At 52.7% G+C, this 276,305-nt stretch overlaps 8 protein-coding genes and 3 long non-coding RNA genes across 56 annotated transcripts; 7 read left to right on the forward strand and 4 right to left on the reverse strand.

Moving 5' to 3' along the window:
- Positions 1-6,247: 6,247 nt before the first annotated feature.
- THAP4 (THAP domain containing 4) lies at positions 6,248-51,683 on the reverse strand. Of its 2 annotated transcripts, XM_015111564.3 has the most exons (6): positions 51,516-51,683; positions 47,182-48,344; positions 26,906-27,065; positions 23,615-23,724; positions 22,562-22,665; positions 6,248-6,545 (listed from the first exon to the last, which is right to left on the reverse strand). In XM_015111564.3, the coding sequence occupies exons 1-6, from the start codon at positions 51,590-51,592 to the stop codon at positions 6,426-6,428; spliced, it is 1,734 nt and encodes a 577-aa protein (XP_014967050.1). In that variant the 5' UTR covers positions 51,593-51,683; the 3' UTR covers positions 6,248-6,425. The 2 variants fall into 2 exon arrangements, with proteins under 2 accessions (XP_014967050.1, XP_014967051.1); XM_015111565.3 differs by lacking the exons at positions 47,182-48,344; positions 51,516-51,683 and adding an exon at positions 37,485-37,565.
- A 589-nt stretch (positions 51,684-52,272) lies between these two features.
- Positions 52,273-82,715, forward strand: ATG4B (autophagy related 4B cysteine peptidase). 8 transcript variants are annotated; one of them, XM_077958151.1, is made up of 15 exons: positions 52,273-52,304; positions 57,714-57,839; positions 64,927-65,028; positions 65,184-65,255; positions 67,205-67,267; positions 67,400-67,498; positions 68,424-68,890; positions 69,182-69,254; positions 72,686-72,765; positions 75,107-75,300; positions 76,598-76,676; positions 77,000-77,145; positions 79,544-79,600; positions 80,105-80,198; positions 81,039-82,715. In XM_077958151.1, exons 5-15 carry the CDS (start codon positions 67,236-67,238, stop codon positions 81,110-81,112), a joined length of 1,395 nt encoding a protein of 464 aa, XP_077814277.1. In that variant the 5' UTR covers positions 52,273-52,304; positions 57,714-57,839; positions 64,927-65,028; positions 65,184-65,255; positions 67,205-67,235; the 3' UTR covers positions 81,113-82,715. The 8 variants fall into 8 exon arrangements, with proteins under 8 accessions (XP_077814277.1, XP_077814279.1, XP_077814276.1 ...); XM_077958153.1 differs by lacking the exon at positions 67,205-67,267 and having other exon boundaries at positions 68,424-68,525; XM_077958150.1 differs by lacking the exon at positions 57,714-57,839.
- Positions 82,716-82,739: 24 nt separating this feature from the next.
- Positions 82,740-87,673, forward strand: LOC144333547 (uncharacterized). Its single transcript, XR_013402301.1, has 2 exons — positions 82,740-82,842; positions 83,410-87,673. It is a non-coding gene; the product is annotated as an uncharacterized LOC144333547 (long non-coding RNA).
- Positions 84,595-96,018, reverse strand: DTYMK (deoxythymidylate kinase). 5 transcript variants are annotated; one of them, XM_001094132.5, is made up of 5 exons: positions 95,831-96,018; positions 94,940-95,048; positions 89,430-89,520; positions 87,299-87,496; positions 84,595-85,077 (listed from the first exon to the last, which is right to left on the reverse strand). In XM_001094132.5, the coding sequence occupies exons 1-5, from the start codon at positions 95,958-95,960 to the stop codon at positions 84,967-84,969; spliced, it is 639 nt and encodes a 212-aa protein (XP_001094132.3). In that variant the 5' UTR covers positions 95,961-96,018; the 3' UTR covers positions 84,595-84,966.
- A 178-nt stretch (positions 96,019-96,196) lies between these two features.
- Positions 96,197-135,938, forward strand: ING5 (inhibitor of growth family member 5). 6 transcript variants are annotated; one of them, XR_013401798.1, is made up of 9 exons: positions 108,983-109,046; positions 111,570-111,641; positions 116,499-116,665; positions 118,515-118,626; positions 119,109-119,202; positions 124,053-124,170; positions 129,151-129,286; positions 129,422-129,483; positions 131,200-135,938. XR_013401798.1 is itself a non-coding variant. In XM_028830472.2 (8 exons), the coding sequence occupies exons 2-8, from the start codon at positions 111,614-111,616 to the stop codon at positions 131,240-131,242; spliced, it is 642 nt and encodes a 213-aa protein (XP_028686305.1). In that variant the 5' UTR covers positions 96,197-96,290; positions 111,570-111,613; the 3' UTR covers positions 131,243-135,938.
- Positions 135,939-138,550: 2,612 nt separating this feature from the next.
- Positions 138,551-173,043, forward strand: D2HGDH (D-2-hydroxyglutarate dehydrogenase). Of its 16 annotated transcripts, none has more exons than XM_077958145.1 (12): positions 139,773-139,961; positions 140,286-140,694; positions 146,902-146,959; positions 147,895-148,034; positions 148,945-149,138; positions 150,046-150,214; positions 155,698-155,841; positions 156,750-156,892; positions 161,735-161,900; positions 165,560-165,706; positions 165,803-165,847; positions 171,986-173,043. In XM_077958145.1, exons 2-11 carry the CDS (start codon positions 140,379-140,381, stop codon positions 165,829-165,831), a joined length of 1,506 nt encoding a protein of 501 aa, XP_077814271.1. In that variant the 5' UTR covers positions 139,773-139,961; positions 140,286-140,378; the 3' UTR covers positions 165,832-165,847; positions 171,986-173,043. The 16 variants fall into 16 exon arrangements, 14 of the variants coding, with proteins under 14 accessions (XP_077814269.1, XP_077814271.1, XP_077814270.1 ...); XM_077958144.1 differs by having other exon boundaries at positions 139,773-139,850; XR_013402296.1 differs by lacking the exon at positions 139,773-139,961 and adding an exon at positions 168,967-169,157 and having other exon boundaries at positions 140,014-140,694; positions 171,986-172,514.
- Positions 173,044-175,288: 2,245 nt separating this feature from the next.
- Positions 175,289-176,566, forward strand: LOC144333549 (uncharacterized). 2 transcript variants are annotated; one of them, XR_013402304.1, is made up of 2 exons: positions 175,289-175,408; positions 176,485-176,566. It is a non-coding gene; the product is annotated as an uncharacterized LOC144333549 (long non-coding RNA). The 2 variants fall into 2 exon arrangements; XR_013402303.1 differs by lacking the exon at positions 175,289-175,408 and adding an exon at positions 176,157-176,400.
- Positions 176,567-180,036: 3,470 nt separating this feature from the next.
- On the reverse strand, positions 180,037-188,201 carry LOC144333546 (uncharacterized). Its single transcript, XR_013402300.1, has 2 exons — positions 187,862-188,201; positions 180,037-182,058 (listed from the first exon to the last, which is right to left on the reverse strand). It is a non-coding gene; the product is annotated as an uncharacterized LOC144333546 (long non-coding RNA).
- Positions 188,202-189,456: 1,255 nt separating this feature from the next.
- Positions 189,457-218,890, forward strand: GAL3ST2 (galactose-3-O-sulfotransferase 2). 8 transcript variants are annotated; one of them, XM_077958163.1, is made up of 5 exons: positions 190,680-190,855; positions 208,560-208,692; positions 211,914-212,003; positions 215,126-215,381; positions 216,666-218,890. In XM_077958163.1, exons 2-5 carry the CDS (start codon positions 208,562-208,564, stop codon positions 217,485-217,487), a joined length of 1,299 nt encoding a protein of 432 aa, XP_077814289.1. In that variant the 5' UTR covers positions 190,680-190,855; positions 208,560-208,561; the 3' UTR covers positions 217,488-218,890. The 8 variants fall into 8 exon arrangements, with proteins under 8 accessions (XP_077814285.1, XP_077814286.1, XP_077814287.1 ...); XM_077958158.1 differs by lacking the exon at positions 190,680-190,855 and adding an exon at positions 207,760-207,939; XM_077958159.1 differs by lacking the exons at positions 190,680-190,855; positions 208,560-208,692 and adding an exon at positions 189,457-189,648.
- A 3,883-nt stretch (positions 218,891-222,773) lies between these two features.
- Positions 222,774-228,362, forward strand: NEU4 (neuraminidase 4). Of its 5 annotated transcripts, none has more exons than XM_077958165.1 (5): positions 222,774-222,839; positions 224,619-224,691; positions 225,578-225,784; positions 225,962-226,217; positions 227,016-228,362. In XM_077958165.1, exons 3-5 carry the CDS (start codon positions 225,584-225,586, stop codon positions 228,011-228,013), a joined length of 1,455 nt encoding a protein of 484 aa, XP_077814291.1. In that variant the 5' UTR covers positions 222,774-222,839; positions 224,619-224,691; positions 225,578-225,583; the 3' UTR covers positions 228,014-228,362. The 5 variants fall into 5 exon arrangements, with proteins under 5 accessions (XP_077814291.1, XP_014967061.3, XP_001095081.4 ...); XM_015111575.3 differs by having other exon boundaries at positions 225,581-225,784; XM_001095081.5 differs by lacking the exon at positions 224,619-224,691.
- A 30,078-nt stretch (positions 228,363-258,440) lies between these two features.
- On the reverse strand, positions 258,441-267,505 carry PDCD1 (programmed cell death 1). 2 transcript variants are annotated; one of them, XM_077955987.1, is made up of 5 exons: positions 267,341-267,505; positions 261,049-261,408; positions 260,628-260,783; positions 260,380-260,414; positions 258,441-259,871 (listed from the first exon to the last, which is right to left on the reverse strand). In XM_077955987.1, exons 1-5 carry the CDS (start codon positions 267,414-267,416, stop codon positions 259,635-259,637), a joined length of 864 nt encoding a protein of 287 aa, XP_077812113.1. In that variant the 5' UTR covers positions 267,417-267,505; the 3' UTR covers positions 258,441-259,634.
- Positions 267,506-276,305: the final 8,800 nt, after the last annotated feature.

Raw genomic sequence — 276,305 nt, forward strand, 5'->3', positions numbered from 1 at the left:
AACTCTCCTAAGCAAGACAATTCTACAAAAGTAAATTTATAAATGTAATGTAATCCTTATAAAAACGCCGAATGTTTTTCCCGGATCTAAAAAACTAATTATAAAGTTCATGTGAGACAGAAGATGCACAAGAGTGTAAAAATAGCCAGGAAAACCCTGAAAAAGAAATGGGGAGGTCCTCTGCCATGGAACCATCTCCTGGCCTCTGAAATGGAACACATGGCACCAGGACCCACGTAGGCAGGCAGTCCAGGGACATGAAAACCTGGAAACGGATCCCAGTGCCTGGAACATGCAGTCTATAAGGTAGCATACGATACCAGTGAGGAAAGGATGGACTTGTCAGTAAATGTTAACCACTTGGAAAAAGACGAGAATGAATCTGCACTTCATACCATACACGAAGACAAATTCCAAATGGGTCAAAAGTACTAGGAAAAGGTGAATTCCTTCATCACTGGGGAGTGAGCAAAATCTTCCTAAATAGGATTTAAAACCCAGGAGCAATAAAAGACAAAATGTATCCTGGGGAAAATGTTTTATAACATAGAGCATTTTCAAAAGTGTTGGTGACTTGAGTGGGAAGCAGGGCAGAGATTGTCGGGGACCGAGGGCGGGGGGATGGTGTTGAACAGGTGCGGGGTCTCCTTCCGGGGTGATGCGAGCTTTGGAAGCACAGAGAAGTGATGGTTGTACGTTATGAATGTACTAAATGCCGCTAAATTGTAGACTTTAAGATGGTTAAAATGGTGAATTTTTAGGCCGGGCGCGGTGGCTCAAGCCTGTAGTCCCAGCACTTTGGGAGGCTGAGACGGGCGGATCACGAGGTCAGGAGATCGAGACCATCCTGGCTAACACGGTGAAACCCCGTCTCTACTAAAAAAATACAAAAAACTAGCCGGGCGCGGTGGCAGGCGCCTGTAGTCCCAACTGCTCGGGAGGCTGAGGCAGGAGAATGGCGTAAACCCGGGAGGCGGAGCTTGCAGTGAGCTGAGATCCGGCCACTGCACTCCAGCCTGGGTGACAGAGCGAGACTCCGTCTCAAAAAAAAAAAAAAAAAAAAAAGGTGAATTTTTAAAATCATCTATAGGACTCTGATAAAAATGTTGTTTTATGTATATTTTACCTCGATAAAAATTATAACTTAAAATGAGAAATATTAGGATTAATATTCCTTATTCAAAAGAGCTCATGAGTTTGGAAAATCAAGAAAATGATTTAAAAAAAAAGAGAGAGAGAAGTGCAAACCAAAACCACCCCAAGACTCCATTTCTCACCTACAAGATCGACCCAAATCCAAATTTGACGCCAGATTCGGCTGCTGATGGGGGCAGGCGCCTCCTACAATGCTGTGGGGACGCAGAACACTTGGCCCCTTGGGGACAGGGACAGCACCCAGACAAGCCGGATGAGCCTCTCCCTGCTGACTGGTAATCCCATTCCCAGAAATGTATCCTTAAGATACGATGGCCAGAATCCACAAAGATGTGGAAATGCCCTTCTAAACAGACTTAGAAGACAAGCACGCTGCAGTCCCAACGGAGGTGGGTCCAACTCTGACATTTGATTGGCCAAAGACTGGAAACAACCCGAGTGCCCAGCATGAGGGGATCTGTTGCCTAAACCATGGCGAGCTAAACCAAACCACGGCGAGCCGAACCACGGCGAGCCGAACCACGGCGAGCTGAACCACGGCGAGCTGAACCACGGTGAGCTGAACCACGGTGAGCTGAACCACAGCGAGCTGAACCACGGCAAGCTAAACCAAACCATGGCAAGCTAAACCACGGCAAGCTGAACCACGGTGACCTTACCAGGGCACTCGACAGCTGTACCAGAGGCCTGTGTGGAGCAAACATGCCTGGTTTTACAGTTCCGACAAGAAAGCCAGTCAAATGATTTGCATTTGCAAAACAAATTATAACAATTTCTAGAAATTAAACACATGGACTTGTGTATCAAGTTGGTGACAGAAGCGCAGATTAATTAATCCAATTATGTAATATTTTAACTTTGTGTCTTCAAAGAGAAAAGTCTAAAAAGGCTAGCAGAAAAAACAAACTTTGACCAGTAGCCATTGTTAACAATACCTTTTTTGGTAGAGGTGGGATCTCACTATGTTGCCCAAGCTTATTTTGAAATGATTATATGTATTTATATGTAGAATAAAGCAAATACTGTTCATGTAATGAATCAAGATTTTCAGCTTAAGAGGTAAAATCAAAGAATATTTAAAAACCCTTATAATCTTTTTTTTTTTTTTTTTGAGACGGAGTCTTGCTCTGTCGCCCAAGCTGGAGTGCAGTGGCGCGATCCTGGCTCACTGCAAGCTCCGCCACCTGAGTTCACGCCATTCTCCTGCCCCAGCCTCCCAAGTAGCTGGGACTACAGGCGCCCGCCACCTCGCCCGGCTCATTTTTATTTTTAGTAGAGACAGGGTTTCACCGTGGTCTCGATCTCCTGACCTTGTGATTCGCCTGCCTCGGCCTCCCAAAGTGCTGGGATTACAGGCGTGAGCCACCGCGCCCGGCCATAATCTTAAAATTTGAATGGAAAACAGTATGAATTCATATTTTTCAAAAATACACGTGTATATCCCATGCTAAAGTAGTTAGGGGTGAAGGGTCCTGATCTCTAATATAACCTCACGTGATTCGGAGAAAATAAACCAGAAATTGTTTTTTTTGAGACACAGTCTCGCTCTGTTGCCCAGGCTGGAGTGCAACGGCGCCATCTCGGCTCACTGCAACCTCTGCCTCCTGGGTTCAAGCGATTCTCCTGCCTTAGCCTCCCAAGTAGCTGGGATTACGGGCGCCCGCCACCATACCCGGCTAATTTTTTGTATTTTTAGTAGAGATGGGGTTTTGTCATGTCGGCCAGGCTTGAACTCCTCACCTCAGGTGATCTACCCACCTTGGCCTCCCAAAGTCCTGGGATCATAGGTGTAAGCCACTGTGCCTGGCTGAGAAAATAAATTTTAGAACAATTTTCTGGTTTTGTCCATGGAAAGGCTGGGAAGTAGAGCAGCCCAGCCATCATAAGCAATCAGTGCTCAGTCTGTGGCCTCTAATTCCCACTCCCCACTAATGAGGACCAGGGCTCTGGAGAAATGGGTAGTTCCAGGTTCTGGGCAGGAAGAGTCAGAGGCAATCGTGGCCCCAGAGCAAGGAGGCATCAAAGCCCAATGGATGGAGGGGCTCCTCCGGCCAATTACGAGATAATCTGAGCATCTCCTGTTTGCCGAAGACATAGGCAGCACTTGATTAAAATGGTATCAAATACAGTTGGCCCTCCATTTCTGTGGATTCAATTGTGTATAAAAAAATTCCCAAAAAGCCCACAATACAAACACCCCAAAAATATACGTTTACAGAGCATTTACACTGTATCAGGTATTATAAGCAATCCAGAGGTGACTTAAGGTTTATGTGAGGATGTGCGTAGGCTGCACGCAAATCCCACGCCATTTTATACAAGGGATGCGAGCATCTGATTTTGGTATCTGTGTGGGTCCTGTAACCCACCCCTGTGGATACTGAGGACAGACTGTATACATGAAAATATTAAGTTCATAACATGAGGAGGGAAGCGGGAAGGGTAAGTGCAGTGGAGTGAGGAACTCTCAGTCCTTTGGCACCACTGGAAGGTGCCAGGACATTCTTACTCCAAAAATAGATCATTAAAGGGAAATAATTAAGTGTTTATGCTGCCCTTCTAGTATGAACGTGCTTCAGGGTAACCCGACTTACCGTAATGGATAAAGGGAGGGTCTGAGAGAATTCCAGCCACTAAATGTCCTTCTAATGAGAGACAGAAGGACAAACATCTGCAGTCCCAGTGGAGGTTCTGGTTCTAGCAATGGTCACCCACAGGTGGCAAAACTGTCAGGGGAACAGTTGATGGGAAATTGACGATAAAGGGGTCAGGCTTCAACAAAGTGAGACAATCAGACATGAGGCTCCTCATGGGCTGTGACACGAGGAACTGAGCATCGCCCAGGTGTGATTCCAGCCACAACTTCAGATCCAACTTCCAGATGACAGGATATAGAGGGGACAGAGGAACAAGTTAAACACTACAAGGATGATGCTGAGTCCAGACTGGGGACACCTTCGAGGACAAGTGACCAGCTCTACCAACAAGTCAAGGGTACAGGGGAGGGAAGAGGAGGACTTTTAGGATCAAAAGGATCCTAAAAGACTTTGTAGCCAAACACAAACGTGAATAAAGCTTTGATAATCCAATCGTATGAGGATATTTCTCAGGCAGTCAGGGAATGCGAATAGGACTGAGTGTTGGAGAACGTTACAGAATTCTTACGCATTTTGAGAAACCACCACCGTGCCATCAGTTACTGACTTCTTGTCTCTTGGCTTGTCTGTGCTCTGCCCTGGGTGCTGCCCTCCCACACTCCCTTCTGGCTGGGCGTGCAGGAGCCCGGGATGCAGGAGCTGGGGCTGGGAGCTTCCTGGCATTCCCAGGTTACTTCAGCATTACTCTGGGAGCAGAGACAGCTCTGAGCCCAGCCTCCAGGTCCCCTGGCACCCCCTTGGCCCTTGGAATACCATCCCAGGCCCTCCTGCCCATCTTGCGAGAACCTCCTCTAAGCTCTGAGGTCCCTGAAACCCCACCCTGGTAACACATTTTGCCCCCAAGCCCTGGAGGTGGTACCTGCGGTTGCCACCCTGGATGTTAACCCCACGCAGCCTGAGCGATACCTCTGCCGACTCTGCTTCCCAACACCCGTGTAGCCTCATCTCCAGCTGCCTGGCGAGATTTCTGATATGGTGAGGAGTTAAGAGAAAGCAAATGGCTTTGATTGTTTTGGGATGCATACCAAAGGATTTAGGTGCAAGTGACAGTATGTCTGGAATTTGCTTCCATGTATTCCAGCAGAAGTGGGGAGGAAAAATGGAACTGCTGTGGGCAAAATGCTGGCAGGTACTGAAGCTGGGTGACAGGTACAAGGGTTTAGTGTATGTTTGGGAACTTTCATAGTGAAAAAAACCCCACAAAAACGAAAGCTGTATTACAGAGTTACAAACTAAAACTTACATGACGATGTTAAAAATCACAGCTAGCCTCTTGGGAATGCTCCATCTGTAAGAAAATATAGACTTGGCTCTTTAAAAGTAATGAAAAAATGACTGCCATCTTTTTTTTTTGGAGACAGGGTCTTGCTCTGTCGCCCAAGTTGGAGTTCTGTGGTATGACCTTGGTTCACTGCAACCTCCACCTCCCAGGCTCCAGGGATCCTCCCACCTTAGCCTTCTGAGTAGCTGGGACCATAGGCATGGACCACCACGCTCGGCTAATATTTGTGGTTTTTTTTTGTAGGGATCGGGTTTCGCCATGTTGCCCAGGCTGGTCTCAAACTCCTGGCTTCAAGCCATTTGCTTGCCTTGGCCTCCCAAAGTGCTGGGATTACAGGCGTGAGCCACTGCGCCCAGCCAACTCTACAGAAGATTTACAAATATTTTAGATCTTGTCAAAACTGCAAGAAGAGCCGGGCGCGGTGGCTCACGCCTGTAATCCCAGCACTTTGGGAGGCCGAGGCGGGCGGATCACAAGGTCAGGAGATCGAGACCACGGTGAAACCCCGTCTCTACTAAAAATACAAAAAATTAGCCGGGCGCGGTGGTGGGCGCCTGTAGTCCCAGCTACTCGGGAGGCTGAGGCAGGAGAATGGCGTGAACCCGGGAGGCGGAGCTTGCAGTGAGCCGAGATCGCGCCACTGCACTCCAGCCTGGGTGACAGAGCGAGACTCCGTCTCAAAAAAAAAACAAAAAACAAAAAACAAAAAACTGCAAGAAGAAAGAAAAGGAAAGAGATTCATCCCTTCTTAATTTCTCTTTTACTTTTTTTTTTCCAGAGTCTCGCTTTTGTCTCCCAGGCTGGAGTGCAGTGGTGTAATCTTGGCTCTCTGCAACCTCCACCTCCTGGGTTCAAGCAATTCTCCTGCCTCAGCCTCCCAAGTAGGTGGGATTACGGGCGCATGCCACCACGCCCAACTAATGTTTTGTATTTTAAGTGGAGATGGGGTTTCACCCTGTTGGCCAGGCTGGTCTCGAACTCCTGATCTCAGATGATCCACCCGCCTTGGTCTCCTATAATACTGGGATTACAGGCATGAGCCACCACACCCAGCCTCCTTCTTAATTTCTTAGGGAAGACTTTGGAAAACAAACATCAGCAGATTAAAAAATGTACATCCTACACAAGTGATAATATTCAAAATCCTCAGCCATAAAAATAAAGGCCTTTTATTTGGTTTTTCTATGCCAGTACAGAAACATCTGGACAACACTCTTGAGCCCGCAGAGGCTCCCGGCGACACCCACTTCTGCTGCAGGGACTGTATGCCAAGGAGCCGAACCGTTGAGACACAGTAGCCAGGCCCTCCTGAGGGCTCCAGAAGCTCTAGGTTACGGGGTCACCTTCTTGTAGGTGACATGAAGATGCTGGGTCATTGGCTGTGTGGTGGTTGCCATGGAGACTGTCTGTTCAAGTTTGCCTTCAGAATTCAGCCTGAATTTCCGGGTAATCTGAGCAGGAGAATGAAACAAAAATACCTTAGTTTTATCTCAAAAGATTCAATCAACGCCCGTGTGCCCATCGCATGCCACGCACTCGTCACGGGCTGTGAGCCAGGCAGTGTCCTTGCCAGGGGATGACAGACACAGCCCAGGGTCCCTGGGCACGTCACAATCCAGGTGCCCCTCAGCTGTCTCCAGAAAACCACCAGGTGAACACAGGGATTGTTTATTTAGAAGTCACCTTTTTTTGTCGACGGCCATACCACCCTGAACATACCCGATCTCGTCTGACCTCGGAAGCTAAGGAGAGTTGGGCCTGGTTAGTACTTGGATGGGAGAAGTCACCCTTTTTTGGTCTCTACAAATTATATACCTGATCAGACAAGCACTGAGCTTCCAATGCTTCCCTTCTCCACTGCCTCCCACTTTCACTGTAACTAGAACTGATGTCCAGTGTGTTCTTGGAAAGCTCAGAAACACCATCTTTGGAACAGTAATTCATCAGAATAAATTATAGCAGCTGTTTCCAACAAGAATCCAAGCCTATGGCAGCTAAGTCCCAAATGAGTCAGCGCTGTATGCCCAGAACGTTTGCCAGCAGATTATGAGTGCTCACTGTCAAAAGACAATTCTCTGATGGGCACTCTCTCTCTAGTGTCCCAGACGTGTGGGGGGTCAGGTGGGGGACACCAGAAGTCGATGAAACGGAGTTCTGCTTATGGCCATGGCTAACTACTCTGTAACTGACCAACCCCCTCGCAGATAACCCAGATTTTAAGAAGTTTCCTTAAAGGTGTCAGAGAACCACCAAGTCAGCAAGGACCAGCGCCCCAGAGAAAAGGAAGTGTGGAGGTGAAACCCAGTTTGGAGCAACTGGCCCTGATGCTTTTGCTGCCTGGAAGTCAAGAGGTTCAGGGGCGGAGGCTAAGAGGGATGCGGTAGCTAAGAGGCTGAGAAGCTGAGTGAGGCCTTCTTGGACTCATGGAGCTGGAGGGACAAACACTGGAATTTGGTGTCCGTCTAGGAGGAGAGGCTCAGCCGGGCGTGGTGGCACACGCCTGGAGTCCCAGCTACTCGAGAAGCTGAGGCAGGAGAATTGCTCGAACCTGGGAGGTGGAGGTTGCAGTGAGCCGAGATTGCGCCACTGCACCTCAGCCTGGGCGACAGAGCAAGACTCCGTTTCTAAAAAAGAAAAAATGAAAAAAAGGAGACGCCCAGGAAAGCACCCCAGCTTTGGGTGGGGACCCTGAAGGGTCCCATCCCAGGAGTAAGGGTTAACAGAAACAGGCTGGTAGTCCAGTTTCAAACCAGCTCAGTCTCTTCTGAACACGAGCTGTCCATCCATGACTGACAGGCAGAAGCACAGAACTACTCTTTGGTGAGGATAACATCAAATGAAGCCTCAAGTCATCTCTACAATTTTTCATACATAATGTCTAGAATCCAAGAAAAAAAGAAAAACTCCTTAGGTTACTAGGATATAAGATCAAAAGAAAAAACAGGAAATAGACACCTCCCCCACCCTCACCCAGGGGATGCCAATATTGGCGTTATCAGAAGACAATATGGAGAATTTCTGCAGATAAAATTTATCAAAAAAATAGAAATTCTGTAACTGAAAAACAATCACTCAAATTAAGGCCCCAATGATGAATAAACAGCAGATTAGACACAGATGAAGAAAGGATTAGTAAACTGGAAAATGATCAGTAGGAAATATCCACATTGGGCCGGGCGCGGTGGCTCACGCCTGTAATCCCAGCACTTCGGGAGGCCGAGGCGGGCGGATCACAAGGTCAGGAGATCGAGACCACGGTGAAACCCCGTCTCTACTAAAAATACAAAAAATTAGCCGGGCGTGGTGGCGGGCGCCTGTAGTCCCAGCTACTCAGGAGGCTGAGGCAGGAGAATGGCATGAACCGGGGAGGCGGAGCTTGCAGTGAGCCGAGATCGCGCCACTGCACTCCAGCCTGGGCAACAGAGCGAGACTCCGTCTAAAAAAAAAAAAAAAAAAAAAAAAAAAAGGAAATATCCACATTGAAGCCTAGAGAATAATGGAAACTATGGATGAAAGCATAAGGGACACATTGAAAATTGCAAAAGATTGAACACATGTGTAACCAGAGACCCAGAAGAAGACAGGAAAGAAAATGGAACATGGGCAATATTTGAACAGATGATGGCCAATTTTCTGAGTCTAACAAAATATATCAAGCCACAAATTCTAATTATATCACAGCAAAACTTTGGCTGATAATCAAAGGCAAGACAATAGAAACTTGAAAGCAGCCAGGGATGGGTGTAGGTGTAATGGTTAAGTGTCAAACTGACCAGATTAAGGAACACCTAGAAACCTGGTAAAGGATTATTGTGAGTATGTCTGAAAGGATGTTTCCAGAGGTGACTGACCAGGTGAGGAAGATCTGCCCTCCATGAGGGTGGGCACCATCCAATAGGCTGGGGGGCCCAGAGAAAATAAAAACAAAGACAAGGCAAATATATCCATCTGTTTGCTGGAGCTGGGATACACTCTTCCTCCCCTGTCCTTGGACAACTCCAGGCCCCCCTACCTTTGGACTCGCAGATGTCACCAGCACCTCCTCACTCTTCAGGGATCTGAGGCCTTTGGCCCAGGACTGAGAGTGACACCATTGGTTTCCCTGGTTCTGAAGCCTTTGGACTTGGACTGAGCCATGACACTGGCATTCCAGGGTTTCCAGCTTGTGGAGGGGGCTTTTTTTTTATTTTATTTTTTGAGACGGAGTCTCGCTCTGTTGCCCAGGCTGGAGTCCAGTGGCCGGATCTCAGCTCGCTGCAAGCTCCGCCTCCTGGGTTTACGCCATTCTCCTGTCTCAGCCTCCCGAGTAGCTGGGACTACAGACGCCAGCCACCATGCCCGGCTAGTTTCTTTTGTATTTTTTTTTTTTTTTTTTTGGAGACGGAGTCTCGCTCTGTCGCCCAGGCTGGAGTGCAGTGGCCGGATCTTAGCTCACTGCAAGCTCCGCCTCCCAGGTCTACGCCATTCTCCTGCCTCAGCCTCCCAAGTAGCTGGGACTACAGGCGCCCGCCACCTCGCCCGGCTAGTTTTTTGTATTTTTTAGTAGAGACGGGGTTTCACTGTGTTAGCCAGGATGGTCTCGATCTCCTGACCTCGTGATCCGCCCGTCTCGGCCTCCCAAAGTGCTGGGATTACAGGCTTGAGACACTGCGCCCGGCCGTGGAGGGGCTTTTATACTATTGAATGCTACATTCGTTAAGTGTACATGAAATAGTCATGAAGTTAGGCCCATATACTAGGGCATAAAATAAGTCTCCAACTTTTTTTTTTTTTTTTTTTGAGATGGAGTCTTGCTCTGTTGCCCAGGCTGGAGTGTGCAGTGGCGCTATCTCGGCTCACTGCAAGCTCCGCCTCCCGGGTTCACACCATTCTCCTGCCTCAGCCTCCCCAGTAGCCGGGAATACAGGCGCCCGCTACCACACCCGGCTAATTTTTTTGTATTTTTAGTAACGACGGGGTTTCACCATGTTAGCCAGGATGGTCTCGATCTCCTGACCTCGTGATTCGCCCACCTTGGCCTCCCAAAGTGCTGGGATTACAGGTGTGAGCCACCGCGCCCGGCATCTCCAACATTTTTTAACAGACTAAAATATTAGAGGGTATGTTGTCTGGGCTTTATAGAATTGAATTAAAAATCCTAAGCAATAGAATCTATTTTAAAAATTCTCAAATGTGTTTGGAAAATAAGTAACATATCTCTAAATAACTCTGTTCAAAGAAAAAAAATCACTACAAAGTCAGCCCAGTGTGGCGGCGGCGCCTGTAGTCCCAGGTACTCGGGAGGCGGAGACAGGAGAATCGCTTGAACCCAGGAGGCAGAGGTTGCCGTGAGCCAAGATCGTGCCACTGCACTCCAGCCTGGGCAACAAGAGAGAAACTCCATTTCAAAAAAAAAAAGAAAAACAGGACACAAAAAGCACTAACTAGAGAAGAAAAAATGGTAACAGAATTAAAACATTTGGTTCTAGACTGGGCATGGTGGTTCACACCTGTAATCCCAGTGTTTTGGGAGACTGAGGAGGGTGGACCACCTGACGTCAGGTCGAGACCGGCTTGGCCAACATGGTGAAACCCTGCCTTTACTAAAAATACAAAAAATTAGCTGGCCACGGTGGTGGGCGCCTGTAATCCCAGCTACTTGGGAGGCTGAGGCAGGATAATTGCTTGAACCTGGGAGGTAGAGGTTGCAGTGAGCCGAAATCACGCCATCGCACTCCAGCCTGGGCAACAAGAGCAAACTCTGTCTCAAAAAAAAACCAAACAAACAAAACAAACAAACAAAAAAACATTTGGTTCTTCAAAAGGAACTGTCTAGGAAACAGAAAGGCAAAGCATAGGATAGGAATATGTTGTTGGCAAGTGCACCTGATAAAGGACTTACACCCAGAACAAACAACAGACTCTTACAACTCAGGAATAACACAAACACTCAAACAAACGGGCAAAAGATCTGAATGTGCATTTCACAAAACAAGAAATACAAGTGGCAAATAAGTACAACAGAAAGATGATCAGCATCGTTACGCAGCAGGGAAGTGCAAATTAATATCACAATGAAACACCACCTTGTAGTGGCCAGGATAAAACTCAAAGGCCAACCCTTGGCGAGGCTGTGGGACAACCTTGCTGGGGTGTCAAGGGGGACAGCCACTCTGGAAGAGTTTGGTGCTTACCACAGAACCCAGCAGTTCCAATCCCAGGTATGCACCCAAGAGAGAGAAAAAAAAAAAACCTGTCCACACAAAGTTAGGTCTGCACATGCTTACAGCTTTATTCATAATAGCCCGGAACTGGAAACAAATCAAATAAACATCCATCAATAGAAAAGATATACAAAACTGACACACTCACTGGTGGACCACCACACAGCAACAAGCAGACAAGGCACATGCAGCAGAACGCGTCAATCTCGAGAGCGTTTCAGTGAGGGAAGGAGACCGGAAACAAATGAGTGCCTGTGCTGTGGCTCCGCTGATGCGGAGGAGCGCTAGGACACGCAGAGCTGCTGGGCAGATAAGGAGGAGGAGCGCTAGGACACACTGAACTGCTCGAATGATGACAATGGGCACTAGGACATGCAGAGCTGCTCAGTCTGCAGTGGCAGAAACCGGGCCGGGGGCTGTGAGAGGGCAGCGGGGGCCGCCTGTGGAGCACAGGGACTTTCTAGGGTGCTGGGACTGTTCTCAGTCTTGATTGGGGCAGCATTACAAGATTATAAATGCTTGTCCAAATGTATCAAACTGCACACTTGAAGTGTATGCATTTATTCCACATAAAGTATACCTCAATAGAGATGATTTTTATTTTTATTTATTATTTTTTTGAGACGGAGTCTCGCTCTGTCTCCTAGGCTGGAGTGCAGTGGTGCGATCTCGGCTCACTGGAAGCTCTGCCTCCCAGGTTCATGCCATTCTCCTGCCTCAGCCTCCCCAGCAGCTGGGACTAGAGGTGCCCGCCACCACGCCTAGCTAATTTTTTTGTATTTTTAGTAGAGACAGGGTTTCACCGCGTCGGCCCGGATGGTCTGGATCTCCTGACCTCGTGATCCGCCCACCTTGGCCTCCCAAAGTGCTGGGATTACAGGCGTGAGCCACTGCGCCCGGCCGGAGATGATTTTTAAAAAGTAGAGGCCATGATAATGAAGACAGCGTGATATTGGCATAGGGACTGACAAACAGACCACCTGGAACCAGAGAGACAGTCAGAAGCAGACCTCTGATGAAGGATGCTGAGGGGCTCGGGGGGCGGGTGCGTGGGTGAACGGGGGGCCAGGCTCTTCAGCCAGGGTGCAGGGCAGCTGGCTCTCATCTGAGAACAAGGAGAGGGGACAGCACCTCACACTACACACACCACTCAACCCCAGGTGGATTAATGATCTAAAGGAAAGATTTTAGGGTGAACTGTGAAGCTTCCAGAAAAATTCAGAATACATATTTTGACCTGTTAGTAAGGAAAGGCTGCTTAACTAGGACACATTAAAAACAGAATCAATAAAAGAAGAGACTGGCAAACTGAACCACATAAAATCCAGAACCTCTGCTCTTCAAAAACAATTTGTAAAACTCAAAAGATAATCGCAAACCGAAAAAGCTATTTGCAACACATTTAGCTAACAAAGAGCTTTATTCAAATTATATAAAGAACTCTGACATGTCAGCCAGAAAAGGCACAGTGGAAGATGGTCACCAGACCTGAATAGGCACCTCACTGGAGGATGGCCCAGCAATGACGTGAAAAGATGCTCAAGTTCACATCACAGGTCGCCAGCGGCAGCCCCGGCTGCAGTTAGGTCCACAGCCACCCACATAAGGCAGGAAGCTGGGGAGGCTCTGCCAGGCCGGGGGCCTCTCTGAGCCTCACTGTAAAATGGGGCCTGGGCCTGGACCTGCCTGTTCTCAGGGCTGCCGCAAGGCACGTGCTGCACAGACCGCACGGGGCCCTGAAGTTATAAAGCACAGACACACACAGCACAGGGAAGGTGCAGGTCAGTGGGAGCCTGGGGACCCCTCAGGCCCTCCCCTAAAGAGTCACATGAGTCTCTTCAAACACGCTCAGTTCTCCCCTGGGGTCTGCCACCACTGCTCAGTCACCGGACATGAGCGACAAGCTGTCTCCGGGGCAAGCCGGCCCGGGTCCCTCGGCAGCCCACAGGTTCCACCACGCTCAGTCCACAGCTCACGAAGGCATTGCCACCCTCTGTGGGGCCTGCAGTCTGGGCCATGCCCACCAACACCCACACAAACAGTAAAGACACTCACATGTCCCATCCCAGCCTGATTCCCCAGATGCCACGGAGAAGCTAAGGCAAGGCCTCGCTTCCCCAGTACAAGCCTCGCTCTCTTCAAGGGGTTCCAGCCCAGTCCTCCAGAGCGAGGGGGAACAACCGGGTGCCTCTGCATCCACGTGCAGACACCAGGTCTGAGGCTATGGCCGGCAGCATCAATCCTGACAGCCGAGGAGGGGAAATGCCCCAAACCGCAGTCAGCAGGGCCACAGTGCCTAACAAGGGCCTCAGGACATCTGTACGGGGAAAAAGGGAAAATGGGACTGCTACCTCACACTATACAGAAACAATAATCCCAAATATCATGTTTCTTAAAAGGAAAAACTGGCCAGGCACGATGGCTCACACTTATAACCACAGCACTTTGGGAAGCCGAGGCAGGTAGATCACTTGAGGCCATGAGTTTGAGACCAGCCTGAGCAACAAAGTGAGACCCCCAGCTCTATTAAAAATGCAAAAAATTAGCTGGGAGTGGTCCTGCACGCCTGTAGTCTCAGCTACTTGGGAGGGTGATGTGGGAGAATCGCTTGAGCCCAGGAGGTGGAGGCTGCAGTGAGCCGAGATCGCACTGCTGCACTCCAGCCTGGGCGACAGTGCAAAGCTCTGTCTAAAAAAAAGTAATAATAAAATAAAAAGTAAAAAAATTTTTAAAAAGATAAAATGTAGATGAAAATCTTGTCACCCAGCAAGCAACCCGGCACAGAGCTCTGAGGTGAGGCCTCCTGGGTGAGGACGGCGCGGTGGCTCCTGCACAGCCCCCTACCAGAATGGCAGTGAAGGAATGCTGTCCACAGCGTGAATCCACAGGAGAAAGAGGAGAGGTGGCACACAGCCACAGAACGCGAGGGGCTGGAAATCAGACGCACACGGGGAACTGACACAGCCGACCGAAGGGTGAGGCTGAATGCAGCACCGGGGACAGGCGAACAGCCTGCCTCACACCCACAAAAGCTCCATGGCACAGCCTGAGCGTCTCTATGAGTGGCTGTGGATGAAGGCTGAGAACAGCAGGTTTGCTTGAAAATGTGTTTCAGAGGCAATTCAGCATTATTTCATGTATTTATTTTGAGACAGGGTCTCACTCTGTCACCCAGGCTGGAGTACAGTGGCATGATCACTGCTCACTGCAACCTCCGGCTCCCAGGCTCAAGTGATTCTCCCACCTCACCCTCTCAAGTAGCTGGGACTACAGGCATGCATCCCCAAGCCTGGTTACTTTTTGTATTTTTTGTAGAAACAGGTTTTGCTATGTTGCCCAGGCTGGTCTTGAACTCCTGGGCTCAAGCGATCTCCTGCCTCAGCCCCACAAAGTGTTGGGATTACAGGTGTGAGCCACCACGCGAGGCACAGTATTCTTCTTAACAGCCAAGATTCAGTAACAACCAACTTGCCCATCAATGAGGAATGGATAAACAAAATACAGCACATCATCAATGGAATAATTCAGCCATGAAAAGGAGTGAGGCCTGAGGCATGCTCCAAGTTGTATACACCCTGGAAACCTTACACTAAGTGACAGTCTACGGCCCCAATTCTAGGACATGCTCAGGACAGGACAGGACAGGCAATCCGCAGAGAAGGTAGATTAGTCGTAGCCAGGGGTTGGGGGAGATGGAAGTTGGGGCCGACAGTTAAAGGGTACCAGGTATCTTTCTGGGGTATAAAAAATGTTCTAGCCAGGGGTTGTGGCTCACGCCTGTAATTCCAGCACTCAGGGAAGCCAAGACAGGAGGACTGCTTAAGTCCAGGAGTTTGAGACCAGCCTGGGCAACATGGCAAAACTTTGTCTCTACAAAGTATACAAATAAATTAGCCGTGTGTGGTGGCTCATGCCTGTAATCCCAGCATTTTGGGAGGCCCAAGTGGGTATATTGCTTGAGTTCAGGAGTTCAAGACCTGCCTGGGCAAGGTGGCAAGAGCCCATCTCTACTAAAAGTACAAAAAAAAAAAAAAAAAAAAAAGCTGGGTGTGGTGGTGCACACCTGTGGCCCCAGCTACTAGGGAGGGTGAGGTGGGAGGATCGCTCGAGCCTGGGAGGCGGAGGTTGCAGTGAGCCAAGATCTTGCTACCGTATTCCAGCCTAGGTGATGGAACGAGACTCTCTCTTAAAAATAAAAAACAAAAAAACTCAAATCAAAAACAAACAAATGAAAAAATTAGCCAGTTGTGGTGGTGTGCATTTGTAGTCCCAGCTACTGAGGAGGCTGAGGTGGGAGGATCACCTGAGTCTGAGGGGGCTGAGGCTGCAGTGAGTCATGATTATGCCACAAAAGATAAATGTTCTAAAATTAATTGTAATGATGGGTACACAGTGCTATGAATATACTAAAACCCACAGAATTGCACACTTGGAGTGATTTGAATAGTATGTGAATATCTTCTTTTTTCTTTTTTTGTTTTCGATAACGGAGTCTCACTCTGTTGCCAGGCTGGAGTGCAGTGGTGTGATCTCAGCTCACCACAACCTCTGCCTCCCAGGTTCAAGCAATTCTCGTGCCTCAGCCTCCTAAGTAGCTGGGATTACAGGCGCCCGCCACTACGCCTGGCTAATTGTTTTGTATTCTTAGTAGAGACGGGGTTTCACCACATTGTCCAGGCTGGTCTCAAATTCCTGACCACAGGTGATATGCCCACCTTGGCCTCCCCAAGAGCTGGGATTACAGGCGTGAGCCATTGCGTTCAGCACCGCGTTATATATTTAAAAAGCTGTTAAAAATACATAAGACAGTCGGGTGCGGTGGCTCGCATCTATAATCCTAGCACTTTGGGAGGCTGAGCTGGGCGGATCACCTAAGGTCGGGAGTTCAAGACCAGTCTGACCACCATGGAGAAACCCTGTCTTTACTAAAAATATTAAATTAGCCCAGCATGGTGGCACGTGCCTGTAATCCCAGCTACTCGGGAGGCTGAGGCAGGAGAATGGCATGAACCCGGGAGGCGGAGCTTGCAGTCACCACTGCACTCCAGCCTGGGCGACAGAGCAAGACTCCATCTCAAAAACAACAACAACAAGAAGGCAGGCACCGTGAGTGGAGCTGGCGGGACTGGCAGTTGCTCTGGGTAAGTCAGTGAGCGAGTGGTGGGTGAATGTGAAGGTCTAGGACATGACCACACTACCATAAACTTTATAAATACAGTACAGTTAGGCTGCATTAAATTTACGAAAATATTTTTATTTTTAAAAAGTAACTGTGCTACATTAAATGGCTTCTGTTACTCATGCAGTAACAGAAATTTTTCAGCTCCATTACAATCTTATGGCCCCACCATCATACATGGGGTCAGTCCGTCACTGAGGAAAACTTCTTTTTTCTTTTTCCCTGAGATGGAATTTCGCTCTTGTCACCCAGGCTGGAGTGCAATGGCACGATCTTGGCTCACTGCAACCTCGGCCTACCGGTTTCAAGCGATTCTCCTGCTTCAGCCTCCTAAGTAGCTGGGATTCCAAGTGCCTGCCACCATGCCTGGCTAATTTTTGTATTTTTAGTAGAGACGGGGTTTCACCTGGTTGGCCAGACTGATCTCGAACTCCTGACCTCAGATGATCCACCCGCCTCAGCCTCCCAAAGTGCTGGGATTAGAGGCGTGAGCCACTGTGCCCAGCTGTAAAGCTTCTTTATGCAGCACATAAAGTTACGGAACTCTGAACTTAACAAGGAAGACACATTTCCCCCAATACTCACTGGAAAGATGAGAAACACTGACTTCGTATTTGGCTACAAAGAAAGTCCCAGGAAACTCCCCCAACACTGTAATAACAGGGACAGTTCCTTTCAAGCCCACACAAGCCTAGTAGGACAGACAGGCCCTCCAAGACCCAGCCCTTGCCTCCTTCTCTCCTTCTGGCCCTGCCTTGTGTGTGTGCTTCCTGGTTTCCTCGGTCCTGCTGATGTCAACCCAACGGGGAGGTCCAGCCCCTCAGGTTGTGTTTCCAGCTTCTGTCCGTTAAGTCACTCCGCAGAGGACCCCAAAGCCTCCGGGGTGCAGGGGCTGCATGGCACAGAGCCTTCCCCTGAGCACCACGCCCAGGCTTCCCAACTCCATTGTCTCTCTCCATTCGCAGAAAAAGAGGCACTTTTTAATTAATAAAACCCAAATCTAGTTATTTAGCAAAAATAAACAAGCAAACAAACAAAAATCCTGGTAAAATAGATAACCTTTGGCAAGTATAATCAGGAAAAAGAGAAAACACACACAAAATATCAGTAAAAGAGAAGTGACATAGAATGGCAGATCAAGAGAAAACAGTATCTATTACTTCTTCTAAAAATTCTGAAAATCTCATGAAACAGACACTTTTCCAGGAGAACAATGAATCTGCAGATGAAGCCAAGTAAGAACGTGGAGAGATGAGCAGTCATGGAACAAAGTAAAAGCACAGCTGAGGTCTAGGTCCCAGACATCCTCCCAGAGAGGCCGACCAACTCCCATGGGGCCATCCTTCACCAGAGAACATTTGCAAAAGCTAAGAAGCTCCCAGCTAGCTTGTGAATAACTCCAATATCAAAATGGACAACGATGTCTAAAACCAACATATCATGACAACTCAGGGTTATCCCTGAAAACAAACATGGCCCAGCACTGATGAGCTATTAATATAATTTATTAGAGCAGTCCCCAAACTTTTTGGCCCCAGGAACTGGTTTTGTGGAAGACAATTTTCCACAGCTGGGGGATAGGGGTGGTTTCGGGATGAAACTGTTCCATCTCAGATCATCAGGCATTAGATTCTCATTAGGAGGGAAACCTAGATCCCTCACATGTGCAATTCACAGCAGGGTTTGCGCTCCTATGAGAATCTAATGCTGCCACCTGATGGACAGGAGGTGGAACTCAGGTGGTCATGCTAACTCACCTGCTGGCCACTCATCTCCTGCAGTGAGGGTGGTTCTTAAGAGGCCACAGCCAGTCTGGGGGTTGGGGACACCTGATTTACTGCATTAACAGCTTCAAGAGGAAGGCAAGTAGGGAAAACAGACTAATTCCCAAAAGGTTATAAAAGCATTTGATGAAATTCAAAATTCATTCCTGAATACAATTTTTTTTTTTTTTTTTGAGACGGAGTCTTGCTCTGTCGCCCAGGCTGGAGTGCACCTGCCTTGGCCTCCCAAAGTGCTGGGATTACAAGCGTGAGTCACCACGCCCGGCCCCTGAATACAATTCTTTTTTTTTTTTTTTTGAGACGGAGTCTGGCTCTCTCGCCCAGGCTGGAGTGCAGTGGCCGGATCGCAGCTCACTGCAAGCTCTGCCTCCCAGGTTCACGCCATTCTCCTGCCTCAGCCTCCCAAGTAGCTGGGACTACAGGCGCCCGCCACCTCGCCCAGCTAGTTTTTTTTTGTATTTTTTTAGTAGAGACGGGGTTTCACCGTGTTAGCCAGGATGGTCTCGATCTCCTGACCTCGTGATCCGCCCGTCTCGGCCTCCCAAAGTGCTGGGATTACAGGCTTGAGCCACCACGCCCGGCCCCTGAATACAATTCTTAACGTACTAGAAACGGAATCTTGTTAACTTGAAAAAGACTGTCTTTTTTTTTTTTTTTTTTTTTTTTTGAGATGGAGTCTCGCTTTGTCACCCAGGCTGGAGTGCAGTGGCGCGATCTCAGCTCACTGCAAGCTCCGCCTCCTGGGTTCATGCTATTCTCCTGCTCAGCCTCCCGAGTAGCTAGGACTACAGGCGCCCACCACCACGCCCAGCTAATTTTTTGTATTTTTAGTAGAGACGGGGTTTCACCGTGTTAGCCAGGATGGTCTCGATCTCCTGACCTTGTGATCCGCCCGCCTCGGCCTCCCAAAGTGCTGGGACTACAGGCATGAGCCACCGCGCCCAGCCTCGAAAAAGACTGTCTTTTTTTTTTTTTTTTTTTTTTTTTGAGACGGAGTCTCGCTCTGTCGCCCAGGCTGGAGTGCAGTGGCGCTATCTCGGCTCACTGCAAGCTCCGCCTCCCGGGTTTACGCCATTCTCCTGCCTCAGCCTCCCGAGTAGCTGGGACTACAGGCGCCCGCCACCTCGCCCGGCTAATTTTTTTGTATTTTTAGTAGAGACGGGGTTTCATTGTGTTAGCCAGGATGGTCTCGATCTCCTGACCTCGTGATCCGCCCGTCTCGGCCTCCCAAAGTGCTGGGATTACAGGCTTGAGCCACTGCGCCCGGCCGAAAAAGACTGTCTTAACCAAGATATGCACCTGCACTGGAAAACAAAAAAAGTAGAAAAATTTTACAACTTAAAAAAAAGGCTATCCAGCTGGGCGCCGTGGCTCATGCCCAATCCTAGCACTTTAGGAAGCTGAGGCGGGTGGACTGCTTGAGGTCAGGAATTTGAGACCAGCCTGGCCAACAAGGTGAAACCCTGTCTCTACTAAAAATACAAAAATTAGCTAGGCGTGGTGGTGCACGCCTGTAACCCCAGCTACTCGGAAGGCTGAAGCATGAGAATCGCTTGAACTCAGGAGGCGGAGGTTGCAGTGAGCCGAGATTGTGCCACTGCACTCCAGCCTGGGCAACAGAGTGAGACTCCGTCTCAAAAATAAAAAGGCTACCTTCTTATCTACCAGTAAGTAATTTACAGTGAGCATCTTACAGGTGGTGACACACAGATCTATTTCCACTAGAGTCAGGGACAAGCAACATTCATGCCTGCTGTTCTATCCGTGCTGTGCCTGAGATCCTGGCTGTCCCAAAGTTACACAAGTGGCCCAGTTCGACACAGAGAAATCAGAAGTGTCCACACAATGACCAATAATCAATTTGAAGATTAAACGGAAAAAAATGTATTTACAAGCAACAAAAATGATAAAGCTCTTGAGTTTACCCTAACATGAAATGTACAAGACCTATATGATTAAAACTATGAAGAAATAAAGCTTTTATATATACTATAATACACAAAACATGACCTACAGTCACCATAATACATTGCCATGCTGCTGTATATTGCTATCCATGAAAATATGTTAATTCTTCCCAAATTCACTCATGTATTCAATGCAGTCTTGATGTACATTTTATAAACCTTGAGATGTTTATTCAAAAGTTCATCTAGTAGAGGAAGTACTTAAGAATGACTGAGAAAATTTGGAGGAAAAATGTGGGAAACATTCCCTTAGACATTAACATGTAATATACAGCTGTGAGAGCTAAAAATGTGTTACCGGTAATGAAGTGGACAAGCAAAGGAAGAAACAGAAACAAGGCTGGGCACAGTGGCTCACGCCTGTAAATTCCAGCACTTTGGGAGGCTGAGGTAGGCGGATCACTTGAGGTCAGGAGTTTGGGATCAGCCTGGCCAACATGGTAAAACCCCATCTCTACTAAAAATACAAAAATTAGCCAGGTGTGGTGGCGCGTGCCAGTAATCCCAGCTACTCGGGAGGCTGAAGCAGGAGAATCACTTGAACCCGAGAGGTGGAGGCTTCAGTGAGCTGAGGTCGCATCATTGCACTCCAGCCTGGGCAACAGAGCAAGACTCCTTCTCAAAAAAAGAAAAAAGAAAAAAACAAACAAACAGACCCCTATATTTATGTGGATGTGGCTTAATATATGTATGACATTCCAAATCTGTGGGGTCAGGATGGAATTCAATGAGTGGTGTTGGGACCACTGGGCCACTCATCTGGAAAAGTTGGAATTATACGCTGCATCGCTCAAAAAACAAATGTGAGACAGATTAAAGGTCTAGGTGTTAATGTAAAAAGGAAAGCTGTAAGAATACAAGAAATGAAAGAACAGGCCGGGCGCAGTGACTCATGCCTGTAATCCCAGCACTGTGGGAGGTCGAGGCAGGTGCATCATGAGGTCAGGAGATCGAGACCATCCTGGCTAACACGGTGAAACCCCGTCTCTACTAAAAATACAAAAAAATTAGCTGGTCATGGTGGCGGGCGCCTGTAGTCCCAGCTACTCGGGAGGTTGAGGCAGGAGAATGGCATGAACCCGGGAGGCGGAGCTTGCAGTGAGCTGAGATCGCACCACTGCACTCCAGCCTGGGTGACAGAGCGAGACTCTGTCTCAAAAAAACAAAAAAAACAAAAAAAGAAAATGAGAGAATGTTTTTATCATCTTGGAGTGGACAACAACTTCCTTAGCAAGAACCCAAACCCAAACATTGTAAAGGAAACAGCCCAGAGGCAACGATAGGAAAGCTGAGCATCTGTGGGGTACAACCCATCATGGACCAGGTCACAGACTCTAGGGAAATATGTGTTACAAATAAAGCAGACGACAGATTAACCCATGGCATATAGAAAGCTCCCACAAATCCTTGAGAAAAAAAAGGACAATCTGGCCAGGCGCAGTTGCTCATGCCTGTAATCCCAGCACTTTGGGAGACCAAAGTGGGCAGATCACCTGAGATCGGGAGTTCAAGACCAGCCTGACCAACATGGAGAAACCCTGTCTCTACCAATAATACAAAATTAGCCGGGCGTGGTGGCGCACACCTGTAATCCCAGCTATTTGGGAAGCTGAGGCAGCAGAATCGCTTGAACCTGGGAGGCAGAGGTTGTGGTGAGTGGAGATCCCAGCACTGCACTCCAGCCTGGGCAACAAGAGCAAAACTCCACCTCAAAAAAGGGGCAATGCATAGAAAAACAGGCAAAGACTTTGAACCTCAAGTACACAGAATAAGAAGCACAAATGGCCAGTGAGCATGGGGAATGAGCCCTCCCGCTTCTAAGTGAGATTCAAAACAGGAGTAATATTTCATCTTTATTTCTCAGATTTGAAAGGACCGAAATTCTGAAAACATACCACGTTGTTAAGGAGTGGGGAACAAGCTGCCCTCATGCAAGAGATAGTGGGAGGATAATCATGAAGAAATACAATCTGATAGCGTGTATCAAATTTAAAATGTACCTGTCCTTTAATCCAGAAATTTAACTGGGAAAATTTTATCTATAGATACGGATATAGCTGCAGACGTGGACAACCCAAATGTAAAAGGATGTCTGTAACTAACAACAAACCTCAAATAAACCAAACCACCCGCCAGCTGAGGAGAAGGCAATGAAATGAGGGAATGTCCACCCTGGGATGGTCCGAGAAGGGAAAAGAATGAGACAGTGAAGACAGGCCTGTGAGATGCGGTGGCAACACACGCACTACCTCACGGAAGAGGAAAAGGTTGACTCCACAGACCTCTGCACACACAAGACAGGAGGGCGCTGGGGCAGGGCCGGGAGGGGCTCACCTGCTCTACGTGGGGCTCCTTGGCGAAGGAGATCCTGGCGATGGAGTGGGATGCGATGCACAGCTCCTGCCCGTTCACCTCACCCTCCTCCACCTCTACCACACCTGCAAGAGAAAGGTGGTCAGCTCACCCAGCAGCTGCTCAGCTCGCACAGAAGCAGCCTTGACTCTCCTCGCCTGCAAGCCAGAACTCCACAGGAGACCCCAACCCTGCAGCCATGGAGGCAATGATACTTCTCCTCCTCCCTGCTTCACCCTGTGGATACAGAGGGAAAGCCACAACTCTCCTCACAGCACAGGCAGGTGCTCTATGGAAGGCCCCTCTTCAGAGGTGCCCAGGGCCCCAGTCCTCCCACCTCCACCTATCAATCAGACTGGCAGAATCACCCCTAGTACATGCAGTGGCAGGTGGGGATGGACATCCAGGAAGAAACACTGATCTAGAGTCATGCAGGCTGGTTTATTTTTTGAGACAGAATCTCGCTCTATTGCCCAGGCTGGAGTGCAGTGGCGTAGTCTTGGCTCACTGCAACCTCTACCTCCCAGGTTCAAGTGATTCTCCTGCCTCAGCCTCCCAAGTGGCTGGGATTACAGGCGTGCACCACCACATCCAGCTAATTTTTGTATTTTTAGTAGAGACGGGATTTCACCATGTTGGCCAGGCTGGTCTTGAACTCCTGACCTCGTGATCCGCCCGCCTCGGCCTCCCAGAGTGCTGGGATTACAGGCGTGAGCCACAGTGGCCGGCCTGTTTTCCAGTGATTCCTAATGAATGCACATAGCTCATGACCATTTCTGCCAACACGGCACTGGGCAAACGGGCCCTCTCATGGTCAGGGAGTTGCACGCACCCAACCTGTGTGCAGAGGCCTCTGCAGCTACACAGACGGCCCCGCAGGCTCCCACGACCGCCGTTATCACTCAGGGCCATCCCCATGGTCCCCACCAGCACATGTCTCAGCAGGGCTGCCAATGGGCGTCCCCGCACCCCTGCTTAGAATGCAGGCAGTGGCCTCCCATGGCCAGCACCCCCACCCCACAGGCCGGGCCTCACCTGTGTTCTGGGCGCTGACAAAGGCCACCTTGTTGGTGTCGGGCTTGAGGCGGATGAAGCCACACTCTCTGTGCATCGGCTTGCGCGTGTCCGGGTGGAAGGAGTTGAACCTGGATGGGAAGTTGGGGATGGGAAGCCTAGGCACTGGCCTCCAACATGGTGTGGGCTGCGTGGATGCCAGGACTATCCATGCTGCCCTCCAGGTGGCTGTTCCAGCCACGCCTACACACCTGCCTGCCCCCACTACCACTCTGCTCATTTTGGCTGTGTCTGTCTTACCTGTTGACCCTCCACTCCTGAAGATGGGCTGCTCCAGCCACGCCCACACACCTGCCTGCCCCCTCCACCACTGTGCTCATTTTGGCTGGGTCTGTCTTACCTGCTGACCCTCTGCTCCTGAAGACAGGACTTGTTCTTAATCACCTCAGGGCATATCCTTGCCCTAGGCCCATTAGCCCAGGCCTCACACAGTGTCAACCCTAAGCATTCCATTGCAGTAAACTTCACCCTAACACAACCTTTCTCTTTTGAGCTATGTTCTTGTGTAAGACTCTAATCAATTCCTACGGTAAGAAACACAACAGGTGCTGAGATACGGTATGGTTTCTTATCACCCTTCATCATTAGTGCAAATACTCAACAGTAAAAGACAGGCGTGTGCATCTTGAACTGAGGGCACAAACCCATGGCTTAGAAACTAACTCGCTGGCATGGTGACTCAGGGCTATAATCCCAGCAATTCCAGAGGCCCACTCAGGTAGATTTCTTGAGCCTAGGAATTTGAGACAGGGTTGGGCAACACAGACCCTATTTCTACAAAAATAAAGACAAAAAAAAAAAAAGCCTCATTTATCATTTCACCAACCTTATGAGTTTCTACAGGGACTCCGTCTCTATGATTCTTAGAGATAATTTTTTTTTTCCTGACACTCAGGGCTGGTGTGCAGTGGCATGATCTCAGCTCACGCAACCTCTCCTTTTTGGGTTCAAGTGATTCTCCTGCCTCGGCCTCCCAGGTAGCTGGGATTACAGACATGCACCACCACACCCAGCTTTTTTTTTTTTTTTTTTTTGAGATGGCATTTCTCTCTTGTTGCCCAGGCTAGAGTGCAATAGTGCAATCTTGGCTCACCACAACCTCCGCCTCCCAGGATCAAGCGATTCTCCTGCCTCAATCTTCCCGAGTAGCTGGGATTACAGGAATGCGCCACCATACCCAGCTAGTTTTGTATTTTTAGTAGAGATCGGGTTTCTCCATGTTGGTCAGTCTGGTCTCAAACTCCCGACCTCAGGTGACCCGCCTGCCTTGGTCTCCCAAACTGCTGGGATTACAGCCGTGAGCCACCATGCCTGGCCACACACCCAGCTAATTTTTGTATTTTTTTTTAGCAGAGACACAATTTCACCACATTGGCCAGGCTGATCTCGGATTCCTGGGCTCAAGTGATCCACCCACCTCGGCCTCCCAAAGTGCTGGGATTACAGGCATGAGCTACTGCGCCTGGCCAAGATAAACTTCTGCTGGGCTAGGGATGGTGCTACACCTTACAGAATGGTGCATGCTCACTAACATAACCCTGATAAAGAAATACATTTATACCATACTCTAGGACACACACACACACACACATATACCATCACATTTACTGAAATATATTTTCCATTCTGGTTCATTTTTCTTCGAATGCTAGTCACAAAATTGACTTTCTGACCTTTTAGTGGGTTATAATCTAGAGTTTAAAAAAGACTGCCTCGGTTCTGGGGTATTTTGTATTATCCAGAATTCTCACCTTTTGGTTTATGTGCAGATATATTACTTTGACCTCAACCATTCAATCAAGAATAATGTAAAAAGGTATGAAATATTTATAAAAACAATGAGATCTTCTAAAAAGGGACAGAGGGTATCAGAGCTGGGGATCTGAGAGCCAGGTACCCAGCCCAGTTCTGAAACTGCTAGGCATTATACAAACAGTACCAAGTTGGATTAGTAAGATTCTTTTTTTTTTTTTTTGAGACGGAGTCTCTCCCTATCACCCAGAGGCTGGAGTGCAGTGGTGCCATCTTGGCTCACTGCAAGCTCCGCCTCCCGGGTTCACACCATTCTCCTGACTCAGCCTCCCGAGTAGCTGGAACTACAGGTGCCCGCCACCACGCCCGGCTAATTTTTTTTTTTATTTTTAGCAGAGACGGGGTTTCACTGTGTTAGCCAGGATGGTCTTGATCTCCTGACCTCGTGATCCACCCGCTTCGGCCTCCCAAAGTGCTGGGATTACAGGCTTGAGCCACCGTGCCCGGCCCAGATTCTTAACATACAGTTATGTAATGGAGACTGAGGAGGGAAGAGTTTGCTTTTTATACTTTATTGCTGAAACTTTAAAAAAAACTGTGTATTACTTCTATGATTAGAAAATAAAAATACATCAACCATTCTCCATCCCTGGTGGCTCTCCTCTACTTCAGAGGCCTACATGGCTATCTCCCTAAAAGCAGGCAATTTCTCCAACTGTGGGGTGGAGGTGGTGGGAAGGGATAGAAGGACCTCAAGGGGCTTCTGCTTTCTTGTATGGTAAGAATATGAGAACCACATACTAACAGCTTCCTTGTGATCCCAAATAGGTCAGGGCGTATAAAATACAACTATGTACTATTATTTTCAGTAATACTGGGTGACTAATTTTTTCTTTTTTCTGAGACAAGGTTTCACTCTGTCACCCAGGTTGGAGTATAGTGGTATGATCACGGCTCACTGTAGCCTTGGCCCTCCCGGGGTTCAAGCAATCCTCCCACCTCAGTTTCTCGAGTAGCTGGGACTACAAGCATGTGTCACCACACCTGGCTAAATAAATAAATACTTATAGTAGAGACAAGGTATCACTCTGTTGCCCAGGCTGGTCTTGGGCAGAATGGTGCTGAGCTCAAGCAATCCTCCTGACTCGGCCTCCAAACTGCTGGGATTACAGGTATGAGCTACCACACTGGCCACGGTGATTAATTTTGATACACAAATTAAGTATATGCATTTGTTTTTATGTTTGGATTAATAAGCCTGTAATTTGGTGGTCAGCTTAATATCACCAAAAATATAACAAAACCAGAAAGTACCATTTTTACCAACTTTGTGCCTCAGCTGCACATTCAGGCAAGAGGATGCCTTTCTGAAATAGATGGACAAGTTCCTTTTACACCTTCCTGCTTGGCCTTTGTCTGTCTTTGATCAGTCTGGAATTATTTTCAGAGACCTAGGTGGCCCACGAGTCAAGCAGGGTGGGGTGGAGGGAGACAACTTACGAGAAGTTCAGCATGGGCTGGCCCACATGGGAGATGTGAACCTCTTCCAGGTACTGGAAGGGCTGCAGTGTGGGGTAGGTTCCGGCTCCAGGTGGGTCCGACAGCCAGGTGCCCAGCATCCAGGACAGTGGCTCCACCACTGGGTTCATCTTGGGGGGCTCTGAGGACAAAAGAATGAGACTTATCAGTGGCCTCCCTCCAACAATGCCTTGCTGAGCTTTAAGCGGAATGCACGCTCCATATCGGCACTTGCTTCTGGTGGCCGCAGCTAATCCTGGAGGACCTGTCAAGAGGGGGAGAAAATGGCCAAACAACTGGCAAATGTCATACTGTGAGATCCAGCTTCAGAAGCCTCTACAGTTCCTGCAGAAAAAAGAGAACCAAGAGGTGCCAGGCAGTGCGCAAGCAAAGCCAGAGGCCTCGTGCCCCACAGCAAGGCTGAAAACAGCTCACACGGCAGGCACGGTGCCCTGGCGTGAGGAGTGTGTGAAGGAGACAAAGAGCACGAGGGAGAAAATGAAAAAGGGATGCAGGGTCTCAGAGCAGGAGAGCGTGAGGAGCCCAGGGGTAGGCGGGGCTTGAACGGAAAGTAAGATCTCACTTCCCTGAGGAGGGGCCGGGGCTTCGCAGTAGCCTGTGTAGTGGCCAGGAGACCCCTTTAGAAGGTTCCTGGAAGGGTTCAGTCTCTCATCCCACTAAGTGTGAGGGATGACGCCACGGGCCTGGAACTCAAAAGTGAGGGTGCTGAGAGGAACTCAGCAGGCAGGGGGTGCTGGGTTGGCTATTCTTCTGGGTGACCCCCAAAGGGACCCCTGCTTCCTGCCCCACTCAGCAAGGACTGGGTGCTCCCGAGCGGCTTTTCAGGATTCACTCACGTGACCCTCATCCTGGCTGGATGCCTGGGCCCTGCTCTCACTCATTTTCTAAGGGAGACCTGTGCAGGGACCACAGGAAAGCCCCACCGCGTGCTACCCACCAAGGGCGCTGGAAGAGGAGGACTGATCCCCAGAGGCAATCCCAAAGACCTTCTTCCCAGGCCTGCTTATCCCTCAAGTCTCAGTGCTTCAATTGACAGAACGGACACTGAACCCAGGAGCAGCGGCAGGGAGAGAAGCAGCTCTGTGGCCGCACGCGCCTCATCTACGAAGCCCAAAGACGCCCAAGCACAGAGACTGGCCCACACACAGGACTGACCCCCGGCGTCTCCTCCAGGCCCGCGCAAGCAGAAGACGGACTGGCAGGGACAGGATCAGGACTGACCCCCGGCGTCTCCTCCAGGCCTGTGCAAGCAGAAGACGGACTGACAGGGACAGGATCAGGACTGGGTGCACAGGCCTGGCCTTGTTGGGGAGGAACAGGAGGCCAGTGTGGCTGGGGGAAGGAGATCCTTGCCCCTCAGGAGGGCCGTGACCTTGATTCTGAGCAAACAGAAGCCCTTGAGAGGGCTGAGTGGGAGGGACGAGGACTCTGATCACAACCACAGGAAGCCAGGGAAGGCAATGGCAAAAACCCTGGTGGCAGAGGAGGGTGGCCTGGGCCAGGTGGCCGTGGTGGAGGCAGTGGAAAGGACCTAGATTCTGGATCTATCTTGAAGGCAGAGCCACCCGGATGTGCTGATGGTCTGGATGTGAGAGAAGAAGGTAACTGAGGTTTCTGGCCTGAGCAACTGAGAAGACAAGTTACCATCAACAGAGAAAAGGAAGAGTAAGCCGGGCGCGGTGGCTCAAGCCTGTAATCCCAGCACTTTGGGAGGCCGAGACGGGCGGATCACGAGGTCAGGAGATCGAGACCATCCTGGCTAACACGGTGAAACCCCGTCTCTACTAAAAAATACAAAAAACTAGCCGGGCGAGGTGGCGGGCGCCTGTAGTCCCGGCTACTCGGGAGGCTGAGGCAGGAGAATGGCGTAAAAACCCGGGAGGCAGAGCTTGCAGTGAGCTGAGATCCGGCCACCTGCACTCCAGCCTGGGCGACAGAGCGAGACTCCGTCTCAAAAAAAAAAAAAAAAAAATAGAAAAGGAAGAGTAAGAAGAACCTTGGGAGGTGTGAAGCTTGCTGATTTTCTAACAGCAAAACTCAGTCACCTGGGATAGCCCAAGTCCTAAGATGGGCTAAACACACACCGTAATTTCTCAGACAACCAGCTACAGCCTTGGAGAACCTTTCAGTTTGGTAGATTTTATGCAGCTCAGCACTGGAAAGAAAGAGGCTTTGGGCCGGGGGCGGTGGCTCACCCCTGTAATCCCAGCACTTTGGGACGCTGAGGCGGGTGGATTACCTGAGGTCAGGAATTTGAGACCAGCGTGGTCAACATGGTGAAACCTCGTTTCTACTAAAAACACAAAAATTAGCCAGGCATGGTGGCGGCGCCTGTAATCCCAGCTACTCCGGAGGCTGAGGCACAAGAATCGCTTGAACCCGGGACGCGGAGGTTGCAGTGAGCAGAGATCGCGCTACTGCACTCCAGCCTGGGTGACAACGTGAGACTTTGCCTCAACAACAACAACAACAAAAAAAAAAAAAAAAAAGAAAAAAGAGAAGAAAAAGAAAGAGGCTTTGCAAACCTCGAGATTTTGGGCCGGCTCTCTGGCCTGTGCCAAGTGCACCCCACAGCCACGGCCACGGGGCTCTGACTCTCCTGGGACCGAGTAGACCCACTTCCACTGGCGAGCGCAGCCTGCACAGCAGCTGAACCCTGTGGGAAGCGGCACCTGGGCGCTGTGGGGCAGCGATCTCCACCCCTCACGCCCGAGTCCCCAGCACGGCCACTACCGGCGCCTGGGTCCCGAGGGCCCCGGGGAGGCCAAGGGACCTGGCAGCGCCCCCCAGGGTCCCAGTGAACAGGGGCGCCAGGGCCGCGGTACCGGGCGTGGCCTTCGCACTCCCCACGGGGCGGGACAGCTCCGGGCCAGGGTGAGGGGCGCGCGCCCCGAGTCCTGCCTCTGCTCCAGGGCGGCCCCCTCCAGCCTCCGCGGCCCCGGCCCAGAAGCGCAGCCACGCCTCAGGCGCCGCAGCTCCGCCCCCTCTTGCGCCGGCAGGACCGGGTGGGCCGCGCTCGCCCCCTAGCGCCAGGGTCGCGCCACTGCGCCCTCCTTGGGGAGCGGCGGGGGAGTCGGGGCGGAGGCTGGGCGGCGCGGGGCGGTGGGGCGCGCTCACTGGCTGCCACCTCACCTAGCAGGCGTCACAGGGCTCACTCAAGACCTCCAGCAAGGGCAGAGGCAGGAGCCTCGCCAGCCCCTACACAGATCACAGCGACCGCGCCCCTCGGCCCGCGAGCCCCCTCCACTCCTGCTTTCTGCCGGGGTCTCCTCCGGGTCCCCCATCTACTTGGCAGACGCCTCTCACCGGCACCCTCTGCCTCCCCACGGTCTTTCCGAACTCCCACCACCCACCGTGGAGTCCTCTCCAGGAGGCCCTGTCTGTCCTCCACCCAGCGCTCCTCAGAGGGGCCCGGAGAGGAGGAGCTCCTTAAATGGGGGAGAAAGACAGACAGAGCCAGGGACAGCCAGAGACGGGACAGGGACAGAGACAGAAAGAGACAGAGAGAGACACGGGGATGGGGCCAGAGACAGAGCCAGGGCCGGAGACAGACAGAAAGGGATCTTTCTTTCTTCCTCAAACCTTTCTGGGGGTCTCCGAGGGGGAGACCCACAGCATTACTACCTTTCCCCCCAAGAATTTAAAAAAAAACAAAAATAACGAAAAACCTTTTCCCTGAACTTGATTTTCAGGGAAAATAGGTCACAGATACAACCCACAGCCACCAAAACACACATACGGATGCTGTGAGAAGCGGAGGGTCAGTGCCTCGCTGGAGGACAGGAGGGGCCTCTGGGAGCTGGGGCAGGGGTGGCCCCTGGGGAGAGGCCTCAGAGCCTGGCCTGGCTCAGAGACCTGGGGAGGAGGAGTGGGGAGCCCTGGACTTGGAGGCCTGGAGGCTCTTCTGGCCTCCGCTCTGCCACAGGGAGCTCCTGCAAACAGCAGGCCCAGGGCACCCCACGCGTCTGCCCAGGTGCCAAAGGGCCAGGCTGGCCTCCACGCAAGGCTGACCCCGCCCACCATCAAGAAGGAATGTGCCACTCTGAAAGAAAGGGGTGCTGCTGGCCGGGCGCAGTGGCTCATGCCTGTAATTCCAGCACTTTGGGAGGCCGAGACAGGTGGATCATCTGAGGTCAGGAGTTCGAGACCAGCCTGGCCAACATGGTGAAACCTCCGTCTCTACTAAAAATATAAAAAATTAGCCGGACGTGGTGGTGGGCACCTGTAGTCCTAGCTACTCGGGACGCTGAGGCAGGAGAATTGCTTGAACCCGGGAGGCAGAGGCTGCAGTGAGCCGAGACTGTGCCACTCCACTCCAGCCTGGGTGACAGGGTGAGACTCTGCCTCCAAAAAAAAAAAAAAAAGAAAAGAGAAAACGGCGTGCTGCCCCTGAAGACCTTCTGCTTCTCCAGCGATGGACTGTAAGACACTGCTTGAGTTCAGAGATGGACAAAAGGTAACAAGACAACAAGAGCAATAAAACATACAAACTGGGCCGGGCACGGTGGCTCAAGCCTGTAATCCCAGCACTTTGGGAGGCCGAGATGGGCGGATCACGAGGTCAGGAGATCGAGACCATCCTGGCTAACACGGTGAAACCCCGTCTCTACTAAGAAATACAAAAAACTAGCCGGGCGAGGTGGCGGGCGCCTGTAGTCCCAGCTACTTGGGAGGCTGAGGCGGGAGAATGGCGTGAACCCGGGAGGCGGAGCTTGCAGTGAGCTGAGATCCGGCCACTGTACTCCAGCCTGGGCGACAGAGTGAGGCTCCGTCTCAAAAAAAAAAAAAAAAAAAAATACAAACTGCAAAATGTTGCTGGGGCAAAGGTGAAACTAAGAGGCAGGGTCTTGCTCTGTCACCCAGGCTGGAGGGCAGTGGCATGAATACAGTTCACTGTGGCCTCGACCACTGGGGCTCAAGTGATTCTCCCGCCTCAGCCTCCCGAGTAGTTGAATGAAGCTGCTCCATGAAGAAAGACCACTAACTAAACATGTAACAACTCAGGAGAGAAACGGCAAAGAAAGAGGAGAAGGTGAAACGTGACCTGGCAGAAGTTGAGAAAGTAAAAGAAAACAAGCCACCACCCAAATGAAGTGGAGACTGGAAGCAGTGCAGGGAGAAACAAACATTGGGAAACACAGCAGAACACAGAGGACAGAGATGAGTTTAAAAAAAGATAAAAGATAGAGAAATGGAAACAAAGTTAGAAGGACGGGAATGCCTGGCACACTGCTGATGGGAACGTGGACTGGCACAGCCTAGTGAAGGCCATCTGGCATGTGCTTGAGAGGTTAAGCGTGGAGCAGTGGCCCAGGACTGCCACTCCTGGAGACATGCATACCCAGCAGAAATAACACACCCGTCTCCACAAGACGCTGCCCATGAATGTTTACAGCAGCACCATTCCCAACAGCCCCAAAGTGGAAACAACGCAGATGTCCGTCAACCAATGAGTAAACAAACTGCAGTAAATCCCATGAAATGTTATTTGGCCATAAAAATGAAGTACTAATATAAGCTGCAATTCAGATGACCCTTGACAACACGAAATGTGAAATCAGGCTCAAAAGAGCACACATTCTGCAATTCCATCTCTGTGAAAGGTGCGGAACACACACATCTACAGAGACAGTACAGGGGTTGGTGTTTCTCCACAGCCGCGTTCTGTGGCAGAAGATGCTAGAGCCACACGTAGAAGGCGCAGGAGGAGGGAAGGTGACTGGCAAGGACATTATATCTGGCCACAAATGGTCCCTCCGGACCACAGGCACGTGAGCTGGCTCACTGACACATGCAGTGAGTGCGAACTACAAACTGGATTCTGAAAACCCAGTCCAAAAAATCTTCAAATAATTCAATAATCTTATATTATCGGTGGTTGCCTGTTGAAATAATTTTTAGATAATATAGGGTTAAATGAAATACATTATTAAAATTGATTTCACTTGTTTCTTTTTACCTTTTTAGTGTGGCTGTTAGAAAATATTAAACTACATAAGAGACTCACTCTCTAGACCTTTTAGACAGTGCTGGAATGGAGTTTTCAACCCTCAACACTCCGGGAGCTTTGTTTCTATGTCTTCTCCCTGAGGACATTACCAGCAGATAGATGTCATCAGGAGACAACAGGGAAATGATGCGGAAAGAAACCTCCGTAAACACTGAATGTATTCAGCCAGAAAAAAAAAAAAAACGGTTACAGAAATTTTAAAAACTGGTTATAGGTGGTAGATGTCGGGTCATACAGGCATGACACTCAACTCCCAGGACCCTTGAAGGGGCGGAACTCCCCACTGGTCTTGTCCCTGACAGCTGACACCACAGAGGCTTACAAATGAAGTAGCAGTGGAAGATTTCATTTTAAAAACTAGGCCGGTCACAGTGGCTCACATCTGTAATCCCAGCACTTTGAGAGGCCAAGGAGGGTGGATCACCTGAGCTCAGGAGTTCGAGACCAGCCCAGGCAACACAGCGAAACCCTGTCTCTACCAGAACTACAAACAATTGGCTGGGCGTGGTGGCACGTGCCTGTGGTCCCAGCTACTCAGGAGGCTGAGGTGGGAGGATTGCTTGGGCCTGGGAGGCAGAGGTTGCAATGAGCCAAGATCACATCACTCCACTCCACTCCACTACTTGGGTAACAGAGCGAGACCCTGTCTCAGAGACAAAACAAAACAAAACAAAAAAAACTAAAACACAACAAGCATAATATAAAATAAGATGACAGAACCAAGACTGAAAATGCTTGAACTCACATATTAAAAAGCTTTTCAGGGCCGGGCATGATGGCTCACACCTATAATCACAGCTCTTTGAGAGACCGAGGTGGGTGGATTGCTTGAGTCCAGAAGTTTGAGACCAGCCTGGGCAACATATTGAAACCCCATCTCTACTAGAAATACAAAAAAATTAGCCAGGCATGGTGGTGCGTGTCTGTAATCCCAGCTACTTGGGAGGGTAAGTGGGAAGAATCACCTGCACCCAGGAGGTTTAGGCTGCAGTGAGCCAAGACCGTGCCACTGCATTCCAGTCTGGGCAACTGGAATGACACCCTGCCTTGAAAAAAAAAAAAAAGGGTTTTCAGATTGGACACAAAGACAGACCCTCTTTTGCTGTAGATGAGAGACGCACCTAAAATAAAGCAATTCAGAGACATTCCAGAAAGCTGGGCAATAAGCAATAAGCAATAAGGAAGCAGGCTTCCGATCTCACCATCACATACAATGCATGGAACTAGACAAAGAACGGCTCTTCCGAATGAAGGGCAGAATGCACAATGAAGACATAACCGCAAGGGATATTCCTGCACTAAGCATAGCAACATTTATAAAGCAGAAATTACTGATGACACACAAAGATGTCAAGAAAGAAACTAAATGAAATCACAGTTCACCTCTAAGTATGAATGAATACAAATAAAATAAAATTCCCAAATAATATAATTAATAAGGTAGTTCTGACTGATACATATTGAACTCGGTAGCTTAAAAAAGGGAATACCGCCAGGCGTGGTGGCTCACACCTGTAATCCCAGCACTTTGGGAGGCTGAGGTGGGCAGATCACCTGAGGTCAGGAGTTCGAGACCAGCCTAACCAACATGGTGAAACCCCGTCTCTACTAAAAATACAAAAAAAATTAGCTGGACGTGGTGGCGCATGCCTGTAATCCCGGCTACTTGGGAGGCTGAGGCAGAATTGCTTGAACCTGGGAGGCGGAGGTTGCGGTGAGCCGAGATTGCACCATTGCACTCCAGCCTGGGTGACAAGAGCGAAACTCCGTCTCAAAAAACAAAACAAAACAAAACAAAACTAGGGAGTGCCTTCTTCAAGTTCCTCTGGAACAGTCATGCAAACTGGCCTTCTGGTCAAAGAAAGCCTGTAAGTTCCAGAAAGCAGAAAGAAGTCTGCTGTCTGATCACAATGCAGTGAGACTAGAAATGAAAGTGAATCTGGTATCCCTTGAAAACACTGTGCTAAAAGAAAGAAGACAGCCGGGCATGGTGGCTCACGCCTGTAATCCCAGCACTTTGGGAGGCCGAGGCGGGTGAATCACGAGGTCAGGAGATCGAGACCATCCTGGCTAACACGGTGAAACCCCGTCTCTACTAAAAATACAAAATATTAGCCAGGAACGGTGGCGGGCGCCTGTAATCCCAGCTACTTAGGAGGCTGAGGCAGGAGAATGGCGTGAACTCAGGAGGTGGAGCTTGCAGTGAGCCGAGATGGCGCCACTGAACTCCAGCCTGGGCGACAGAGCAAGACTCTGTCTCAAAAAAAAAAAAAAAAGAAAGAAAGAAGTCAGACAAAAATGTGTATATTCTATGATTACAACTGGATGAAATTCGAGGCCAGACAAAATGGATGGAGGGTGGGGGAATCTGAACAACAACAGGGAAGGGCTTGGCGGGGAGTGCAAAGGAGAACCTGGACCGCTGGGCATGGGTGTGGCTGCAGAGGTGCTTGCACCTGCCAAAACTCGCTGCAGGAACACCTAGGAGCTTATGTTCCACTTATGCGAATTATACCTCAATTAAAATGTTATAAAGAAAAGCCTCCCCAAACAAACTAATATTTCAAAAAGCAGAAACCTAAAAGCATTTCGTCCCTAGAGTGCTCACTACGTTGCTACCGCAGCACAGGGTTCTGGGCAGCCTCAGAGCAGGGGATGTGGCAGGGAGTGGGGTCAGCCTCACAGCTCAGGGCCTTGGCTCCTGGCCCCAGGGTCTGCCGTCACTCAAGCTGCGGCCTCTACTGAAGATCTAATATTTCGAGAAAAGCCAGAAGCTGATTTGGGACTAAAATATACCAATTTCTAAACATCTGTTCAAATTAAAACACCACCACTGTGGTGTGAGCTGCATACCTTGGGGCGGGTGCAGAGGGCCGGCCAGAGAGGGCTTTTGGAGTCACACACAGTGCCCTGCCCGGTGCCTCCCGCCTCCCACCTCTCCTCTCTTCTCCCAGGCGGGAGTGGGGAGGCCACTGGCAGCCACCCAGCACATCCCCATGCCCCAAGCCCGCAGCTCCCGACATATCAGGAGAGCTCTTTGCTGCCCTCAGCCGTGTTTCTGAGCAGGTTTCGCGTTCCTCAGGATGCTGGGGAGCTGGTTCTAGACACAGGCCCAGCCCAGCTGGCCCGGCAGCAGGGAGGGCACCCACGGGGACACACTCTGCCCCAGAGCCCCTGCCATGAGACGCCGGGGAGAACTCGGTCAGGGGCTGGCAAGCACAGGTGAGCACAGCTGGCTCCCCGGAAGAACTGGGCTTATCTGAAGTCTGGTCAAGTGGGCCTGGATGGGCCAGCGCCTTTTATCTAGAAGGAGGACGTGGCCCGGGCTTTCTGCCTCAACCCTGCCTCGAAGACTACCCCAAGGGAGATGGATGTGACAGTGAGACTAGGGGGGTGGGTGGGGTGGAGATGGCCAGCAGCTGGCATTGCTGCCAGCCTGGAAGGGGACCAGTGACATCAGTGAGAAGGGCAGGTGCAGGTGCACGAGAGCTGAGGGCGAACCCTGGCGTCAGGACCGGAGAGGCCCACCACAGAGCGGGTGAACATTGGCGCCGGAGTAGGGGGTGGGAGGGTGTCCCGGTAAGAGCACGTTGGGAGAGGCTGCCTCAAACATTCTGGCTATAAGTGAGCTTTTGAGTACATTTTGCTACACGCATGCCACGTCAGGGAAGCAAGTCCCGCGGGCCCTGGAGAGGAGCTACCCTGCAGGCGGCTGCTGCTTCCGGTGCGCAGGGCCCACACCACACTTGGGAACAGGAGAGCACGCAGCACTTACGTGGCAATTTCTTTTTAAAAAGACCAGAGAATTCTAAGATGGTTCTGAAATTCAGAAGAAACGCTTTTGAGTAGAAAAAATAACATCTGACTGGAAAGGAAGGAGCACGTGGCTAAGCAGCTAGATAGAGGCTGAGGCTGAAGACTGGCCTCAGGAGGGAGCATCTAATGGCTGTGAGAAATACTTCCCATCCTGTCGCCCTCCTGGGTTGTTATTTGCTCTGAATCTTAAAGGAGTTTAATTTGGACAGGGACAACAGGTCGGGCAGTAAACAAGCAGGGGCGGCACCTCCTCTTGGCGGCCGTTCCCCCTGCACCCTCCACCACTTTGAGCTGCGCGGAACGTGGCAGCTCCCTAGCCACTGTCCCTCCTTGTTGTCACTGAAGCATGGGTGGGGGTGAGGACGACCAGTAAGAGAATTTTAGAATCCAAACATCAGCTTACATGAGTCTAGATATATATTAAGATCCATCAAACTGTGACCTCAATATCTGTGTTTTTTACCCTCTGTAAATTACACTTCATTAGAAAAAAATAAAATTTAAACGTGAAACAAAAAATATTATAAAGGACCTAGTCTATTTGTCACTTTCCAACTCTTTAAATAAACCAGACAGGCTTTTCTAGGCATTTCTTTTCTGATTTCATTTTTCTTTTATTAAAATTTCAACCAAAATGCAAAAACAAAAATTTAAATTTCCTGCAAGAAATTTAAATTTTCATTTTTTGGCCCAAGACACTGAAAGCAGGCTTACCCATCCCTAAGTTTTCTAAACTCCGGACACTCGTCAAGGTTCCTCAAGGTTGTTTTCTGCCAATTGACGGGAAATGTTTGCACCTGGCTCTTAATGGCTCTGCAGGAAGTGAATGCTAACTTTAAAGGGTGCATTCTGGGAACTGTAGTTCCACTATGAAAGAGCTTGTCTCAGAAGAAAGTAAGACAATGACAGCCCAAATCACAGAATTTGAGAGCTGGAAGGAGCTTTGGAGGTCAGGTGAATTTTATGAAAGAGGGACTGGCCAGAGGTCTGGGCGGAGTGAGGAGTGCGGCTTCTACCCTCAGTCTCCTCCACCGGCTACAGCTGAGGAAGGCAACGCCACAGAGCCAGGCACATCCTAAATGCTTTCTCTCTCCAGAGCAGTCCCTCTGGCCACCCCTGGCATGTCCTTTGCTGTCTCCCAGAGGCTGGCTGGCGACTCATCTTCACCTGGATGTGGAGGATCAGAGACTGTTCTGTCTCCTGGCAACTGGCCCGGGAACCCAGGACAGGAAGTGAGCAAATGCGCCCACTGGGACCTGGGGACGGCTCCTTCCTGGAGCTCCCACCCTCACATCTCTTTGTGTTAGTGACATGGTGTTTCCTGCCAAGGCACACAGAGAAAGGGACACTTACTGCTTAGTACAATAGGGTGCATGGAAGCTGAGGCTCCACGGCCGGCACCAGCTGTCCCAGGTGGGGAGGAGCTGTCTGGGAACACTATGATATGTTTGGGTCCACTGGAAAGGCACACCAGTAGGGAACTGTTGTTTTAAAGTGACATCAAGGTCCTCAACTTATCAACCATGAAATGGAAGGAGTTGCACGCACAGGGGAAAAACAGAAATCATAATGGAGAGAAAATACAGCAAGTATTTCTATAAAATAAAAAAAGGACACAAAGTGGGTACAAATAATTTGCAGATGTTATGTTTGATTACCTCGTTAATCTGAGTCTCAATTGAAGAACTATTAGAATTTACAAGTGAATTTGATAAGATGGCCGATTACTAAAATGGGTAGCTTTCCCACACACTAGTAATAACTGAAAAATAATGGTTGGGGAGTAAGCTTCCAGTTTCAACTCTCGCATGTAAAGAGCTTAGGAGTCATATACCATAGCCTTACAACAGCAAAAAACAAACAAACAAACACTGAAAGAAATGAAAATCAACAACTTTTCCTGGATCCAAAAGGAAGTGAGGTTACAAACGTCTCTCCTGCCACAGAGAAAAGCAGTGAGATCAGCTCACGTGGAGCAGAAACTACCGTCTACAGGAGACGGAACTGGTGGGAACTTGATTTGGACAAAATGCTGGAGGCTGAACACGGCAGGTGTGAGAATCTCCTGGGGTCCCACATTTTCATGGGTTTTACCCCCAGGAACCCCATCAGGTTCTCCCCATGAAAAGCCAAGAAAAAAAAAAAATCACCTCATGTCTCTGGAGGAGAAGGGGGAGGTGACTACCTTGAAATAAGCCCAGAGCATTCTCCAGGCAAAGGCCTGCTCTGCAGTGAGGCCGACTTCACCAGGAACTCATCTCAGCTGGGGAAGGGCATTTCACCACTCCAGCCCTGCCTGTCTCCCGTCTCACCCAAGCAGGAAGGAGAAAGGGAAGGACACATGTGAAGGTCACAGCTCAGGGACACGGGCCACTAACAGGCTTAAATCGAGTCACAAGCTGGAGCCTGCGTCCTCTCCCAGCCCTGCAGGCTCCAGCATTACATCCTGGGTGGGAATGGCAAAGGCCCAGGTGCAGGCTGTGGAAGGCAAGCTCAGAGAAACTCCACGACAACAGGGAGACAGAACAAGGACACTCAAGGAATTTTACAGGCGCTGCAGGATTAAACACAGCTGACTGCCAGCCAGGTTAAGGGGATGCCTTCCAATGAAGGCCACTTACTTCACCTTCAGTCACGCAGCACTTACTGATGGGGCATGCATTGACAAATGCGTCATGAGGCAAGTTCATCATTGTACAAACGTCACAGAGTGCACTTACTGCGTACCGCGCACCTAGGCTGTATGGCAGAGCCTGTGCTCCCAGGTTACACACCACGGCGTGTTACTGAATACTGTAGGCAGTTGTAACACAGTGCCAAGTGTGTGTGTTCCTAAAACACGTCTAAACATAGAAAACCTACAGTAAAAATACGGTGTAAGAGACAATGAACGGTACACCTGCACAGGGCACTTACCAGCGTTGCAGTGTGCAGCGCTGGCAGTTGCTCTGGGTGAGTCGGTGAGTGAGGGGTGAGTCAATGTGAAGGCCTGGGAGATGACTGTACACTACAGTAGATTTTCTAAACACTGCACACTGAGGCTACACTAAATTGATTTTTAAAAAAATTGTACTATGATGTTACAATGGCTACAAGGCTGAGGCAGGAGAATTACTTGAACCTGGGAGGTGGAGCTTGTAGTGAGCTGAGATGGCGCCACTGCATTCCAGCTTAGGCGACATAACAAGACTCCATCTCAAAAAAAAAAAAAAACAAAAATTACAGACAAATATGTCTCATGAACACAGATGAAAAATCTTTAACGAAACATTAGCCACTGAATAAAAAAAAATGTATAAAAAGAATTATATGCCATGACCCAGTGGGATCTACTCCAGGTATGCAAGGCTGGCTCCGTGCTCTAAAATCGATTAACGTAACCCGTCACATCAACAGGCAAATCATCTGACCATAAATCACAGGATCACATTAATAGGTGCAAAAAAATCATCTGACACATTCCAACATCCTATTCATGATAACAGCTCTCAGCAACAGGAATAAATGGGAATTTTGTCAACTGGATAAAGGACATATAAAAAAACTACTGCTTGGTGGCTCACGCCTGTAATCCCAGCACTTTGGGAGGCCGAGGCAGGCAGATCACGAGGTCCGGAGATCAAGACCAGCCTGGCCAACATGGTGAAACCCTGTCTCTACTAAAAATACAAAAATTAGCTGGACGTGGTGGCACACGCCTGTAATCCCAGCTACTCGAGAGGCTGAGGCAGGGGAATCCCTTTAACCAGGGAGTCGGCGGTTGCAGATCTCGCCATTGCGTTCCAGCCTGGGTAACAAAAGTGACACTACGTCCCAAAAAAAAAAAAAAAAAAAAAAAAAAAGCAAAACAAAACAAAAAAACAAAGAACCAAACAACAAACACTACAGCTAACATCGTAAGAAGGAAAAAAAGTTATTCTTTCTACTATCTCTTAACACTTTTTTTTTTTTCTTTTGAGACGGAGTCTCACTCTGTCACCCAGGCTGGAGGGCAGTGGCGTGATCTCCACTCACTGCAAGCTCCGCCTCCTGGGTTCAAGTGATCCTCCTGCCTCAGCCTCCTGAGAAGCTGGGATTACAGGTGTGAGCCACTGTGCCCAGCCCTTTATTTTTATTTTATTATTATTTTTTGAGATGGAGTCTTACTCTGTCGCCTAGGTGAGAGTGCAATGGTGTAATCTCAGATTACAGGCATGTGCCACCACGCCCAACTAATGTTTGTATTTTTAGTAGAGGCGGTGTTTCACCCTGTTGGCCAGGCTGGTCTCAAACTCTTGACCTCAAGTGATCCGCCTGCCTCGGCCTCCCAAAGTGTTGGGATTACAGGCGTGAGTCACTGAGCCCAGCTAATCTGGATTTTTGAACAACTTTTTATTGTGAAAAATCTTGAACATTACAAATTAAACAGAATAGTGTAATAAACCCATACACCTGTCCCTAGTTTCACCATTTATCACTCTTCTGACATTCTTGTTTTGTCTGCACTTCTCCCAACTCTTCACCTTCCATTTATTATTTATTAACAGATTGTTTTTAGGACAGAAAAATCCAGTGGGTAGTACAGAGAATTCACCCTCTCACCCTGTCCTGTTCCCCTACTATTAACGTCTTGCATTAGTGTGGTATGTGTCTCTCAAGTTATGAACCAATACTGATACATTGTTACAAACAGGGTCCACGGTTTACATCAAGGTTCACTTGTTTTGTACTTGGATTTTGAAAATCCAGATTTCAAGAATTATCTGTAGATAATGAATCCATAAAGGAATGAAAAGAAAACAGATTTTGAAGCAAGTGTTACATTCATGAACTTAGGAAACAGGTGAATAATATTTAACAGGGGTTGGTATCCTTACTATATCAAGAACATTTATAACTCAGTGGACAAGCAAGACCACAAACATGTGGTTCATAGAAGTGCTAATAATGTATCCTCGCGGAATCCCGGTGGAGAAGAGAACCACGCCCACAGAACGCCAGCGGGCACAGCCTCTGAAGGGTGGCTTGGACCAACCTCTTAAGCCCACTGGCCTGGATCCTTCAGTTTGGGGAACCTGCCCAAAAGTAGACACTGGCTAAAGACAACGAGCTGAATAGAAGTGTGTAGCCCTTTCCACGTAAATCCCTAAAGAATGACCCAAAGTTTCTGTCAGTGAAGAACAAATCCACATGGGCAGCAAGAACCACAGAGAATGCGGACCCTGGGGCCTGCGATACAGGCGGCAACCCTGGGGAGAGGGCGTCCTCTCCCCACCACACCCTCACTCCTGACACCCCTGTACCCATGCTGCACACCCAGCCGTGGCCTGGTCTCACCTTTGGAGGGGCACAGGGCATGCGGGGTGGTGCCTGCGCCTGTCTCTTGCTCTCAGGGGCCTGGCCCTGCACGGCCCTCCCCACTGACACACTCTCCCTGGAGCCACACTCCCTCTGGCTACTGTCTACTTGCCTCACTCTTCACTGCCAAACCTGGCCCTGACCCCTCATCACTGGCCCCCTCTCCGCCCAGCTCCACCGGCCTCTCCAGTGAGATTCCAGTCACCAGTGACCCTGGGAGCGCGTCCAGCCCCCTTCTCTCCATTATCCTGGGGCACATTCAGCCCCCTTCTCTCCATTCTGATCAGAGTAGCACCCAGCACAGCGGGCACCCTTCTTTCCTGAATGACCCCTCGGCCTTCCCCTAGACCCACCTCAGCTGCCCCTCTCTCAGCGAGGCCTGCTCCTGGGCCGGGCACTGGAGCCCAGCCTAGAACCACACTAGACCCCAAGGCTTCAAACACCTCTGCCCTCCACCCCCACACTCACATGCCCAATTCCCAGAGGCCAGCTGCTGGCCTCGGACTGTTCAAACCCCGGCCTCAGCACCCAAGAGCATCTCAAACTCTGTTCCCCCCCCCATCTCTTTCTCCTCCCCAAAAGTCTCTCCCACTCAGCATCTTCCAGGTATTCAGGCCTAATCCCTGTAGCTGGCCTGCTGCTCTTTCGCTTCTCAACCCCCTGAACCCAGCCAGTCCTCCAGCACTGCTACCACCGCCACTCCCTCTCTAAAGTCTGAGCCATCGCCAGCTACCCTGGGACTGCCACAACAGTCACCAGCACCCCCCTTAAAACCGTACTGGAATAGGAATTTTTTTTTAAAGTCATGGCTGGGTGGGGTGGCTCACCTGGCCAACGTGGCGAAACCCCGTCTCTCCAAAAAAAAAAAAAATACAAAAAATTAGCTGGGCGTGATGGCACACACCTATAGTCCCAGCTACTCAGGAGGCTCAGGTGAGAGGATCGCTTGAGCCCAGGGGGTCGTGGCCGCAGTAAGCCGAGATCATGCCACTGCACTCCAGTCTGAGATTGTCTCAAAAAAAAAAAAAAAAAAAAAAAGTCATTAAATACTGCCAAAAAGGAGAGGAAATTTGGATACAATAAACAATAGTAAGTGAAGTGGCCAGTAAAATGTACACTTCAATCTAATAATCATGGTTGCTTGATGGAGGAATAAGAAGTACCTGGAACTAAGATGACATACAGCCTCCACCTAGGGAGGGTGGCACACAGGACCGATCAGCTCTCAACAATGACACAAAGAGGGGCTCACATGTTTGTTTTTAAAACTGAAAGATGGGCTGGGCACAGTGGCTCACAATTGCAAACCCAGAGCTTTGGGAGGCTGAGACAGGAAGATCACTTGAAGCCAAGGGTTCAAGACCAGCCCAGGCAACATAGTAAGATTCCATTGCTACAAAAAATTTAAAAAATTAGCCAGATGTGGTGGTATGCACCTGTAGTCCCAGCTACTTGGGAGGCTGAGGTGGGAGGATCGCTTGAGCCTAGGAGGTCAAGGCTGCAATGAGCTGTGACAGCACCACTGCACTCCAGCCTGGGTGACAGAGCAAAGCTCTGTCTCTTAAAAAAAAAAAAAAAAAAGAAAAAAAAAGAAAAAAAAGAAAAAATTGAAACATACCCACTAGAAGAAGAGTAAGAAAATGGTGAGAAAGCCTAACAAAAAATAAAAAGGTAGGCCCGAATTCTCACTTACCAATAATCACAATTATAAATGATTACTCTACAAAAAGACTGGATTGAGTTAAAAATATAACTATAAAATAAGATGAAAAAGTTGAAAATAAGGAAATGAAGAAATAAGACTTTAAATGGGGCAAAAAGGGGTTTCTTGTGTTGGTAACAGGAAAACTTATGCACCAAACAGCATGGGCTTGAGGCAGAAAGCAACTCTTGGACATACAAGCAGAAATGGGCACCTCCAGAACCACAGGGGAGGCCACCTCCCCTTCCTCAGCCATCAGCAGACCGAGGGCCCGGCCTGACAAGAAGCTAGGGAACGCTCTGTCTGCTGACTAACGCAAGTAAGCAAGTGCCCAGCTTCAGGTGGGAACGATGTAACCAGGGAGTGATGAGGACCTGTTCTTCCAGCCCCACACTGCAACAGTCACAAAAAGGGACTGTGTGAGCCACAGTGAAGTCTCAAAGGATTCCAAAAAGCAGAGCTCCTTCAGACCTCACCATTAGACCCTAATGCAATCAAATTTTAAAATAACTACAAAAAAATTAGCTCCCCTCCCCCAATCTGTGTGCACTTAAAAATCTGTCAACACCCTTTTAAATAGCCACAGGGTTAAAGGGGGCATCAAGGCTGGAATTACAAACGACTCAGAAATGAACAGCAACAAAAGCAGAGAGAGGCAGAGCTATGGCGCATAGCCCAAGGAACAGAAGAGCCACAGCCTCCATTGCAGGGTTAAGGAACATGCCAGGAACCAGAACTACAAGGAAAAAACCCAAGAAAGTAAAAAGACGTAAGGATTAACGAGCATAAACAACAACTCAGAGACACAAAGGGCTGGCTGTTTGGAAAAACCTGTAATGGCGACAAACTTCGGTAAGTTTAACCAAGAGGAACAGAGAGAAGGTGTCAAAAGCAACATCACCTCTGATAACTACAAACAGCTTTAAAATTCAGAGAGAAGTTGGGAGGCCGAGGCAGGCGGATCACCTGCGTTTAGGAGTTCGAGACCAGCCTGACCAACCTGTCTCTACTAAAAATACAAAATTAGCTGGGTGTGGTGGCACATGCCTGTAATCCCAGCTACTAGGGAGGCTGAGGCAGGAGAATTGCTTGAACCCAGGATGTGGAGGTTGTGGTGAGCCAAGATCGCACCATTGTACTCTAGCCTGGGCAACAAGAGCAAAACTCCATCTCGGGGAAAAAAAATTCCGAGGGACGGCCTGGTGTGGTGGCTCACACTTGTAGCCAACATGGTGAAACCTCATCTCTACTAAAAATACAAAAATTTGCCGGGTGTGGTGATGGGTGCCTGTAATCCCAGTTACTTGGGAGGCTGAGGTAGGAGAATTGCTTGAACCCAGGAGGCAGAGGTTGCAGTTAGCTGAGATCTCACCACTGCACTCCAGCCCAGGCAACAGAGTGAGATGCTGTCTTAAAAAATAAAGTAAAATAAAATTCCAAGAGAAAATAGTATACAATTTCAACCTGAGAATCCGAAAATCTAGATTTGACCTGAAAATCTGGGTTAGCAGCACTCAGTGGCCGCGTTCCTCCTCCCGGGACGCATCGAGAATGGGCTTTGTTTTTGGTTGTGCTAATGGCTGTTCCCCTGGGGATCCAGGAGGCCCTGAAAATCTTGTCCCACTATCATATACTTATTGACAAACATTGATCCAGATGAAATCAACAATGTGGTAGGAAAATGGTTTTCCTATGTATATGACAGGCAAAGGAAACCATCCGCCATATGTAAGTATCGAGAAACCAATTTTAAGAAGCACTTAACAGTAAAATGGGGGAAAAAACAGAAATAGAGCTAATAAACATATAAAGATTACACAGGAAATTTTGTTTTTTGAGACAGGGTCTCACTGTCACCTAGGCTGGAGTGCAGTGGTGCCATCACAGCTCACTACAGCCTTGACCTCCCAGGCTCGAGCTATCCTTCTGCCTCAGTCTCCCAAGTAGTTGGTTCAGGCGTGCACCATGATACTCAGCAAATTTTAAAATTATTTATAGAGATGGGGTCTCCCTGACGGAGCTTTCAGTGAGCTGAGATCGTACCACTGAACTCCAGCCTGGGTGACAGAGCAAGACTCGGTCTCAGAAAAAAAAAAAAAGAGATGGGGTCTCCCTAGGTTGCCCAGGCTGGTTTGAACTTCTGGACTCAAGTAATCTTCCCTCTTTGGCCTCCCAAAGTGCTGGGATTACAGGCATGAGCTACTGTGCCTGACTTATACACCAAATTTTTAATAACAACAAGCAATAAAACTTGGGAGGTAGGTAAGAAACAAGATTTTTTACCACTTTTTAGTCTATTTTTCTGCAGTTTTAATTTTTGCAATAGAGAATGTATTGTATTTCTTTTTTTTTTTTTTGAGACAGAGTTGGGCTTTGTTACCCAGGCCGGAGTGCAGTGGCGCCATCTCGGCTCACTGCAACCTCTGCCTCCCAGGTTCGAGCTGTTCTCCTGCCTCAGCCTCCTGAGTAGCTGGGATTACAGGAGTGTGCACCACGCCCAGCTGAGAATGTATTTCAATAGATGTGTGTGGTTTTTTTTTTTTTTTTGAGACACAGTCTCACTCTGTCACCTGGGCCAGAGTGAAGTGGTGCAATCCTGGCTCACAGCAACCTCTGCCTCCCAGGTTCAAGTGATCCACCTGCCCCAGCCTCCCCAATAACTGGGATTACAGGCGTGCACCACCATGTGCAGCTAATTTTTGTATGTTTTAGTAGTATCTTTTTCTGTTTCACTATATTGGCCAGGCTGGTCTCGAACTCCTGACCTCAAGTGATTTGCCCCTCTCAGCGCCGCAAAGTGCTGGGAAGACAGATTTGAGCCACCGAACCCAGCCTCAAGGGATGTTTTAATTGAATAGATGTTAAATAATTATTAAAGTTCATGATGATTTAACTTCAAAGATATTCATCAAAACGTAAACGGAAAGAACCTCCTCATGATTTTAACAGTTTCTGATATTTGCTTTTTCTGAGAGTTTACTCTCTTATTTTCCATCTAGCTCCTAACTCATCTGGAATTTCTGTTGTGTAAGGTATGAAACAGAAGCTATCTTTCCCTGTGCACTCTCCACGGAGGCGTTCAGGTGCTCCCAGCTGACGCGCGCTGCCTGCTTCCTTCAGGGCCTACATCCCTATACACACAGATGTCTCTTGTGGGACCGGGTGCAGTGAGGCCTGCTTTCTAACCCGGGTTCCCTCATCTACAAGGTGTGGCTACGACCAGAGCCGCCTCCTGAGAGCGCAGGGAGATTGCGACGCACCCCGCACCCCTCCGCCTCCACCCCAAGAAATGCTCAGGGGACACTGGCCACGTTGCAGAGAAACCCCTCCTAACGGGAAGGGAGCATGGGTATGCGAGGCTCCGGTACTGACCGCGGCTGGGCGACAGCAGGCCACTCGGGTAGGGGACGCTCACTCTCCTCAGCTCGTCCAGCTTCTCCTGTAGCTTCCGCACCTGGCTGTCGGAGCGGCTGACCCTCTGCCGCAGGCTCTTCAGCTCGCCGTTCTTCTTCTCCACCTGCTCCCGCAGGCAGCACACCTGGCTCTTGTTCTGCCGGGAGGAGAAGCAGTAGGAGTGCAGTGAGTCGATAAGCTTGCAAGCCCCCGACGCCGACAGGATGACCTCGTTGATGGACATGGGGCTGGCGTCGCTGTGCTGGCTCTGCACGGCTTCCGTGGCTGGCTTTGGGGTGACGTCGGCGGGAGGGGCGGAGGGGCTCTGGGAAGGCTTCTGCGGTGTCGCGGTAAGTGATGAGCCGGGGGGACTCTGGGCCAGGCCCTTGTCGGGCCCCAGGCTGCTCCCACTGCAGCTTGGTTCCACATCTTTCTTCGGCCTCTTGCGGTCAATGGGCTCTCGGGGGACAGATGGCCTTTCTCGGGTGTGCTTGGAGGAGAAACTGTACGAATGAAGTGAGCCAATAAATTTGCACGCCCCAGATCCTGGGGGCGTAAAGTCATCCATGGAAATGCCACTCTTATCTGCCACGCCCCCTTCGATGGAGGGGGTGGTGCTCTCATCGCCAGCATCTGTGGCAGACACTTCTGCTTTTCCCTGGCTGCCTGCCACCGTGGTGGCCAGTCCGTCTCCTGGAGTTCGTTCCAAGGCTTGCTGGGCCTGCTCCTGGCTGGCGGCCTCCTGGGCCGCCCTGGGTGCGGCTTCACCCTGCAGAGCAGCTCGCTTCAACCTGCGGGACTCTGGCTTGGCCATCGGGTTTCCACTCGAGGACGGTGACCAACCTGTAGCTCCTCTGCCGGTGGCGGCGCTTGAGTGTCCCCTCACACCCCCTGTGGCCTTGCTGGCATCTTTCCTCCGGGTGCGGCCATGGCCTCCAGCCCCCCTCTTCTTCTCAGTCAGGTGGAAGATGGATGGCACAGCTGTGGGCTTCAGCAGGCGATGCTGGTCCTCCAGCCTCTTGGAGAAGCTGTCTTTGGTGAAATGCTCACTACAGAGAAATGAATACTTAGTGGGAGTCCAGTTATCCCTCTGAACAGCTTTTAACCATTGGATTAGACGTTTTGAGTCCTTTAGCGGGAACCTACGGGACAAACGACAAAGTAATTAGAAATAATTAAATGTCTCCCCTTAAAATAATCAAGTGTAAAAGCAAAACAAGTATTTTTGCAAGCACCCTAAGCTGTATTGAATTCATCCACTTAAAAAAATACTTCAAAAAAATTTAAGAAACATCTTCTACTGGAGTAGAAATCTGAAAGACCCGTTGTCTATCCATACAGAGCTTAGAGTCTGTAGGGCGGATGGGAAAGAAGGTAACCAACTGCTCCCCAGCTGTGGTAAATGCCCTATGGGGACACAGGATGCTGAGAGACAGTGCCAGGGCGGCCTCAGGACAGCAGGAAATAGCTCCTAGGAGCTGACTGCTAACTAACCCTCCCAAACTGCCTGGAAGGTAGGACTCTGGGTGCTAAAACCAGGGCCAGCTCCACATAGACTGGGGCGTGAGAGGTCAGGACTGCACCAATGCAGCCCTGGCTGTGCACAAGCGGCTGAGAATCTGGAGACCTCCAGAAGACTCCAGAGCTACAGTTCTGTGTTCCTGCTGCAAGCCCACCTCCAGGAATAAAAATGCTCCTTTTAAAAGTTAACAGCCCAGGGACAGGCCACAGTGGTGCTTGCCTGCAGTTCCAGCTACTCGGGAGCCTGAGGCTTGAGGATTCTTTGAGCCCAGAAATTCGAAGTTACAGTGAGCTAAGACTGCACCACTGCTCCCCAGCCTGGGGAACAGAGCGAGACCCAGTCTTCTCTCCTCAAAAAAAAATCAACCAACCCAGATGAACCTTGAGGACATTATACTGAATGAAATAGGTTAGTTGCAAAAAGACAAACACTGCATGATACCACTCACGTGAGGTACTTAGAGTAATCAAATTCACAGAGACAGGAGAGGCCGGGCGCGGCGGCTCACGCCTGTAATCCCAGCATTTTGGGAGGCTGAGGCGGGCGGATCACAAGGTCAGGAGATCGAGACCATCCTGGCTAACAGGGTGAAACCCCGTCTCTACTAAAAATACAAAAAAGCCCGGCGTGGTGGCGGGCGCCTGTAGTCCCAGCTACTCGGGAGGCTGAGGCAGGAGAATGGCGTGAACCCGGAAAGCGGAGCTTGCAGTGAGCCGAGATTGCGCCATTGCACTCTAGCCTGGGCAACATAGCGAGACTCCGTCTCAAAAAAAAAAAAAAAGAGAGACAGGAGAATGGGGGTTACCAGAGCCCAGGGAGAGGAGGACTGGGGTGTTAGTGTTTAACGGGTGCAGAGATTAGGCTTTAGAAAATAAAAATAATTCTGGAGATGGATGGTAGTGACGGTTACACAACAATGTGAAAGTATTTACTGCCATGAACTGTACACTGGAAAAAGTGGTAGGAAAGGCTGGGAGCCGCAGCTCATGCCTGTGATCCCAGCTATTCTGGAGGCTGAGGTGAGAGGACCACTTGGGTCCAGGAGGTTGAGGCTGCAGTGAGCTATGGTCACACCACTGCACTCCAGCCAGGGTGACAGAGTGGGGCTCTGTCTCCAAAAAAAGTTAGGATGGTAAATTTCATGTTACATGTATTATACCATAATTTAAAAATTGTGGGAGAAAAGCAACCGGCGCAGGAAAAAACTGAATAGGATGCTTAGCCATTTCTTCTTTATTACCTAATAAAGATCCTTCATAACCATTTCTTCATTAAGGCAAGCTGTGTGTTTAAGAAAACAGGCCTGAGACTGGCGGGGTGGCTTATGCCTGCAATCCCAGCACTTTGGGAGGCCGAGGCAGGTGGATCATTTGAGGTCAGGTCTTTGAGGCCAGAGTTCGAGATCAGCCTGGCCAATATGGCGAAACCCTGTCTCTACTAAGAGTACAAAAAAATTAGACGGACGTGGTGGCGCGTGCCTGTAATCCCAGCTACTTGGGAGGCTGAAGCCGGAGAATCGCTTGAACCCAGAAGTGGAGGTTGCAGTGAGCCGAGATGGCGCCACTGCACTCCAGCCTGGGCGACAGAGGGAGACTCTGTCTCAAAAAAAAAAAAGAGAAAAAACGGAAAAAACAAACAAAAACAAAAACAAAAAATCAGGCCCTAAGGTGCACATAAGGGGCAAGGTGGTCAGTTCTAACTGCTATTTGCTCCACCTGAGGCCAGCATGGACCAGGACAAACCCTAACAGGATGGACCGGGACGTTCTAAGCAACAGGACCTTCTAACCTCCTTTCTGAATGCTTTGTGAGGCCAACTCCAAAGGTACGCCCCCCACCCCCAATTCCGGTGTCCTTTCCCCCCATACCATGTTAGACCGTTGCAACACGTTGCCTTGTTTTCAAAAAATAGCAACAAAACTTCTAGGACACAAGCTCTGAAGGAAATTGTCATCTGGCTGACTTGTGAAATAATCTAAAGTTACTAATTCTTATAATACATTGTAATGATTTAAGACTGACAGCAAACTACTGTGAACTTTCAATAACACTATAAATAACACGTGCCACTGCCGTCTTTAAAACTTAAGTAACACCCTGCAACAAAAAACAGAAACATCTACAAAGTGGTTTTCAAAGTCTGTTCGCGGTTCTGGTGCCTCCTGCGTGTAATCCGCAGAAATCTCACTGAAATAGGCTGAACCCACAAGGCCTTAGGGGGGTTTGGGCCCTGCCGCGGGGGCCCACGTGGGAAGCGGCCGAGAGCCCCGGGCCAGGCTCTAAGGGAGCGCGGGAGGATGCGGTCCCCAGCCGGCCGTCCCGCAGGCTCTCCGCGCAGACCCGCGTCCCGGGCTCGGGGGCCCCGTCCCGGAAAGCCCTCTCGGGGGCTGTCAGCAAGGGAGGCGCAGGTCGCATCTGCCCGGCCGCTCCTGCTCGCAGACATCCAGGCCGACCGCCCGCGGTCCGGAGAGGCAGCAGTCGCGGCCGAGCAGGACAATCGGCCCGGGACCTGCGCTTCCAGAACGTGCGGCTTCTGAAGCCGCGGCGCCGGCCGGATCGATCGCGCGCAGGGCGGACCCGGGCGGCCGGGGTGGGGGCGGCCGCTCTGCCCGAGGCGCCCGGCCCAGAGACGGCGGCCGGGCCAAGGTCACACAGCGCCCACGCCCGCTCCCCCGCGCCCCGGCAGCCGAGGCCCGGCGCCCCCGCCCCCTGCGTTCGGGCCGGCCGCGGGGCCTCAGTTTCCCCGCAGGGCCGGGCCGGGGCGGGGGCGTGGCGGCCCGGGGCCCGCGTACCTGTGGAAGGAGACGGCGCGCTTCTCGCCCTTGCCCTGCCGATTGGAGCAGTTCACGGCCGCACAGCAGATCACCATTGCGGGCCTTGGCCCAGCCGCGCCGCCAGGCCCCGGCCCTCGCCGCCCGCCCGCCCGCGGACCGCCCCGAGGGAGGGAGCGCGGCGGCGACACGGCTCGGGACGTGGGCCGGCCCGCGGCGTCCGCGCCGTACGGCAAGATGGAGGCGCAGACGCCCGCCGCGGGCCCGCCCCCGTCCCCGCCCCCGCCCCCGCCCGCGTCCTAGCCAGGCGCGGGTTCGGGCGTCTTCGGGACCAGCGGGGCGCAGCCGGCCCCTCGCAGCGTCCGCCGGCAGGCGGGCAGGCGGGCGGTGGAGTCGCCCCGGCGGGGCCAGTCCGTACGGCGACATGGGCGCGCCGGGCACGTCCGTACCGCAAGATGGCTGCTCGGACAGGGACAGAGCCCGCCCCTGCCGCCTGGACAACTGCTCCCGGGTCCTCTAAGAGGAGGAAGCGCCACCCATGGCACGCAGTGTCCCGTCGGACAGCAGAGCGAGCCGTCGTCCCGCGACACGACCCCACGCCGCTCGCAGGGCGCTCCGGGCTCGCGTTGGCCCGGCCGTACGCCAAAATGGCGGCTCCCGCGTATTTCCGCTTGCGCGCCGTATCCTCTTTGCCGCCTGCCGCGCGCCCCGATTGGCCCCCGCGGCGTCCCGTCGCCGCGTCGCGCTGCGGGCCCGTCGGAGCGACGCCGCTTGGGTCAGTCGGCGGCCGGACTGGGAAGATGGACGCAGGTGAGGAGTTGCCGGCGGCCTGCCTTTCCGCAGGAGGTGCTCGCCTTATCATCGGCCTCCGCTGCTCGGGGCCGGGCTGCCGCGACTCGCTCCTGGGCACACCGGTGCGGGCCAGGCTGGGCCGGGGCGGCGGGCGCTGCGGGAGCGCGGGGCGGTGTTGGTGGGTGGTGGGCGGTGGGCGCGGGAGGGGGACGGCGGCGCTCTGCGCCGCGGAACCGGCTGTCGGTTGCCCTGGAGCTTCTGCTGCTTTTCTGGTCCCGCCGGGAGCGCTCTGGAGGTTGTGGCTGCACGGGCCCTTGCGCCAGGTCGGCCGTGGAGAGCGGCGGAGCCTGCCGGGCGGGGAGTGGCGCGGCGGCGGACGGGGCGGCCGCGGTCGGGACCGGGAACGCCAGCGGCGGGCGAAAGCGTGGCCTTCCCGCAGCTGAGCGTGAAGGGATGGAAATTCTTTAACTTTTATGAAGTTATTGGTAGGTTAGAGGCGAGAAACATGACATGTCCATCACAATATACGCATATTTTTTGTTTTTGTTTTCAATTTAGTAACCAGTAGGTCCTCCAAGCTGCTTTTCCGTGACGAGAAGGAGAAACAGTGAATTTGTGTCATCGGGTCTTAGTTTCTTGGGTTCATGAGAGAGAGATTGTGTGTGTGTGTGTGTGTGTGTGTGTGTGTGTGTGTGTGTAGTGTTGGTGTTTTTGCCTATTCTTTCATGCTTCCGCTCCATTTTTGCTGGCAAGATAGTTTTAAGTCGGTACCAAACCCATCGCTTGCCCAGTAGCCCTTGATATATTTTTACACAGAAGTTTTAGCCCATTCATTCTTTTGGGAACTGATTTGCCTTTTATCAAGTATCCCCTTTCTGTAAAGAAAGATTTTCATCTGGTTTAATTCTGTCATTCTGAATGTCAATCTTTACTTATTATTTTTCTGGCAGCTACAACACGAATTTATTAAGATCTGAGTAGGAAAACTGTAATGTGTATTGCCAATATCTGTTTAAATCATTTGAAGCTGCTCCCCGCTTAAATGTGGTAGGTGGTTGGAGGAAACAGGAGCCCTGACTCCCTAAGGAGCATGTGTATCTTGTGAAGTTTGTGTTTTAGAATAACGGTCAGACACGGTTGTACTATTCGCAGCTGTGTGCTATTTGTTGTTTACTATTTTACAACTGTTGTATTATATCTTATTAGGTATTATTGTTTGTGATGCAGGATTTTTCTCAGCCACTTTGCCAGCCAGAGACCTCCAGCTGGCGAGGCCCCTGCCCAGGCCTTGCCTGGGTCCGGGCTCGCCGCAGGAGATGCCCTGTCTAGTTGGCCCACCGGGTGGCACCTGGTTTGCACTCTGGCACGGATACCATGGCCGCCATGACTTCATGCTCAGCCCCTGGCGGGAGTGGGTGTGTGGGTGAGTGAGTGCCGGGTCCCGCCAGCTGTTTCAAGTGCAGACACCAGAGTGGGATCTGCAGAGCTTACAGCTAGACGTGTGGCAAGCAACTCCCACAGCGGACTCCAGCATCCAGACAAGGGGGCAGTGGATTCTGGTGTCCAGACAAGGGGAAGGTAGTGGCGCCCAAGCAGGGATGCTTGCAACCCTGAAGCCTAAGAGAGGGTGTTGCAAAGTGTCAACAGCCCTGTCACTCCCATTGCCCTGCTCCAGGCTATAGCTCTGGGGCTACCTCCATCCCCCCAGCTGCTTCCCGTTGCTGTGGGCTGTCACGTGGGGCGACTGCCCTTTCCCAGCAGAGGGCCGAGGGCCATAGTGTTACAGCTTTCTTTGTACCTGCATTCATTGGGTCCTTAGTTCTTGTCCCACGTCCAAGAAGAATGAGATTACACCGACAATCGAAGAGTGAGGAGGGTGGAGAATAGTTTTATTGAGTGATGAAACAGCTCTCAGCAGAAAGGGGACTCAAGGGTGGTCTTCCACCCAAAGTCAGGTGGTCTCCCTTGGTGTGGCTGGGTCCAGGGCTTTTATGGGCTCAGAATGGGGAGTGTGTGCTGATTTGCTTGTGAGTATGCAAAAAAGGCTAAAACAAAGTCACCACTCAAAGATGGGCACAACAGTGTAATAAACCAATTAGAGAAGGGTAAGTATATGTAAAATAGGTGAAGGGTGGGGATTAATTAGAGGAAAGCGCACCAAACAGGAAGAGAGGTTTGCAGTCCAGTCTGTGGATTTGTCGGAGACTCGTTGCTTGGCTTTCAGGCTTTAAACTGTGGCTTGAAGGTTGGGTTTCACTGGTGACTCGCCCCTCTCTGCCTAGGATTTGTCTCCCCCCTGCCTCTATCATTTCGATACCTTGACACTGGAGTATCATATGAGAGACTTGGTTAAGGTCAAAAACAGAGTTCAGGGTCGATCACATGACCTAAAATATGAAAATCATCATGTTCAAGTTAGGAGAACAGTTATGTTGTTACATGATGATAGTTTATTTTTGTCTTTTATTTTCTCTTGACTACCATATTGACACGATGATACTTTAATAGGACACGGGATGCTGCTGCATGCGGAATCAGAGTAGGAAAGTCGCTTGCATTTAAAGGTCTCTGTTTATGCTGATAAAAACATTTATGATGTTTGTAGGATATCATGGGGAATTTTCCTTCTTACTTGATGCTATATTTCCTTTCAGGGATGATTAATGATCTGCCCTCCTCTGATCTCTACAGTTCTTAAAGATTCTGCCTTCCTTGACCATGTGTAATACAGTTTCTGTTTGTTCTGATAGTCATTCATTCAATACACTGTTTATTACTGACTGTCAGGTATGCTAGGACTAGAGAAGTAACAACATAGATGAAAACCATTGCCCTGGGGTAACTAACGTTCTACACATGAGACCAGCATTAGCAGCGAAGTGCGTGGCTCCTGGGGGACAGTGACTTGGACCGAGGATGAGGAGGATCAGAATTGTAGCCAGGATGGCCAGGAAGGGTCTCACTCTGAAGGTGAAGTTTTGACCAAGCCTCAAGCAGTGTAGGAGGAAGGGCAGGTAGGAAGAGCCTGGTGTGGCTAGGGTGCAGCGGGTGGTGGAGGGAAAAGCAGGAGCTGAGGATAAAGAGGTGACTTAGGTTCAGTAGTGGTGCCTTGCCAGGTCATAGTGAGGACTTCAGTGTTTATTCTGAATAGGTTGGCAACCCTTCGGAAGGTTTTGTTCAAGAGGAGGAGTAACATGATAGACTGTTTAACAGGCTTGCTCTGGCATCTCTTTTGAGAATGTACTGCAGAGGGGCAAGGGCAGAGGCGAGGATTCCAGCTAAGAGACTGTTGAACAAGCTAGCAAGGAGATGCCAGTGGCTTAGTTCACGGTGGGTAAGAGGTTGACTTCTGCATGTGTTTTGGAGGTTGAGACAATAGAATTCGTTTATAGATTGGAAGTTGGGAGAGGGATGGGTAGAGAGGGAGGAGTTAAGATGTCCCCAAAGTGTATGACCTGAGCTAAGAAACTCAGATGGGGAAGACTTGGGGAGGTCCTGCCTGGTGGGAAGCTTTCTGTTGTGAGTTTGGATTTATGTGTGTTGAATGTGAGGTGCCTGTTAGACATCCTTGTAGCAATGTCCAGTGGGCTTTTGGGTCTACAGGTTTGGAGCTAAAAGGATAAGCCTGGGCTGGAGGTAGACTGGAGGTCACATCAGGTGAGGTTACCCAGGGTCTGAATGTGGGTGGGAAAGAAAAGAGGCCAAGGGCCTCTGCGGGTATGGGGAGGTCCAGGAGGTGGCAGGCAGACCACAGTGTGGCTGTGTTCTCCACCAGTTCCAGCACTGTCCCTAAAAGCACGCTCCCTATTCAGAGGACTGGCAGGTGCCAGCACTTTAATAGCCAGACTGCCATTCTTTGAGGACAGAGCTGGTATCTTGTGCTTGCATCACTTGTGTCTGGCATGTGGTTGGTAAAAAAAAAAAAACAACTTGAATTAATGATAACCTACACATTCTCCTATTATAAAAACTTCCAGTGTGTAGAGTTTAACATAAATCCTGTATGTTAGCGTGACATGTAATGAATGCACAGGCTGCTGGGGAGTGGGTTTGAATGTGCACGTTCTGTCCAGTGTGTGCACTGAAACTGTTTTCTAGTTTTCTGATGTAGCTAAATTTGGAGTTCTTTTCTCTCTTTCTCTATTTTCATTCAGGGCTGAACTACTAGCATTCTCATGTAAACTCTTGGGGATTTTAAAAAAAGGAGTAATCGTATGCAAACTGTTATCTTAAAGCTAACAGTTTTCTAAAGGAAAAGAAGAACCCTTTGTTGAATTTATAAAATATAAATCTTTTGGAAAATAACTTCTAAGTGTTTTAGGAAGATTTCTTCGAAATGAAGTGCTTTACAGCAAGCTCTTAAATTTACTTGTATGTTTTTTGTAGTTCTCCCTGGTTGAATGAAGTGTAATTGGTACTAAATGGAGAGAAGTTGGTTAAATTCATTGAGTCCAATTCCCGACATTTCTGCCTGTCAGATTAATAATATTAAGTCACATTTTTTTCTAATGGAATTACTATGTTATTAAAATGCCATCTGCCTTCTGCTTGTGATCGCAGAAGTCCCAGGGAAGAGGTGTGGAAAATCATGTGTCTGGGATCCAGCTGACCAAATGGGAGAACTGCTTCTAAGGGGGACTCTTTCTTAAAGTGTACAGTATCTCTCCGTCTTTTTTTTTTTTTTTTTCCCAGATGGAGTCTCACTGTCGCCCAGACTGGCTGGAGTGCTGTGGCTCTATCTTGGCTCACTGCAGCCTCTGCCTCCTGGGTTCAAGAGATTCTCCTGCCTCAGCCTCCCGAGTAGCTGGGATTACGGTTGTGCACCACCATGCCTGGCTAATTTTTAAAATATTTTTAGTAGAGATGGGGTTTCACCATGTTGGCCAGGCTGTTCTCGAACTTCTGACCTCAAGTGATCTGCCCACCTCGGCCTCCCAAAGTGCTGGGATTACAGGCGTGAGCCACCACACCCGGCCTACCTCTTCATCTTGTTCCTCCTGTGTGTCATCTTATTTTGATTTTTTTGAGGCAGGGTCTCACTTCATCGCCCAGACTGGAGTACAGTGTGGCAGCCACAGCTCATTGCAGCCTTGGTCTCCTGGCTCAAATGATCTTCTTGCCTCACGTTCCTCAGTAGCTAAGACTACAGGTGTCCACGCCTAGCTAATTTTTTTTTTTTTTTTTTAAAGAGAGACAGGATCTCCCTGTGTTGTCCAGGCTGGTCTCAAACTCCTGGGCTTAAGTGATCCTCTCATCTTGGCCTCTTAACGTGCTGGGATTACAGGCATGAGCCACCGCACCTGACCTTGCATGTTATCTAATTTCAAATTAAAATCCTTACCTGGGAGTCTGGAGATGGGCGTGTGTGTGTGTGTGTGTGTGTGTGTATGTATATATATATATATATATTTTTTCTCTGTCATCTAGGCTGGAGTGCAGTGGCGTGATCTCGGCTCACTGCAACAGGGTTTTGCCATGTTGGCCAGGCTGGTCTTGAAGCCCTGACCTCAGGCAATCCACCCACCTCGACCTCCTAAAGTTCTGGGATTACAGGTATGAGCCACTGTGCCCGGCCAATGGGTATTTTTTTCGAAGCTTGACTCCTTTTCTGTCAGGGGCTGCATGAATTACCTTATAAATCACATGACACAGCATGTGAAGATGGTGGAATTATGACGGGCTGTGAAATAAGGCAAGGAAACCTCTCCGTGGAGAATCACTGAGGCAGCTGGCCTGAGGCCTAAGTGGATCTCATTCATCTGAGAGTCAGTGAAGGAGCCTGGCCAGGCGTGGTGGCTCACACTTGTAGTCCCAGCACTTTGGAAGACTGAGGTGGGTGGATCACTGGAGCCCAGGAGTTCGAGACCAGCCTGGTTAACATAGCGAAACCCCACCTCTACAAAAAAATACAAAAATTAGGCATGATGGTGCATGCCTGTAGTCCCAGCTACTCAGGAGGCTGAGGTGGGAGGATCCCTTGAGGCTGGGAGGGGGAGGTTGCAGTGAGCTGAGATCACACCACTGCACTCCAGCTTGGGTGACAGAGCCAGACCCTGTGTCAAAAAAAAGAAGGAACGTTTGAGAATGGAATCATCGTGTTGGTCGATCTAAATGTTAGTGATTGTGAGCGTTAGTTTTGCACCCATTGTGGGTTCTCACCCCACTGGGAAAACTGGTGGCTGTGCCCCATTTCGTGAGTGAGGAGACTGATGTTGGAAGAAGTCCAGGCTTGTGTCTGTCCTGTAGCTATCGAGCAGGCTCTCAGACTCCAGAAACAAACCTCAGTAGAAATCAGAGGTGTTGGTCACGCGCGGAGGCTCACACCTGTAATCCCAGCACTTTGGGAGACTGAGGTAGGCTGATCATCTGAGATGAGGAGTTCGAGACCAGCCTGACCAACATGGCAGAAACCCATCTCTACTAAAAATACAAAATTAGCCAGGCGTGAAGGCACATGCCTGTAATCCCAGCTACTTGGGAGGCTGAGGCGGGAAAAGTGCTTGAACCCGGGAGGCGGAGGTTGCAGTGAGCCAAGATTGCGCCATTGCACTCCAGCCTGGGTGACAAGAGCAAAACTCCATCTCAAAAAAAAAAAAAAAAGAAATTAGAAGTGTTAATTCTAAAAAAGTTCTCCTTCCTCCATTATAAAGTAGGATCTGGAAGGTCATAGAGGTCTCTGTACCATTCTGATGCCTCAGTCCTTCCTCCATCATAAAGTAAGATCTGGAAGGTCAGGGAGCGGTCTGTACTGTTCCAGATGCCTCAGTCCACGGCTCCTTGTTGTGTCTTCCTCTTCAGCTGGAGCTGTGAGGGTGTCCAGGAGGAGTGAGTTCTGCCCGGAGGGCCTGCCTAGCGCATTCCCTCCTGTCCTCCATGAGAGGGACAACGTGGGCCCCCCCAGAGTACAGGGAAGCCGTCCTCATAACTGAAGGGATGCGAGTCTGAGTCTTCGTTGGCTCTGTTGTAGGAATTGCTGCAGGTCTCTCTGGTCCTTGGAGCCAGCCCGTGAAGCGGGGTGGCAGGCTCTTGCTCTCTAAATGCCGTCACTCTCTCGGAGGAAGGTGTGTTTTGTTGGATTCAGCATTAATTGAGACTCACGTTTGGTTGGGTGTCTGTTGACCTTGTACTCTGCTGCACCTCTGCTTACATAATACGTCCATCCATGCCGGGTCTTGACTGCTCACCCGTTTCAGTGGTTTGAGAAGGCTGGCCTTGAGAGAGCAGTCGCTGCTCCTGTGTGGTTTAGAGCTCTTCCTGCACCTTGTCCGTCTCACAGCGAGGACATCAAGTCACAGGACGGTCACTTGCCTGGAAGGCTGCGTGGCTGCTCAGTGGTGGGCTCAGACTTCTGACTCCACAGCTGGTGCTCTGCTGTCAGGAACGTGCTCCAGGTGTGACGTGCGGACACTCCCCACTCGCAGCGTCCTCCACGGTACAGAGAGGAGGGCGCGGTGTGGTGGGAGAAGCAAGGGATCATGTTTTCAGTGTGTCCGCAGCTAGTCCTAGGGGAATGTGTGACTCACTCCCAACAGAGGGCAGGATTCTGGGGAGGGCTGGAGTGCATTTCTCCAGACGGAGGAGCAGCGCAGCTTGGGGCACAGTGGTGTGGGAGCCCTCCTTAGGGACCCCATGGGTCATGTTTGCCGCGGCTGTGCTGCTCCTGTTCACCGCCAAGCACTGTGACTGCTCCTTGGTTTTGCTCCCCTCGGGTTTCCTGTCTCCTTGATGGTTTATGCAGTGAGGAATCTGAGGCCACACACCGGTAATTTTCCCAGTTACAGCTGGAGGTGTGGTGGTGTATTTGAACTTAATGGAACACCTCTTATTCTCTTCACTCTGAAGTTGGCTTCCTTGCCTATAAAGTTTACTAATAAATCTAAGAAATACAACGACTTTGCATTTTACTGCTGCCGTGTTGAAAATCTCTCAACTTCACAGCTGCTCAGGCCTCGTTACCCTACTTTCAGAGGGAGCCTTTTTCCTTTTCTTCCTTATCTACTTCTCTCATTCCTTTATCATTTATATTTTTAATATGGGAAACTAGACATCCTGTTTCTCAGTTTCCAGATTCTGATACTACAGACTGCTATTGATTCAACAATATGGTCCTTTTCCCAATGACATACACCACATTCTTCTGAAATACAGATGGTTTCCAAACTACCATGGTTTGACTTACAGTTCTTTGGCTTTACGAGTGTGAAAGCAGTATGCATTCTACAGAAACCATACTTATGTTTTGAATTTTGGTCTTTTCCTGGGCCAGCAATATGCCCCCAGGTACTCTGGAGATGCCAGAGAGCTCCTCGTCAGCCAGTGATGAGGGGGGAATGACCCCTGCTCTACAGGGCACTGTGTGGCCAGGTGAGTTTGCCCAGTTGTAGGCTAAGGTAGGTGTTCTGAGCACATTTAAGGCAGGCCAGGCTACACTGTGATGTTAGGTAGGTTACATGTATTCAATTTTTTTTTTTTGAGAAGAGTTTCACTCTGCCACCCGGGCTGGAATGCAGTGGCGCGATCTCAGCTCACTGCAGCTATGCCTCCTGGGTTCAAGCGATTCTCCTGCCTCAGCCTCCTGAGTAGCTGGGACTATTGGCGCCTGCCACCACGCCCGGGTAATTTTTTGTGTTTTTAAAAGAGATGGGATTTCACCATGTTGACCAGGCCGGTCTGGAACTCCTGACCTCAGGTAATTCCTTGGCCTCCCAAAGTGCTGGGATTACAGGCGTGAGCCACTGTGCCTGGCCTCAGTGCATTTTTGACTTAAGTATTTTCAACTTACAATGGGTTTATTGGACATGATCCCATCCTGAGTTAAGGAACATCTGTAGTCTACAAAGAGATACTTGCCAAAGTGTTCATTTAGTTCTGCTGTACTTTAAATAAAAGATATGTGTATCTTTAGTTCAAAGCTGATGCCTTGGAACCGTCTCAAACATGAGAAGAATGTTCCAACAGCAAGATGGAATCATTGTCCTGCAGCGTTGAAATTAGACCAGTGGTGTTTGCATCCTTTTTCCTTGAGAATAAATTTTCTGGATTTTAGTCTATATACTGAATAAAGCCTAGAGGTCAAAGAATAGCAGGGACTTCTGAAGATTCAGGAGTGGCTTTAGAGAGATAGCGGGGACATCATGATGGTTTTCAGCTCTTTAAAAAGATAGGTGTGGGTCAGGTGCGATGGCTCACACCTGTAATCCCAGCACTTTGGGAGGCCAAGGCAAATGGGTCACTTGAGGTCAGGAGATCGAGACCATCCTGGCCAACATGGTGAAACCCTGTCTCTACTAAAAATACAAAAATTAGCCGGGCATGGTGGCAGGTGTCTGTAATCCCAGCTACTCGGGAAGCTGAGGCGGGAGAATTGCTTGAACCTGGAAGATGGAGGCTGCATGCAGCCAAGATCATGCCACTGCACTCCAGCCTGGGCAACACAGTGAGACTCCATCACAAAAAAAAAAAAAAGGCATGGACCTTAATTCATCCCAACTCAGTTTTTATAATCATGTGCAGAAACAAGTAACCTTATATATATAAAAAGGTGGGAGAGAATGTAAACTTGGACTTTATTTATTCACAGTCACCAAGCAGTTTGGTTGATACTGTCTCTGAAAGCATGGACAAGTGAAATGTGTAAGAGCAGAGCTCTTGGGGGCCAGGTGCAGTGGCTCATGCCTGTAATCCCAGCACTTCAGGAGGCTGAGGCGGGTGGATTGCTTGAGCCTAGGAGTTTGAGAGCAGCTTGACAACATCATGAGACCCCATCTCTACAAAAAATACAAAAATTAGCTGAGTGTGGTGGCACATGCCTGTAGTCTCAGCTGCTCAGGAGACTGAGACTGGAGGATTGATTGAGCTTGGGAGTTTGAGGCTGCAGCAAGCTGTGATTGCACCACTGTACTGCAGCCCGGGTGACCACATGAGACCCTGTCTCCGGAAAAAAAAAAAAAAAGAAAGGAAAAAAAAAGAGCAGAGCTCTTGGACAAAGCCCTGCTGTGGAAAGCTTGCTTCATCTGGCTCCAGCCACTCCACAACGCCTGTCTTCTTGCTCAGGAAGCCACAGCACTGCTCTAGGAAAAGGGCAGAGAGGGGCCGGGGTCTCCCACAGCTGAGAATCCTTTAAACGATGCCCGTAGGGCCCTCTGCTGTGGATTTGGTAGTTCTGCCTGCACCGAGGGAGATGCTTGCAGGTACTTCCAAACCCTGTTTGGGAATTAGCTGCGCATACAATTCAGGCTTTTAGGTCTAATAAAATGTGTGTGCCTTTGACCCTGTGGTTCTGAGTCCTTGATGTTAATGACAGAGCTGACATTGGAGCCCTTCTGTCTGCCAGCCAGCACCTCATTGGAAGTGTTTCATGGAAACGTCACAGCCACATGCTGAGGCTGTCCTGTTATTATCCCATTTTATGGATGAGGGAACATTCACACCTAGTAGTTAAGTAAGTGGTCCAGGAAACTACAGTTTACCAGTACCCAAGCTGGGCTTTGACTTCTGACTGCCCCCTGCCTGTGTGCACAGCACAGAAGTACACACACGATGCTTTGTAGTATCAGCTTACGTGGAGATCTGTGTTTACGTAGAATGCCGTGGAAACCACGGGCATAGTATGATTTCACCTATGAACCTGCGCATAAAGACTCTGGAAGGAGTCATTGCTGGGCCACGAGGCTTCACGTGATTTGTGTATTTTTGTAGTCTTCAGTATTGTTTTATAATTAGCATGTCATTCATCTCGAAGTGTGGGGTGGTTATCAAATAGTAAATTTAGATGTGGGAGAAATTTATAAGTGCTTGATTTTCAAAAGATTGCTGTGAAGTTGCTGGTGAAGGATGAGTGATCAGGCACCATCAGAGCTGGAGAGGCAGCAGATGAGAGTTGTGTGTTCCCGGTTGCCTGAAGAGTAGCTGGAGAGAGATGCCTTTGGTGCCAGCCCAGCATACGCGATGTGCATCTCGTCACGTGGGTGTTTGGGCTGGTGCCTTGCTGCTGGCTGGCACCTTCTTTTCAGGAACATTGTGGGACATGGGTATCCTCAGCCACAGTTTTGTGGACAGGAAGACCCTGGGCCTCTCTAGTTTCTTTTTTTTCTCCTTCTTTTTGAGATGGAGTTTCACTCTTGTCGCCCGGGCTGGAGTGCAGTGGCGCAATCTCAGGTCACTGCAGCCTCCACCTCTGGATTCAAGTGATTCTCCCGTCTCAGGCTCCCAAGTAGCTGGGATTACAGGCACCCGCCACCATGCCTGGCTAATTTTTGTACTTTTAGTAGAGACGGAGTTTCACCATACTGACCCAGGCTGGTCTCAAACTCCTGGCCTCAGGTGATCTGCCCACCTCAGCTTCCCAGAGTGCTGGGATTATAGGCGTGAGCCACTGCACCTGGCCTAGTTTCTTAACTGAAATAAAACAGAGTAAGATGGCGTGCAGGGCTCATTAGCGCAGCGGGTAAACACCATGACTCTACAGCCAGCTGCCTCCTCAGAAAGTGGGGTGTTGCTGGCCGGGCATGGTGGCTCATGCCTGTCATCCCAGCACTTTGGGAGGCCGAGGCGGGCAGATCCATAGGTCAGAAGATCGAGACCATCCTGGCTAACATGGTGAAACCCCGTCTCTACTAAAAATACAAAAAATTAGCCGGGCGTGGTGGCGGGTGCCTGTGGTTCCAGCTACTCGGGAGGCTGAGGCAGAAGAATGGCGTGAACCCTGGAGGCAGAGTTTGCAGTGAGCGGAGATCACTGATGCCACTGCACTCCAGCCTAGGTGACAGAGCAAGACTCCATCTCAAAAAAAAAAAAAAAGAAAGTGGGGGTGTTGCCACATGGAAGTGGTGGCAGTGCTTTTCTGGTAGCATTGTTGGAATGAAAACAGGTTCAGTCCTTGATTACTAGGCTCTTTGTACCCAGGTACCTCTGGGGACCTGGCAGAGAGTTCGATCTCTCAGTGTCCAGGGGTGGACTTCCTACCTGGGAGTAGCACCGCATTCTTCTCCAGCACCTGCTCCTAACCAGGAAATTGGGGTAGACCAGAACCCCTAGTCTTCCCAGCAACTCAGTGTTTCTTGCCCCAGAGCATATGCCTTCATCACAGTGACTGAACATGCTGACAAGGTGCCATTTGGTAAACCTTAGGATGGCCATGAAAAATGACTCCTTATTCTGTTTCTTCTGTGGCTTCCCTTGTGAGCAAAGATGAAGGGGGTGGTTTCGTTTTATTTTTGTCCTTTACGTTTTAAACATGTTTTAAGTCTAAAGTAAGTGCTCAAATCAGGTGGCTTTTTATTTTATTTTTTTGCTTTCTTGCCCCTCAGGTTGGCCCCTAGCTTGGCCTCACCCTCGTGTCAGCTGTTAGACACTGACTCAGTGGCTCAGAATATGAAAGGCTCAGGGAGTAGCATGCTGGCCCCCCCTCCCGTCCCCGTACCTTAGCGGAGAAGCTGCCCAGCAGGGCCTTCTGCACTTTCCCAAGAGTTTACTCCATCCATGGTGGGTGTCTTGGTACGCCCGAGATACGAGAGGGTGTGCTGCTGTTGCAAGAATTTACGATTGTTCTCTTCAGCACAGAAGTGCTATAAATGGTTCTTTTGATACTAGTTTATGAAATTATAAATGTCTGATAATTGTGCGTCTTTGGTTTCAACAGCCACTCTGACCTACGACACTCTCCGGTTTGCCGAGTATGAAGATTTTCCGGAGACCTCAGAGCCCGTTTGGATACTGGGTAGAAAATACAGCATTTTCACAGGTATCGGCTGTGCTGGAGCCCACCCTGGTCTGACCGCTTGGCCTGCAGAAGCATTTTGTGATCATTGTTCTCTGCTAACTCTGCCATAACATGTGACTTGCAAACTTAAGGCGTTGTGTGTGTGTGTGTTTTTTTTTCTTTTAAACAACCTCTAGAAAAGGACGAGATCTTGTCTGATGTGGCATCTAGACTTTGGTTTACATACAGGAAAAACTTTCCAGCCATTGGTAAGTACTCTGTTTTATTACAACACGGGACAAAATATACATGTTTTTAGGAAAGAGGAAAACTTACGCTTGTAGATTTGACTTCAATATGCCACGTGCTTCATTTGAATCTTCACAGCAGTCCTGGTTAAATGAATTGGCCGAGGCCTCCCTTGTAGTAGTGGCAGAGCTAGAATCCACGGCCTGACTCCAGGCCAGTGTATTTTCAACTGCAAATCACAATTTATTCCTGCAGCTGGAAGTCAGTATCATGAGTCACGACCAACATTGTTTTAAATGTAGGACGGAATGGCATAGAAAACTGTGTGTCCGCCGTGGGCAGGCAGCATGTTGCTTCAGGGATTTTAGTTTTAGTTGCGTATTTGAATGTGTGTTCTGGGTCACAGCTCTGCAACGTGTTTCTTACTTAGGTCCAGAGTGTTTGGAAGCCATTCTCTGTAGCCCTCGTCTTTTTTAGTATTTTCCACACTTACCTGTGGGGAGATTTGAAGGGCCAGGTGAATGTGACATGTTTTTATGTAACACTAAAGTACGTTCTGTTAAAAGCCATTCATCAGTGTTGTATGCCCTGGAGCTGGAAGGAGATGGGGACTGGTTCTCAGCCTTGCTCTCACCAGCGGAGAACTGAGGCCGGAGGTGAGGGCTGGGCTGGCGTCACGCTTCCTCAGTGCCAGGTCAGGGTTTGGTCCCTCTTCTAGGGGTAGTTTCATTCTTGATCCTGAAGTGAGGTGGAAGTCAAATAGCCACAGTGGCTTGACGTTGGAGAACACTGACGCGTAGGGACATACGACAGTGTCTCCTTAGGTTGATATTTAATGACACACCTTGTCAGATGTACCCTGGGAATATTGATATTTAATGATAGATTTTAATGACACACCTTGTCAGATGTGCCCTGGGAATAACTGCTCGTTCCACAAGGGCTTGTTTTGCAGCTGCGCTGAACTTGCTCTCTGGGCGGCCTTGGATGCAGGTTTGCCCCCAGCCTCCATCTCCTTCACAGCCACCCTGCTGCGTGCTGGGAAGGAGAACAGGACTGGAGCGAAGCCTTTCTGGTTTGGCAGAGGCCCTGTGCAGGAGGTAGAAGCTGGGGATGAACCCTGCAGATGAAGCAGCCCTATTGCAGTCCTGAAGGTCAAGTGTGGTGTGTTTCCTTCTTAGCCCCACAGAGATGATTTTTTAAAATTATTAATTCATTTTTTTAATAGATGGAGTTTCGCCATGTTGCCCAGGCTGGACTTGAACTCCTGGGCTCAAGCAATTCTCCCTCAGCCTCCTGAGTGTCTGGGACTACAGGTGCACACCAGCACGCCTGGCTCTGAGATAAGTTTTTATCAGCAGTGGAGCGAGGGTGATCATGGGCACTGCTGATTGGGTTGTCGGTAGGTGACAGCCACCACTACCCCAAGACACAGGGTTTATCGTCCTTGCCAGTGCGTGGAGAAGCTGCCGGAAGCCCAAAGGTGGGCACAGGGCGAACCTTGTGGTCTGACCCCTGAATCTCTGCTTCTCACTGTGGTGTGCAGCCACCAGCCAGCCTCTTGCCTGCCACACAGGCGGCCCTCTCTGTTGTCACTGCTGTGCGGTGGCATTCCACTGGACCCCTGCTATGGACTGGCAGTGTTTCCCACGTGCCTGTCACATGCCACGCGGTTCCATGGTGCATGTTGTCCATCTTTCTGGGCTCCAGGGAGTGGCTGTGAGGGAAGGGCCCAGGCACCGGTGCTGGAAGGGCTGAGTTGCCGCGCTTGTGGCCCTTCCGGTGCTCTCGGCAGCCACTGGTTGTCATCAAACCTTTGAATTTCTGCCTTTCTGGTAATTGGAAAATGACTTGTCTTGTTTAACTTTGCATTTTCTGGATGACTTATGGGGGTCAGTGTCTTCATATGTTTGTCAGACCTTCTTTTTGCTCCGTGACTGACTTGTTCATGTGTTTTGCCCATTTTGAGGAGGTTGTCGGGACATTTCACTCTCCAGTAAATGTGGCCCTTGGCGTTACTGAGTCCTAAGAGGTGTGTGTTGCCCCAAGTGGAGCTGATGGATGAGGGAGTCGGTGCCTGTGGTGTGGGACTGACCCGCTGCCTCCTGCCAGTGGGCTGTGGGGCCATCTGGCCATGAGCACTTCTCTCTGTCTGCCATGACAGGGGGGACAGGCCCCACTTCGGACACAGGCTGGGGCTGCATGCTGCGGTGTGGACAGATGATCTTTGCCCAAGCCCTGGTGTGCCGGCACCTAGGCCGAGGTGAGTCACAGCCTTGGGGAGGGCGCATGGCCCGGTGTTCTCAGGAAGCAGAGGGGACTGTGGGGTCAGGGCTTTTTAGAGCAGGTCACAGGTAAACCACAAAGTAGAAATTGAGGTTTTCTTGAATAATGAGCCACTTGTTTTTATTGATTTAAAAAACTGACTTTAAAGAATGCTGATAAATCAGCAACATGGCAAGACCCCGTCTCTACAAAAAATATAAAAATTAGCCAGGCGTGGTGGCTCCTGCCTGTAGTCCCAGCTACTCAGGAGACTGATATGGAGAATTGCTGGAACCCGGGAGATGGAGGCTGCAGTGAGCTGAGATTGCGCCACTGCACTCCAGCCTCTGCAACAGAGTTAGACCCTATCTGGAAAAAAAAAAAAAAAAAAAGATGAATGCTGATAAGTGTTTTAAATTGCTGAAACTGTTTTCTCTACAGATTTGTTTTGATAACTTGGCATATATGTATTTGAAATCCTGGAGAACATGGGTTTTTACTTTTAAAAGATTCTGGTCGGGCATGGTGGCTCACGCCTGTAATCCCAATACTTTTTTTTGCCGAGACGGGTGACCTTGTGATCCAAGGTCAGGAGATCAAGACCATCCTGGCCAGCATGGTGAAACCCCATCTCTACTAAAAATACAAAAATGAGCTAGGCGTGGTGGCACACGCCTATGGTCCCAGCTACTTGGGAGGCTGAGGCAGGAGAACCGCTTGAACCCGGGAGGCGGAGGTTACAGTGAGCCGAGATTGCACCGCTGCACTCCAGCCTGGGTGAGAGAGCGAGACTCTGTTTCCAAAAAAAAAAAAGAAATTCTGAAAAAGGTTTGGATGCCATCTGTATCTTGAGTGAAAGTGAAGACTTGTTTCTTGTTTCTCATATTTACGGTAGAGCATACCTGTAATTTTTTTTCCAATAGATTGGAGGTGGACACAAAGGAAGAGGCAGCCAGACAGCTACTTCAGCGTCCTCAACGCGTTCATCGACAGGAAAGACAGTTACTACTCCATTCACCAGATAGGTGGGAGGCTGCAGATTGTGCCAGGCCCCCCGCCCCGGGCTGTTTGGAGAGGGTGGAGTGGTCAGTGGAGTGGTCGGTTTCCCGTAAGAGATTTTCTGGTGTTGTGGGATGTGGAGCAAGAGGCTGTAAACCTGTAAACACTGCCTCTGACGGCCTGTGCACTGCTGTCACATCACCCCCGTGGCATCCCACGTCACCCCCGTCCCACCCCGGCCCAGACCCTGGGCCTTGGCCTTCCGGCTGTCCATGCGGCTTGCAGTGCCTGGTGCTCGGCACGGCCTGGGGAAATTGGCCTCACCCCATCAGTGAATGTGAATGCTCAGATTGGCGTGGAGCGAGTAAAGAGGAGCTGGCCTTTCTTGCAGGCAAGGCCGGCTTTTGAGCCTGTGTTTTCACTTAGAGAAGGAAGTGGTCCCTTCATTTCCGGCTTCTCCCCTTTTCTAAGTTCATAGCGAAGGACAGTCCCCGAGACCTTGTTTGTCCCTTTACGCCTCCCCCAATCTTGTTGGGGCATGCTTCCATCTGAGGCTGGGTAGGGTGCTGTCCAGGCCTTCCTGTGATGTCTCCTGGCACCACGTGCCACCAGAGGTCAGGGCTGGGGGCATTGGGATGGTCGGGGCGGGTGTGTCTCGCTAATCTGGATCTGTTCCCTGCAGCGCAAATGGGAGTTGGCGAAGGCAAGTCCATAGGCCAGTGGTACGGGCCGAACACTGTCGCCCAGGTCCTCAAGTATGTACTGAACTTCCATTGCCGGGCACGGGGCAGCAGGGATGTTCCCTGGGGGTTAAATTCTCCTTGAGTTTTTATGGCTACAGGAAATAAGGGGTCTCTAATTATTTACTTCAGGGCTCTCGGAAGGTTGCCCAGAGGTGACTATGCCAAGTGGTCTTGTGAATGGGAATTTATGTTTTCTAATAAAATGAACACCATAGTCCCTTGTTCTTTGTCTGCTGCATGGATCCACCTGTAATGGTGGCTTCTGATGGGGTGGGCTGCTGAAGCTGGTGGGCAGCTGAAGCTGGTCTGCAGCCATCTGTGCAGGTGCCGGGCCCTTCCACCTCTGCGGGCTTGTTGGAGGCTGCCCTCTGCGGGCCTTGCCACCTGCGTTTCTCACGTTACCCGGAGACTCCCTGCAGCCTCGGAGACTCCCTGTAGCCTCGCTCGCCTTCCCATGCACATCAGCGTCTGAAAGTGCTCTCTGCACCTGCTCCGCACCTGCTTCCTCTCGCGCCTCACTCGGCCCCATTGCATGCTTCCCTCTGCGGCTTCCCCGCTCCCGCCCCCCAGATTCCTCTGAGATGACCCTCCTGGCAGTTCCAGAAACTTGCCTGTGGTTTCAGCTTTGTGTCCACTCTTCATTCCTCTTGATCCATCCGGGGTCATTTGGTCTGATTCCAGGTGTCCCGGCATCCCAGCATTTTTGGGGAGGCTCTGGCCAGTTCCCCCAGGACCTGCCCCCTCAGGGTCTCCTCCCTACTGGTCCAAGGGCCAGTGTCTCCACAGCCTGTCTTCAGCCATGGCTCGCTTGAAGCCTCTCCTTCTGCATCTGCCTGTTCTTTATCCCACTCGAGGTCCTCAGGCACCCCACGTTCCACGTTCCTGAAATGGCCCTGTCTCCCCTCACCCACAGCTCGCTCCTCAGCACGGCAGTCACTGCCTCCACCCAGCTTTTCTGTCAGGTTCCTTGGGGTCCTACCCAAGTCCATCTCTCCCACATCCCACGTCACCCCCGTCCCACGTCACCAGTCTGCTCCTCCGTCTCCTGGGCCCACCCTGTGTTTGGCGTGGCACCTGCTAAGTCCCCACTGCGTGCCCTTCAGAGTCCTCTGTCCAGCAGCTCCCCAGACCCCACTATACCCCCACTCACACTTCCTCTTGCTGCTGCCTGGAGTGGCCCCATCAAGTCAGTGCTGTTTCTCTGGAAACACCAGGCCACTCACCATGCTCACTGTTTCTCCTGGTTCCCTGCCCGCTCCCCACCAGCTCCTGCCTCTGTTGCTGGGTGATCCTCCCCAACCTGCAAGTGCTGCTGCACCCAAGCACACAGACGGCTTCCACAGTTACACCTGCAGGGCTGATTTGTCCCTGGACTCCAGGCTCAGGTCCAGCTGCTTATTCTGCATTTCCACCTGGGTGTCTGTGGTGCATGGTGACCTGACAGCCAGAGCTCGTGCTGGCCCCAGCCTGCTTCTCCCACAGTGGTCCTTCAGGTGTTCAAACCAAAATCTGGGATTGTTCTAGACCCCTCTTTCTTTTTGAGATGGAGTCTCGCTCTGTTGCCAGGCTGGAGTGCAGTGGCGTGATCTCAGCTCACTGCAACCTCTGCCTCCTGGGTTCAAGTGATTCTCCTGCTTCAGCCTCCCGAAGTACTGGGATTACAGGCGTGAGCCACCGCACCTGGCCGGGACTCCTCTTTCTTTTTTCTTTTTTTTTTTTCGAGACAGAGGATAGCTCTGTAGCCCAGGCTGGAGTGCAGTGGCGCGATCTTGGGCTCACTGCTACCTCCGCCTCCTGGGTCCCGGTTCAGGCAGTTCTCCTGCCTTAGCCTCCCAAGTAGCTGGAATTACAGGCATGCACCACAATGCCCAGCTAATTTTTGTATTTTTAGTAGAGATGGGATTTCACCATGTTAGCCAGGCTGGTCTTGAACTCCTGACCTTGTGGTCCACCCACCTCGTCCTCCCAGAGTGCTGGGATTACAGGCGTGAGTCACCAAACCCGGCCAGTTCCTCTTTCTTTCAATGGGCCGTTCAGAATATGTCCAGACTCTGACCAGCGTTCATCCTTTAACTCCCTGTGCTGGTCCAACCAAGCCCCATCTTCTTCCTTCTTGTTGATCTTCCTTCTCTCTTTGTCATCCTAGAGTCTCTTTAGCAAATAACAGCAGAGTCATCTGCATCAGACACATTGGCCACTGCTCTGCCCTGAACTGCCCTGGCACTTCGCTGCTGACTCAGGCGGGGTGCTCTACCCCACCTCCCTGGCATGACACCTTGTGCTCCGGGGACACCCAAGCCTCGGGGCCTTTGCACGTGTGGTCCCTGGCACTTGGACCCTGCTCCCCCCACACCTGCCTGGGTTGCGCCCCATGTCTGCGCAGGTACCCTTTGGCACCCAGGGGTAGCTACGTTAGTAGCGCCACTCCCCGTTCCCGCGTTACTGTTCTCTGCAGTGCCGACCACCGGCCCACGTGGCTGCTGCTTCCTTGTTTGCCCTTCGCCAGGTCACCTTTGCCAGTGCCGCTGTGTCCCTTGTAGTGTGGATGCATCTTCAGCGCTGCAGCTGGGCCGGAGGTGGGAGGAGGAAGGTGGTGTGGGGGTGGGGCGGGGAAGCAAGCTGTCCTCCCATCTTCTGCACTGCAGCTGGGCTGGAGATGGGAGGAGGGAGGTGGTGGAGTCGGGGGTGGGGGTCAGACTGTCCTCCCAGTGTCCCCTTTGGGCTTGAGCATTGGGAGGGCCTGTGTGGCCATCCCAGTCCCGTGCTCCACCCCACCCAACTCCCCTCCACAGGTCTTCCATTCTGCTCCCAGGAGCACCAGGGCCTTGCTGCCTCGGGGCCTTTTCTGTTGTTTTACCTTTTGTTGAGGTCCTCTGACCCCACCTCCACCAGACCCGAGAGGAGATCAGAGTCCCATTAGACTTTTGGCTGCAGAATCTGCTCTTCCTGCGGCCACGGTTCCTCCTCACTGGTGTGCACAGTCATGCTCCCCACTAAGCTGCAGGTTTCTCTGCAAGGACTCAGGTTCCTTGGTTGTCAGCTCAGCGTGTTTGGTGGAAGGGAGAGTAGAGCAGAGCATGAAGGTGCTGGGAGGCCTTGCTCAAAGTTGGCAAAACTCACAGTGTCTCAGAGCTGGGTTCATGTTCTAGTTCTTGCCTCTGTGCCAGTGAGACCAGGAAACCAGGCTGCTCAAAACCCTCTTGTGTGTGCTCTCTGTGGAGACTGGGGCAAGGGCAGGCCCCCTGGGCCTCAGGTGAGAAGAAGCAGATTTACTCTGGGCTTTCTTCCTGTCTGTGGCATTGGCTATGCCCCGGACTTTAGGAACCTTGGCCCTTCTCATCCAAGAAGCACCTCTAACGCGACACCGCTTCCCACAGCTGTCACTGCAAAGATGAGACGTCTTTGAATTGTACAAAAGCTTATGGTCATTCTGCTCTCTGTAGGAAGCTTGCTGTCTTCGACACGTGGAGCTCCTTGGCAGTCCACATAGCAATGGACAACACCGTTGTGATGGAGGAAATCAGTAAGTGGCTCAGGGTTTCTGTGGACAAGAAAGTTGAAATTATGGGCAGCACGTGCACTTCCTCGCCTGAGTCTCCACAGGAGCCTCGGCGAGTGTTGTCAGTCGCCCCGTGCCGTGCTGGAGCTCTGTGGGGCCTGCATGCCAAGCCAGATGCACAGTGGCCCCGCTGTCCTCTCCTGGTGGTCATACCAAGAGAGGAGCGCCCAGGCTCTCTGGAGGCCGAGACTGGGTATCTCACGTCATGTTTTGTGTCTTGGTTACAAATCATTAGTGAAGGCATGCTGTACTCAGGCGCCCTCGTGTGGGAATTCTGGTGAAGTTCTGTTGCGTGCCTTGATGTGCCACAGATGCAGCAGTCCTCTGGCTGTACCATCTCGAAAGGCGTGTCGTGAAGGCAGAGCTCTTTTCAGCTTTCTGGAAGAAAGAAAGGTCTGCTGCAACCCTGAAGGAATCTAGGCGTGGCAGCGTTTACCTCTAGGAGGAAAACTGTGGCTCAGTTTTAACAAATGGGCTCATTGAGTGAGTTCCAAATTCATGTTTCACCTTCCATGATGTAGCCAAGCTGAGAACTCTTAAAAATGCCTCACCAGCCGGGCGCGGTGGCTCACGCCTGTAATCTCAGCACTTTGGGAGGCGGAGGCGGGTGGATCACGAGGTCAGGAGATCGAGACCATCCTGGCTAACACGGTGAAACCCCGTCTCTACTAAAAATACAAAAAATTAGCTGGGCGCGGTGGTGGGCGCCTGTAGTCCCAGCTACTCGGGAGGCTGAGGCAGGAGAATGGCGTGAATCCGGGAGGCGGAGCTTGCAGTGAGCCGAGATCGCGCCACTGCACTCCAGCCTGGGCGACAGAGCGAGACTCCGTCTCAAAAAAAAAAAAAAAGCCTCACCACCTTCCTTTACTCAGGGCCACCTTTTTCCCAAGGAACTTCTCAAAACGCCCTCAATTCCAATTTTATTGAAGTTCTACAGGTACACTATTGCCTTGAATCCAGTTTTCCTTAAGAAAGAGCTCATTTAGGCCGGGCGCGGTGGCTCACACCTGTAATCCCAGCACCTTGGGAGGCCGAGGCGGGTGGATCATGAGGTCAGGAGTCCGAGACCAACCTGGCCAACATGGCAAAACCCCGTCTCTATTAAAAATAAAAAAACTAGCCGGGCATGGTGGTACGCGCCTATAGTCCCAGCTACTTGGGAAGCTGAGGTGGTACGCGCCTATAGTCCCAGCTACTTGGGAAGCTTGAACCTGGGAGGCGGAGGTTGCAGTGAGCCTTGATCATGCCACTGCACTCCAGCCTGGCGACAGAGTGAGACTCCGTCTCAAAAAAAAAAAGAAGAGAAAGACCTCATTCAGAGTCACAGATTCACAGTGGGAGTGGGTCCTGCCCTGTGACTGGGTGTGCCAGGTCACCGCACAGGTGTGTGCTGGGTCACAGACGCACCCCTTCCCTGCCTCTGTTTGATGCAGTGTGCCGCGTGTCACTGTCCGTCTTCACTGAATGTGCAGTGTGCCGCCTGTCACTGCCCATCTTTTGGATGCTTGATGGTCCCACCTTTGGCCAGTGGCCACCTCAGTCTGGCGATGTCTTTTGCTGTGTTGTGGCGTTTTTCTGGGTTAAGCAGATGCTGCAGGTGCCTCTGAACGTTCCCTGCCTAGCCCTGGAATCAGTCTGGCTCCTCTGAGTGGGGAGTGGTGCTGAGAAACCTCAGTCCAGGTGCCGGGCATGCTCCGTGCTCCTGGAGTGTCTTCCCCATCACTTCACCCTCCAGCTGATGAGTTCTCCGGACTCACGGGTGTGTGTAGGTGGAAGGGGTGGGAGCAAGGAAAGAGGTTGCTGAGGAGGCCCGGAGGGAGCAGGTTCCGGCTGTGCTGGCACTAGCCAGGCTGGTGGGCTGCGCGGGTGTGGGCTGCGTGGGTACAGGCTGGCGGGCGGGTGCGGGCTGGTGGGTGGGTACGGGCTGGTGGGCTGCGCGGGTGCCGCCTGACTGGCTGCGCGGGTACAGGCTGGCGGGCGGGTACGGGCTGGCAGGCTGCAGGCACTTTTATTTCTGTGATTTTCCTCTGAAGTGCACATGGCTTTTTCTCGTACTGTTCTGTGTGTGTGCTTTATTTCACAATAAAACAAATTAAGTATGCATAGAAAATATGTCTTTTTTCTCTTGGTGGCAAGATTATGAAAAAATTTTCTTACGCTTTTCTATATTTTCCAAGTTTGAATTTCAGTGTAAGTACCTGGCTTTGTAATGCCCTTTTTCTGTTACACAATCATAATTTGCTTGCTTGTGGGAGCACTTTTGCGCAGCTGTGCTTGGTTAGTGAAAGCGTGTCTCCCCTTCTAGGAAGGTTGTGCAGGACCAGCGTTCCCTGTGCAGGAGCCGCTGCGTTTCCTGCAGATTCCGACCGGCACTGCAACGGATTCCCTGCGGGGGCTGAGGTCACCAACAGGCCGTCGCCGTGGAGACCCTTGGTGCTTCTCATCCCCCTGCGCCTGGGGCTCACGGACATCAACGAGGCCTACGTGGAGACGCTGAAGGTGGGTCTTGCCATGCGGCGCTTGCCCTGGGTCCTCGTCCCCTTCTCCCAGTTTTTAGTCACTTTCAGTGCGTCATCGTCACGTGGCCGTTTGTGCAGCCAGCTCTCGGGGGAGGGGTAAACGACCATGGTTTACACCATTTCCTGAGGGGTGGGTGGGCGTGAGGCACGTCCGTCAGGAGACATGCTGCTCTACTTCTACAAGTGTCAAGGCGAATGTCGAGAATGAAAGCATGAGGCACTTGTTGTAGGGGGTCCTCGGAACCAGGTGCCACTCCTTGGCCTGACAGGGAACCCTGCCCCTCCCAGGTCTCCACTGTGCCCTAGGCATGCCCGCCCCACTCCCCCACAGCCCTCTTGGCCTGAGCTCCCTTTGGAGGGTGGGTTGGCCTGTGGTGAAGAGACTTGTGGGCTGGGCTTGGGGATGGGCGGGGCTCTGTGAGGAACTCCAGCCACAGGCTCTCCCCCATGTCATGAAAGTAAAAGGGGGCCAGGCCCGGTGGCTCACGCTCGTAATCCCAGCACTTTGGGAGGCCGGAGCGTGCAGATCACGAGGTCAAGAGTTCGAGACCAACCTGGCCAACATGGTGAAACCCCGTCTCTACTAAAAACACAAAAATCAGCTGGGCGTGCTGGCACACACCTGTAGTCCTAGCTACTCAGGAGGCTGAGGCAGGAGAATCGCTTAAACCCGAGAGGCAGAGCTTGCAGTGACCCGAGATTGTGCCATTGCACTCCATCCTGGGTGACAGAGTGAGACTCCATCTCAAAAAAAAAAAAAAAGCAGAAGGGAAAACCATCCTTTCTTCAGTTAACTCAAATTTTAGACTAAGGAGTCACATTTGTATGGAACTGAAATGTAGCTTTCTGTTAAAATTATTCAGTTGTCTGAACTTGGCCCCTCCCTCCAGCCTTCTGCCCACCCTGTTGTGTCCCTGCTGCCCCCGCACGTGGGCCCCATCTCCATCGCTTCTGCCCTGTCAGGTCAAAGCACTCAGCAGGGCCGCCTCCCCCACCCCTGCTCACATCTCCTGCCAGCCCCCCTCACTCCCAGCCTCCCCAAAGCCCACCTCCGACATGAAGCTTCCCTGGGCCGAGCCTGCAGATTAGGTTTCTTGCACCTGTAGGATGTCCCGTGGTCTTTCCTGGACAGTAAGTTCTTCGGGACCTTGTCCCCTCCTGTCCCCTCTTGTGTCACCCAGTTGGGTCTCAGCAGGCCCTTGGGCCCCCTATGGCAGTGGGTGGGGGGACCGTCTGCTCCCGCCTGGGACCTGTGCTCAGCTTCCCGCCCTCCACAGCACTGCTTCATGATGCCCCAGTCCCTGGGCGTCATCGGAGGGAAGCCCAACAGCGCCCACTACTTCATCGGCTACGTTGGTGAGTCGAGTTCCCACCGTGTCCCTGTGGGCCTGTGCCCTTTAAGGGCATTCTGTGAGCAGGTCCCACACGCCAGGTGGTCACTTGAGGCCACCAGTAGAAAAGCAGCATGCTCTGAGTGGGGGGGTTCACGTGCAGCCTGGCCGCTGGCAGCCTCCTGCATACCCCGTTCCCTGATGGTCCCATGCCCTCTGCTCCCTCCCCTCCTCCTTCCCGCTGCTTCTCAGCATGATGTGGGTACAGTGGGTCTGAAACGCGGCCACCTCTGTCCCTTTCCTCTGCTGGCTTGGCCGCCCATCTGCCTGCCTGCCTCGTCCTCCCAGGTGAGGAGCTCATCTACCTGGACCCCCACACCACGCAGCCGGCCGTGGAGCCCACTGGCAGCTGCTTCATCCCGGACGAGAGCTTCCACTGCCAGCACCCGCCATGCCGCATGAGCATCGCGGAGCTCGACCCGTCCATCGCTGTGGTACGTGGCGGTCTCCTGAGCACTCAGGCCCGTATTCCCAGTCGTCTTGTACTGAATGCTGTTTGGGAATGACGAAGAAAATCTTCAGATTTTTGCATTTTGGTTTTTTTTCAACGTGTTGGGATGAGTATTGCGTTCACGGGGTTGGGATTCTGAAGGGCACAAGAGCCTGAAGCCTGAACTCGCACCTTCACGTCCCTCCCCCAGGCACCACCTCCTGCGCAGCCTTCATGGCCTTCGAGTGGCCCGGAGAGGGTGTGTCTGGGCGTGAGCGTGTGTGGGCACGTGCTGAGTGTGCGTGGATGAGTATGAGCCATGGTGTGTTCCCCTCACACCTACATTTAAACACGCGGGCGGCTCCTCCACCCCCTCCTGTACTCCCTTCCTCACACCCACACAGACACACGGGCGGCCCCTCCACTCCCTCCTGCGCCCTCTTCCTCACACCCACGTTTAAACACGCGGGCGGCCCCTCCACCCCCTCCTGTGCCCCCTTCCTCACACCCACACAGACACACGGGCGGCCCCTCCACCCCCTCCTGTGCCCTCTTCCTCACACCCACGTTTAAACACACGGGCGGCCCCTCCACCCCCTCCTGCGCCCTCTTCCTCAGACCCACGTTTAAACACGCGGGCGGCCCCTCCACCCACTCCTGTGCTCCCTTCCTCACACCCACACAGACATACGGGCGGTCCCTCCACCCCCTCCTGCACCACCTTTTGTTTTCCGGAGGCTCTGACTTGATCTCTCTGGGGGATTTCCTAAGAACGAGCTTCCCTGTTTCTCCATTTTGATTACCTAGTTGTGATTTTTGGTGTGTGATTTATGCAGACCTGCCTGCCCTCAAATATATTTGATGGTGAAAGAGACCAAAGAAAAACCCCTAGAAATCATGAATGACAGTGACATGCTTAGGGGAGCAGTTAACTGAGTCAGGGGCTCTGTTGTGGATGCTCTGCCCCGTTTAGGAGGAAGAAGGCAGATCTGGGCCTGAAATGGCACAGTCTCTGAGCTGTGGCCCAGCCCCAGAGCGCACACCACGCTCTATGCACCTGCTGGGCAGGGTGGCAGGAGTGGGGAACATGGGCTAGAGCTCTGTGGCTCACACTTTTTTTTTTTTTTTGAGACGGAGTCTCGCTCTTGTCACCCAGGCTGGAGTGAGTGGCGTGATCTCGGCTCACTGCAAGCTCCGCCCCCCAGGTTCACGCCATTCTCCTTCCTCAGCCTCCCGAGTAGCTGGGACTACAGGCTCCCGCCACCATGCCTGGCTAATTTTTTGTATTTTTAATAGAGATGGGGTTTCACTGTGTTAGCCAGGCTGGTCTTGATCTCCTGACCTCGTGGTCCACCTGTCTCGGACTCCCAAAGTGCTGGGATTACAGGCGTGAGCCACCGCGCCCGGCCTGGCTCACACTTCTTACCAGAACCTAGTCACGAATACGTCGTCTAACTAGAATTAAGTATGTTTGTTACCATAAATGCAGCTTGGTGGTTTACAGTGATTGGCAGTCTCTGAGTCAGGTCAGGCTAGAGACGGGAGCGGACGCGTGAACATTGAGGAGTTGAGACCAAAGGGGCCGCCCGGTGGGATAACTGTCCTCACCCGTGAGGAGGAGGAACGTCCCCTGTCCCCCGGGGAGAGTGCTCCCACACAAGCCGGGGCCGCGGAAACGGCGTCTTCAGAGGAAGGGAGTGCCCAGTTTGAACTTCTCCCATTTCGTCTTTGTTTTCCCCGTTTCTTTTTCTTCCTGTGTTAACATCGGCACGTCTGGCAGCGTTAATCCCTAGTGACTGTCGTTATAGGTGGCTTCCTAGTGACCGTCGTTACAGGCGGCTTCCTAGTGACCGTCGTTACAGGCGGCTTCCTAGTGACCGTCGTTACAGGCGGCTTCCTAGTGACCGTCGTTACAGGCGGCAGCTTTAAGGATGTGATTAGGGTGATCCTCGGCAGGTCCCCTGTCTCCTCAGCAGGAGGCTCCCCGTGGCAGTTCTCAGTGGCCTTTGCCACCAGTTGCCACCAAGCTTCCAGGGAGATGCTGGGTAAAGGCTGAGACCCAGCGGCCCTGCCTCACAGTCGCACTTGGCCCTAACTCATAACCTGCCTCATTCCTGGAAGATCGGTGAGGCCTAACAAATGCACACCACATACCATCTCATGGGTGAATGAAGGCAGAGCAACATAGTGGAACCTGAGGGGAGCCGGGCACTGGTGCAGCAGGCCGTGCACAGGGCACCCTCGGGGCTCCCTTCCCGGCCCCAGGAGGCGAGACAGGCCGGAGTGTCCAGCACGTGCACGCTGGGGGCCTTTGCTGCGCCACTGGCCGGGGGAACGGGAGCCCCTGCCTCTCTTCGCCGACTGCAGATGTGGGTGTTCTGCTCATAGTCATTTCGTTTTAGGGGTTTTTCTGTAAGACTGAAGACGACTTCAATGACTGGTGCCAGCAAGTCAAAAAGGTTTGTAGCCGCCCCACCACCCGCAGCCGAGCTGGACCGCCCAGGGAGACAGGCAGCGGGGTGTGCAGGGGCCGAAGGCCAGCGTCCAGGTCTCAGGCAGCCTCACGGGGCGGGGAGCTTTGTCCTGCCTGGCACAGCTGTGCAGCTGAACGGCGTGGGCTGTCCTGGATTGCCCACCTGGCAACACGGTTAACAGCCCTGGGGACGGATGTTGCGTGTTGACTTTAGAATGAGATTTCCAGTGTCCTCATCCGTCTCCTGTTGAGATGGGGGTGGTGATGGGGTGCCGAGCTGCGCTGGCTGAGTGCGTGTGGCCCATCCCCCTCTGCCATCGTGGTCAGACTGTGTGTTGATCGCCACACTGGGTCCTCGTGTAGCTGTGAGTGTGGAAGCTGCCTCTGTTCTCATCAGTGAAGTGGAATGACAGTCAGGTTTGGCCCCTTTCTCTTGGCTGCAGCAAGCACTGGGGTGAGGCTGCCCCTAATGACCATGTCTCACTAACAGCTGTCTCTGCTCGGAGGCGCCCTGCCCATGTTTGAGCTGGTGGAGCAGCAGCCTTCACACCTGGCCTGCCCCGATGTCCTGAACCTGTCCCTAGGTGAGAACTGCGGCTGCAGGGCCAAGTCCAGGTGGGGTCCCTCGGAGGTGGGGTCCCTCGGGGGTGCGGTCTGTGCCTTTGCTTCCCCAGTCCTGGCCCCCTTGGTTTTGACTATTAAGGTGTGTGTGAGCCTCAACTGTGAGCACTTGGCAGTGGTTTGCGTGTGAGACCAGGGGCAGATTGGAGCGTCCTCTCCTCCAAGCCTGCGCCCAGCAACCCGGGACCCCCCTCGCCTTCCCCACCCGCGCTGCCTGCCCAGGGCACTGTGGAGCTGGGCGTGCTCCCATGGGGTCCTCACGGCTCTGGAGCAGACAGAACACACACTCTGTGATGACGCAGTCCTGGGTGGGGGACTCGTCCACTTGGGCACCACTGGCCATGGGTGGCGTAGACCCCTTGGACCATGGCTAACGTGCCGAAGGATCCGGCCTGGGCTCGCGCAGTGAAGCGAGTGTGTGGCCGCGAGCTTGTCCTCCTCGTACCTGTCTCACCATGAGAAGCTCTACAAGGCAGTGACAGTGGAACCACTCCTGATGACCACGAGGGTCAGGGTGCAGCGTGGGAGACACAGGACAGAGGCCCCCTCAGGCCTGAGATTGTGCCCGCCGCCCCGGTCTTCCTCACCCTGCCCCGCTCCTCTTCCCTGCTCCCTCCCCCCATATTCGCAGGTCTCCACAACCCTGGACCTTTTCACAGCTGCTTGGGGACAGCCGTCTGTGGGCCCCTCAGGGTGGGGCTGCAGAGCAGGTGCTGCTCAGTCTGCCCCATGCCACGGGCACTTGACTCACACGGAAGTAGCCCACCTGAGATGCCTGATGAGCTATGTCCTGTTCCTTCTAGATTCTTCTGATGTAGAGCGACTGGAAAGATTCTTCGACTCAGAAGATGAAGACTTTGAAATCCTGTCCCTTTGAAAATCCTGGGGTCGGGGGTGGCACCTGTGAGAGCCTGGGGCTCCTGGTGCCGCCGCACTTCATCCATCCCGCCCGCTCGCCTGCCGAGGGCCGCGCCCCGTGCTGCCTCCCCCCAGAGGGCCACCCGCTCCGCTTGTGGACTGAGGCTGCGCTGCCCGGGAGGCCTTACTGCTTGGTGTCCGACTGCCCAGCTCAGAGTGCCCGTCAGGGCCTGTGCATCTGCACACGGAGCCGTCTGTCAGGAGCTTCCAGAGCGTTCTCTGGACACTGCCAGCCCCGCGTTAGCGCCTGGGCCTCAGTCCCACTTGCTCCCAGGTGCCGGTTCTGTGGTTGGTTTGGAATTAAAGTCCTGTTTGAAGTTGTCAGACACAGACATGAATTTCTGGGGCGCCTCCTGAGTCAGTCTCAGAAGACCTGTGCAGGCCGGCGTGAGAGGAGCAGCAGCCACGCTGCGGCCCCACGCCCAAGGACCGGGCTGCTCTCGAAGGGGGCGCCCATGGCTGTGTCCTCTGCCCAGCCTGGTTACCAAGGGCGACCTCAGTGGGAGATGAGGTCGGAGGAACAAAGGCAAAGGTTGCTTTGGGGAGAGCAGTATTCAGGAAGTGGGTGTGTGGGAAACCTGAAGATGGCGTGCAGAGGACACGGCGTGGGCAGCCTGGGCAGAAGGGCGGCTGGCTGTCCTGGGGCTGTTGCTAGAGTGCCTGTCCTCAGAGTGTCCCTTTCCAGGGCTGTGGCATTCTGTGGTGGCTTCCCCAGGTGTGGCGAGGGGTGGGGCGGGGCCTCCACCTGTGACAGTTGGGCTCGGGGGTGGACAGTGTGCTTCTCCTAGGAGCCTTCCCTGTGTCCTTGCCTTGCTGAGAATTGCCCTCCTGTGTCACTGAGGTGTTAGGTGGTTTAGGGCCCAAAGGGGAAAACCACCCGAGCCTTGTGGTGTGTGATGGGCAGACATCACAGGGTGGCATCCTCTGGTGGCATTTCCGGAACCTCAGCCCTGATTCCAGAACCCACCACCGCCTGACCCTGTGTAACCTGCTGTCCTGGGTCCCGGAGTGCACTCTGCCCCGCTGCTGTGCTGCCTTCCTGGGGAAGTGGCTTTGCCCCACTAGGGAATGTAAACAGGAGGGCTTGGGGAGCGTGGGCACGGCGAGCATGGGCACCTTTCTTAAGAGCACCTACTGTGGCATTGGCAGGACTCGCTGCTGCTGCTGCTTGTATAGGTGTGGGGACCGGAGATCCCCTCAGGACACACGCCGCCCGCTCTGCAGTGAGTGACCCACCTGGGTAGCAGAGGACACCATCCCCAGTCCCCCCCCAAGACATAGTTTATTTCCTCGTATCCTTTCTCCCTTGGGTGTAGTTGGGGTGGGGAAGGAGGGAAGGCTGGGGCGATCTTCATTCCTTGGGCTCTGCGTCTGAGTCCATGGTGCACCGCTGTGCTGGGAGCTGTGGGGGCCTGCTGTAGTGGGAGTGTGGAACACCTTGACCAAAGGGGAGCTTTTTCTTGTGTGTTTTGAAAAAGGCTTAATGAAGAGAATGTTGTTCATTCTTAGTAGTATAGTTTGCAATTCTTAATGGCAAATAATAAGTTTCAGTAGAAAACAAACCTTGTGTCTATTTTTTCCTCAAGTTATAATTGTGATTTCCAGAAAAAAACCAAGTGAATGTTTCAGCCCATAGCATCACGTAAAGGATGTGGCTGCCTGCGTGGTGGGCTGTGGGAGCCTGAGCAGGTACGTCCCCAGCCCTGGCAGGCGGCCTGTCCTGCCTGTAGCCTGGCTGTCTGTGAGCCGTGACATCCGCCCTCTCATACAACCCTAGAAGGAAAAAGTGCAAGGAAACTAGGATTTTAGGAAAGTAAAATGGTTCCCATTCTTCAACAGGAGGAAGTTGCAGAAAGTGCCCTGAGTTGTAGGTTTGGCTCAATTTGAATCACAGCAAAGCCTTCCCCAAGCGAGCAGTGACTGGCCTGGCCTGTGGGAGGGCCATGTCTGGGGCACAGCAGGGGGCTTGGTGAGGACATCGCTCACTCTGGCCAATGCGTCCCTGTGGGCAGTCCTGGTATAGGTGCGAAGGGCCCAAAGCCAGACAGGAGCGGGCACTGCTGGGGCCCTGGTGAGCTGGCTGAGGACTTGCAGCCTCTCAGATGCTCTTACTCGCTTCCTGTGGCTGCTCTAGAAGATGACCACATTCAGTGCCTGAAACAGCACAGCCTCTTCCAGACCCGGAGGGCAGAGAGCCACCTCGTGCTGTGGGCAGGGCTGCTCCTCTAGGGGAGAACATTGCTGTGTCTTTTCTAGCTCCTGGATGCCAGAAACTGCTTGGCTCATGGCGCTTTCTTCCAACCTCACAGCCAGCAACATGGCATCTCTCCAGCTTCTGTTGCTGGCATCTCACTTCCTGACTCGAACGGCCTGCCTCCCTGTTAGGCGGACCCCTGTGATGGGCCAGGCATGGTGGCACCAGCCTGTAATCCCAGCACTTTGGGAGGCTAAGGGGGGAGGATCACTTGCGCCCAGGAAAGAGAGGCTAGTGAGTCAAGACTGCACCACTGCACTCCAGCCTGGGCGACAGAGCCAGACCTCGTCTTAAGACAACAAAAAAAGGCCCCTGTGATGACACTGGGCCCACCTGGATAGTCCAGAAAGGTCTCCCATCTGAAGGTTCCTCACCCAGGCCCGTCCCACAGCCCCTGGCAATGCTTACCCAAGTGAAATCCTTTTGTTTTGCCTGGATTTGTCTCTTGGCCACAGAAAGATACTGAGACCCACAGCTGCTGCCCCCACAGATGGGGGACCCTGCCTGCCTTCCACTCCAGCACACTGTATGCTGCTCTCTACCCAAAAAGTGCTCTGTGGGACAGATTCTACCAGGAGTGTCAAATCATTCCAAGTGTCTCTTAAAAGGGAATGCAATGGGCCAGGCACGGTGACTCATGCCTGTACTCCCAGCACTTTGGGAGGCCGAGGCAGGTGGATCACTTGAGCCCAGGAGTTTGAGATGAGCCTGGCTGGCAACATAGCAAAATCCTGTCTACAAAAAATAAAAAAATTAGCCAGGCATGGTGAAGGCCTGTAGGCCTACCTACTCAGGAGGCTGAAGTGGGAGGATCACCTGAGCCCAGCAGGTCTGCAGAAGGCTGCAGTGAGCCACGATCGTGCCACTGCACTCCAGCCTGGGTGACAGTGAGACCCTGTTTCCAAAAAAATAAAAAGGGATAGGATGAAAAGTTAAGCTCCAGGGTTGCAATGAAAATAGCAGAGTTAACTTCGGTGAGTTCAGGATGTAAGCTGTGGTGACACTCGGGCGTAGCCTGGCTGGAGCCCAGGGCATGGCTGCAACCGTTCAGACCCACAGTGGGACTCCCTCAACTAGGCAGGAACTAAGGTCCAGAAAGGCCCTACTGGGCCCAATGAAGGCGCTTCTCTCCCATTCAAAGCCAGCTCTGTCCTCAGTCTAAGAAAAGTGAAGCGTTCCACAAACAATTTTCAGGTCAATTTTTACTAGTGTCTAGAAGACATTTAGGAGAATTCCAACTGATTACCATTTACAGTGATCACAATGAAACTACTCAGAGTTATCACTGAACTTCAGTAAAAAATACAACAGAGTACCATCAGGACACTGATGGCAGCGAGAGGGCAGGAGACTGCTCCATCACTCTGCTCATGTCTATACTGCCAAGGTCCCCACCACACCCCCGCCCGGGGCAGAAGAGGCAGCGTGCAGATCTCTGCTGCCGGGAAAGAGCTCCTGAAGTCGTGGGCTCTGGATACCGCTGGAGACGGGGCCTTCCGCGGGCCTCCCACCTCTCGAGGGACTACAGGGGAGAGGCGTCTCCAGTGGGCAGCCTTGGGTCACTTCCACAGCTCCCCCAGCGGCTTCTCCGTGGCAGTGTGGATGGCGTCCTCAGAGAGCACACGGATGTCCTCGTGGACAGCTTCAATGCTTTTGGAAGCATCCACCATCTGTTCCCACCGGGGTTTCGGGAGAAAGAGGCTCATCAGCACGTTCCAGGCTGGGCGTGGGAGCCCACACCTGTAATCCCAGCACTTTGGGAGGCCCACGAGGGAGGACTGCTTGTACCCAGGAGTTCAAGACCAGCCTGGGCTACACAGGGACACCCAACCTCTGCAAAATAATTGGCACCACTGTACTCCAGTCTGGGTGACGCAGTAAGACCCTGTCTCAAAACAACACCATGTTTCATTCTGTCCTCTGTGCTCGTGCGGATTTCACACAGGCCAGGCTCTGGAAGGCCAACCTGAACCTCCTGGCAGTGTGGTGACCTCTGGGATACCCCACACCTCTCTGAACCTCAACCTTGATAGTGCCCACGGTACAAAGCCACCCGGCATTCCTGCCACAGCCCTGATGCAGGAGAAACATGACGTGCCAACTGCCCACTCCTGCTCTCAGCCGACCTGAGCCTCCTTGTGACCCCAACCCCGATGAGTGCCCACTTGCAGGAGTGAGGCATAGCCCTCAGCACAGCCAGGCCCACCCAGCCCACCGCTCGCAAGCAGTGAGTGGGAAGCACAGAGGGCAGACCCTGCCCTGCCCACGCTCCTGGGCACTGCCTAGAACGTAAGGAAGTTCCGCAGCAGCCAGACAGGACCGATGCAACACTGGGCCTGACCCGTCCCTGAGGGGAAGATGAATTTGGTCCTAACAGCTGTGCCGTACAATGGCGTGAATGGTGCGAGGAACGTGGGGAGGGCATGAGCACACGGGACGGCCTTCTCTGCACCAAGGCAGGCAGTGAGAGGAACTCGGAAGCACTGGCGTCTCAACGGCGTCTCGGCTTCTGCTGTCAGGTGGCGCAGGACCCTTCTCAAGCTTCTTGAGAGATTTCCGGGATACCCCACACCTCTCTGAACCTCAACCTCAACAGCAAATTCTAGAAAATCTGCCAGAAGCGTGGAAGGCACTGGGAAGAGTCTAACCATTTCATGAGGTGTGACTGTGATGGAAGGAGAGTGACCCTCTACACAAAAGCCGCCTTCCCAGATGCCACTCACCGGCCACTGTGCAGCCACACAGCTGTCGCCCAGAACCACCCAAGATGAGCCTCTCCGGGCAGCTGACTGCCAGAGGGAATGCCGCACGGCCAGAAAAGGGTGCTGCTATCCCGCCTGTGTTCCGGGAAACGAAAAGCTGTGACCAGCATCATCTGCAGGCACAGCCGGTCAGGCTGGGGCAGGCCCTCGAGCACTGCTGTGTGGAGCTCAAGGGACAGAAGCTCTGCGGGCCGTGGCCACGACGACAGTGCTGGCGCCGGACGTGCCAGAAGCCGTGGCTGCTGTCTGGAAAGAGGCCACGTGGGCGGCGGTGGGCACAGGCGACTGGAGCCTGGGGGAGAGGTGGGGGCTGTGGTTGGGAGGAGCAGAGGCGTGCCTGCGTGTCCACTGGGAGGGGAGAGCCCAGCGTCCTGGGAGTAGACAGAGTAGAGCCAGACCTGGGACTGCTGAGACTGAAGGAGGCAGGGCTGAAGGGAAAGCCAGCACACGGCACCCTCCTGAACTCAGCCAGGTACGGCCGCAGCGCCCACGCCCAGCGGGAGGCCTGCACCAGAGGACAGTGGCAGGAACAGCCTGGCACTCATGTCTGAAGAGGGGCTGAGGCTGTGGAGGATTGTGCAGACTCTCACCTGACCCACCAGACAAAGCGCCAAATGTCAACATTTAGCAAAACTCACCGGATTAGAATTTGCTGGCACTAGCTGGGTGCAGTGGTTCACACCTATAAACCCAGTACTTTGGGAGGCCGAGACGTACAGATCGCCTGAGGTCAGGAGTTGGAGACCAGCCTGACCAACGTGGAGAAACCCTGTCTCTACAAAAATGCAAAAAAAGTTAGCCAGGCATGATGACAGGTGCCTGTAATCCCAGCTACTCGGGAGGCTGAGGCAGGAGAATCACTTGAACCCAGGAAGTGGAGGTTGCAATGAGCCGAGATGGCGCCACTGCACCCCAGCCTGGGCGACAGAGCAAGACTCTGTCTCAAAAAAAAAAGAATTTGCTGGCACTGAGAACCCCTGAACGACTACTCCCGGGGCTCCGCATCTGGGAAGACCAGACAGAACGGCAGCAGCTCTGCTGGTGCGCCTGTGCCAGTCACCACAGGGTGTAATCCTGAGCCACTGCTCGACGGTTCCTACTTCCTACTGTGCAGTTCTGGGATTCTCACCTTCCAGTTCAAAGTCGTGTCTCTCATGAGCTGGTGGAAACACTGGAGGGCCCGCTCCTGGAAAGCCCTGTTCTCGTAGCGCTCATGGCCATACGCTCCCCGCTTGGCAGCATCTGCCAACTGTAACTGGAGGAACAGGACCAGGTCGGGTTTGGGAAGGCCCACGTCTGGCTGTTTACACCAATCTAGGGAAAAATTCTGCCAACAAAGAACCCAACAGTTAAAGCTTAGTGTGGTCTAGGTTTTTGTTTCAAAAGTCATAAAAACGGGAAAAAATTTGGGGACATTTGGTGAGGCACCAAGACGTGAGACTGTTTATATGGTGGCTCGTGTTTAATTTTTAAAACCTCAAATTAAAGGTTTTGCTTTCTCCAATGTCACCTTCTCGTTTTTCCTTTGTAAACAGACAAGTGGACAGAAACGTAGGCAGGTAGAATGGCTCCCGGTCCCCGCCACCCACAGCCCAGGCCCCACGGAGGCCCTCCCAGCGCAGCTACAGGCCCGGTGGCCAGGAGGAAACAGCCTATGTACAGAGCCCCTGGAGACCCCCGGCCTAGGACGCCTACGGCAAAGAGCAGCTGGGTCCGGACACAGGCACGGGGTCCTTGGCAGTGTCCTTTCTGCCATACACAGGCCAGGGTCTCATCCCCCATGGAAGAACAGGAAGGAGACAAACTCCTAGAGCCTGCTGTGTGCCAGCCCTGTGCCAGCCTAGCCTCCCCCACTGGCCCTCCTTGCCAGGGCTGTGCAAACACCCTCTGTCCCTCCCTTACTCATCCCATCTCCCTCCAAATGCTGTCCTGTTTCCGGAGGAAAGGTAGGACTGGAAAGGCTGTGACTCCAGGTCATCACACAACAGCACCATAAGCTGAGGGAAGGCGTCCACCAGCACCTCCCACAGGGCCTGCGGCTGTCAGTCGATCCGCACAGCAGGAAGAAGCAAAGGAATCATGAGTCTTGTTCTCCTTATTACACAACTTAATACTTCAGAGGGGAAGGACTCAAGCTAACACATGAGAAATGGCAGAATTAAAAAGTAAGGGCGTGGCCAGGCACGGTGGCTCACACCTGTAATCCCAGCACTCTGGGAGGCTGAGGCGGGCAGATCACAAGGTCAGGAGATCAAGACCATCCTGGCTAACACGGTGAAACCCTGTCTCTACTAAAAATACAAAAAATTAGCCAGGCTTGGTGACGGGCGCCTGTAGTCCCAGCTATTCGGGAGGCTGAGACAGGAGCCAAGATCGCACCACTCATACTGCACTCCAGCCTGGGTGACAGAGCGAGACTCCATCCAAAAATAAAATAAAAATAAAAAGTAAGGGTGGTTATCATGAAACATAACCACATTATCTTTCTTTTTACTGTCTCTTTAAGGGACAGAGCTGGGCGCAGTGGCTCACAGCTGTAATCCCAGCACTTTGAGGGGCTGAGGCAGGAGGATGACTTGGGCCCAAGAGTTGAAGGTTACAGCAAGCTTTGATTGTTCCACTGCACTCCAGCCTGGGCAACAGAGGGAGACCCCCTCTTGCAAAAAAAGGGGAAAAAAAAGTACTACAAATGAACCATCTTTGAAAATGCATCTGGGCGCTGGGCGCAGTGGCTCACGCCTGTCATCCCAGCACTTTGGGAGGCCGAGATGAGTGGATCACTTGAGGTCAGGAGTTTGAGATCAGCCTGGCCAACATGGGAAAACCCCGTCTCTACTAAAAATACAAAACTTAGCTGGGCACGGTGGCGTGTGCCTATAATCCCAGATACTCGGGAGACTGAGGCACGATAATCGCTTGAACCCAGGAGGCAGAGGTTGCAATGAGCTGAGATCACACCACTGCACCCAGCCTGGGTGACAGAATGAGACTCCATCTCAAAGAAAAAAAAAAAAGAAAAGCATATGGAAAATATAATCCAAATAACAACTGTGGTTCTATCTGTGAAACAATCTCTAGCTGCATAAATGTTTGCTCTTCTTATTGATAAAACCAAATTAATCTAGCAAAGAGATAAAAGGAATTTAAGAATCACAAAACTCTGCAGAGTAATCGGAGGCATGTCACTCGTACTCGCATTCAAGGGCAGTCCTGGGTCCACACACCTGTGCTCGCCCGACAGGAGGCCAAGTGGCACTCACCTCCTTGGCACCGGTGAAGGCCACACCAGAAAATGCATATCTGTCCACGATGAGGGTCACACCCTGGCTCAACTTTTCCTTAATTAAGGGCCTGAAAAACAGAGGATGCTCCTGAGCCCTGGTTCTGGTTTCATAGGGCCTTGAACTGTCAAGCTTAAATTATCCCAACAGGCCGTGCGTGGTGGCTCACGCCTATAATCCCAGCACTTTGGGAGGCTGAGGCGGGTGGATCACAAGGTCAGGAGATCGAGACCATCCTGGCTAACACGGTGAAACCCCATCTCTACTAAAAATACAAAAAATTAGCTGGACATGGTGGCAGGCACCTGTAATCCCAGCTTCTCAGGAGGCTGAGGCAGGAGAACTGCTTGAACCCAGGAGGTGGAGGTTGCAGTGAGCCGAGATCACACCACTGCACTCCAGCCGGGGTGACGGAGCGTCTCGAGACTCCATCTCAAAAAAAAAAAAAAAATTTATCCCAACAATACAACTCAGAAATCTCATACGACAACAGATACAGCACAGTGATTTGTAACCTTATTTTTAATCCAAAAAGGTCGGGATCTTCTCCAGAAGATGCCATTCCCACACCTCCAACAAAACCCGACATGGAAAAGATAACCTCACTAAATAGTAACAAACACAACTGGTAAACTTCAATGTTCCAGAAACACCGCAAGGGAAAGGGGAAGCATTGTCAGCCGTCTGGGCAGAAAGGCCAGCACTACCCTGTCCAGGAAGAGGAAAGCACAGGCAAAGAAGCACAGGCAAAGAAGAGAGCAGAGGATGGTGGCAGGGGAAGCGCGGGTACAGCCAGCAGGTGACTCGTCCATGCTTATGACCCCTAACCTGGACTGCAAGGATGTTCTCTACCAAATACCACAAGTCCACCATCACCCCTACAGCCACCAAGATCACGGATGTACAAAGACATGGGACCCGACACTAGTGAGAAGCACTGCTCAAGACAGAGAAAGAAAAGTCTGATTCAATCGACTCAGCCAGTCTCACTGGGGCCTTCAAATCATAGGGGCACCCACATAAGGAGTCAACTGGCCTCTGACAAAGCAGCAGAAGGACGCAATGGCGCAAAGGCAATTTCCTCAACAAACGCTGCTGGAACAACTGGACATCCTCATGAAACAGCATAAATTAGAGCAGACCGTATACCCTCCACAAACATAAATTCAAAATGAATCACAGGCCGGCACAGTGGCTCACGCCTGTAATCCCAGCTCTCAAGGAGGCAGAGGCAGGAGGAGAGCTTGAGCCCAGGAGTTCAACACCTGCCTGGGTAATATAGTGAGACCCTGTTCTCCACAAAAAGGGGGGGAAAAAAAAAGACAAAATGAATCACAGACCCAAATGTTAAATGCAAAACTATGTAACTCCTAGACAATAACACAGGAGAAAACTTAGATCACCTGGGGTTTGGCAGACTGTTTAGATACAAAACCAAAGGTACAACCAATGAGAGAGTTGATTAAGATGAACTTCACGAAAATAGAAAACTTTCTGCTTTGTGAGAGACACAGTCAAGAGAAGGAACGGAAGCCGGGTGTGGTGGCTCATGCCTGTGAGCCCAGCACTTTTGGAAGCCATTTGGCGGGATGGATCCCTTGAGGCCAGGTGTTTGAGACCAGCCTGAGCAACAACAGTAAGACCCCCATCTCTACAAAAAATGTAAACATCAGCCAGGGATAGTGGCATGCACCTATAGTCCTAGCTACTCCAGAGGCTGAGGCAAGAGGATCACTGGAACCCAGGAGTTTAAGGCTACAGTAAGCTGTGATCATGCCACAACATTCCAGCCTAGGCAACAGAGCAAGACATTTCTCTTTAAAAAAAATAAATAAATAAGGCTGGGCAGGGTGGCTCATGCCTCTAATCACAGCACTTTGGGAAACAAGACAGGAGGATTGCTTGGGTCCAGGAGTTCAAGACCAGCCTGGGCAACAATGGTGAGACTCCATCGCTACAAAAAAATTTTACAAACATTAGCCAGGTGTGTTAACATGCCTGTAGCTGCAGCTACTTGGGAGGCTGAGGTGGGAAGATCACTTGAGGTCGAGGCTGCAGTAAGCTGTGATTGTGCACTGCACTCAGCCTGCATGACAAAGAGAGACCCTGTCTAAAAAAAGAAGAGAAAAGGAAAAGACAAACCACAGCATGGGAGAAAATACGTATAAAAGACACGTTTTATAAAGGACTGGTATCTCAAGCATACACAGAATTCTTAAAACTCAAAAATAAGAGAACAACCAACCCCCTTAAAAAGTGGGTCAAGGCTGGGCGTGATGGCTCATGCCTATATTCCCAACACTTTGGGAGGCGTAGGCATGGTTCATCACTTGAGGCCAGGAATTTGAGACCAACCTGGACAACATGGTGAAACCACATCTCCTCAAAAAATACAAAATTGGCCAGGCACGGTGGCTCACGCCTGTAATCCCAGCACTTTGGGAGGCTGAGGTGGGTGGATCACCTGAGGTCAGTTCAATACCAGCCTGGCCAACATAGTGAAACCTCATCACTAATTACAAAATAGAAAAATTAGCCGGGCATGGTAGTAGGCACCTGTAATCCCAGCTACTTGGGAGGCTGAGAAAGGAGAATTGCTTGAACCTGGGAGGCATAGGTTGCAGTGAGCCAAGATCGCCCCACTGAACTCCAGCCTGGGCGATGAAAAAGAAACTGTCTCAAGAGGAAAAAAAAAAAAAGAAATACAAAACGTAGCATGGTGGCATGCACCTGTAGTCCCAGCTACTTGGGAGGCTAAGGCAGGAGGATCGCTTGAGCCTGGGAGGTAGAGGCTGCAGTGAGCCAAGACCGTGCCACTGTACTCCAGCCTGGTTGAGACCCCGTCCCAAAAAAAAGAGTGGGCCAAAGCACTTAACAGATACCTCATGAAACCAGATATACAGATGGCAAACAAGCATATGAAAAGATACTCCACATCATACGTCAACAGGGAAACGCAAACCAGAACAATGAGGTACCACACACCCCTTTCAGAATGGCAAACATCCGAACACTGACACCACCAAATGCTGGTGAGGATCTGGAGCAGTAGGAACCCTCGTTCACTGCTGAGGAGAATGCAAAATGCTGCAGCCACTCTGGAAGACAGTTTAGCACAAGCTTATCCAACCCGAGGCCCCCAGGCTGCATGCAGCCCAACACAAATCCATAAGCTTTCTTAAAACATTATGAGATTTTTTTCTTTAAGCTCATCAGCAATTGTTAGTGTATTTTATGCGTGGCCCAAGACAGTTCTTCCACTGTGGCCCAGAGAAGCCAAAAGACTGGACACCCATGGTTTAGCAGTTCTTTACAAAAATAACAGTCTTACCACATATTAAAGCAATGGTATTCCCTGGCATTTACCCAAAAGAAGTGAAAGCTTATGACCACACAGAACCCTGCATGAGGATGTTTATAATGGTTTTATAACTGCCAAAACTTGGAAGCAACAAAGATGTCCTTTAGTAGGTGAATGAACTATGGTACATCCAAACAATGGACTATTAATTAGGGAAAATAAGACATGAACTATTGGTCGGGCATGGTGGCTCACGCCTGTAATCCCAGCACTGTGGGAGGCCGAGGTGGGAAGATCACTTGAGGTCAGGCGTTCAAGACCAGCCTGGCCAACATGGTGAAACCCTATCTCTACTAAAACATACAACTTAGCTGTGCATGGTCGTATGCGCCTGTAATCCCAGCTACTCAGGCAGCTGAGGCAGGAGAATTGCTTGAATCCGGGAGGCGGAGGTTGCAGTGAGCTGAGACTGCGCCATTGCACTCCAATCTGAGCAACACAGCGACTCTTGTCTCCAAGCCATGGTTAGACATAGAGGAAACTTAAATATCTATTAGGGAAACAAGTAACCTGTAGCAGAACAGATGGACAAAAGAGATGTAGCCTTGGGTACCTGGGATAAGATTATCTAAAAAGTAAAATCAGGATTATTCTTCATTTTAAATTGGGCATACATATACGTGTTTCATCACTTTTCTACAAAGCCACAAAAAGCAAAATCAGAAGAACAATTGCCTCCATAAAATCTAGACGTGTTAAAAAGATTATAAAAATTGTCTCATTTTCATTTAAGACTTCGAGTGGGAATAGCCTTTCCAAGCAAGACACAAAGCTAAGCCAGAGGAGAATAATGCAGCGTTTCATGTAACACGGATGAGGAGGAACCAGTGAAAGTTCACCAGCAGGGAACAGGCTAAATGTACCGTGGAACAACTTTTCTAGAGAACATGCTACAACAATGAAAAAGCATGAGAAGGGCAGAGTTAGGGGATCTGTCAGTGCAGAAATCTGTAAGGCAGAGTTAGAAAGTTGCCAAATAATTTGTATGGTATGACCTCATTTATGTTAAAAAACAAAATTCTAACTATAGTAGTTTCTACATATGTATATAAACATAAAAACATCTGAAAGAACACACATGAACATTAAGTGTTGAATGAAGAGGAAACCTACTACGATGACGTAAAACAAAAAAGGTGGCAGGAGAGTTCATATAAACTATAACCTTCAGTTACTAATGTATCAATATCGGTTATCAATTTTAACAAATGTAACATAATACAGCACATAAATAATAGGGAAGGGGGAAGGCAGGGGTAGTATGTAGGGAGCTCTCTACATACTCTACTTTTTGATAAATTTTTCTGTATACCTAAAGCTATCTTTAAAACATTAAGTCTATGAGGCCAGGGGTTTGAGACCAGCCTGAGCGATATGGTGAGACCTTGACTCTACTTTAAAAAAAAAATTAGCTGGGCTTGGCAGCATGCACGCACGGTCCAACCTGCTCGGGATGCTGAGGTGGGAGGACTGCTTGAGCCTAGGAAGTTGAGGCTGCAGTGAGCCATGATCGTGTGACACTGCACTCCAGCCTGGGCCACAGAGCAATACCTTGTCTTAAATAAAAAAAAAAAAGGGCCAGGTGTGGTGGCTCACACCTGCTGTAATCCCAGAACTTTAGGAGGTCAAGGCAGGCAGATCACAAGGTCAAGAGAGACCATCCTGGCCAACACCGTGAAACCCTGTCTCTACTAAAAATACAAAAATTAAATTAAAAAATAAAATAAATTAAAAATACAAAAATTAGCTGGCTGTGGTGGCACGCGCCTGTAGTCCCAGCTAGTCGGGAGGCTGAGGCAGGAGAATCCCCTGAACCCGAGAGGCAGAGATTGCAGTGAGCCGAGATCGCACCTCTGCCTGGTGACAGAGTGAAACTCCGTCTAAAAAAATCCGAAAAACTTAAGTCTATTAGTTATGGGGTGTGGGGAGCAGGAGGAAGAAACAGCATTCGTTAGTGCCCTTTGGGAACTAGGGGCTTCACCACCTCTGATCACAGGACTGCTAAATAAAAGAACCTGAGGCCCTAGCATGACTGTCATTGTCATTCAGAATCAAGTGCGGCATTCACTGTATCTCAGGAGGAAGGAAAGTGGCCGGGGCAGGGGCAGCAATGTACAATGGTTTTTACACTTGTTCCCAGCGATTTGCAGAAAAAAGCAGGTGCACCGCGTGATCCTCCACGTCACTTTTCTTTTCCAAGTAGGAACTCAGAAGTTTGCCGATTTCCGTTGATCTTTCTAGAAAAAAAGAGAAACACACAAAATACAAGTGAGATCAGGCTTTCCCTCTACATGACAATATAGTTTGGGCTGAATTTCTCCTGGACTCAAGTCTCACTTTGAGTTTTACTTTACTAAATCTCTAGACAGGTTTGGCTCTTCTGCGGAAGTCAAAGGAATTTCTCTGAGAAAGAACAGCAATCTGCAGACAAGCTGGGATGAAAAATGCTTTAGGAAAAAAGAACTCGGGAAGAAAGTGGAGACTTCAAAGCAAGCATTTATAAAATTTGTGGACTGGGTGGCCTAGGATTAAGGTCAATGCTTCACTTGAAAACTTTAAAATATATGCTATAAAACCCCTGAAAGCGCGAACAGTCATCAAACAAAACACAACACCCGAAACATCCACAAAAATGACACATGGACTACAAAAGAACTGGAGGAAACTTTTGGGGTCGAGACCACGGTTTCGCGCGGGTTTACACGTCAGTCATCACCATACCCCGCACTTCAAGACACGCGGCGTGGGCCGGGGGCGGTGGCGCGCGCCTGTGATCCCGGCTACTCGGGAGGCTGAGGCGGGAGGATCGCTTGAGCCCGGGAGGTCCAGGCTGCCGTGAGCCGAGATGGCGCCACTGCATTCCAGCCTGGCCGACACGGCGAGAGCCCATCTTTTAAAATAAAAACCGCGCAGTTCACAGCACGTCGACCGCAGGCAACTAAGCTTAGGAGCAAAGAGTCCCTGGGAAGGCAGAGGCGCCGAAAGCCGCCGCGCACCCCCACCCGCCGCGCGCACCCACCCGGGAACCGGAGCAGTTCGGCGCGGTGGCCCGCGGCGCACAGCGTTTCCACCAGCTTGCGGCTCTGCGTGCTCTTCCCCGCGCGGTCCACGCCCTCCAGCACTATGAGAGCCCCGCGCCGGGCCGCCATGACTGTCCACCGCCCGCCCCCTGCGTCTCCACACCTCCTTCCGGAGCTCCCATTGGCCGGCATCAACAGCGCGCACCGTGATTGGCTCGCATTTCCCGGCCTCAGCCGGATTCGAAGGGATTGGCCGGGGCTGGGGCGAGGGCGACGCGCTGTGGGACCGACACTCGCGCCTGCGCCCTGGGCCTTGCCGGCACTGGAGCAGCGTCCTGGGCTTCCGGGGCGGAAACCGGTGCCCCGTGTCCCGTGCGGGCCTCCGTCCTCGGGCTAGCAGAGCCTTTCGCTTCGGGAGAGCCGGTGACGCCGCGCGGGCTGGATGGCTGCAGACGCTGGGTCAGGGCGCGGACGAGCGGGGGGCAGGGTCGGAGGGGCTCCCGGGCGCTGCCCGGGCAGCGTCGCCTCTCGTTGGCTCCTGGCTGCGCGCAGCGGGCCCGACTCACGGCCCTGCGGTGCCCGCTGCACGCGCGAGGACTCCGGTCCCGCGGCGCGCGAGACGCACGAGCGAGATGCCTTCCGAAGCGCGGGGCCCAGTGCCCAGGCTCAGCCGGGGCGCCTCCCAGAGCTCACCTGGAGCCCACCCCGACTGCGTTCTGGAAACGCTGTGTTTGACAGCAGGGGCAGGATAGGGGGCTGTGTAGACACTGGCTACCTGGCAGTTGTAGTAAAACCGTGGGGTTGATAAATGTTCACCATTGTTCCTGAAGCGCAAAACTGCAGGGCTCTGAAAAGTCCGTGTGTGTGTTTGTGTTGTTGTTTTGTTGTTGTTTTTTGTTGTTCTTTTGTTTGAGACGGAGTCTCGCTCTGCCGCCCAGGCTGGAGTGCAGTGGCGCGATCTCGGCTCACTGCAACCTCCGCCTCCCGGGTTCAAGCCATTCTCCTGCCTCAGCCTCCCGAGTAGCTGGGACTACAGGCGCCGCCACCACACCCGGCTAATTTTGTGTATTTTTAGTAGAGGCGGGATTTCACCGTGTTAGCCAGGATGGTCTCGATCTCCTGACCTCGTGATCCTCCGCCTCGGCCTCCCAAAGTGCTGGGATTACAGGCGTGAGCCACCGCGCCAGGCCAAAAAGTCCGTTTTAAAAGATGATGTATACAAATTATAGCACGGAGAGAGAACGGGCAAGTTGTTTCCTCTTTCCATGCCTCCAACTCCTCTGAAATGTGGGTCATGATGGTAAGAGGAAAAACTGTCTCTGCTATAGAGAGGTGGAAAAAGTCCCGCGAAGTGTCCCTGGCATCTAGAAAGCGCTCAGTCGTGTTTGCTGTTATCTTAGGGATATCTGGCTGCCTGGACATTTCTCAGATGAGACTTTTTGTTATTTTAGATACCTAAATTACTATCTTTATGTGCCAAATTGTCGGTTGTCAGCTAGACCTCACTTTCTGCTTAGCAGAAGAAAAGGTAGGAACTGCATTTCCCAGAATCATCTGTGTAGCTCTGTATTACAGCCTGCCAGAGAGAGGCACTCATACCTTTGGAGGTGATTATTCTTGGGAGGCACTCTCAGCCAGAAATATAGATGAAATTCAAGGCTGTTTGCTAATGAGCTTTTGAGAACCACCTGCCTCACTGATGTAGACCAAGAGATTGCTGGTAGCTTTCTAGTGTTGAGTTTGCATTGGCTTTGCCATGAGCTCTTGAGACCTCCACCCACTTCAGTGCTTTGGGCTGAGGTCATTGGCAACAATTTCCCTGACTTTGCTCCCAGCCTTTGTGTAAGCCCATTATCACTGCATACCTAGAGTAGCTTTGTGTTTTCCAGTAGCTGAACCCTGCCCAATTCAGTTTGGGGTTCTGGAAGGATGTGGGTTATATTATTATTACCAGTTATGCCCTTTTTTCCTTTTTAATTTACTTTTATTTTTATTTTTTTTGAGATGGAGTCCTGCTCTGTCGCCCAGGCTGGAGTGCATTGGCGCAATCTCGGCTTACTGCAACCTCCACTTGCCAGGTTCAAGCGATTCTCCTGCCTCAGCCTCCTGAGTAGCTGGGATTATAGGTGCCTGCCACCACCCGCCTGGCTAATTTTTGTATTTTTAATTTATTTTATTTTTTAATTTAATTTTTTTTTTTTTTTTGAAACGGAGTTTCTCTCTTGTGGCCCAGAATGGGGTGCAATGGCATGATCTCGGCTCACTGCAACCTCCACCTCCCAGGTTCAGCCTATTCTGCCTCAACTCCCAAGTAGCTGAGATTACAGGCGCCTGCCACCACGCCCAGCTAATTATTGTATTTTTAGTAGAGATGGGGTTTCACTATGTTTGCCAGGCTGGTCTCGAACTCCTGACCTCGGGTGATCCACCCATGTCAGCCTCCTTAAGTATTGGGATTACAGACGTGAACCACCGCACCCGGCCTGCCCTTCCTTGACGTCCAGCTTAGCTGTGAGACTTCCAAATGGTGATGTAAAGTATTCTGCTGTCTTGTGCCCCGTTCAGGCAGAAGCTCTAAAAGGTGTTTTGTGGTTTAGTCCCTCCCTTTCTGCCCCCAGCATGAACACAGCATGTGCACAGTGAGAGCTGATTTTTCACCCCAGATCCTGTAACAAAGGCACGTGAAGTACAGCCGTCAGCAAGAAGTAAGCCATTGTGATTTCGAGTCACTGAGACTTCGGGATCCTTTGTTACCACAGCACAACCTAGCGAACGCTTACAAGTACTAAGAATGGTACTTATTATTCTCTTACATAGATAATCAAAGTAATATCCCTTTTTTCTGATTGATACCTCCTTATAAAATACCATCTTGTTGCCCTCCAAAGGATGAAGGGGATTGTAGTAAGGAAGACCACGTTCCCGGGGCTGGGCGAGGCTGCAGTACTGCCTCTTGTCAGGTCCAGGAGGACTCAGCAGGCTGATGAGGAGGAACACAGGGCATCCGTGTTGGTGCATGCATGGCTTTCCTGGCTCCCCTGGGACGGGAGGAAGGTGAGGATGGAGGGAATCTGGCTGGCTGGGCCTTGTGTACTGGGGAGTGGAGGACCCTTTTGACTGCAGGGATTGCTGAAGCACATGAGCATCTTGAAGTGTGTTAATAAGATACAAGAAACACTTTTCCTATTCCAGCACGGTGTACCTCTCGTAGGATGCTTTTTAGCACAGGTAGCGGAATACCAGCCAGCCCACTGTGGCTCAGAGCATTAAGGTATTCAGTCATCTGACATTACATGAAGTCCAGTGTTAGGCAGGAGCTCTGTGACTCAGGACATCAGGTTGGTCCACATTCTAGCAGTTCTCTTGGTGTTCCTGCCTGATCACAGGATGACCGCCACACCCCGGCCTGCTGACCTCAGTCCTGGCGTGGGCGTAGGAGGGTCTATGTGGCTGAGAATCCAGTGTCCTTCGTACTGCCACGCTGACAGCCTCAGCCTGATTTCCAGCACTGTCTGTCCTGGAGCAATGGGTGCGAGAGTCACTCCACAAGACCCTGGAGGCCCGATAGGCGAGTAGATCCACTTCATGGGTGAAATGTGGGATGCTGGGTCTGTGTGGTCAGAGATAATAGGTGAAATGGAGTTGGCCACAGGCTGATAATTGCAGAAAGATGCAGGTGGACACATGGGTTCATTAGGTTCTCTGCTTGCTTGCTTTTTTTTTTTTTTTTTTTCTCCAGACAGAGCCTCGGTCTGGGGACATTTGGATTGGGATGGGGGTACTAACAGCATCTAGTGGGTATAGGCCAGGGATGCTGGGTAAACATCCTATGAAGCATGATGTGGCCCCACACAGTGAAATGTCATCAGACCCAAAGTGTCCCTTGTGCCAAGGTTGAGAAACTTGCTCTAAGCAGACCACAGCAGGCACGAGCCATCTCTCTGGCAGTTTTGTTTTGTTTTTTTTCCAGACAGAGTTTTGCTCTTGTTGCCCAGACTGGAGTGCAATGGCGCAATCTCGGCTCAATGCAAACTCTGCCTCCCAGGTTCAAGGGATTCTCCTGCCTCAGCCTCCCAAGTTGCTGAGATTACAGGTGCCACCACCACGCCCAGCTAATTTTGTATTTTCGGTAGAGATGGAGTTTCACCATGTTGGCCAGGCTGGTCTGGAACTCCTGACCTCAGGTGATCCACCTGCCTCAGCCTCCTAAATTTAGTATTGGGATTACAGGCGTGAGCCACTGTGCCTGGCCCTCTCTGGCAGTTTCTAAAATAAGGTCCCTTCAAAAGTGTTTGCCAGTTTTGTGTGTGTGAATGAAAGAAGACAAATTGGTCTCTGGGAGAGTTATATTTAATATATGATATGTGAGGGCCAATAACCCTTAATAATAAATATATTTTTTTAGACAAAATACATGAAGACCAGTTTCTACATAGAGAATCAGTAAAAGATGGCTGGGCGCGATGGCTCACGCCTGTAATCCCAGCACTTTGGGAGGCCGAGGCGGGCGGATCACGAGGTCAGCAGATCGAGACCATCCTGGCTAACACGGTGAAACCCCGTCTCTACTAAAAATACAAAAAATTAGCCGGGTGTGGTGGCGGCGCCTGTAGTCCAGCTACTGGAGAGGCTGAGGCAGGAGAATGGCGTGAACCCGGGAGGCGGAGCTTGCAGTGAGCCAAGATCGCACTGCTGCACTCCAGCCTGGGCGACAGAGCGAGACTCTGTCTCAAAAAAAAAAAAAAGAGTCAGTAAAAGATATAAAGCAGAAAAGGATGGAAGAACTACAAATAGGCAACAAATATGTTTTAAAAATGTTTAGCTTCACTTAAAATGAAATAAATATGATTAAGACATTTAAGGTTGGCTTCCCCCCCCACCCATGAGTTTAGCGAAGGTTAAAAATTTTTAAAGCCTGATGAAATCTAGGGTTGGCCGAAGTATGGAAAACACAACCAGTGGCCATGCCGCTTGGTGTAACCTTCCCTTTGGGCAATTCATTTAAAAGTATCAGCCCTTAAAATGTGCAATACTAGGCCAGGCATGGTGGCTCATGCCTGTAATCCCAGCACTTTGGGAGGTCAAAGTGGGTGGATCACGAGGTCAGGAGTTCGAGACCAGCCTGGCCAACATAGTGAAACTCATCTAATAAAAATACAAAAAAAATTAGGCTTGGTGGCGGGTGCCTGTAATGCCAGCTACTCGGAAGGCTGAGGCAGGAGAATCACTTGAATCTGGCAGGCAGAGGTTGCAGTGAGCTGAGATTGCGCCACTGTACTCCAGCTTGGGCAAAACAGACTCTGTCTCAAAAAAAAAAAAAAAAAAAAAAAAGCAATACTCTCTGAGCCTGCAGTACTGTTTCTTTCTTTCTTTTCTTATTTTCTGTTTTGAGAGGCGCCCGGCCCTACCAGTTCTTTAGAAAAAATTATTAGAAATGTACTGCAGGCCAGGCGAGATGGCTCACGCCTGTAATCCCAGCACTTTGGGAGGCCAAGGCGGGTGGATCACGAGGTCAAGAGATCAAGACCATCCTGGCTAACATGGTAAAACCCCATCTCTACTAAAAATACAATAAATTATGTGAGGCTGAGGCAGGAGAATCGCTTGAACCCAGGAGGTAGAGATTGCGGTGAGCTGAGATCACGCCACTGCACTCCAGCCTGGCAACAGAATGAGACTCCATTGCAAAAAAAAAAAGGACTGGTGAGACAATGTGATATCCTTGCTCCTCCTCCCATTGTTCGGTAGGGGTATAATGTTTCTCCCATTCAATCTGGGTTGGCCCCAGTGACTTGCTTGACCAATAGAATGTAGTCAGGTGATGTCTTGGGGCTACCAAAGTGAGGTCACCCAGGCGACTTCCACCCCAGCCTCCTGGGACTCAGACCTCCTGCTGCTGAGACTGCTGTGCTGGAGAGGCCACACGTGGGTGTTCTGGCCCACGGTGCCAGCTGACGTCAGCCTTCTAGCCACCCCGGTGATCTCTGTTCTGTCACACTGGACAGGATTACCCAGTGGAGCTGCTGAAATTCCTGGCACACTGTCACACGTAACACAATGGTTCTGGGCCGGGCATGGTGGCTCACGCCTGTAATCTCAGCATTTTGGGAGGCCGAGGTGGGTGGATCACAAGGTCAGGAGTTCAAGACCAGCCTGGCCAATTGGGTGAAAGCCCATCTCTGCTAAAAATACAAAAAGTATCTAGGCGTGGTAGCACACGCCTGTAGTCCCACCTACTCAGGAGGCTGAGGCAGCAGAATTGCTTGAACCCAGGAGGTGGAGGTTGCAGTGAGCCGAGATCGTGCCACTGCAGTCCAGCCTGTGTGACAGAGCAAGGTTCTGTCTTAAAAAAAAAAAAAAAAGTTTTTTTAAACCACTAGGTTTTCAGGAGTCTGTAAGGCGGTCTGTAAGGCGGTGATACATAATGGTGGCAGATACACGCAGTTATATGTATAGCCATGTTCATTAGAGCATGATTTATGATACTGAAAGATTGGGGACATCTGTAAGGAGTTTGTTGAAGTCTGATACGCCACCACAATAAAATAAATCTAGTCAATGGGACAAAGCAGGGTGAGTAAAGCAGGGCCAGATGTTCACAAGGAGTATTCAGCTAAAAACGTAAGTCAGCTCACACCTGTAGTCCCAGCATCGCGAAGGCCAAGGCAAGAGGATTGCTTGAGCCCAGCAGGTCAAGCTGCAGTGGACTGTGATCACACCACTGCACTCCAGCCTGTGACAATGTGAGAGCCTGTCTCAAAAAACAAAACAGGCTGGGCTCGGTGGCTCACGCCTGTAATCCCACCACTTTGGAAGGCCGAGATGGGCAGGTCATGAGGTGAGGAGTTCGAGACCAGCCTGGCCCCACGTAGTGAAACCCCATCTCTACTAAAAATACAAAAAATTAGCCGGGTGTGGCGGTGGGCGCCTGTAATCCTAGCTACTCGGGAGGCCAAGGCCGAGGAATCGCTTGAACCTGGGAGGTGGAGGTTGTAGCAAGCTGTGATCTTGCCACTGCACTCCAGCCGGGGTGACAGTGCAATATTCCATCTCAAAAACAACCTACAAACAACAAAACAAAAAGTAAGTAGTAGAAAAATGGTACTGTGACTCAATAAAAGAACAACCCAATGAAAAAATGGGCAAGTGCTGGGCACGGTGGTTCATGTCTGTAATCCTAGCACTTGGGGAGGCTGAGGCTGGAATAGTGCTTGAACCCAGGAGTTGGAGACCAGCCTGGGCAACATAGATACCCCAACTCTACAGAAAAATTTAAAAATCAGCCAGGTGTCACAGTGCGTGCTTATAGTCCCAGATATTCAGGGCTGAGGCAACAGGTCCTTTGAACCCAGGAGGTGGAGGCTGCATGAGCCATGATTGTGCCACTGCACTTCAGCCTGGGTGACAGAGCGAGACCCTGACTCTAAAAATAATAATAATAACGGAGGCTGGGCATGGTGGCTCACGCCTGTAATCCCAGCACTTTGGGAGGCTGAGGCCGGCAGATCACGGGTCAAGGAATAGAGACCATCCTGGCAAATGTGGCAAAACCCTGTCTCTACTAAAAATACAAAAATTAGCTGGGCATGGTGGCAGGCACCTGTAATCCCAGCTACTTGGGACGGAGAGGCAGGAGAATCGCTTTAACCCGGGAGGCAGAGGTTGCAGTGAGCTGAGATTGCACCATTGCACTCTAGCTTGGGTGACAGAGCGAAAGACTGTGTTTCAAAATAATAATAATAATAATATAATAACCAAAAATTGGAAACAACCAAGATGCTCTTTGATAAGTACATGGGTAAACTGTGGAACATCCAGACATTGGAATATTTTTCAAATTAAACATGAACTAGCTATTAAGCCACGGAAAGGCATGCTGGGGCCTTAAATGCATGTTGCTGAGTGAAAGGAGCCATCCTAAAAAGGCTCACACTGTATGATTCCAATTACACGACATTCTGGGAAAAGCAAACTATGGAAACAGTAAAATGATAAGTGGTTGCCAGGGGCTTCAGGGGAGGGGAGAGGGATGAATAGGGAAGCGCAGGGGATTTTTAGGGCCATAAGACTATGCTGTATGACATGTAATGGGGGCAGCTGACATCATACGTTTGTCAAAACCTGTAAGAATGCATCAGGCACCGGGCGCGGTGGCTCATGCCCGTAATCCCGGCATTTTGGAAGGCCGAGGCTGGTGGATCACCTAAGGTTAGGAGTTTGAAACCAGCCTGGCCAACAGGGCGAAACCTCATCTCTACTTAAAACACAAAACTTAGCCAGGCGTGGTGGCGCCTGCCTGTAGTCCCAGCTACTTGGGAGGCCGAGGCAGGAGAATCGCTTGAACCCAGAAGACGGAGGTTGTAGTAAGCCAAGATTGCACCACTGCACTCCAGCCTGGGCAAAGAAGCCAGACTCCATCTCTAAACAAACAAACAAATAAATAAAGCACAAGGCAGAATGAACTCTTATGGAAATAATGATGGACTTTGGCTAATAATTATCAATATTGTTTCATCAGTTGTAACAAATGTAACACATTAATGCAAAATGTTTATAATAGAGGAATCTGTGTGTGTGTGTGTGTGTGTGTGTGTGTGTGTGTGTGTGGCAGGGGGAGTATATGAGAACTCTACTTTCTGTTCAATTTTTCCATAAACCTAAAACTGATGGAAAAATAGTCTATAATTAAATGAAGCCAGTAAGGATGCACTCAAACTGCTAACATTAGGACTGAAAGGTGAAAAAGGCAATCACAGTCCTGCCCCCTGGGGAGGTGGGAAGCTACAAGTTCCTGTATGGTTTGATTTTTTTGTTTTTGAGACGGAGTCTTGCTCTTGTTGCCCAGGCTGGAATGCAATGGCACAATCTCGGCTCACCACAACCTCCACCTCCTGGGTTCAAGCGATTCTCCTGCCTCACCCTCCCAAGTAGCTATTACAGGCAGCTGCCGCCACACCAGCTAATTTTGTATTTTTATTAGAGATGGGGTTTCTCCATATTAGGCTGGTCTCGAAATCCCGACCTCAGGTGATCCACCCACCTCGGCCTCCCAAAGTGCTGGGATTACAGGCGTGAGCCACCACACCCGGTCAATTTTTTTTTTGTTTTTTGTTTTTCTTTTTTTTGAGGAGTTTCGCTCTTGTTGCCCAGGCTGGAGTGTAATGGCCTGACCTCAGCTCACTGCAACCTCCATCTCCCAAGTTCAAACGATTCTCCTTCCTAAGGCTCCCAAGCAGCTGAGATTGCAGGCATGTGTCACCACACCTGGCTAATTTTGTATTTTTATTAGAGACGGGGTTTCTGCACGTTGCTCAGGCTGGCCTCAAACTCCTGACCTCAGGTGATCTGCCCACCTCGTCCTCCCAAAGTGCTGGGATTACAGGCATGAGCCACCAAGCATTTTTTTTTTTTTTTTTGAGATGGAGTCTTACTCTGTCAACCAGGCCGGAGTGCAGTGGCGTGATCTCAGCTCACTGCAACCTCCGCCTCCCGTCATTCTCCTGCCTCAGCGTCCTGAGTAGCTGGGACTACAGGCGCCCGCCACCACGCCCAGCTAATTTTTTTGTATTTTTAGTAGAGACGGCGTTTCACCATGTTAGCCAGGATGCTCTCCATCTCCTGACCTCATGATCCGCCTGCCTTGGCCTCCCAAAGTGCTGGGATTACAGGCATGAGTCGCCACACCCGGCCTTCTGGCTCTGTTATCCAGGATGGAGTGCAGTGGCACGATCTCGACTCACTGCAACCTCTGCTTTCTGGGCTGGTTCAAACAATTCTTGTGCCTCAGCCTCCCAAGTAGCTGGGACTACAGGCACCTGCCACCAAGCTTGGCTAATTTTTTTTGTATTTTTAGTAGAGACGGGGTTTCACCATGTTGGTCAGGCTGGTCTCCAACTCCTGATCTCAGGTGATCCGCCTGCCTCGGCCTCTCGAAATGCTGGGATTATGGGTGTAAGCCACCATGCCCGGCCTGCATTTTTATAATGAACATAATAGTGGCAACAACATTGTTTCTGGTTTTCAGTATTTGACTGGGGTTTAGGGAAGAGTTCACCAAGGGGGACATAACTTGTTTTTTTAGATGGGAGTCTCTGTCACCCAGACAAGAGTACAGTGGTTTGATCATGACTCATTGCAGCCTAGACCTCCTGGGCTCAAGCCATCCTCCCACCTCAGCCTCTCATGGTGATCATACAGATTTGAGTCACAGCACCTGGCTTACTGTCTTTAAAAATGCAGTTTAAATAATGAAAGTACTGCTCCTGGCTGGGCGCGGTGGCTCAAGCCTGTAATCCCAGCACTTTGGGAGGCCGAGATGGGTGGATCATGAGGTCAGGAGATCAAGACCATCCTGGCTAACACGGTGAAACCCCATCTCTACTAAAAATACAAAAAACTAGCCGGGCGAGGTGGTGGGTGCCTGTGGTCCCGGCTACTCGGGAGGCTGAGGCAGGAGAATGGTGTAAACCCAGGAGGCGGAGCTTGCAGTGAGCCGAGATCCGGCCACTGCACTCCAGCCTGGGTGACAAAGCGACACTCCGTCTCAAAAAAAAAAAGTACTGCTCCTTTGATCAGGTTATGCTAATTTGTGTGACCAGCAACGCTGCATCTCTGAAGTCAAGGACGTGGCTGGGGGTGGGGCGGGGGGTTCTGGGGCCTCTACACTTTCCATCTAGTGGTCATCAGTTCTTGGGGCCTGGGGAGCCTTTCGGATGTTCTCTTGAGATCACAGAAAATAGAGACAGGACTGGGAAGTGACACACACTTCACCCATTAAAGACCTGCCAGAGATGAGTTGGAGTCCCAGCTTGGGGGTGTCCAGCTGTGAGGTGGGAAGAGGAGAAACATGGGTACTGGTGAACACTGCATGATGATGCTACACAAAGTTAGGAGGCAGAGAAGAATCCCCCCAAAAACTAATATTTAAACATTTTTAATTATTTTATTTTATTTTTTAAGATGGAGTCTCACTCTGTCACCCAGGCTGGAGTGCAGTGGCACGATCTCAGCTCACTGCAACCTCCACGTACCGGGTTCAAGTGATTCTCCTTCCTCAGCCTCCTGAGTAGCTGGGATTACAGGCACCAGCCATTATGTCCAGCTAAGTTTTGTATTTTTTTTCTGAGACGGAGTCTCGCTCTGTCGCCCAGGCTGGAGTGCAGTGGTGCAATCTCGGCTCACTGCAAGCTCCGCCTCCCAGGTTCACACCATTCTCCTGCCTCAGCCTGCCGAGTAGCTGGGACTACAGGCGCCCGCCACCACGCCTGGCTAATTTTTTTGTATTTTTAGTAGAGACGGGGTTTCACTGTGTTAGCCAAGATGGTCTAGATCTCCTGACCTCGTGATCCACCCGCCTCGGCCTCCCAGAGTGCTGGGATTACAGGTGTGAGCCACCGTGCCTGGCCAGTTTTGTATTTTTAGTAGAAATGGGGTTTTGCCACGTTAGCCAGGCTGGTCTCGAATTATTGACCTCATGATCCACGGGGTTTCACCCTGTTAGCCAGGATGGTCTCGGTCTCCTCACCTCGTGATCCGCCCGCCTCATCCTCCCAAAGTGCTGGGATTACAGGCGTAAACCACCGCGCCTGCCCAATTTTATTTTACTTTTGAGATGGAGTCTTGCTCTGCCACCCAGGCTGGAGTGCAGTGGTGCAATCTCGACTCACTGCAACCTCCGCCTCCCAGGCTCAAGCGATTCTCCCGCTTCAGCCTCCCTAGTAGCTGGGATTACAGGCACCTGCCACCATGCTTGGCTAATTTTTGTATTATTATTATTTTGAGACGGAGTCTTGCGCTTGTCACCCAAGCTGCAGTGCAGTGACGTGATCTCGTTTCACTGCAACCGCCACCTCCCAAGTTCAAGTAATTTTCCTGCCTCAGTCTCTGAGCAGCTGGGATTACAGGTGCCCGCCACCACGCTCCAGTAATTTTTGTACTTTTAGTAGAGACATGGTTTCACCACGTTGGCTAGGCTGGTCTCAAATTCCTGCCCTCAAGTGATCTGCCCGCCTCGGCCTCCCAAAGTGCTGGGATTACAGGCGCGAGCCACCGCTCAGAGTCCTAAACATATTTTAATTATGTTTCTCCAGTATTTTTTTTTCTTTAAAAAAATTTTTTTGGAGACAGAGTCTTGCTCTGTCGGCCAGGCTGGAGTGCAGACGTGATCTCCGCTCACTACCACCTCTGCCTCCCGGGCTCAGCCTCCGGGGTAGCTGGGACTACAGGCGTGCACCACCACGCCCGGCTAATTTTTTTTTTTTTTAATTTTTAATAGCCTCGGGGTTTCGCCACGTTGGCCAGGCTGGTCTCAAACTCCAGGCCTCAAGTGATCCGCCCGCGTTGGCCTCCCAAAGTGATGGGATTACAGGCGTGACACAGCGTGCCGGCCTTCTCCAGTATTTTTGCATGCATCTTACTGCACACCTTTGCACGCCATCTTATTAACTATATCATATTGCTTGCACGTGCCGTTTCGGCCAAGGCATCCAGATGGTGCGGGTGCTGCCTGCCTCGACAGGTGGCAGCAAAGGAGCTGGTGCCCTCACTGGTGCTGGGCGGGGCGGCCGCTTTCCTTTGAGGGAAGGGGCGGCCTTGCCCGGGGAGGGCGCTAGGGTCCAGGCCCTGAGGGAGGGGACAGCTCGCTCCGGCCACGCGGTGCCGGCCCTCGGCTCAGGCCGGGCTGAGGCCCCGGAGGCTCGGGGTCCGGAGGGAAGGCGCTGAGCCAGACAGGCCCCAAGGAGCCTTCGGGAAGGTGGGGCCTCGTGGCGGCCTGGCCGGGATCCTGGCCGGGAGCAGCGCCGTCAGGACGTGCCCGAGGTCTCCGGGGCCACGTGTTGGCGTCTGGTGGCCCTGGGGTCGCTGGCAGGTTCGGAGGGGAGACGCCCACCTCGGTGCCTTGGGCTGTACGGCGGGCGGCGGGGCCGGGAACCCCTGCTCCTCGGCCTCCGATCTGCTGCGGCCCTGGGTCCAGCTCGCTGCACGACGCCGCCACCACGACCTCCGCCCGGGCCCCGCAGCCCGCCGCCCGCCGGAAGCCTAGGGGCGCGTCCGGCCCCGCCCCCGACCGCGGCCAATGAGCGCGCGCGTCTCATGAATAGTGAGCGCGCTGGCACCGCCCCGCCCCCGCCTCCCGCGGCACCGCCCGCCCGCGCAGACCCCGAGCGCGGCCGCGGACGAAGATGGCGACCGCCATGTACTTGGAGCACTATCTCGACAGTAAGCGCGCTCCGCGGGCCCCGCGCCCGCCGCCCACGCGGAGCTCCCAGTGCCGCAGACCCCCGCGCGCCGGGCACCGCATGCAGACCCCGTGGGCTCGGGAGGGCGGCGGGCGCTGCCGGGTGCGACTTGGGGCGCGCGGACGGGGCGGGGCAGGGCCGCAAGAGAGGGGAGGGCGCGGGGGGCGGGCGAGGGGGGTCCCGCCGGCTCGGCCGCGCCAATTCCAGGTGCGTCACGGCGGGGCGGGGCCGGGTGGGCGGGGCTTGCGGACTCGTCCCGCCCATAGCTTAGGTCCCGCCCCCACCCAGGCCCCGCCTCGTCTCCGCCCCCAGCTCCGGCCCCGCCCGTTCCCGGCCCCGCCCGTCCCGTCCGGTCTGCAGGTCGAGCTGACACCCGCTGCGGGGCTCCGGGGCTTGGGGGCTCCGGGGTTTGGGCCCCCGCCTGGCTGTGCGCCGGCCTCTTGTGTGACCGCGGCTGGGGAGGGCGTGCGGGCCACGGGGCGTCTCTCCCCGGCCCTGGGGACTGCAGCTCGGAGACGGGGAGGGCGGCGCCGAGTCGGCCCTGGTGGGCGGGCGGTGCTGTGTCCAGGTGGCAGCAGGTCGGCGCCCCCAGCGGCTGAGCGATGGTGCTTTCCCTCACTCTACAGACCAGGGAAGGCCCAGCGCTGCCCAGCAGACTGCTCAGGGTCCCCCGCTCGTAGAGGGGCAGAGCCCACGCGGGACCCCTGACGTCGGCCCGGAATGGGCACAGCTTTGGGGTCGCGGTGTTTGGGGTTGTGCTTGGTGACTCTGGAGGGCCCTTATGTGGGCGCTGCACTGGGGATCCTCATGGTCTTCGGCCTGGCACTCGCCCAGGAGCTGAGACAGTGGCGAGTGAGCCGTGGCCTGGAGTTGGAGACCCTTGCCCTAGGGGGACGCCCTGTTCTGCCCATGTGCTCTGCTGTCTCGTGGGGGTCTGAGTAGTGGGGGGTTCCCCGGGTAGAAGAGTCAAACCCGGGAGCACGCTGGAGGAGAAGCCTTCTCCATCCTGGTGCCCAGCCAGTGGGCTGGCCTCCCAACGAGGGTTGACTGTGTGTGTGCCTGGGAGGCTGCGCCTCTGTCCTCTAGGGGACCTGGGAAAACACGGGCTGGAAGCATCAGATGCATAAGATAGCGTTAGGTTTAAAATGATTGCCTGGTAACTGTGAACAGCAGATAGGAGGGTGGCCAAGACCGGAAGAGGCAGCCCCCCTCAGGAGCCTGTGTCAGCTGTGCAGGGGGCGGAGGTTGGCCTGCTCTAGGGGATATCAGTGCAGACTGGAAAACAGCACGGGGGTCTTCCTGGCAGACTGTTGGGGATGATTGCGATAGCCACAGGGACTATTTAAGTAAAATTAAAAATTGAATAGCGTTAGTTCCATTTCCAGTGCTCAGTAGCTCGGGATGGCCACCACTGTCTTGGGCAGCTCAGAGAAAGAGCATTTCTTTTCTTTTTTCTTTTTCTTTTTTTTTTGAAATCGAGTCTCACCCTGTTGCCCAGGCTGCAGGGTGTGATCTCAGCGCACTGCAACCTCCGCCTCCCGGGTTCAAGCAGTTCTCATGCCCTAGCCTCCCGAGTAGCTGGGACTGTAGGTGTGCACCACCATGCCCAGATAATTTTTGTATTTTTAGTAGAGACGGGGTTTCACCATGTTGGCCAGGCTGGTCTTGAACTCCTGACCTCAACTGACTTGCCTGCTCGGCCTCCTAAAGTGCTGGGATTACAGGCGTGAGCCACTGCGCCCGGCCGAGAGAGAAAACACTTCTATCCTTGCATAAAGTCGCGTGGACAGCGTGGCTACACTGCTCGATGCACTGGATTTCTGGGTAAAGTCGGGGAAGATCAAGGAGGACCCAGGGTATTTTGGCTTGAGCCTTGGAGAATGCTGCTCCCTGAGGTGGGGTAGCCTAGAGGGTGGGGCCAGGTGGCCTCCTCTGCCTCTGCTGTTGGTTTCCAAGTTTCCCTCTCCCTTCTTTGACTTCTGACAGCTTTTGAAGTGTGTTAGCCTCTTATCAGCACTATTTGGTACCTAAGTCAAAAAATGATATCACAATCCTGGCGCTCCCCAAACCCTAACAGAAACAGAAGACAGAGTGGGCTTGTCATTTTAAACTTTAAGTATAAAACTTTTGGCCAGGCCTGGTGGCTCAACGCCTGTAATCCCCGCACTTTGAGAGGCTGAGGTGGGCAGATCACTTGAGGTCAGGAGTTTGAGACAAGCCTGGCCAACCTGGTGAAACCCCGTCTCTACTAAAAATACAAAAATTAGCCGGGCATGGTGGCATGTACCTGTAATCCCAGCTACTCGGGAGGCTGAGGCGTGAGAATCACTTGAACCCGGGAGGTGTAGGTTGCAGTGAGCCGAGATTGCACCACTGCACTCCAGCCTGGGCAACAAGAGCAAAATTTTGTCTCAAAAAAAGAAAAAAAGACAAAACAACCTTTGAAGGTGAATTTTTGTCCTGCTACTGAGAGGTACCTGACTTCCATGTTTTTGTGTTTCAGGTATCGAGAACCTTCCCTGCGAACTTCAGAGGAACTTCCAGCTGATGCGAGAGCTGGACCAGAGGACAGAAGGTGGGTTTAGGCCTCTCAGTACAACCAGAACTGGGTTCTGACAGCTGGGAGCCAGCAGCTCCTGAAGGCTGGGGGCAGAGGGTTTTGAGGGGACCCAGGTTAGTGGGGCATTGGCCTAGCCCTGGGCTGTGGGTATCACCCAGTGTCTTGCAGTAGGTGTTGATACTTTCAAAGCCACATTTAGTTTCTTGGGTTCTTACACATCTTTATATCATGCTCTTATAACCATCACCCTTTCCAATCAAAATATTTATTGCCATTTTTTTTCTTTTATAAATTTTCAATTTTCAGAGTATGTAGTGTGTGCATTGTTTTAAAAGTTTGGTAGTATTTTTTGGCCTTTTGGTGTTTAACTCCGGTTTTTGTTTTTTTTTTTTTTTTGAGACGGAGTCTCTCTTTGTCGCCCCGGCCGGAGTGCAGTGGCGTGATCTCAGCTCACTGCAAGCTCCGCCTCCTGGGTTCACGCCATTCTCCTGCGTCAGCCTCCTGAGTAGCTGGGACTACAGGTGCCTGCCACCGTGCCCGACTAATTTTTCTTTTTTTTTGTATTTTTAGTGGAGATGGGGTTTCACTGTATTAGCCAGGATGGTCTTGATCTCCTGACCTCGTGATCTGCCTGCCTTGGCCTCTCAAAGTACTGGGATTACAAGCGTGAGCCACCATGCCTGGCCCTAACTACATTTCTCTTTTTTTTTTTTTTTTTTTTTGAGAGAGTCTTACTCTGTTGCCCAGGCTGGAGTGCAGTGGCACGATCTTGGCTCACTGCAACCTCCACCTCCCACATTCAAGTGATTCGCCTGCCTCAGCCTCCCGAGTAGCTGGGACTACAGGCACATGCCACCTCACCTGGCTAATTTTTTGTAATTTTAGTAGAGACAGGGTTTCACCATGTTCACCATGTTAGCCAGGATGGTGTTGATATCCTGACCTCATGATCCACCTGCCTTGGCCTCCCAAAGTGCTGGGATTACAGGCATGAGCCACCACGCCCGGCCCTTAAACTCCTTATTTCTAAACAACATGTTTTAGTTGTTGTTTCTTATTTTATCTCTTGTCAGTTTTAAACTTTGTTCAGCCATATATGGCACATGCAGCTGTACTTCTCCAGTGGCCCCCACCAGCTCACCTGCCTGCACCTTGCTCCCCCATCTCCTGGCTGTAGTTAGTTGGAATTTGTGGTGAGACCAGTGATGGGACTTCCATTGGGCAACCGTGTAGGTACTTTAACACTGAGCCATGCCACCTGCTGTGCTTATATATTTGACCCCTTTTGAATAAGTCTGCGTATTTCTTTTGTTGTTTTTTTTGTTTTGGTTTGGTTTTTTGGGGGACAGAGTCTCGCTGTGTCCCCCAGGCTGGAGTGCAGTGGCTCACTCGGCTCACTGCAAGCTCCGCCTCCCAAGTTCAGGCCACTCTCCTGCCTCAGCCTTCTGAGTAGCTGGGACTACAGGTGCCCGCCACCATGCCCGGCTAATTTTTTTTTGTATTTTTAGTGGAGATGGGGTTTCACCATGTTAGCCAGGATGGTCTCGATCTCCTGACCTCACGATCCACCCGCCTCAGCCTCCCAAAGTGCTGGGATTACAGGCGTGAGCCACCGCGCCCTGCCAACTTTGCGTATTTCTTAGAGTTACTCGTTGCCTTGTTTCTTGGCTTTTTTTTCTGCATTCTACCCTCGTCTCCCAGGCTGGGCTTTTCCGTTTGGTCTGAGTGTCAGGCTGTCTACCCTGACAGTTCTGTGTGTGTTTTCTTTCCATGGAACCCTCTGTCCTGGAGGCCACAGTCCTGATTGTTTCTAGGCCTACTGCACACTTGTTGCCCTGAGGTTTTCCTAGGATCTCCTTTCACCCCTCTTCAGTGTGGGACCCTCTTCCTGGAATCTTAAATGTCCTCTTTTTTTTTTACTTGCTCTCCTGTTTTGATAGAGCCTTTCCTCTGGTAGGTTCCTGAAAAAAGGCCCATAGGAAGGTAGATTTTCTTGGCCGGGCACGGTGGCTCACACCTGTAATCCCAGCACTTTGGGAGGCCGAGGCGGGCAGATCACCTGAGGTCAGGAATTCGAGACCAGCCTGACCAACATGGAGAAACCCCGTCTCTACTAAAAATATAAAATTAGCCGGGTGTGGTGGCGCGTGCCTGTAATCCCAGCTAATTGGGAGGCTGAGGCAGGAAAATCACTTGAACCTGGGAGGCGGAGGTTGCGGTGAGCCGAGATCACACCATTGCACTCCAGCCTGGACAACAAGAGCAAAACTACATCTCAAAAAAAAAAGAAAAAAAAGGAAGGTAGATTTTCTTGTAACGTAACATGTCTGAAAATGTGTTTGTTCTAGCGTCATACTCAGTTGATAGTTTGGTTGGGTATAGAATCCCAGGTTGACAATTGTTTTCACTCAGGAAGTTGGCGGCATTGCTGCCTTGTCTCCTAGCTTCCACGTTGCTGCAGAAAATCTGGTGCTGTAGGCCGGGCGCGGTGGCTCAAACCTGTAATCCCAGCACTTTGGGAGGCCGAGACGGGCGGATCACGAGGTCAGGAGATCGAGACCATCCTGGCTAATATGGTGAAACCCCGTCTCTACTAAAAATACAAAAAACTAGCCGGGCGAGGTGGTGGGCGCCTGTAGTCCCAGCTACTCGGGAGGCTGAGGCAGGAGAATGGCGTAAACCCAGGAGGCGGAGCTTGCAGTGAGCTGAGATCCGGCCACTGCACTCCAGCCTGGGCGACAAAGCGAGACTCCGTCTCAAAAAAAAAAAAAAAAAAAAAAAATCTGGTGCTGTTTGGATTCTTGGTCCTTTATATGTGTGATCTTTTTTTGTTGTTGTTATTCCTATTCAGAAGCTTTTGAGATGTATCTCTGAAGTTTTAAATTTCGTGGTAATGTGTTTTGGTGTGGGAGTCTTTTATTTTTTTTTTTTTGAGATGGAGTTTCACTCTTGTTGCCCAGGCTGAAGTGCAGTGGCGCAATCTCGACTCACCACAACCTCTGCCTCCCGGGTTCAAGTGATTCTTCTGCCTCAGCCTCCCAAGCAGTTGGGATTACAGGCATGCGCCACCATGCCTGACTAATTTTGTATTTTTAGTAGAGACGGGGTTTCTTCATGTTAGTCAGGCTGGTCTCGAACTCCTGACCTCAGGTGATCTGCCCGCCTTGGCCTCCCAAAGTGCTGGGATTACAGGCGTGAGCCACCATGCCTGGCCTGAGATTTTTTATGCATTATGCTGGGCACATTGTTTTTTTTTTTTTTTTGAGATGGAGTTTCGCTCTTGCTGTCCACGCTGGAGTGCAATGGCACGATCTCGGCTCACCACAACCTCCACTTCCTGGGTTCAAGCAATTCTGCCTCAGCCTCCTGAGTAGCTGGGATTACAGGCATGCGCCACCACACCCTGCTAATTTTTTGTATTTTAAGTAGACATGGGGTTTCTCCATGTTGGTCAGGCTGGTCTCGAACTCCAGACCTCAGGTGATCTACCCGCCTCAGCCTCCCAAAGTGCTGGGATTACAGCCATGAGCACCGCGCCCGGCCTAGGCACACGTTTTGCAAGACTGAGATAGCTGTGTTTTTTCGCTTAGGTACAGCATCTTGACTAGGGAATATAGAGAGTTATTTAATTGTGAAATGTAACATATATTCAGAAATGAGGTACAACATTTATAGATTGCTTAACAAATATTACCAGGTGAACCTCTCTGTTTTCTGCTACTGAGATGGAGAAATCAAGCCCTTTAGCACCTGAAGACCTTTGTGACCCTCCTAGTCATGACACCCATCCATCCAAGGGGTGACCATCTTGAGTTTGGTGATAGTCACCTTCCACCTTTAACAGTAGTTTTCTTTTTTTTTTTTTTTCTGAAACGGAGTCTCGCTCTGCCATCAGGCTGGAATGCAGTGGCACAATCTCGACTCACGGCAACCTCTGCCTGCTGGGTTTAAGTGATTCTCCTGCCTCACCCTCCTGAGTAGCTGGGACTATAGGTGCGTAACTCCACGCCCAGCTAATTTTTGTATTTTTAGAAGAGGCGGGGTTTCACCACGTTGGCCAGGATGGTTTCCATCTCTTGACCTCATGATCCACCTGCTTTGGCCTCCCAAAGTGCTGGGATTACATGCGTGAGCCACCGCGCCCGGCCTTCAACAGTAGTTTTCTTACCTCTCTAAACCAAAGAGTTACAAGCTGTGTCTGTTTCTGCCCTTTGTATTAATGGAATCATCCGGTATGTTTTCTTTTGTTTCTTGCTCTTTTTGCTCTGTGTCACCTTCTGTGGGAATCATCCGTGTTGCTGTGTGTAGCTGTGGTTTGCTCTGTTTGTTGCTGAGTAGCACTCTGTTGTCTGAAGGGACCATATCTGATTTCTCCATTTCACTGAGGATTGGACATTTGGGTTGTTTTCTGTTTCCTGCTCTTATGAATGTTTTCCCACGTGTATTTCTTTAGGTTACATAAGGTTTCTTTAGGGTGTTTAAGAGTAGTATGTTCTTTCTTGACTGCTCTACCGAAAAAAGAAGAAAACAAAAAAAAGAGTAGTATGCCAGGGCATAGGAAAGGTGACTACATAATTAATTATTCACACAGGATGTTTGAGAGTCAAAGAGGGCACTGTGACCACCTGCTGTGTAACATTCAGAACTGGGACTGTTCTGGGCACGCTGCCGTAAAGTCTGCACATCCACATGATCCCAGACTGTTTGTGCAGAACGGTTCTGCCCACTTGCACTCCCACCAGCACGGCGTGAGTTCATGTCAGCCTACGTCTTTGCCACAACTTGGTGTTGGCTGACTTTAGTTGTTTCCGGTCTAGTGAGCCCATCGTGGTGTCTTGTGCAGGGCTAGCTTTTCCCCCATTTCTCCATCAGATAAGAAAGCAGAGATTGACATCCTGGCTGCAGAGTACATCTCCACGGTGAAGACGCTATCTCCAGACCAGCGCGTGGAGCGCCTGCAGAAGATCCAGAATGCCTACAGCAAGTGCAAGGAATACAGCGATGACAAAGTGCAGCTGGCCATGCAGACCTATGAGATGGTGAGGGTGGGCGGGGGCCACGGCACCCGCAGACCTATGAGATGGTGAGGGTGGGCGGGGGCCACGGCACCCGCAGACCTATGAGATGGTGAGGGTGGGCGGGGGCCACGGCACCCGCAGACCTATGAGATGGTGAGGGCAGGGCGGGGGCCACGGCACCCGCAGACCTATGAGATGGTGAGGGCGGGGCGGGGGCCACGGCACCCGCAGACCTATGAGGTGGTGAGGGCGGGGCGGGGGCCATGGGTCTTCCTCCGACCTCTACTGCCTCTCATGCAACAAAATGTAAAAACTGCCCAGAAATGGGCATAGCCAAGTGGAAGGCTAGCTTTGGTAGCCTGACGCTGCTGGAGGAAATACAGACAAGATACACTTCATGTGGGACCATCCTTGTTTTTTTTTTTTTTTCTGGACCCTTTTTGTTTGTGTATCTGCTCGGAGGAACCATTTGGTTTTTTTTTTTTTTTGAGACAGTCTCACTTTGTCGTCCAGGCTGGGGTACAGTGGTGTAATCTTAGCTCAGTGCAACCTCCGCCTCCCAGGGTCAAGTGATTCTCGTGCCTTAGCCTCCCAAGTAGCTGGGATTACAGGCATGCAGCACCACGCCCACCTAATTTTTACATTTTTAGAAGAGACGGGGTTTCACCCTGTTGGCTACACTGGTCTCGAACTCCTGACTTCAAGTGATCCGCCCGCCTCAGCCTCCCAAAGTGCTGGGATTACAGGCATGAGCCACCATGCCCAACCTCCAGGTGGCCATATTTTATTTTATTTTACTTATTTTTTATTTTATTTTATTTTATTTTTGAGACAGTCTTGCTCTGTTGCCCAGGCTGGAGTGCAGTGGCATGATCTCAGCTCACTGCAACTTCCACCTCCCAGGTTTAAGCGATTCTCCTGCCTCAGCCTTCTGAGTAGCTGGGATTACAGGCATTACCAACAGGCTAATTTTTGTTTTTTGTTTTTGTTTTTTTTTTGAGACAGAGCTTTGCTATTGTTGCCCAGGCTGGAGTGCAATGCCACTATCTTGGCTCACCACAACCTCCGCCTCCCTTGTTGAAGCGATTCTCCTGCCTCAGCCTCCTGAGTAGCTGGGATTACAGGCACGCACCACCAAGCCCGGCTAATTTTGTATTTTTGGTAGAGATGGGGTTGCTCCATGTTGGTCAAGCTGGTCTCGAACTCCCGACCTCAGGTGATCCTCCTGCCTCAGCCTCCCAAAGTGCTGGGATTACAGGTGTGAGCCACCGTGCCTGGCCTGTATTTTTAATAGAGATGGGGTTTTGCCATGTTGGCCAGGCTGGTCTCGAACTCCTGACCTCAAATGATCCACCCGCCTCGGCCTCACAGAGTGCTGGGGCTATGGCATGAGCCACTGCGCCTGCCCTAATTTTTGTATTTTTATTAGAGACGGGATTTTACCATGTTGGTCAGGCTGGTTTCGAACTCCTGACCTCAGGTGATCAGACTGCCTTGACCTCCCAAAGTGCTGGGATTACAGGTGTGAGCCGCTGCACCTGGCCTCCAGGTAGCCACATTTTAAAGTAGGATTCAGCGTCAGATATCCCAGGCCTTGTTCACCGCATTTCACAACTCTGCTTCTCATTATTGCCCACACGCCTGTCTTTTCCCTAAATGGGATTCATTCCACTGCAGTCAAAATATGCAGAAAAAGCACAAGACCTTGCATGGACTTTGAAATAGTGGGCCTGGATTTAGCAGAGGTTTGTTCATTGACGACTCAATTAAAGGGCAAGAAGGCATTTCCTAGTGGATACTTTTGTACATTTGTGATTTCTAAGGTGTTTCAGTTTTACTTTAAAACAAGACTTTGGGTATCCTTTTGTAGGTGGATAAACACATTCGAAGGCTTGACGCAGACCTGGCGCGCTTTGAGGCAGATCTGAAGGACAAGATGGAGGGCAGTGATTTTGAAAGCTCCGGAGGGCGAGGGTTAAAAAGCAAGTCTGTTAAATTTTTTTCTTTATTACTGTTAACTATGGCGTTTTGAAGTTTTGTCACAGTAAATCATTAAAGTATGATCACTAGGGTAAGTATCATATTTGGGTAAACCTTGTCTTGCAAGCTGGGCACAGTGGCTCACGCCTGTAACCCCAGCACTTTGGGAGGCCAAGGCAGGAGGATTGCTTGAGGCTGGGAGTTTGAGACCAACCTGGGCAACATAGTGAGACCTCATCTCAACAAAAAAGTTAAAAATTAGCCGGGTGTAGTGGTGCACACCTGTGGTCCCAGCTACTTGGCAGGCTGAGGTGGGTGGATTGCTTGAGCCTGGGAGGTCAAGGCTGCGGTGAGCTATGATTGTTCCATTGCACTCCAGCCAGCCTGGGAGACAGAGCGAGACTCCTTCTTAAAAACAAAACACAAAACTTGCCTTGCTTTAGCGAATTCTATAAAAATAATTTTCATCTTGATTGTTTTTCAGAAGGCCGGGGTCAGAAAGAAAAAAGAGGGTCCCGGGGCCGAGGCAGGAGGACATCAGAGGAAGATACACCAAAGAAAAAGAAGCATAAAGGAGGGTAAGAGGCTTTCCCCTCTTTTTCCCAGAAGAACAAATACCCATAGCCAGTATCCCGGATGTAGAAACACTGATGGAAGCTGACCCTTGAGTGAAGTGCACTCCGTGTGCTGGGTGGCATTCGGGTTCTTCTGGTTCTTATGCTGTGTGCCTGTCATCAGCCCGTCCTCACCGCAGCCATGGAGGGGGTGCCGTTGTTGGGCATTTTCCGTGTCGCAGGGACCTGCCCAGGCGTTAGAGCTGCTGTGGTGTGGCTGGGCCTGCACCTGGAGTCTGACTCCAGTGCCTGTCTTCTTAGCCACGGTGTGTGCTGCCCCGCTAGGGACAGTAGGTTGGTGAGCGTGTTGTTGACAGAGGCCAATGTAAACCACTCTTCAAGTAGCTAGATTTCTGTGTATCTGTCAGTTATTTTATGTGTCAGTATATAGTTTGCATATATTCATTGTTAAATTATGTGGCCACATTTATTAAATAGACATGTCATTTAACTTGAAGTTCTTTGAGATACTTTATTTAAAGCATTCTCCCACTGACACCCTCCCTGCCAAAGGTATTGTGTACCCTCCAAAGAGGTCAGAGCATTACCTCGGAGGAGTGACATTTAGACTAAAGAGAAAATGCTGAAATGCCACAAAGCCTCTATGGAGATGATTCTGGTGGGGAGTGGTCAAAGAGTGTCAGTTTTGGGCATGGTGGCTCATGCCTATAATTCCAGCACTTTTGAAGGCCAAGGCGGGAAGATCACTTGAGCCCAGGAATCTGAGACCAGTCTGGGCAACAAAGTGAGACCCCCATCTCTACAAAAAATAGAAAAAATTAGGTGAGTATAGTGGCGTGGGCTGTAGTCCCAGCTACTAGGGGAAACTGAGCTGGGAGGATCGTGAGCCATGATCGCACCACTGCACTCCAGCCTGGTCCACAGCGTGAGATTCTGTCTCAAAAAAAAAAAAAAAAAAGAGTTCTTCATGACAAAAAAGGCACCATTTTCAGTTTTTTTGTTTTTTGTTTTTTGTTTTTTTTGAGACAGGGTTTCACTCTTGATGCCCAGGCTGGAGTGCAGTGGCACAATTCTCCTGCCTCACCCTCCTGGATAGCTGGGACTACAAGCGTGCACTACCATGCCCAGCTACTTTTTTGTATTTTTAGTAGAAATGGGGTTTCACCATGTTAGCCAGGCTGGTTTCGAACTCCTGACCTCAGGTGATCCACCCGCCTCAGCCTCCCAAAGTGCTGGGATTATAGGCATGAGCCACTGCACCCGGCCCAATTTTCAGGTTTTTTTTTTTTTTTTGAGATGGAGTCTCACTCTGTCACTCAGGCTGGAGTGCAGTGGCACAATCTTGGTTCACTGCAACCTCTGCCTCCCAGGTTCAATCAGTTCTCCTGCCTGAGCCTCCTGAGTAGCTGGGACTACAGGTGCATGCCACCACATCCAGCTAATTTTTTGTATTTTTAGTAGAGATGAGGTTTCACCTTGTTAGCCAGGATGGTCTTGATCTCCTGACCTCGTGATCCACCTGCCTTGTCCTCCCAAAGTGTTGGGATTACAGGTGTGAGCCACTGTGCCCTGCTGCAATTTTCAGTTTTGAAATCTAGTGCTTAGCCTTTTGGCCAGGCGCAGTGGCACACGCCTATAATTGCAGCACTTTGGGAGGCCAAGGCGGGTTAATCACCTGAGGTCAGGAGTTCAGGACCAGCCTGAGCAACACTGTGAAACCCTGTCTCTACCAAAAATGCAAAATACTTAGCTGGGTGGTGGCATCTGCCTGTAATCCCAGCTACTTGGGAGGCTGGCGCAGGGAGATTGCTTGAACCTGGGAGGTGGAGGTTGCAGTGAGTCAAGATCGCGCCACTGTACCCCAGCCTGGGCGACAGAGCGAAACTCCATCTCAAAAAAAAAAAAAAAATCCCTATATTCTTGTCTTGTAAAGTAGTGCACAGATACAGAAAACCGCACAGAACAAACATGGTTTAATTAATTTCCGGAAAGTGAAGGTCTTTGTAACTAGCACCTAGTCAGTGGTTAGCTGCAGTTGGAAGGCCTTCCATATGCCCTGTTAAAATCATAAACTCCTTCTGTCCCCAAATAAACATGATGCAGATTTCTAGTGTTTATTTCCTTGTTTCTTTAATAGTTTTATAGTGCCTTCCTAGACACTATACATTATAGTTTAGTCCTGTTTTTCTAACTTTTTAAATTAACTTTATTAAGGAATAATTTATATGCAATGAAATGTTGTTCTAAATGTACAGTTTGATGCTGCATTCAGTTCCTTTAAAGCTATGGAAGTTTTCAGGCTTTCTATTTCTTCTCGGGTCAGTTTTGGACAAAATCTGTGTCTTTCAAGAAATTTGTTTCATGTAAGTTGTCAGATTTTGTTGACATCAGGTTGTTAATAATTTTGCATTATTATGGTTCGGATGTAGTGTCTGTATTGATGGTCCCTCTTTCAGTCCTGATATTGGTAATTTATGTTTCTCTCATTTTATCTTGATCTTTTTTTTTTTTTTGAGACAGGGTCTCGCTCTGTCACCCAGGCTGGAGTGCAGTGGCATGATCTTGGCTCACTGCAGCCTCACCTCCTGGGCTCAAGATATCCTCCCACTTTGGCCTTCCAAGTAGCTGGGACCACAAGTGCATGCCACCATGCCTGGCTAATTTTTTATATTTTTGGTAGAGATGGAGTTTCGCCATGTTGCGCAGGATGGTCTCAAACTCCTGAGCTCAAGTGATCCACCCACGTTGGCCTCCCAAAGTGCTGGAATATAATTTTTTTTTTTTTTTTTTCGTGAGACGGAGCCTTGCTCTGTTGCCCAGGCTGGAGTGCAGTGGTGCAATCTTGGCTTACTGCAACCTCTGCCTCCCGGGTTCAAGCGATTCTCTTGCCTCAGCCTCCTGAGTAGCTGGGATTAGAGGCATGTACCACCATGCCTGGCTAATTTTTTTTGTGTGTATTTTTAATAGAGACAGAGTTTTGCCATGTTGGCCAGGCCGGTCTTGAACTCCTGACCTCAGGTGATCCACCTGCCTTGGCCTCCCAACATACTGGCATTACAGGTGTGAGCCACCACACCTCGCCTAGAATTTTTTTTTTTTTTTTTTTTGAAACAGAGTCTCCGTGTCTCCCAGACTGCAGTGCAGTAGTGCGATCTCGGCTCGCTGCAAGCTCCACCTCCCGGGTTCACGCCTTTCTCCTGCCTCAGCCTCCTGAGTAGCTGGGAGTACAGGCGCCCACCACCACCCTCGGCTAATTTTTTGTATTTTTAGTAGAAACGGGGTTTCACTGTGTTAGCCAGGAGGGTCTCAATCTCCTGACCTCGTGATCCACCCGCCTTGGCCTCCCAAAGTGCTGGGATTACAGGTGTGAGCCACCACGCCCAGCCGCATTTTTTTTTCATGCTATTTCTTTGCCTTATAACTTATGTAGAAGTATGTGTCTCAATTTCCAAATAATTTGGGATTTTTCAGATACCTTTCTAATTTTAATTTTTAGTTGAGTTCTGTTGTAGTCAAAGAACATTATATAATTGAAATCCTTTGAAGGCCAGCTAATTTTTGTATTTTTAGTAGAGACAGGATTTCACCATGCCGGACAGGCTGGTCTCGAACTCCTGACCTCAAATGATCTGCCCACCTTGGCCTCCCCTCCCTGTAAAGTGCTGGGATTACAGGCGTGAGCCACTGCACCCAGCCTTCATTGCAATATTTGGTCTATTCATATTTAACATAATTAATGATATGGTAGAATTTAGATTCACCATCTTGCTATTAGTTTTCTATTTGTTCCTTCTGTTCCTTTCCTGTCTTCTTTTGGACTAATCAAGTATTTTTTTAGCATTCCGGTTTTTTTCCCACTCTTGTCTTATTAGCTATACTTCTTTGTTTTTTTTTTTTTTGAGACGGAGTTTCGCACTGTTGCCCCGGCTGTAGTGCAATTCGCAATGGCGTGATCTCGGCTCACTACAACCTCCACTTCCCAGGTTCAAGTGATTCTCGTGCCTCAGCCTCCTGAGTAGCTGGGATTACAGGCGTGCGCCACCACACCTGGTTAATTTTTGTATTTTTAGTAGAGACGGGGTTTCGCCATGTTGGCCAGGCTGATGTCAAACTCCTGGCCTCCAGTGATCCTCTCGCCTCAGCCTCCCAAAGTGGTGGGATTACAGGCATGAGCCACCGAGCTTGGCCCAACTTTTATTTCTTAATATTTATTTTCTTTCTTTAAAAATTTATTTTCCGTGCATATTCTGCTTATGTATATTTCTTTATGTGGATGCAAATTTCTGTCTGTTGTCATTTCTCCTCTACTGAAGAACTTTAACATTTTTTACGGTATGTGTATGCTGATGGTGATGAATTCTCTTAAGTTTTTATTTCTCTGAAAATGCTTTTATTTTGCTGCATATAGAATTTTTGGTTAACCTTTTTTTTTAATCATTAAAGGTGTTCTCTCGTTTTCTTCTTTCATTGATTCTGATGATAAATTAGTGATAATAATTATTTTTGGTGATTTTTTTTTTTTGCTTCTAAGATTTCTCATCGTCACTGGCTCTTAACAGTTTGGTTATGATGTGTCTTGGTGTGATTTTTTGTGTATATTTTGCGTGGAACTTGTGCGTCTTTGAACTGTTGGTTTGTACTTTGCATCAAATTTGGAAAATGTTCAGCCAGTTCTGCAAATATTTTTGTGCTCTCCTTTCTCCCCTTCCTGCGATCCAGTTCCCTGTGTGTTTCTTAGTTTAGATTTTCTCACAGCTCAGTGAGGCTCTGCTTACTTTCTGTAAGCTTTTTCTTTCTGTACTTCAGTTTGATTTGTTTCTATTACTTTATCTATTTATTTATTTATGAGACAGGTTCTGGCTCTGTCGCCCAGGCTGGAGTGCAATAGCACAATCTCGGCTCACCGCAGCCTCCGCCTCCCGGGTTCAAGCCATTCTCCCGCCTCAGCCTTCCAAGTAGCTGGGATAACAGGTGAGCGTCACCACACCCGGCTAATTTTTGTATTTTTAGTATAGACGGGGTTTCAGCATGTTGGCCAGGCTGGTTTCAAACTCCTGGCCTCAAGTGATCCGCCCAGCTTGGCCTCTCACCTTCCCTTTCCTCCTTTCCTCCTTTCTCTTTCTCTCTTTCTCTCTTTCTCTCTCTCTCTTTCTTTTTTTTTTTTTTTGAAGGTCTTGCTTGGTCGCCCAGGCTGGAGTGCACTGGTACAATCTTGGCTCACTGCAAGCTCTGCCTCCCGAGTTCAAGCGATTCTCTGCCTCAGCCCCCCAAGTAGCTGGGATTATGGGCGCGTGCCACCATGACTGGCCAATTTTGTATTTTTAGTATAGATAGGGTTTCACCATGTTATGCAGGCTGGTCTTGAACTCCTGGCCTCAGGTGATCTGCCCGTCTTGGCCTCCCGATGTGCTGGGATTACAGGTGTGAGCCACTGTGCCCGGCCCTAAGTTAGTTTTAATCTCCTTTAATACAGTTTTCATTTAAGAGATTGTAGGGCTGGGCGCTTTGGCTCACGCCTGTAATCTCAGCACTTTGGGAGGCTGAGGTGGGAGGGTCATTTGTGTAGCCGGGATTACAGGCATGTGCCACCATTCCTTGGTAACCAGCTTTTAAAAAAACAATCAGTCCTATTTCCCGGCTGGGTGTACATGTCTTATGATTTGTTATTAGTTCTCCGAACTTGGGTATAAAGGAAGCGTGGAGAGGGAAATTTCTGTTCTCCCCAGGATGTATTTGCTCTGTTTTAGTCCAGGCTGATAGGCTTGGGGGCCTGGGGCGGGGCAGGGTCTCAGCTTCAGGTCCACCCAGGCCCCTCGAGGACCCTGAGCTCTTGACTGAGTGCCCCAGGGAGCCTGCGGATTGCCCTCTGCGGAAGACTCTGCCCTGTAGTTCATCTGCACTTCAGTGGGTTTAGATTTCCTCTCTCACCTCCTGCCCCCCCGGCTTCTGCAGTTGGTAGAAGTACGGGGTAGGAGACTGGCGGTGCCCGAGCACACCCCTTCCTCGAGAACTCCAAGGCTGCAGGGATTTTCCATCTGCTTTTAGTGGCTCTGTGCAGCCTCTGGACTCTGTAAATGGTGGGGACACAGCCGCCATGTGTGTCTGTGTGGGCTCAGCGTGGCCCGGTGGCCAGCCCAGCCCTCACTCAGCGCATGAGGCAGGTGGACACCCGCCCCAACACCCCCCAGCACCGGCTGCAGGTCATCCAGCGCTTGTTCTCCACAGCTCCCCCACATCTTTGAGAATGTGGTTTTTGTGACTTGCTGGGTTTTGTGTTTTCTAACTCAGTGAGAACAGCGTTGAGTCTTCCTGCTCCTTCCTGCTTGGAACCTGAAGGCCCTGTCCCGACCGTGCCTTTTCTGTGTGAAAGCGGAGCTCCTCCTGGTCTCTTCCTCACCCAGCACTGTTTCTCAAGGGCATGCTAGGCATGAGGAATGCAGGCACCTATGGTGGTGAAGGAGACCCCAGCTCCCTTTCTCAAGGGCATGCTAGGCATGAGGAGTGCAGGTACCGGGGTCCTTGTGGTGGTGAAGGAGACCCCAGCTCCCTGTTGGGGTTGGGGCTTCCTCCCTGAGCGCTCTGCCCTGCTTCAGAGACCTCAGGAACAGCCAGCACCTCTGCAAACCCAGGAAGATCCACCGTGGCCTCATGGCTTTTCCTGTCCTGACAGTGCGCTGACCAGCACTGTTTAGTAGCAGTCGGAGCCTGGGAGCTCAGCGCTGCCTGCCGGGCAGGTTGCAGTAGTGACAGATGAGGGGGTGATCACTGATGGCGACAGTTGCGGGGCTCCTGCGGCTCCGGGCTGGATCTAGCTTGTGTGCGAATCTCTTTCTTCTCCATGCCCCCGAGTGGCAGTGCTGCTCCTGTCCCGTTGTGCCCCCGAGTGGCAGTGCTGCTCCTGTCCCGTTGCAAGACGTCGAGACAGGCTGGCAAGGCGAGCTCTGAAGCTGGGCTCTAACGCCCAAGGTGCCAAGCAGGCCCCTTCCAGAGGGACAGGAAGATGGTGCAGGTGGGCAGACAGGGTGTCCTGAGGACCAATCGGTTGAACCCAAAGCCTGGGCCCGCCGGGGCGGGAGTGTGCACTCATGTGCCTCCAAGGGCATCATCCTGGGTGTGCGCAGGCGCCCGCCTGCCCCTGGGCTCTGGAGCTCTGTGGAGCTCTGTGGCGCGCGTTCCTGACCCATCAGCACAGTGTGTTTTCATGCCCCTCTTGGTCACGCTGTGGTGCCAGGCTGCTCTGCTTCAAGGCAGGTCCTGTTCCCTGCTGGGGACCTGGGAGCATGCGCCATCCTGTCCCTGTGGCCTGCCCTCTTCAGGCCTGTTCCCCACGTGCCCAGGGCCCTTCCTGGAATGCAGTGTTCCTAGACCGCACAGATGCTCCGTGTCTCGTCTGAGATTCCATGACCTGAGGCTGCCCCCTGCGCTGTTGCTGCCCTGTGGCCTTGCTCTGGTGTGTGGACGAAGGGCAGTGTCACCTGTAGCACCTGGAATCCCGGAGCTTGGACAGGCAGCCAGTCCCCTGCTAGGAGCTACGTGGAGTGCTGGGAAGCCATTGGGGCCGGGCGTGGAGGGGCTCACTGGCACCATCTGGCGAGGGTTGCCCGCCATGCCCTGGGGAATTAGCACAGAGGGTGCCTCTTGTGGCATTGGAGCTGAAGGGAGTCAGAGAGCAGCCGCTGATAGCTGGGGTCAACCCAGCCTGTGCAAGGGACAGGGCTCCCCATGGCCTCCTGGTTGCCTCCCTCAGGGCTGGTGGTAGCACTCCCTGGCCACGCGCCATGGCGCTCCCTCAGGTGAGACTGGAGAGGCCAGTGAGGCCTCCACGCCAGCCTCAGCTTCTGGGGTGCCCTTGCTGGGTGGTCCCCTCATGCCCCCAGCCTTCTCCCACTACCGTCAAATCTGGCCAGCGCCCTCGAACCCGGTGATGCCGAGACACAGGTCAAGATGTCGGTTCCGGATTTGTGGACAGAATTGGACTCGGCGCAGAAGAGGAGGGCGTCACAGAGAGCATTTCGGGGACCGTTGGCAGCAGAGGGTGCTGCCCTGCTCTCCACGGGTGAGAGGTGACGCGAGGAGACTGCAGGAGCCCCTTGGAGGTGAAGCCACAGGTGTCAGCCCGGAATCAGCAGCTGGCTGAGACGTAGACCCTTGTGTGTCGCTGTCAGAGGAGAGGCCCGAAGACTACTTGAGACTGTTGCTTGAAAGCAGTATCAGCGGCACCTGGACCTGGACTTGTGACAGTGATGGATTTCAGCTCTAAAGAGAAACTCTTGTCTGGTCCCAGACAGAAAGAGCAGGAGAGCAGATTACCCACAAAGGACAGACTTAGATGGGCACCCCTGTGCCAGAGGGCAGCGGGGAGGCTGGGTGCATGCTGAGCCCAAGTGTGTGTGTGGGGGGGGGGGGGGCAGCGGGGAGGCTGGGTGCATGCTGAGCCCAAGTGTGTGTGTGTGTGTGTGTGTGTGTGTGTGTGTGTGTGTGTACAGGCAATTGCAAAGGCGTAGAAGAGCTTTAGACAGGTGTCTGAGGAAAAGCTGAGTGTTGATTCCCTCTAGGAACCAGACTTCTCCTCCTTGGCTCTCCCTAATCGCAACTGTTTTTCTCACCGCCACGTTCCTCCCGCTAACCTGCCGTGTTTATGTAGCAACTAGATATTCTTGGGTTGGAGGGTGGGATAGGGAAGATACTTCTTCTGTCTGTACTAACGGGAATACACTGTCTATATACTACCTGCAGCTTGTACGTTTATTTGAAAAATACTGAAATATAAAAGCATAAATTTCCCCCTAAGTGCATCCCTTTCAAACGGGAAAGTCTCCACCTGAGGTCTGTGGTCCTGGTGGGGCGGCCATGGTGCTGCAGGTGGCAGGCTTGGAGGGAGGCATGGGCAGGGTGGAAGACCCGCCAGGCTGCTGTGTAGAAACCCATGTGGGGAGTGACAAGGGTGGCGTGTGGTCAGAAGGGGCCCTGTGCCAGGTGGACAGCTGGATGGGTGGTGGGCGGTCCAGGGAGTGTGTGGGGAGCTGCTGGTTTAGTGAGATTGGGCCAGAGGTGCCTGAGTAGGTGCGTGGAGGGCCCGGGTGCAGGATGCACAGCTGTTCTCGTGGGAGGAGGTCATGGTTACGGGAGAGCTGAGAGCTGTTGACGGTGCAGGCCGTTCTGACACCTGTCAGTCTGGGGTGGGAGGCTGGCAGGCTTCTCTCAAGTGTCAGCCATCTGCTGGTGGAGATGACATGTGCTTGTCTCCAAAGGGGCTGGGGTCTTTGGAGGGATGGCCGAGAAGTGGGGTGAGTCCAGAGATCCCCGGGGGAGTCCCATCTGGGAGGAGGGACCGAGACGAGAGTGGACTCGTCCCCAGAGTGGGACCAGAGCCCTGGTGCTATGGGTGAGTGCTACGCTTCACGACCTCTTGGGTGCCATCCGTGCCCCTGTGTCCCCGCCTGGGTCCAAAGGTGGGTGTGATGTCTCCACCCCTGTGCTGCCAGCTGCTACTGTTTCTGGATTTTTGTGGGTAACAGCTTGCTTTCTAGCATCAGCTGACAATCTTTTCGTATCCTTAATGATTTTCTTGCTGCGCCTTCTGAGAACATTGCATGTTCAGAGGGGTTATTGAGGTTTTGAAAATGTGTGCTCCAGGAAGAAAACGTCCACAAGGTGTGTATTCAGTTAGTGCATGACTGCAGTGGCCGGCCCTGGAGTCACATTCGTTTCTGAAGGACAATAGGAAAAATGCTTAAAAAAAAGCATTTAAAAAAAAGCATTTAAAAAAAAGCATTAAAAAAGCGTATTCATTATGTGTCCGAGCACGGTACAGATTACCCCCTTGGAATGATCGTCGTCAGAGTTTTGGGGTGAGGGGGCCTTAAGTCAGAGGCAGAAGGGCCCGTGGTGTCTGTGCCGCCTCACTTCCCGCCATGGCCTTCAGCGGTTCCTGTGCCTTGTCCCCTGCAGGTCTGAGTTCACTGACACCATCCTGTCCGTGCACCCCTCCGACGTGCTGGACATGCCGGTGGACCCAAACGAACCCACGTACTGCCTGTGCCACCAGGTCTCCTACGGGGAGATGATCGGCTGTGACAATCCAGACGTGAGTGTTGCCTGCGGGATTCGCGCCATGGGGCACGGTCTTGTGTGGGGCAGGGCTGGCGGGTGTTGGCATTTCCTGTGTTTTGCGTACAGAACATGAGGCGTGTTGACTGTGGTTTCTTCCTTTACTTTGCAGTGTCCAATTGAGTGGTTTCACTTTGCCTGCGTGGACCTTACCACGAAACCCAAAGGAAAATGGTGAGTGGGGATGCTCGCTCCGTTTTCTCCCAGCCTGCTGGGTGTCGGGCTGCTGGCCTCCCCAGGAGAAGGCGCTCGATGGCGGGATCTTGCCAGGCTTAGCGGGGCACGGTAGCCACGTAGGCATGCCCCACAGTGGCCTCGAGGAGTGTGGCTGGCTGGCTGGCTGCTCTGGATGTGGCTTTTTCCCTCCTTCGCTGCTGTGCCTGTCCGAGCCGGCAGAGGGATGTCCTCACCCCGGGACAGCGGTTACCAAGTTACGTAATATTCACGTTCACGGCCCCTCCTGAAGGACAACCTTCCGGACTCTGCGGGAGGTAGGGATCGTCTTAAATCAGAATGAGAGGTTCTTGTCCCCTAGGGAAATCTGGGAAGGATAGCACGAGAGGTGAGTCCTGAAGCCGGGGCGTGGATCTGGGGCCCGTGGCTCTGTCTGGTGGAGAAGAGTGCAGGTGCCAGGGGCAGTTTATCTTCCTGACCCTTGCATCCCCTTGGCGATGGCAACTTTCTGCATTGTTGTTCCTCAGATTTCATTTAAATAAAAACTTAGAGTCTGGGCAACATCGAGAGACCCCAGCTCTACAAAAAATACAAAAATTAGCTGGGCGTGGTGGTGCATGCCTGCGTCCCAACTACCTGGGAGGTGCAGGCGGGAAGGTGGCTTGAGTCTGGAAGTCCAAGGCTTCAGTGAGCTGAGATTGCGCCACTGCACTCCAGCCTGGGCGAGAGAGCAAGACCCTGTCTCAAATAAATAAATAAAAAGATAAAAACCTGGCTTTGTTTGCCTGTGCTGAAAATCTAAAAATGGATATATGTTCTGAAAATGAAATCGGAATGTGCTCTTCTGTGTGGCACTCAGAGGTCATCGTGGCAGCGTGTTTGAGACTCCGGCAGACTCGCCCGAGTTGGTGAGAGCCAGTTATCCTTGGTGTTCGGTGTGAGGACACAGAGGGAAAGGATGCTGTGTCTCGGAGGCTGGCCGAGCTCATGGTGTCATGTGGCATCAACACAGGCTGCCCTGTCACGGGGACACATGGCACTGCAGTGCCCCACGCTGTGCAGCCGAGGGACGGTGCATCAGGGTTTGGAGAAGGGGCATGGCGGCTATTAGGGCGGAGGGCCCTGGGCAGGCTCGGCCTGGGCCAGGCGGGGGTTGACAGTTGCCTTCACATGCAAGTCGGCTGCCTCCTGCGTGGGGAACCTATGGAATGTCCTCTGTGGCCAGCAGCTGCCTCTGTTCAGGAGTTCCCGGTGCGTGCGGCTCCGGAACTTGCTCAGAGTCACCAGGGAGCACTTGTGAGACGGCAGCTTCCAGGGCCCGTGCAGGGTGCCTGGCTGGGTTTCTGTGGGCCTGAGGGGCTGCCATGCTCATGCGTGCTTGGTACCTGCAGCCCCCAGACTCCAGACAGAGGGCACCAGCGACCCTGCCATCGGCCGGGGAAGGAGGACCCACCTGTTAAGGAGGAACGCCTGGGTGTCAAATCGCTTTTGCTCATTGATGTGTATCTGTCAACTTCAGAACCAACCTCCCGCATAGAGCCGCGCACATAGGCGCGTTTTCCCTGCGGGAAGGCCGCAGCCCCACTGTGTGTGCCTCTCCTGGTGCCGGCCCCCCGGCCTCCAGCAGGCCTGGCAGACATGGGGAGGCGGGGCCTGGGCACGCTGCACCCTGGTGGAAATGGCAACCAGGGCCTCACTGCGCCTTTCTTGTCACAGGTTCTGTCCACGGTGTGTCCAGGAAAAGAGGAAGAAGAAGTAGGAGGAGCTGTGTGCCCGGATCCGAGGAGCAAGTTAATCTCTTCCTTCATTCGTGTTGCAATATTTCCCTTCATTTTAAAACTACCTTGTTCGGTTGATACTTAGTAACTCCGTGGCCAGTTGAAATTCTGGATGTTTCCTAGAACAAGAACCCATCAAACCCTGTTCGCACAGAAGGGCGACCTTGCAGGGACTCGCCACCTTGACGTTAGCGTGGCTTTTACAGGACCCCCCCCCGCGCATCAGCAGGGACCCCCCGCGGATGTGGCGGGCGCGTGAGCCCGGGCTGCCAGGCGAGCTGCGGGGACGTGGTAACCTGGTCCACGGCCGCCGCTTTGCAGCGCGCGGCGCCACCCTTGCGTAGCTTTCCTGTGGTTTTCCAGGACTGTTTGGTACAGCCCAGGCTCCCTGCGCCCCAACGCCGCTGGAGCACGCCTGCCACTGAGCCGCGCGGGTGGGGCCCGTGCCTCCTCCCACTCAGCGCCGCGCCGCATCCGGCTGCCGTGCCCTCCTGCTTGGGCGCCTCTGACGGCCCGGGAGGGCTGGGGGCCCTTTCTCCGAGGAAGTGGCCTCCGCTTCACTGCGCGCTGCCTTTTTAGCTTGGACTTCAGTTCTCCCTCGGGGGAGTCACCTCTGGAGTAAACGGCTCTTCATTAGCTTGGAGTAGCTGTGGGTCCTGTGACCAGCACCCACCAGACCCTGGAACAGAGCTGGGCTGATGTTCCGTTTCTCTGGGAATTGGTGATGTTTTTACTGTGAAGATGAAATTATCCTAATAGCATGAAGATCATGGGTCTACGTGTGTCTGTGAAGTGAGTCCCGTCTGCCAGGAGCTGATGAACCACGAATGCCTCTGCTTGTGCATTCCCAGGCCCGCAGCTCCCGTCCAAGGGGACTCTGATGTGAATTTGTTGTGAATTTATTGTGCCACAATAGCAGTTCTGGAATGAAGCTAGGAAACTCAAGTGTGCTTTTTGTTTAATCAGCATTCACCAAGCTGAGCTGGAGCCGTCTTTTCGGTGGTAGTTGGGGAAGGCTGTGCAGATTTGCTCTGCTGTGATGCGTTGGTGACGGTGCCTAGCCTGCGGTTCCCGACAGCAGCATCGCAGGCTCTCGGAAATCCTCTCCTGTGCCTTTAGAGGAAGGAGAGGATTCCTGAGGAATGCAGGGGAGCCTGTTTCTGTCCTCACACCACAGAAAGAAACCTGAGGGAAAACTGAGATGTGAGGTTCCCAACTTAAGCCTGGTTTTCTTCATGGTGGGGGGCCATTTCGAATGACAGCCTCACTTCCTCCTGATGGCTACATCTATATCTTTTCCTCCTGTTTTTAATGTTTCACTAGGGAGAGGAAATAAAGCAGAAAGGAACGTGTGAAGCTCTGTGTCTCAGACGGGGCCCTCCCCACGAGAAGCTGGTAGTCAGTGAGTGAGAACAAGAGAACAAGAACATCCTGAACAGTCCTGGTTGGGATGGTGTCCACATTCTTGTTCTGCGTTTCTTGAACCACATGGATGTCTCTGGGCCACCTGTCCTTTCTGGGAGCCGGCCGAGGGTGTGGGGCAGTGGGTGGGAGTGGATCCTCTGGGCGCAGGTGCCCGGCACGTGCAGGTGGGCAGTGGGCCACTGCTGCTGCTCGTCCCTGCCAGTGTCTGGACCTGAAGGGGCTCCCTCCAAGCGATGCCTTCCTGTGGCTCAGAAGGGAAAGTGTCAGAGAGGGCAGGCTACACTGTTTCACACCCTCAGCCACGGCTGTGAAAATGGGTGGGTTTTGTTGGGTTTTTTCCTTTTTGAGACAGCGTCTTGCTTTGTCGCCCAGGCTGGAGTGCAGTGGTGCGATCTGGGCTCACTGCAAGCTCCACCTTCTGGGCTCAAGTGACCCTCCCACCTCAGCCTCCTGAGTAGCTGGGATTACAGGCATGCACCATCAGGCCCAGCTAAGTTTTGTATTTTTGTTGGAGACGGGGTTTCACCATGTTGGCCCGGCTGGTCTCAAACTCCTAGGGTCAAATGATCCGCCTGCGTCGGCCTCCCAAAGTGCTGGGATTACAGGTGTGAGCTGCTGTGCTCAGCTGGGAGATGGGTTTTCACGTAATGACTTAACTTTTTGTTAATAGGTTTTGTGTGTGTGTGTGTGTGTTTTGTTTTTTGTTTTTTTTGAGACGGAGTTTTGCTCTTGTCACCCAGGCTGGAATGCAATGGCATCATCTTGGCTCACTGCAACCTCTGCCTCCTGGGTTCAAGTGATTCTCTCGCCTTGGCCTTCCGGGTAGCTGGGACTACAGGTGCCCACCACCACGCCTGGCTAATTTTTGTATTTTTAGTAGAAACGTGGTTTCGCCGTGTGTGGCCAGCCAGGACTCGAACTCCTGACCTGAAGTGATCCACCCGCCTTGGCCTCCCAAAGTGCTGGGATGACTGGCATGAGGCACCACACCTGGCCAACACAGATGCTTAATGATCGTGGAGAATACATTGTGGAAAATTTTCTTCTCTCTTTTACCTTATTATGAGACGGAGTCTCCCTCTGTCACCCAGGCTGGAGTGCAGTGGTGCGATCTCGGCTCACTGCAAGCTCCGCCTCCCGCGTTCATGCCATTCTCCTGCCTCAGCCTCCCGAGTAGCTGGGACTACAGGTGCCCACCACCATGCCCGGCTAATTTTTTTGTATTTTTTAGTAGAGACGGGGTTTCACCGTGTTAGCCAGGATGGTCTCAATCTCCTGATCTTGTGATCCACCTGGCTCAGCCTCCCAAAGTGCTGGGATTACAGGCGTGAGCCACCGCGCCCAGCCCTCTTGTACCATTTTTGTGAAGAGGGATAGGTAAGTGCAGGGAGTTTGTGCTGAAACAGTACCTGGCAATTTTTCAGAAATGAGTTCGATATTTCACTCCACCTTTGAGCTGTTCACACCCATGGCTACCCCTGGAAGGAGCTGGGGTTGTTGATGCTTTTGGCTGCCTGGCTTCCTGAGGTCTCGCTGTTTTCTGGGGAAAGATGACTGGCTTCCACGTGGGAAGCTTCTGTCTAACACGTGATGATGTGGTCCTGCCTGCCACTGTGCACCTTCCCAGGTATTGAATTTTGACCTTTTCACGTTTCTGTGCTTATGTGTTTTTAATGTTTACTTTTGCCACTTACGATAATATCACCAAAATAATATGCAGAGAGTTTTGGAAGAAACACAGAAAACATGAGCAGAATGAGACAATTCCTTGGGCTGTAGTTTGGACCCAACTGAATCCTGAGTACTCTGTGGCTGATGCTGTGCTAGCCGTGGGAGAGACACACTCAGGAGTGGCTGTTTGGCCAGAAAAGAAGGTCATGGCCCCTGGCCTGGCCCCAGCCCTGCAGGGACACAGGAGCCACACCATTTGCAGCATCCACACCTTGCTCCAGAAGGCCTGGCTGCCTTCTCCCGGGGGGTGATTCAGGGATTTAGTCTTGGACCAGACCCCCCTCCACAGCTGCCCAGCTCCAGACCCATCTCCTGGATTGAGAGTGTCTGGGCTGGACCCAGTGGGTCACTCTGGCAGCTTCATCTGAGCCGAAGGTGTGGGTCCTCTGTGGCTGTGTGATTGACCTCTATGGGAAGGAGCGTTCTGCCCATTTTCCTTGTTTTCAGTGTTGCGGTATCAGACAGTGATCTGAGGAAATCCTGTAGGGGAAGGCAGGCTGCTTTGAAAAAAGGAGCTGGCGAAACTGAGCCCTCTGCATCTGTGAATGTGCCCCAGGTGCTGCTGCTGGGGACATGGATGCCGAGCAGAGGCCTGCATGGCCTCCTGAGCAGCAGCTGACCACCTGTCTCATGTTGGGCGGGACCCCTGGGCTGGTGGACACGAGACCACTGTTGGCCAGGGACACCGAGCGGAGGCCTACGTGGCCTCCTGAGCAGCAGCTGACCGCCCGTCTCATGTTGGGTGGGACTCCTGGGCGGGTGGACATGAGACCACTGTTGGCCAGGGACACCGAGTAGAGGCCTATGTGGCCGCCTGAGCAGCAGCTGACCACCTGTCTCACTGTTGGCCAGGGCTTTGTGGCGTGGGTGTTTTCCAGTCTGCCTAGAGCAGCGAGCAGCAGCTGTGCAGACCAGTGGCGGTGGGAGAGTTTGCCGGGACAGATGGGGACACTGGCCAGCTTGTCTTCTGTCCAGCAGCCCCACTGTACTTGGCCTCCTGTCCTGTCATTGGGAGCCCTGGCTGGGGCTGCTTTGAGCAGTGACGCTGGCCCAGAGCAGCTTCCCACATGACCACAGAGCCGAGGGTCTGCCCTGTCCTAGGTTAGGTCTTCATGGTTTAGAATAAAACTGTGAGAGATGTTTATTATGGGCATTGAAGACTTAGGTTTTCCTAAATTTTCAGTGACCAGTGATCGGCCTTCAATACCTGTGCTGAGAGGAATTTTAAGCCAGGGGAAATGTGAGAAAATGTTCCCATTCAGGAGAGACTGTACTGGAGTTTCTTTCTTCCTCTGTATTTTGTGGTGTTCACCTTTAACCACATTTCATCCAAAAAGATGACGCAGCTTTAACATGAATGTTACATTTTTATTTTCAAGGAATTATTATCTATGTTCCCTTTGTAAAGGAAATATTGTAAATCTTTTTATTAGATAATGTAAAGATGTATATCAGTATTTTTGGATCATGTTATAGATTATGGATATATTGTTTAATAAATAAAGTATTTTTTGGAACAAACAGTTGAAAGTGCATCTGTATTAGCCCGTTTTCACGCTGCTGATAAAGACATACCCAAGACTGGGTAATTTATAAAGAAAAAGAGGGTTCTTTAAAAAAAAATTTTCTTTTTTCTTTTTTTGAGACAGTCTTCTTGCTCTGTCACCCAGGCTGAAGTGCAATGGTACTGCGTGATCTCGGCTCACTGTAACCTCTGCCTCCCGGGTTCAAGCGATTCCCCTGCCTCAGCCTCCTGAGGAGCTAGGAGTACAGGAGCACGCCACCACACCCTGCTAATTGTTGTATTTTTAGTAGAGATGGGGTTTCGCCATGTTGGCCAGGCTGATCTTGAACTCCTGACCTCAGGTGATCCACCTGCCTCAGCCTTCCAAAGTGTTGGGATTACAGGCGTGAGCCTCTGCGCCTGACAGAAAAAGAGGTCTAATGGACCCTCAGTTCCACATGGCTGGGGAGGCCTCACAATCATGGCAGGAGGCAAAAGGCACATCTTACATGGCGGCAGACAAGAGAGAATGAGAGCCGAGTGAAAGGGGTTTCCCCTTATAAAACCATCAGATCTCGTGGGACTCATTCACTACCACGAGAAAGGTATGGGGGAACCACCCCCATGATTCAGCATCATTCTGGGAAATGGGTGTAAAATGTCAGTATTGTGCCCAGAGACAAGTGTGTGAAGTTGAATTTTGAAGGGGTATGCAGTGATTGGAGAGTGGTTTGCGGAGCTTGCTGGCTGGGGGTCTGCGGAGGACCCTGTGCCTTACCTTGGGTGGTTGCTCAAGTTCACTTCCAAGGAAGACGTGTGAGAATGCTGCAGTTGCTCTAAGAGAGTACTGTGCTTGCTCTGGAAGGGCAAGACTTGCTGTGTTGTACTTGCCCTTTGGAAGCTGCTGGAGTCAGCTTGGGCTCTGTATTAGTCCATTCTTGCATTGCCAGAAAGAACAACCTGAGACTGTGTAATTTATAAAGAAATGAGGTTTAATTGACTCACAGCTCTGCAGGCTGTACAGGAAGCATGGCGGGGAGGCCTCGGGAAACTTACATCACGGCAGAAGGCGGAGGGGAAGCAAGCACATTTTACCATGGCGGACCAGGAGAGAAAGGGAGCAGAGGGGAAAGGTGCCACGCTTTTAAACAAGCAGGTCTCCTGAGAGCTCACTCATTTTCACAAGAACAGCAAGGGGGAAATCTGCCCCCATGAGCCAGTCACCTCCCACCAGGCTCCTCCCTCAATATTGGGGATTACAATTTAACATAAGATTTGGGCGGAGACACAAATCCAAACCGTATCAGGTTATCACAATGTCACAGACTGGGGGGCTTAACAAAAATGTCTCTTATTTCTGGAGATTGGTAGTCCAAGATTAAGGTGCTGGTGTTGTCTGGTGCCTGTCCAGGGCTCTTCCCTTGGGTTGCCAACACTGCCTTCTCACGTGTGCCGACATGACTGACTGGGAGAGGGAGCTCTCTGGTGTCTCTTATTTTACGGACGCATGTCCTGTCGGATCAGGACCCCACCCTTGTGACTGACTTTAACCTTAATTACTTCTTCAGAAGTCCCATCTCCAAATATGGCCATATTGGGGGTTACAGCTTCCGCATACGAATTCTGGGGGACACAAACCTAATAGGAGCTGATGGGTCTCAAAACGTTGCCTCGAGCAGTGCATTAACAGAACCTGGGAAGAGCTTGGTCCTCACGAGGTACAGTCGGCCCCTCACCCACCATCCAGGTGAAACCAATCTGCAGACCAGCGTCTTCGCTGGAAGAGGAGGCTGATGCTGGGGGAAGGGCCCCACAACACTGAAACCAGCACATGCCATGTTTTCCTCCAAGCATTCTCCAAGGGTACATGTGGGCTTTGCCAGGGGTCTGTGCCCTGGGAAAAAGAAAAATCAGTTGTTACTATTTTTTGAGAGAGTTGTTTTTTTGTTTTGTTTTGAGACAGAGTCTCACTCTGTAGCCAGGGCTGGAGCGCAATGGTGTGATCTCAGCTCACTGCAACCTCTGCCTCCCAGGTTCAAGCCATTCTCTTGCCTCAGTCTCCCGAGTAGCTGGGATTACAGGCGCCCACCACCACGCCCGGCTAATTTTTTTATTGTTGGTAGAGACAGGGTTTCACCATTTTGGCCAGGTTGGTCTCAAACTCTCGACCTCAGGTGATCCACCTGCCTCAGCCTCCTAAAGTGCTGGGATTACGGGCGTAAGCCACCGTGCCTGGCCAGAAAAATCAGTTATTTTAGGGGGTGGTATGGGTGGTAATCTTTATGAGTTCTGAATCATTCCTAATCCCAGGGGTCCAAGATGCCACTGGCCTGCTAGTCAGAGGGAGGGCGTGTGGAGGTCAGGTGGTAAGGGGGTCCACAGGAGGGCGTGTGGAGGTTGGGTGGCAAGGGGGTCCACAGGAGGGCGTGTGGAGGTCGGGTGGCAAGGGGGTCCACAGGAGGGCGTGTGGAGGTCGGGTGGTAAGGGGGTCCACAGACCTCATCTGTGGTTCTTTCCAGTTCCTGAATGTGTAACTGAAACAGTCACACTTGACAATGGGAAACTCCCACACCGGCCTGCAGAGGAAGGGCCAGCCAGGTAGGAAGGGCCAGGTGGACGTCACCTTCCCAGGGTTGTAGTCCAAAGGCAAAATGCATTGCTGACTTGGAAGAGCCCTGCATGGGTGATTCACCTGGGAAGAAGGTGAGTGGCCCTTGGGGATGTGGTTAAGGAGGACGGGAATGACTCCATTCAACTGCTGCTCCAGAGCCTCATCACCAGGACAAATCCAGCATGCCGGTTTTCTGTGTGACTACCAGGACCCATCTGCTGTCATGGGCGTAGCCTCCGCCTCTTGCACAGCTCCACAGTCTGGCCTCTGGACCGAGTGCGGGCTCCTGCTCTCTGCCCTCATCTGCTCAGAGATCTGCATCGTCTGCACCCTCTGGTTCTATGGAATTGGGTGAGCTGAAGTAACAAGTACTTTGGGAGGTCGCGCGGATGGCTTGAGTCCAGGAGTTCGAGACCAGCCTGGGCAGCACATGAGACCCCCCCCCCCATCTCTACAAAAATACAATAACAAAAAATTAGCCGGGCGTGGTGGCACACGCCCGTAGTCCCAGCTACTTGGGTGGCCGAGGTGGGAGGACGGTTTGAGCTCGGGAGGCAGAGGTTGCAGTGAGCTGAGATCACCCCCGGAACTCCAGCCTGGGCAACAGAGCTAGACCCTGTCTCCAAAACCCACAAAACAAGTGCTGGCGATGCCTCAGGAAGAGGAGCCCAGGCCGGGAGGCTCCTCGGGACAGCAGGTACTGCGTCAGGAGGCCAGGAGCTCCCCAGGTGTGCGAAGGGTTTGAGGGCACGGAGGGCTGAACAGGCGGAAGCGGACACGGAGGCAAGAAAACACCTGCAGGAGGCAGCTGCCCCCTAAGCTAAGGCTGGGGGCCCAGGAGGGGTGGTCCGTGCAGGAGCTGGGGGAGGGAGGCCGCTGGCGAAAGGGGCGCCCCCTGGGCACGGCCTCGGAGGAGCGGGCCGGCCCCCAGGTCCCTCAGCCGAGCCCCCGTACCGGGCCTCGTTCTGGAGAACGCTCCGGCTGCTGCTTGGGCGTCTTGGGCTGCGCTCAGCCTAGTCCCTTCCCTACCTGAAGGGAGGCGCCCGACAGCCTGGACGCCGGAGGCCCTCCGGGAACGCAGGACGAGGGAGCGGCGATTGACCCTCCGAAGCCAGTCGGGGCGGGGCTTGGATGGCGGGGCGGGGCATGGAGGGCGGGAATGACGAGAGGGGCGGGACCTGTTAGGAGCGCGGGGCGGGGCTTCGATGGCAGGGCGGAGCCGTCAATGCGCAGGCGTGGCGTCGTCCCGCCCACTCCGGCCTAGCGGCTCTGGGCCTGCGGTGGGCGCTGAGGGTTGGAGCCCGGGACGTGGTCGCGGGTGCGTGCGCGCGGCCGCCCGGAGCGCTCGGCTGAGGTTCCCGGGCTGCGGTTCCACGGCGGGTGGGGGTCGCGGGGCGCGATCTCGGGCGCCTCCAGCCAATCTGTGCCTGTGAGCGGGGGTGGGGGCGGCACTGCAGCTCGTCACGTGACCGCGTGGAAGGCGCGCGCGTCCGCGGGGTCCCCTTGGGGGCGAGCGTGGCGGCTTGGGGTCCGGGGCAGGTCCCGGCGAGGCCGCCGCGAGCCTGCGTGTCGCTAAGTCCAGGCCGGCTGCGGGGCTTCGCGCGCTCGCGGGGTTGCGGGCCGGGCCGGGGGAGGGCCCGGGTGCTGGGAGCCTTCCCTTTGGCTGCCCTCCTGCCCCTCTCCCTGCTTCTGCAAGCGTTTTTCAAGTTGTACAATGTGCATAAAACGTGAAATTCCCCTTGGCCATTTCCAGGCGCGCAGCCAGCAGCTCCCGGCCCTTGCCCCCCGGGCCCTGAGTACCGGCCTCGCCCGGAAGGAGGAGCCCGAGGCCTCCGTCCCGGCGGCGATGCTGCCCCGTCAGCTGCTGGCGCGGCCCGCGTGGTTGTTCCGGTGTCCCCCGGGGCCGCGCGGGGCCTGTGCCCCGGGAGCCGCGGGTTCTTGGGGTCGGCCGGTTGGCCCCCTGGCCCGCAGGGGCTGCTGCTCCGCCCCCGGGACCCCGGAGGTGCCGCTGACCCGGGAGCGCTACCCCGTGCGGCGCTTGCCGTTCTCCACGGTGTCTGAGCAGGACCTGGCCGCCTTTGAGCGCATCGTGCCCGGCGGGGTCGTCACGGATCCGGAGGCGCTGCAGGCTCCCAACGTGGACTGGATACGGACGCTGCGAGGTGGGTGAGGCTTGGGAAGCTGCGGCGGGGCCTGCTCTCCTGCGCCTTCTGGTGGAGGCTTCAAATCGGGCTGAGAACGAGCTGGGTGGGGGTGCCAGCCCCTGGCTGCGCTGAGAGGGGCGTGTGCACCGCCACAGGCTGCTGGAGTAAAGGACCACGAACGAGTCGCTTAGAACAACCCAAGTTTTTATTTTTTTATTTTCTTTTATTTTCTTTTTTTTTTTGAGACGGAGTCTCGCTCTGTCGCCCGGGCTGGAGTGCAGTGGCTGGATCTCAGCTCACTGCAAGCTCTGCCTCCCGGGTTTACGCCATTCTCCTGCCTCAGCCTCCCGAGTAACTGGGAATACAGGCGCCCGCCACCTCGCCCGGCTAGTTTTTTGTATTTTTTAGTAGAGACGGGGTTTCACCGGGTTAGTCAGGATGGTCTCGATCTCCTGACCTCGTGATCCGCCCGTCTCGGCCTCCCAAGGTGCTGGGATTACAAGCTTGAGCCACCGCGTCCGGCCTATTTTATTTTATTTTGAGACGGAGTCTTACTCTGTCGCCAGGCTGGAGTGCAGTGGCACGATGTCGGCTCACTGCAACCTCCGCCTCTCAGGTTCAAGTGATTCGTCTGCCTCAGCCTCCCTAGTAGCTGGAACTACAGGCGCCCGCCACCACGTCCCACTAATTTTTGTATTTTTAGTAGAGACAGGGTTTCACCATATTGGCCAAGATGGTCTCAATCTCTTGACGTCGTGATCCGTCCACCTCTGCCTCCCAAATTGCTGGGATTACATGTGTGAGCCACTCCGACAACGCCCGGCCAGCAACTCAACTTTGTCGGGCGCAGTGGCTCTGCCAGTATTCTCAGCTGCCCTGGAGGCTGAAGCCAGAAGTTCAAGACCAGCCTGGGCAACGTAGCAAGACTCCCCCACCGCCGCCTCTCCCCCATCGTCTCTAAAAATAAAAATAAATAAATAAATAAATAAATAAATAAATAAATAAATAAATAAAATTAGCCAGCCCAGGATTAAAAAAACAAACAGTAACAAAGTTACTCCAGCCCAGGAGTTCAAGTTTGCAGTGGAATGTGATCTCACCACTGCATTCCAGCCTGGGCAACACAGCAAGACTTCATCTCTAAAACAAAACAATTCCCCTCCCCACCAAACCCCACAAGTTTATTCTTTAAGCTCTGGAGGCCAAAAGTGTGAAATCAGGGTATCACAGGGCTGCGCTCCCTCCACTCCCTCCAAAGCCTCCAGAGAAGGCTCCTTCCTGCCTCTTCTAGCTCCTGGTGGCCCCAGATACCAAATTACTCCAGTCTCTGCCTCTGTTTTTCATACAGGTTTCTCTTCTCCGTGACACTTCTCCATCTGTCTTATAAAGACACTTCTCATTGGATTGAGGGCCCACCCTAATCGGGATGATCTCACCTCAGTACTGTCAACTTAATTACACCTGCAAAGACTGTTTTTCCTTTTTTTTCTTTTTTGAGATGAAGTCTCACTCTTGTTTCCCCGGCTGGAGTGCAGTGGTGCGATCTCGGCTCACGGCAACCTCCCTGTCCTGGGTTCAAGCAATTCTCCTGCTTCAGCCTCCCAAGTAACTGGGATTATAGGCGCCCGCCTCCACGCCTGGCTAATTTTTGTATTTTTAGTAGAGACGGGGTTTCACCATGTTGACCAGGCTGGTCTTGAACTCCTGACTTAAGGTGATCCACTCACCTTGGCCTCCCAAAGTGCTGGGATGACAGGCATGAGCCCCGGCGCTCAGCTGGACCATTTTTTCTTTTTCTTTTTTCTTTTTTGAGACGCAGTCTCGCTCTATCGCCCAGGCTGGAGTGCAGTGGCGCGATCTCGGCTTACTACAAGCTCTGCCTCTTGGGTTCACTCCATTCTCCTGCCTCAGTCTCCTGAGTAGCTGGGACTACAGGTGCCCGCCACCATGCCCGGCTAATTGTTTTTGTATTTTCAGTAGAGACGGGGTTTCACAGTGTTAGCCAGGATGGTCTCGATCTCCTGACTTCGTGATCTGCCTGCCTTGGCCTCCCAAAGTGCTGGGATTACAGGCATGAGCCACTGCGCCCAGCCCCGTTTTTTCAAATAAGGTCCCATTCACAGGTCCTGGGGCATTGAGAAGCGGACATATCTTTTTGGAACCCACTAGGTAAGATGAAGGGCTCCTGGCTGGCCACGCCTGCTCCTCTCCTCCCACTGCACTCCTGCCCACTGGCTTACAAGTCTGTGCATGAATGAGGAACTTCTCAGCCTCCGGGGCTGGCACTTCCTTTTGGTAACAGTGCCCAGTTTTCTGTTATTTTTATTTTATTTATTTTTTTGAGACTGAGTCTTGCCCTGTCAGGGTGGAGTGCAGTGGCACAATCTCCGCTTACTGCAACCTCCACCTCCTGGGGTCAAGTGATTTTTGTCTCAGTCTCCTGAGTAGCTGGGACTACAGGCCTCCGCCACCACAGCCAGCTAATTTTTGTATTTTTTCAGTAGAGAGAGGGTTTCACCATGTTGGCCAGGCTGGTCTTGAACTCCTGACCTCAGGTGATCACACACCTCGGCCTCCCAAAGTGCTGGGATTACAGGCATGAGCCACCACGCCTAACCCAGTTTTCTCTTATGAAATGATTGCAGGCTGGTGTGGCAACTCACACCTGTAACCCAGTTCTCTGGGAGATCACTTGAGCCCAGGAGTTCAAGACCAGCCTGGGCAACATGGTGAAACTCTATCTCTACAAATAATTAAAAATTAGCTGGGTGTGGTGGTGTGTGTCTGTGGTCCCAGCTGCTTGGGAGGCTGAGGTGGGAGGACAGCTTTAGCCTGGGAGGTTGAGGTTGCAGTAACTGTAACGGTACTACTGCTGTCTAACCTGGGTGATAGAAAAAAATGATTTCTGAGATAACATAACCTATGTGCTTACACAATTTAAAAAAATCAACATGGTGTTCTTGCTAAAATAGTAAAGTGAGGTAGAAGAGAATTGGTTGACTCTAATTTACAACAAAATGATATATTTAAACCTGTAGCACTGGCACCAGGTCCTGGGGCTGAACGTAGGGTGTGCTGTCATTGGGAAGATCTGGAATTTTTTTTATCTTTTTGTTGTTGTTGTTTTGGCCCTTGTAGAAGATTGAAAGTATTAAGAATACTCAGAGTTTCCAGACCATGTAATCTGGGAGTGCAGTGTATGTTAAAACAGTTCAGAAAGTTAGCAAGTTGAACTGGGGTCTAGGCTCAGATAATGGAAGCAGCTCTTTCCCTGCAGAAAGGCTGGGAGTCACTGGAAATCGCTGGACCAATGGTCACTACGTAGGAGCTCTCTTGAGTGGAACGGCCCCCACCCTCACCCTGCTCCCTAAATAAGGATCCCTCTGGGGCGATCTCAAGCTGCAGCCTTGAGCGTCCACCATGGCCCAGGGCCTGAGTGTTGTCCCTGGAGCCAGGTGAGGATGGACGCCCACTCTGGGCTTGACTAAGTCAGGCCCCAGTCCTGGCTCAGCACTGCTGCCTGGGTGACCCTAGGCAGTTGACCCTCAGTGCCTGCCCTACAAAATGAGGCTTGGAGCTGCTGCCTTGAGAACACCATGTGGGTGAGTGGGGCAGGAACCTAGCGTGAGCCTTGAGCACAAGGCTTGGATTCCTGTGCTCCCAGCCTGCACAGAGGCCAGCACCCTGGGCTATGCTGCTGCTGCCCTAGTGGGCAAGGGGGCTCTCCCAGGGCTTGCAGGAGTGGGGTGGAAGCTATAACTGAGATTGAGGGGTGGCTACACTATTCCTCTCCCCTGCCTTGCCTGAGCCTGACTGGGCAAGAATTGGCTGTCCCCCGGGACCCCTCTCTCCAGTCAGCACCCTTTTTGGATGTCCGTGGCCATGGACACTCTGTCTTGCTGCAAGGCCGCCCCTCAGTGTCTGTGTGCGCCTGTGGGAGGGCACCTTCCTCTGCATCCTGCTGCCCGGAGTTTGGTGAGGGTAAGGCTGAATTTCACTCATCTTTGAGTCCACAGGTTTGGTCCTGAATGTCTGCTCAGTAGGTGTTTACTGAGATGAGGCTTAGTTGTTGAATTTTAGATGAATTGCCCCTTAGTGTGGCTTGCTTTTGGAGAGAGAGCATGTCTAGACTTCTGAAAACTCATTAAGCATCATATTCAAAAATCTAGACCATTTGCTCCGGATGGATGCTGCAGACGTTTAGTGAGCATGCCTGCACTGGCGGGAAGGTGGGGGTTTCGCGGTGTGAAAACAGGCTGGACCCTTGCGTCACCTCTGGCGGCTCTGCCCCCACGGCCCCCTCTCTCTTTGTGGGGCCCCCATCGTTAACACTGGACCACTGGGAGGGAGCCATCCTTGTTGTCCTTCCCGTTAGAAGGTAAACATCACAGGAGTGGGAAATTCTGTCCTTCTGTCCGCATTCTGTGTCTGGAATGCGGCCTGGCCTGCATTCTGGGGCGCACTCATGTATGTGTTGACAACCCTGTCACAGGTGCGTCCCAAGTGTGCCCAAGTCGAAAGCTTTGCCATGAGTCCTGGGGCTCCCGAGCTGAGTTGGGGACAGGGATGCAGCGAGCGCAGGTGCCACAGTTCCCTCAGGTGCTGCGCTGAAGTGTCGGCCAAGGCCCAGGCGCCCAGCAGGCCCCTCTGCAAACATTGCTGGTTTGATAAAAGAGAGATTAAGTGGCTTTCCAATCAGAAAAGTAAGGTGGACACCACAGCCTGGTTCTCAGAGCTCCGTGAAGAGGTGACAGGCACCTGTGACTGCACCTGCCGTCTGTCTGCAGCCCCCATCACCTGGGAAAGTCATCTCAAGGAAACCCAAAGGCAGAAAGACGCCAGCTCACTTGGGGCAGCAGTGGTTAGCAACGCCGGCCAACTAGCTTAGAGGGCTCCTATTGGTCACATCCAGGCACTCAGCAAATAAGGCAGCCGAGACTTACAGCCCAGTGAATAAAATGAGAAGCCGAGAGCCCTCATCACTGTGAATAAGCAGCTACGTAAACGTGTCAGTGGGAGCGAGGGGAAAGCCCTCCCTCGTGGCAGAGTCAGCTAAGAGGCCAGGCGCAGCGACTCATGCTTGTAACCCCAGCCCTTAGGGAGGCTGAGGTGGGTGGATTGCTTGAGGCCATGAGTTCAAGAGCAGCCTGGGGAACATGGCAAAACCCTGTTTCTACTAAAAATATCAAAATTAGCTGAGCGTGGTGGCAGGCACCTGTAGTCCCAGCTACCTGGGAGGCTGAGGTGGGAGGATCACTTGAGGCCAGGAGGTTGAGGCTGCAGTGAGCTGTGATTGTACCACTGCATTCCAGCCTGGGTGACAGAGTGAGACCCTGTCTCAAAAGAAATGAAATGTAGGTGGACGATTGGATTTAGGAAAATCACTCGTTGGCAACCATCCTAGTAACTGATTCAGTCTAAGATAATCAAAGATGTTAATGGGTGAAGCTTGAGGAGCGACAGGATGTCCACAAGGTCTCAAGTGTCTGCGTGTGAGGTGCGCACACATCACGAAACGAAGTGTGGTGGCGTGGCAGGAGGGAAGCCTGCAGACAGCCTGTTACCATGGAACCGAACTGACCTCACCACAAGTGAGTGGGCACCCTCAGAGCCGCCAATGCCTGGCCTGTGGGACTCTCGTCCAAGGGCCCAGCCTCACCCACCTCTGCACACTGCCCAGTGCCCGGCCTGCCACCTCCCACGTGGGACCTAGTTTTGGTTTTTTTGAGACGGGGTCTTGCTCTGTCACCCAGGCTGGAGTGCAGTGTTGCGACCATAGCTCACTGCAGCCTCGACCTCCTGGGCTCAGGTGATTCTCTCTCCTCAGCTTCCCAAATAAGATCACTGTCTGGGGGCTGGGCATGGTGGCTCACACCTGTAATCCCAGCACTTTGGGAGGCCACGGTGGGCAGATCATGAAGTCAGGAGTTCAAGACCAGCCTGGCCAATGTGGTGAAACCCCATCTCTACTAAAAATACAAAATTTAGCCAGGTGTGGTGGCGGGTGCCTGTAATCCCAGCTACTCGGGAGGCTGAGGCAGGAGAATTGCTTGAACCCGGGAGGGAGAGGTTGCAGTGAGCCAAGATCGTGCCACTGCACTTCAGCCTGGGCAACAGAGTGAGACTCCGTCTCCAAAAGAAAAAAGCTCGCTCTGGGGAGAGCGCCCACTTGCCTCATCTGCAGCTCCCCCAGTGCTGTCTCACGGGGTTTCCTTCCCGTCACAGGCTCTAGCAAGGTGCTGCTGAGGCCACGGACCTCGGAGGAGGTGTCCCACATCCTCAGGTGAGGTGGTGGCGCCCGGCTCCCCCAAGCCCTTCTGTGTTGCCTGCCGGTCATTTCCTCGTGGAGCCTGTGGGCAGCTGGGGTGACGTGGTGCGAAGCCAGCCGATGACATCTTGGTTTGTGTGTCTCAGTGTTTGTTCTGTGGTTTTTAAGTGCTATCTCAATGCATCTATAGTGTGTAATCATTTCCCCCCATTTGGCAATGCCCCTGCACATTTCTTGGCACCATCTGTAACAGCAAAGATCCTCCCCCATGGACACGCTACAGGGTGGCACTCGTCTCCAGGTTTCCATGATTGTAGACAGTGCTTTAGATCATCCTCAGCAGGTACTTTGTGGCAATTTGCACTTACTCTGTTAAACTCCGTCCCTGGGGCTTGCCTCCAGGGTTTATTTAATGTACGTGGGCAGATTCCTCTCTCCAGGTCAGGGAGCTTTGGTTTCTCCAAACCCTTACCCGTTGGGTGTGCTCAAGGCTTTGGGGCTTTGCAAAGGTGCAGACTGGTTGGGAGGGAGGTGTCCTTGGGCACACATCTGGGGGGATGACGGGCCAAGGCTGGGGAGATGCAGGCAGAGGGTGGAAGGGGGTGGGGGCGGTGCGGTCGAGGAGCCCTGAGCTGGGCCCTCTGTGACCACAGTGTGAACGGGAAGGATGGGAGCGGGGCGTGTAGGACGTTCTGTCCTGTGCGGGAAGTCTTTTAGGACATAGAATCGGGGCCTCCACTTCCGTCACCCTGTGCATGGCTCCTGGATTGGCATCTGTCCTTCCTCAGAATCCCTCACATGCGTGGGCTGGGGAGGAACCGCCGCCGGGGCTGCAGGCAGAGCAGAGTAATCAGGATTTGGGGTCAGGCACTGGTCCTGTGGCGTGTCCTTGGGGATGGTAGCGTGGGGGTGGGGACAGAGCCCCGATATCCCTCTTGTCCTCGTCCCAGGCACTGCCATGAGAGGAACCTGGCCGTGAACCCACAGGGGGGCAACACAGGCATGGTGGGTGGCAGCGTCCCCGTCTTTGACGAGATCATCCTCTCCACTGCCCGCATGAACAAGGTCCTCAGCTTCCATAGTGTGTCTGGTAAGCCTGTGCCGCCCTTCGGGGCCCAGGTGTCCCTCCTGGTGCTGGTGGAGTTCTTCCTTGCCAGTGTCTGCGACTCGCAGTGCTTGGGTGGGCGAATGAGTCAGGGACGGGGCTGGGGAAAGAACCAACGTCTGTAGCCTGGCCGCCCAGCCCCACCTCGCCTGGCCCCTCCAGACATGCCTGCTGTGGGGTCACTTTGATGACATATGGTGAGGGCTGTCATTCCGGTCCCTTCTGGCTCCAGCCCGCTCTGGAGGTGTGTGCGGTGCAGAGTGGCAGGCAGAGGGGATCCTGTGCTCACATGGCACGGCAGACCCAGGGCGCCAGGGCGTGGCAGGCGTGAGGGGATCCTGACCCAGGGCGCCAGGGCGTGGCAGGCGTGAGGGGATCCTGTGGTCACGTGGCGTGGCAGACCCAGGGTGCCAGGGTCTTGCTCTGGAGCTGGGCCTCTCCCCACAAGGCCGGGCTCCAGGCCCCGGTCACTCTCTGGTCAGGCACCTGCACTGTAGGGTGTTGAGCAGCATCCCTCTGCCTACGAGGTGCCCATGGCACCCCCAACCCAGAATGTCTCCAGACACTGTCCCACGTGCCCAGTGCCAGGATCAGCCCCAGCCGAGAATCTTCCCCCTTCTGCTCCTTTCCAGGAGCATGTGTGTGGGTGGGAAGTTTTTCCCTCTCTTTTCATGTTACCCATTTTTCTTTTGTGTCACTGTAATCATAAAGGTGCTGTTAGGCCCGGATGTTTTCAGCCTTGGGCCAGCGATGTGGGGGCGCCTCTTCTCCTCGGCCCTGGCGCTGAGGCTGATGTTCCTTCTGGGTGGGCTGCCTGTGCGGGATGGGGGTGGGCCCCACCAGCCCCGGGCCCACTGGAAGCCGAGTGCTGTGGCAGCCTGGTCGCTCTCTGCAGGAATTCTGGTTTGCCAGGCGGGCTGCGTCCTGGAGGAGCTGAGCCACTACGTGGAGGAACGGGACTTTATCATGCCACTGGACTTAGGAGCCAAGGGCAGCTGCCACATCGGGGGAAACGTGGCAACCAACGCCGGGGGCCTGCGGTTTCTTCGATACGGCTCACTGCATGGGACTGTCCTGGGCCTGGAAGTGGTGAGCTGGGGCGGCCGCTTGGCGCAGAGGTGGCCATGGGGTGTCCTTTTGCGGCTCTCGTGGGCCCACGTGGTAGTGCAGGTGCATGGGGCCCCTCGGGGTGGGAGGTCTTGGTTCCTGGCCCTGGGCCCCTCAGGGACGTGCGGGCTACATACACCCCCATCCTGAGGGAGGCCTGGCCCTGCCCTGCCCTCCCATGAGAGGGTGATTTTGTGTCCACTGCCTCGGGGCCACATGGAGAGGATGCAGTTACAGGGGCCGCCGCCCTGGCAGTGGTGGGCTTCCGGGAGCCGGGTGTGAAGGAAGGCTCATCCAGGGTCAGCTTCGTGACCTTGTGTCGACCGCGGTTCCTCCAGGGCCCCTCCGTTTCCCTGCACCCTCACCAGCCGAGTGTCACGGGCAGAGCTCTCTGTCCTGTTTACCCACGTGGACGAAGCAAACACAAAACCATGCTTTGCTGCCATCCAGTAAATGATGACGCTCCAGTAGCTTTTATTCTGGCCAGCCACTGACTATCTTTATTATAAATTACTCTCTCGCACTCACGAGCTGCAGAAGCCTCCGGCTCCCAGTACCAGCACACTGGACACGGAGAGGCCCGCAGCTCGGGAGCTTTGCTGCCTTATGGCTGGTGGGTCCGGAGGTGGCTGGGTCCTGGGCTTGGCTCTTTTCTGCGTTCTCAATGCCCTACTCCCGGGGAGCCTCCCCACTGCCCCCAACCCTGGGCGTGCCCCCTGGGTAGTGAGCTGCTGCGTGTGGGGGGTGTCACTCGTATGGGAGGAAAGTCCATCCGTCAGCCTCTTGGCATGACCGCAGGCTGTTGCAGCAGCGTCACCTGGCCCTGGAGGCGACCGACGCGGTGTCAGGAGGCTGGCAGGCGGGTGAACGCGCCTCTCTTCGCCCCCAGGTGTTGGCCGACGGCACCATCCTGGACTGCCTGACCTCCCTGAGGAAGGACAACACGGGCTATGACCTGAAGCAGCTGTTCATCGGGTCGGAGGGCACTTTGGGGGTCATCACTGCGGTGTCCATCCTGTGTCCACCCAAGCCCAGGGCTGTGAACGTGGCTTTCCTCGGTGGGCTTCCTCGATTTGTGCCTTGAGACGGGGAGTTGGGCTCGAGCGTCTGCTCTGACAGTGCTGGTGTGAGGAAGGGGATGGAGGGACCCCCCCAGGACTGTCGGTTCCCGTATCTCCTGACATCTCTGCTTCCAAGGGAATCAAATCCAGGACCTGGCTTTCCTGGTGGTCGTGGGTAAAGGTCTGGAGTGAGGCCTGTCTCTGTCTCTGTCTCTGGTCAGAGGACACTTCATTTCATAGCAAAACTGAGGCTTGTGTTGCCTCCTTCACCCCATTGTGTTAGTTAAGTAGCTTGTGGTGTAAGATTGAGGGACGTGCTGTCATTTGGCATCAGTTCGGGACACCACTCTTAGTTACCGTGGGGATAAAGAATTCCCTCCTGTAATGGGGGTCTTCCCTAGTCAGCCCAGACTGGGGGTCTCAGCAGACCTGCCTGCTGCCGTGTCTCCACAGGCCTGCTTTCCTCACGGCCGCTTCTTTGGTTCTCCCGGGACGTGCCTTTGTCTCCTTTCTTGCTTCGTTTGAATCGGGCGGGTTTATCCAGCATCTCCTCCTCAGGGGCTCAGAAGTCGCACAGCCCAGCAGTCTTCGCGTGAGTGGTGGTGGGTCTAGCTCACAGACTCCCAGTTCAGTGTCTTGAGCTGCCAGAAGATTGGGCAGCCCTGGAGGCTGCTGAGACTCCGCTTGTTCCCTCAGCACTTACATCTTGCCATGTGTGTTCCGTATTTAAACAATCTCACCAGGATAGTTATTTTATGGCCACTGTCTCTGCCTTCCACTCTCTTGCGTCCGATCTTCCGTTTGGGAGTATGTTGCAAACACATCCTCATTCGTTTCCTGAGGTAAAGGTCTCCTGGTGACCACTTCCTCCCTTCTGGTGTGTCTGAAAATACCTTTATTTCACCCTCATTCTTGAAGGCTCTTCTCCGCAGGCACACGGCTGCCGGCTGTCGTTTGTTTTCTTTCATCTCGGCTGCCGGCTGTCGTTTGTTTTCTTTCATCTCGGCTGCCGGCTGTCGTTTGTTTTCTTTCATCTCGGTGGAAATGCCGCCCCCTCTCCTCTGGCCTCCTTGCTGTTGGGTACTTCGCTGTCTGTAGGCGCTGCTCTGAGGGGATTCTGCCTCTCTCCCGGCCCCCTGTGGGCCACTTTAAACATCACTCTTTTTGATCTTCTAAAGTTTTCAGTGTGTGGTGTTAGTTCTTTTTCATCTCTTTGGAATTACTGAATTTCTTAAACCTGTGACTTGGCATCTTTTACCAGTTCTAGAAATTCTTAGCCGTTATTGCTTCAGATATTGCCTGTGTTTTCCTCTCATTTTGGGAATGTGATTCAGGATAGAACGTCTCGTCCGTCTTCTGTGTCTCTTAATCTCCCCTCCGTATTGTCATCATCGTGTCTCTCTGTGCTGCATTCTGCATGATTTCTTCTCATCTGTCTTCCAGTTCACGAATGCCCCCTTCTCCTGTGTTTTATATGCTGCTGAACCCCTCCATGGATGGTTCGCTCTGTCCATTGAGTTTTACATTTTGATTATGAAAGTTTTTTATTTCTAGAAGTTTTATTATTTTTTTCAAATCTACAATGTTACTTTTTATAGTTTTTTATTCTGGGTATTCTCAAGCTCACCATTTGTGTCTTTAAACATAGTTTGTCGTCTATAATCCCAGCACTTTGGGAGGCCGAGGTGGGTGGGTCACTTGAGGTCAGGAGTTTGAGACCAGCCTGGCCAACATGATGAAACCCCATTTCTACTAAAAGTACAAAAATTAGGCTGGGCGCAGTGGCTCACACCTATAATCCCAGGACTTTGGGAGGCTGAGGCAGCCAGATCACGAGGTCAGAAGTTCGAGACCAGCCTGATCAACAGGGTGAAACGCTGTCTCTATTAAAAATGCAAAAATTAGCAGGGCATGGTGGTGGATGCCTGTAATCCCAGCTATTTGGGAGGCTGAGGCAGGAGAATCGCTTGAAACTGGAAGGCAGAGGTTGCAGTGGGCTGAGATTGCGCCATTGCACTCCAGCCTGGGTGACAGAGTGAGACTCTGTCTCAAAAAAAAAAAACAAAAAACTTTGAATAATTTTTTATGATGTTTTATAATCAGGCAATTCCATTTTTTCAAGTCTGTAGTCAGTCTGTAAACGTTTTTTTACAGACAAGGTCTCACTCTGTTGCCCAAGCTGGAGTGCAGTGGTGTGATCATAGCCCCTGGGCTCAAGCCATCCTCTTGAGTAGCTGGGATTACAGGTGCACACCACCATGCCTAGGTAATTTTTTAAAAATTGTGTGTAGAAACAGGGTCTCATTATGTTGCCTAGGCTGCTCTTGAACTCCTGGGCTCAAACGATCCTCCCACCGTGGCCTCCTAAAGTGTGGGGGTTATAGGTGTGAGCCTGAGCCACTGCACCAGCCTGTGTGGTCTGTCTTAGCGTCTGTTGTTCCTGCTGGTTCACCCTCCTGGCTCCTTAGTTTCTCTGTGCTTGGCTGGCTGTGGCAGTGTTCAGCTCGTTACGTCTGAAGAATTATTTGTAGGGGTTCCTGCTGGCTGTGGCAGCGTTCAGCTCGTTACGTTTGAAGAATTATTTGTAGGGGTTCCTGCTGGCTGTGGCAGCGTTCAGCTCGTTACGTCTGAAGAATTATTTGTAGGGGTTCCTGCTGGCTGTGGCAGCGTTCAGCTCGTTACGTTTGAAGAATTATTTGTAGGGGTTCCTGCTGGCTGTGGCAGCGTTCAGCTCGTTACGTCTGAAGAATTATTTGTAGGGGTTCCTGCTGGCTGTGGCAGTGTTCAGCTCGTTACGTCTGAAGAATTATTTGTAGGGGTTCCTGCTGGCTGTGGCAGCGTTCAGCTCGTTACGTTTGAAGAATTATTTGTAGGGGTTCCTAGATGCCAAAGACAAAGCACCTTCCTCCAGAGAGGGTTTGTTTCTGCTTTTGCTAGGGGGCTTTGGGTCTGTGCAGCCTGGGAGTGACCAAGTTCATAGGATGAAATTCTGTGAACCTCCCAGGCAGCAAGTCAGTGTAGGGCTGTGTAGGGCTGAGCGAGGGTCATGATTTATCAGGAAAGTTTTTTTTTTTTTTTAATATTACTCTTTTGCATATTTTTGAGAGACAAGGTCTCGCTCTGTCACCCAGGCTGCAGTGCAGTGGTGCAGTCGTGGCTCGCTACAGCCTTGACCTCCTGTGCTGAAGGGATCCTCCTGGCTCAGCCTCCCAAGTAGCTGGGACCAGGTGTGTACCACCATGCCTGGCTAATTTTTAAATTGTTTTGTAGAGACAGGGTCTCACCGTGATGCCCAGGCTGGTCTTGAACTCCTGAGCTCAAACAATTCTCCTGCCTTGGCCTCCCAAAATGCTGGGGTCACAGGCATGAGCGCCTGCGCCGAGCTCCATTCTGCATTTTTCTCATTCTGTTCAACCACTTCCCCTGCAGTCTTCAGGGCAAGTTGGTTGGGACAGGCTTGCTTCTGGCCCTGACTCCTAAGATGTGGCCCTGTGGGGGTCTCCTGGACTCCTCACTCTGGGTGGGCTGGGAAGCTTGAGGCCAAACCTGCTGGCGGGGCAAGGGCTGTCAGCCAAGAGCGGCACTGGGCTTGGTGCTGCTCAGCCCCCAGGTCAGGCTCTTCCCTTGCCCTTGACGCTCTTCAGCGTGGTTTTTTTTTCTGGGACAGAGTCTCACTCTTGTCGCCCAGGCTGGAGTGCAGTGGCGCAATCTCGGCTCACTGAAACCTCCACCTCCTGGTTCAAGCAGTTCTCCTGCCTCAGCCTCCCAAGTAGCTGGGATGACAGGCGCCCGCCACCACGTCCAGCTAATTTTTGTATTTTCAGTAGAGACAGGGTTTCACCATGTTGGCCAGGCTGGTCTCCAGCTCCTGACCTCAGGTGATCCGCCCGCCTCGGCCTCCCAGAGTGTGGGATTACAGGCCTGAGCCACCGCGCCCGGCCTCTTCAGCATTTTTCTTCGGTATTTTTTGGCCCAGCGTTTGTGGTGTTTTCACTGGGCGCTGGGTCACGTGGCCTAGCCCATCGCTGCTGGGTGGAGGCCCCTTCTCCTGGATCTGCCCTAATCGGGACTTGCCCGCTTCACTGGTGCCCCTCCCACCAAGGCTGCCACTCACTGTCCTCCCACCACCAACCCAGCCATCAGTTCTCATTGCCCCTCTCGCCCATTGCCTCTGGCACGAGCCTGGCCTGTGATGCTGCCCCCACGCCCCCTTCTTGCCCACCCTCCACCTTCAGCCCCTGGTGGGGCTCCTCACCCCTGACCCCGGAACGGCTGGGGCAGCCCTGACTGCTTCTGCCGGACTCTCTCTGGGTGGCAGTGCTGTCTGGATCAGCGGGTCCTCTTCATCCACGTTTTCTGTTTTCTGCTCTCTGCTCTGATCCCACTCCAACTGCAGTCACTTGTGTGCCGCCTGCCTGTGGTCCTGGGAGCCCGAGGCCAGCCCAGCTGCCGCATCTGCTCTTCCTGCCTCCAGGTCTCACAGAGGAGTCACTCGCCTCTTTGTGCCGCACCCACATCTAAACCGTGTAGAACAGGCCCCTGTGAGGATGGCCCTGGGGTCCCGCGTGCTCGTGGGCTCAGTCCGGCTCTCCAGGGCCCCGGTCAGCCCTGGCTCCTGCCCTCCTGCAGCTGGGGCGACTTCCCACGTGGCACTCTTGTTCCACTTCCTGGGGCTTCCCACCCACTCTGAGCAAGATGCCAAGTCCCCACAGCCAGACCCTCCAACACCACCGACACCTCCCACACCCGGCCCTCTGTGCGTCTGCAGCCACACCCCATCATGGCGCTTGGGTCACAGGCCTCGAGGTGTTCCTGTGTCACCCAGTGCAGGTGTCTGCCTCCAGCCTCTGCACTTGTGAGACCTTCTCTCTGGAAAATTCTTCTCTGATATCCATGTGCCTTCACATTGCTTCCCCATCTCTCCCTGAAAGATGGGCAGGGCCCCCCTCCTGCTGCAGCATCTCTGGGGCTGTCCACCTGTGGACACCCACTCAGTTCCTTTCCATCTTTATCCTTGAGGGTCGGCTTCCCCAGGGCAGGGGCCTTGCTGGTAGCCCCCCAACTCTGGAGCACCGCAGGGGGCTCAGCGTGTCCGGTAAACGCCTGCTGGATGAGGTCCTGAGTGCAGGGAAGACCTGAGTGCTGACTGTGTTAAGAGAAATGCAGCCGTTCCCAAAGGCTGCCTGTTGCTGGCCCTGTGTTTGCAGAGTTCCCAAGATATACCCCCTCTGAGTCCCACTGCTGCTGTCTCAGGTGCTGTGTGGTTCTTCGGCGCCTTCCCCTCCGGATGCTGGTGGTGACACCAGGCGTGTACCTGCCGGGCGAACCCTGGGCTGTTTCTTGCAGTGCCAGCCCTTGCACTCCTCGCGGCTGCCCAGCTCACCCCACATGAGTCGGGCTGATGTTGCTGCTTTGAAGGGGGACTTGGGTGGTCTGGGCTTGGCTCTGTGCGGTGCTTGACGTGCTGTGACCCGTTTCAGGCTGTCCAGGCTTTGCTGAGGTTCTGCAGACCTTCAGCACCTGCAAGGGGATGCTGGGCGAGATCCTGTCTGCATTCGAGTTCATGGATGCTGTGTGCATGCAACTGGTCGGGCGTTATCTCCACCTGGCCAGCCCGGTACAAGGTACTGACCCCCATGCAGGGCAGCTGGTCCTGCAGCTCCTTCTGCACCTCTGGACACATGGGACGGCTCAGAGGCCCTGGGGGGGTGGAGGGTCCCCGGGCGGAGCGTGGAGTGGCTGTTGGGCTCATGTGTAAGAAAGCTGCTCTTAAAATATTTAGGATTTAGGACAAAGAATAGGGTGCCCTGGTCCTGTGTAAGGTTTGTAGTTACACAGATTTCCTGATCATCTGCAAGAAGGACAGGAAGGAACTAAGTGGCTATTTTTGGTGAGTGGGGAGACTTTCTTTCCATTTCTGCTTTTCTTTGTTTTCCCACGTTGCTTTCTGTAAGTATGTTTTACTTTTGTGCTGGGAAAAAAGCCAGTAATTTTGTCTGTGGAGGGATGGAGTTTCTCACTGTGGCCCAGGCTGGAGGGCAGTGTCACGGTCTCGGCTCACTGCAGCCTCCACCTCCTGGGTGGAGTTTCTCACTGTGGCCCAGGCTGGAGGGCAACGTCATGGTCTTGGCTCACTGCAGCCTCCACCTCCTGGGTTCAAACGTTTCTCCTGCCTTAGCCTCCTGAGTAGCTGGGATTACAGGCACCTGCCACCACACTTGGCTAATTTAGACGGGGTTTTGCCATGTTGACCAGGCTGGTCTCGAACTCGTGATCTCAGGTGATCCACCCACCTCAGCCTCCCAAAGTGCTGGGATTACAGGTGTGAACCACCGTGCCTGGCCAAAGACAACTTTTTAAACCTCCTGAAAGTCAGCTCAAGCGGACAGCTGTGTGCTCCGCAGGCTGCCTGGGTCCTTCTTGGCCTCGAAAGATCAGTGGTTGCTATCACAGCCATTCCGCCCAAGCAGCCCTGATTTTTGCCCTGGAAGCCGGAGCCTCTGCTCACTCTGCCTTCCTTGCTTACTTCTAGAGAGTCCGTTTTACGTCCTCATCGAGACTTCAGGCTCCAACGCAGGCCATGATGCTGAGAAGCTGGGCAGCTTCCTGGAGCACGCACTGGGCTCCGGCCTGGTGACCGACGGGACCATGGCCACCGACCAGACGAAAGTCAAGGTGCCCCATGTTCTGCTCGCAGGTCCCCTCTCTGTCCGTCAAGTCCAGCCTTGTCTCGGGATGCCTGGAAGGGTCATTGGTGCAGCCTAAACAGTGTGGGGTATGGCTGAAATGTGACTCGGTTTCATGGCTTTAAGAGAGTAGCCTCTTTGGATGGAAAATGTATTCCTGGTGTCTAGGCCATTTTCATTAATATTTAAAAACTACTTCTTCCCTACCGTGTCCCTCGCCAGCCCCATGCTGTGGGATGAGCATGGGGACTGCGCCATTGCCAGTCCCCCGCAGCCTGTGGTTCAGCGGCCAGTCAGCGGCAGCTCTACCTAGAGTTGTGTGGAATGAGTGGAGGCAGGAGGAACCCCTGGGGCTGTGGAGGCTTAGCCCGGACCCCGGGAGTCCTAGGGTGGGCAGTTTTCTGGAGGAAGGGGCCTTGACTGTGTTACCAGATTATTTGTGCTTTTGGACACCAAAGGAAGGAGGGGCAAGGCCTGGGGCACTGAGAGCCCTTGGTCACCGTCACTGTGGCCTGGGCAGTGGGAGCAGCCCTTGGTCACCATCACCGGGGCCTGGGCTGTGGGAGCCGTCGGTCATTGTCACTGGGGCCTGGGGTAGTGGGAGCCCTGGGTCACCGTCACCAGGGCCTGGGCAGGGGAGGAGCCCTCGGTCTCCACTACTGGGGCCTGGGCAGTGGGAGCCCTTGGTCACTGTCACCGGGGCTTGGATAATGGTAGCCCTCGGTCACCGTTACCAGGGCCTGGGTGGGAGGAGCCCTCAGTTACCTTCACTGGGGCCTGGGCAGTGGGAGGCGCCCTCGGTGACCATCACCAGGGTCTGGGCAGTGGGCACCCTCGGTCACTGTCACCAGGGTCTGGGCAGTGGGAGGTGCTCTCGGTCACCGTCACCAGGGTCTGGGCAGTGGGAGGTGCCCTTGGTCACCATCACCAGGGTCTGGGCAGTGGCAGGTGCCCTCGGTCACCATCACCAGGGTCTGGGCAGTGGGAGGTGCCCTCGGTCACCATCACCAGGGTCTGGGCAGTGGGCACCCTCGGTCACCGTCACCAGGGTCTGGGCAGTAGGAGGTGCCCTCCTGGCTGCTTTGCCGGGGTGGCAGTCATGCAGCGCCCCCACCATCCCCAGGAGGGCTACCCTGACACCCTGGCCTCCACACATCAGCCCCCACGACCCCCACAAAGGAGGGCTGCCCTCGACACCTCCAACCTCCCTACCAGCTCCCATGCCACCCCCAGGGCAGGCTGCCCCCCACGCCCCCAGCCTCTGCACATCATCCCCCACACCACCCCCAGGCGGGCTGTCCCCGACGCCCCCAGCCCCTCCACAGCCTGGTCCAGTCCTAGACTTGTGCCTTGAACATTAATGCCCAGAGCCGGGTTCATGACCAGGACAGGGCCGGGCGGGGCTGGTCCTGTGTTCACAAAGTCACCTCCAGAAGCTTCCTGGGACAGGTTTGGGAGAGACTGCGTGTCTGTCAGTACCTCATTCCGGCTCATGCTCCACAGGTGGGTAATCTGGCCTTTGTGTTTTGCAGAGAGCAAAACCACCCTTTCTTAGGTGTGCGGCTTGGCAGGTTGACCCGGACACGCGCTTGTGCGCAGCTGCCCTGAGGCTTTTCTCTGCTGTTGTCCGGCGTTGGCGAGGCTGTGGGCAGGTCCTGAGCCATTCTTCTCTGCTTTCCACTTTGTTGTCTTTCCTTCTGGGAGCCCTGGGTTTTTGGACATGTTGAGAAAATGGGGCTTACGCAGGTCCAGCCGCTGCTGCAGGGGTCCTGTGTTTAACGGGGGACTCTCAGCCCTGCCCAGGCCCCGCTGTAGCCTCAGCCCACCTGAGTGGAAGCCACACTGGTCATGCCAGACGCCCCGGGCTCTTCTGAGTAGTGACCACGGCGGGTCTCATTGGCAATGCCTGTCCACCCGTCACGTGTCACTCAGCAAACCTGTTAGGGAGATGCCTCCTGTGCCGTGTTCCTGCTGGGTGACAGCAGTGACCAGGGCGGGAGAAGCCTTGACCCCTGAAACTCACACAGCAGAAGGAACAAGCTCAGCCCATGGCCCCTCAGAGCCAGGAAGCGCCGGGGAGGAGGGCCGGGCCAGGCAGGGTCATGGGGTGTGCCTGGGAGTGCCAGGAGGGCTGGAAAGATGACCCTGAGGGGTCATTTCGGCAAAGACTTGGTGTGGGGAGCAGAAAGTCTGGAGCAGGAGCACCAAGGCCCTGAGAGGGCGTGTGCCTGCCATGTTCTAGAACCTTCCAGAGATGGTGGGCATGGAGCCAAGTGACTGAGGCCTGAGCAGGCAAGGGGAGACCCCATCTTGTGGCCACAGGGACACACGGGGCGGCTGGTCTGATGAGGTGAGAAGGCCCGGCAGGCAGCAAGGTGCCCAGCAAGCCGGCCTTGCAGCCGTGCCCGTGCCGCTGTGACGAAGGGTCCGTAGAAGGTGTGGTGGTTGCTCAGGGCATGTCGTGACCCAAGGTGCTGATCTCACCAAACTAGCTCTAAAAAGTTATGAGAGGGACCGGCTGGTGGCTCATGCCTGTAATCCCAGAGCTTTGGGAGGCCAAGGCCAGCTCGGTCGGGAGACCTGAACCCCGTGGCGTTAGAGGAGTTAAAGACACACACTCAGAAACGTAGAGGTGTGAAGTGGGGAATCCGGTCTCACATCCTTCAGAGCTGACAGAGATTTACCCACATATTTATTAACAGCAAACCAGTCCTTAGCATTGTTTCTATAGATATTAAATTCATTAAAAGTATCCCTTAAGGGAAACGAAGGGATGGGCCGAATTAATTGCAGCAGGAACACGCCCTTAAGACTCAGATCGCTCAGGCTTTTGTTTGTGGCTTAAGAATGCCTTCAAGTGGTTTTGTTCTTGCCCTCATTCCCGTAAACCCACAACCTTCCAGCTTAGGCCTTATGGCCTTTATGGACGTGTTACATTGCTGCAGAGATTTTGTTTATGGCCAGTTTTTGGGGGGCTTGCTCCCAACAGAGGCAGGAGGATCGCTTGAGCCCAGGAGTTTGACACCAGCCTGGGCAACATGGTGAGACTTCAAAACAATAAAAAATTGGTGGTGGGGAAATGGGGGAATTTTGGACACTGGCTAGATTCCCAGTGGTGGTGAGGAGTTGTTTTTTTTTTAAGTGTGAGTGTGGCTTTGTGGTTATGTCAAAAAAACAGAGTCTTTTTTCTTTTTTTGAGACAGAGTCTCACTCTCACCCAGGCTGGAGTGCAGTGACACAGTTGCAGCTCACTGCAGCCTCGACCTCCTGGGCTCAAGCGATCCTCCCGCCTGAGCCTCCTGAGTAGCTGATTCTACAGGTGCCCACCACCAAACCAGCTGATTTTTATTTATTTGCTTTTTATTTTTATTTATTTTTTTTAAGACAGAGTCTCGCTCTGTCGCCCAGGCTAGAGTGCAGTGGCGCAATCTCGGCTCACTGCAAGCTCCGCCTCCCAGGTTCATGACATTCTCCCGCCAAAGCCTCTGGAGTAGCTGGGACTACAGACGCCCGCCACCACGCCTGGCTAATTTTTTGTAATTTTAGTAGAGATGGGGTTTCACCGTGTTAACCAGGATGGTCTCGATATCCTGACCTCGTGATCTGCCCGCCTCGGCCTCCCAAAGTGCTGGGATTACAGGCGTGAGCCACCAGGCCTGGCCGATTTTTATTGTTTTTAAGAGACGGGGTCTCCCTGTGTGGCTCAGGCTGGTCTCAAACTCCTGGGCTCAAGTCATCCTTCTGCCTCAGCCTCCCAAAGCTCTGGGATTACAGGTGTGAGCCACTGCGCCCAGCCAAGTCTTTCTCTTAGAATTTCCTGAAATGATGGGGTCTCTGGAGGGGCAGGTGCTGGGCTTGAGCCCTGGGTGGGACCCTGCAGGGGAGAGGTGGTCCTGCAGCCCAGGGAGGATGGCCTGTCTTCTTGTGGTGCAGATCTCCACAATGAAAGCTGGAAGCAAGTGAAAGCCCAGCAAACCACAGGCCAGTTGATCTGAGCCCCAGGATTTGGCCCCAGGTTCCGCTTCAGCCGCCAGCACTGTCTGTTCCTCTTCAGAATCCTTCCTCCCTCTTGGCCTGACCGCCGAGTCCCTCCTCCCCCATGACCCGCCCACCATGTCCTTCCCTCCCCCACGATCTGCCCTTCGTGTCCCTCCTCCCCCACGACCCGCCCACCATGTCCTTCCCTCCCCACGACCCGCCCACCATGTCCTTCCCTCCCCATGGCCCGCCCGCCGTGTCCCTCCCTCCTGCCCCGACATGCCCCTTGAGCTGCCTGGGCCCTGCTGTCTTCCCGTCTGCCTGGGTGGCTCTTTGTGCCCCCTTCCCTACCCTGCCCTTCTCTGGTTCAGGGAGTGTCCAGGGCCCATCCTTGTCCTCAGGGCCTTCCCTGGCCCTTGCCACTCTGTGCCGTGACCTGACCTGAGGCTGCAGGGTGTGCGCCTCCCCCTTCCATCATCACTGCCCGCCTGATTGCCGGAGTCCCAGGATACTCGGTGCTGTCGTGGAGCCTGGAACATTCACCGTCCCGGATCGATTCCGGGATCAGAGCCACACCTGGTCTGGGGCATTCGCCATCCAGGGTCGGAGCCACACCTGGTCTGGGGCATTTGCTGTCCGGGGTCAGAGCCACACCTGGTCTGGGGCATTTGCTGTCCGGGGTCGGAGCCACACCTGGTCTGGGGCATTCACTGTCCTGGGTCGATTCCAGGGTTGGAGCCACACCTGGTGAAGATACAGAACTTGCCACTGCCCTAACCCTGTGTGGTGTGCCCCCCGTCCCCGGGTGCTGTTCCCATAGCCAGCCCTTGTCTCATCTCGTCTCATCCTCTAGATGCTGTGGGCCCTGAGGGAAAGGATCGCAGAGGCGCTGAGCCGAGACGGCTACGTGTACAAGTACGACCTCTCCCTCCCCGTGGAGCGACTCTACGACATCGTGACTGACGTGCGTGCCCGCCTTGGCCCACATGCCAAGCACGTGGTGGGCTACGGCCACCTGGGTGAGCGGCGCCCTGGGGCCACGGTCCTACGTGTGCTGGGTGGTGGGCGCCATGGTCACCGTCGCCCCGCCAGGCTGCAAGGCAGGGAAGATTGACCATGGTCTCTGGCTTAGCATATCTCCGGTAGACACTGGCAGGACCACGGTGTCTAACAGGGAAGGGAAAATCCTAATCATTGTCACACTCATTTTGAGTATGTTGGAAAAGACTGCCATTGTGCACTTTTGATGGCAGAACGCATGGCTGAGCTTGCCAGAACATTACGGGATCTTCACTGGGATGCACGGTTGTAGGGCATCAGCCTTAACCTGAGTCCAGGACGCGGGTTTCAGGGGACTCCTCTCACAGGGCCCGGCCCCAAGGCCTTTGCTGTGCTTGATTCGCAGCCCCCAGCTGCTGCCACCCCTTCAGATGGGAGGATTTCAAAACCACATTCAGATCATCTTTTTTTTTTTTTTTGCAGAAAAATCATGCTTTAACATGCAAGCTATTGGCCGGGCGCGGTGGCTCAAGCCTGTAATCCCAGCACTTTGGGAGGCCGAGACGGGCGGATCACGAGGTCAGGAGATCGAGACCATCCTGGCTAACCCGGTGAAACCCCGTCTCTACTAAAAAATACAAAAAACTAGCCGGGCGAGGTGGCAGGCGCCTGTAGTCCCAGCTACTCGGGAGGCTGAGGCAGGAGAATGGCGTAAACCCGGGAGGCGGAGCTTGCAGTGAGCTGAGATCTGGCCACAGCACTCCAGCCCGGGCGACAGAGTAAGACTCCGTCTCAAAAAAAAAAAAAAAAAAAAAAACATGCAAGCTGTTAATTCATAGGAAGAAAATGTTTCAATCCTATCAGTTCTTTTTTTTTTTTTTGAGATAGAGTTTCGCTCTTGTCACCCTGACTGGAGTGCAGTGGTGCAATCTTGGCTCACTGCAACTTCCACCTCCCGGGTTCAAGCAGTTCTCCTGCCCCAGCCTCCCAAGTAGCTGGGACTACAGGCGTCCACCACCAGGCCTGGCTAATTGTTGTATTTTTAGTAGAGACAGGGTTTTGCCATATTGGCCAGGCTGGTCTCAAACTCCTGACCTCCGGTGATCTACCCTCCTCAGCCTCCCAAAGTGCTGGGATTACAGGAGTGAGCAAGCATGCCCGGCCATTTTCCTGTCAGTTCTTGGGAGCCTTGGAGCGAGGCGTCTAAAAGGCCAGCTTATAGGGCAGGGGTGGGGGTGTGGAGCGTGTGGGGGCAGGGCTGGGGGTGTGGAGCGTGAGGGGGCAGGGTGGGGGTGTGGAGCGTGTGGGGGCAGGGCTGGGGGTGTGGAGCGTGTGGGGGCAGGGTGGGGGTGTGGAGTGTGGCTTTGGGGGCTGACAGGTGCTCAGTCTGGCTTCTTCCCTGGCCTGGTGGCACTGGGGCCTCTGACCTGAAGCCTCCATCCACCTGCCAGTAAATGGGATTCAGATGCCACCTCTGTGGTTACAGGAGGGTCTAGGGTTTTGTGCGTGACGATAGTAATATGTATTATGTATGAAGGGCCTGTGCCGTCCCAGGCATCATTCTGAGCACTTGATGTGGAGAAACTTCTCTGCACAGCAGCTTTTAGGACTGGTGGTGTTGCTTCCCTTTTACACACGTGTGAACAGGTTCAGAGAATTTAAGTAACGTACCCAAAGTTGCCCCGCCTGCGGGACGGGTACGTCTGGAGGACTTGTCATAGACTGGATGGTAATCTTCTGTGATAGGAAGGCAGGACTCCTGAATGGTAAGGGGGTAAGGGCTTGATGGGTGTGTCATCCAGAGAAGAGAGGTACGGGAGCCCCAGTAATTCAAAATATAACTTCGAGCCAGGAGGTTTCCTGCTCTGCAGGTAACTTCAGCCTCTCTTGGCCACAGATAAAGCAGATCACCTTGGTCAGAAATTGAATGAGCCCCCTGTTACTTTGTGAATGCAAGAATGGGCCGGGCGCAGTGGCTCACGCCTGTAATCCCAGCACTTTGGGAGGCTGAGCCGGGTGGATCACCTGAGGTCAGGAGTTCGAGACCAGCCTGGCCAACATGGTGAAACCCCGCCTCTACTAAAAATAGAAAAAATTAACTGGGCGTGGTGGCAGGCACCTGTAATCCCAGCTGCTTGGGAGACTGAGGCAAGAGAATCGCTTGAACCCAGGAGGCAGAGGTTGCAGTGAGCCGAGATCGTGCCACTGCCCTCCAGCCTGGGTAACAGAGCGAGACTCCATCTCAAAAAAAAAAAAAAAAGTCCAGGCACAGTGGCTTACGCCTGATTCTCTTCTGATACTGTTTATCTTTTTGATTACTTCCACTATCTTTTCTTTTATTTATTCAACATATTAAATGTAGTTTAGGCCAGGCGTGGCAGCTTATGCCTGTAATCCCAGCACTTTAGGAGGCTGAGGCTGGTGGATCACCTAAGGTCAGGAGTTTGAGGCCAGCCTGGCCAACATGGTGAAACTCCATCTCTACTAAAAATAGCTGGGCATGGTGGTGGGCACCTGTAATCCCAGCTACTCGGGAGGCTGAGGCAGGAGAATCACTTGAACCCAGGAGGCGGAGGTTGCAGTGAGCAGAGATCGCACCACTGCACTCCAGCCTGGGCAACAAGAGTGAAACTCCATCTCAGAAAAAAAAAAAAAAGCAAGAATGAATGTTGAATTTTTTAAATGCTTTTCCTGCATCTACCATGGTGACAGGTGCTTGTCTACTGATCCCTCTGGAGGCAGATGAGTCTGTGTTTCTGGGGTAGGCCCAAGGTGGCCGTCATCCTTTTTGTATCGTGCTAGATGAGTTTATGTTTGGTGTGGGATTTTGACAGGGGTCTTGGTGGGTGATTCTGTTCCACACTGTTCCTTTCTTCTGTCCATGCTGGATTTTGGTATCAAAATCATAACATGAATATTATGCAGAACTTGCCAGTGGAGCTGTTTGGGCCTGGAGGTTTTTTTGGGGGGAGTATTTTAAAATTATAGCTCAATTTCTTCAATAGCTATGGGACTTTCTAGTTTTCCTTTCTTCTAGATTGGTTTTTCTGTTTTTTTTTTTTTTTTCCATATTGGCATAAAGTTGTTCAAATATTCTTTTGTTTTCTTTGTATCTAGCATTTGTGGGATGCTCCCCACACCCTTTTTTTTTTTTTGAGGGGACAGGGTCTCGCTGTCACCCAGGCTGGAGTGCAGTGCCTTACCACAGACTCGACCTTCTGGGATCAAGCAGGCCCGCCACCTCACACACGCCAGCAGCCCTGGCTAACTAAAAAAAAATTTTTTTGTAGGCCCGGTTTGCTGACTCACACCTGTAATCTCAATACTCCGGTAAGCCAAGGTGGGAGGATCACTGGAGTCCAGTAGTTCTAGATCAGCCTGGGCAACACAGTGAGATCTGATCTATACTACACACATTTGTAGATCCAGAGTCATGTAGAGCCAGTTGTGTGGCCAGGCTGGTCTTGAACTCCGGGCCTCAAGCAAGGCTGCCTCCTTGGCCTCTCAAAGCCAAAGATTACAGGCGTGAGGTACTGTGCCTGGCATCATTCGCTGCTTGCATTAGCATTTCTTCTTTGACCCACGAGTTATGCAGAAGTGTATTTCTTAATTTCCAAACGTGGTAGTTTTCTAGTTATTTTTAAAATTATTGATTTCTTTTTTACTGCATTATACCCAGGAAACTTGGCCCTTATCAGATCAGATTTTGGAAACTGGATCCGTGGCCAGCTTGTGATCAGCTTTCGTAACCGTGGAGTGCTTGAAAACACTGTGCTCTCTGCAGTTGGTGGAATCAGTGTTTGTACAGATCCATCAGATAAAACGTGTACGTCGTGTGCTCATTCTGCATCCTGCTGACCTGCCACTCCCTGAGGGAGGTGTTAGAATCCGCTGACAACAGACTCATCCGTTCCTCCTGTAGCTTTGCCAGTTCTGGAGTCGTGGTCTTAGGGGCACAGGACATGAGGTTCGTCTCTTCGTTCTGGGAAACTGAATCTCTTACCGCGCTGAACTCACGCTTTGTCTCCAGCATTGCGCGTTGCCTTGGTGTCTGCTTTGTTTATTACACGGTGGTGCTAACTTTCTTTTATTTAGTGTTTGCCTCACGTGTTGTTTTTCCTCCTGTTACTTTCAGCCTTTCTATCCGTAATGATTTAGACGTGTTTCTTGTGGACGCCCCCGGACAGGTTTTTCGCGTACTTGTTTGCCGTCTTGAATGAGAGCGTTTGGCTGCTGAGCAGGTCCTGCGGCGCGTTGTTTGGGTTTGTTTACTTCACCCTGCTCTTGGTCTCTCACTTCTTGTCTGTTTTTTTCCTCTGGTTTTTGCTCTTCTTGTGGTTTATGTTCTTTGTCATTTAGCTTTTTGCCATTTACTAACTGTTGATGGTCGCCCTAGCAGCATAGCGGGCATTTCTAGCCCTCTGGGTTTGAGGTTAATCAGAGTCACTACCTTCCTCCCAAACAATGTGTGATGGTGAATTCTCTGTGTCCGCTTGGCTGGGCCCTGGTACCCTCGTTTGGTCCAACTCCAGTCTGGATGTTTCTGTGAAGGTACTTTTTATGTGTGATTAACATTTAAATCAGTAGATGTTGGGTACAGGAGATCTCCCACCACAGTGTGAGTGGGCCTTACCCAGTCAGTTGAAGGCCACAAGCGCAAAGGAAGAGGGGATTCTGACCCAGATGGAGACTTGAGCTGCAGCACCAGCTCCGGCTGGGATCTCCAGCCTACTGACCTGGACTTCAGATTTTAGACTTAGCTCCCTCAGTCCCATGAGTCAGTTCATTAAAATCAGTGTCTGTCATCTACCTGTGTCTCTGCGTCGCTCCGTCTTTCTCTGTATCTTCCTCTAAATATGTGTAATCTCACTCTCTTGCTCGCTCTCTCTGTACACACACATCCTGCTGGTTCTGCCTCTCTAGGGGCCCTGATGGCTGCGCAGCGTGAGGACTTTAGGGCCCCGTCACTTTGGCTGTCATTTTCCCCCCGGTCTATGGTTAGCCCCTGTATTTGTGGGCTTCACATCAGATTCAACCATAAAAATAACAATACAACAGTAAAAAAAAATGCAACAATAAAAAATAAAGATGATGCAGTGTAACAGTGACAGACACAGCATTTCCATCGTACCAGGCAACGTAAGTAATCTAGAGGTGATTTAAAGTATACAGGAGGGGCCGGGCACGGTGGCTTACGTTTGTAATCCCAGCAGTATGGGAGGCCAAAGTGGGTGGATCACCGGAGGTCAGGAGTTCGAGACCAGCCTGGCCAACATGATGAAACCACATCTCTACTAAAAATACAAAAATTAGCCAGGTTTGGTGGCACGTGTCTGTAATCCCAGCTGCTTGGGAAGCTGAGGCAGGACAATCGCTTGAACCTGGGAGGCAGAGGTCGCAGTGAGCCGAGGTTGTGCCACTGCACTCCAGCCTGGGCAAAAGAGCAAAACTCCGTCTCAAGCAAAAAAAAGGATACAGGAGGATGTGTGTAGTTTATATGCAAATCCCACGCCATTTCCTGTCAGAGACTTGAGCATCTGAGGATTTTGATATCCGAGGGGTCCTGTATCCAGGCCCCCAGGGACACTGAGGGGCACCTGCCTGCTGTTTGGGGGTGTATTCTGGTCCTGCCTTGTTCAGCCACGCATCACCCTGTCACCATGTTACTGTCCTGATTCTGCGTAGCCAGTCTGCACACAGCCTCTGCTTGAATCTCAGCCTCCAGAATTTTCCCTGGCATGGAAAAATAGGTGACGGAACAGCACAGGTTTATTTGTCTGGAAATGATTTAGTTGATAAAAATGTCTTTTCCTCAGTGGATTTCAATGGTTCTGGGTTGACAGTCGCTTCCCAGTGGCAGAGGGGAGCTTCTGTCCTCTCTTCGATGTCTGCTGTTGCCGAGACAGCCTCAGTGCAGGGCAGTTCCCTTCGGGGGAATGGAGGGGATCCGCTTTTTCTTTCTTTCTTTCTTTGTTTTTGAGATGGAGTCCCGCTGTCACCCAGGCTGGAGTGCAGTGGTGCGACTTCGGCTCACTGCAACCTCCGCCTCCCGGGTTCAGGTGATTCTCCTGCCTCAGCCTCCTGAGCAGCTGGGATTAAGGTGCCCACCACCACGCCCGGCTAATTTTTGTATTTTTAGGAGAGATGGGGTTTCGCCATATTGGCCAGGCTGGTCTCCAACTCCTGACCTCGTGATCCACCCGTCTCGGTCTCCCAAAGTGCTGGGATTGCAGGCGTGAGCCGCCGCGCCCGGCCGGCTTTTTCCTTCTTGCTGCTTTCAGCTCCTTCCGTCCGCCGCCTTTGGGGTTCTGCAGTTTCACTCTGGTTGGGCCGGTGAGTGTTTTTTACCTGCCTGGCACTTGTGGGGCTTTGGGGTCTTGCTGGCTTTAGAAATTCCTCAGCCACCAGAGCCTCTTCAAACACCGTTTCTCCCCTCCCTCTCTTCTCTTCCTGGAACTCAGTCCAAGCCCCCTTGTTTCTTGTGTGCCGCTGCCGTGGTCCCGCCTCTCGCATTTGGATGCTATTTGCAGTGTCTCGGGCTTGGCGTCCTCTGCTGTGTGTGATCGGCCGTCAGACCTGTCTGTTCAGGTCCACAGGCCAGCCGTGATGCGTTTCACCTCCAGAAGATTGGCGTGGATATTTAAAAACTGCTTGGTCAGATTTTGTGGTTGTATATTTTTGTCCCTTATTTCTTTACACATGACACCTTTGTGTTCTGTGTCTGGAGATGACGGCGTCTGAGGTGTTTGTGGGTCTGATTCTGACCTTGCCCGTGGCGGTTTGTCTTCTTGTGTGCGTGTTGTTGGCACGAGCTCATGTTCGTTAGGTCTTTATCTGCAGGAATTATTTGAGGCCTGCAGGGGAGGTGGTTTGCTTCTGCAGTGGGTGGAGAGGGTGAGGGCCTGGGGCCCCCCCGGAACCTCTTTAATCGGCACGTTCTCAGCTGGGTTTGGGACCCGAGGCAGCGTGCGTTTCGGCTGCAGACCCGGGTACAGGCTGGCCGTTGGTTGGGAATAGTTGGGTGTTGCTTCATGACGGGCATGCGTCCTGAGAAATGTGTCATTAGGTGGTTTCGTTTTGCACTAGCATCACGGAGGGCACTCACACCCAGATGGGACAGCCTCTTCCACACCAAGGCTGTGTGGTGTTGCCATTACCCCAGGTGACAAACCACAGCCGTCATCCACGTAATGCCGGAAGCAGTTGTGAAACGGTGCTATGTGCCTGAACACAAAAGCTAATCCTAGAAAAGGGACCATAAAAATACGGTATAAAAGGTAAGAATGCCACACCCGTGTAGGGTGCCCATCACGAGTGGGTCTCGCGGGACTGGAGGTTGCTCTGGCGAAGCCGTGGGTGAGGGGTGAGGGATTGCAAAGGCCTAGGAAATGACCGGACCCTACTCTAGACTTTATAAACACTGCACACTGAGGCTACCCTAAACGGATATTAACAAGTAATTGGCCAGGCGCGGTGGCTCATGCATGTAATCCCAGCACTTTGGGAGACTGAGGCAGGCGGATCACCTGAGGTCAGGAGTTTGAGACCAGCCTCAACATGGAGAAACCCCATCTCTACTAAAAATACAAAATGAGCCAGGCATGGTGGCCGGTACCTGTAATCCCAGCTGCTCCCAGGAGGCTGAGGCAGGAGAATTGCTTGGACCTGGGAGACAGAGGTTTCAGTGAACTGAGATTGCACCATTGCACTCCAGCCTGGGCAACAAGAGCGAAACTCCGTCTAAAAAAAAAAACAAAACAAAAAAAAACAAGTAATTGTGCTACAACATGGTGACATAATTAAGGTGATGGCAATTTTTCAGCTCCATTTTAATGTTATGGGACCAACATCATCTCTGTGGTCTGGTGTTGGGTGAAACATTGTTATGAAGCGTGACTGTATTCACATACTCTGGACGCCAGGCACGTGGCTCATACCTATAATCTCAGCACTTTGGGAAGCTGAGGTGGGAGGACTGCTTGAGGTCAGGAGTTCAGGACCAGCCTGGGCAACATGGTGAGACACCCCACCATCTCTGCAAAAAAAACAATTAGCCAGGCATGGTGGTACATGCCTGCAGTCCCAGCTACTCAGGAGGCAGAGGTAGGAGGACTGCTTGAGCACAGGAGGTTGAAGCAGTGAGCTAGGATCGCTCTACTGCACTCCGGCCTGGGTGACAGAGGGAGACCCTGTCTCAAAAAAACAAAGCGAAACGAACATTTTCTGTGGATGTGGTTTTTCTCTTTCACAACCAGTCCTCCCTGGGCAAGTCCCTCCCTCTCTGGCCTGAGCAGGCGTCTGTGGGGACTGGGAGGGGTGGGGACTGTGGGCGGGGTCCCTGCTGTACTCCCTGCCTCGGGTTTGTTCTCGCAGGGGTGGAGAAATCTTTTTCTATCTACCCTTTCTAGTTCCCAGCTGGGATGGACCCTGCAGCTACAGGCAGATTCATAGGACAAATATGGAGGCTCATCGACATGCGTTTCACGTCTGCTTGGGATTGGCCAGGGAATGAGGGATTCTCAAAGAGCTGGCTGTGAATTCAGGCCCATGTGGCGTCCTCAACAAACAGTCAAGTTTTAGGGACGTCACATGACAGGACATGGACTGCGAGTCTCCGGGAGGCATCTTGGAGGAGGCAGGGAGGTGGCAGAGGACGGCTGGGCCTGAGGCTGCCTTTACCTTTGTCGGTTCTGGTGGAGGGATGGTCTTTGCCCTTGTCATTCCTGGGCTGCTCTTAGGCAGGACTTGAGTCGGGGGAGCTTTTGTTGGATCTGCCGCTTCTCGGTTGCCTTTGTGGGAAAACAGCCCTCACCCCAGCATGGCACAGTGGGGGTGGCGCGTCCCGGTTTACCTCTGGGGCTCCTCCTCAGTGTGCAGCTCTGCGTTAAAAGCCACTGGTCTCGTCTGGGCAGCCCTCGAGCTGGTTTCTGGCTCCCTCTCCGGAGGTGGGGCGGGATCCTCACTTGGCTCTGACCTTGGCTCTCCCCAGCCTCTTCTCTGAGCCATCCCCTTGTTGACCTCTGAGGTCAGAAGAGGAGGTTGTGCGTGGGGTGGGCCAGGACCAGGGTGTGCTTGGAGAGCCACCACCCTGGGGGCTCAGTGTGGGGTGAGTGGACCAGAGAGGAGGCGGCTGGGAGCCAGGGCTTTGTCTGCAGCGGGCACTGGCTAGGCAGCTCCAGGGGAGATGTCCGTGGGGTGGGGGCATCCAGATAGCCCTGGGCGCCACTGCGGACCCCTCCGTCTGACCAGGTGCTGGGGGTACAGACTGGGAGACTGTCTGGGCTCTTCCAGGTCAGGAGGGAGGCAGTGGCAGGCAGGCCATGCAGTTGCTTATGTGGTCACTCTCCGCCTGGGGAGATGGGAGCCCTGGGCAGAAGGAGTAGGAAGAGGGGGGAGAACTTGGGGAGATGGGAGCCCTGGGCAGAGGGGAGTAGGAAGATCGGGGAGAACTTGGGGAGATGGGAGCCCTGGGCAGAGGGAATAGGAAGAGGGGGGAGAACTTGGGGAGATGGGAGCCCTGGACAGAGGGTGTAGGAAGAGGGGGGAGAACTTGGGGAGGTGGGAGCCCTGGGCAGAAGGAGTAGGAAGAGTGGGGAGAACTTGGGGAGATGGGAGCCCTGGACAGAGGGGAGTAGGAAGATCGGGGAGAACTTGGGGAGATGGGAGCCCTGGGCAGAGGGAGTAGGAAGAGGGGGGAGAACGTGGGGAGATGGGAGCTCTGGGCAGAGGGAGTAGGAAGAGGGGGGAGAACTTGGGGAGATGGGAGCCCTGGGCAGAGGGGAGTAAGAAGATCGGGGAGAACTTGGGGAGATGGGGGCCCTGGGCAGAGGGAATAGGAAGAGGGGGGAGAACTTGGGGAGATGGGAGCCCTGGGCAGAGGGTGTAGGAAGATTGGGGAGAACTTGGGGAAAGAAGCAGGGAGAAGCCAAGGTAGCAGCAGCCCCAGAGGAGGGGTCAGCACGTCCGGGGCGGGTGACATGAGGGTGAGGCTCAGCCGGGGGTCTGAGGGTTGCTAGGGAGGGGATCTTGGGAGGGGCTGTTGGGGGAGGAGTGGGGTTCTGGGGGCTGCCCCGCCCAGCCTTACCCGTGTACTTTGTCCCTCCAGGAGATGGTAACCTGCACCTCAATGTGACGGCGGAGGCCTTCAGCCCGTCGCTCCTGGGCGCCCTGGAGCCCCACGTGTACGAGTGGACGGCCAGGCAGCAGGGCAGTGTCAGCGCAGAGCACGGCGTGGGCTTCAGGAAGAGGGATGTGCTGGGCTACAGCAAGCCACCCGAGGCCCTGCAGCTCATGCAGCAGCTCAAGGCCCTGCTGGACCCCAAGGGCATCCTCAACCCCTACAAGACGCTGCCCAGCCAGGCCTGACGGCCACTCCCACTGCTGCCAAGGCCCGCTGGGGGTCAGCGGATGGCTCTCGGGCGGGAGCGTAGGCAGTGGCTCTGAGTGATGAGCCGGCAGTGGGCGGGGGACCAGGCACCTAGTCGGAGGGACTGGGAGCCCGCACTGGGGAACTGCTGGACGCAGGCCCTCGGGCAGGAGCATCTGGCAGAGCGGGGAACGCCGCAGGCTCCCTCCTTTGCAGGGAGAGGTGGGGCCTCTGCGGCCATCCTGGACTGGCCAGGGTGGAAGCGGGGCTGGGTCTCACTTGCCTGGTGGTGGTCCCTGGCTCCACCTTGCCTGCTGCAGCCCAGGGAGCTGGCACTGGGTGGTTCTTCCGCCTATTTGCTGCTGGTTCCCCGGGCAGTGCGTGGGCAGCGGGGGGCTGTGGGCAGGACCACGTGGGCCGTGATCGTGGGTTGCCGAGATGACCGGAGCGCTATGGCTCTGCTGAATGGAGCGAGGCCCCTCAGGCCGTGGACGCCCTCGGGAGGGGTGACTGTGGCTTGTGTCTGGGCCTGAGTGACAGGAACGTGTCATTGCCCCCGTCTTCTAGAGGCTGCCGGCTGGGAAGACAGTTATCAGGGCGAGCTGTGCTCTGAGTCTCAGGTTCTGCTTCTGTGAAGAACGTGGTGCTGTGGGCGAGGGCCCCGGTGCGGACAGGAGCCCCTGCAGGGTGCGTTTCTGCTCGTCAGCCGCCCCGGGTAGCGGATGGGCTGGGCGATGCAGCTGGACGCACATCTCTTTCTGTCATGAACGTCCAGTAAATATCTGAATTGGTTACAACCTTCTCTTTGCTTCTGTTACTGGAAATCATCTTGCGAAGCCCGTCATGAAGGGCCTGTGCATCCCGTTTGCAACCCCCGGACCCCTGGGCCATGGTGTGGCCGGGCCTGACGCTACTGTGACTGTCACTGTGCCCCCTGTCCCCATGCACTGTCCTGGTGGCAACTGAGCTCCCACCGGCTTCACAGAGCAGGCCTGGGCATGGAACGGGCACCTTGTAACCCTTGGTGGTCCTGGAGGCCCTCGGTGGGTGTACCTGACCAAGGTGGATCCGTGGGCCCCTCCTGTCTCTGTGGGCGTCTAGGATCTCGGATCCTGCTCATAGGGGGAAAAGTACCTCTGACTCACCGCCCTGCAGAGCCCGCCTGCCCAGCTGGGGCCTCTGTGGACCAGCCACATCCTCCTGGTGGAGGTTCTCGGGGGTGGGGTGGGGGCCTTCATCCAGCATGATTTTTTTTTTTTTTGAGACAGGATCTCACTCACCCAGGCTGGAGTGCAGGGGTACAGTCAGCTCAGTGCAGCCTCAACCTCCTGGGCTCAAGTGATCCTCCCACCTCAGCCTCGTGAGTAGCTGGGAGTACAGGTGTGAGCTGTCATGCCCAGATAATTTTTTTTTTTTTTTTTTGAGACAGAGTCTCACTCTGTCACCCAGGCTAGAGTGTGATCTCGGCTCACTGCAAGCTCCACCTCCCGGGTTCACGCCATTCTTCTGCCTCAGCCTCACAAGTAGCTGGGACTACAGGCACCTGCCACCACGCCCGGCAAATTTTTTGTATTTTTAGTAAAGATGGGGTTTCACCACGTTAGCCAGATGGTCTCGATCTCCTGACCTCATGATCTGCCTGCCTTGGCCTCCCAAAGTGCTGGGATTCCAGGCGTGAGCCACCACGCCTGGCCATGCCCAGATAATTTTTAAATTTTTTTTGTAGAGATGAGGTCTCCCTGTGTTGCCCAGGCTGGTCTTGAACTCCTGGCCTCCAGCAGCCTCCCACCTCAGCCTCCCAAAGTGTTGGAATTACAGGCCTGAGCCTCTGTGTCCCGCCGACCCAGCTTTTAAGGCACAAATGAGGGGCACTTTCATGCCCCTCACGCTGGCCCAGCAGAACCAGTGGGTTCCAATGCCTGAGCTGCTCCCTGCTGTGCCTGGGGGCACCTGGGGCTGTCCTGCCTCTCTGGCCAAGGCCCGGCTCTGTCCCTGAGCTATGGCCACTCTTCTGCCATCCCAGGCTGGGTTACCCATGGGCAGCCCTACAGTATCTGTTGCACAGAGCAGAACTTAGGCTGCATGGGTGCCTGACACAAAGCCCCACAGCATGTGCCCGTGTGCCCCGAGGTCAGCCAGTAGCTCCTGCCCTTCCCTCTGACCTCTGGTTGGGGGCTGGCCATTTTTCCGCTTGTTCCTCCAGCTCTGCTACCGGGCACGTGGTCCCTGCTGGGTAGGCTGCAGGCCAGGGTGACTTGCTGACCTTCTGACCCTGGCTGTGCACCTGCCGTCCTGTCCTGGGTGGCTGCTCCTGGCCCAGGGGTGGCTTGGGGGCTTTCAAGTTTCTGCCCATGCTGGCCGCACAACCCCACATTCCACCCCTGGGTAGGGACCTGTGATTCTCAGACCTGGGGTCCATCGCCCTCTTAAGGGCCCCCTCTGCCCTGGCCATGGTCTAAATGCTCACTCCTGTTGTTGGAGAGGCCAGCCGGGTGACAGGGAAAAGCCCAGAGCCCCAGGCTTCCTGTGAGGATCTGGGCTCAGCACGGGCTATGGTACAGAGGCCTGGCCTGGCCTGCTAAGGGACACCGGCTGGCCTGCAGAGGGCGGAGGGGGAATTTCTCCCTCTAGTGCCCTCTGGACCCTGGGAGAGCAGGACCTCTGTGTCCACACTGCCTGCCACCGGGCCTCTGGGGACTGGGGAAGCAGACACAGTCCCAGGACTGTTGCGGGAGGAAGAGGCTGTGGCTGCTCTTTCCCAGGGATCTGGCTCCAGGAGGCTCCGGTGACCATTGGGCTGGAGCAGACCAGTGCCGGGCACGTCCTGCCAGTGCCAGCCCCGCCGCCAGCCATGGGCACTTGTTCCTGGAGCTCCGTGGCTGGGTCCCACCATCTCCACTGCTGCCCTGCCCTGCCATGTTCACCTCCAGTTTATCCAGCAATGGGGAGGGGCTTCTTAGAACCCCCTCAGGCTTTCCTTTTGTGCCTTTAGATGACGTGAAATACAGCACAGCCAGGCAAAGCAGGTGCCAGAGACACCTGGCTGCCCCGAGGAACGGCCTGTCTGCCGTGGGGAAAACCCACACCGCGTGGTGGCCGGGAGGCCAGGAGTGTTCGCATGCCGGGAACCTGTTGTGTTTCTCTACCTGACAGGAAAATCTGGTAAGACCCGGTCACATCCAGGCGGACTGTGTGCCTCGCAACCCACAGGTTAACAGACTCCGAGTGACTGATGCGGGAGAGCTCGGTGAATCTGCATGAGGCCGCCGGCCTTGGTGCCCCGAGACAGCTCCCCCAGCGGCCATGTGACGGTGATGCGTGTCTGTGGTCAGGTGTGTGCAGAGTTCTGCACCGCCCGACCTCCCAGCCGGAGGCTCTGACAAGACCTGCGTCCACACGGAAGGAGCAGTGCAGAGCCCAAGTGTGTGGGGAGGAAGGTGGGTTCTGACCCCATCCTTCTGCAGCGGCTCCAGCCAGGGTGGTTGCGACGGGGGAGGTGCTGAGGGGGGCCTTTGTGTTTGGATTAGAAGCTGGCGATCGTCACATTAAGACCTCTAAGCTGCTGCAACGTGAGAAGATGTTACACAACCAGGGCCCTGGGCTGAGGCTGAGCAGGGGGCCGGGGAGTGGCGGGAGGGGCCCCAGGCAGGGCCAGAGCTGCCTGTGTACAGCAGGGGAGAGGGGAGAAGTTGCAGGCCTGGTGGTCTCAGCCCCAGGGAGAGTGCAGTGTCGGGGAGGACACTGCCCGTCCCTTCACTCCCGCAGGACGGCTGGCCCCTGGGAGGGCCCCTGGGGGAGCCAGTTTCCTGTAAGCAGAAGGGCAAGTGGTTGGGATCCAGGGGTGTCTGACGGTTGTGGACTCAGGCCCCAGAGGAAGGGTTTGGGATTTGGGGCTCCTGTGACCCCGCAGGTCCCTGAAGACGTCCGTCAGGACCCTGGCTGTGTGGAGGTGTAGGGTCCAGCCCTATAGGGCTTAGCGGGTGTTTTCCCTGTGTGTGGAGATGAGAGATTGTGATAAATAAAGACACAAGATAAAGAGAGAAAGAGAAAGCAGCTGGGCCCTGGGGACCACGACCATCAAGACGTGGAGACTGGTAGTGGCCCCGAACGGCTGGGCTCGCTGATATTTACTGCATCCAAGACAAGGGGGCAGGGTAAGGAGGGTGAATCTTCTAAGTGATTGACAAGGTGAAGTCAGTCATGTGATTACAGGATGGGGGCCCTTCCCTTTTCGGTAGCTGAAGCAGAGAGAGAAGGCAGCATACGTCGGCGTTTTCTTCTCTGCACTTATAAGAAAGATTAAAGACTTTAAGACTTTCACTATTTCTTTTACCGCCGTCTGCTACGAACTTCAAAGAGGAAGCAGGAGTGCGGGAGGAGCATGAAATGCAACGAAGAGTAATATTAAAAGCTAATGATTAATAATGTTTATAATAATGATTGATAATTGTCCATGATCATCTCTATATCTAATTTGTATTATGACTATTCTTATTCTAGCTATTTTCTTTATTATACTGAAACAGTTTGTGCCTTCAGTCTCTTGCCTCAGCACCTAGGTGCTCTCACCCACATGGAGGCAGAGGTGGCAGGCGTGCAGGGCAGCGTGCCTGGACCCAGATGGCAGGCACGTCACTGACCGGTGACCGGGGCTCTGCCCACCTGGCCCGGCGCGTTGGCCCCCTCGCTATGCGGCTTTGTGATGGCTGCTTTCCTGAGTCATCAGGGTTTAGGCCCTGTTCTGCTGCCTCTGAGCGCCTGTGACCTGCCAAGGCCTCTACCCTCGGCCTGGGTCCCTTGGGGTGTCGCTGACTGTCTGGGACCCTGAGGCTGCCCGTGTGGTAGGTGTGTCCACCCCTACACCCACCCAAGCAACGCAGAGGAATGAAAAATAATGCCTCGAGGAGCTGGTCCAGGGCCGGGAGCAGTGGCTGACGCCTGGAATCCCAGCACTTCGAGAGGCCGAGGTGGGAGGATTGCTTGAGCCCAGGAGTTTGAGAACAGCTTGGGCACACATGGTGAGACTGTCTCCACAAAAAATTAAAAATAGCCAGGTGTGGTGGCACGCACCTAGAGTTCCAGCTACAGAAGGTGGCACGCACCTAGAGTTCCAGCTACAGAAGGTGGCACGCACCTAGAGTTCCAGCTACAGAAGGTGGCACGCACCTAGAGTTCCAGCTACAGAAGGTGGCACGCACCTAGAGTTCCAGCTACAGAAGGTGGCACGCACCTAGAGTTCCAGCTACAGAAGGTGGCACGCACCTAGAGTTCCAGCTACAGAAGGTGGCACGCACCTAGAGTTCCAGCTACAGAAGGTGGCACGCACCTAGAGTTCCAGCTACAGAAGGTGGCACGCACCTAGAGTTCCAGCTACAGAAGGCTCTTACAGGGGAGGCGGGACAAGCCTGAGCTCAGGAGGTCGAGGCTACGGGGAACCCCAGGTGATTGTACCACTGCAGTCCAGCCTGGGTGACAGAGCGACGCCATCTCTCAGGAAAAATAAAAAGGAGCTGGTCAGGGAGGCCTAGAGCAAATAGCTGCTAGAATGTGGCACTGCCCAGGGCGGGGAGGGCTGGGGGGCCTTGAGGTGGACCAGGAGCCTGAGTTGAGGGTTGGGGGCAGGTGGAGGGACCGGGAGGCCCGGGGCTGTCTTAGGAGAGCCCTCCTGACACCTAGGCCCTGGGCCGGGTTCCTCCTGGTGGAACATCCCAGACCTGAGCCCTCCCGCTCACTTTTCCCTGGACCTACATGCAAGGAGCTGCGGCAGCCGTCTCCCCCCAGGCTGAGGCCCCAGGACAGGCCCCTCCTCACTTTGGTAGCGGTCAGACCCAGGGCGGGTGCAAGCCCTTGGCAATGCTCCCGACACTGCCCCTTGGACCTCAGGGGTGTGGGGAGGACAGACCAGGGCAGGACCCAGGAGGCCACGAGGGTGGGTGGGAGTCACGGTCCTGGCAGCCCCACATTCAAGGGCTCTGCCCTCCTGTACCCACCCCCGGAGGGGGAACCTCTTGAGGGAGCATGGGCCCTGTCTCCCTGCCTGCGCTTCTGGGAGATCAAGAGTTGCTGTGAAATTTCTAGAAGTGCCCGACCTGGCGGACGGGCATGGAGGCACCTCCTGGGTGTGCCCTGGCACGGCCTGACAGGGCTGGAGTCCTGATGGGCTGTGGGTAGGTCCTCAGACGGCCTCCCGGCTCCTGCCTCACCCCCTCCCCACAGGCCCTGTGCCAGCGGCAGGTCCTCAGACGGCCTCCCGGCTCCTGCCTCACCCCCTCCCCACGGGCCCTGTGCCAGCGGCAGGTCCTCAGACGGCCTCCCGGCTCCTGCCTCACCCCCTCCCCACGGGCCCTGTGCCAGCGGCAGGTCCTCAGACGGCCTCCCGGCTCCTGCCTCACCCCCTCCCCACGGGCCCTGTGCCAGCGGCAGGTCCTCAGACGGCCTCCCGGCTCCTGCCTCACCCCCTCCCCACGGGCCCTGTGCCAGCGGCAGGTCCTCAGACGGCCTCCCGGCTCCTGCCTCACCCCCTCCCCACGGGCCCTGTGCCAGCGGCAGGTCCTCAGACGGCCTCCCGGCTCCTGCCTCACCCCCTCCCCACGGGCCCTGTGCCAGCGGCAGGTCCTCAGACGGCCTCCCGGCTCCTGCCTCACCCCCTCCCCACGGGCCCTGTGCCAGCGGCAGGTCCTCAGACGGCCTCCCGGCTCCTGCCTCACCCCCTCCCCACGGGCCCTGTGCCAGCGGCAGGTCCTCAGACGGCCTCCCGGCTCCTGCCTCACCCCCTCCCCATGGGCCCTGTGCCAGCAGCAGGTCCTCAGACGGCCTCCTGGCTCCTGCCTCACCCCCTCCCCACGGGCCCTGTGCCAGCGGCTGTGAAAACAGAGGCCAGGAAGCGAGGTGGTGCTCCCTTTGTTTCTGGCAAAGCATGTGGCACCTGGAGCCACCTTCCGGGTTCACGGCCCTGGGGCCCTGGGGACGGAGGGAACGGGGTGCACAGTGGCCAGGGATGTTCAGCGTCACCGGTGGAAGGGGTGATACCCGTTCTTCCTGGTGTTGAGGGTTTGTGCCTTGACTCCGGAAAGCAGAGACTGTGGAGCAGGGCCCACTTCAAAGCACAGGGCTGGGGGCTGTGACCTTGGCCCTCTGTGGACAAGGGAAAGGTGGGTGGCCCTGGACTGGTGAAGGACTGGCCAGGAGGAGTTCTGTAGGGGCCCCCCTCCTGCCAGCCCCCAGCCCACAGTTGACCATTGCCTGCCCTGGAGCAGGAGACTTCCTTCCTGCTGCCCCGGACCTGGGATCTGAGACCCAGAAGCCAACTCCATCCTTTGTCTGTTCTGTTCTGAGGCTACCCCTGCCCCTACCTCCAGGTGGCCCTGGGCTTGCCTGACCACCCGCCTGCAGTGTTGGCTGAAGAGGGTAACATGCTTGCGCCCTGCTGGCTGCTGCTGGCTGCTCCCGGCTGCTCCCCGGTGGCTCCCTAGCGGCTCCCTGGTGGTGCCCTGACTGCGCCCCGCTGGCCTTGGGTCTGGTGGGCGTAGCCCTCCTGATGGCACCAGGTCACACGCTGGAGCACGTGGGCCTCGCGATGCTGATGGAGGCGGGTTCCTGGGCATGTGGAGCTGTCCCTTACACGAAGCACCTGAGGGGCCTCCGACCAGCCGGCCCCCCCACCCCAGGGGTTAGGGCTCTGCCATGGGGGTGTGGGCATCTGCTCTGACAAATGACATGTGCATTTGATTGGTGTTGGGGTCCGTGCCAGGGGTGGTGGAGAATGAAAAAACACACAAAAGACAAAGACACACAGAGAACATGGCGGCCGCGCTCAGAGCCTCTGCCTCACTTTATTTATACCCCATAAACCCCACGTCAGCAGAAAGAATGCAATGCAAAACAAACTTTCTTTTCCCACATGTAACCTTCTATTCAGTTCCTTGTTTCTATGCTCTTCCTTATCTGCCCGCCTTCTTGGCGCCTACGGGAGTTCATTAAAAGTTCAATTGGAGATACTGTCCTTGAGCCCTATCTATTCTCAGCATACTGTTTTCAAAGGCCCCTGCATTTCCCCCTTTTTGTTTTTGTTTTGCCTCAATCCTAAAAAGGTAGCCCATATTTGTTCCTGTGTTTTCTTTTGTTTTTGGAGGCGACGGAGGGAGCATCGAATCACCAAAAGAAGTAGACCCAATCCAAGTTCCCAAAGCAATATACTTCCAGAGATTGTAGAAATCCATGTTTTCATCTGGGTCCATGGGTTAAAGGCAGCAAGGCACTGACCCAGCTTCTGCAGGGTTACGGTTCCAGACAACACATGTAATTGTTGTCGAAATGCTTCGGAAATGTTCTGAGTGAGCTCTTGGATGTCCAAACTAATATTTTTATGGCCTACTAATAATTTTCAGATTTCGGTCCAATTCTGAGAGATATTAAAAGGCACAGGCGTTACACAAAATTGAGTGGAGTTCCAATCACATTGTAATGTCATCCGAGTACTGAGGACAGTGAGCTGATCTCCAAGCCATGTCAATGCTTGCTCCATGTTGTCCAATCTTTCAGCAAGTTGAGAATCAATGTTTCGTTGTTGAAGCCATAACCGGTGAGATTGTTCGTGCCATTGCTGCATAAATTCAGCATTTTGTATGCTTTGATGAAGAGCGAGCCCTGCTACGGCCGCAGTGGAGATGATGGCGACAAGGCTCATCACCGAGGCAATTATAAGTCCAAGGGCACGGAGGGTTCGCTGGAGAGAAGTCCAAGTATAAGTTTCAAGAGGTGATGCCCCCCACGGTCGCGTAAGGTTAACAGGTAGCAAAATTTCCTTACGAGCCCTGAGGATATAAATATCCCCAGTAAAGTTGTGCCACCAGGAATGATTGAGGCAAGACAAAAATGTACACGTATCTGTACAATTAACAATTCCCATATTATTATCACATGTCAAATTCCCCGCTAATAATAGGTAGGGCTTATGGACACAAGCAATAATATATCGGGAGGTATTCCGATATAACTGAATATGAAAGGAGTTATTTGGGTTAGAAAGATTAAGGGACATATTCCCCACAAAAGTGCTAATGGCATCGCCTGCAGCTAACAACTTCCAAAGATGACTCTGTACTTCAGGCCTCCTTCACGCCATACCAAGGTTTCATTATTGTTAGCAGCAATACTTTTATTTACCCGGTGCCATTTCAAAGGTATGTGACTAAATTTTGTTTGAAAATCACCGTGCACACTCCAATCAGTTATTTACATTCCATTGTATTCTAATAAAATCCGGGGTTTAGTTCCCCGACATTGTTGTCACTCCAGCACCTCAATATTAGGAGAAACCTCTAGAATAGGACAAAAAAGTAAAGAACTAGGAATAGTTTCATTACTATATACAGTATGATTATATTAAAAGCTTCTAGTTACAATAATAACAGTTTTAGCAGCCACATGACTATGATTATAATGAACAGCCCAAGCTTCATGCGATCTTCGGAGACAATGAGACTATTTCCCATACATATTGGAAGTCCTTCCACTCCAAATTGGTATGTGCTGATTATAATTGCTGTTTCCCATTCTATATTGTCCTTGTCTATATAGGGGGACGGCATCCAAGTGTCATTGGTGAAAACCTTAATTTCCGCCTCCCCCCAGGCGACTCCCTGATACAAGGGCGGAAAGGGAATATAAGTCCAACATTCATACAAAGCCTCACTAAGAGAAATAAGTCCCCCGCCGAGGCACATCTAACAAAGGAAGAAACGCATGCTGAATCCAGTTTTCTTTTCAACAGGGTTTCAATCATCTTGTAGGAAACCACTCAGGTCCGCTCCCTGTAAGGACAAGAGCATAGCCCCGTCCCTGTTTTAGAACTTGCCCTTGAACATACTTACCTTCTTCATTAGGATACCAAACCTTTCAATTGTCAGCGGGGACTATCACCGAGGGAGGTGAGGAAAGATGGGTTACGGCAGCGGAATCTTGCAATTGTCTCCATTGATTCAAAAAAATTAAGGTAAAAAGAACCTTCAAAATCTGGTTTCTGGGGGGCTCATTTCCCCCTTTTTGTTTTAGTAGTTGAGTTTTTTTGTTTTGTTTTGTTTTGTTTTGTTTTTTTGAGACAGAGTCTCGTTCTGTTGCCCAGGCTGGAGTGCAGTGGCCGGATCTCAGCTCACTGCAAGCTCCGCCTCCCGGGTTCACGCCATTCTCCTGCCTCAGCCTCCCGAGTAGCTGGGACTACAGGTGCCCACCACCTCGCCCAGCTAGTTTTTTTGTATTTTTTAGTAGAGACGGGGTTTCACCGTGTTAGCCAGGATGGTCTCGATCTCCTGACCTCATGATCCGCCTGTCTCGGCCTCCCAAAGTGCTGGGATTACAGGCTTGAGCCACCACGCCCAGCCTAGTAGTTGAGTTTTTAAAGTTAAATTTGCGTGCTCAATGATGGCTTGACCTTGACTGTTGCCCGGGATACCGGTGATATGTTGAATATTGTATTGCTGTAAGAAAACTTGTAATTTATGAGAGACATAGGCAGGGGCATTATTAGTTTTAAGTATAAGAGGAATGCCCATGATGGCGAAACAAACCAAGAGATGTGTAATAACAGAATCAGCTTTCTCAGATGGCAACGGAGTGGCCCATTGAAAATGAGAAAAGGTATCAATGGTATGATGAACATACTTTAATCGTCCAAAAGAAGGGCCATCTCATGGATTAACCCCAGGATGGAAGGATGGAATGCTCAAAGGAGCACAGGAAAGACAAGCTCGAATAAGAGAACGAGCTTGTTTTGTTCTGCAGCATGTAGGTGGCCGATTAAAAGCGAATCAATCTGAGTATTACCATGAACTAATGGTCCAGGAAATTGAGAATGAGAACAAAGATGAGTGATGAATAAAGGAGCTCGATGTTGGCTCAAAGTAGAAGATAACAAGGAAAAGAGTTTTTGAAGAGAAGAAGTAGCACAAAGAGGTAAAGTGGCCTGAGAAATATAAGAAGTAACATAAATGGCGTATTGAGAATCACTAACAATGTTACAACCAGTAGTAGGGAAATCAGTTAAGACCATGAGAATAGCAAACAGTTCTCCCTGTTGCACCGAGGGATAAGGATAAACTGTAACTCGAGATTGATGAACACTCCAATATCCAGCCTTACCATTGCTACTAGCATCAGTAAAAAAGGTAGGACCTTGAACAGGAAATACAGAAATTGGTGAGAAAGGCAACACAGAATGTTGTCTAAAAAATGAAAAGATCGGAGACTTAGGAGATTGGGTAGAAAATTGTCCAACAAAAGAAGCGCAAGCAACTTGCCAAGAATCAGAAGTTGCAAGAAGATAAGTGATCTGATTATGAGTGAATTGAGGAATAATTAAGGAAGGATCTCCTCCCCAAAGTTGTCGACAGTGACGCCGTCCTTTGATGATCAGTTCAGCTAAACGATCGATATAAGTAGCCAAGCGTTTAGATATTTTATTGGACAAAAAGATCCATTTTAGTGGTCGACTAGTTTGATGAATCATTCCTGTGGGAGAAGGTAAAGTATGAAATAAACAAAAGGAAGGGCCTTTTGAAGTTGCTCTTCAACAAGCTGGAGTTCCTGTAAAGCCAAAGGAGTTAAATGACGTGAGTTGTCCAAGTGACTGTCTCCTTCTAGAATAGAAAAAAGATGTTATAACTGATATGTTGGTATTCCTAAAACAGGACGCATCCAATTAATGTCTCCTAGAAGCTTTTGAAAATCATTTAATGTTTTTAAATGATCACGTCGAATTTGAATTTTTTGGGGTCGAATATTTTGTGTTCTTAAGGTATAACCTAAATATTGAATAGGAAAATCCAGTTAAATTTTTTCTGTGGCAATATTAAGTGAGTAGAAAGAAAGTTGGGTTTGTAATGATACAAAAGCATCTTGCTGCTTTTGTCTGGTGGGTGCAGCAAGAAGAATGTCATCCATATAATGATATAAAAAAACAGAAGGATGATGCTTTTGAACAGGATCCAAGGCCCTATGGACAAATTCTTGACACAAGTAGGGCTATTTAACGTACCTTGAGGTAAAACTTTCCATTGATATCGAGAAAGTGGCTGAAAATTATTAAAAACAGGGACAGAGAAGATCCATACAATGATAAATTAACACAGTTAGAAACTGATTGTTTACAGGATTTAAAGTCCTATGTATGAATTTTTGACATATAGTAGGGCTATTAAGTATACCCTGGGGAAGAAGCTTTTGCTGATATTTTTGAATAGGTTGTCCGTTATTATATTTAGGAATAATAAAGGCAAACTTTTTACAATCTTGAGGTTGTAATGGAATAGAGAAAAAACAATTTTTGAGATCTATGACCATTAATTTTTAACTTTCTGGGATAAGGGCAGGATTAGGAAGACCGGGCTGTAAACTTTCCCTAGGTTGAATGTAAACATTTATAGTTTTAAGAACAAGACAAAGACGGGAATTCCATGCAGAAGTACGTGGCTTTAGATTCCTCTCGGCCATTTGTTTTTTGACTTACTCTTTTTAAATCCTAAGTATTTCTTTAGATAATGGCCACTGTTTCACCTAAAGAGGAGTGGTCATTTTACACTTTAATTATAAAACTTGAGGCTGGTGAACAGTGGCTATGAGTTTAAAGGATTGTAGCCCATTTTGAACATCATATTTTTGACAGCTGAGGAAATATGAAGAATGTTTAAAAAAGCACCAAATTGTTATGAAAGATTTTGTCCCCAAAGATTAATATTGATAGGAATAATATAAAAAAACACTTGACCTTGTTGACCTTTAGGACCGACACAGGTTAAAGGTTCTACGTTTTGATAAACCACAGAAGCAGCACCCAAGCCAGTGAGTATAACTGAAACTTATCTTTTTTCCCATTGTATAGGCCACTAATTTAAACAAATAATAGACATATTCACCCCCATATCAATTAACCCTTTAAAAACTATTTCATTAATATGCAATGAACATAAGGGCTTTTGATTAGAAACTAAAGTTTCCCAAAAAACAGTTTTTTCTGTGCTACCAAACCCTCCCTATTGAGAATACGTTCCCCTGCCTCTAGGCATATAAATTGTGAACTTGTACCATAGTAATAATTTTATTAGTAACATCAAGATCAATGATTTCTGAAATCATCATTAACTTCCATATAGCACTGTTGTTTTGACCTAACAAAAGTCCTACATGTCCTTTTGGCAAAGGGCCACACACTCTAATAGCTAATTTATATACTCCTCTATTAGGAGACAAAGTATAAGGCTGAGTAATAGCTAAGTCAGCAGCGGCGCTCTGCTTAGTTGCCGCATAAAGCTGAGAAACTGGGGTAAGGTGTGGGATCCTTAAGGAGGACTTGAATTCATTCCTTGATGTTGTAGGCCATTGCTCACTGAATATTGTAGTAGACTTGTATTGTAATTGTTGGGGCCTCAAACCTGTGGGCCCCGACTCCCATTTCCCAGGAGAGGAGACAGTAAATTTCCACTTCTATCAGTTTTGGAACGACATTTATTTGTCCAATGTCGACCTTTATCACAACATTTGTACACCTCTGAAGGCAGCTTTCTGCCTCGAGGGATAAAAGTGTTCAATTTTTATGACATTCTTTTTTGAAATGTCTAGGTTTACCACACTGAAAGCAAATACCTTGTTTGTTATTTCCTTTTAAGGCTTTAGACAAAGCTCCAGCAAATAATTGAGCATTATAAATAGCCCCTCCAACACTAACACAAGTTTTAATATATTTATCTAAATTGGCCCCATTGGCCTGTAACGATTTTAACAATTTTTGACAGTCAGCATAAGCATTTTTAAAAGACAATGTTTGTAACAAAATTTTTGAAGCAAAGCCAGCACTCAAAATTTTCAAGACAGCATCCTGAAGACGGGCTACGAAATCTGGATAGGGTTCATTTGTGCCCTGTAAAATCTTCACAGAGGAAAGGGAACATTTTCCTGTTATCTCTACCTTATTTCAGGCCCTTAGAAACAAAGTCTTGATTTGAGTAAAGGCAACATCATCTAGACCAGCCTGAGCATTAAGAGTAGCATATTGGCCCGTGCCTGTGAGTTGTTCCTCAGTGGGTCCTGGGGGATCACACATAACATTTTTTCTAGCCTGTACATGTGCCTTGTCCATTTACCAGCTGTGCAATTATAACCACTGAGAACGATCAGGAAAAGCCTTCCCCAAAGTCTTCCAGTCTATAGGAATCATCAAATTTTCTGATGAAAAAATATCAAGAAGACCAAGGATAGGGGTCTATAGTTAGAAATGGCAGCTTTCATTTCTTTTAAAAATTTAATTTGTAAGGCATTAAATTGGACATTATTGCCACCATTTGAAAACTGAGCATTAGGTGCAAAAGAAGCACAAATAATTAGAAACAGATCCAGCTCCTTAAAAATTTTTTTTAAATTAAAAGTATATATAATATATAATAATACTCATACCCCCAAATATAAAGAATCCCAACATATTAATAAGAAAAGGCAAATAACCCAACCAAAAGTAGCAGAACAAAGAAATGACAATAAACCTATATGTCTAACATCATTACTCACTAGGAAATATGTATATTAATACCAAATTGAGAATCATTACATACACAATACAATGGTTAAAATTTAAAAACACAGAAAATATCAAGAGGTAGTTAATGTGTTCAGCAACTCGAATACTCAACTTCTGTTTGGAGTGTAAATTAGTGGAACCTATGCACCCCTATAACATAACAATTCCCTAGCTGGGGTTATTAATACTATATTAATATTAATAGTTAATATTAATGTGCTTATTTATTGACTATTGAAATACTCATAATATTTTAACAAACAATAAGATATACATATACATTGGTTTTGACATATTAAACAGGTGTTTAGTATAAATTTAAAGTATGTCTGATGTGAACAGGGCTTCAACTTTGCCAAACAAAGGTAAAGATAAGGAAGCCGGGTGGTTGGAGGCTCTGGAAAATCCTTTTTTAACAGGGCAGAAGGAAAAGAAACAGGGAAAGCTCGCAAAGGTGAATTAGAAGAATATATCTGTAATATTTGTTGAAGCATTTCCATAATACACTGCATGTCAGAATTTCCCTTAGAAGAAGGAAGAGCTGGCTTTTTCTCTTCTCCCCCTTTTGCTACCCCCCCATCCTCTGTTATCCTGGCACAAATGGGCTCCGTTTCAGATTTATTTTTTTCCCAAATCCTCAGATACCTTTCCTCCTGTGGCTACATCACCACACTCTGAATCAGTCTCAAGTAACTCTAATGTCTGAGTGATAGAGTTACACAAGGTCCACAATTTTAGAGGCATAATATCCCCTAACTGGAGAGCTCTAAGCAGAGCTTCTACTACCTGTAACCATTCTCTGTGATTCAGCTGCACTTTAGTCTGATACTGAAACCAGTAACAATGTTGTTCAACATGGGCAAACAATCGCTTCAAAGTCTTTTTCTTTCACTTCTACTCCTATAGACAGCAACAGTCCTTGAAACAGCCGTAAATATTCTGAGGCCAGAGAGATGGAATTCCCATAATGAAAGCTTAAGAAGGTTCCCCTTAACAATATCCGGGCCTTACCCGCCCCTAGGGGGTTCCCCTTCTTGTTCTCCCCTACTCACCCGTGCTGACCCTGCTCGCTGCGCCACTTGTTGGGGTCCGTGCCGGGCGTGGTGGAGAATGAAAGAACACACAAAAGACAAAGACACACAGAGAACATGGCGGCCGCACTCAGAGCCTCTGCCTCACTTTATTTATACCCCATAAACCCCCCGTCAGCAGAAAGAATGCAATGCAAAACAAACTTTCTTTTCCCACATGTAACCTTCTACTCAGTTCCTTGTTTCTATGCTCTTCCTTATCTGCCCGCCTTCTTGGAGCCTACAGGAGTTCATTAAAAGTTCAATTGGAGATACTGTCCTTGAGCCCTATCTATTCTCAGCATACTGTTTTCTTTCTTTCTTTTTTTTTTTTTTTTTGAGACGGAGTCTCGCTCTGTCACCCAGGCTGGAGTGCAGTGGCGCAATCTCGGCTCACTGCAAGCTCCGCCTCCCGGGTTCACGCCATTCTCCGGCCTCAGCCTCCCAAGTAGCTGGGACTACAGGCGCCCACCACTGCGCCCCGCTAATTTTTTTCTATTTTTTTAGTAGAGACGGGGTTTCACCATGGTCTCGATCTCCTGACCTTGTGATCCGCCCGCCTCAGCCTTCCAAAGTGCTGGGATTACAGGCGTGAGCCACTGCGCCCGGCCAACATACTGTTTTCTTTTTTTTTTTTTTTTTGAGACGGAGTCTCACTCTGTCGCCCAGGCTGGAGTGCAGTGGCTGGATCTCAGCTCACTGCAAGCTCCGCCTCCCGGGTTCACGCCATTCTCCTGCCTCAGCCTCCCGAGTAGCTGGGACTACAGGCGCCCACAACCGCGCCCGGCTAATTTTTTGTATTTTTAGTAGAGACGGGGTTTCACCGTGGTCTCGATCTCCTGACCTTGTGATCCGCCCGCCTCGGCCTCCCAAAGTGCTGGGATTACAGGCGTGAGCCGCCGCGCCCGGCCAAACAACATACTGTTTTCAAAGGCCCCTGCAGATTGGTGTTCCTGAGTCACTGTGGACCAGGCAGCCTGCCAGAGCGGCTGATTCTCAGCGGGGAGCTGGGGCCCGGCAGACACCCTGACTCCCTGGGGCTCCCAGCAGGGACCCCCCCACTGGCAACAGGTAGCCTCCTCCGTCTGGCTGCCGGGCCTCTGTCCCTTTCCCAGCCTGGGGCTGGGGCCACAGCTCCACTCCACACCGCACTGTCCTTGTCTGCCCCCGCAGAGCGTGAAGGTGGCTGGTGGCTGAGGACCCCTTGCCCAGGCCCACACTTCTTGCTCAGGCCCCATAAATCACTTGGGATCTGGAGAGCTGGGACTTCGACCTGGGAGGGAGGCACCTGGCCATGACCCTCAGGCGTGTGTAGGGAGGTGCCTGGCTGTGACTCTCAGGCCGTGACCCTCAGGCGTGTGTCCCTGGCAAGTTGCTGTCCACCGGCCCCGCCGTCTGTCACGCGTGGCTCGGCCAAGGTGATTCTGGGGTAAAGACCCATGAGGCGCCATCTTCTTTGTTCCCAGGCTGAGCCTGTGGTGCCCTGGGCAGAGTGGGTGGAAGAAGCCGCGGGGAGGCCTCCTTAATGGTGGAGTGAGCGCCCACGTGGATGTCTCTTGACGGTGGAATGCAGAGGGCGCAGGGCGTGCCAGGTGGAGAGCTGCCCAGCCATGCTAGCAAGGCCCCGGCATCCCTCCCACCTGCCATTAGCACCGGGAGCTGCTCTGCGGGCCCCTCCTGCAGACTCGGGCTCTGGAGGTCTACAGAGCAGCCGGGAGGGTGATGCCCAGGCAGGGTGGAGGCCCCAGGCCCCTGGGTTGCAGGTGGAGGTAAATGGGGAAGGGGGGCTGGGGGTCTCTGGGCCTCTCACCAGCAGCTGCCCAGCCCAGGGTCTCTGATACCAGAGAGTCCACGTCTGCTCGGTCCCTCCTCCGAGCCCGTCAACCCACCCTCATTCCTGCCTCCGTGGCTATGTGGTCTGCACCCACCCGAACCAGGCACTGGCTGGGGCAGGGAGGCTGCCTTGGGCTGGGGCCAATCCCGGAATCCAGGCTCAGTTGGCACCAACAGGGAGGTGTGATGGGAAGGTGGAGAACTTGGCGTCGGAGGGCATGGCGGCCACCAGGGCTGGTGGGATGGGGTGAGGGTGGTGGTGACTCGTGGCCTGTAGCTCTGAGGAGCATCTGGCCTTCCTGTGGATTCGCTGTAGCACCTGGTCACAATGTTGCAGCATTTCCCTGGCTGCTTGTCTCTGAATTAATATCTATTTCCTGAAGAGAGAAATTAATTTTCATGCCGTAAAAGCTAAACAAATATTTCTATTTATTTTGCACTCCTGTTGTCCTGTTTCAGAACTTATTGTCCAGCCCAAGATTTTAAAAAGTCAGATTTTCATTGGTGTGAAGCAGGCGCAGGAGGAGGAGGGGGAGGAAGAGAGGAGGAGGAGGATGGGGAGGAGGGGGAGGAAGAAGAGGAGGAGGAGGGGCAGGAAGCTGGGGACTCGGGCTGGGCTTTCCTTGCTCATCCTCACAATGGCCGCAGGGCCCGCTGCCCTCTCGTCTGCGTCAGGTCCTGAGTTCCGAGTCCAGAAGCCTTCGCTGTGCTGTTGGAGGCCACCAAGCCTGTCCCTTGTGGGGACAGCTCCCTCCAAGCCCCACTGGGGGATGGACACTGAGGGTGGGGCAGGGGAGCAGGGGTAGGTCCCAGGCAGGTCCTCCCAGGGCCTGGTGAACACAGCGGCCCATCGAGGTTCCCCAGACTCCCTCAGCCAGTTCTTCCCGAGAACAGAACAGTTAAGACCAAGCCCTCCGATGGAGGTGCAGGGAAAGGGCGTGGCTCCCGTCCCAGGAGGCAGGTGAGCTTCTGGGGATTCCAGCTCACCTGCCCCAGAGCCGCACCCTGACTGTGCCTGTGCCCCGGGGAACCCAGAGCCGGCAGGGGTCGAGGCGGTGGGACCTCGGGGGAGCTCAAGCCTCGACTGTCCCCTCCCTGGAGGCTGGAGGCCAAGATGGTGTCCACGCTGGGCGGCTTGCAGAGGTAAGGGGGGCAACTGGGCCCTCCCAGGTGGACAAAGCGCGTCATCTGTGGCTATTCTGAGAGACTGACAGGAGTGGGTTTTGTGTTTGTCTTTCAAAGGAAGTGACTTGGATTTGGAGGCTGTTCCTAGTCAGGTTTCCCTGAATTCACCTGCCTTGGCTTCATTTCGGACGTAGGGGGCCCCTCCTGCCCAGGCCTGGGGCTGCTCCTGGGTATTTGGGGGTTCTGGGATGTGGGGCCCAGTGAGGAAGCTGTCCCCCAACACTGTGGCATGGAGATGGTCGAGTGTCCAGGTGATGGCCGGGGAGGGCGAGACCTGCTGGGCTTGGGACCTCCCAGTCTCAGTCTGCGGCTCAGGCCCGTGGCCGGGCTGTGGTGGTGGGAGTGCGGGGCGCTTGCTGGAACGCTGGTCATGTGTGCGCATTAGGATGCTCCCGGGGCTCTGGGTGGTGAGGGGAAGCTGGGCTCTGCTGTGCTGTCTGCCTTCTATAAACAGAGGGGAGGTGGATTTCTTCCCAGTTAGGTTTGAAGGGGAGGTAGGTGTAGCTAGGAATGCCTTGCATTTTCCTTCTCCTGCTCACCATCCTGTTTGGGGTGATTCCAGGGCAGTTCAAAGCCGTTCCTGTGCTCGCAGGTCCCTGCCTCCCCAGGGCCTGTGCCGCCATGAATTCAATCACTTTCCTTTAAGGGGTGACTTAAAATCAGCTGTTGGGGCACTGGCCAAGGACACCCCGTCACAGGGCTGAGAGGTGTGGGGCCGGCTGCCTGGCCTGGACCGTCGTAGGTGCCCCCTCCTGTGAAGGTTGTGGACATATTGTGAAGAGGCCCAGGGCCTGGGGAATCAGGCTCACTTGATTAGCTGGGGCCGAGCTGAGGCCCCTCTGGCTACCCTGGGGCCCCCTGAGGTCGGCCAGGGCGGGAGTGCCTGACCCCAGCTGAGACTCTGTGGGTGAGACCTGGGCAACAAGAGTGAAATTCCATCTCCAAAAACAACAAAACAAAACAAAACAAAAAACCCACACCCACAAAACGTTTAATCTCAATTTTTTTTCCTTTTCTTTCTTTCTTTCTTTTTTTTTTTTTTTGAGAAGGAATCTGACTCTGTTGCCCAGACTGGAGTGCTGGAGTGCAGTGGCACGATCTTGGCTCATTGCAAACTCCGTCTCCCGAGTTCACTCCATTCTCCTACCTCAGCCTCCTGAGTAGCTGGAATTACAGGCGCCCGCCACCACGTCTGGCTAATTTTTTGTATTTTTAGTAGAGACGGGGTTTCACTGTGTTAGCCAGGATGGTCTTCATCTCCTGACCTTGTGATCCACCTGCCTCAGCCTCCTGAAGTGCTGGGATTACAGGCGTGAGCCACCACACCTGGCCTCAATATTTTTTTCTAAGGAAATCAAAACTTAATAGTAATATGACAACTTGATCATATAAAATTTTTTAAATGTAAATCCTCTTATTGTGAGTTACATAGACCTTTCATTTCATGTTTGGATTTTCTCGTTTGTCCTGAACTTCCCTCCATCTTAAACAACCAGTCATTTTATTCTAGGACTAAATTTACCATACAAGATTCTTTCTAATATGAAATTATTTCTTTTTAAGCTTTCTTACCATAAAAACTCTTTATTTTTATAACTTTCTGTCTTGTTTCATACATAACCTTTAAATAAGCTTTGAATTAGACAAAAATTATTCATCTTTTTAAAAGGATGCCTTTTTTTTTTAGCAAGAAAGTTTTCCTACAATATATTTTTATTGGAAAAATACCCAAATTTGAAATATCTGTTGTCTAATTTAATATAACTTTAGATTCTAAATTATGACAAGTTTGTCTACAAGTATTTATCCTAATACCTGTACCTAATTATTTTATTTTAATCATTTACTGATTTATGAAAACTGTGATATTCATCATTTAAAGTTATGAAACTGCCCTTGCAGAATTATCACTGAGACAGTAGAAAACATCTGCCCTAACTGACTCCACGTTGCTTCTAACCTCCAGGCTGTCCTTGTTCATTCCTGGGTGGAGGCTGAGCTAACTTTGGGAGGAACAAACTTAGTTTATAGTTTAGCTTTGAAACAAAAATGGTAAGAGTCCTTTCCCAAAACAAACCTCCTTACTGCCTGTGAACTAGACTGTCTAAAACCAGAGGATTAGAAGTTATGGTAATCTTACTAAATTCAAGCTGTAGCTATGGATCATTAAACCAATATTAATGTCTTCTTTTTTTTTTTTTTTGAGACGGAGTCTCACTCTGTCACCCAGGCTGGAGTGCAGTGGTGCGATCTCGGCTCACTGCAAGCTCCACCTTCCGGGTTCACGCCATTCTCCTGCCTCAGCCTCCTGAGTAGCTGGGACTACAGGCGCCCGCAACCATGCCTGGCTAATTTTTCTGTGTTTTTAGTAGAGACGGGGTTTTACTGTGTTAGCCAGGATGGTCTCAGTCTCCTGACCTTGTGATCTGCCCGTCTCGGCCTCCCAGAGTGCTGGGATTCCAGGCGTGAGCCACCGCGCCCAGCCTAAAGTGTTCTTTATTAAAGATTACACAAATAGAGACTATTCTGTCTTGGGCTGCGTTTATAGTTTTGTAACTTTTATGCCAAATTTTGATACCTTGTAGTATTTGGCAGGGATAAGTATGAAATTGCTCGATTAATCAATGCAAACAAAAATGGATGCCGGCAAATTCTTAGGACGTTTCTAGTATTATTTACCAATAATTTAAAATCCAGCTTATTAAAGATTTGACTTAAGTCATGTGAACTTGAAAAGGCATTTGACTAGTTTTTTCTTTAGTATCTAAGTACAATTAATTAAGCAATTAATTGAGCTTTTTTGTATATTTTTACAAGTGAAACATTCTGCACACAACACATAAATACATAGACATATTAGGCATGCTGATAGAAGTACATCTTAACAGATTTACAAAGACTTTTTCTTTCTTTATCTTAGACTTTCAGATTCTTAATAACCTGTTTCAGAACCCTAGGCAGTTGTTAGCTAGAGTCTTAAATTTGCATATTAAAGGAAACAACTCAGGTGAAAATCAAATAGCAAAATTTACAACGTATGGTATGGAGAGAAAAAGTCTGGTGTGCTAGAGGGAGATTAAAGATGGATGCCAAATCAAACATAAAATTATAAAAATCTACCATTGGATTACATAAGGAGACAGATTTTATTTTATTTAGACAGGGACTACCCGTCTTGTAACTGGACCTCCGAGCTCTGGGCAGAGCCCACACTGAATCCTGGATTTCCAAAAAGGGAGAATTATTATGGGGCTAGATCATGTGATGCTTTTACAGGGCCCTTAATTTTTTTTTTTTTTTTTTTTGAGATGGAGTCTTGCTCTGTCACCCAGGCTGGAGTGCAGTGGCCGGATCTCAGCTCACTGCAAGCTCCGCCTCCCGGGTTTACGCCATTCTCCTGCCTCAGCCTCCTGAGTAGCTGGGACTACAGGCACCCGCCACCTCGCCCGGCTAGTTTTTTTGTATTTTTTAGTAGAGTCGGGGTTTCACCGTGTTAGCCGGGATCGTCTCTCGATCTCCTGACCTCGTGATCCGCCCGTCTCGGCCTCCCAAAGTGCTGGGATTACAGGCTTGAGCCACCGCGCCCGGCCAATTTTTTTTTTTTTTAAAGAAAGACATTTCTAAGTCTAAACTACACTCTTCTGTAAAAACCCAAGAGTAGCCTCTGTTTCAAATAACTATTTTAGTCAATAAATCAGTCAATAACACAATACAAAAGCAAGCAGTTTAAAAGCTAAGACAGGCTGGGCATGGTGGTTCACGCCTGTAATGCCTGCATTTTGGGAGGCCGAGGTGGGTGGATCACCTGAGGTCAGGAGTTCAAGACCAGCCTAGCAAACATGATGAAACCTTGTCTCTACTAGAAATACAAAACATTAGCCGAGTGTGGTGGTGGGCACCTGTAATCCCAGCTACTCGGGAGGCAGAAGCAGGAGAATCGCTTGAACCCAGGAGGAGAGGTTTTAGTGAACCAAGATTGCGCCACTGCACTCCAGCCTGGGCAACAAGAATGAAACTCCGTCTCAAAAAAAAAAAAAAAAAAAAAGACTGAGATGAACTCGTCTGTTTACACATTTGGGGGTTCCATGGGAACCCAAAGGGAGTCTAGCGCCTTCTTAGTTTTCTTTAAGGAACCCCAGGCTCTTATAAACTGTTTTAGGTCTCGTGCAGCAGAGGGTGCAAGAGAAAGGAGAGACAGCAGAAGTAGATAGAGAAAAACAGAACTCAGTCAACTGAGAAAAAAAAATTTTTTTTTGCTCAAAAACAGGACAAGGTCCCAAAAACATGAAGAACATGAAGAAGGCCTTTTAAATACGCACGCACGCACACACACACACACACACACACACACACCCCTTGGAGATTAGCTTTTAATTAAGCTGACTTTAACCATTGAGCTCCTTTAAAAAAAATTTTTAAATCTCATTACCATATTTCACCTGGGACAAATTGCTGCTGTTTCATAAATACAGGCATTGCCCTTTCAATTTGGTCTGGCTAGCAAAAAGGTGGTCTTGTTATGTAAATAAAGTCCCTTTCGTGGTCAAAATAAAAAGCATTTCCTCTTTTTTTTTTCTTTTGACTGACATCTTTCTCCCCCACCACACCACCTTTTGTGTGTGTGTGTTTGGGGCTGAGCGGGGCGGGGGGGACCTTAACCGTTTGAGAGGCCTTGTTCCCAGTAATTTGGAACTTTTCTTCAGATTTGATAAAGTCAGATAGAGTTGGTCAAACCCAATGGGAAAAAGATTGAAAAAACAACAAAAACAGAGACAAACAACAACAACAACAAACAATTCAGTAAAACAAACAGTCACACAACTTATATGATTACTGAGTGCTCTAATGGTAAGGAGAAATTAAGACCAGCTGGTTGATAACTTTAGCCAAGACAGAACCCCAATTCGGCTACTTACCTAGGGATGGGTCTCAGGCTGAAGATACTCTCTACCATCTTAGAAGCAGGAAAAAAAGAAAAACCTCGGCCGGGCGCGGTGGCTCACGCCTGTAATCCCAGCACTTTGGAAGGCCGAGGCGGGCGGATCACAAGGTCAGGAGATCGAGACCATGGTGAAACCCCATCTCTACTAAAAATAGAAAAAAATTAGCCGGGCGAGGTGGCGGCGCCTGTAGTCCCAGCTACTCGGGAAGCTGAGGCCGGAGAATGGCGTGAACCCAGGAGGCGGAGCTTGCAGTGAGCCGAGATCGCGCCACTGCACTCCAGCCTGGGCGACAGAGCGAGACTCCGTCTCAAAAAAAAAAAAAAAAAAGAAAAACCTCATCTTCCCTGTTGGAAACAAGCTCAAACTCCATAAAGGAGTTACCTGCCCTCCATCATCACGGCAGCAGGAGAACTTGCCTTCTTTGTTGGAAGCAAGTAAAACTCCAAAAGAACAGGGAGTTGTACAGCAAAAGAAACTTTAGATTTTGACCAAATTTTGGGAGATCAGGGATTTTTTGGAGGGGGTGCTCCCAGACCTCAGCAAATTGTCCTATTGGTTTGAGCCATAAAGTTAGCTCATGTCAGTACCAGGCGCTGATAGGAGGTTTGCCAAAGGTCAGGGGCATCTCCCCCAAGAGTCCCTCCGTCGTTACCGAAATGCAAACCCTGAAAATTTGAGATAGGTCTACAAAAGGAAAGTATCTTGGGCTCCTGAAATCACTAAGCTAAAGCAAAATGTCAAACTGGGAACTGCTTAGGGCCAACCTGCCTCCCATTCTCTTCACAGTCTCCCCTCTGATCATTGAGACAAATGCATATCTGACTGCTTCCTTCGGAGAGGCTAATCAGAAACTCAAAAGAATGCAACTGTTTGTCTCTTACCTACCTATGACCTGGAAGCCCTTCCCCACTTCCAGTTGTCCCGCTTTTGCTTCCAGTTGTTCCACCTTTCCAGACCAAACCAATGTTCATCTTGCATATGTTGATTGATGTCTCATGTCTCCTTACAATGTATAAAAAAAAAAACCAAGCTGTCCTCTGACTACCTTGGGCACATGTGGTCAGGACTTCCTGAGGCTGGGTAACAAATGTGCATCGTCAACCTTGGCACAATAAACTTTCTAAATTAACTGAGATGTGTCTCAAATTTTTAGGTTCACATTTTGGTAACCACAGAGGGATTCTGACCTTTGACAAACCTCCTATGGTGCTTGGTACTGGCGTGAGCTAACTTTATGGCTCAAATCAACAGGATAATTTGCTGATGTCTGAGAGCACCCCCTCCAGAGAATCCCTAATCTCCCCAAATTGGTCAAGATATAAAGCTTATTTTGCTGTACAACTCTTCTTCCTTTTTTTTTTGGAGTTTTACTTGTTTCTAACAAGGAAGGCAAGTTCTCCTGCTTCCACGACGATGGAAGGAAGGTAACTCCTTTATGGAGTTTGAGCTCACTTCCAACAGAGAAGATGAGTTTCTTTTCCTGTTCTAGGATGGTAGAGAGCTGTTTTCAGCCTGAGACCCTTCCCTAGGTAAGTGAGTGAACTGGGGTTCTGTCTTGGCTCATGAGACAACCAGCTGGTCTTAATTTCTCCGCACGGTCAGAGTGCTCAGTGATATATTGTTGGGTTTTTTTTGTTGTTGTTTGTTCTTGTCTTTCTCTCATTGGATTTGACCAACTCAGCCTGACTTGGTCAAATCCGAGTGAGAATTCCAAATTGTGGGTAACAAGGCCTCTCTAATTTGGCTAAAATTCCTTGTAGCTGCAGAGGCGGAAAAAAGATCAAACATAAAAGCATGTGTTTGGTTTCTGTGTTTGCTTTCTGTCTTAAAAAAAAAAAATTGTGCCGGGCGCGGTGGCTCACGCCTGTAATCCCAGCACTTTGGGAGGCCGAGGCGGGCGGATCACAAGGTCAGGAGATCGAGACCACAGTGAAACCCCGTTTCTACTAAAAATACAAAAAATTAGCCGGGCGCGGTGGCGGGCGCCTGTAGTCCCAGCTACTCAGGAGGCTGAGGCAGGAGAATGGCGTGAACCCGGGAGGCGGAGCTTGCAGTGAGCCGAGATCGCGCCACTGCACTCCAGCCTGGGCGACAGAGCGAGACTCTGTCTCAAAAAAAAAAAAAAAAAAAAAAAAAAAAAAATTGTTCCTCCATCTACTTTTCTTCCATCCTATACCTCCTTCCCCCTTTGCCATCTGCAGTACCAAAGACTCTTGAGAAGACTTCTAATGACTTGAACTCTTTAAAGAATTCAGAACAAAGGCCCCACTCACCCCTTTATGGGTGTTCTGTCTTCCACGTGGTTTCAAGAGTCATGGGCAGGTTCTTCTTAGGGCTAAAGCTCTGTTTTCCTGTATTGCATGACCTGACCTCTTTGGCTTTGGGGGTACCATAGATGCCCTTGCACTGTGAGAGGATTTGACCTCAGTGTGTATAATGGCGGATGAGAGCTACAAAGTTATGGGTGGCTGAGTACAGTCTACAGGAAGTGGTCTTGGCTGTTCTTTTTTTTTTTTTTTTTCTTTTCTCTCCTAGGAGGTTGTTGTTTAAGGATCCTAATTCTAGTTTGGAGATGTATTCTAAAGGGTCTTCTCTATTGCTTTTCTCTCAACATTAATCTCAGTTTGGTTTGTCTGTGTGCATTTGTGTGAGGAACTGAACTGTTGTTTTCATAGGTAAATGAGAGACTGAGTTTTTCAGCTCCAAAGAGAAAGGGTATTTGCTTCTCCCAGCCAAAGGGCCTCTGGGTGACCAGGGGGCCTCATGGGAGTATCTAGGGAGTTGACCCCCCTGTGATGTGCAGCAGCCCTTCAGGGAAATCCCCCCAAAAGTTAATTTAAAACTAGTTAATCCAGGAAATGCATATAAAGGCTGATCACCCAGCGTTTTGAGCCCTCTCTGAGGTCATAGACCTCTGGAGAGAGAAACTGAGACTTGTAAGAGGACAGAAATGACTCAGCAGTGACACACTGTGGAGTCCTGCCCACAAGCAGCACACATCAATCCACAACACAAAAACCTAGGCCACAGCTCAGTTCCTCCTTTTGAGACAAAAAAGCGGGAAACAAATAATCCCAGAATGAGGAGAAAACACAGAGAATGATCCCCTTTTGAGCACTCTGTAGGTTTTAAGGCACATCTACTTGCCAGAGTAAAATGGAAGTAATACAGTCTTTGTGCACATTTACATTACAGAAAAAAGAGCCCTAAAGTCGACCCTAAACCAACAGAGTTCCTACGTCCCCTTTTCCCCTGTTTTCTTTTCTACTTGCTTTAAATCTGCTGTTACCTTTCTACTGAGATAAAAACCACTGTTTTGATCTAACAGGTCTTTTTTGCAAGCCGGTGAACTTATATTTATCTCACGGCTAAAGTACTGAAGTAAAAGCTATAGAATCTTTGTGTGTGTGTCTGAGTGATGTATATGTCTATGTGTGTATATAGTTGAAGACCTTTATAATAGCCTTATATAATTTTATGTTCAATTGGCAATTAAGTCTGCTTTAGTTTCCCTCTAGCTCACCAGACTTTCTCTTCATATCTTACTATGTAAATTTTGCTATTTGACTTTCATCTGAGTTGTTTCCTTTAATATGCAAATTTAAGGGTATTTAGCTGACAACTGCCTTAGAGTTGTGAAACAGGTTATTAAGAATCTGAAAGTTAACCAGGCATGGTGGCTCAAGCCTGTAATCCCAGCACTTTGGGAGGCTGAGACGGGTGGATCACGAGGTCAGGAGATCATGGTGAAACCCTGTCTCTACTAAAAAATACAAAAAACTAGCCGGGCGAGGTGGTGGCCGCCTGTAGTCCCAGCTACTCGGGAGGCTGAGGCAGGAGAATGGCGTAAACCCAGGAGGCGGAGCTTGCAGTGAGCTGAGATCTGGCCACTGCACTCCAGCCTGGGCAACAGAGCGAGACTCTGTCTCAAAAAAAAAAAAAAAAATCTGAAAGTCTAAGATAGGGAAAAAGTGGTGTTTATGAATCTATAAAATGTACTTCTGACTGGGTGTGGTGGCTCACGCCTGTAATCCTAGCACTTTGGGAGGCCAAGGAAGATGGATCACGTGAGGTCAGGAGTTCAAGACCAGCCTGGCCAACGTGGTGAAACCCTGTCCCTACTAAAAATACAAAAATTAGTGGGGCATGGTGGTGGGCACCTGTAATCTCAGTTACTCAGGAGGCTGAGGCAGGAGATTTGTTGGAACCTGGGAGGCAGAGGTTGAAATGAGCTGAGATCGCATGCCATTGCACTCCAGCCCGGGCTGATAACAGTGAGACTCCATCTCAAAAAAAAAAAAAAAAAAAAAGAGAAAAAAGATGTACTTCCATCAGCATGCCTAATATGTATATGTATTTATGTGTTGTGGTGTTGTGTGCACAGTGTTTCACTAATCTAAGTAAATGAGTAAAATAAGATAATTAGGGAAATATAATAGGATAAATACTTGTAGACAAACTTGTCATAATTTAGAATCTAAAGTTATATTAAATTAAAAAATAGATATTTCATTATTTGAGTATTTTCCAACAAAAATATATTGTAGGAAAACATTTTTGCTGAAAGAAAAGGTGTCCTTTTAAAAGGGTGAATAATTTTGGTCTAATTCAAAGCTTATTTAAAGGTTATGTATGAAACAAGATACAAAGTTATACAAATAGCGAACTTTTTGGGTAAGAAAGCTTAAAGAGAAATAATTTCATATTAGAATCTTGCATGATAAATTTAGTCCTAAAGTCAAATGACTGGTTGTTTAAGAAGGAGGGAAGTTCAGGACAAACCAGAAAATCCAACCATGTCATGAATGGTCTATGTAAGTCACAATAAGAGGATTTATGTAAAAAGAAACCAAAAACTTTTATATGATCAAGTTGTCACATTATTATTAAATTTTGCTTTGCTTAGAAAAAAAACTGGGATTAAACTTTTTTAAAACTAAGGTTATTACATCCGTGTATCTCTCTATATATGCTTTTAAAGTACTTCTGACATGAGTTACAGGACTTTGACTCCCGCATGTGAAAAGGACACCAAGTCCTGCTACATTTTCAACACTGACAGTAATTAATAAGCCCCATCTTCTGGCCTGATAGAAGATGTCAATCAAAATAAACTGCATTCTTGAAACACAGAGTCAGAAATTAAAGCTATTCAACTCCTTGGGGCCAAGTGTGGTAGCTCACGCCTGTAATCTGGGCACTTTGGGAGGCTGAGGTAGGTGGATCACCTGAGGTCAGGAGTTCAAGACCAGCCTGGCCAACATGGCAAAACCCCATCTCTACTAAAAATACAAAAAATAGCTGGGTGTGGTGGCAGGCACCTGTAATCCCAGCTACTTGGGAGGCTGAAGCAGGAGAATTGCTTGAACCCAGGAGGTGGAGGTTGTAGTGAGCAGAGATCGCACCATAGAACTGCAGCCTGGGCAACAAGAGTGAAACTCCATCTCAAAAATAAACAAGTAAATAAATAAATGAATGAAAAACAAATTTAATTGACTTCATGCTGTTTTTATTAGGGTTTATTGTTTGGAACATTAAATCTCCTCTCTCAAAGAAGGCTTTTGCCTTTTTTGAAATCCTTGAGTTACCACTTTGGTTAAATGGATAATCCAATTTGTGATATCAAGTGTTTTAAACCTTTGATATTTGGCAAACTTGCAAAATCCAATTATAAATTATGTCTTTTTCTGACTTAATTAATCCTTTAAGACATTAGGTTCTCTAAAGTCCAACAATGACGTAGTTTAGCTTATTTGGTATAAAAATTATACAGGAGGCATTGTCAAATATGAAATGGTATTTGGTTTTCTTTAGGCTGTGTTTGTATAAATATGATATTGGTATGTGTTCCAAAATTATGGGAAACTCCTATAATTCTGATATAACTTAGTATGCTTTATCAATAACAATTATAATTATTATGTTAAATTACTGTGTGCCACAGAGGAAACAAATTTCTTTGTCAATTGTGTCTTTGACTGTGGTTGCCCTAAAACTTTTTGTCATCCATGGACATTTGTTTTCTTGTTTTGGTCCTCCTTAGATGGTGGTTTTGTAATCTGCTATAGAACTCTAACAGGTGTTCTTAAATATAGGATTCTGATAACTTTGGAGATTGTGGCATTAGAATAGAGAAAGAAACTTTCCAGAGTCTCTTGGAGAGCGGAAATGTTCTTGAATATCAAGCAGAACAGGGGTTAACTGCGTAAACTGAACCGATAGAAGACTAAAAAATCTTTGTGACCTTTGCATTAAACGTTGCTGATTCTTTCTTTTCTATTTTTCAGAGCTGAGAAAACTTTTGAGCTATTGACAGGTTTTTACAATTCAGTATACTCCTATGAACAAAATTTGGGGTATATTTGTTTCTCTTGAGGACTAAGCTCTGATTTTGTATCTTGCCCAAATTCCTGTCTAAGAGGTCTGGGGAGTCATGTCCTACAAACCATAAATTCTCATCAGATGGGTTTTATTTGACCCTGTATATCATGACTTACTTCCCAATCTGACTCTGGCATAACAAGGAAGAAAATAAAAACGTTTTACCCCAAAATATATTTCCTTACCATACCTTGAAATTGCCCTGCAACGTCTGTTGTGGGAAAAATTCACATTCTATAGAGAATCACCTTTCTCCTTTGTCTTCCTTTCCTCTCAGATCCAGGAGATCATCAACTAAGAGCCAGGCATGCTTTTAGGTCTGATAAGAAACATTTTACAACCTGCTGTCTCTCTGAAGTCTGCTATCTGAGAGCTCCCTCTCTGCACAATAAAACTTGGTCTCCACAATCCTTTACTTTAACCTGAACATTCCTTACTGTTGATCTCAGGCCTTCAGATAAACTCAACCAATTGTCGTCCAGAAAATATTTAAATTTCCCTATAGCCTGGAAGCCCCTGCTTTGATTTGTCTCACCTTTCTCGATCAAACCAATGTAGTTTCTTAAATGTATTTTATTGATGTCTCATACCTCCCTAAATATGTTTCAAACCAAGCTGTACCCCGACCACCTTGGGCATATGTTCTCAGGACCTCCTGAGGGCTGTGTCATGGGCCATGGTCACTCATTTTGGCTCAGAATAAACCTCTTCAATTATTTTTACAGTTTGACTCTTTTCTTTGACACTCTCTACCTGGTTTCCCCAGAATTTGGAAACTATTTGTGAATATTTTTAATTTATGGGAGTACAGTTATTTATATAAGTGCAATAAGAATCTGTTTTCATTTTGCAACAGGACACAATTGGAGAAACTGGTTATTGTACTAAGGCTTTGACTGGAATGGTGAGCTTTCATTTAAGGAATCAAACTTGACTTATGGAGCCAATAAAAACCCGTTGGAAAAACTGGCCTCATACGTTTGTCTACAGAGTCCCTGTACAGGGTTCCTGACCTGTGGCAAGAAAAGAATATCACTTTCTGACAGGTCCAGGAGCCCCAAGTTTATCCTGGAACCTCAAGAGATGAGGATCACTCAACTCATAGGTATTTGATGGCACAAATTCATGGCTGGGCTCGGCTTTAAAAAAGTCTTATCTGAGATTCCTCCTATGGAACAATGTTCCATCAAAGCCAATTTAAAAGCCTATGTAGGCCGGGCACAGTGGCTCACACCTGTAATCCCAGCACTTTGGGAGGCTGAGGCGAGTGGATCACGAGGTCAGGAGATTGAGACCATCCTGGCTAACACGGTGAAACCTCATCTCTACTCAAAATACAAAAAATTAGCCAGGTGTGGTGGTGGGCGCCTCTAGTCCCAGCTACTTGGGAGGCTGAGGCAGGAGAATGGAGTGAACCCAGGAGGCAGAGCTTGCAGTGAGTGGAGATCGCGCCACTGCAGTCCCAGCCTGGGCGACAGAGCGAGACTCCGTCTCAAAAAAAAATAAAAAATAAATAAAATAAAATAAAAAATAAAAAAAATAAAAGCCTATGTAAAAAGTAATTATTCTTGCTGTACTGTATGCAAATAATTAGGCCAGGTACAATAAAGCAAACCAGTCTTACCATGATTTGTCTTTAGTGAAAATGGGAAAGTGGAGAGAGAAAAATTATGTTTCAAAATTATGGTGCACCTGTTTTTAGATTCTAGTCTTGCCTAATGTTTTCAGTTTTTATTATTTTCTACAGTTTGGACCTAATTCTAATTTTCCTTGGCTACAAGTCTTCAAAATAATGTTTGCAATTTTTTTTCCTTCACTTGCCCCCTCCCCATTTTTCTGTTTTCTTTTCTTTCTTTCTTTTTTTTTTCTGAGATGGAGTTTTGCTCTTGTCACCCAGGCTGGAGTGCAGTGGTGTGATCTCAGCTCACTGCAACCTCCGCCTCCTGGGTTCAAGCAATTCTCCTCCCTCAACCTCACTAGCAGCTGGGATGCTACCATGCTTGCCTAACTTTTGTATTATTAGTATTATTTAGTAAAATGGGGTTTCACTATGTTGGCCAGGCTGGTCTCAAACTCCTGAACTCAGGTAATCCACCTGTTTCAGCCTCCCAAAGTGCTGGGATTATAGACATGAGCCACCACGCCTACCCACCCCCCTCATTTTTCCTAATTTGGAGTCACTAAAACCTAAGCTGTGTTTTCTTAAAGCCCTGTGAACTGAAGCCAGACAACTTAAACTTCAGAAGAAAATAGCAGCAACCTATTTATGTACATAAGCTACTTTCATACCCATCTACCGATGTATGGACTTTAAAGTTATGTGGCCTGTATCAATTTTTGCAGGATTATTCTTTGGTTTGTTGTTGTTTTTCTTTCTTCCTCCCCCTATTTTCTCTTCCTAGGACGTGAGACTTCACAACTTGCTAAAAATGAGCTTTCTTAATAACTCAGGACCTTCCCGTCTAGGAATAAACCATCCTAGTCGTGAGAGATCAGACGAAACCTGGGAACAGACTCATTTTCTTCTAAAATGCTTTCTCCAAAAGATTTTAAAGAGAAAATGGGGGAAATGTGAAAGGAAAATATCTGGAGCCCCCCAAATCACTGTAAGATAAAGGGAGGAGTCAAGCTGGGAACTGCTTAGGGCCAACCTGCCCCCATTGTATTCCAAGTCTCCCCTCTGCTCACTGAGATCAGTGCATATCTGACTGCCTCCTTTGGAGAGGCTCATCAGAAACTCCAAAGAATGCAACCATTTGTCTCTTACCTACCTGTGACCTGGAAGCCCCCTCCCCACTTGGAGTCTTCCTGCCCTTGCTTCGAGTTGCCCCGCCTTTCCAGACAGAACCAATGTTCACCCTGCATATGCTGACTGATGTCTCATGTCTCCCTGCGATGTATAAAGCCAAACCGTGCTCTCACCACCTTGGGCGCACGTCATCAGGACCTCCTGAGCCTGGGTCACGGGTGCGCGTCCTCAACCTTGGCAAAATAAGCTTTCTTTTTTTTTTTTTTTTTTTTTTGAGACGGAGTCTCGCTCTGTCACCCAGGCTGGAGTGCAGTGGCCGGATCTCAGCTCACTGCAAGCTCCGCCTCCCGGGTTTACGCCATTCTCCTGCCTCAGCCTCCCGAGTAGCTGGGACTACAGGAGCCCGCCACCTCGCCCGGCTAGTTTTTTGTATTTTTTAGTAGAGACGGGGTTTCACTGTGTTAGCCAGGATGGTCTCGATCTCCTGACCTCGTGATCCGCCCGTCTCGGCCTCCCAAAGTGCTGGGATTACAGGCTTGAGCCACCGCGCCCGGCCAAAATAAGCTTTCTAAACTAACTGAAGCCTATGAACATCCCAAATTTGAGACAGGTTTCAGTTAATTTAGAAAGTTTATTTTGCCATAAAGTTCATCCATGTCCAGTGAGCTGGTCAGAAGGAACTGCAGGGGGATGTATGTGTCTGTGTGTGTGTATGTGTATGTATCTGTATGTATGTGTGTGTGTGTGTATTGTGTGTGTATATACGTATTGTATATGCATGTGTATATGTGTGTGTGTATGTATGTACATCTGTGTATGTGTATTGTGTATGTATGTGTATGTGTGTGTATTGTGTGTATGTACGTATTGTGTATGTGTGTATATGTATGTGTGTATTGTGTATGTGTGTACGTATGTATATGTGTATATGTGTGCATATATGTGTGTGTATATGTGTGTGTATGTGTATGTATTGTGTGTGTACATATTGTGTGCGTACGTATTGTGTATGTGTGTATGTGCGTATTATGTATGTGTGTATTGTGTATTGTGTGTGTATGTGTATTGTGTGTGTGTTGTGTGTATGTCTGTGTATCATGTATTGTGTATGTGTGTATATTGTGTATGTGTGTGTATGTATGTAGTGCGTATGTGTGTATGTACATATTGTGTATGCATATGTGTATGTGTGTATATGTATGTATGTGTGTACTATGTGTATTGTGTATTGTGTGTATGTGTGTATGTGTATCTGTGTTTGTGTATTGTATATTGTGTGTGTGTATGTACATATTGTGTATGCATATGTGTGTGTATATGTATGTATGTGTGTACTATGTGTATTGTGTATTGTGTGTATGTGTGTATGTGTATCTGTGTTTGTGTATTGTATATTGTGTGTGTGTATGTACATATTGTGTATGTGAGTACGTGTGCATATGTATGTATGTGTGTATTGTGTATTGTTTGTGTGTATGTGTGTGTATTGTGTATGTGTGCATATGTATTGTGTATGCGTGTATGTGTGTATGTGTATGTGTGTGTATTGTGTGTATGTATTGTGTATGTGTGTATGTATGTATATGTATGTATGTGTGTATTGTGTATTGTGTGTATGTGTGTGTATTGTGTGTATGTGTGTGTATTGTGTATGTATGTACGTATTGTGTATGCATGTGTGTGTATATGTATGTGTGTGTATTGTGTATGTGTGTATGTAGGTATTGTGTATGCATGTGTGTGTGTATATGTATGTGTGTGTATTGTGTATGTGTATTGTGTGTGTATGTGTGTGTATTGTGTGTGTTTATATTGTGTGTGTGTATTGTGTATTGTGTATGTGTGTGTGTTGTGTGTGTTTGTATTTTTTGTGTGTGTGTGTGTGTGTGTTTAATCCTGGAGTGTGAAAAACCATCGCCATAAGAATTTGTGTGTCTTCCTCACAGTCATCAAGGTTTCCAAAACCAGAAGTTCCCTGAGCTGGAGATAGGATGTCTTAAGGCGTGTGTTGTTTTTTTTTTTTTTTTTTTGAGACGGAGTCTCGCTCTGTCACCCAGGCTGGAGTGCAGTGGCCGGATCTCAGCTCACTGCAAGCTCCGCCTCCCGGGTTCCCGCCATTCCCCTGCCTCAGCCTCCTGAGTAGCTGGGACTACAGACGCCCGCCACCTCGTCTGGCTAGTTTTTTGTATTTTTTAGTAGAGATGGGGTTTCACCGGGTTAGCCAGGATGGTCTCGATCTCCTGACCTCATGATCCGCCCGTCTCGGCCTCCCAAAGTGCTGGGATTACAGGCTTGAGCCACCGCGCCCGGCCATGTTGTTGTTGTTGTTGTTGTTGTTTGTTTATTTTTTTGAGACAGAGACTGGCTCTGTCACCCGGGCTGGAGTGCGGTGGTGAGATCAAGGCTCACTGTAGCCTCAACCTCCCTGGCTCAGGTGATTCTCCTGCATCAGCCTCTTGAGTAGCTGGGACCACAGTCTCGAGCCACCACACCCGGCTAATTTTTGTATTTTCCATAGAGATGGCGGCCTCACTATATCACCTAGGCTGGTCTTGAACTCCTTGACTCAATTGATCCTCCCACCGCAGCCTCCCACAGTGCTGGGATCACAGGTGTAAGCCCCCACACCTGCCCAAGACTTTTATTACTCCTAATTTTAGATATTTTGTTGGTTCTTACTCAGAAGTTGTAGAATTCTCTCTGAATGCCCTGGGAACTGCTGTCCTGCAGGCACTCACAGGTCACTGAGTTGTACTCGCAGGGCCGGGGCCTGGGCCTGGTGCCTCAAGCCGTCCCCTCTGTCCCCACTGGAACTGGGCCAGTGCCTCCCTGGCCTCTCTGCTCTTTCTTTTGGGAGCCTCAGGGACTTGCCAGGGCCATCTGTCCGGGGTGATCAAGAACCATCGGTCCCAGCAACCTGCCCAGAGCCGGAAAGCCAGATCTTCTGGGCGCTCCCAAGGAGGCAGCAGGTCAGTGGCCTCCAAGCCCCGAGGCCCCAACAGCAGGAAGTTTGAGGCCCTTTGGGAACCACTGAGCTACTCTGGCAACCCCCAGAGCAAAGGCAGCAGGGCCTGGCCGCAGTCCCCACAGTTGTGAGTCCCATAAGGCAGCTTCAGCTTGAGGGGAGGGTCCTTGGGGACTTTATGAAGCCCCTAAAAGCTAAAGGCACTTGAAAGCAATGTCAAATGGTTTATAATTTTTGGCAATATTTCATTTTCCCCCACAATCATTAGCTTTCAAGTTTTTTAGCAGCTAAACTCTTTAACATTTTGAATTGATTATTTACTTTTTTAACAGGCTTATTAGGATGCAATTCACATACTAAAGAATTTACCCAATTACAGTGCACAATTCAGTGGTTTTTAGTAAATTCACAGTAGTGCAGCCACGGGCTCTCCTTAAAGAATGTGTAACAACGTGTAACCCCTGGTGTAAGGACAGAAACACCATCTCTCTGCTTGGTGGAACACATCACCCATTTACTGCCCCACAGTCCTCTGGGTCGGTCAAGTGCACCTGTGGCTGGATTCACCTCCTGGGCCCTCTTCCCGGTTGCTCCAACATTGACCACCCTACCTGATCCCTGCAGGTATGGGACTAGCAGGTCCTTTGGCAAGGGAAGAGCCCGCCTTGAGAAAGCTGTGGCATTTCTCTGGAGACGTCATTGTTTTAATTGGGCAGTTGCAAAGAACAGAGACGATTCATGTTGCCCCAAGGCCAAGGTGGGTGTTGTAAGTGTGAAAGCAGCTCTCAAACAGATAGCCAGTGTCTCCCATAAAAGTGCAGAGGGGCCATAAAGGTGCAGAGTGAGGGGCCATAAAGGTGCAGGGTGTTTGAGGAAGGAGTTGACTATAGCTGAACGGAAGTGATGGCCAAGAGTGGCAGCTGAGAGACCCTGCTGGTGTCCTGCGCGGGCCTTGTGAGGAGCCGTAAAACTGCCCTTCCCACCCCGGGCCTTATCAGTGGGTTAATCTCTAACTGTGCGGAGCCGTACAACTGCCCTTCCCACCCCGGGCAGCCGCTCTCCCGGGGAGGGTCTTGGGGAGTCCGCAGAAGGGACCCAACGGCAGAGCAGGAGCTCCGCGGTCAGTGTGGGGCCTCGTCTGGGTGTGGGAAAACATGTCCTCTCTCACGAAGCTGTGGGTGTCTCCAGCGGGACCCTGACCCTGCCTGGGGTGCATGGCCCTCTCTGCTCTGTGGCCCCTCATGCTCCCCTCCCTGTGCCTGGGGATTCTAGTGTTTACTGGGCCTTGGCCGCTGGGAGCCTCCTCAAGGTGGTTCCATTTTGACTAAGGACTGGAGGGTGCATTGAAGAATTGTAGAGTGGAGGTGAAGGGAGGGCCGGAAGCTCCTGTCCCGTCTCCTAGAAGCGTGGCTGTGGTAGAGCCACGGTGGTGGCACCGGCATTGGTGTCTGAGGTGCCGTGTGTGCCGTGAGGATGAAGTGTGAGATATTATGGGAGTTCCTGGTTCTACCATCCCCAGTGTCTTCGAGACCCACACCCTTGGTGTGGAAGAAAGGAGACAAGATGTCATACGAAGAGGTTCTGTTGAAAGCCGCAGTCTTGGAGCTGGAGGTTCCAGTGTGGACTACTTGGTGGTTCCCGTGAGGGGCTGGGCTGTTGGCGGCCCTGAGCTGGCCCCATGTGGGTCAGCTAGTGGCTGGGTGGGGCAGGCACTTTGACCAGAGCCTTGCCTGCCAGCTCACTGCTGTGGCCACAGCCCCAGGGGTGCCTTGAGGTCCCATGCAGGGTGAGGGGACTGCGAGGGGCTTGAGGTCCTGAGGGCTGCCCCTGTTTGCTGTCAGAATGCACCTGGCCACCCTGGCGCAGCCATCCTTGAAACATTCCAACAGCAATGTTTCAAGAAGCAGAGATGGGGTCTCACTATATTGCCCAGGCTGGCCTCAAGCTCCTAGGCTCAAGCAATTCTCCCACCTCTGCCTCCCACAGTGTTAGGATTACAGCCGTAAGCCGCTGCGCCTGGCCTGAAACATTACATGTTTGCCCGATTTGTCTTTCTTTTCTTCATAACCTTTTGGTTTTGTGTCTTGCTTAGATGGCAGCCTCATTCTCTTTTATCCTCTGACTTCGGTGGTTTTATTTTTCTACATTAAATCTTTGACCCATATGGAACTGATTGTGATCTATGGAGTAGATCTGGGAGAGCCGACGTTCGTTATCATGACTGTTTAGAATTTTTCTGGCCATCACTATATGTTTTTTGTCTATTTGAACTTTAGAAGTGACTTCTTAGTTAAAAATTCTCTTCTTGGAGATTATGCTAAAATTCAAGATTGTTTTATGCAAAAATCATCTCCTTTCCCCAAAAGGAGAGGAGTGCTGGGCCAGCGTGTGGGAGTGAGGACCTGCCTATCAGGAACTCTTCTTGGGCAGGGGCCAGTGGGGCGGGGCAGAGCCAGCCCAGCCCTCCCCTCTTCTCCCAGGCAGAGCATGAATGGTCGTGTGACCACTGAGCAGCGGGGCAGATCCTAACCCAATTCCACGCCCCGGGAGGGTGAAGAGTGACGTCGCACTGGGCCTGGGTCCTGCCTCCCTGCTGTTCTAGCACCCCCAGCCCCCTGACCCACCTGCCGCCTGCCCTCTCCTCCAGCTGCTGGGCTTCTTGCCCCGCTTTGCCTTGGTTACAATTCCTCCTTCCCCACTGGCTTGTTGTGCTCCTATGTACCCTGTAAGGTCCCATGCAAAGGCCCCAGTCCAAGCAGGAAGCTCACCCCTTGTGTCCTCTCCAGATGCTGAGCTCGTCGAGTGCAGGTGTGGTGTCTGCTTCCCTTGTAGCCTGTGCCTGACCTGCACCGAGACACTATGGCCCACGTGGCACCCCCAACCCATCACTGAGGAACCACGGACCACGTGGCACCCCACGCCATCATTGAGGGAACCCGGCCCACGTGGTAGCCCCACCCCATCATTGAGGGGCCTCTTTGCTGCTATCACCTGATGGGGGGCTTTGCCCAGTGGATGGGGGACCCTGGCTCCCTGCCCGACTCTGCGGTCAGGACTTATCCAGATCTGCTCTTCCCTGATTTGGCTGCACCTGCCGGGTTCCTGGGACCCAGGCCAGGCCTCCTCAGGCCTCCTCGTGTGGGCCCCGCCTCCCTGTCTGGAGGCATCATGCTTCCTTCAGGCCCAGTCAGCCCGGGCTGCCACAGCAGACACCACAGACAGGATGGCCCCAGCAGCAGACATGTGCTTCTCACGGTTCTGGAGGCCGGAAGGCGCGTGACCTCAAGCCAGCGTGGCGGGTTCCTAGGGAGGGCCCCCCTCCTGGCCTGCAGGTGCCACTTTCTCTCTGTGCCCCCGTGTAGGGAGTGAGGGTGGGGAGTGGAAGCTGCACTCTGGTGTCTTCCTTGTCTCAGAAGGACACGAATCCCATTACAGGGTCTCCACCCGCCCTCACAACCTCGTCCAACCCTGACATGTCCCAGAGGCCCCACCTCCAGGCACCGCCACGCTGTGTGTTAGGGGTTTGGCCCGTGGATTCTGGGGGCGCACAGTCCATTGCACCAAACTCTCGGCCTCTCCAGATCCCCTGGGGTGCAGAGCTCAGGGTCGCCGTCCCATCACAGTCTCCCAGGGGGCCCTGCCTGGGTAGAGGTCCCCTGACCTGCTCCCACCTCTGGTCCCAGGAGCGCAGCCCTGTCAGCTCCCGAACCCCAGGGAAGGGGATGGCTCATCCACTAGGCTCTTTCCAGCCCTGAGCCATTCACGGGTGGTCAGGGTGGGATCAGATTCAGGCCTGTCCTGGGTTGAGACCCCCTAAGCCCTGGGCCGGCACCCAGTGGATTTGAGGACAAGATGTTACAGAGATGAGGGGAGGCCCAGACCTGTGTGGCCCAAGGACCTGGGCTTGGCCGAAGGATGGGAGGTGGGGTGGGGTTGGCACAGCCCGGCCTGGGCACTCATGGGCTGCCATTTCCACAGGTACTTCCGGGTCATCCTCCTCCTCCTCCTGGCCCTGACTCTGCTGGTGCTGGCCAGATTCCTTCTCACGGACTTAGAGCTTGTCACACCGTAAGTCCTGCCGCCACCGTAAGTCCTGCCCCGGGCAGGCGCCTCCTAACAGCCCCGAGGGCAGAGCCCGGGACCCCAGCATGGTCACACCTCCCCACTGGGCCTGAATCCCTCTGGAAGAGGAGAGACAGATGGGCCCTTCCTCGGGGGCACCCGGAGAGTCTCCTGTTAACCACAAACCTGCCTGGGCCTCTGGGGAGGGCTCTGGGGAGCAGGGGCCGGGTCTGGGTTTGGGGGCAGAGCCAGCTAGTGTGTGCAGAGGGTCCCTAGTGTGGCGGGCAGGGCTGGAGGCCTCCTTCTTGCTCCCCACAACAGAGGTGGCCTGTGGGCCTGGGCTGGGCCTGGGCTGGGATCTGGGAAGGAAAAGGTCGGAACTGTGCTCAGGACAGACCTCGCAGCCCTGGGCCCGCCTGGAGACCCTCTCCTCTGCCCGCCTGTGGTACATCCTCTGTGGAGCCCCTGTGCATGGAGGTGCCCACCTCGCAGCCCAGCTGTGCCTCCAGACAGGGCTTCAGCCAGGCTGCTGGGAGGGTCTTCCAGGCCCTGCCACTCCCCAGCCCCTCTGGTTGGAAGAGAGAGGAAGCACCAGTCCCCTCTGGGCCGAGCTGAGCTGCCGGAGACAGGTCCCAAGGACCCTGTCTTTGCTCACCCGCGTCGCCCAGGCTGGTTAGGCCTGGAGACCCTGACCCCACCATCCTGGTCACTCCTGCTGGCCCTGCTCTGGGGCAGGGAGGGCGCCTGCTACTCCAGGCCCACTGGGTAGGTGTCGTGATGGGTTCCAAGAGTGGGCCCAGCGTCTACTCCAGCCCTACCTCTGGCCGCCAGTCTCGGCTTTGGGGTCCTTCCTTTTCCTGGTGTGAACGGACTGCCAAGAAGCACCGCATGTGTGGCTGAGGTCACATGATGTCGCATGAGGTCACAGGGCCAGCTGCACGTGCACGCCTGGGCACCAGGGAGAAGGCTGGGGTGACGTGTGGGCCAGAAAGTGTAGCCCCTGAGGGAAACAGAGGTGGGTCTGAGGACACTGTCTCTGTGGGGCCCTGAGGGCGGGGCTGAGGGTCTGTAGGTCGGGGCGCAGTGCTGGATCTGGTGGGGGTTCCTGGGTTGGGGTGTCAGCTGAAGAATCATGACATCTATAAATTTGGAGAGGAGACTTTGTTTCTTATAAAGTGTGGACATCCCACAGGCTGGGAGCACAGCCGTTGAAAGGCTGTGATCGGACACTTCGAGGGAGGGCGTGGGACGGGGACATACTCTGAATGGCTTGGCCAAGTACACGTTCAGCAAGTGAAGGGAGGAGCTGTGGATATTCGTAAAGGGGGTCCTGACGCATGTGTCCTGAACAAACACGTGTGTTACATGTGACCCACGTTCACCTAGGGGTGGAGACTGCACATCTAACTGCGTTACAATTAGGCCCTGCACGTCAGAAGGTGAAGCCGGGACGGGAAGCACTCGGTGTGCAGCCTCTGTAAACCGCCAGAACCGGTTCGGGGCTGGGGGTCCCTGCTCAGGAGACAGTTACTGAGATGAGGCTTTTGTCCGATCGCAGCTATGGTTCTGGCTGGTGGAGCAGGGGTCAGCGAGGCAGTGTATGGCGGGGGGTGAGCTGCACCTGCTTTAATGTTGTTCATCTCAAGGCCAGCGTTTGGCTGCCAGAGACAAAGAAAAGCTTGTGGCAGGGAGAACCTGGTTTCTGCTTTAAGTGCAGTGTGCGTGACTTAGCCCCTGCCTGGCGTGGCCTCAGGCCCTGTTGGTAATTTGGTGTCTTATGACCACAGTCGGTTCTGCTGGGCTATTGGTCTCTTTTCATTTTTTAATTAAAAGAAAAATTTTACTTTAAGTTCTGGGACACAGGTGCAGAACGTGCAGGTTTGTTACACTGGTATACACGTGCCATGGTGGTTTGTGTCTCACGCGTCCGTGTGAGGAGACCACCAAACAGGCTTTGTGTGAGCAACATGGCTGTTTATTTCACCTGGGTGCAGGCGGGCTGAGTCCGATAAAGGAGTCAGCAAAGGGTGGTGGGATTATCATTGGTTCTTATAGGTTTTGGGACAGGCGGTGAAGTTAAGAGCAAGGTTTTGGGGGCAGGGGGTGAAGCTCACCAAGTACATTCTGAAGGGTGGGGAGAATTACAAAGAAACTTCTTAAGGGTGGAGGAGATTATAAATAACCTTCTAAAGGGTGGGGCAGATTACAAAGGACATTGATCAGTTAGGGTGGGACAGAAACAAATCACAATGGTGGAATGTCATCAGTTAAGGCTATTTTCACTTCTGTGGATCATCAGTTGCTTCAGGCCATCTGGATATTTACGTGCAGGTCACGGGATATGATGGCTTAGCTTGGGCTCATAGGCCTGACAGTTTGCTGCACCTGTCAACCCGTCATCTGGGTTTCAAGCTCCGCATGCATTAGATATTTCTCCTAATGCTTTCCCTCTCCTTGCCCCCACCCCCCCGACAGGCCCTGGTATGTGCTGTTCCCCTCCCTGTGCCCACGTGTTCTCATTGTTCAAGTCCCACTTATGAGTGAGAACATGTGGTGTTTGGTTTCCTGTTCCTTTGTTAGTTTGCTGAGGATGATGGTTTCCAGCTTCATCCACGTCCCTGCAAAGGACATGAACTCATTCTTTTTTATAGCTACATAGTATTCCATGGTATATATGTGCCACATTTTCTTCATGGTCTCTATTTAACATTCACACTGGGCAGTTGCTGTGTCTAAACCGCAAAGGGGAGGGGGTGTGATGATGGGATGGGTCTGACCTCCCATCCCATCACTGCTGGGAACTCAGTTTTAAGGTGTGTCTGGGGTCCCCTTGGCCAAGTTGGGTTTCATGTAGGGTTTTATTTTTAGTTCTCAGGGGCACAGAGTTGGGGAGCATGGTTATGGAAGACAGTTGGGGGAGGCTGTGTTTGGGCCACCAGATGGGAGGTTGTGGAGTGGGGCAAGGCTTGGGGCCAGGGTTCTGTGTTTACCCAGTGGGCCCCTGGCCTAGAGTTGGGGGGCTCAGGTTGGGAGGTCTCTCGTTGCGGTTGCCGGGCTGGGGTTCATTGTTGAGCGGGGATCGGGGCATCTGCACCCTTGCTGATGGTGGCCTGTGCCTTCCCTCCCAGCCTGTTTGGGGGCCAGGCCAAGGGGCCGCCCGTGACCAACATCATGTTCCTGAAGACGCACAAGACGGCCAGCAGCACGGTCCTCAACATCCTCTACCGCTTTGCCGAGACCCACAACCTGTCCGTGGCACTGCCCGCCGGCTTGCACGTCCACCTGGGCTATCCTAGGCTCTTCCTGGCACGCTACGTGGAAGGCGTAGAGCTGCAGCAGCACTTCAACATCATGTGCAACCACCTGAGGTTCAACCTGCCTGAGGTGCGGTGGCCCGCTGGGGAGGAGGGTGGGCTGCGGCTGTGGCTGTGGCTGCAGGGTCTGAGTGGTGTAGCCTGGAGACCGGAGAGGAGGTGGAAGGCTTAGGGGCGGGGCATGCAGAGAGGGGGTGGGGAGGGCCTGGGCCGCACATCCTGCTGAGCCAACCCCTGCCCCTCCAGGTGGCCAGTAGCCTACAGTTGCTCTTGGAATGAGACCTAGGAGTCCCACAGCCCCTGCCCAAGGGCATCCCCAGTGCTCTCCCGCTTCTCTGGCCTCCTCTGGTACTGCACAGGCCTGGCTCACCCCACCCCGTGACCTTCGCTCCCGTGGCTGCAGGCCCTCCTTTGGGTCCCTCAGGTCTCAGCACAGAGCCCTCTTCCCCCCAGGGCTTCCCTGACCTTCCTTACAAAAGAAGCAGGGCAGGGAGTATGGGCAGGAGGGCTGTGGGAAGGCACAGGTGTTTTAGGGTCACCCCCAGCGCTCTGTGGAGAATGGCCAGCAGAGGCTAGGTAACGAGGTGAGGCCAGAGCGAGGCCCGGTGAGGAGAGGTGGTGGGCAGAGAGCGGGGCAGCTTGGGTGTGCTGTGAGGTGGGGGCCGTGGGGCAGAGGGAGGAGGAGGGGTCAGGAGGAGAGGAAAGGAAGAGGGCGGGAGCAGGGAGGAGGCCTCCCACTGTTCTCTCCCTGGGTTTCTGAGGATGGAGAAGCCAGCGGTGTAGTTGGGCATGGCTTTCTGCATGACTTTACTTTCTGTGGGTGGGGTATATCCTCCAGGACCTCTGAGGGGGCACAAGTGAGGGTAAGTCCAGACCCACCCTGTGGGGAACCCGGGTCATGGGCCTTCTCTGGGCCTCAGTTTCTTTATCTGTTAGGTGGGTGTCACCCTGGCCTGGCAGCTGGTGGAGTGCTGAAGGCCCCCTGTGCCAGGGGCCCGAGGAGGGCCCTTCGTGTTGGGTCTGTGCCCCACAGCATCCCACCCCTAGAGGCCTCTGCGTCTTCTCGAGGTGCCATTGGGAGCTCCTCCTCCCTCCTCCTGCTGAGGCCCCATCCTGGCGTCCTTGGCCTGTTTTGGGCCCCAGGGAACCAGTGACCGTGCTACAGGGCCTGCGTGTGGCCCTGGCTCTGCTCCCGCAGCTACTGCACGAGGAGGTGCCAGGCCCTGGTCCCTCCGCAGATGTGTGGATGGGGGGGCTCCCCGAGCGGGTGTGGCCAGGACGCGCCTCCTCCCCGCGGGTGGGCCACCCTGGCCCGGGCCCGCGGTCCGCAGCCCGCCTCTCTGTCACCACACAGGTGCAGAAAGTCATGCCAAACAACACCTTCTACTTCTCCATCCTGAGGAACCCCGTGTTCCAGCTGGAGTCCTCCTTCATCTACTACAAAACCTACACCCCCGCCTTCCTGCGCGCCCCGAGCCTGGACGCGTTCCTGGCCTCGCCGCGGACGTTCTACAACGACAGCCTTCTCCTCAAGAACGTCTACGCCAAGAACAACATGTGGTTCGACTTCGGCTTCGACCCCAACGCGCCGCGCGAGGAGGGCTACGTGCGCGCGCGCATCGCGGAGGTGGAGCGGCGCTTCCAGCTGGTGCTCATCGCGGAGCACCTGGACGAGTCCCTGGTGCTGCTGCGGCGCCGGCTGCGCTGGGCGCTGGACGATGTGGTGGCCTTCAGGATCAACGCCCGCAGCGCGCGCTCCGTGACCCGCCTGGCGCCCGAGACCCGGGAGCGCGCGCGGAGCTGGTGCGCGCTGGACTGGCGCCTGTACGAGCATTTCAACCGCAGCCTCTGGGGGCAGCTGCGCGCCGAGCTGGGGCCACGGCGGCTGCGCGGGGAGGTGGAGCGGCTGCGCGCCCGGAGGCGCGAACTCGCGACCCTGTGCCTGCAAGACGGCGGCGAGCCCAAGAACCGCACGCAGATCAGAGACCTGCGCCTGCGCCCCTACCAGTCCGGCAGGGCCGACATCCTGGGCTACAACCTCCGGCCGGGCCTGGACAACCAGACGCTGCGCGTGTGCCAGAGGCTGGTGATGCCTGAGCTCCAGTACATGGCCCACCTGTACGCCCTGCAGTTCCCGGAGAAGCCCCGCAAGAACATCCCGTTCCTGGGGGAGTAGAGGGGCCGGGGCTGGGGTCGGGACCTCCTGCGGACAGCAGCCCCTCTCTCCGCCATCACCGGGGAGGCCGGGGATCCTCGCAGGGCTTCTGGGGCGTTGGGAAACCCAGGCCCACCGGCTACGGCTCTAAAATGAAGAGGGTGGAGACCCCAGTAAGGAGCCGCCCACCCCGACGATCCTCCCAGATCCCTCCCAGAGAGCGCCCTGAGCCCAGGCGGCAGCCCCCCCTCCCCCCGCCCCCGGGTCCGAGGCTGTGCCTCTCTTCACTGAATAGGACTGAACAGGAGGGCGGGGGAGTAGGGGAAGCTGGATGGCAGGTCAGCACCTGCCCGGCAGGACGCGCATGCCCGTGAGCCCCGGGTCTCCCGAGGGTCCTGGGCACTGGGGCTGTGGGTCCTCGGAGGAACTCAGAGTGGCTCCCCTGAATTTCCTGGCGCTGGCAACAAGGTGCTGGTCCCAGAGACAGCTGCAGGCACAGGCAGTGCCACAAAGACCAGCCCGGAAATGGGGCAGGGGCAAGGGGTCAGCCGCTCCCGAGCAGCTCCCCATCTTTAGCTGCAGGAGGTTTGGTTCTGATGGAAGGACGTTTTCTACAGAGATGGCACAGCTGCTCACAAGACCAGAGCTCTAGCTCGGCTCCACGACCCCTGCTGGTCAGCCCCTAATGCCCCGTGAAGGAGAGGACGTCTCACTTGCCAGAGTGGTTGGGGGTCCACATACCCTTGGTTGCCTTGGAGACCATGTTGGGTGTGGTGCCAGAGGGCAGCTGTGGGCAGCCCTCTTCGTCATTCACACGGAGGGACAGAGCCTCCCTGCCTGGCAGGACGTGATCCCTGGCTGCCAGGGGCTCAGCGGGTAAAGGGGTGCACATGCTGGGACCAGCCGATGCCTGGGGCACCCAGGAAACGCAGCTACTCTGCTGCACGCCAGCCTGGAGGTTGAGACCCCAGCAGTGGATCTAGGCCTGCAGGTCTAGGTGTGTCCTTGCTTTTTTTGGGGGGGCAGGGAACCAGTATTTCAAAGAAGAGAGAGAACCCAAACCAGCAGCATAGGCAGCTCCCTCAGACCCCAGTGTAATGGGGGAGCTTTGAAAGGAATGAGGCACATCCCCCATATATCTCCCAACTTCCTGAGTCCAGCACAAACACATTCCTCCATATTTCTTTCAAACTTCAGAAAAACATCACCTGGGAGATCTCCGATAAGGAATGCTAAATGTATAATGTTAACCAATTGTAATGCTGTAACCGAGAGGATTACCTTGTTCCCTGTAACTTTACATATCCTGTTTACATCGGGCTATAAAAAGCAAGCACTCGCATTGTTCGAGGCCCTCCTGTATGCTGTGGAATGGAGGGACCAAGTTCGAACTTGTAGTAAAGATCCTTGCCGCTTGGCTTTGACTCTGGACTCTGGTGGTCTTCTTTGGGGAACAAACAGTCTGGGCATAACAGCTTCAGGAAGAGTGAATTTTCAGTGAGAGTCGGCTGTGAAGAATGGCACGAGCTCCACTGAGTCAGAGTCAGCCAGGGACCTCAGCAGGTCACCCTCCCTCCTCAGCCCAGGGACCTCTGCAGGCCGCCCACCCTCCCTCCTCGGCCCAGGGACCTCTGCAGGCCGCCCATCCTCCCTCCTCGGCCCAGGGACTTCTGCAGGCTGCCCACCCTCCCTCCCCTCTCAGCCCAGGGACCTCTGCAGGCCGCCCACCCTCCCTCCCTCCTCGGCCCAGGGACTTCTGCAGGCCGCCCACCCTCCCGCCCCGCTCAGCCCAGGGACCTCTGCAGGCCGCCCACCCTCCCTCCCTCCTCGGCCCAGGGACCTCTGCAGGCCGCCCACCCTCCCGCCCCGCTCAGCCCAGGGACCTCTGCAGGCCGCCCACCCTCCCGCCCCGCTCAGCCCAGGGACCTCTGCAGGCCGCCCACCCTCCCTCCCTCCTCGGCCCAGGGACCTCTGCAGGCCGCCCACCCTCCCGCCCCGCTCAGCCCAGGGACCTCTGCAGGCCGCCCACCCTCCCGCCCCGCTCAGCCCAGGGACCTCTGCAGGCCGCCCACCCTCCCTCCCTCCTCGGCCCAGGGACCTCTGCAGGCCGCCCACCCTCCCGCCCCGCTCAGCCCAGGGACCTCTGCAGGCCACCCTCCCTCCCCGCTCAGCCCAGGGAAGCCACAGGAGGGCATTCCGCCAGGTAAAGGGAGAGTGGCCCTGGAGGAGCCCACGTGCCAACAACAGGAGTCCCAGAAGACAGAGAAGACCACAGATGAGAAAGCAGGTCACGCCGAGAACAAAACATTCCCGGACCACACCCAGGGTCGGGCTGCTCATTCCCGAGGCCCGATAGCGAGATGCAGATGGACTGGGGAAGAAGAGAGATTTTATTTCTGTAACTTGTTACAGGGAGATGGCCCGGAAACGATTACCAGACTTAACTCCAGATTACAGAGTTTTTCCAGAGCTTATAAACCTTCTAGGTTCTATGTCTACGTGTAAGTGTGATTCATCTAAAGACATACGTGATTAAATTATTCTAATCTATACCTAAGTTCGAGTCCTGAAGATCTTCCTCTGGAACCTCAGTAAATTTACTTGATCTAAATGGGTCCAGGTGTTTACCCTTATCTTCTCTTCTGCTAAATCATGGAGGTTTGGGGAGTTCCTTCAGAGCCCAGTAAACTTGTTTGTGGAGGCCTGGGGAGTTTTTTCAGACCCCCCCAGTAAAACCTGTTTAATACTAAACGGGTCCTGTTAAGAATTCCTTCATGATCTCGTCACGCTTCAAGGCCCGGGAAAGCCCTGGGCAGAACTCTTGGTGGGCTTTTGTTACTTCCCAGCTTTGTATGAGGCGCTGGCTCTCAGCTTCTAATATTTCACTTCACCCTCAGTCAGTGCCGGACAGTTGTCCGGAGGAGGCCTGCGTCGGTGAGGCCTGGCCTGCCGTGGAAACATTCCCCTGAGTTGAAGAAAGACTCACGGTTTTCAGCATCCAGTTACCCTCTGAGCATCAAGCAGAACCTGCCGGCCCCAAAACCAGGCCCCCTTGGCACACCGGGCCCAAGTGAGCCCAGCAGGAGGAGGTCTGCTTCTGAGCAGAGCTCAGGTCGTCTCTGGGAGGACGAGCGAGGGTTGGGGCGGTGGCCGCTGCGGTGGCAGCCCTGTCCCCGAACAGAGCGCAGGTCGTCTCTGGGAGGACGAGCGAGGGTTGGGGCGGGTGCCCAGGCATGGACTCTGCCCTCAGCTTCAGGCACCGAAGAAATGAAGTTACAGGAGGGGCACACTGTCCTTTTGTCTCTGCCTTCCAGGTTGGTGGGAACTGAAACTGGTACCATCTTTTTGAATGGAAATTTGGGGTCTTTCTGGCGACGTAAAATGGTGTGTGGTTTGCAGTAGAGTGTTGAGAACAGCCTGTCCGGGTTGTGCATTGAGAAGGGGCGGTTAAAATGCCGCCACATCGTGCAGCCATGAAAGGGGGAACACAGTGTGGCCGAAACTGCTTTTGGGGAGGGGGCACGTCCCAGCCTTCCGTGTGATGCTGGGGTCACGTGGCCCCTCGGCTGCCAGAGCTCACGAAGGCAGTTAAGGAAAGCTTCCTCCCGGTGGCTTTCATCCCACAGGGACAGAGCCTCAGATGTGCCCAGGGACCTCTGAGCAGCCATGGGCCACGGGGTGACAGTTGGGGGTGGTGGGACCCGTGGCTGGCATATACCCCAGGTAGACGGTGGCTTGTCCAGGCAGAGATGCCCAGGGGAAGGAGGTGGCACCTGAGGGCAAATCTGGCTTTTCAGGAGAAGCTGAAAACACGGGCTTTTCTGTGAAATCTCTAGATTGAAAAAAGTGGGCTTGAAAAGCCTCAAGCAGAGGGAGTGAGGCCTGCCCCCCATCCCAGCTCTGTGGGCACACCCTGGTCAGACAGCCCTGCTCCAGACCCAGCCTCTGTCTCAGGGTGGCCCAGGAGGGGGCTTTGCAAGGTGACGTGGGGGCTTGGAGGCCCCGTTTCCCTATGAGCCTGGGTGCTCAGGGGATGGCCCTGGTCAGACTCCACCAGGCCCAGACTTGGGGCACAGGAGAAGGGAGATGGGCCACCCAGTTCTGGTTGGGCTGGGGTGGGGCTTGTGAGAGGGGGGGAGGTTGTACCTTCCCACCCACCTGCCCCAGTATTCTTGGCTGTGAGCAGGAGGATGTGTACAACGGCCAAGTTGCCTGGACTCGGTACGCCCCTCTGGGGGTTGTGAGTGCACAGGGCACTGGTGAGCGGCCCACGGGGGTCACGTGGCCCACGGGGGGCGTGCAGATGAGTCGGAAGGAGCTGGGGCCCACTCCTCCCACTTCCTTCTCTCCCACATCCTCCCCGGCCCCCTCCCAGCTCCCCCCAGTAAATCCCCTCAGGCTCCAAGACCTGGAGGGACGCAGCAGGTTTATAATCTCAGCCTGGAAACCACATGACCTCCCTGTTTCCCACCACAGCCCCCCAGGTTTCAGAAGCAGTTGAGGACGCCCCTCGCAGGGGAGGGAGGGACAGTGAGAAGGGAGGGTGTTGAGGGCCCAGGGAGCCCCCGCAGAGGCTGCCCCATCAGAGCGCACTGGGGACCTGTGGCCTCCTCTGAGATTCTGGCCTGGGCAGTGGTCATTTGAGCATCGGTTACCAAGGCTGCCTCCAAAATGGCAGGCCGGGGTCAGGCCAGCATGAATGGGGCTGGCAGGAGTCCTGCAGGGGCAGCTGTGCTGGGGAGGGGTCACCCTGGGCCCTGAGAGGCACAGGACATGGTGATGGGGTGCTGGCCTACCAGAAGCACAGATACGGAGCTGGAGCCCAGCAAGGCTCCAGGGGCCACTGTCCTGTGCTGTGAGGGGCTGTGCTGTGCCAGGGGAGGCCCCGCACCCAGGAAGCCCGGAAGAGAGTGTGCACTCATGGAGCCCTCCTGCCAGGGCTGCATCTCTTGAGCAGCAGACCCCTGTGTCCCCCTGGGAGGTCCACTCATGGAGCCCTCCTGCCAGGGCTGCATCTCTTGAGCAGCAGACCCCTGTGTCTCCCTGGGAGGTCCACTGTGGCCTCACCACAGCCCTTGTTGGAGGGCACATCCCTGTGTCCTCAGCACCCCAGTGTTGAGCGTGTCGACCTGCAGAGGGGAGCCTGTGCTGGCCCCAGGCATCTGTGTGGCTCGTGGGTGCCCATCTGCACCCCTGGCCCCGCTCTGGGCTTCAGTGGAGCTGTGCCACCGTGGGAGTGTCCAGGGTCCTGACGTAGCCCTGGGACGTGGCCAGCTCCCTGGCCTGCTGCCCGCACAGTGGGCCCTTGTCTCTGCTCTGGGTCAGGCGAGGCAGCCACCCATGATGAGCTCTGCAGCCTTCCCGAGGTGGCCGGTGAGTCCCTGCCCTTGGCACCCCCAGTGCCCTCACCCCTCTACCCTGGTGCTCGGGGCCAGGACCCGCTCCTGAGGGATCTGTCCCGCTGGCCGGCTCCTCTGTCTGGGGGTGCTGGACGAGTCCCACCGCTTGCCAACCCCAGGGTGGCTCCTCAGCTCTCAAACAAGGGGCGGGCTGCATGGATTCCGAGGGCCCCTCCAACAAGAGGTCCCACACGATGGGACAGTTTCCTGGCCCACAGGGTGGGTGTGACACTGAGGGTTCCTGGGGGCAGATTCAGGGCATGGGATGGAGGCAGACGGGTTGTGAGAGGCCCAATGCAGGGGGCCAGCGCCAGCCCACAGGGTCGTTCTGCAGATGGGCTGGTCGGGGATGCTCTACCAGGTGAAGGGTCTGTGGCTGGAGTCTTCGCCCTGGCCAGGGCACAGGACGTTCACAGCGCAGGCTGAGGGTCAGAGCCGCCGAGGGCCCCCGCCGGGATCCTGCGCAAAGCTTTGGCCTCTGCACTTTACGTGGGCGCATGTGACTGCCCCTCGCCAAGGTGTTCCTACACCTGACGGGTCCCAGGACAAGAAGTGCTGACTCCAGAGGGTGTGTGCGGAGGGCCTGGGCTGACCTCAGGGCTCTAGGGGGGCCCACACAGGATGGGCTGCGAGGGGTGGGGGTGGGGGGTCTGTGATGGCCCCCTGCCAAGCCAGAGTGAACCCTACAACCGGTCCAGGGGTCCAGGGGCCAGAAGGCCAGGTTCTCCTGGAGGTCCCATCTCCCCTAGGCCTTGGTTTTCCCTTCTGTGACTCCACAGCCCTGAGAAGGGCCCTGTCAGGGAGGGCGGGGGCACTGGTTAATGTCCAGGACACAGCCGTCCCAGTCAAGCCAAACCTCTGAAACATGCTGAACTGGCCGCACTGAGCAGGGCTGGCCTCTGAGACGGAGGGGCCTGCTGAGGACACAGAGGCTCTGTGGAACCCAGGGAACTGGCCGCACTGAGCAGGGCTGGCCTCTGAGACGGAGGGGCCTGCTGAGGACACAGAGGCTCTGTGGAACCCAGGGAACTGGCCGCACTGAGCAGGGCTGACCCCTGAGACAGAGGGGCCTGCTGAGGACACAGAGGCTCTGTGGAACTCAGGGCCTGGCTGTGGCAAGGATACCCCAAGCCAAGTGTGTGGCAGCCTTGTCCTCTCTGTGGGCCTCAGTTTCCCCTCTGTGCAACGAGGGGAGTGACCAGCTGGTTTCTGGAGCCTCCTTCCCTCCCTCTCTGTCCCCAGGAGCGGGCCTGGGCCTCATGTCTGCAGGGGGTGCTGACGCCGGCTCCTGTGGCCCGGGCCTTGGGGAGGGAGCCAAGTGCCGAGAGAATGTCTTGCTTGTGCCTGCTCAGCCCAGAGGGACACGTGGCGTCTGCACCTGCTTCCCGCTTGGGCACAATTGCCCTTTGAGAGCAGAGCCAGGGGCTTCTTGGGGACAGGAAGCTGCTCTCAGAAGCCGCACACTGGTGGTGGGGGAGCAGCAGGAAGGGGCCGGCCAGCTGTCCTAGCCAAGAGCCTTTCAGGAACCGGGGCCCAGGGCAGAGGTGGCTGGAGGTGGAGCTGTCTGTTGGGGCCTCAGGTGTAGGGGCAAGGCCTGCCCGGGTTTTGCACGAGTGTTGCGCCTTTACCTGGGTCTCCATCGGTCCCACCTGACTCGTGAGTGTGCGTGGGTCCCTGTTGTAGGCAGGCGTTGTGCCCTGGCCAGGTGCGGTGCTCAGCATCCAGCCATCTCCCTCCTCCCTCCTCCCCTTAGCCTCCCATCCAGGTGCCCCGTGTGCCCAGCCTGGGTGACTGGCCGTGGCTCTGACCGCTCCGAGTCCTGCACGGTGGGTACCAGCGTTCCCACCTGTCTGCAGCTGCGCCACCTCCCCGTGCCGGGCTGTGCGTGCTCACGCACGGCCCGGCCTGGCTTTGTGCGGTCAGACAGAGAGACCCCCAGGCAGGTCCCGCCTGCAGCAAGCAGACCCCATATGTGCCCCAAATGCCCGCTCACCCGGCCCCTGCCCTGGTGGGTGTTGTCTGGGAGCCCCACTCAGCTTTGGGGCTTCTGATTCCTGTGGGTGCTTCTCAGGTCAGGGCCTGCAGGTGCAAAGCACCAGGCAGTGGGGTGGGGGCACTATGGGGCCAGCTGCCCTGCAGGCAGGGGTCTGACCGCCGAGCACCTGTCCCCTGCAGGACCCCTGGCTATGGGCGACCCGATGACGTTCAGGAAGTGGGAGTGGGTCCCCTGTCCCCATGGCTCCCAGCAGTCCCTGTGAGCTCACCTCTTTGTGTCTCTGTTTGCTGTGGCCTCTATTCTGGGGACACTGAGCCTCTCCTTGCTTGAGGTTTTGGGTCCTGATTGTCCACATGACCTCCTGCTGGGTGAATTCCGGGATGACCCTGTGTCCTGGGCACATGGCTGGCAGGGTCCCGGGGCTCTCCGGCCAGCCTCCCCTGCACCTCCGCACCAACTAGCCTGGCCGAGGGTCAACTCCCAGAGCCGTGTTGAGAGGGGAAGGTCTGATTCCATAGACATTTGGGGTACAGGGGTTGTGAGGGTGGACTGGGGAGGGGCTGCTCCAGATCTGGGGTGAGGGAGTCAGAAACAGGCCTGACCCCAAGGTGGGTACAGGAAGAGCCCTAGGTGTGGGCAGGAGCTGTCTGCACCTCCTGAGCCCCTTCCCCACTCCCTGGGCCTGCCTTGCTGACCTGTGGCCCTGTACTGACCAGCAGAGCATGGGGGCCCCTCATACCCCTTCACGGACAGTGCTCTTTGAGCGGGAGAGGACCGGCCTGACCTACCGCGTGCCCTCGCTGCTCCCTGTGCCCCCCGGGCCCACCCTGCTGGCCTTTGTGGAGCAGCGGCTCAGCCCCGATGACTCCCATGCCCACCGCCTGGTGCTGAGGAGGGGCACGCGGGCCGGGGGCTCCGTGCGGGTGAGTGGCCGGGCCCACTGGGGCTGCACACCCAGGGACAGGGGCGGGGGTGGCGGTGGCAGGCGGGTGCCCGAGATAGAGATGAGCAAACCAGGCTCAGCTGTCTCGGGTGCCCCACGGGGGGCTGTGCCCAGGTCCCTGGACATCCTAGTCAGTGGCACTTCCTCCTCTGGGCAGTGGGGCGCCCTGCAGGTGCTGGGGACAGCAGCCCTGGCAGAGCACCGGTCCATGAACCCCTGCCCCGTGCACGACACTGGCACAGGCACCGTCTTCCTCTTCTTCATCGCGGTGCTGGGCCACACGCCCGAGGCCGTGCAGATCGCCACGGGAAGGAACGCCGCACGCCTCTGCTACGTGGCCAGCCGTGACGCCGGCCTCTCGTGGGGCAGCGCCCGGGACCTCACCGAGGAGGCCATTGGTGGTGCCGTGCAGGGTAGGCGGGCAGGGTGCCAGTCTGGGTCCCTCGGATTGGCCACGGTCCACATGGAAGGGAGATTCCAGCTGGAAATGTCCATTCTGCCCCACCCCCGCCCCTGCCTCCAGCCATAAGGGAACCAACCAGCCCTCTCCCCAGGACTGTCCTGGGCCTCCCGTCCCAGGCAAATGGGTACTGGTCGCCACCCAGTCCATCCGGTGGGCAGGAGCAGGCCCTCTATGGCTGATCAGACTCTCATCCCCCCAGGTCATCCCTTTATCTGCAGAGGAGAAGGCTGAATGCTGAGGTGTCTCTCAGCTCCCAAACCAACAGCCACCCTGCCCCACCCCTTCCTCTTATTCTTTACTCCCTTCTCACCCCGCCTAGGGCCTGGCCAGGCCTCGCCACAGCTTTCCCTCCACCCCGTCCTCTGTGGCCACCTGACCCTGGCCTGTGGGAGCCACAGCAGGGAGTGGAGCAGATACATGGCGGAGCCCAGGACCCCACCGCAGGGCCTCACTCCCCCTGCCCGCCCTCCGCTGTATCTGTATGGGCAGTGCTCGCCAGCCTCCCTGGGTGCTGTCCACCTGGGCGCGGGGGCTAAGGGCTGGGAGAGGCTTGTCAGCCTGGGAGGACTCAGGGCGGCTGCAATGAGTTGTGTGGAAGGGTGGTCAGAGTGTGATGGTCCTAACCCGAGGCACCAGCCCCTCCTTCCCCGACCCCTGTGCCTTCCCCGACCCCTGTGCCTTCCTCCATCCGCCCCCCCCAACCTCGGGGACTCAGCAGCCCCTCCCACCTCCGCCCTCCTCCCCACAGACTGGGCCACGTTCGCCGTGGGTCCCGGCCACGGCGTGCAGCTGCCCTCAGGCCGCCTGCTGGTGCCCGCCTACACCTACCGCGTGGACCGCCGAGAGTGTTTTGGCAAGATCTGCCGGACCAGCCCCCACTCCTTCGCCTTCTACAGCGATGACCACGGCCGCACCTGGCGCTGTGGAGGCCTCGTGCCCAACCTGCGCTCGGGCGAGTGCCAGCTGGCGGCAGTGGATGGTGGACAGGCCGGCAGCTTCCTCTACTGCAATGCCCGGAGCACCCTGGGCAGCCGCGTGCAGGCACTCAGCACTGACGAGGGCACCTCCTTCCTGCCCGCAGAGCGTGTGGCTTCCCTGCCTGAGACCGCCTGGGGCTGCCAGGGCAGCATCGTGGGCTTCCCAGCCCCCGCCCCCAGCAGGCCACGGGATGACGGTTGGTCAGTGGGCCCCGGGAGTCCCCTTCACCCTCCACGCCTTGGTCCTGGAGTCCATGAACCCCCAGAGGAGGCTGCCGGAGACCCCCATGGAGCCCAGGTGCCTGGTGGGCCCTGCAGCCATCTGCAGCCTCAGGGGGATGGCCCCAGGCAGCCTGGCCCCAGGCCTGGGGTCAGTGGGGATGTGGGGTCCTGGACCCTAGCGCTCCCCATGCCCTTTGCTGCCCCACCCCAGAGCCCCACGTGGCTGCTGTACTCCCACCCAGTGGGGCGCAGGGCTCGGCTGCACATGGGTATCCGGCTGAGCCAGGCCCCGCTGGACCCGCACAGCTGGACAGAGCCCTGGGTGATCTACGAGGGCCCCAGCGGCTACTCCGACCTGGCGTCCGTCGGGCCGGCCCCTGAGGGGGGCCTGGTTTTTGCCTGCCTGTACGAGAGTGGGGCCAGGACCTCCTATGATGAGATTTCCTTTTGCACATTCTCCCTACGTGAGGTCCTGGAGAACGTGCCCACCAGCCCCGAGCCGCCCAACCTTGGGGACAAGCCTCGGGGGTGCTGCTGGCCCTCCTGACAGGCCTTCTGGCCGTGCCCATGCCCCTTGGGTGCCTGGGGCAGAGGGGTGGAATATGCTGGGGTGCCCCAGGATGGATGTGGGGGGGCTCTTAGTGCAGAATCCTGTGGATTAGAAGCAAGTTTCTCCTCAGAGTTCTCAAGCAGGGGTTGCTCTTCGAGAAGGGGAACAGCGGCTGGGAGTGAGCAGGGCAGGGTAGGGGCAGGAAGTGGGCCCTGGGCGACCCCCCACAGCTCCCTCCCGAGGCTGCAGGGTCAGGCGCAGGACTGCAGGTAGCCCAGGGTGTTGTGGGTGGCAGCACTTGCTTGCTGGCTGCTTTCTGGCTCGAAATAAAGGAATCGTGCTTGTGTCGGGGTAGACGTTTCTTTCCTTTTCAGGTTCCAGCCCTGGGGAAGGGAGCTCTGCTCTAACCCGCTTCTCTGACCCTCATCCCAAAATCTCATTGCCTTGGCAAAGCTCTGCTTCTAAACATCCCGGGGCCAGCAGAGGGAGGGCAGGAGGGAGGAAGCGGCTTCCACCCTTGGCCTCCTGTGCGGTGATTTGCAAGTGGTCTGCCGCACTCTCTGAACTTCCTACCAGAGGAGTAGGAGGTAGGGCCTCTCCCCGCAGAGCTGGACACCAGGAGGGGGTCACCTTCCAGGACCAGCCCTGTGTCCCGCTCCCCTGACCCCACCCTGCAGAGGGCTTGGGCACCACTGGGGCTGTTTCCCCAGGGAAGTTCCTTTTTATTTATTCTCCTTTTAAAGTCTTAATTTCTGATGACAAAAGCAATATGTGCTTACTGTAGAAAATCTGGAAAATGAGCCGGGCACAGTGGCTCACGCCTATAATCCCAGCACTTTGGGAGGTCGAGGCAGGTGGATCACCTGAGGTCAGGAATTCGAGACCAGCTTGGCCAACGTGGTGAAATCTCGTCTCTACTAAAAATACAAAAATTAGCTGGGCATCGTGGTGGGCACCTGTAATCTCAGCTACTTGGGAGGCTGAGGCAGGAGAATCACTTTAACCTAGGAGGCGGAGGTTGCAGTGAGCCAAGATTGTGCCACTGCACTCCAGCCTGGGCGACAGAGTGAGACTCAAAAAAAAAAAAAAAAAAAAAAAGAAAGAAAGAAAGAAAAAAAGAAAATCTGGAAAATGTAGAAAGCTATAAAGAAAATATAAAGAAAAAATAGAAGTGAGCCCTGGGCCCCTCTCTCCACGGGCCCTTCCTTCTGGCTTCAAGTGCTCCTGCCCAGCCTGCTGCCACACCCGTGGACGACGGCCCGGCCGGGGGGTGCACACGTGTGCCACCTTCTTCCTGGCCCTGAATTGTGTGTGATGGGCTTCTTTGCGTGTCTCTGGGTCTGGTCACCCTTTGGGCTGGCTTCGGTGACCATTCCCAAGGGCGGGGACCCACGGCCAGCCCCCAGCAGTGAGGGGCATCCGGGTGGTCTCTGAGTCGCCGAAGGTCCCCAGGGGAGCAGAGATGACCTCCCCTTGCGGCCCCCTTTTCCCCAGCAACTACTCTGCTGGGAGGGCTCCTGCCTGAGAGGGGCTACCACTGGGTTCCAGGCAGGGGCAGGATGGGGGCCTGGATCCGGGGCCCCTGAGAGCCCTGAGTTCCCACAATCACCCCGGGCCCCTCCCCACCTCAGGCAGCCTCAGCCTGTCATAGGAGGGGCCCCTTGCCCAGGCCCTGGCAGTGCTGGTTTTAGGGGGTCTGTGTCTTAGTGCCTTGGGGCTGCTAAAATGAAATATATAGACCAGGGGGCTTGGAAACAACAGAAATGTATTTCTTATGGTTCTGGAGGCTCAAAGTCCAAGGTCAAAGTCTGTGATCATGAGAGCAGACTCCGTGTCTGGTAAGGGCCCTGTTTCTGGCTCATGGATGGCGGCCTCTGGCTGTGTCACACACGGCGGGAGGGAGGTCTCTCCTGGGTCTCCTGTATGGGACACTATCCCATTCATGAGGGCTCCACCCTCCCAGGAGGCCCCACCTCCTGACCTTATCACCTTGGGGTTAATATTTCAACATGGGAATCTAGGGCGCACGTGTAGATCACGTGTTGGGTGCATCCTGTTATGCATGTGTCCTGGCTTGTGGCGTGTGTGTAGGTGGTGTGGCTGGGTGCATCCTGTCATGCGTGTGTCCTGGCTTGTGGCGTGTGTGTAGGTCGTGTGTTGGGTGCATTCTGTCATGTGTGTGTCCTGGCTCGTGGTGCACATGTAGATCACGTGCTGCGTGCATTGTGTCACATGTGTCCTGGCTTGTGGCACGTGTGTAGGTCATGTACGGGGTGCATTGTGTCATGCATGTATGTGTACTGGCTTGTGACGTGTGTGTAGGTCACATGCTGGGTGCATCCTCTCATGCGTGTGTCCTGGCTAGTGGCCCATGTAGATCACGTGCTGGGTGCATCGTGTCACGCGTGTGCCCTGGCTTGTGGCCGGTGTAGATCACGTGCTGGGTGCATCGTGTCACGCGTGTGCCCTGGCTTGTGGCTAGTAGGGTCATCACAGTCCACTCTTCTGCCTTCAGATCTGAACCAAAGGAGCCACAGGCCTCTGGTTCTGGAAGCTGTGGAGCCCAGTGGGGCTCTGCACGGCCCATTCTTCTTCATTTGCTTCTATGCTGGGGTGAGCGGCGTCCCCAAATTCGTGTCCCTCTGGAAGCTCAGCCTGCTGCCTTATTGGAAGGAGGGCCTTTGCAGACATGATGGAGTAAGAGGAGGTCATACTGGATTGCAGTGGGTTTAGCCCAGTGATGACTGTCCTTGTGAACCATAGACGCAGGGAGAAGCCGTGTGAAGGTGGAGGCAGAGGCTGCAGTGACGCCACCACCAACCACAGGGGCTGCTCAGAGCTGGAAGAGGCTGAAGGACCCTGCGCTGGAGGCTTCAGAGAGGGTGCGGGCCTGTCACCCTTGGCTTCAGACTCGGCCTCCAGAGCCGGCCTCCAGAGCCGCGAGAGGACACATTTCCATCGCTTCAGCCGTCGGTCAGTGAGATTTGTTGCGGCAGCCTAGGAAGCAGCACACCTTCCCGCCTTTGCCCTCTGTCCGTCCGTCCGTCTGTCCACATGGGCCTCAGACCCTGGGGGTTCCTGGCCGTCACTGCCTGGCTGTGTGCAGCCTCGACCTCGTGTCAGACCGACTTGGGCTGGAGGTCCCCAGGAGCTCCAGTCGCTGTGGCAGAGCCTCTCGACGTCCTGGGCTGTCTGCGGCTGGGGCACCCTCCGAGCTGGGGTTGGGTCCTGAAGGAGCCAGGGCCTCGGAGCCCTGGTCCCACCTGAGAGGGCACTGGCTCCTCCAGGTCTGGGCAACTGCTCAGAACCGGGGAAGGCTCTGCCAGGTGTGATCCCCCAGGCTGGGAGAGGGTGTGTGGGGAGGCTGCCTGGCTCAGGGCAGGTTGAGCCCTTCCTCCTGCCCTCCTGCCCCTGCCCCAACTGGAGCGGGACCTGCCAAGGGCTCAGGACATCTGGGGTCTGCTGGTGGGGGGTCGCTGTGCACTTTCCTCCTACTGCACTGGGAGTTCCTCTGGCATCCTGGGAGACCTGTGCCTCCAGAGAGACCAGCCCCCTCCAGAGAGACCACCCCCTAGATTCCTCCCACTGCAGGCAGCTCCCCTGGCACCCGACCAGCTCCTGAGCTCCTGCCCCACCTCCGCACTCCTGACGGCTGCTCTCCCAGCCGCCTCTTTTCCTTCCTTCCACCCCTATATGGTTTGGATCTGTGTCCCCTCCCAAATCTTATGTGGAACTGTATGTAATTCCCAGTGTTGGAGGTGGGCCTGGTGGGAGGTGACTGGATTATGGGGCAAATTCTCACGAGGGGTTTACTGCCTTTGCCTCGGTGCTGTCCTCATGACAGCGAGCTCCCCCGTGACCTGGCTGTTTAAAGGTGTGCGGCACCTCCCCGCCTTGCTCCTGCTTTCACCATGTGACGCGCCTGCTCCCCCTTCTCTTCCACCAGGATTGTGGGTTTCCTGGGGCCTCCCCGGAAGCCAAGCAGATGCCAGCACCACACTTCCTGTAGAGTCTGCAGAACCGGGAGCCGATTAAACTTCTTTTCTTTAAGAATCGCCCAGCCTCTGGTGTTCCTTCACAGCAGGGTGAGGGGGACACCCTGAGCCTTAGGGGCAACGCCTGCTGCTGTCCCCAGGCCGGGCCGGGCAGTGGCTCAGGAACGTGGCTGGGAACACAGTGCCAGGGCCGAGGTCAGGGCTCTGTCGTGGAGGTAGGATGTCTTTATGGTTCCTTCCTAACCCTCATCCTTTTACCTCTTGTCCTGGCTTATGGGGCTGGCAAGGACCTCCAGGAAGACGTTAAACATCCTTGACGTCTGATAGGCCAAACAAGCGCTTGGAAGCTGTCTGCGTCCTCACTCCAGGGGCCTGCACCATGACGTCACTGCGAAGGGCTGCGCAGAGGGGGCCAGCTGAGGGTCTTGAGGTGAGAAATCATCCTGGTCATCTGGGTGGGTCCAGGGTCTCACCAGGGTCCCTATGGGAGGGGACAGAGGGTGGGAGAGGAGGGAAGACGCCTTGCAGCTGGGTTTGAAGATGGAGGAGGGGCCACAGCTGAGTAGCTGGTAGCCACTGGAAGCTGGGAAAGGTAGGAAGTGAAGCCCCCACAGCCTGCAGAGGAAACAGCCCTGCGGATGCCTTGATGTTAGCCCGGGGAGGCCATGTCAGAGCTCCAGCCTCTCGAACTGCTGGGGATGCATTTGTGTCATTTCAAGCTCCAGATCTGTGTGATTTGCAGCCTCGGGAAACAGTTGTCGGGCCACCAGGGTCCCGCCCTGCTCCCACCTTCTGGGCTCCAGGACGCGGGCGTTGGACCTCTCACCGTCCGTGTGGCCCTCTGCTGTGCACTCTCCTCCTCGTTGGTGTCTGTGCCGCATTCTGGTTGGTTTTTCTCGGCTTTTTTTTTTTTTCCCTATTCACTAATTCTCTCTTTGCTGTGTGTAATCAGCTGGGAGTTACTCTCTTGCTCCCTCTCTCCCTCCCCCATCCTTTCTCTGCCCTTGTCTCTCTGTCTCTGTTTCTCTTTGTGTTTGTGTCTCTCTCTGTCTCTCTGTCTCTCTGTCTCTGACTATCTCTGTGTTTGTGTCTGTGTCTTTCCATGACTCTCCCTCTGTGTCTCTCTGTGTCTCTGACTCTGTGTCTCTGTCTCTCTGTGTTTCTGTCTCTCTGTGTGTCTCTGAGTCTGTCTCTGTCTCTTTGTGTCTCTGACGCTCTCTGTTCTCTCTGTGTCTCTGTCTCTCTGTGTCTCTGTTCTCTCTGTGTCTCTGTCTCTCTGTGTCTCTGCCTCTTTCTGTGTCTCTGAGTCTCTCTCTGTGTCTCTGTCTCCCTGTGTCTCCCTTTCTGTTCTTCTCCACGACGTTCTCTGGGTTTGACTTTCTGCTCCCGCCCTGTGCGCAGAGGGACGAGGAAGCTTTTGCGCATGCGCAAAAGGCTCCTCCGCGCCACGTGCTTCAAGCGCGTGGTTCCATTTAGGATGAAATAACGCCCCGCGGGGTGGAGAACGTTTGTGTTTTCCAGATGTGGCGATCACGGCCCAGCAAGTCCTCTGTTGTTCACGGTGCTCAGGCGGTAGAAACAATCTCGCAGCCCACCTGCGTGGCTTCCACAGCCATTCTCTTAAGCGTTTTCCACTTCGTGTGATTAAAAGAGTTGTGATGGCCCCAAGCACTTGCTTTACCTGCTCAGGTGTCATTCCATCCCATTCATTCCGCAGCTTTCCCCAAATGCACACAAATGAAATGTAAATGTGAACGTGTGTGTATCTATCTCCCATTTCTCCCAAAGTGAGATCGTCAGCTGCAATCACTGCACAGCCATGCAGGGACCAGGCCCTGCCCCTTCAGCCCGAGGCTTCGGCCCCCAGCGTTGTCTCCGGAGGCTCATGCCTGACCCTTCGTGCTCAGCTTTTCCTGCTTCTTTGGGTTCCCAAGGCGTCCCAGTCAACTTCCCACCTGCAAACCCCCACCCTGGGAGCTTGACCAATGACATCAACATCTTTCAGTACTTGAATCCTCTCTTCTTCTTCTTCTTCTTCTTCTCCTCCTCCTCCTCCTCCTCCTCCTCCTTCTCCTCCTCCTTCTTCTCCTTCTTCTCTTCTTCTTTTTTTTTGATAGAGTCTCTCTCTGTCGCCCAGGCTGGAGTGCAGTGGTGTGATATCTGCTCACTGCAACCTCTGCTTCCCAGGCTCAGGTGATTCTCCTGCCGCAGCCTCCTGAGTAGCTGGGATTATAGGCGTCTGCCACTATGCCCGGCTAATTTTTGTTTTTGTTTTTTTTTTTTTTTTTTGAGACGGAGTCTCGCTGTGTCACCCAGGCTGGAGTGCAGTGGCCGGATCTCAGCTCACTGCAAGCTCCACCTCCCGGGTTCACGCCGTTCTCCTGCCTCAGCCTCCCGAGTAGCTGGGACTACAGGCGCCTGCCACCTCGCCCGGCTAGTTTTTTGTATTTTTTAGTAGAGACGGGGTTTCACTGTGTTAGCCAGTATGGTCTCGATCTCCTGACCTCGTGATCCACCCGTCTCGGCCTCCCAAAGTGCTGGGATTACAGGCTTGAGCCACCGCACCCGGCCTAATTTTTGTATTTTTAGTAGAGACGGAATTTCACCGTGTTGGCCAGGCTGGTCTCGAATTCCTGACCTCAGGTGATCCACCCACCTCAGCCTCCCAAAGTGCTGGGATTACAGGTGTGAGCCACTGGGCCCGGCCTCATTTTCCTTTTTTTTTTTTTTTTGAGACGAAGTCTCACTCTGTTGCCCACGCTGGAGTATAGTGGCGCGACCTCTGTTCACTGCAATCTCCGCCTCTCAGGTTCAAGCGATTCTCCTGCCTCAGCCTCCTGAGTAGCTGGGATTACAGGCATGCACCACTATGCCTGGCTAATTTTTTGTATTTTTAGTAGAGATGGGGGTTTCACCATGTTGGTCAGCCTGGTCTTGAACTCCTGATCTTGTGATCCATCCGCCTCGGCCTCCCAAAGTGCTGGGATTACAGGCGTGAGCCACCGCGCCCGGCCCTCATTCTTCTTAATAATTGCATGAGAGCTGCTGGTGGGAGTGTGAAATGGTGCAGCCACTGTGGAAAACAGTAGCCATATCACTTCTCAGAAACTTAGAGATGGAATTATTGTATGAGCCAGCAGTTACCCCGCAGAACTGAAGGCAGAGTCTCAGAGATACGTGTGCACCCAGGTTCACAGCAGTGTTATTCATGATAGCTAAAATGGGGAAGCAGCTGAAGTGTCCATCGATGGATAAGTGAACAAAACGTGGTCCATCCATACAAGGGAATATTATTCCGTCCTAGGAAAGAAGGGGATTCCGACAGTTATTATGACATGGATGGACCCCGAGGATGTTATGCTGAGTGAAATAGGCCAGTCACAAAAGGCCAGATATCATGTGATTCCACTCATATGAGGTACCTGGGGGAGTCGAATTCTTGAGACAGAAAGTAGAATGGTGGCTGCCAGGAGCTGGGGAAGGCGGAGTGGGAGCTAGCATTTAACGAGGGCAGAACTTTAGTTTTTAAAGATGGAAAGTTCTGGAGATGGATGGCGGTGATCGCTGCACAACACTGGCAATTAGTTGAACGCCATTGAATCGCCCACTTAAAAATGATTAAGATGGTGTATTTTATCACAATAAATCATTAGCAACAAACTTGCATGGTGAATTCTAGAGCATAGATGTGCTGAAATTTATCCCACATTTCCTTATCGAGGGACATTCAGATTGTTTCTAGTTTTTTTCCCCCTACCACTACAAAAATAGTTGCAGCAAATATTCTTGAACATAGGTTCTTACAAACTGGAATTCTGATTTCTGTACGATAGATTCCCAGATGTGGGGTGACTGAGCAGAACATCTCTATCATTTTTATTTTAATAGAGAATTCTTTCTCAGAGGAAATGGCCATCCCTGTCCCATCAGTCGTGCGTGGGAAGGCTTATTTCCCTGCACACTTGCTGGTGCTTCACATCATCTGCCTTTTTGCTTTTTTTCCAGTGTGATGGGCACACCAGGGCATTTCACAGTCTTGGTTGTAGAGCAGGTGAGAGTGAGCTTCTTGGCCAAAAGACAGCATCCAAACCTCCCATTCCATGCTTGCTAATTTCCCTTTTCCTTGCCAGAAAACATGATTCTATTAGGCTCCATGCAATAGAAACTCTCCACTACCATATTTGAGGTGGGTGTCCTTAATAGATGGCATCTGCAAAACAAAACAAAACAGAGACAGAGTGCAGCGGCTCATGCCTGGAACCCCAGCACTTTGGGAGGCCGAGGAAAGTGGATCACTTGCAGTTGGGAGTTTGAGACCAGCCTGGCCAACATGGTGAAACCCCGACTCTACTAAAAATACAAAGATTAGCTGGGCATGGTGGCGGGTTCCTGTAATCCCAGCTACTTGGGAGGCTGAGGCAGGAGAATCGCTTGAACTTGGGAGGTGGAGGTTGCAGTGAGCCAAGATTGTGCCACTGCACTCCAGCCTGGGTGACAGAGTGAAACTCCATCTCAAAACAACAACAACAACAAACAAACAAACATACAAACAAAACTGAGCCGTGGGTTGGGAGAGGTCTCTGGAAGGCATCAAGAACAAAATTGTAAATAATGTGGAATGAGGTGGGGCTGCTATCGTCATTTATCTTCAAAATCTGAGCTACTTATCAAGAATGGTTTGGATAATGGGGAAGGAGGGAGGACTGTCTACACAGGCAGGTCCCATGGGGAAGGGAATAGGAAATTGGCTGGGGGGTTTCTTCCAGGGTGACCAGGATAAACTGTGCCCTCCAACTGGCATTAATGAAACAGGGTGGACATGAACCCTGGAGGCAGGAGTCCTGGGTTCAGACTCCACTTCCAAGCAGAATTACCATGGAATTCCTCAGAGCCTTTTCCCTCATCTAGGTTGGTGGTCCAGAGTAAAATGCAGGACCACCTTTCTGCTTACCAGGCTGTGAGCTCTTTGAGTATGGGAACCAAGTCTTTGTCATCTTCCTGTTTCTCCTACACACCCAGCACCTCGCTTAGTGTCTGGAATATGAGAAAAACTCCATTAATGTGTGTGGAATTAATTGTCAAATTAAGGAGTGAATGAAGCCCAGGCAGCTTTGACAGTACCTTAGTTCTCCCTAAGCTACTTTCACAGAGAGACAGTTTGTGTGGTCGTACTGGGACTGCACAGCCTTTTCTGCGTAGAGCTGAGGGTGGTGGCTCTAGTCTGGGTCTGTAGAGTTTTAACACTGGGATGCCTGTGGTTGCCTATGAACTCCAAGCAGAATAAACCCAAAGAAAACCACACCTGAGCACATCATAGTAAAAACCACTGAAACCAAAGATGAGAAATTTCAAAGTTGGCCAGAGAAATGGATTACCCTGAAAGGCAAGCCCTACTTTGAAAGGGGCCACATTTAGATGGAAAGTTGACTTCTCAAAAGAAACAATGGAGACTGAAAGACAGTGGATACCAGTCGTCAAAAAGTGCAGAACGGAAATAACTGCCAACTTAGAATTCTATACCTAGCAAAAATGTCTTTCATGAATAAAGGTAAAATAATGACACTTTCAAATACACAAAAAAGTGATTTTGTCATCAACAGATTCACACTAACAGAGGTATGAAAGGGGGTTCCCCAAGTAGAAGAAAAATGATTCCAGATGGAAGGCCAAATGAAGAGCAATGGTAAACATAAAAAGTGGGTGAATCCACGAGGTCAGGAGATCGAAACCATCCTGGCCAACATGGTGAAACCCCATCTCTACTAAAATTCAGAAAATTAGCCAGGCATGGTGGTGCATGCCTGTAGTCCCAGCTACTTGGGAGGCTGAGGTAGGGGAATCACTTGAACCTGGGAGACAGAGGTTGCAGTGAGCCGAGATTGCGCCACTGCACTCCAGCCTGGGCAACAGAGCAAGACTCCGTCTAAAAAAAAAAAAAAAAGTGGGTGAATCCAAATGAATATGAACTGCAGAAAATTACAACAGCAGCAATATCTTGTAGGGTTTTGACTATATATAGACTTAAAATACATAATCAAAATAGTACTAAAGTGGACAGGGAGGTAAATGGAATGAAAGTGTTCTGAGATCCTTGCATTGTTCAAGAAAAGGTGAAAGTACCAATTTATATTAGCCAAGGATGCATGATGAAATCCCTAGTGTCAACACTGAAAGAACAGAATTATATGATTACCAGACTGACAGAGGTGACAAATGAAAAAAATAGAAAATGGTCATTTTTTAAAAGACAAGGGATTAAAGACTTAAATGTTAGACCTAAAGCCATAAATACCCTAGAAGAAAACCTAGGCAATTCCATTCAGGACATAGGCATGGGCAAGGACTTCATGACTAAAACACAAAAGCAATGGCAACAAAAGCCAAAATAGACAAATGAAATCTAATTAAACTAAAGAGCTTCTGCACAGCAAAAGTAACTACCATCAGAGTGAACAGGCAACCTACAGAATGGGAGAAAATTTTTGCAATCTACCCATCTGACAAAGGGCTAATATCCAGAATCTACAAAGAACTTAAACAAATTTACAAGAAAAAATCAAACAACACCATCAAAAAGTGAGCAAAGGATATGAACAGACACTTCTCAAAAGAAGACATTTGTGCAGCCAACAGACACATGAAAAAATGCTCATCACTGGCCATGAGAGAAATGCATATCAAAACCACAATGAGATACCATCTCACACCAGTTAGAATGGTGAGCATTAAAAAGTCAGGAAACAACAGGTGCTGGAGAGGATGTGGAGAAATAGCAACACTTTTACACTGTTGATGGGACTGTAAACTAGTTCAACCATTGTGGAAGACAGTGTGGAGATTCCTCAAGGATCTAGAACTAGAAATACCATTTGACCCAGCCATCCCATTACTGAGTGTATACCCAAAGGATTGTAAATCATGCTGCTATAAAGACACATGCACACGTATGTTTATCGCGGCACTATTCACAATAGCAAAGACTTGGAACCAACCCAAATATCCATCAATGATAGATTGGATTAAGAAAATGTGGCACATATACACTGTGGAACACTGTGCAGCCATAAAAAAGGATGAGTTCGTGTTCTTTGCAGGGACACGGATGAAGCTGGAAACCATAATTCTGAGCAAACTATCACAAGGACAGAATACCAAACAGCACATGTTCTCACTCACAGGTGGGAATTGAACAATGAGAACACGTGGACACAGGGTGGGGAACGTCACACACTGGGGCCTGTCATAGGGTGGGAGGGGGGAGGGATAGCATTAGGAGAAATACCCAATGTAAATGATGAGTTAATGGGTTCAGCAAACCAACATGGCACATGTATACATATGTAACAAACCTGTACCTTGTTCACATGTACCCTAGAACTTAAAGTATAATAAACAAAAAAATTACCTGACACAATGTAAATATCCCCAAAATATAAGCTACTATATGCATCAGAATTATTAAAATAATTTTGTGAGGAATCAGAAGTACAACCTCATATCAGATGTACTTTCCTTAAACAAAATTTTTGAACTTAGCACTACTAATTGTGAGATTTGCAGTTAATGAATCATTTCTTCCTACTATGAAAAAATAATTAGGCTCCCAAAAATCAATGGAAAGCAATTTGGATATTTTTATTTTACTTTTTTATTTTTTATTTCACTAGCTTTAGGGTACAAGTAGATTTTGGTTATAAAGATGAATTGTATAGCGGTGAAGTCTGAGATTTTAGTGCACCCCACATTCAAGTAGTGTTCACTGCACCCAATAGGCAGTTTTTCATCCCTCACTGCCCTCCCAGTCTCCACACTTTTGAGTTTTCAATGACCATTATAACATTCTGTAGGCCTTTGCATACCCACAGCTTAGCTCCTGCTAATAAGTGAGAAGCTACTTCACTTAGAATGATGGCTTCCAACTCCATCCAAGTTGTTGTGAAAGATATTATTTCATTCTTTTTTATGGATGAGTAGCGTTTCATGTGTATATCTACCACATTTTCTTTATCTGCTTGTCAGCTGATAGGCACTCAGGTTGGTTCCATGTCTTTGCAATGTGAATTCTGCTGTGATAACCATGCACATGCAGGTGTCTTTTTGATATGATCACTTCTTTTCCTTTGGGTAGATCTGGATTGCTGCATCAAATGGTAATCTGCTTTAAGCTCTTTGAGAAATCTCCATACCGTCTGGTGGAAGAGAATTTGAAATAGTTTATATTGGCCGGGTGCGGTGGCTCACGCCTGTAATCCCAGCGCTTTGGGAGGCCGAGGCGGGCGGATCACAAGGTCAGGAGATCGAGACCACGGTGAAACTCCGTCTCTACTAAAAATACAAAAAATTAGCCGGGCGCGGTTGTGGGCGCCTGTAGTCCCAGCTACTCGGGAGGCTGAGGCAGGAGAATGGCGTGAACCCGGGAGGCGGAGCTTGCAGTGAGCCGAGATCGTGCCACTGCACTCCAGCCTGGGCGACAGAGCGAGACTCCGTCTCAAAAAAAAAAAAAAAAAAAGAAATAGTTTATATAAAGATAAATGTTGGTTTACAGATGTTCTAAGTATAACAAAACAATAAATCATTAAAAAAAAAAGACAAGAAATGAGAGAAAATATACATAGAATAGGCAAGGCCGCTGGAGTGGTGGCTCACGCCTGTAATCCCAGCACTTTGGGAGGCTGAGACGGGCAGATCATGAGGTCAAGAGTTCGAGACCAGCCTGGCCAACATTGTGAAACCTCGTCTCTACTAAAAATACAAAAATTAGCCAGGCATGGTGGTGAGTGCTTGTAGTAAGAAAATATAGACTCCGTCGCAAAAACCATAGAATAGGCAAGGCCAAAATAGAAAGAAATATTATGACATCCAATTCAAACCCAAATATATCCGAATTACATTAAACATAAATTGATTAATATTCCAATTAAAAGAACAAAATGGCCATGCAGGCAAAAACCAAAAACCAAACAAAGAAAAAGCCTTCCAAAACACAACTAAACTCCACTGACAGTAGATATAGAGAAGATATCAAGATTCAGAAAGAGTGACAGTAAAGAGGGGAAACTAGACCATGAGAATATCCACATAAGCTCTCTTTACATCTATAAGTTCCATGTGTTGAGCTACCATAATTTTGACCTCAGTCTCTGACTTGTAGCAATTAGCTACGTGAAATATAAGCATTTTGTTAAAACCATTTCAGCTAAGGAATTTAGAGACTTTGATGTGCTGCTGTGCTTTTTGTGGTCTTTTTAGTAATTTGTCCTAAGGCGGCCAATACCTTTTTAATTGTATCTCTATTTGTATAAATCCCATAACTGGGAACAGCTGTATTCTGGAGGCTGTGTCACTAGGTGTCTTCACATCCTCTTGGTAATTAAGTCTATGGGAAGCAGGAAATTCTTTAGAGGGTTGGGTTTAGAGGGATGTAAAGGGAACCACCTAATGGCCCAGGAGACACAGTCCCTTCATTCGTCAGCAGTGCAGGCATCTGTGCACTGTCCTTGATTTGGAGAGTCTAGCTAGCTTTTTTTTTTCTTGAGATGGAGTCTCCGTGTGTCACCCAGGCTGGAGTGCAGTGGCATGATCTTGGCTTACTGCAACCTCTGCCTCCCGGGTTCAAGCAATTCTCCTGCCTCAGCCTCCCAAGTAGCTGGGATTATAGGCACGTGCCACCATGCAAAGCTAGTTTTTGTATTTTTAGTAGAGACGGGGTTTCACCACATCAGCCAGGCTGGTCTCGAACTCCTGACCTTGGGTGATCCATCTGCCTTGGCCTCCCAAAGTGGTGGGATTACAGGCGTGAGCCACTGTGCCTGGCCTGAACTAGTTTTATCCTTTGAAGCCAGCCCTCACCATCTCATGCCCCCTCCTCTTCCTCAGCAGTTCCTGGGCCTAGACAGAGGGTGCTTGATATGGTATATCTTCAGCAACAGCTCCAGGAAACTTCGAATGAGGGAGATTCGAGAGATAAATGGCATTAATACTTTGAGTGGGAGAACTGTAACGTACAGTCATAATGTGTCCGGAGTTGGTTCATTCAGTGGGTTCATGGTCTCGCTGACTTCAAGAATGAAGCCACGGACCTTCGCAATGAGTGTTACAGCTCTTAAAGATGGCACAGATCCAAAGAGTGAGCAGTAGCAAGGTTTATTGTGAAGAGCAAGAGAACAAAGCTTCCACAAGATGGAATGGGACCCGACCAGGTTGCTGCTGCTGGCTGGAGTGGCCAGCTTTTATTCCCTATTTGTCCCCTCCCATGTTCAGTTTTTGTCCTATCAGAGTGCCCTTTTTTCAATCCTCCCTGCGACTGGCTACTTTTAGGATCCTGCAGATTGGTGCATTTTGCAGAGTGCTGATTGGTGCATTTTACAGAGTGCTGATTGGTGCATTTTACAATCCCCTTGCTAGCTACAGAGCTCTGATTGGTGCGCTTTACAATCCTAGCTACACAGTGCTGATTGGTGCATTTTACAATCCTCTTGTAAGACAAAAAAGTTCTCCAAGTCCCCACTCGACCCAGGAAGTCTGGCCGGCTTCACCTCTCAATAAGAATTTACGTGCCCCTAACAGGAAGAAAGGAATCAACTCCATTAAGGAGCCAACTAAAACGGTCATGAAGAAAAATTACAACCTAGATCTTCTTTAGAGATGTGTAGCCAAGAGATAATTCAAGACTCAGTTTGAATTATAGGCAAAAAATAAAACTCAAGAACAGTGGTCAGGGCTGGAATCGAAGAACAAGTGTGTTATAGTTTTCTTTTGAAACATAATTCTTTTCGTCTCTTTAGTTCCCCCTTTCTACCACAGAGAAATAATAGTAAGACCAATTTGTGTACAAAATAAGTTTTAGTCTCACTCTATTTGGCTTGATCATTTGTGTAAATTGCAGCAGGAACAGCAGCTGGCCATGTAGGCTCTTTTTAAATTGGCTTTGCTGGAACTTTATCTGAAAATATGTTATTTCAGTCAAAGGTCTTGTTAAAATAATGTCCCCAAAGTGTCCTGTTACAAAAGAAAATGTATTCTTATTGAATTTATGCAAACAACTGTATTGCTGTAAGTAAGAATGCTCATGAATAGTTTTTGAATTCTAGGGGTAGAAGGTAGCGAGAGAAAGCTGAACTTTGTTATTTCACTCAGTTTCTGAAAGCTATAAATAGGTTAAAATAAAAAAGTTTTTCTTGACTTTGGAAAACAAAACAAAGAATCAGTAACATTTTAAACAAAAAGGCCATAAGCCCTGTTCAGTTCTGATAAGGACAGGAAAAGGAAGCTCACAGGTAGCTAAACATCTAAATTACACAGTATTAAGACGTAGAACAAACTATATTAATTCAGATAGAGGGAACATTATGATACGTCTTAATGTCTTGGAGTACAGCCCCAGCCCTGTGTCTCATGAAAGCCGTTCACTTTGACGGCTGCCTTCTCCCAGATGTGAAGCTTGAGTTTGGTTTCAGACACCAGTGTGGAATGTTCAAGATTCAGCAGGAGTTGGTGCCTTTTTTAGATGATGTGATGTGGTTTGGCTCTGTGTCCCCACCCAAATCTCATCTCGAATTGTAATCCCCAGTGTCAAGGGAGGGACCTGGCGGGAGGTGATTGGCTCATGGGGGCGGTTTCCCCCACGCTGTTCTCATGACAGTGGGTGAGTTCTCACAAGATCTGATGGTTTGATAAGGGGCTCTTCCCCCTTTGCTCTCTCTCCCCTGCCATGATGAACAGGATGAACGCAAAATTAAATTAAGACGTGCCTTGCTTTCCCTTCACCTTCCACCATGATTCTAAATTTCCTGAGGCCTCCCCAGTCATGGGGAGCTGTGAGTTAATTAACCCCTTTTGTTGATAAATCACCCCGTCTCAGGAAGTGTCTTCACAGCGTGTGAAATCGAACTCATACAGGATCTCAGAGCATTTGTAGCTGGAATGCTCCCTGCCTGGGATGCCTTTCCTTTACATCTTCCTCTGGCTGTCACCTCTTTTGTTTATAAATTACCCAGTCTCGGGCAGTTCTCTATAGCAGTGTGAAAACTGACTCATACTCTATGTGTGCCCAGGAGTCAACTCTCTGTAACTTGGTAGCACATGGATTTGTTAACAGTACCTTATAAGGACCCTTCCAAAGTGGGGGGGAAAGAGGTCCTGTAACTGATGTCTTTCCAGTGTATGTAATCACCAGGCTGGAGGTGGTGATTTTGGAGTTCATGACCTGACTGGAAGCTGCAAAAAGGTTTTGCAGGCCAGGTGTGGTGGCTCACTCCTATAATCCTAGCACTCTGGGTTCACTTGAACCCAGGAGTTTGAGGCTGCAGTGAGCTATGACTGCACCACTGCACTCCAGCCTGGGCAACAGAGTGAGACTGTCTCAAAAAATGTGTATAATCTTGTAATGATTCATTTTTAGAGCTTTGATGATCCTGCCTGCAATAAGTCTAAGTCAGATGCTTAATGTAGGATTTGATTTTGAGGACTTTTGTGAAAGATGTTAAAAGGCTCAAAACATTTGATCAAAATAGAATCCTAGATCACTGTAAAATAATAGTTACTCATGTAACCATTGCCATCTTCAATGGCAAGACAGAAAGTTACACGGATGTAAAAACAAACTCAGTTTTCATAAGCAATCAAAAAACCAAATAAAAATGACACTGGAAATTATCTTGATAAAATGCAAAATCTTCGTTTTTTTAGGCCAGTTACTCAAAAGGCAAAGAAATGCCTTCTGCAGTGACTGCTTCTCCTGTGGAAGCCCATTGAGCGAACCTGGAAGTCAAAGCTGATGAAAAGGGTATTTGAATTTAGTCAGGAGCGGGAAGATTGGGTCCAGGGCCATGAGTGTACATGATATTATGGAGGAAAGTAAACAAGAAAACAGAAACCTTGAGCAGGACAATGCATGACTCTTAATAACAGCATGAGAAGTTTCCTGGCTATACTGAACAGTGCGGGGAAAAGAAAGAGAGATCAGCCTGTTACTGTGTCTATATAGAAAGAAGAAAGAAGTAGACATAAGAGACTCCATTTTGTTCTGTATTTGAGATGCTGTTAATCTGTGACCCTACCCCCAACCTTGTCCTTGCAAGAGACATGTGCTGCGGTGACTCAAGGTTTAATGGATTTTGGGCTGTGCAGGATGTGTCTTTGTTAAACAAGTGCCTGAAGGCAGCTTGCTGGTTAAAAGTCATCACCATTCTCTTAATTTCAACTACCCAGGGACACTTACGGCCAAAGGTCGCAGGGACCTCTGCCTAGGAAAGCTAGGTGTTGTCCAAGGTTTCTCCCCATGTGATAGGCTGAAGTAATGCTAAAAGGTTTATGGAGATGTTTGCATATGCATCTCAAGGCACAGCATTTTCCTTTAAACTTATTCATGTCACAGAGGTTTTTGTTCATATGTCTTACTGCCGATTTCCTTCCTACAATGATCCTATTGTCCTGCCACTCCCTTATCTTTAAGATGGTAAAGATAATTATCAATAAATACTAAGGGAACTCAGAGACCGGGGCCGGCGTGGGTCCTCTGTAAGCTGAGCGCTGGTGCCCTGGGCCCCCGCTTTTCTTTCTCTATACTTTGTCTCTGTGTCTCATTTCTTTTCTCAAGTCTCTCGTTCCACCTAACGAGAAACACCCACAGGTGTGGAGGGGCAGGCCACCCCTTCAGAACAGTGTATAACAAGAAAAGCCAAGAGTACAGAATCAAGTTATATTGAAGGCAAACAGTGCTTTTCTAGACCTTTAAGATCAACATTTCAGCATCAGGCCACAACAGTAGTTACAACTGCAAAAGAAAGTTATAGGAGCTGATGAAAAGGCTGAAAGGGAGGGTCAGCATCCCAACCAAGCAAAAAGATACACCTTGGCAAGGGCACAACAACAGAAGGCAGGATGAACGCAGAATTAAACATTTTTTTTAAATTTTTTTTTGAGATGGAGTCTCGCTTTGTCACCAGGCTGGAGTATAGTGGCGTGATCTTGGCTCATTGCAACCTCCGCCTTCTGGGTTCGAGCGATTCTCCTGCCTCAGCCTCCTGAGTAGCTGGGATCACAGGTGCCCGCCACCATGCCTGGCTAATTCTTGTATTTTAAGTAGTTTTAGTAGAGACGGGGTTTCACCATGCTGGTCAGGCTGGTCTTGAACTTCTGACTTCATGCACTCTCCAGGACTCCCAGAACACAGTGTTGGAACCGAACTGTCGATTCCCTCCTGGGCAGGGGTCGCCGCGAAGGATCACCGACACGAGATTCACAGCAGAGAGTTATTTATTACTAGCGCGCTAGGGTCCCAAGGGTCCCAAGCTCTAAGTTGGCCCTGGGACCCCGACTGCTTGTTACAGGCTGTTTATATAGGCAAATACAAGTTCAAACACAGCTTAGGGCGTGAAATTCAAACAAAGCTTTAGGCGCGTGGTAATTGGGTCTGTCTATGGCCTGAGCAAGGTGTCTTATGCTAATTGGTTAGAGCAGGACCTTATGAGGTTTTTTTTCCTGGAGTTGTTGATTCCGGGAACTTCGAGGCAGGGTGGGACCCCCGGAATTGGCAGGGTGGGACCCCATGAGGTTGTTTCCCGGAATTGGCAGGGTGGGACCCTATCAGGGTGGGACCCTATTGAGGCAGGGTGGGACCCTATCCAGAGCCATCTGGTGTTAATTTTTTCTATATGAGGCCTAGTTTCTAAGTTTTATGAGGCCTAGTTTCATTTCCTCCTCTTTTTGTGTCAGAGGCTCAATCTTGAGCCTCTTTTTCAGTCCTGAGGGTCTGGTATTGTTGGGTCAGAACCATAGCATGTAATCTATTTTTAATAAGGGTGAGTAAGTGGTTGAGTATGCATGGCCTGAAAGTCAGGATGAGCGTGAGCAGGATGAGGGGTCCTATGATGGTGGAGATTAGGGTGCTAAGCCAAGGGGATTGGTTGTACTAATTTTTAAATTAACTTTGTTGAGATTTTTTCTTTTTTTTTTTTTTTGTCTAATTTTTTTTTAGTTTTGCCATAGAATTTTTAACTATTTTTGAATGATCTGCATAAAAACAACATTGCTCTTTTAGGGCTGCACAGAGCCCGCCTTTTTTTTAGAAAGACAATTTTTAGTCCTTGTCGGTTTTGTAATATAATTTCAGACAGAGAAGTCAAGGACTCTTTAAGTTTTGTGATAGATTGTTCTATGGCTTTAAGGTTTTTATTTATGGCTACTTTAAGTTGTTGCAGATGATGGTTACTATGCACTAGGGCTGCTGTCCCGGTTTTAACTTTAGCCGCTACCTTAATTCTTAATATGTCGGCGAGGGTGAGGGAGATTAAGGGCGGGGAAGTGCTTTGAGGAGCTTTTAGTTGGGGCTTCTCCGATATGGAAACCGGGGGCTTTCTAGCTTTTAATAAAACCTGGTTTGGCTTTACTGCAACAGGGGCAGTGTCTGGATTGACTAATAGTCTGATTTGGAGGGGAATTTTAGGCGGGTTGTGCTGGTATAAATAGAGACCTTATATTAATTTTGTTGTTATCTATCTGTTATCAGATTTTGCCGCATCTTTAAACTTGATGCGAACCAGGTTGCAATTTTCTGAATATCGGGTTGTGGTACAGGGCTGGACAAAGGGCATAGTTATATACTAAGGTTTTGTGGCTTATTTTTATTTTTTATTATTAGTAGTTACACAGGACCAGTTTTTGCAATATAAGTGAGTCAGATTTTTACAAGTTTTTTTATTGGTTCTGTCTTGCATCCGGGACAGGCATAAAACCTGTTCCGGCTGATGGACATTTTTCTAGCCTGTCCTTTTTATTCTTGTCTATCCTGAGGAGTCCTTAATAGGACTCCTGTGGGACCAGTAAACCGGGGGCCTGTGTCTTTTATCTTTCCTGTTATTTTTTTTATTTTTTATTTTTAGGTTGAAATAGAGGTCTGGAAACTAAGTCTTTATAGGAGTATTCTCGGAGGTCTTATTTAAGACCTCTTGATTATTAAAATTAATTATCTGTCAGGTCAGGCTAAATGGCCGGTGGGGGGTTAGCGTCAAAAACTATACTAGAGACGGCACAGGGAAGAAGGGCAAACAATAAGCAAGGAGTTAGATACGAGAGAGTCTTATCTTGAGCGGGTCTGCGGAGCGTTGGAGTTTCCATGTCTTAAGTGGTGTTGGTCTGGACGTCTCTGGAGCAGCCTTGGCGTGGGATGCGTGGATCTAAGTGGAGATTCCATCAACCTTTATGGCTGTGGGTGTGGTCAGGAGAACAATGTAGGGTCCTTTCCACCGAGGCTCTAGTCCTTGAGTGCGATGCCGTCTAACGTAGACAGAGTTTCCCACCTGGAAGGGGTGACTGGTCTGTGGATGTCCTGGTTGGTACAGTTCTGCCAAGGGGGCCCAGATTTGGGCCTGTACTGCTTGGAGTCCTTTTAGCCGGGCCTGTAGGTCAGTCTTAGGATCGGAGGGGGAGAAGGAATTAAGCAAGGTTGACAAAGGGGGAGGTCCTCCGTAGAGGATTTCATATGGAGTGAGCCTAAAACGGTTAGGTGTATTCCGGGCCCTTAACAGAGCTAAGGATAGGAGGCGTCTCCAATCTTTTAAACCAGTCTCTAAGGTCAATTTAGTAAGGGTCTCTTTTATTGTTTTATTTATTCTTTTTACCTGTCCTGAGCTCTGGGGTCTATAGGCACAATGTAATTTCCAATTAATCCCCAATATCCTGGCGAGCCCCTGACTTACCTGAGAAACGAAGGCCGGCCCGTTATCTGACCTAATTACCTTGGGAAGTCCGAATCTAGGAAAGATTTCTTCCAAAATTTTCTTGGCTACTATGTGTGCCGTTTCTTGCCGGGTGGGGTAGGCTTCTACCTATCCTGAAAAGGTATCTACAAACACCAGTAAGTACTTATATCCAGCATAGTGAGGTTTTACTTCAGTGAAGTCTATTTCTTAATAGACTCCTGGGCGGTTATCACGAGTTCGTTTCCTTTCTGGCACTTGGGTAGCCCCAGCGTTTACCTGCTGACAGACCTTACAGGCAGATGTCACTTGTTCTACGAGGGTACTTGTCTTTGGGATTAGAAAGTCAGTTTTTTTAATCAGTAATTTTAGCTTTCAATTACTCAAGTGTGTCCAGGCATGCATCTGCTGGATTATTGCCAGGGCCTCCTTGGTCAGCATTGGGGGTTCGTCAGTGCTGCCAGCAGTTATGCCCCCGGGATTTTTCTTTTGGCCCAGCCGTGGGGGCTGAGCCTCTTCAGGGACCCCTTCTGGGGGTCCGGCAGGTGACATAGGGTGGCTGGGCTGGGGGCTGCCCTCAGGACTGGGCTCTGTGCCTTTTTGCAGGGAACTTTCCGAATGGAAACTCTGGTTGCTGTTCTCATCATTGAGATCCAGCAGGATGAGAGGGTTACCCCCTCGGGGACTGGCGCCCCTGCCCCGACGTTCCCGGCCACGGGATCTCTTTGCCCCGCCACCTGCCCGCCTTCGCTCCTCCTCCTGGGGGTCCACCACTGGCACTCACTTGAAGATACGAAGGGAAGTGTCGCCTACAGTCACTCATTGCTTCTTCCATTTTCGGACCTTCTCGATGGTCGCCATTACCTTCTTGATGTTATCTTTGGCCCGGCTCCGGGTTTTGGCCCGTACGGTCCGGCCGGCCATGCTGATGGGGCTGGGGCCGGAGCCGAGCCCGCGGCAGGGCCGCCTCCTGTCTGGCGGGCTCAGGCTTGGCGCCAGGCCCGGGCGTTGCGCTCTCGGCCTGCCGTCCCCCCGGGAGTTGGCCGTGCCCTCTTTTGTCCTTAACGCCTCCGCAAGTCCCCTGTTCTTTGCAGTAGGCACACTGGTCTTTTTCCACTTTTGGCCGCCTCCGCTTCTTTCCCTCTCTTCCTGGTCCTTTCTTTTTCACAACTGCCGCCAGGATTTTTGTTAAATGCTTATCTTTTACTCGGTTCTTACGATCCTCTCGCTCTATCTGTTCCTTCGCTAACCTGGCTTCCCTTTCCTTAGGGGTTTCTTTCTTATCTTGGCCAAATTTGTGGGGCGTTTTCCTGCCCCTTTGAGACCCGCCAATAGAGCCTGGCGATAGATTTGGAGACTCTCCCTACCTGGTGCCGTTTCATAGTCCTAGTCCGGGCGGGTGAGGGGAAATCCCTCATCTATTTTATTGGGAAGTTGGGTTGGGAGGCCTCCTGGTCCTGGCACATTTTTCCGGGCCTCCAAGAGGACTTGCTGCCTTTTTCAGTGGTTAAGAGGACCTGCAGGAGTTGCTGGCAATTATCCTAGGTGGGCTGGTGGGTGAGGAGAATGGATTTTATTAACGAGGTTAGGGCCTGAGAGTCTTGGGAAAAGGAAGGGTTATGGGTCTTCCAGTTGTAGAGGTCAGAGGCAGAGAAGGGCCAGTACTGGACCGTGACAGTACGGAGGGGAAAAAGGGAGGATTGCTAAGTGGAAGGGCCTTCTGGGTCCTCAGTCCGCCGCAAGTGGAGACGAGGAGGTGTCGGCGGCGGCGTCCGAGGGATGAGTTTGGGCGGGGCTGGAGGAGGAGACGGGGTGGAGGGAGGGGCCGAGGGAGAAGTTGGAGAAAGGGTAGGGGTCGAGGCGGTAGAGGAAAGAGGTGGGGACAAGACAGGGGGCAAGGGTGAAGCATAAGGTGGAGGTCCCCGAAGGGGGTTTTGAGGTGGAGGAGGCAGGGGGTCGAGAAGGAGGAGGTCCCTCTGGGGTTCATCTGGGAGGACTGGCTTATGTGGGTCCGGATTTTGATTCTTTGGGGCTTCTAAGGCAAGGAGGGTAGATTGGGATGGGGAAGGGGAATGGAGGAAGGGTTTCACCCAAGAGGGAGGATTTCGGACCAGATCCTCCCAAATAATTATGTAGGCCACCTGGTCTGGGTGTCCGAGTGGCCCAGGATCCATCACTGTTGCTTTAACCTGTAAGATAATTGGGAGGTCAAATGTTCCGTCCCGGGGCCACCCAACATGGAGGGTAGGCCACTTGGACGAGCAGAATTTTTGCCATTGTCCCTTACGGACTTCTATGGAGAGGTTGTGGGCTCGAGCCCGAACGTCAGGGAAGTGAGTCAGGGTCAGAGACAAAGGAGTCGTCAACGTCTGTCTTATTTCGTCCACGTATAACAAGGACAAAACAAAAGTAACAAAAACAAAGACCAGACAAGTAAGGAGAAGCCGCGCGGCCAGAGAGTAGCGCCACAAGATTACAAAATATTCAGACGGCAGGGGCGACCTGCCTACAGATTTGAGGAGGCTGACCGAGTCATTAGCCTTCTCCCAGACTACCGCCAGGGCGTCTCCCAGGGCGTGAGTGGGAAGGTGCCGGACACGTCTGTCCCCCTTCCCCACTTAATTCAGAAGGAGTATTCCCCAGAGTTCAGAGTTAGCCGGCAAGACAGACAGAACAAAACGAAAGTACCTGGTAGGTCCGTTCAGTCAGCAATCCGTGGCCCGGGCCAGATGGGTCTCCGCCGGATGGGTCGGGGGTCCTCGGACGACCCCGTTCCCGGCCAACGCACCAAATGTTGGAACCGAACTGTCGATTCCCTCCTGGGCAGGGGTCGCCGCGAAGGATCACCGACACGAGATTCACAGCAGAGAGTTATTTATTACTAGCACGCTAGGGTCCCAAGCTCTAAGTTGGCCCTGGGACCCCGACTGCTTGTTACAGGCTGTTTATATAGGCAAATACAAGTTCAAACACAGCTTAGGGCGCGAAATTCAAACAAAGCTTTAGGCGCATGGTAATTGGGTCTGTCTATGGCCTGAGCAAGGTGTCTTATGCTAATTGGTTAGAGCAGGACCTTATGAGGTTTTTTTTCCTGGAGTTGTTGATTCCGGGAACTTCGAGGCAGGGTGGGACCCCCGGAATTGGCAGGGTGGGACCCCATGAGGTTGTTTCCCGGAATTGGCAGGGTGGGACCCTATCAGGGTGGGACCCTATTGAGGCAGGGTGGGACCCTATCCAGAGCCACCTGGTGTTAATTTTTTCTATATGAGGCCTAGTTTCTAAGTTTTATGAGGCCTAGTTTCAACAGGACGCCAAGACTGGCCCCCAATTTGGGCCGTGGACCCTGCGTGACGGGGCCAGGTCAGTGCAGATTCGTCAGGCAGCAAGTACTCTACACCAAGGCAAGGTGCTAGCAATAGGGGCACAGAGTCTGCGTGAGGGGCGAGGCGAGGGGCACACAGGGACTCCGTCTACTTTCCGCTCAGCTTTTCCATAAACCCCAAACTGCTTTAGATAGTAGAGACAATTAATTTTTTTAAAAAGTATAGCTATAAAAACTCCAAGAAAAGAGATGGGAGAAAGTGGATGACAATTGGTATAATCTTGAGGGCACCCACGTGGCCGATGGACTTGTGAAAATGTGATCGGCTGCAGGCCTACCTTGGCTGAGGGACCCCCTGCGGCACCAGCCACTCCCTCCTCGAGCCCAGACGTCCTGGAAGAGCTGGGGTCCTGCTTGCCACCTGCCCCGCCTCCTTCGGCTGCGATGGTTCATTCTGTGTCTGCTTGGCCACAGGACGCTGATGTTGGTCAAACACCAGTCCAGATGTTTCGGTGAAGGTATTTTTCTTTTTTTTTTTTTTTTTCTTTTTTTTTTTTTTTGAGGCGGAGTCTCGCTCTGTCGCCCAGGCTGGAGTGCAGTGGCATGATCTCGGCTCACTGCAAGCTCCGCCTCCCGGGTTCCCGCCATTCTCCTGCCTCAGCCTCCCGAGTAGCTGGGACTACAGGCGCCGCCACCACGCCCGGCTAATTTTTTTGTATTTTTAGTGGAGACGGGGTTTCATTGTGTTAGCCAGGATGGTCTCGATCTCCTGACCTCGTGATCCGCCCGTCTCGGCCTCCCAAAGTGCTGGGATTACAGGCTTGAGCCACCGCGCCCGGCCAGGTATTTTTCGAAGATAAAATTACCACTGAAATCAGTAGACTCTGAGTCAGCAGGTCAGCCTCCGCGACACAGGAGTCTCATCCAGTCTACGAAGGCGGGAGAGAAAGGAGGACGGAATCCTGACTGCAGGCGTCTTTGGACTTGAGTGGCTACTTCAGCTCCTCCTGCGTCCCCAGCCTGCCTGCCTGCCACAGTCACGTGAGCCAGTTTCTCCCAGTGAGTTTCTCTCTTTGTCTCCACATTCTATTGGTTCTTTTTTCTTTCTTTTTTTTTTTTTTTGAGGCGGGGTTTTGCTCTTGTTGCCCAGGCTGGAGTGCAATGGCTCGATCTAGGCTCACTGCAACCTCCACCTACTGGGTTCAAGTGATTCTCCTGCCTCAGCCTCCCAAGTAGCTGGGATTACAGGCATGCGCCACCACACACGGCTAAGTTTGTATTTTTAGTAGAGATGGGGTTTCTCCATGTTGGTCAGGCTGGTCTCGAACTCCCCGACCTCAGGTGATCCTCCTACCTCGGCCTCCCAAAGTGCTGGGATTATAGGCGTGAGCCACCACGCCCGGCCTATTGGTTCTATTTCTCCAGAGAACCCTCACTACTACAGCTACCCCTCCCTGGGCCTCAGTTTCCCCTTCTGTCCATCAGTGAGGCTGGAGGCTGCCAGGGGCCGACGGCTCACACCTGGCCCTCCTGCCCCTGCCCCTGGTTCCGGGGCAGCCTGCACAGGCCAGGCAGTGGCCGAGGCCCACCTTCCCCACCCAGCCACTGCGGTTCAGCGGCTGACCTCCCAGCCCAGAAACGGAAACTCTTTTTCTGTTGCAAAACGGAAAGTGTCCCCATTAAAAACTCACTTCCCGCTGGCTCCCCCCGCCCCGGGCCCCGCCGTCTGCTTTCTCTGCCTATGAACCGGCCCACTCTGGGCGACCCACTCTGGGGACCTCGTGTGCGTGGAGTCACACAGTGTTTGTCCTTTTGTGGCTTGTGCCCCTCGGTGTGACGTCCTCGAGGTTCCTCCACGCTGAGGTGGGTGTGGGAGCCCTTCCTTCCTTCCTTCCTGAGGTGACTCCCTTTGTGCGGCATCACCGCGCTGTTTGCTCCTTCTTCCCGCGGTGGACCCCGGGCTGCTGCTTCCGCCTGGCCGCTGATGTGAATTGCGCTGCTGGGAACGTGGCGCACCGACTTCCATCTTTTTAAGGCTGATCCTACTCCGTGTATGTAACAACTTGGTTTTGCAGGTTACATTGGGATTGAAAACGTAAGACCCCAAACCAACCTTGGGTTCTGTGCCTTAGTTGGGGACGATGGTGCCCCTGTGCCCAGGGCAGGCGTCCTGCGCTCTCACTGCCCTGGCCAGCGGCCCCGGCAGTGCCCCTCCGGCCACACTCCGGCCAGGTTTTTTAAGGCTGGACAAACACAGGGGCCCCACTGGCGGGTGGGGAAGACTGACTGGGGTCAGAGGTATGGGAAGAACACGTGGAGATCCACTCAAGAAGGGGAGCGATTGTGCCACAGTCGAGGGGGCCACGGGGATGGTGTAGCCTCGGTCACCCTCCGGAGGACCCTCCACATCCTGAACTCGCCAGAAACTCGGGAGCCTCACCCAGACGCAAAGTGAGGTTCGTCCACACTGGAGCCCTGACGCATGAGGGCTGAGACCACCAGGACTCACACCGCAGCCCCTCATGCGGCCCCACCAGCTCCCAGGGCCTTGGCGCTGCACCCAGATGGCCAGCCCTGTCTCCTGTACCCGAGGGTGGGTTCCCTTCAGAGGTCCCCCCGCTCATCTTCGCTCCTGCTGGGAGCCCTGACCAGAGCCCTCCCCCTCCCGCCCCCAATTCCAAGGACCCTGGGCTCCATCCACGCGCCCACAGCCCCTGTGGTCCCCGCGCGCAGTGAGGCGTCCAGCGCCCGGGCACTCCGCAGACAGGCCGCGGTGGGCGGGGGTGGGGTGGGGTGGGGCGCAGGGGTGGAGGCGGCACTGCAGGGCGGGAGGGGGGCGCGGGGGCCGCGGGGGCGCGGGGGAGCTGGCAGGCCCCGGGGGCCTGGGACTCGGGGCGGGGCTGCTCCTCTCTCGCTCTGGATCCCACGTGCTCCGGCCTCGCTCAGCGCCGCCCGGGAGCCCCGAGGCCGGCCACACCCAGGGCGCTCCTGAAGCCGCAGCCGCTGCTGTGCTAGGCCGGGAAGACCCGCCCGGGGCGCGTGGGTGGGGCGGGAGCGCAGCCGCAGCCAGGAGGCGACACACGCCCGGGCCAGCCGGGGACGGAAAAAGTGAGTGCGCGGGGCGGCCTGCCGGGAAGGCGGGAGGCGAAGTGCTGACTGCGCCGCGTTCTCTCAGCCGCCGCCACCGCGGACGCCCGCCCGGCCCGGCCCGGGACAGCGACCGCTTCCTCCCTCCCCTCCCGCCTTGTCTCTTTTTGTGAGTATCGATCTGAGCTCGCGTTCCTTTAAACAGACTCAAAGTGTGTCAATCAATTAGGCTTTTTTTTTTTTTTTTTTTTTTTTTTTTTTTTTTGACAGGGTCTTGCTTTGTGGCCCAGGCTGGTGTCAGTGGCACCATCGTGGCTCACTGCGGCCTCGACCTCCCGGACTCCAGGGATCCTCCCGCCTCAGCCTCCCGAGGAGCTGGGACCACTGCATCTGGCTGATTTTAAATTGTTTCTGTAGAGACAGGATCTCACTTTGTTGCCCAGGCTGGTCTCAAACTCCTGAGCTCAAGCGACCCTCCCGCCTCGGCCTCCCAAAGTGCCACCGTGCCAAGCCTCAATTAGGTTTTTAATTTTAATTTGGCATTGTGTGATGCTCAGACTGCTGCCGTGTCATTTTCACACGACCCTGCCTTTGGGGACAGCGAGTCGTCCTGTCCTGCGCATGCATCCCCTCATGATCTCGAGTGACCTGACCCTCTGTGGGGAGCTCTGAGCCTCCTCCCGGCTCCTGCTGCCCCGGCTGTCCGCTGATGGAGACTCCAGAGCGGGCTCAAGCCCCCAGCCAGCTTTGGACGGCTTTGCCTTTGCCAAGCCAGTGCCGTGAGCCCGCGTGCTCTCTCTCTGCACATGTTTGCCGGTGACCCCTGGGAAGTGTTTCTACGAGGACAGGGGGGTTGACGGGGCAAAGGGCAAGTGCCCACCGCCTACCAGGCAGCGCCAGTGCGTCTCCAGCTCAGCTTCCCCGCCAGCCCCTGGGCCTGCTCCCTGCAGCCTCTCCAACAGCTGCACCTTTGTCAGAGCTCTGCCAGCCTGGTGGGTAGTTTCAACGTGTATTTTTGTTATTATGAGAGAAACTGAACATCCTTTCATTGTTTAAGGGATATGTGTATGCATACATGCACTGCCATATATACATATATTGTAGATACACACGCACGTATGCATACATACGTCCGCACACCTGTACACACACATCCACACACATACCCCTGTGTATGTACACATACACATGTGTTTGCACACATATATCTACACGTGTGTAGACACGTGCACATGCAAGCACGCACACACATTTTCTCTGAGCTGTTGGGCTGCGTCTCCTGCACTTTCTCGCGTACTTTTGACCTTGCATTTTCCAGACTCTTAGATCTTCCCACGACGGGCATATTCGCTCTTTTGTGGTGGTGCAAATATTTTCCCTCAGTTTGTTTATGATTTTTTTGCCAAGCTAAAGTTTTTTGTTTTCCAATATATGGAGTTCAGTGTATCAATATTTTCTTTAATTGCTCCCTAATGTCCTTTATTTGTTGGGAATGCCTTCCCTCCCACACTGTAAGAATGCACCCACGGTTTCTTGTTTCTTGTAGGGTTTTTTTTTTTTTAGAGATGGAGTCCCGCTCTGTTGCCCAGGCTGGAGTGCAGTGGCGCCATCTCGGCTCACTGCAAGCTCTGCCTCCCGGGTTGACGCCATTCTCCTGCCTTAGCCTCCCAAGTAGCTGGGACTACAGGCACCCGCCACCACACCCAGCTAATTTTTTGTATTTTTACTAGAGACGGGGTTTCACCGTGTTAACCAGGATGGTCTCAATCTCCTGACCTCATGATCCATCCGCCTCGAGCTCCCAAAGTGCTGGGATTACAGGTGTGAGCCACCGCGCCTGGCCAGGGTTCTTTTTTTATGCTTCTGTCTCTGCTGCATTTGGGATTTGTGCCTATGAGTCTAACTTAGTGCTTTTCCAAATGACTATCCCTATCCCTGGGCCGTTGGTTAAAAAGTCTTTTCCCCCCTACTGATTTGGGTCTCAGGGACTGGGCCTGTTCCTCTGTCTTCTGGTGCTTATACTACCCTGTTTTCATTACAGTAAGTTTCCCCTGAGCTCATAAAGCTGGTCCTCTTTCACTTTCTTTTCATGTTTTTTTGGCTGTTACTTGCTTATTAATTTTTCCATATGAGCATAATAGTTCCAGAAGTGTGGTTTTATTGGGATCGTATTAAATTTACGAATTGCATCGGAAGAATGTGCATGTTTGCAGCTGTGGCGCCTCTTCGGGGCCCGGGGGTCAGGGTGCCTTTAACTTCAGCCTCTGCGGCAGCTTTCCCACGTTTCTGGCTAGGTTTATGCTGGGAGCATCTTCTCTCTTGCTGTCCTAGATGAAATATCGTCTGCCACTCCATCTCCTAGCACGCTGTGCTGTGAGTAGGTGTCTGAGAGCCGTGAGTTCTGGACGCTGATCTCACATGCACCACTCTACAGCTTTCTCATTGCCTGTGGTCATTGTCCATGGGGCCTATTGGATTCTGCTGGTGGAAACCCACATCATCTGCACAGCCCCTGGGCAGCATTCGCAGAGCCCCTGGGCAGCATTCCCTCCCAGGCCTGACCTGCCGGATCTCATCGGGAGTTCCCACGGGTGGGAGGTCTCTGTGCCGGTCCCTGACACAGGCATGGGGATTCTACCGCTCGTCCCCTCCAGGACCGGGCTCCAGGGTGGCAAGCACAGAATGAGCCCCAGGGCGGGGCAGTGGGTGGGTGGCTGCGGGGACTGGGGGCCTGGCAGGGCTCCCTTCCTGGCACTGTCCCTGCTGCCAGCTGCCAAGGACCGCTGCAGGGCGATGGGGCTCGAGCAGGCGCAGCTTTGCCCCCCCGCCACCTCCACCTGTGTACTTGGGGAGGGACCCGCAGATGCTGTGTCTCTCATAGCCTAGGGCAGCCTCCAACCCTGCTGTGGGGGCCCTGGCACCAGGCACCACCCCTGCCTGGAGGGACTGGCAGGCATGGGGACACGGGGGCGCTGGAGCGGGCACAGCCACTCAGGGACGCCCATGCCTGGCCAGGAGGCCTGGGGGCAGGGGGTCATGGGACCCCCCAAAAGACCTGGGCTTGGGGAAGATGGTGCCCCCCGCCCTGTGATGTAGGAGGGATTTCTCACCCGAGGACTGTATGTGTGCGTGGGGCAAACAGGGCGAGGAGGGCCTGTGTGTTTCTGGGACAGCGAGGGAAAGGCCTGACTCAGGCCAGGATCCAGGGTAGCCGCCAGCACTCTCTACGCGAAGCCTCAGCCTGGCTGCAGCCTGGCCCCTCCCTGGAGGCCTCCCTCCCTCCTGCCCATGGCCCCCACAGCCGCCTGACAGGACAGAACTCCTTAGCATGCTCTCATATTTAATTATAATTATAATATAACAGAACCACAGGGAAAGGGGGGTCCCTTGTCCCAGCCACTCAGGTGCCCGCTGGCCGCCTGGAAGCTGGTGGCCCTGCCCCAGGAGTGGGGGTGCAGTGTGTGGATGTGAGGAATGGCCAGGCCGCGGTGGGGGTACTAGGCCGAGGAGGGGACGCCTGTACCTTCCCACCCAGGCCCTGGTGGGAGCCTGGCCAAACTCCTTTAAATAATTTCGTGAATGGGTGCCAAGGACAGCCCCCACGTTGGGCAAATGGGGGGGCCCTGGGTGCCCGCACCTCTGCCCTCATAACACCCAGGTGGCCACAGCTGGGAGGGGCCTAAGTCAGCCCCAGCCCTGCCCTCCTGACCTTGGGACCCTAGGATATCCCTCTCCTGAGTGGTGTGAGGGGCTGGGGTGGCATGGGGTGGCGGGAGGCCAGAGTGCTGACTGGGCCTGAAGGGCCTCCAGCTCTGCCTGCCCTCTTACTGCCTCAGTTTCCCTGCCCCATAAAGGGCCTGAGATGCTGCCTGGGCATGTGTGAAGGTCTAGGGGTTTCCTGCCCCGCCCAGCACAGCCAGGAGCTCTTCTGGCCTTCCCTGAAAACTTCTCTAGGCCTGTGGGGAGCAAATGACTCCCAGGGAGCCCCCAGCCCAATGCACCTCCTACCCCTGTGCCCAGTCTTGGACCCTGCATCCAGGGCGTCTCGGGATGCCGCTGCCGGGGGCACCTTGGCTGCTCCAAGGCAGTTTCCAGCCAACCCCAAGTTCAGGCAGGAGGCTCCGGGGGCGGCAGGCAGGGCCACAGCACCTTCAGCCCCGGGCCGCAGGCAGCAGCAGCAGCAGCAGCAGAGTTTCAGGGAGCTGGGCACAGGGAGCTCTGGGCAGGCAGGACTTGAAGCAGTGACTGCATCTGGCCCTCCCTGTAGGGGGTGGTGGCACCTGCTGCCTGGGCTCACTGTGGGCACTGAGACATGAGTTCTGTGGTGGGGCTGTACCTGGCAGGGCTGTGCCTGGCGGGGCTGGTGCAGGTGCAGACTGGTGCGCCCATCGCCCCCAGGCAGCTCAGCCCATGGGCGGCCTGCAATGGCCTGCACCCTGCCTGCTTCTCCTGAGGGAAGGAGCTGACCTGGGCTCATGGTGGAGGGTCTGCAGAACACCAGTGGCCAAGGAAGCCGGTCAGAGGGGCCAAGAGCAGTGTCCATCCTCAGGCCTCAGTGGCCGGGGACTCCGAGGGCCGTCGGCTGAGCCCCTGCGGGCCGGGGACGAGGTGCCCAGCCCACTAGGAAAGACGATGGTGGCGTACTCCGTCTGCTCAGGGACACAGGGTGCCGGGGGCTCCGGGGTCTTCTCTCGCCACTGGAAATCCAGCTCCCCATAGTCCACAGAGAACACAGGCACGGCCGAGGGGTCCTCCTTCTTTCAGGAGAAAGAGAGGAGGAGTCAGCCCCCATGGCCCACCCTAGGAGGGAGGCCGGCGGCTCCACAGCCTGGCTGCAGCGCTCACACTGAGCCTGGGCCCCCCACTGAGAGCCGCGTACCCTGGGCTGTCCCGTCACTGCCCTCTGTGTGATCTGGGGGTGCCACCCCTCCTCTCTGGCTCAGTGTTCCCCTGTGAAATGTCCCTGGCATTCTTGCAGGTTTAGGATTCCAAAATGTCACTTTTCAAGGCGTCCTGCCTCCAACGTAAGATAAAAAATGACCACGCCCACCCCACACCCCCGCAGGCAGGCGCACACGGTGGGCTGGGGCCCCAGGTCGTGGCTTTAGGGATTGCGATTGCTGCCTGGGGGCCAGAGAGGTGGGGTCCTGGCTGTAACAGAGTGTGAGCCCTGCAGGCTGTGTGGCCCCAGCCTGTCCTTTCACCTCTGCCCACCCAGGAAGGAAAGCACCGTGGATCACGCAGGAAAAGAGTGAGACTCACCAGGGGCTGGCCGGTGCGCCTGGCTTCTATGGTCCCTGAAGAGAAACACACTTGGGGTCACCAGACCGACCCTGAGCCGTGCTCCCCAGGTGGGGGGTCTTAGCCTAGGGGCTTTCATCGGGACTTAGTCTGACGAGGAGGTGTGGGGGAGGTGGATGGGGTGCAGGAAGGGTAGAGGGAGGGGAGGCGGGAGTGAGGCCGCCAGCAGGGTTAGGGCAGGGCAGGACGAGGTGCTGGGAAGACGTTACCTTGTGCAGCCCGGGAGCAGATGACAGCCAGGACCCAGACTAGCAGCACCAGGCTGCCCAGCAGGCCGCCCACGACACCAACCACCAGGGCTTGGAACTGGCCAGCTGGCCTGGGTGAGGGGCTGGGGTGGGCTGTGGGCACTTCTGCCCTTCTCTCTGGAAGGACACAAAGGTCAGGGGTTAGGACGGGGTCAGGTTGGAGGGTCAGGGCAGGGGTGAGGGCAGACTAGAGGCACTGGGGTGCTTCCAGAGCGAGAGGACAGGGATGCCGGTAGCGTTCCCCGGGTGCGGAACAGAGCCCTGGACTGGAACCGGGAGGTCCCTGCCCTACGACCCTGGAGCTCGTGATCCTGTGCAGGAGAGGACACCCACCCCAGGACCGGCTCAGCTCGCCCCTGCCCCCGGGCCTCTGAGGCCGCACCTGTCACCCTGAGCTCTGCCCGCAGGCTCTCTTTGATCTGCGCCTTGGGGGCCAGGGAGATGGCCCCGCAGAGGTAGGTGCCGCTGTCGTTGCGCCGGGCCCTGACCACGCTCATGTGGAAGTCGCGCCCGTTGGGCAGTTGTGTGACGCGGAAGCGGCAGTCCCGGCCGGGCTGGCTGCGGTCCTCGGGGAAGGCAGCCAGCTTGTCCGTCTGGTTGCTGGGGCTCATGCGGTACCAGTTCAGCACGAAGCTCTCCGAGGCGTTGGAGAAGCTGCAGGTGAAGGTGGCGTTGTCTCCTTCGGTCACCAGGAGCAGGGCTGGGGAGAAGGTGGGGGGGTTCCAGGGCCTGTCCGGGGATTCTGAGAGATGGAGAGAGGTGAGGAAGGGGCTGGGCGGCCCCGCAAAGCCTCCCCGGCCACCTGCCCACATCCCTCGGGCAGCAAGGGCTCAGGAAGGGCCAGCCCCGCTGGAATGTTGTTGAGAAATCTCTGCTGGGGCCGCCCGGGGACGGGCACTCACCCCCACTGTAGAGCCTCTTCCTTCTACGCGAGGCTGCGGCCTCTGCCCAGAGCTTGGCTCTGACTTGGGTCCCCCCGGTTTCCTTCTAAGAGTCTTCACCCCCTTCCCTGTTGAGGCCAGTCCCCCAGAAAGGGCTGTTTGGGGGCTACCCATCCCCAGCCCCTGACCCTTGGGCATCCTGGCCTGGTCCTGTCTGCACTGCTCGGGCACAGGGGAGTGTAACTGGGCGGGTGGGTGGAGGGCTGCCCACGGAGACCCCCGCCTTGGGAGGAGTGCAGCCCCTCGGCAGGCTGAGGGTCCAGTCTGTACCCCCTTTCAGCACAAGCTCAGAGCTGGGACCATGTGGTATGGGCATTGCTGCCCTGGGCAGTGGGCAGTGGGGCCTCCACATTTTCCAGCAAGACAGTGGGGACTGGAGCTCACAGCAAACATGCTTCAGAGACGAGGTGGGCCATTGCCTCGGATGTGGACAGACACGGGCCCCTGACCCTGGGCTTCCCAAGACAAGGACCTCCTGAAACATATGCTTGCCAGGGCCAGGGTCTGGGATGCCCACATGACAACCTGGGGGTCGCGGCTCTTCTGCCAGGCGCAGGCACTGACACAGGGGCTTAAGATCCAGGCCCGAGATGCCATGCAGCGGGGTGATTTTCCCGGCCCACCCACATGTCCCATGCCACAGGGTTCCCCAAATATGGCACTAGCCCTGCACTGTCAGACGTGGGGCACTGTCACTCAGCTCCATCTCGGGCCCGGGCATGGCCCCCCAGGAAGTGATACAGAGACCAGGCCCTGGTTGCCGCAGCTGCGGTCCCTCTGCTTCCTGGGACAGGCGGCCTCTGTGGCGGGGGGTGGTGATGACTCAAGGAGCAGTCAGCTCAGAGGAGGAAGGGGCTGCTGCCCTAGCGGCCCAGGGCGTGCTGGCTGGACACCAGAAGTGAGTGGGGCTGTCATGTGACCAGGACCAACTCCTAGTGCCAACCTCACTGGGCACCTCCCAGGGGACAAGTGAGGGGTCTGAAGTGACCTTGAGGCCACCCGGAGCGTCCCTCTTCCCTTTGTGCCCCATGGCCTCCTGGCTGCCCAGCGCTCACCTCCTTCACCTGCATGCCTGTCTCCCAGCTTCCTGGTGGCGTGCCCAGAGGTGGCGGGGGGGGGCCAGCTACACAAGGGGCTGCTGAGGTGAACCCCCTCTCTGAGACCGCCCTTGTCTGCTGGCTGGCCAGGGGAAGCTCCCTGCAGATGCGTGTGCAGGGTGGCCCCGGGGAATCTCCCAGCCACTCCAGAGTGGATTTTGACCAAGGAGGGCAGTGGGGTAGTGTGACTCTCAGGGCCAGTGGGCAGCCAGGTCAGGGCACTCAGAGATCTGCCTGAATGGAGGAAGATGGGCTCCTGGCATCAGGGCCAAGAGGGCTCCTGGGAGGTGGCCTGGGACAGGGCGGGCTGCAGTCCTTACTGGGACTAGGCTGTGGCTGGGTAGACTCAGCACAGAGCAGGGGAAATGCCCTGCCCTCTGGGTTTCTGGGAATGCAGTGGAGACCCAGTGGCACCACCACCGCAGGCAGCCCCTTGGGGCCTCCATCCAGGCAGGTGAGGAACAGGGGGCCATCACGGGAACTGTAAGCAGGGACCCTGCATGGTTAGGAAGTGCTGGGGGACCCCCAGCTGTAGGGCGAGGTGCTGGTGACAGGACCAAGGTCGCTGTGTGTCCACACTGCAATGTCCATGGAACCATCTGTGCATTGTTCGTGTAACTAAAAACTTAACTGCTATTTATTTGCACACGTTGGTGGAGGGACCCGCTCTTGACTTGATCTGTGCTGGTCGATGACAGGCTCAACCCTTTTCCTGTCTGGCTCGCACCGGCCCTCGGCCAATGGGCCTCAAGCCAGGACCCTGGGCTCTGTGCCCCGTCCCCCCTCATTTTGGAATCCACCCCGGGGAGCAGGCCCAGCTGGGCTCCTCGGCCTCCACTGCCTCTACTGACTGGCTGGGTGGGGTGGGGGCTAGAGCTTGGTGTCTGCGGTTCAAGCAGCCTCTCCCCCACCTCCCCCAGCCGGAGAGAAGCCCCGAGTGGCGACCCCCAGGCAGGGCCTGCCTCGCCTCAGTCCTCAGGCCGCCTACTCCAGGAAGCCTTCCTGGCCTGCCTTGGCTGGGAGAGTCTACTAAGAAGGAGAATATTCAGAAATGACCACGGGCTGGTCCTGGGTCAAGTTAGATTCGGGGTGTTTCTGTGGGATTCCATTGTTTCCCCAGCTGCTCCCTCTGAGATCCATGTAGGATCGTGGGTTGATGAGAGAGGGCTGTGCCCTATGCAGGGTCAGGAGGGAGAGAGAGCCTGTCCCAGGGATGTGGAACAGGCCTGTGAGGCGGTGGGGGCGCAGGCGGGGGGTGCTCCCACAGAGAGACCCCACTGCAGGACGCGCTTTCCAGAAGTGCACAGAGAACGGTGTGCCTGCCCCAGGGGGAGGAACCTGCTGGTCCAGACCAGACCATCTCTGACTGTGGTCCCATTAGGGACAAGGAAACTGGCCCACGGGATGTGCAGGGACGCGGACAGCGAGCTTGTCCCTAGAGGACCTGGCGGGGGCGAGGAGTGGGGTCTTCCAACTCCTCACAGTCGTGTGTGTGTGGAGGTGGGAAGGGCTGTGGGCCGACCCGTGTCCCCGCAAATTCCTATGCGGAAGTCCTAACCCCATGACCTCAGAAGGCGGCCTTATTAGGAATAGGGTGACGGCAGCTGGGACTAGGTAGGATGAGGGCACAGGGCCAGGTGGGGGCTGACCCAGCACCCAGCACGCCTGGTTTTCTGCAGTGAGCCGAGATCACACCACTGCACTCCAGCCTGGGCGACAGAGCAAGACCCTGTCTCTAAAAGAAACAAAAATGTGTCAGGGACTGGGCTGGGCAGTTTCCACACTCACCCGTGCGGAGATGAAGGCAGAGCCCAGGGGATGCTTCTGAAGCCCAGGAACACAGAGGGTGGCCACAAAGCCCCCCAGCCAGGAGAGGCTGAGCACAGCCCTCTCGGAGCACGGGGAGCCGACCCTGTGGCCCTCGGTCCTGCACGTCCAGCTCCCGACAGCGGGAGGGCAAGCTCTGTTTTTAAGCCACAGCCGGGAGAGGCTGAGCAGAGCCTCCTCAGAGCGCCGGGGAGCTGACCCCACGGAGCTCCATCCTGCGAGTCCAGCCCTCGGATGGTGAGAGGGCAGGCTCTGTGTCAAAGCCACTTGGTCGGTGGAGCTTTGTTATGGCAGCTCCAGCCGCCCAGTCCCCAACGCAAATGTGTCAATATTCTCAGTTACTGATTCCAGGTGAGGGATATTCATTGTCGTGTTTTTAAACTTTTTTTTGTATATTTTTCAAAATAGTCGTTTTAAAATCTAACTTTAAAAATTTGACTTTAGGCCGGGCACGGTGGCTCAAGCCTGTAATCCCTGCACTTTGGGAGGCCGAGATGGGCAGATCATGAGGTCAGGAGATCGAGACCATCCTGGCTAACACGGTGAAACCCCGTCTCTACTAAAAAATACAAAAAACTAGCCGGGCGCGGTGGCGGGCGCCTGTAGTCTCGGCTACTCGGGAGGCTGAGGCAGGCGAATCGCTTGAACCCGGGAGGCGGAGCTTGCAGTGAGCTGAGATCTGGCCACTGCACTCCGGCCTGGGCGACAGAGCGAGACTCCGTCTCAAAAAAAAAAAAAAAAAAAATTGACTTTAAAAATCGGACTTTAAAAACATGTGTCATGGAGGCCAGATGCAGTGGCTCATGCCTATAATCCCAGCACTTTGGGAGGCTGAGGAGGGAGGATCGTTTGAGCCCAGCCTGGGGAACATAGCGAGGCCCCGTCTCTACAAAAAATGGAAGAAATGATCCCGGCAGGGTGGCGCGTGCCTATGGTCCCAGCTACTCCAGCGGCCCCGGAGGTTGAGGCTGCAGTGAGCCGAGATCACATCACTGCACCCCAGCCTGGGTGACAGAGCAAGACCCTGTCTCTAAAAGAAACAAAAAAGTGTCAGGGACTGGGCTGGGCAGTTTCCACAGATGACCCGATTTAATCCTCAGGACGCAGCATCACCAGGAGGCGTCCTCGCCCATGACCCCAAAGCACACGGAGAAGTCAGTAAGGAGCCAAGTCCTGCCAAAGGCCCAGAGCTCAGCAGCGGTAGTGCTGACTGGAGCTCACGGGGGTCCCACGCCAAAGCGGAGGCTCTTATTTACGCTCCTGACCCCGGACAGGGGCCAACAAGCGGCTGGGTTTGGGATATCTCATAAAACACAAGGGGAACACACACTGAGGTGGGAGTGGTGACCGCGGGAATGACAGAACGGCAAACGCCGTGAACAGATCAGGAGGGAAACGAGGCATGCTGGAATGAAGACCACTGCGGCCGGGGTGGCCACATCTGGGTCAGGACAAACAGGACCCCAGTCATGCTGACTGCGCCTTGCTGAGTGCCCTGTGCTGAGTGTTACCGGTGGGGAAACCAAGGCACGCCGCCTGTGAGAGTCTTGTCCGGCACAAGCGCAGGCACCTGAGGCACGAGTGTCCGGCTGCAGACACCTCGCTCTTATCTTTCCCGCCTGGTCGGGGAGGGTGGGGTCTCGAGGACGTGCCTGAGGAGCCAGGGCACAGGGGAGAGGCTCAGCTCCCCTCCTGCCTCAGCTCCTCCTCCCCTGTGACGAGCGCCCCTCTGCACTCTGGTTCCCCCACGAGTGTCTCCCTGGGGTGCCTTCTGGCCGCAGGCCCTTTGCCCAGCGTCTCCAGTTCTGAGTCCTGAGTGACCCGTGGGCCTCCCTTAAGAGGTGGTGCGAAGGCAGAAAGGCAGGGCCCCTGGCAAGGATGCCGCCTCAGGCGCTGGGGAGCAGGCCCCAGGAGAGGGGGCTGAGGTGGGGAGTACCTAGTCGCCTGCCACAGTGAAGGGGCACCAGGACCCCCGGGATGGGAGCCTCGAGGGGACGTCAGGGCAGCCCCAGGGTGCCCCTCATCTTGTCCTCCCAGTGGCGTCACACCCCGGTACCCAGAAGGACCGTAAACCACCCTCCCCAGGCCTCGGCATCCCCAGGGGCAGGCTGGCTGGGCACTGAGGGTCCAGGGGTGGGCTGTGGTCACAGTGGACACAGAGGGTCACGGGCAGCCCAGGAAGAGGCTCCCCCTCTCCTCGATGCAGGAGCGTGAGGCCAAGGCCTCCCCCAGGGATGGTCTGAACAGGGCTCGGGGAGAGCCCTGGAATCTGGGCAGAGACCCAGGCGGGCACAATGCCCACCCAGGAGGGATCCTGGAGACAGAAGAGCTGTCCTCACTTGAACAGGCACACTTTTGATATAATGAGAAAAATATCACCAGTTCATCTAAACTTTGACGTCGTAAAGCCAAGGTTAGTCCCACATGGGACTCGTCCCACCCTTAGGAAAACCGAGGATGCCCGGGCAAGGCAGAGCCGCCACATAGACTCGCCATGAACAAGGTGTGGGGTTCTGGCCAGCCTGACCCGTCATTCTACAGAATCACGCAGCCCCAAGGACCGGCTGGGAGGGGACAGAGGTCCTGCCTGCCCAGGAGCAAAGAGGGCACTTGGGCCAGGGGAGGAGTTGGGGCCCAGAGAGGAACCCAGGAGTCTGAGCAGCCCAAAGCCGCACAGCTCAGGGTATGGGGCAGAGCTGGGCTGCCAGGGGCCGGGCCCGCCACAGCACCCCCCGACCTGCCAGGGACTGAGGGGGGACGGTCCCTCCAGACTCCTGGCTCCGGGACACCTGACCGCGACCCCACCTACCTAAGAACCATCCTGGCCGCCAGCCCAGTTGTAGCACCGCCCAGACGACCGGCCAGGGTGCCTGTGGGATCTGCATGCCTGGAGCAGCTCCAGCAGTGCCGCCGGCCGCCTCCTCCGCTGCTCAAGCTGAGGCAGATGTGAGCGGAAGGGAAACTGTCCCAGGTCAGGTCGAAGGGAGGGTGCCCGCCCCTTGCTCCCGCCCCCTCTTCCTCCACCTCCACGTGGGCGGGAGTGACAGAGGTAGTGCTGGGGGGTGGGGATGAGGAGGGGGTTGTACTGGGGGAGGGTAGGGGAGGGAGACAGAGACAGAGACGGGGGTACAGAGGAGATGGGGAGGAGTGGGCCCGTGGCCCCCACGTCCTACTCCGTGGGGGTCTCCCCAGCTCAGGGCCCCTTCCTCTCTGTGTCTCTGCTCACTGCTGTGGCCTCTTCATATCCCGCATCCCGCTGGAGCTGCCCCTCCTGAGGCTGTGGGGTGGGGGCAGGCCCTCCCCCTCCCCCTTCCCCCCCCATTTCCCTGGGGGCCGGCCTCCCTGCCTGGGGAAGGTGGGTGGCCCCCTCTGGGCTCAGGTTCCTGGGCTGCAGTGAGGGGTGGGCTCAACCCCACTCCCATTCTGTCGGAGCCTCTGGGAGCCTCCGGGCTGCCCACAGCCTCTGCCCCTGCTGGGGGCAGGTGTCTGGCCCCTGGCCCCTGCCTTCCCGGCCCAGCCCCCTTCGCTGGGACACAGGTGGCCCTACTGAATGACAACTGTCCATGGCTAATCGGCTCCCCCTCAAAGCTTCCACCTTCTGAACAGCCCCACACCATGGCCACGGTTCCAGATCTTTCCACCGTGTGATGCTTCCAACAGTCTGACGGGGGGCTGGGGCGGTGGCAGGGGCTGGCTGTGAGGCTGACCTCACCTTCCAGCCTTGACCTTCTACCCCGGGGCCCTGCCCTCCAGCCCACTTGTGCCAGGGCCGGGTGGTTCAGCGGGTCCAGTGCCTGGGCCTGGCTGATGGCATTTGTGAAGCGGCTTGCTCATCTCCTTGTATTCTGCGCTGAGCATTTTATTACAGCGAATGGAAAACAGGAGAAATGAAACTGCTGATATTAGTGATGAGATGCGTCAGGCTCATCAGCTTAAAATAACCGAAGCGAGGCTAGAAACCGCCTGACAGCTGCGCAGCTGCCTGGCTCCGAGAGACACTCGGCCCGACTGTGAAGGGAAAACATTAAAGCACTGAAACGGTGGAAAAAGAGCATCAAAGATGATGTCTGTGAGGCGCGGCCACGGCGAGGAAGCTCTCGTTTATGAACAAAGGGCCACTCCCGGGTCTCGGAGATGTGAGGCTGCGTGGGTGGCCTGGCGGGGGGGTGGGGGGCCCAGCTGGCTGGGGGGGGCTTGGCGGGGGGCCCCCAGGGGAGCCTGGCAGCGCCCACTGTGCTACCAGACAGCTAAGGTGGCCGGCAGCAACTGTATCCTGGCACACCCCCCCTCGTGCCCCAGGGGCTGGGGCTCTGGGGGTGGAGACGTGTTGGTCGGCAGGTGCCTCCGTAGCCCTGCGCCTCGCCAGGCCATGGCTGAGTGGCTAAGCTGCCCGTGCTGGCTGTCCTTGTCCCGAAGGCAGATTCTGGACAGAACCGCCCTCTGCCCCAGCCCTGTGGAGCCGTGTTCCAGCCTGTGTTGAAAGCTGTCTCCGCTCCGGTGCAGCCTCCTCAAGGCTCCGAGCTTCATGGGACGGGGAATGCTGCGGAGTGGGCTGGAGGGGGGACTGGGCCCAGGTGGTGGACTCTGAGGTGGGAGATGCTATCAGAGCCCTAGAAGTTCTCCTCACCACCAAGGCCCTGCCCCCGAAATTCCACCTGCCAGGGCTTGGACATGTGTCCTGGAGTAGGAGGCAGGCACAGGGAGAAACCCAGCTTCCATCCCGCCCCTTCCTTCCTTCTCCTTCTCGCACCCGTCCCCTCTCTCCCTGCAGTCCCTCTCTGTCACCCGCTCTCCTTCCCTCTTCCCCTCAGTCCTACTGAAGGCCCCGGGCCATGGGAGAGGAGACCTGGTGGGGTGGGCCCAGCGTGGAGCCAGGGGACTGTGGCCACTGAGGCCAGGGCTGCCTGATGGTCTCTCTACACCGCCACTCACCGGAGCACCTGCAAAGGGACACATGGACCCAGGGAGGGTCTGCAGGGCTGGGAGGGGTCTGGGGTCTGAGCCTGGAGAGCACAGGGCCTGCAGGGATGGGCACTGGGCCCGGACTAGTAGGCTGGACGTACAGGGTCCTGGGACCCCATCCAGAAGTAGATAGGCGATCCCAGAGCTTAGGTGTGGGGTGGGGACTCATGGAGCCTGCACCCCAATATCACACTCCAGACCACTTATCAACACCCTCCCCCAAACACATACACTGTCCCCAACACACGATTTCCAACACACCACACCCCAACACACACAGTCCCCAACACTCACACAATCCCCAACACACACAAAAAATCCCAAACACACACAATCCTCAACACATATACAGTTCCCAATACACACACAATCTCCAACACACACAATCCCCCCGCACACAGTCTTCAATGCACACACAAAATTCCCAACACACACAATCTCCAACACACATAATCCCCCCCGCACACAATCCTCAATACATGCACAAAATTCCCAACACACACAATCCCCAACACATATACAGTTCCCAATACACACACAATCTCCAACACACACACACACAACTTCCAACATGTGTAGAATCCCCAGCACACACAATCCTCAACACACACACAAAATTCCCAACACATACAATTCCAAGAACACACACAATCCTCAACACACACAGAATCCCCAACACACACAATCCTCAACACAATTCCCAATACACACACAATCTCTAACACACGCAATTCCCTCACAATTCTCAACACACACACAAAATTCCCAACATGCACAATCCCCAACACACACACAATCCTCAACACACACACAAAATTCCCAACACACAATCCTCTGTACACATTGTCCCCAACACACATACAACTCCCAATATGCACAGAATCCCCAACACACACACACAAACACACAGTCCCCAGCACACACACAAACCCAAACACACACAATCCCCAGCACACACACAGAATCTCCCTCCCCACAATCCCCAACACATACACAGTCCCCAACACATACACACAACCCCAACATGCACATAATCCCCAACATACACACAAACCCAAACACGTACAATCCCCACAATTCTCAACACACATAATTCCCAACACACATAATTTCCAGCACACATAATCCCTAACACACACAACCCCAACATGCACATAATCCCCAACACACACACACCCAATTCCCAACACACACACAATCCCCAACAAATACACAATTCCCAACATACAATCTATAACACACACACACCACAATCCCCAACACACATACACAATCTGCAATATACACACAATCCCCAACACACATGATTTCCAACACACACAACCCCCAAGCATACATGCTCCCCAGCACACACACTTTCCTCCCACACACATCCTAAGCCCGTGCCTTCCACCCCGTAGGCTTCCACTGTCTTCTGTCACAAGGAGGAAAGGCAGGTGGAGTCCGGGGAGCAGCGTAGATGGGGCTGAGGGGCCCTTGGCTGGCCGGCCCTGCCCACCCCTCCCCCATCTCCTTTTCTCACCCTTCCTTCCCAGGGAACCTGGACACCCAGGCCGTTCCCCCGGCATGCTCCTTCCTCGCAGAGGGTCATGCCCCATCCCAATCACTAGCCCTGGGACAGAAGCGGCCAGATTCAATCCAGGCTTTCAGTTAAAAGATAATTTACAACAAGCAAAGTTGTATGTGGTTTTTGTCTGTTTGTTTATTTTCTTTTAGAGACAGGGTTTTGCTTTGTCGCCCAGGCTGGAGTGCAGTGGTGTGATCTCGGCTCACTGCAGCCTCGACCTCCCCGGCTGAAGTGATCCTCTGACCTCAGCCACCTGAGTAGCTGGCATCCTGTGGCCAGCTCATATCTAACATTTTTTTTTTGTAGAGATTGGGGTGGGGCAGGGGAGGTCTCTCTATGTTACCCAGGCTGGTCTTGAACTCCGGGCCTCCAGCAATTCTCCCACCTTGGCCTCCCAAAGAGTTGGGATTACAGGCGTGAGCCACCACAGCTGGCTGATGGTTGTATGTTTTGGTTGAGTATTGTATCATTTACAATTGAGACAATTGTAGATTTACTTGCAGTTGTAAGAAATTACACAGATGCTTCCTCATACACTCTGCTCAGTCTCTCTGAATGATACAGTTTGGAAAACCACAGGACAATGTCACAGCCAGGTTAATGACTTTGATGTGATGCCTCCATCCCATCCTGAGTCCCCGTTCCTGGCTGACGTGTGCCTATCAAGGGCTGCACAATGTCCGCACAGGCGAAGGCTCCTGCGTCCCCGGACAGCGAAGCCACAGAACGTCCCCATCACCACGGGGTCCTCGGGTGCCCTTGGCAGTACACCCCCCTCCCTGCTGCTGGCCGCGAGCCTGTCCTCCACCCCCATCACTGTTTCATTCCAGCGACAGCCGTGGGAAGGTGCAGTCGGCGTCCTTCCCGGATTCCCTGGAGATGCTTCCAGCGCGTGTGTTTCAGCAGCCGGTTCCTCTCTGTGCTGAGCCATCCGGGCTGTGGTGTGGACGTAGCACACCACAATTTAGTCAGCCATTCTCCAGTTTGAGTCTGGGTGGACTCCATTTCTTGGGGACTGTGAATAAAGGCCCCGGAAGCCCTCTGTGGACGAGGCGCCCAGGAGGCCCGGGGCTCTAGGACTGCCTTCCCAGACAGGGGCCTGGAGAAGGTTCCCCTCGCTGGGGGCCCTCCCCTCTCCTGGTCTGAGAAGAGAAACCTAGAGTTTCCAAGGGGCCTGCATGTCATGACGCATGGCGCCCTGCACACGGCGGTGATGAGATAGGCCCCGGGGGCTGGAACATGAGCCGGCACCGATGGAAAGTGGCAGGGGGAGGGGATTCCCCGCTCGCCCGGGGCAGCGGGAAGTTTCCATCCACGCAGGGACGGTCCGGGGAAGCACAGGAAGCAGCAGGACCATCCCGAAACTGCTTCTGCAGTGGGAGGCGGCGGGCGCCAGGCTGGCCGGGTGGAAACGACGCTGTAGCCGCCCGGGCCAAGGGCACCGCGGTGGGGAGGCAGCGCCTGATTCACAGCCATTTCTGAGGTTGGAACAGGAAATGGTTAATAGTGTTTGCAAATAAAAACTCTCTGTTCTATCCTGTTTTCGAAACATTTCCCAGAAGTTGAAAAATAACAACCAATTTATCTGCCCAATTTAAGAATAAACTTTTAAAAAATTGAATGAGATATTTCCACAATTTTTTATACACAAAAATAAAAATAGTTGGGCGGTTTGTTAAGGGGGGGTGGCAGGTGATTTCTACCCCCTCCGCTGTTTTCTAAACTTTCTGGAATATGGTGAGTAGTTTAAATGTCAATTTATGTTTTAAATCTCCCAGTGTGTGCATGTATGTGTGTGGGTGTGTGTGTTTACATGTACTGTATGTGGTATGTGTATTTTGTGTGGTGGTGTGTATGTATCCTTGTTCATGTATATTGTGTGTTGTGTGTTGTGTTATGTGTGTTGTGTGTAGTGTATGTGGTATGTGGTGTGTGTAGTGTGCATGGTATGTGTGTAGTGTGGTGTGTGGTTGTAGTGTATGTTGTGTGTAGTATGAGTGCTGTGTGTACTATGTGTGTTTGTGTGTGATTGTGTGTTGTGTGTGTAGTGTGTGTGTTGTGTTGTGTGTGCTGTGTGTGCTGTGTGTGGTGTGTGTAGTGTATGTGGTGTGTGGTGTGTGTTGTGTGTGAGCTATGTGTGACATGTAGAGTGTCGCATGTGTGTGTAGTGTGTGTTGTGTGTGTGGTTTGTGTGATGTGTTTGTGTGTAGTGTGTGGTATGTGTGTTGTGTGTGAGCTGTGTGTCATGTGTAATGTGTGTGGTGTGTGTGGTGTGTCTAGTGTGCGTTTGTGTGTGGTGTGTGTTGTGTGCCTGGTGTGTGTAGTGTGTTTGTATGTAGTGTGTGTGGTGTGTGTGGTGTGTGTAGTGTGTGGTGTTTGTGTGGCGTGTGTAGTGTGCATTTATGTGTGGTGTGTGGTGGGTATAGCTTGTGTTTGTGTGTGGTGTGTGTAGCGTGTGTTGTGTGTGTGGTGTGTGTAGTGTGGTGTGTAGTGTAGTGTGTGGCGTGTGTGGTGTTTGGTTGTGTGGTGTGTGTAGTGTGCGTTTGTGTGTGGTGTGTGTAGTGCGTGTGTGGTGTGTGTAGTGTGTGTGGTGTGTGGTGTGTGTAGTACGTGTGTGGTGTGTGTAGTGTGTGTGGTGTGTGGTGTGTGGTGTAGTGTGTGATGTGTGTGATGTTTGGTTGTGTGTTATGTGTAGTGTGTGTGGTGTGTGGATGTGGTATTGTTATGTGTGGTGTGTATAGTGTGTGTGGTGTATGTGGTGTGTGTAGTGTGTGTGTGGTTCTATAGTGTATGGTGTGTGTAGTGTGTGTGGTGTGTATAGTGTGTATGGTGTGTGTGGTGGGTGGTGTGTGGGTGTGTGTGGTGTATGTGGTATTGTGTGTATGCTGTGTGGTGTGTGTGTTGTGTATGGTTTGTGTGATGTGTGTGTAGGGTGGTGTGTGTGGTGTAGTGTGTGTAGTGTGTGTGTGGTGTGTGTAGTGTGTGTTTGTGTGTGGTGTGTGTGGTGTGTAGTGTGTGGTATGTGTGGTGTGTGTGGCATGTGTGGTGTTTGGTTGTGTGGTGTGTTGTGTGTGTAGTGTGTGGTGCGTGTAATGTGTGTGTGGTATGTGTAGTGTGTAGTGTGTGTGGTGTGTGTAACATGTGTGGCATGTGTGGTGTTTGGTTGTGTGGTGTTTGGCTGTGTGGTGTGTGTAGTGTTTGTGTATGGTGTGTGGTGTGTGTAGTGTGTGTGGTGTGTGGTGTCTTGTGCGTGTGTGGCGCCCCTGACTTCTCACTCCAGGGCAGTGGGTGTCACTCAGGCCCCTGCTGGGCTGAGCTGGGGGGACACGCAGCGGTGAGTGAGAGGCCCCCCAGGGTGGGATGCCCGGAGGGTGAGTGCAGGAGGTCCCTTGTATTGCTCCTTGGGAATGGCCTCCCCAGCCCCGCAGGACCTGGGGTTGGAGGGGAGAGCAAGGGGCCTCTTGGACGGTGGAAGAGCCTTCAGCAACAGAATGGCTGGACAGAGGCTGCGTCCCCAGCTGCCGGTCCCGGGATCCCCACCTGCCTGGGCGGTGCAGGGGCAAAGCCACACGGAACCTTGGGCCAGGAACAGCCCCTTGCCCGTGGGGCCCACGGGGCTGCAGGGCCTGGGGTCTGGGAGGCGGCCCTGTCCCTGCCTCTGCAGCCACGAGCTGAGGTCTGTGTTGGGAGGGTGAGCCCCAGCTGAGGTCTGTGGGGGGCGGGTGGGCCCCAGCACCTGCGAACGGCCACCGTTCTCTGCCCGGCTCCTTTTCCTGTCCGTCTCTTTCTCCCTCTACACACAGACGGCATCCTGCTGAGCAAGGACCACCATCCCATCAGCTGACCGGCGCTCTGGCCCCACCAGGCCTTGGCGTTCGCTCCTCCCTCACCGGGAGCTGCTGCCTCTGCTCCTCCAGGCCCAGGCTGTGCATCCGTTCTGGCAGGAGACTGTGGTGGGACTCACCTGAGCTGCAAGTTCTGCTTCCCAGCAGGGAGGGCTCCTCCCGGCCTGCCATCTGCCCTCCCCAGAAGCTGAGCTCAGGAAGACGGGTACCAGCGTGTGAGGAAGGGGCCCCAGAAGGACAGCATGTCTGGGGGGAGAGGGAGCGCTAAGGCCCCGCACCAGGTGGGCAGCAGTGCTGAAGGAGCACCCGGCTTCCCCTGATTGTTTCCTTTCCCGGTGGTCTGATCTCCCACCCACTTCTCACCCTGTCCTGGAGCCATCCCTTGGGGAGGCTGGGCAGGGAGCGGGGTCAGAAGGCGTCTGCCCCAGGCCTGGGTCCCAGGGCCTGTCCTTGGAGGGACCACACAAGCCTGTCGAGAGGCTCCCGTGGCCGGCTCCAGGTGGGCGCTGATGCAGGGGGCCCAAGGACGACCCTGCCACATGTTGCAGGGACCCGTGGGTGCTGTGCACACCCTCCCTCATCCATCCCTGGCGAAGAAGCGGGGATGCTCATCGCTGGCTGATGGTGAGGGGGCTGTGTAAGCCGCTCTTGCAGGGCGTGGCTTGTGGGCTTGGGAGACAGACAAACGGGCAGACAGACAGCGGCGTGGACAGGATGCCCTCTCTGTTGTCCGCCACCCAGGCCTCTGGAGGTGTTCTGGGATGGGTCTAAGGAAGGCTCAACAATTCTTGAGTGAAGAATGCCTGGGCAACCAGCTCCCTGCATTTCATAAGGGCCGGAATTGCCATCCAAAAGGTTATTTTGGGTGACTGTGGTCAGCCACCATTCCAAAGCTTTTCCCTAAACTCTGAGCCACGTGTGGCCTCCAGGGCTGAGGAGCTTGAGAGGTGGGACTGTGGCAGGGCTGTGGCCCCAGCATGGCAGAATAGCAGCCAGGAAACACCAGCTCCAGAGCGCTGTGGCGGGAGGAGGTCCTCTGCAGGGGCCCCTGTGGACTGAGGCTTTGGAGGCAAGTGGACAGCAGGTGTCTCTTAGACCCCTGCAGGGGCACAGGACCAGGACCACAAGGGGCTCACACACGCACAGTGGCCCGGAGCCAACCAGCAGACCCCAGGACCTCAGGTGCAGCCCGGCGCGCGAGTTAGAATAGCTCCGGCTGGCTGTGTGATCACCCACAGTGCCAGAGAATGGTGCCTCGAGACCACAGTGGCAGCTGGCTTACATCTCGTGTGAACAGGAAACCCAGAGGTGGGCGACCCTCCAGTGGTGTGACAACTCCAGCTGTCACCACGGCCCCGGGCTCCCGCCTTCCTGCTCCTTGGGCTCACAGCTCCGTGCTG

This window comes from Macaca mulatta, chromosome 12 (assembly GCF_049350105.2).
Source record: "Macaca mulatta isolate MMU2019108-1 chromosome 12, T2T-MMU8v2.0, whole genome shotgun sequence".
NCBI classification, from domain to species: domain Eukaryota; kingdom Metazoa; phylum Chordata; class Mammalia; order Primates; family Cercopithecidae; genus Macaca; species Macaca mulatta.

What these genes read in the sequence shown, in the direction of transcription:
- THAP4 (XM_015111564.3), bottom strand. Translation starts at nt 51,592, where the DNA reads ATGGTGATCTGCTGTGCGGCCGTGAACTGCTCCAATCGGCAGGGCAAG. An exon ending in CCTGCTGTCGCCCAGCCGCG is followed by an intron (nt 27,066 to 47,181) that starts GTCAGTACCGGA and finishes TTTTGTCCTCAG; the next exon opens with AGCCCCCCAAGATGAACCCA. An exon ending in CAGCCCATGCTGAACTTCTC is followed by an intron (nt 23,725 to 26,905) that starts GTAAGTTGTCTC and finishes CTTCCCATCCAG; the next exon opens with GTTCAACTCCTTCCACCCGG.
- ATG4B (XM_077958151.1), top strand. Translation starts at nt 67,236, where the DNA reads ATGTGGCCCTTGGCGTTACTGAGTCCTAAGAG. An exon ending in GGAGCTGGCCTTTCTTGCAG is followed by an intron (nt 68,891 to 69,181) that starts GCAAGGCCGGCT and finishes TGTTCCCTGCAG; the next exon opens with CGCAAATGGGAGTTGGCGAA. An exon ending in CTACTTCATCGGCTACGTTG is followed by an intron (nt 76,677 to 76,999) that starts GTGAGTCGAGTT and finishes TCGTCCTCCCAG; the next exon opens with GTGAGGAGCTCATCTACCTG.
- DTYMK (XM_015111561.3), bottom strand. Translation starts at nt 95,960, where the DNA reads ATGGCGGCCCGGCGCGGGGCTCTCATAGTGCTGGAGGGCGTGGACCGC. An exon ending in CTCCTGTCGGGCGAGCACAG is followed by an intron (nt 87,497 to 89,393) that starts GTGTGTGGACCC and finishes CTTTGTTGGCAG; the next exon opens with AATTTTTCCCTAGATTGGTG. An exon ending in ACACGACTTTGAACTGGAAG is followed by an intron (nt 85,078 to 87,298) that starts GTGAGAATCCCA and finishes CGGTGGGAACAG; the next exon opens with ATGGTGGATGCTTCCAAAAG.
- ING5 (XM_028830472.2), top strand. Translation starts at nt 111,614, where the DNA reads ATGCGAGAGCTGGACCAGAGGACAGAAG. An exon ending in AAAAAGAAGCATAAAGGAGG is followed by an intron (nt 119,203 to 129,150) that starts GTAAGAGGCTTT and finishes TGTCCCCTGCAG; the next exon opens with GTCTGAGTTCACTGACACCA. An exon ending in ACGAAACCCAAAGGAAAATG is followed by an intron (nt 129,484 to 131,199) that starts GTGAGTGGGGAT and finishes TTCTTGTCACAG; the next exon opens with GTTCTGTCCACGGTGTGTCC.
- D2HGDH (XM_015111569.3), top strand. Translation starts at nt 140,247, where the DNA reads ATGTGCATAAAACGTGAAATTCCCCTTGGCCATTTCCAGGCGCGCAGC. An exon ending in GAGGTGTCCCACATCCTCAG is followed by an intron (nt 146,960 to 147,894) that starts GTGAGGTGGTGG and finishes TCCTCGTCCCAG; the next exon opens with GCACTGCCATGAGAGGAACC. An exon ending in CTGTCCTGGGCCTGGAAGTG is followed by an intron (nt 149,139 to 150,045) that starts GTGAGCTGGGGC and finishes CTTCGCCCCCAG; the next exon opens with GTGTTGGCCGACGGCACCAT.
- GAL3ST2 (XM_077958156.1), top strand. Translation starts at nt 210,930, where the DNA reads ATGGGGGGCTTTGCCCAGTGGATGGGGGACCCTGGCTCCCTGCCCGAC. An exon ending in GCCCCCCTCCTGGCCTGCAG is followed by an intron (nt 211,268 to 211,913) that starts GTGCCACTTTCT and finishes CCATTTCCACAG; the next exon opens with GTACTTCCGGGTCATCCTCC. An exon ending in GACTTAGAGCTTGTCACACC is followed by an intron (nt 212,004 to 215,125) that starts GTAAGTCCTGCC and finishes CTTCCCTCCCAG; the next exon opens with CCTGTTTGGGGGCCAGGCCA.
- NEU4 (XM_001095081.5), top strand. Translation starts at nt 222,807, where the DNA reads ATGATGAGCTCTGCAGCCTTCCCGAGGTGGCCG. An exon ending in CAGCCTTCCCGAGGTGGCCG is followed by an intron (nt 222,840 to 225,577) that starts GTGAGTCCCTGC and finishes TGTACTGACCAG; the next exon opens with CAGAGCATGGGGGCCCCTCA. An exon ending in CATTGGTGGTGCCGTGCAGG is followed by an intron (nt 226,218 to 227,015) that starts GTAGGCGGGCAG and finishes TCCTCCCCACAG; the next exon opens with ACTGGGCCACGTTCGCCGTG.
- PDCD1 (XM_077955987.1), bottom strand. Translation starts at nt 267,416, where the DNA reads ATGCAGATCCCACAGGCACCCTGGCCGGTCGTCTGGGCGGTGCTACAA. An exon ending in GGCAGAGCTCAGGGTGACAG is followed by an intron (nt 260,784 to 261,048) that starts GTGCGGCCTCAG and finishes GTGTCCTTCCAG; the next exon opens with AGAGAAGGGCAGAAGTGCCC. An exon ending in CTGCTCCCGGGCTGCACAAG is followed by an intron (nt 260,415 to 260,627) that starts GTAACGTCTTCC and finishes GTTTCTCTTCAG; the next exon opens with GGACCATAGAAGCCAGGCGC.